Source organism: Pseudorasbora parva, chromosome 7 (assembly GCF_024679245.1).
Source record: "Pseudorasbora parva isolate DD20220531a chromosome 7, ASM2467924v1, whole genome shotgun sequence".
Taxonomy (NCBI): Eukaryota; Metazoa; Chordata; class Actinopteri; order Cypriniformes; family Gobionidae; genus Pseudorasbora; species Pseudorasbora parva.
In genome coordinates, this window is record NC_090178.1 from 11,953,429 (window position 1) to 12,188,242 (window position 234,814).

Consider the following 234,814-nt stretch of genomic DNA (forward strand, 5'->3'; position numbering starts at 1 on the left):
CTTGATGGGCCAGATGGATGGGCCCGTGGCTGGATTGGTAAAGGGCAGAAAGCTCCAGTCTGACTCAGACGCCAGCAAGGTGGAGGTGGAGTACTGGTTTGGGCTGGTATCATCAAAGATGAGCTTGTGGGGCCTTTTCGGGTTGAGGATGGAGTCAAGCTCAACTCCCAGTCCTACTGCCAGTTTCTGGAAGACACCTTCTTCAAGCAGTGGTACAGGAAGAAGTCTGCATCCTTCAAGAAAAACATGATTTTCATGCAGGACAATGCTCCATCACACTCCACAGTGTGGCTGGCAAGAAAGGGTATAAAAGAAGAAAATCTAATGATATGGCCTCCTTGTTCACCTGATCTGAACCCCATTGAGAACCTGTGGTCCATCATCAAATGTGCGATTTACAAGGAGGGAAAACAGTACACCTCTCTGAACAGTGTCTGGGAGACTGTGGTTGCTGCTGCACGCAATGTTGATAGTGAACAGATCAAAACACTGACAGAATCCATGGATGGCAGGCTTTTGAGTGTCCTTGCAAAGAAAGGTGGCTATATTGGTCACTGATTTGTTTTTGTTTGGTTTTTGAATGTCAGAAATGTATATTTGTGAATGTTGAGATGTTATATTGGTTTCACTGGTAAAAATAAATAATTGAAATGGGTATAAATTTGTTTTTTGTTAAGTTGCCTAATAATTATGCACAGTAATAGTCACCTGCACACACAGATATCCCCCTAAAATAGCTAAAACTAAAACTTCCAAAAATATTCAGCTTTGATATTAATGAGTTTTTTGTGTTCATTGAGAACATGGTTGTTGTTCAATAATAAAATTAATCCTCAAAAATACAACCTGCCTAATAATTTCAGCTGAAATTATTCAATTATCACAGGAATTCAAAATTGACAAAAATACTGAATACAGTGTATACTATGACATAAATACAGTGTATACTATGACATAAAAGTGGAAATTTTTCAATTATCACAGGAATTCAAAATGGACAAAAATACTGAATTACAACAGTGTATACTATGACATAAATGTGGAAATTATTCAATTATCACATGAATTCAAAAATAACAAAAATTATGAATACAGTGTGTACTATGACATAAAAGTAAAAATTATTCAATTATCACAGGAATTCAAAATGGACAAAAATACTGAATTATGACGGTGTATACTATGACATAAATGTGGAAATTATTCAATTATCACATGAATTCAAAAATGACAAAAATGATGAATACAGTGTGTACTATGACATAAAAGTGGAAATTATTCAATTATCACAGGAATTCAAAATGGACAAAAATACTGAATTACGACAGTGTATACTATGACATAAAAGTGGAAATTATTCAATTATCATAGGAACTCAAAATTGACAAAAAATAATGAATTACGACAGTGTATACTATGACATAAAAGTGGAAATTATTCAATTATCACAGGAATTCAAAATTGACAAAAATACTGAATACAGTGTATACTATGACATAAATACAGTGTATACTATGACATAAAAGTGGACATTATTCAATTATCACATGAATTCAAAATGGACAAAAATACTGAATTACGACAGTGTATACTATGACATAAAAGTGGAAATTATTCAATTATCACAGGAATTCAAAATTGACAAAAATAATGAATTACGACAGTGTATACTATGACATTAAAGTGGATTTATTCAATTATCACAAATTCAAAATTGACAAAAATAATGAATTACGACAGTGAATAAATTCCTTTTTTACGTCATAGTATACAATTATCACAGGAATTCAAAATTGACAAAAATACTGAATACAGTGTATACTATTACATAAATACAGTGCATACTATGACATAAAAGTTAAAATTATTCAATTATCACAGGTATTCAAAATTGACAAAAATACTGAATTAAGACAGTGTATACTATGACATAAAAGTAGAAATTATTCAATTCTTACATGAATTCAAAGTTGACAAAAATAATGAATTACGACAGTGTATACTATGACGTAAAAGTGGAAATTATTCAATTATCACAGGAATTCAAAATTGACAAAAATAATGAATTACGACAGTGTATACTATGACGTAAAAGTGGAATTTATTCAACTATAACATGAATTCAAAATTGACAAAAATAATGAATTACGACAGTGTATACTATGACGTAAATGTGGAATTTATTCAATTATCACAGGAATTCAAAATTGACAAAAATACTGAATACAGTGTATACTATGACATAAATACAGTCTATACTCTGACATAAAAGTGAAAATTATTCAATTATCACATGAATTCAAAATGGACAAAAATACTGAATTACGACAGTGTATACTATGACATAAAAGTGAAAATTATTCAATTATCACAGGAATTCAAAATGGTCAAAAATACTGAATAAGGACAGTGTATACTATGACATAATAGTGGAAATTAGTCAATTATCACAGGAATTCAAAATTGACAAAAATAATGAATTACGACAGTGTACACTATGACATAAAAGTGAAAATTATTCAATTATCACAGGAATTGAAAATTGTCAAAAATACTGAATTACGACAGTGTATACTATGACATAAAAGTGGAAATTATTCAATTATCACAGGAATTCAAAATGGACAAAAATACTGAATTACGACAGTGTATACTATGACATAAAAGTGGAAATTATTCAATTATCACAGGAATACAAAATTGACAAAAATAATGAATTACGACAGTGTATACTATGACATAAAAGTGGAAATTATTCAATTATCACAGGAATTCAAAATTGACAAAAATAATGAATTACGACAGTGTATACTATGACATAAAAGTGGAAATTATTCAATTATCACAGGAATTCAAAATGGACAAAAATACTGAATTACGACAGTGTATACTATGACATAAAAGTGGAAATTATTCAATTATCACAGGAATTCAAAATTGACAAAAATACTGAATTACGACAGTGTATACTATGACATAAAAGTGAAAATTATTCAATTATCACAGGAATTCAAAATTGTCAAAAATACTGAATTACGACAGTGTATACTATGACATAAAAGTGAAAATTATTCAATTATCACAGGAATTCAAAATGGACAAAAATACTGAATTACGACAGTGTATACTATGACATAAAAGTAGAACTTATTCAATTCTTACATGAATTCAAAGTTGACAAAATTACTGAATTACGACAGTGTATACTATGACGTAAAAGTGGAAATTATTCAATTATCACATGAATTCAAAAATGACAAAAATAATGAATACAGTGTGTACTATGACATAAAAGTGGAAATTATTCAATTATCACAGGAATTCAAAATGGACAAAAATACTGAATTACGACAGTGTATACTATGACATAAAAGTGAAAATTATTCAATTATCACAGGAATTCAAAATTGTCAAAAATACTGAATTACAACAGTGTGTACTATGACATAAAAGTGGAAATTATTCAATTATCACAGGAATTCAAAATGGACAAAAATACTGAATTACGACAGTGTATACTATGACATAAAAGTGGAAATTATTCAATTATCACAGGAATTCAAAATTGACAAAAATACTGAATTACGACAGTGTATACTATGACATAAAAGTGGAAATTATTCAATTATCACAGGAATTCAAAATTGACAAAAATAATGAATTACGACAGTATACTATGACATAAAAGTGGAAATTATTCAATTATCACATGAATTCAAAAATGACAAAAATAATGAATACAGTGTGTACTATGACATAAAAGTGGAAATTATTCAATTATCACAGGAATTCAAAATGGACAAAAATACTGAATTACGACAGTGTATACTATGACATAAAAGTGGAAATTATTCAATTATCATAGGAATTCAAAATTGACAAAAATAATGAATTACGACAGTGTATACTATGACATAAAAGTGAAATGTATTCAATTATCACAGTATACACTGTATTCAGTATTTTTGTCAATTTTGAATTCCTATGACATAAATACAGTGTATACTATGACATAAAAGTGGAAATTATTCAATTATCACAGGAATTCAAAATGGACAAAAATACTGAATTACGACAGTGTATACTATGACATAAAAGTGGAAATTATTCAATTATCACAGGAATTCAAAATTGACAAAAATAATGAATTACGACAGTGTATACTATGACATAAAATTGGAAATTATTCAATTATCATAGGAATTCAAAATTGACAAAAATAATGAATTACGACAGTGTATACTATGACATAAAAGTGAAATTTATTCAATTATCACAGTATACACTGTATTCAGTATTTTTGTCAATTTTGAATTCCTATGACATAAATACAGTGTATACTATGACATAAAAGTGAAAATTATTCAATTATTACAGGAATTCAAAATTGACAAAAATAATGAATTACCACAGTGTATACTATGACATAAAGGTGTAAATTATTCAATTATCACAGGAATTCAAAATTGACAAAAATACTGAATACAGTGTATATTATGACATAAATACAGTGTATACTATGACATAAAAGTTAAAATTATTCAATTATCACAGGAATTCAAAATTGACAAAAATACTGAATTACAACAGTGTATACTATGACATAAAAGTAGAAATTATTCATTTCTTACATGAATTCAAAGTTGACAAAAATAATGAATTACGACAGTGTATACTATGACGTAAAAGTGGAAATTATTCAATTATCACAGGAATTCAAAATTGACAAAAATAATGAATTACGACAGTGTATACTATGACGTAAAAGTGGAATTTATTCAACTATAACATGAATTCAAAATTGACAAAAATAATGAATTACGACAGTGTATACTATGACGTAAATGTGGAATTTATTCAATTATCACAGGAATTCAAAATTGACAAAAATACTGAATACAGTGTATACTATGACATAAATACAGTCTATACTCTGACATAAAAGTGAAAATTATTCAATTATCACATGAATTCAAAATGGACAAAAATACTGAATTACGACAGTGTATACTATGACATAAAAGTGGAAATTATTCAATTATCACAGGAATTCAAAATGGTCAAAAATACTGAATTACGACAGTGTATACTATGACATAATAGTGGAAATTAGTCAATTATCACAGGAATTCAAAATGGACAAAAATACTGAATTACGACAGTGTATACTATGACATAAAAGTGGAAATTATTCAATTATCACAGGAATACAAAATTGACAAAAATAATGAATTACGACAGTGTATACTATGACATAAAAGTGGAAATTATTCAATTATCACAGGAATTCAAAATTGACAAAAATAATGAATTACGACAGTGTATACTATGACATAAAAGTGGAAATTATTCAATTATCACAGGAATTCAAAATGGACAAAAATACTGAATTACGACAGTGTATACTATGACATAAAAGTGGAAATTATTCAATTATCACAGGAATTCAAAATTGACAAAAATACTGAATTACGACAGTGTATACTATGACATAAAAGTGAAAATTATTCAATTATCACAGGAATTCAAAATTGTCAAAAATACTGAATTACGACAGTGTATACTATGACATAAAAGTGGAAATTATTCAATTATCACAGGAATTCAAAATGGACAAAAATACTGAATTACGACAGTGTTTACTATGACATAAAAGTGGAAATTATTCAATTATCACAGGAATTCAAAATGGACAAAAATACTGAATTACGACAGTGTATACTATGACATAAAAGTAGAAATTATTCAATTATCACAGGAATTCAAAATTGACAAAAATAATGAATAACAACAGTGTATACTATGACATAAATGTGGAAATTATTCAATTATCTTATGAATTCAAAAATGACAAAAATAATGAATACAGTGTGAACTATGACATAAAAGTGGAAATTATTCAATTATCACAGGAATTCAAAATGGACAAAAATACTGAATTACGACAGTGTATACTATGACATAAAAGTGGAAATTATTCAATTATAATAGGAATTCAAAATTGACAAAAATAATGAATTACGACAGTGTATACTATGACATAAAAGTGAAATTTATTCAATTATCACAGTATACACTGTATTCAGTATTTTTGTCAATTTTGAATTCCTATGACATAAATACAATGTATACTATGACATAAAAGTGAAAATTATTCAATTATCACAGGAATTCAAAATTGACAAAAATAATGAATTACGACAGTGTATACTATGACATAAAAGTGAAATATATTCAATTATCACAGGAATTCAAAATTGACAAAAATACTGAATACAGTGTATACTATGACATAAATACAGTGTATACTATGACATAAAAGTGAAAATTATTCAATTCTTACATGAATTCAAAGTTGACAAAATTACTGAATTACGACAGTGTATACTATGACGTAAAAGTGGAAATTATTCAATTATCACATGAATTCAAAAATGACAAAAATAATGAATACAGTGTGTACTATGACATAAAAGTGGAAATTATTCAATTATCACAGGAATTCAAAATGGACAAAAATACTGAATTACGACAGTGTATACTATGACATAAAAGTGAAAATTATTCAATTATCACAGGAATTCAAAATTGTCAAAAATACTGAATTACAACAGTGTATACTATGACATAAAAGTGGAAATTATTCAATTATCACAGGAATTCAAAATGGACAAAAATACTGAATTACGACAGTGTATACTATGACATAAAAGTGGAAATTATTCAATTATCACAGGAATTCAAAATTGACAAAAATAATGAATTACCACAGTGTATACTATGACATAAAAGTGGAAATTATTCAATTATCACAGGAATTCAAAATTGTCAAAAATACTGAATTACGACAGTGTATACTATGACATAAAAGTGGAAATTATTCAATTATCACAGGAATTCAAAATGGACAAAAATACTGAATTACGATAGTTTATACTATGACATAAAGGTGGAAATTATTCAATTATCACTTGATTTCAAAATTGACAAAAATACTGAATTACGACAGTGTATACTATGACATAAAAGTGGAAATTATTCAATTATCACAGGAATTCAAAATTGACAAAAATAATGAATTACGACAGTGTATACTATGACATAAAAGTGGAAATTATTCAATTATCACAGGAATTCAAAATGGACAAAAATACTGAATTACGACAGTGTATACTATGACATAAAAGTGGAAATTATTCAATTATCACAGGAATTCAAAATTGTCAAAAATACTGAATTACAACAGTGTATACTATGACATAAAAGTGGAAATTATTCAATTATCACATGAATTCAAAAATGACAAAAATACTGAATTACGACAGTGTATACTATGACATAAAAGTGAAAATTATTCAATTATCACAGGAATTCAAAATTGTCAAAAATACTGAATTACGACAGTGTATACTATGACATAAAAGTGGAAATTATTCAATTATCACAGGAATTCAAAATGGACAAAAATACTGAATTACGACAGTGTATACTATGACATAAAAGTGGAAATTATTCAATTATCACAGGAATTCAAAATGGACAAAAATACTGAATTACGACAGTGTATACTATGACATAAAAGTAGAAATTATTCAATTATCACAGGAATTCAAAATTGACAAAAATAATGAATTACAACAGTGTATACTATGACATAAATGTGGAAATTATTCAATTATCACATGAATTCAAAAATGACAAAAATAATGAATACAGTGTGTACTATGACATAAAAGTGGAAATTATTCAATTATCACAGGAATTCAAAATGGACAAAAATACTGAATTACGACAGTGTATACTATGACATAAAAGTGGAAATTATTCAATTATAATAGGAATTCAAAATTGACAAAAATAATGAATTACGACAGTGTATACTATGACATAAAAGTGAAATTTATTCAATTATCACAGTATACACTGTATTCAGTATTTTTGTCAATTTTGAATTCCTATGACATAAATACAATGTATACTATGACATAAAAGTGAAAATTATTCAATTATCACAGGAATTCAAAATTGACAAAAATAATGAATTACGACAGTGTATACTATGACATAAAAGTGAAATTTATTCAATTATCACAGGAATTCAAAATTGACAAAAATACTGAATACAGTGTATACTATGACATAAATACAGTGTATACTATGACATAAAAGTGAAAATCATTCAATTCTTACATGAATTCAAAGTTGACAAAATTACTGAATTACGACAGTGTATACTATGACGTAAAAGTGGAAATTATTCAATTATCACATGAATTCAAAAATGACAAAAATAATGAATACAGTGTGTACTATGACATAAAAGTGGAAATTATTCAATTATCACAGGAATTCAAAATGGACAAAAATACTGAATTACGACAGTGTATACTATGACGTAAAAGTGAAAATTATTCAATTATCACAGGAATTCAAAATTGTCAAAAATACTGAATTACAACTGTGTATACTATGACATAAAAGTGGAAATTATTCAATTATCACAGGAATTCAAAATGGACAAAAATACTGAATTACGACAGTGTATACTATGACATAAAAGTGGAAATTATTCAATTATCACAGGAATTCAAAATTGACAAAAATAATGAATTACCACAGTGTATACTATGACATAAAAGTGGAAATTATTCAATTATCACAGGAATTCAAAATTGTCAAAAATACTGAATTACGACAGTGTATACTATGACATAAAAGTGGAAATTATTCAATTATCACAGGAATTCAAAATGGACAAAAATACTGAATTACGACAGTTTATACTATGACATAAAGGTGGAAATTATTCAATTATCACTTGAATTCAAAATTGACAAAAATACTGAATTACGACAGTGTATACTATGACATAAAAGTGGAAATTATTCAATTATCACAGGAATTCAAAATTGACAAAAATAATGAATTACGACAGTGTATACTATGACATAAAAGTGGAAATTATTCAATTATCACAGGAATTCAAAATGGACAAAAATACTGAATTACGACAGTGTATACTATGACATAAAAGTGGAAATTATTCAATTATCACAGGAATTCAAAATGGACAAAAATAATGAATTACAACAGTGTATACTATGACATAAATGTGGAAATTATTCAATTATCACATGAATTCAAAAATGACAAAAATAATGAATACAGTGTGTACTATGACATAAAAGTGGAAATTATTCAATTATCACAGGAATTCAAAATGGACAAAAATACTGAATTACGACAGTGTATACTATGACATAAAAGTGGAAATTATTCAATTATCATAGGAATTCAAAATTGACAAAAATAATGAATTACGACAGTGTATACTATGACATAAAAGTGAAATTTATTCAATTATCACAGTATACACTGTATTCAGTATTTTTGTCAATTTTGAATTCCTATGACATAAATACAATGTATACTATGACATAAAAGTGAAAATTATTCAATTATCACAGGAATTCAAAATTGACAAAAATAATGAATTACGACAGTGTATACTATGACATAAAAGTGAAATTTATTCAATTATCACAGGAATTCAAAATTGACAAAAATACTGAATACAGTGTATACTATGACATAAATACAGTGTATACTATGACATAAAAGTGAAAATGATTCAATTCTTACATGAATTCAAAGTTGACAAAATTACTGAATTACGACAGTGTATACTATGACGTAAAAGTGGAAATTATTCAATTATCACATGAATTCAAAAATGACAAAAATAATGAATACAGTGTGTACTATGACATAAAAGTGGAAATTATTCAATTATCACAGGAATTCAAAATGGACAAAAATACTGAATTACGACAGTGTATACTATGACATAAAAGTGAAAATTATTCAATTATCACAGGAATTCAAAATTGTCAAAAATACTGAATTACAACAGTGTATACTATGACATAAAAGTGGAAATTATTCAATTATCACAGGAATTCAAAATGGACAAAAATACTGAATTACGACAGTGTATACTATGACATAAAAGTGGAAATTATTCAATTATCACAGGAATTCAAAATTGACAAAAATAATGAATTACCACAGTGTATACTATGACATAAAAGTGGAAATTATTCAATTATCACAGGAATTCAAAATTGTCAAAAATACTGAATTACGACAGTGTATACTATGACATAAAAGTGGAAATTATTCAATTATCACAGGAATTCAAAATGGACAAAAATACTGAATTACGATAGTTTATACTATGACATAAAGGTGGAAATTATTCAATTATCACTTGAATTCAAAATTGACAAAAATACTGAATTACGACAGTGTATACTATGACATAAAAGTGGAAATTATTCAATTATCACAGGAATTCAAAATGGACAAAAATAATGAATTACGACAGTGTATACTATGACATAAAAGTGGAAATTATTCAATTATCACAGGAATTCAAAATGGACAAAAATACTGAATTACGACAGTGTATACTATGACATAAAAGTGGAAATTATTCAATTATCACAGGAATTCAAAATTGTCAAAAATACTGAATTACAACAGTGTATACTATGACATAAAAGTGGAAATTATTCAATTATCACATGAATTCAAAAATGACAAAAATACTGAATTACGACAGTGTATACTATGACATAAAAGTGAAAATTATTCAATTATCACAGGAATTCAAAATTGTCAAAAATACTGAATTACGACAGTGTATACTATGACATAAAAGTGGAAATTATTCAATTATCACAGGAATTCAAAATGGACAAAAATACTGAATTACGACAGTGTATACTATGACATAAAAGTGGAAATTATTCAATTATCACAGGAATTCAAAATGGACAAAAATACTGAATTACGACAGTGTATACTATGACATAAAAGTAGAAATTATTCAATTATCACAGGAATTCAAAATTGACAAAAATAATGAATTACAACAGTGTATACTATGACATAAATGTGGAAATTATTCAATTATCACATGAATTCAAAAATGACAAAAATAATGAATACAGTGTGTACTATGACATAAAAGTGGAAATTATTCAATTATCACAGGAATTCAAAATGGACAAAAATACTGAATTACGACAGTGTATACTATGACATAAAAGTGGAAATTATTCAATTATAATAGGAATTCAAAATTGACAAAAATAATGAATTACGACAGTGTATACTATGACATAAAAGTGAAATTTATTCAATTATCACAGTATACACTGTATTCAGTATTTTTGTCAATTTTGAATTCCTATGACATAAATACAATGTATACTATGACATAAAAGTGAAAATTATTCAATTATCACAGGAATTCAAAATTGACAAAAATAATGAATTACGACAGTGTATACTATGACATAAAAGTGAAATTTATTCAATTATCACAGGAATTCAAAATTGACAAAAATACTGAATACAGTGTATACTATGACATAAATACAGTGTATACTATGACATAAAAGTGAAAATTATTCAATTCTTACATGAATTCAAAGTTGACAAAATTACTGAATTACGACAGTGTATACTATGACGTAAAAGTGGAAATTATTCAATTATCACATGAATTCAAAAATGACAAAAATAATGAATACAGTGTGTACTATGACATAAAAGTGGAAATTATTCAATTATCACAGGAATTCAAAATGGACAAAAATACTGAATTACGACAGTGTATACTATGACATAAAAGTGAAAATTATTCAATTATCACAGGAATTCAAAATTGTCAAAAATACTGAATTACAACAGTGTATACTATGACATAAAAGTGGAAATTATTCAATTATCACAGGAATTCAAAATGGACAAAAATACTGAATTACGACAGTGTATACTATGACATAAAAGTGGAAATTATTCAATTATCACAGGAATTCAAAATTGACAAAAATAATGAATTACCACAGTGTATACTATGACATAAAAGTGGAAATTATTCAATTATCACAGGAATTCAAAATTGTCAAAAATACTGAATTACGACAGTGTATACTATGACATAAAAGTGGAAATTATTCAATTATCACAGGAATTCAAAATGGACAAAAATACTGAATTACGACAGTTTATACTATGACATAAAGGTGGAAATTATTCAATTATCACTTGAATTCAAAATTGACAAAAATACTGAATTACGACAGTGTATACTATGACATAAAAGTGGAAATTATTCAATTATCACAGGAATTCAAAATTGACAAAAATAATGAATTACGACAGTGTATACTATGACATAAAAGTGGAAATTATTCAATTATCACAGGAATTCAAAATGGACAAAAATACTGAATTACGACAGTGTATACTATGACATAAAAGTGGAAATTATTCAATTATCACAGGAATTCAAAATGGACAAAAATAATGAATTACAACAGTGTATACTATGACATAAATGTGGAAATTATTCAATTATCACATGAATTCAAAAATGACAAAAATAATGAATACAGTGTGTACTATGACATAAAAGTGGAAATTATTCAATTATCACAGGAATTCAAAATGGACAAAAATACTGAATTACGACAGTGTATACTATGACATAAAAGTGGAAATTATTCAATTATCATAGGAATTCAAAATTGACAAAAATAATGAATTACGACAGTGTATACTATGACATAAAAGTGAAATGTATTCAATTATCACAGTATACACTGTATTCAGTATTTTTGTCAATTTTGAATTCCTATGACATAAATACAGTGTATACTATGACATAAAAGTGGAAATTATTCAATTATCACAGGAATTCAAAATTGACAAAAATAATGAATTACGACAGTGTATACTATGACATAAAAGTGGAAATTATTCAATTATCACAGGAATTCAAAATTGACAAAAATAATGAATTACGACAGTGTATACTATGACATAAAATTGGAAATTATTCAATTATCATAGGAATTCAAAATTGACAAAAATAATGAATTACGACAGTGTATACTATGACATAAAAGTGACATTTATTCAATTATCACAGTATACACTGTATTCAGTATTTTTGTCAATTTTGAATTCCTATGACATAAATACAGTGTATACTATGACATAAAAGTGAAAATTATTCAATTATTACAGGAATTCAAAATTGACAAAAATAATGAATTACCACAGTGTATACTATGACATAAAGGTGTAAATTATTCAATTATCACAGGAATTCAAAAGTGACAAAAATACTGAATACAGTGTATATTATGACATAAATACAGTGTATACTATGACATAAAAGTGAAAATTATTCAATTATCACAGGAATTCAAAATTGACAAAAATACTGAATTACGACAGTGTATACTATGACATAAAAGTAGAACTTATTCAATTCTTACATGAATTCAAAGTTGACAAAATTACTGAATTACGACCGTGTATACTATGACGTAAAAGTGGAAATTATTCAATTATCACAGGAATTCAAAATTGACAAAAATAATGAATTATGACAGTGTATACTATGACGTAAAAGTGGAATTTATTCAATTATCACAGGAATTCAAAATTGACAAAAATACTGAATACAGTGTACACTATGACATAAATACAGTCTATACTCTGACATAAAAGTGGAAATTATTCAATTATCACAGGAATTCAAAATGGACAAAAATACTGAATTACGACAGTGTATACTATGACATAAAAGTGAAAATTATTCAATTATCACAGGAATTCAAAATTGTCAAAAATAATGAATTACGACAGTGTATACTATGACAAAAATGTGGAAATTATTCAATTATCACAGGAATTCAAAATTGACAAAAATACTGAATACAGTGTATACTATGACATAAATACAGTGTATACTATGACATAAAAGTGAAAATTATTCAATTATCACAGGAATTCAAAATGGACAAAAATACTGAATTACGACAGTGTATACTATGACATAAAAGTGGAAATTATTCAATTATCACAGGAATTCAAAATGGACAAAAATACTGAATTACGACAGTGTATACTATGACATAAAAGTGAAAATTATTCAATTATCACAGTATACACTGTATTCAGTATTTTTGTCAATTTTGAATTCCTATGACATAAATACAGTGTATACTATGACATAAAAGTGGAAATTATTCAATTATCACAGGAATTCAAAATTGACAAAAATAATGAATTACGACAGTGTATACTATGACATAAAAGTGGAAATTATTCAATTATCACAGGAATTCAAAATTGACAAAAATAATGAATTACGACAGTGTATACTATGACATAAAATTGGAAATTATTCAATTATCACATGAATTCAAAATTGACAAAAATAATGAATTACAACAGTGTATACTATGATATAAAAGTGGAAATTATTCAATTATCACAGGAATTCAAAATGGACAAAAATAATGAATTAAGACAGTGTATACTATGACATAAAAGTGGAAATTATTCAATTATCACAGGAATTCAAAATGGACAAAAATACTGAATTACGACAGTGTATACTATGACATAAAAGTGGAAATTATTCAATTATCATAGGAATTCAAAATTGACAAAAATAATGAATTACGACAGTGTATACTATGACATAAAAGTGAAATTTATTCAATTATCACAGTATACACTGTATTCAGTATTTTTGTCAATTTTGAATTCTTATGACATAAATACAGTGTATACTATGACATAAAAGTGAAAATTATTCAATTATTACAGGAATTCAAAATTGACAAAAATAATGAATTACTACAGTGTATACTATGACATAAAGGTGTAAATTATTCAATTATCACAGGAATTCAAAATTGACAAAAATACTGAATTACGACAGTGTATACTATGACATAAATACAGTGTATACTATGACATAAAAGTGAAAATTATTCAATTATCACAGGAATTCAAAATTGACAAAAATACTGAATTACGACAGTGTATACTATGACATAAAAGTAGAACTTATTCAATTCTTACATGAATTCAAAGTTGACAAAAATACTGAATTACGACAGTGTATACTATGACATAAAAGTGAAAATTATTCATTTATCACAGGAATTCAAAATTGTCAAAAATACTGAATTACGACAGTGTATACTATGACATAAAAGTGGAAATTATTCAATTATCACAGGAATTCAAAATGGACAAAAATACTGAATTACGACAGTGTATACTATGACATAAAAGTGGAAATTATTCAATTATCACAGGAATTCAAAATTGACAAAAATAATGAATTACGACAGTGTATACTATGACAAAATAGTGGAAATTATTCAATTATCACAGGAATTCAAAATTGTCAAAAATACTGAATACAGTGTATACTATGACATGAATACAGTGTATACTATGACGTAAAAGTGAAACTTATTCATTTATCACAGGAATTCAAAATTGTCAAAAATACTGAATTACGACAGTGTATACTATGATATAAAAGTGGAAATTATTCAATTATCACAGGAATTCAAAATGGACAAAAATAATGAATTAAGACAGTGTATACTATGACATAAAAGTGGAAATTATTCAATTATCACAGGAATTCAAAATGGACAAAAATACTGAATTACGACAGTGTATACTATGACATAAAAGTGTAAATTATTCAATTATCACAGGAATTCAAAATTGACAAAAATACTGAATACAGTGTATACTATGACATAAATACAGTGTATACTATGACATAAAAGTGAAAATTATTCAATTATCACAGGAATTCAAAATTGACAAAAAAATAATGAATTACGACAGTGTATACTGACATAAAAGTGAAAATTATTCAATTATCACAGGAATTCAAAATTGACAAAAATAATGAATTACGACAGTGTATACTATGACATAAAGGTGGAAATTATTCAATTATCACAGGAATTCAAAATCGACAAAAATAATGAATTACGACAGTGTATACTATGACGTAAAAGTGGAAATTATTCAATTATCACAGGAATTCAAAATTGACAAAAATAATGAAATACGACAGTGTATACTATGACATAAAGGTGGAAATTATTCAATTATCACAGGAATTCAAAATGGACAAAAATAATGAATTACGACAGTGTATACTATGACATAAAAGTGAAAATTATTCAATTATCACAGGAATTCAAAATTGACAAAAATACTGAATACAGTGTATACTATGACATAAATACAGTGTATACTATGACATAAAAGTGGAAATTATTCAATTATCACAGGAATTCAAAATGGACAAAAATACTGAATTACGACATTGTATACTATGACATAAAAGTGTAAATTATTCAATTATCACAGGAATTCAAAATTGACAAAAATACTGAATACAGTGTATACTATGACATAAATACAGTGTATACTATGACATAAAAGTGAAAATTATTCAATTATCAAAGGAATTCAAAATTGACAAAAATACTGAATTACGACAGTGTATACTATGACATAAAAGTAGAAATTATTCAATTCTTACATGAATTCAAAGTTGACAAAAATACTGAATTACGACAGTGTATACTATGACATAAATACAGTGTATGCTATGACATAAAAGTGGAAATTATTCAATTATCACAGGAATTCAAAATTGACAAAAATAATGAATTACGACAGTGTATACTATGACATAAAAGTGGAAATTATTCAATTATCACAAATTCAAAATTGACAAAAATACTGAATACAGTGTATACTATGACATAAATACAGTGTTTGCTATGACATAAAAGTGGAAATTATTCAATTATCACAGGAATTCAAAATTGACAAAAATAATGAATTACGACAGTGTATACTATGACATAAAGGTGGAAATTATTCAATTATCACAGGAATTCAAAATGGACAAAAATAATGAATTACGACAGTGTATACTATGACATAAAAGTGAAAATTATTCAATTATCACAGGAATTCAAAATTGACAAAAATACTGAATACAGTGTATACTATGACATAAATACAGTGTATACTATGACATAAAAGTGGAAATTATTCAATTATCACAGGAATTCAAAATGGACAAAAATACTGAATTACGACAGTGTATACTATGACATAAAAGTGTAAATTATTCAATTATCACAGGAATTCAAAATTGACAAAAATACTGAATACAGTGTATACTATGACATAAATACAGTGTATACTATGACATAAAAGTGAAAATTATTCAATTATCACAGGAATTCAAAATTGACAAAAATAATGAATTACGACAGTGTATACTATGACATAAAGGTGGAAATTATTCAATTATCACAGGAATTCAAAATGGACAAAAATAATGAATTACGACAGTGTATACTATGACATAAATGTGGAAATTATTCAATTATCACAGGAATTCAAAATCGACAAAAATAATGAATTACGACAGTGTATACTATGACGTAAAAGTGGAATTTATTCAATTATCACAGGAATTAAAAATTGACAAAAATACTGAATACAGTGTACACTATGACATAAATACAGTCTATACTCTGACATAAAAGTGGAAATTATTCAATTATCACAGGAATTCAAAATGGACAAAAATAATGAATTACGACAGTGTATACTATGACATAAAAGTGGAAATTATTCAATTATCAAAGGAATTCAAAATTGTCAAAAACACTGAATTACGACAGTGTATACTATGACATAAAAGTGGAAATTATTAAATTATCACATGAATTCAAAATGGACAAAATTACTGAATTACGACAGTGTATACTATGACATAAAAGTGAAAATTATTCAATTATCACAGGAATGCAAAATTGACAAAAATAATGAATTACGACAATGTATACTATGACATAAAAGTGGAAATTATCCAATTATCAAAAATTCAAAATTGACAAAAATACTGAATACAGTGTATACTATGACATAAAAGTAGAAATTATTCAATTCTTACATGAATTCAAAGTTGACAAAAATACTGAATTACGACAATGTATACTATGACGTAAAAGTGGAAATTATTCAATTATCACAGGAATTCAAAATGGACAAAAATAATGAATTACGACAGTGTATACTATGACGTAAAAGTGGAAATTATTCAATTATCACAGGAATTCAAAATCGACAAAAATAATGAATTACGACAGTGTATACTATGACGTAAAAGTGGAAATTATTCAATTATCACAGGAATTCAAAATTGACAAAAATAATGAATTACGACAGTGTATACTATGACATAAAGGTGGAAATTATTCAATTATCACAGGAATTCAAAATGGACAAAAATAATGAATTACGACAGTGTATACTATGACATAAAAGTGAAAATTATTCAATTATCACAGGAATTCAAAATCGACAAAAATAATGAATTACGACAGTGTATACTATGACGTAAAAGTGGAAATTATTCAATTATCACAGGAATTCAAAATTGACAAAAATAATGAATTACGACAGTGTATACTATGACATAAAGGTGGAAATTATTCAATTATCACAGGAATTCAAAATGGACAAAAATAATGAATTACAACAGTGTATACTATGACATAAAAGTGAAAATTATTCAATTATCACAGGAATTCAAAATTGACAAAAATACTGAATACAGTGTATACTATGACATAAATACAGTGTATACTATGACATAAAAGTGGAAATTATTCAATTATCACAGGAATTCAAAATGGACAAAAATACTGAATTACGACAGTGTATACTATGACATAAAAGTGTAAATTATTCAATTATCACAGGAATTCAAAATTGACAAAAATACTGAATACAGTGTATACTATGACATAAATACAGTGTATACTATGACATAAAAGTGAAAATTATTCAATTATCACAGGAATTCAAAATTGACAAAAATAATGAATTACGACAGTGTATACTATGACATAAAGGTGGAAATTATTCAATTATCACAGGAATTCAAAATCAACAAAAATAATGAATTACGACAGTGTATACTATAACATAAATACAGTGTTTGCTATGACATAAAAGTGGAAATTATTCAATTATCACAGGAATTCAAAATTGACAAAAATAATGAATTACGACAGTGTATACTATGACATAAAGGTGGAAATTATTCAATTATCAGAGGAATTCAAAATGGACAAAAATAATGAATTACGACAGTGTATACTATGACATAAAAGTGAAAATTATTCAATTATCACAGGAATTCAAAATGGACAAAAATAATGAATTACGACAGTGTATACTATGACATAAATGTGGAAATTATTCAATTATCACAGGAATTCAAAATGGACAAAAATAATGAATTACGACAGTGTATACTATGACATAAATGTGGAAATTATTCAATTATCACAGGAATTCAAAATCGACAAAAATAATGAATTACGACAGTGTATACTATGACGTAAAAGTGGAATTTATTCAATTATCACAGGAATTCAAAATTGACAAAAATACTGAATACAGTGTACACTATGACATAAATACAGTCTATACTCTGACATAAAAGTGAAAATTATTCAATTATCACATGAATTCAAAATGGACAAAAATACTGAATTACGACAGTGTATACTATGACATAAAAGTGGAAATTATTCAATTATCAAAGGAATTCAAAATTGTCAAAAACACTGAATTACGACAGTGTATACTATGACATAAAAGTGGAAATTATTCAATTATCACATGAATTCAAAATGGACAAAAATACTGAATTACGACAGTGTATACTATGACATAAAAGTGAAAATTATTCAATTATCACAGGAATGCAAAATTGACAAAATAATGAATTACGACAATGTATACTATGACATAAAAGTGGAAATTATCCAATTATCAAAAGTTCAAAATTGACAAAAATACTGAATACAGTGTATACTATGACATAAAAGTAGAAATTATTCAATTCTTACATGAATTCAAAGTTGACAAAAATACTGAATTACGACAGTGTATACTATGACGTAAAAGTGGAAATTATTCAATTATCACAGGAATTCAAAATGGACAAAAATAATGAATTACGACAGTGTATACTATGACGTAAAAGTGGAAATTATTCAATTATCACAGGAATTCAAAATCGACAAAAATAATGAATTACGACAGTGTATACTATGACGTAAAAGTGGAAATTATTCAATTATCACAGGAATTCAAAATTGACAAAAATAATGAATTACGACAGTGTATACTATGACATAAAGGTGGAAATTATTCAATTATCACAGGAATTCAAAATGGACAAAAATAATGAATTACGACAGTGTATACTATGACATAAAAGTGAAAATTATTCAATTATCACAGGAATTCAAAATTGACAAAAATACTGAATACAGTGTATACTATGACATAAATACAGTGTATACTATGACATAAAAGTGGAAATTATTCAATTATCACAGGAATTCAAAATGGACAAAAATACTGAATTACGACAGTGTATACTATGACATAAAAGTGTAAATTATTCAATTATCACAGGAATTCAAAATTGACAAAAATACTGAATACAGTGTATACTATGACATAAATACAGTGTATACTATGACATAAAAGTGAAAATTATTCAATTATCACAGGAATTCAAAATTGACAAAAATAATGAATTACGACAGTGTATACTATGACATAAAGGTGGAAATTATTCAATTATCACAAATTCAAAATTGACAAAAATACTGAATACAGTGTATACTATGACATAAATACAGTGTTTTCTATGACATAAAAGTGGAAATTATTCAATTATCACAGGAATTCAAAATTGACAAAAATAATGAATTACGACAGTGTATACTATGACATAAAGGTGAAAATTATTCAATTATCACAGGAATTCAAAATGGACAAAAATAATGGATTACGACAGTGTATACTATGACATAAAAGTGAAAATTATTCAATTATCACAGGAATTCAAAATTGACAAAAATACTGAATACAGTGTATACTATGACATAAATACAGTGTATACTATGACATAAAAGTGGAAATTATTCAATTATCACAGGAATTCAAAATGGACAATAATACTGAATTACGACAGTGTATACTATGACATAAAAGTGTAAATTATTCAATTATCACAGGAATTCAAAATTGACAAAAATACTGAATACAGTGTATACTATGACATAAATACAGTGTATACTATGACATAAAAGTGAAAATTATTCAATTATCACAGGAATTCAAAATTGACAAAAATAATGAATTACGACAGTGTATACTATGACATAAAGGTGGAAATTATTCAATTATCACAGGAATTCAAAATGGACAAAAATAATGAATTACGACAGTGTATACTATGACATAAATGTGGAAATTATTCAATTATCACAGGAATTCAAAATCGACAAAAATAATGAATTACGACAGTGTATACTATGACGTAAAAGTGGAATTTATTCAATTATCACAGGAATTCAAAATTGACAAAAATACTGAATACAGTGTACACTATGACATAAATACAGTCTATACTCTGACATAAAAGTGGAAATTATTCAATTATCACAGGAATTCAAAATGGACAAAAATAATGAATTACGACAGTGTATACTATGACATAAAAGTGGAAATTATTCAATTATCAAAGGAATTCAAAATTGTCAAAAACACTGAAGTACGACAGTGTATACTATGACATAAAAAAGGAAATTATTCAATTATCAAAGGAATTCAAAATTGTCAAAAACACTGAATTACGACAGTGTATACTATGACATAAAAGTGGAAATTATTCAATTATCACAGGAATTCAAAATTGAAAAAAATAATGAATTACGACAGTGTATACTATGACATAAAAGTGGAAATTATTCAATTATCACAAATTCAAAATTGACAAAAATACTGAATACAGTGTATACTATGACATAAATACAGTGTTTGCTATGACATAAAAGTGGAAATTATTCAATTATCACAGGAATTCAAAATTGACAAAAATAATGAATTACGACAGTGTATACTAAGACATAAAGGTGGAAATTATTCAATTATCACAGGAATTCAAAATGGACAAAAATAATGAATTACGACAGTATATACTATGACATAAAAGTGAAAATTATTCAATTATCACAGGAATTCAAAATTGACAAAAATACTGAATACAGTGTATACTATGACATAAATACAGTGTATACTATGACATAAAAGTGGAAATTATTCAATTATCACAGGAATTCAAAATGGACAAAAATACTGAATTATGACAGTGTATACTATGACATAAAAGTGTAAATTATTCAATTATCACAGGAATTCAAAATTGACAAAAATAATGAATTACGACAATGTATACTATGACATAAAAGTGGAAATTATCCAATTATCAAAAATTCAAAATTGACAAAAATACTGAATACAGTGTATACTATGACATAAAAGTAGAAATTATTCAATTCTTACATGAATTCAAAGTTGACAAAAATACTGAATTACGACAGTGTATACTATGACGTAAAAGTGGAAATTATTCAATTATCACAGGAATTCAAAATGGACAAAAATAATGAATTACGACAGTGTATACTATGACGTAAAAGTGGAAATTATTCAATTATCACAGGAATTCAAAATCGACAAAAATAATGAATTACGACAGTGTATACTATGACGTAAAAGTGGAAATTATTCAATTATCACAGGAATTCAAAATTGACAAAAATAATGAATTACGACAGTGTATACTATGACATAAAGGTGGAAATTATTCAATTATCACAGGAATTCAAAATGGACAAAAATAATGAATTACGGCAGTGTATACTATGACATAAAAGTGAAAATTATTCAATTATCACAGGAATTCAAAATTGACAAAAATACTGAATACAGTGTATACTATGACATAAATACAGTGTATACTATGACATAAAAGTGGAAATTATTCAATTATCACAGGAATTCAAAATGGACAAAAATACTGAATTACGACAGTGTATACTATGACATAAAAGTGTAAATTATTCAATTATCACAGGAATTCAAAATTGACAAAAATACTGAATACAGTGTATACTATGACATAAATACAGTGTATACTATGACATAAAAGTGAAAATTATTCAATTATCACAGGAATTCAAAATTGACAAAAATAATGAATTACGACAGTGTATACTATGACATAAAGGTGGAAATTATTCAATTATCACAAATTCAAAATTGACAAAAATACTGAATACAGTGTATACTATGACATAAATACAGTGTTTTCTATGACATAAAAGTGGAAATTATTCAATTATCACAGGAATTCAAAATTGACAAAAATAATGAATTACGACAGTGTATACTATGACATAAAGGTGGAAATTATTCAATTATCACAGGAATTCAAAATGGACAAAAATAATGAATTACGACAGTGTATACTATGACATAAAAGTGAAAATTATTCAATTATCACAGGAATTCAAAATTGACAAAAATACTGAATACAGTGTATACTATGACATAAATACAGTGTATACTATGACATAAAAGTGGAAATTATTCAATTATCACAGGAATTCAAAATGGACAATAATACTGAATTACGACAGTGTATACTATGACATAAAAGTGTAAATTATTCAATTATCACAGGAATTCAAAATTGACAAAAATACTGAATACAGTGTATACTATGACATAAATACAGTGTATACTATGACATAAAAGTGAAAATTATTCAATTATCACAGGAATTCAAAATTGACAAAAATAATGAATTACGACAGTGTGTACTATGACATAAAGGTGGAAATTATTCAATTATCACAGGAATTCAAAATGGACAAAAATAATGAATTACGACAGTGTATACTATGACATAAATGTGGAAATTATTCAATTATCACAGGAATTCAAAATCGACAAAAATAATGAATTACGACAGTGTATACTATGACGTAAAAGTGGAATTTATTCAATTATCACAGGAATTCAAAATTGACAAAAATACTGAATACAGTGTACACTATGACATAAATACAGTCTATACTCTGACATAAAAGTGGAAATTATTCAATTATCACAGGAATTCAAAATGGACAAAAATAATGAATTACGACAGTGTATACTATGACATAAAAGTGGAAATTATTCAATTATCAAAGGAATTCAAAATTGTCAAAAACACTGAAGTACGACAGTGTATACTATGACATAAAAGTGGAAATTATTCAATTATCAAAGGAATTCAAAATGGACAAAAATACTGAATTACGACAGTGTATACTATGACATAAAAGTGAAAATTATTCAATTATCACAGGAATGCAAAATTGACAAAAATAATGAATTACGACAAAGTATACTATGACATAAAAGTGGAAATTATCCAATTATCAAAAATTCAAAATTGACAAAAATACTGAATACAGTGTATACTATGACATAAAAGTAGAAATTATTCAATTCTTACATGAATTCAAAGTTGACAAAATACTGAATTACGACAGTGTATACTATGACGTAAAAGTGGAAATTATTCAATTATCACAGGAATTCAAAATGGACAAAAATAATGAATTACGACAGTGTATACTATGACGTAAAAGTGGAAATTATTCAATTATCACAGGAATTCAAAATCGATAAAAATAATGAATTACGACAGTGTATACTATGACGTAAAAGTGGAAATTATTCAATTATCACAGGAATTCAAAATTGACAAAAATAATGAATTACGACAGTGTATACTATGACATAAAGGTGGAAATTATTCAATTATCACAGGAATTCAAAATTGACAAAAATACTGAATACAGTGTATACTATGACATAAATACAGTGTATACTATGACATAAAAGTGGAAATTATTCAATTATCACAGGAATTCAAAATGGACAAAAATACTGAATTACGACAGTGTATACTATGACATAAAAGTGTAAATTATTCAATTATCACAGGAATTCAAAATTGACAAAAATACTGAATACAGTGTATACTATGACATAAATACAGTGTATACTATGACATAAAAGTGAAAATTATTCAATTATCACAGGAATTCAAAATTGACAAAAATAATGAATTACGACAGTGTATACTATGACATAAAGGTGGAAATTATTCAATTATCACAGGAATTCAAAATCGACAAAAATAATGAATTACGACAGTGTATACTATGACATAAATGTGGAAATTATTCAATTATCACAGGAATTCAAAATCGACAAAAATAATGAATTACGACAGTGTATACTATGACATAAAAGTGGAAATTTTTCAATTATCACAAATTCAAAATTGACAAAAATACTGAATACAGTGTATACTATGACATAAATACAGTGTTTTCTATGACAAAAAAGTGGAAATTATTCAATTATCACAGGAATTCAAAATGGACAAAAATAATGAATTACGACAGTGTATACTATGACATAAAAGTGAAAATTATTCAATTATCACAGGAATTCAAAATTGACAAAAATACTGAATACAGTGTATACTATGACATAAATACAGTGTATACTATGACATAAAAGTGGAAATTATTCAATTATCACAGGAATTCAAAATGGACAATAATACTGAATTACGACAGTGTATACTATGACATAAAAGTGTAAATTATTCAATTATCACAGGAATTCAAAATTGACAAAAATACTGAATACAGTGTATACTATGACATAAATACAGTGTATACTATGACATAAAAGTGAAAATTATTCAATTATCACAGGAATTCAAAATTGACAAAAATAATGAATTACGACAGTGTATACTATGACATAAAGGTGGAAATTATTCAATTATCACAGGAATTCAAAATGGACAAAAATAATGAATTACGACAGTGTATACTATGACATAAATGTGGAAATTATTCAATTATCACAGGAATTCAAAATCGACAAAAATAATGAATTACGACAGTGTATACTATGACGTAAAAGTGGAATTTATTCAATTATCACAGGAATTCAAAATTGACAAAAATACTGAATACAGTGTACACTATGACATAAATACAGTCTATACTCTGACATAAAAGTGAAAATTATGCAATTATCACATGAATTCAAAATGGACAAAAATACTGAATTACGACAGTGTATACTATGACATAAAAGTGGAAATTATTCAATTATCAAAGGAATTCAAAATTGTCAAAAACACTGAATTACGACAGTATATACTATGACATAAAAGTGGAAATTATTCAATTATCACATGAATTCAAAATGGACAAAAATACTGAATTACGACAGTGTATACTATGACATAAAAGTGAAAAATTATTCAATTATCACAGGAATGCAAAATTGACAAAAATAATGAATTACGACAATGTATACTATGACATAAAAGTGGAAATTATCCAATTATCAAAAATTCAAAATTGACAAAAATACTGAATACAGTGAATACTATGACATAAATACAGTGTATGCTATGACATAAAAGTGGAAATTATTCAATTATCACAGGAATTCAAAAATTTACAAAAATAATGAATTACGACAGTGTATACTATGACATAAATGTGGAAATTATTCAATTATCACAGGAATTCAAAATGGACAAAAATACTGAATTACGACAGTGTATACTATGACATAAAAGTGGAAATTATTCAATTATCACAGGAATTCAAAATGGACAAAAATACTGAATTACGACAGTGTATACTATGACATAAAAGTGGAAATTATTCAATTATCACAGGAATTCAAAATTGACAAAAATAATGAATTACGACAGTGTATACTATGACATAAAATTGGAAATTATTCAATTATCATAGGAATTCAAAATTGACAAAAATAATGAATTACGACAGTGTATACTATGACATAAAAGTGAAATTTATTCAATTATCACAGTATACACTGTATTCAGTATTTTTGTCAATTTTGAATTCCTATGACATAAATACAGTGTATACTATGACATAAAAGTGAAAATTATTCAATTATTACAGGAATTCAAAATTGACAAAAATAATGAATTACCACAGTGTATACTATGACATAAAGGTGTAAATTATTCAATTATCACAGGAATTCAAAATTGAGAAAAATACTGAATACAGTGTATATTATGACATAAATACAGTGTATACTATGACATAAAAGTTAAAATTATTCAATTATCACAGGAATTCAAAATTGACAAAAATACTGAATTACAACAGTGTATACTATGACATAAAAGTAGAAATTATTCAATTCTTACATGAATTCAAAGTTGACAAAAATAATGAATTACGACAGTGTATACTATGACGTAAAAGTGGAAATTATTCAATTATCACAGGAATTCAAAATTGACAAAAATAATGAATTACGACAGTGTATACTATGACGTAAAAGTCTAATTTATTCAACTATAACATGAATTCAAAATTGACAAAAATAATGAATTACGACAGTGTATACTATGACGTAAATGTGGAATTTATTCAATTATCACAGGAATTCAAAATTGACAAAAATACTGAATACAGTGTATACTATGACATAAATACAGTCTATACTCTGACATAAAAGTGAAAATTATTCAATTATCACATGAATTCAAAATGGACAAAAATACTGAATTACGACAGTGTATACTATGACATAAAAGTGGAAATTATTCAATTATCACAGGAATTCAAAATGGTCAAAAATACTGAATTACGACAGTGTATATTATGACATAATAGTGGAAATTAGTCAATTATCACAGGAATTCAAAATGGACAAAAATACTGAATTACGACAGTGTATACTATGACATAAAAGTGGAAATTATTCAATTATCACAGGAATACAAAATTGACAAAAATAATGAATTACGACAGTGTATACTATGACATAAAAGTGGAAATTATTCAATTATCACAGGAATTCAAAATTGACAAAAATAATGAATTACGACAGTGTATACTATGACATAAAAGTGGAAATTATTCAATTATCACAGGAATTCAAAATGGACAAAAATACTGAATTACGACAGTGTATACTATGACATAAAAGTGGAAATTATTCAATTATCACAGGAATTCAAAATTGACAAAAATACTGAATTACGACAGTGTATACTATGACATAAAAGTGAAAATTATTCAATTATCACAGGAATTCAAAATTGTCAAAAATACTGAATTACGACAGTGTATACTATGACATAAAAGTGGAAATTATTCAATTATCACACGAATTCAAAATGGACAAAAATACTGAATTACGACAGTGTATACTATGACATAAAAGTGGAAATTATTCAATTATCACAGGAATACAAAATTGACAAAAATAATGAATTACGACAGTGTATACTATGACATAAAAGTGGAAATTATTCAATTATCACAGGAATTCAAAATTGACAAAAATAATGAATTACGACAGTGTATACTATGACATAAAAGTGGAAATTATTCAATTATCACAGGAATTCAAAATGGACAAAAATACTGAATTACGACAGTGTATACTATGACATAAAAGTAGAAATTATTCAATTATCACAGGAATTCAAAATTGACAAAAATAATGAATTACGACAGTGTATACTATGACATAAAAGTGAAAATTATTCAATTATCACAGGAATTCAAAATTGTCAAAAATACTGAATTACGACAGTGTATACTATGACATAAAAGTGGAAATTATTCAATTATCACAGGAATTCAAAATGGACAAAAATACTGAATTACGACAGTGTATACTATGACATAAAAGTGGAAATTATTCAATTATCACAGGAATTCAAAATTGACAAAAATACTGAATTACGACAGTGTATACTATGACATAAAAGTGAAAATTATTCAATTATCACAGGAATTCAAAATTGTCAAAAATACTGAATTACGACAGTGTATACTATGACATAAAAGTGGAAATTATTAAATTATCACAGGAATTCAAAATGGACAAAAATACTGAATTACGACAGTGTATACTATGACATAAAAGTGGAAATTATTCAATTATCACAGGAATTCAAAATGGACAAAAATACTGAATTACGACAGTGTATACTATGACATAAAAGTAGAAATTATTCAATTATCACAGGAATTCAAAATTGACAAAAATAATGAATTACAACAGTGTATACTATGACATAAATGTGGAAATTATTCAATTATCACATGAATTCAAAAATGACAAAAATAATGAATACAGTGTGTACTATGACATAAAAGTGGAAATTATTCAATTATCACAGGAATTCAAAATGGACAAAAATACTGAATTACGACAGTGTATACTATGACATAAAAGTGGAAATTATTCAATTATAATAGGAATTCAAAATTGACAAAAATAATGAATTACGACAGTGTATACTATGACATAAAAGTGAAATTTATTCAATTATCACAGTATACACTGTATTCAGTATTTTTGTCAATTTTGAATTCCTATGACATAAATACAATGTATACTATGACATAAAAGTGAAAATTATTCAATTATCACAGGAATTCAAAATTGACAAAAATAATGAATTACGACAGTGTATACTATGACATAAAAGTGAAATTTATTCAATTATCACAGGAATTCAAAATTGACAAAAATACTGAATACAGTGTATACTATGACATAAATACAGTGTATACTATGACATAAAAGTGAAAATGATTCAATTCTTACATGAATTCAAAGTTGACAAAATTACTGAATTACGACAGTGTATACTATGACGTAAAAGTGGAAATTATTCAATTATCACATGAATTCAAAAATGACAAAAATAATGAATACAGTGTGTACTATGACATAAAAGTGGAAATTATTCAATTATCACAGGAATTCAAAATGGGCAAAAATACTGAATTACGACAGTGTATACTATGACATAAAAGTGAAAATTATTCAATTATCACAGGAATTCAAAATTGTCAAAAATACTGAATTACAACAGTGTATACTATGACATAAAAGTGGAAATTATTCAATTATCACAGGAATTCAAAATGGACAAAAATACTGAATTACGACAGTGTATACTATGACATAAAAGTGGAAATTATTCAATTATCACAGGAATTCAAAATTGACAAAAATAATGAATTACCACAGTGTATACTATGACATAAAAGTGGAAATTATTCAATTATCACAGGAATTCAAAATTGTCAAAAATACTGAATTACGACAGTGTATACTATGACATAAAAGTGGAAATTATTCAATTATCACAGGAATTCAAAATGGACAAAAATACTGAATTACGACAGTTTATACTATGACATAAAGGTGGAAATTATTCAATTATCACTTGAATTCAAAATTGACAAAAATACTGAATTACGACAGTGTATACTATGACATAAAAGTGGAAATTATTCAATTATCACAGGAATTCAAAATTGACAAAAATAATGAATTACGACAGTGTATACTATGACATAAAAGTGGAAATTATTCAATTATCACAGGAATTCAAAATGGACAAAAATACTGAATTACGACAGTGTATACTATGACATAAAAGTGGAAATTATTCAATTATCACAGGAATTCAAAATGGACAAAAATAATGAATTACAACAGTGTATACTATGACATAAATGTGGAAATTATTCAATTATCACATGAATTCAAAAATGACAAAAATAATGAATACAGTGTGTACTATGACATAAAAGTGGAAATTATTCAATTATCACAGGAATTCAAAATGGACAAAAATACTGAATTACGACAGTGTATACTATGACATAAAAGTGGAAATTATTCAATTATCATAGGAATTCAAAATTGACAAAAATAATGAATTACGACAGTGTATACTATGACATAAAAGTGAAATGTATTCAATTATCACAGTATACACTGTATTCAGTATTTTTGTCAATTTTGAATTCCTATGACATAAATACAGTGTATACTATGACATAAAAGTGGAAATTATTCAATTATCACAGGAATTCAAAATTGACAAAAATAATGAATTACGACAGTGTATACTATGACATAAAAGTGGAAATTATTCAATTATCACAGGAATTCAAAATTGACAAAAATAATGAATTACGACAGTGTATACTATGACATAAAATTGGAAATTATTCAATTATCATAGGAATTCAAAATTGACAAAAATAATGAATTACGACAGTGTATACTATGACATAAAAGTGACATTTATTCAATTATCACAGTATACACTGTATTCAGTATTTTTGTCAATTTTGAATTCCTATGACAAAAATACAGTGTATACTATGACATAAAAGTGAAAATTATTCAATTATTACAGGAATTCAAAATTGACAAAAATAATGAATTACCACAGTGTATACTATGACATAAAGGTGTAAATTATTCAATTATCACAGGAATTCAAAATTGACAAAAATACTGAATACAGTGTATATTATGACATAAATACAGTGTATACTATGACATAAAAGTGAAAATTATTCAATTATCACAGGAATTCAAAATTGACAAAAATACTGAATTACGACAGTGTATACTATGACATAAAAGTAGAACTTATTCAATTCTTACATGAATTCAAAGTTGACAAAATTACTGAATTACGACCGTGTATACTATGACGTAAAAGTGGAAATTATTCAATTATCACAGGAATTCAAAATTGACAAAAATAATGAATTATGACAGTGTATACTATGACGTAAAAGTGGAATTTATTCAATTATCACAGGAATTCAAAATTGACAAAAATACTGAATACAGTGTACACTATGACATAAATACAGTCTATACTCTGACATAAAAGTGGAAATTATTCAATTATCACAGGAATTCAAAATGGACAAAAATACTGAATTACGACAGTGTATACTATGACATAAAAGTGAAAATTATTCAATTATCACAGGAATTCAAAATTGTCAAAAATAATGAATTACGACAGTGTATACTATGACAAAAATGTGGAAATTATTCAATTATCACAGGAATTCAAAATTGACAAAAATACTGAATACAGTGTATACTATGACATAAATACAGTGTATACTATGACATAAAAGTGAAAATTATTCAATTATCACAGGAATTCAAAATGGACAAAAATACTGAATTACGACAGTGTATACTATGACATAAAAGTGGAAATTATTCAATTATCACAGGAATTCAAAATGGACAAAAATACTGAATTACGACAGTGTATACTATGACATAAAAGTGAAAATTATTCAATTATCACAGTATACACTGTATTCAGTATTTTTGTCAATTTTGAATTCCTATGACATAAATACAGTGTATACTATGACATAAAAGTGGAAATTATTCAATTATCACAGGAATTCAAAATTGACAAAAATAATGAATTACGACAGTGTATACTATGACATAAAAGTGGAAATTATTCAATTATCACAGGAATTCAAAATTGACAAAAATAATGAATTACGACAGTGTATACTATGACATAAAATTGGAAATTATTCAATTATCACATAAATTCAAAATTGACAAAAATAATGAATTACAACAGTGTATACTATGATATAAAAGTGGAAATTATTCAATTATCACAGGAATTCAAAATGGACAAAAATAATGAATTAAGACAGTGTATACTATGACATAAAAGTGGAAATTATTCAATTATCACAGGAATTCAAAATTGACAAAAATAATGAATTACGACAGTGTATACTATGACATAAAAGTGAAATTTATTCAATTATCACAGTATACACTGTATTCAGTATTTTTGTCAATTTTGAATTCTTATGACATAAATACAGTGTATACTATGACATGAAAATTATTCAATTATTACAGGAATTCAAAATTGACAAAAATAATGAATTACTACAGTGTATACTATGACATAAAGGTGTAAATTATTCAATTATCACAGGAATTCAAAATTGACAAAAATACTGAATTACGACAGTGTATACTATGACATAAATACAGTGTATACTATGACATAAAAGTGAAAATTATTCAATTATCACAAGAATTCAAAATTGACAAAAATACTGAATTACGACAGTGTATACTATGACATAAAAGTAGAACTTATTCAATTCTTACATGAATTCAAAGTTGACAAAAATACTGAATTACGACAGTGTATACTATGACATAAAAGTGAAAATTATTCATTTATCACAGGAATTCAAAATTGTCAAAAATACTGAATTACGACAGTGTATACTATGACATAAAAGTGGAAATTATTCAATTATCACAGGAATTCAAAATGGACAAAAATACTGAATTACGACAGTGTATACTATGACATAAAAGTGGAAATTATTCAATTATCACAGGAATTCAAAATTGACAAAAATACTGAATACAGTGTATACTATGACATAAATACAGTGTATACTATGACATAAAAGTGAAAATTATTCAATTATCACAGGAATTCAAAATGGACAAAAATACTGAATTACGACAGTGTATACTATGACATAAAAGTGGAAATTATTCAATTATCACAGGAATTCAAAATGGACAAAAATACTGAATTACGACAGTGTATACTATGACATAAAAGTGAAAATTATTCAATTATCACAGTATACACTGTATTCAGTATTTTTGTCAATTTTGAATTCCTATGACATAAATACAGTGTATACTATGACATAAAAGTGGAAATTATTCAATTATCACAGGAATTCAAAATTGACAAAAATAATGAATTACGACAGTGTATACTATGACATAAAAGTGGAAATTATTCAATTATCACAGGAATTCAAAATTGACAAAAATACTGAATACAGTGTATACTATGACATAAATACAGTGTATACTATGACATAAAAGTGAAAATTATTCAATTATCACAGGAATTCAAAATGGACAAAAATACTGAATTACGACAGTGTATACTATGACATAAAAGTGGAAATTATTCAATTATCACAGGAATTCAAAATGGACAAAAATACTGAATTACGACAGTGTATACTATGACATAAAAGTGAAAATTATTCAATTATCACAGTATACACTGTATTCAGTATTTTTGTCAATTTTGAATTCCTATGACATAAATACAGTGTATACTATGACATAAAAGTGGAAATTATTCAATTATCACAGGAATTCAAAATTGACAAAAATAATGAATTACGACAGTGTATACTATGACATAAAAGTGGAAATTATTCAATTATCACAGGAATTCAAAATTGACAAAAATAATGAATTACGACAGTGTATACTATGACATAAAATTGGAAATTATTCAATTATCACATAAATTCAAAATTGACAAAAATAATGAATTACAACAGTGTATACTATGATATAAAAGTGAAATGTATTCAATTATCACAGTATACACTGTATTCAGTATTTTTGTCAATTTTGAATTCCTATGACATAAATACAGTGTATACTATGACATAAAAGTGGAAATTATTCAATTATCACAGGAATTCAAAATTGACAAAAATAATGAATTACGACAGTGTATACTATGACATAAAAGTGGAAATTATTCAATTATCACAGGAATTCAAAATTGACAAAAATAATGAATTACGACAGTGTATACTATGACATAAAATTGGAAATTATTCAATTATCACATAAATTCAAAATTGACAAAAATAATGAATTACAACAGTGTATACTATGATATAAAAGTGGAAATTATTCAATTATCACAGGAATTCAAAATGGACAAAAATAATGAATTAAGACAGTGTATACTATGACATAAAAGTGGAAATTATTCAATTATCACAGGAATTCAAAATGGACAAAAATACTGAATTACGACAGTGTATATTATGACATAAAAGTGGAAATTATTCAATTATCATAGGAATTCAAAATTGACAAAAATAATGAATTACGACAGTGTATACTATGACATAAAAGTGAAATTTATTCAATTATCACAGTATACACTGTATTCAGTATTTTTGTCAATTTTGAATTCTTATGACATAAATACAGTGTATACTATGACATGAAAATTATTCAATTATTACAGGAATTCAAAATTGACAAAAATAATGAATTACTACAGTGTATACTATGACATAAAGGTGTAAATTATTCAATTATCACAGGAATTCAAAATTGACAAAAATACTGAATTACGACAGTGTATACTATGACATAAATACAGTGTATACTATGACATAAAAGTGAAAATTATTCAATTATCACAGGAATTCAAAATTGACAAAAATACTGAATTACGACAGTGTATACTATGACATAAAAGTAGAACTTATTCAATTCTTACATGAATTCAAAGTTGACAAAAATACTGAATTACGACAGTGTATACTATGACATAAAAGTGAAAATTATTCATTTATCACAGGAATTCAAAATTGTCAAAAATACTGAATTACGACAGTGTATACTATGACATAAAAGTGGAAATTATTCAATTATCACAGGAATTCAAAATGGACAAAAATACTGAATTACGACAGTGTATACTATGACATAAAAGTGGAAATTATTCAATTATCACAGGAATTCAAAATTGACAAAAATACTGAATACAGTGTATACTATGACATAAATACAGTGTATACTATGACATAAAAGTGAAAATTATTCAATTATCACAGGAATTCAAAATGGACAAAAATACTGAATTACGACAGTGTATACTATGACATAAAAGTGGAAATTATTCAATTATCACAGGAATTCAAAATGGACAAAAATACTGAATTACGACAGTGTATACTATGACATAAAAGTGAAAATTATTCAATTATCACAGTATACACTGTATTCAGTATTTTTGTCAATTTTGAATTCCTATGACATAAATACAGTGTATACTATGACATAAAAGTGGAAATTATTCAATTATCACAGGAATTCAAAATTGACAAAAATAATGAATTACGACAGTGTATACTATGACATAAAAGTGGAAATTATTCAATTATCACAGGAATTCAAAATTGACAAAAATACTGAATACAGTGTATACTATGACATAAATACAGTGTATACTATGACATAAAAGTGAAAATTATTCAATTATCACAGGAATTCAAAATGGACAAAAATACTGAATTACGACAGTGTATACTATGACATAAAAGTGGAAATTATTCAATTATCACAGGAATTCAAAATGGACAAAAATACTGAATTACGACAGTGTATACTATGACATAAAAGTGAAAATTATTCAATTATCACAGTATACACTGTATTCAGTATTTTTGTCAATTTTGAATTCCTATGACATAAATACAGTGTATACTATGACATAAAAGTGGAAATTATTCAATTATCACAGGAATTCAAAATTGACAAAAATAATGAATTACGACAGTGTATACTATGACATAAAAGTGGAAATTATTCAATTATCACAGGAATTCAAAATTGACAAAAATAATGAATTACGACAGTGTATACTATGACATAAAATTGGAAATTATTCAATTATCACATAAATTCAAAATTGACAAAAATAATGAATTACAACAGTGTATACTATGATATAAAAGTGGAAATTATTCAATTATCACAGGAATTCAAAATGGACAAAAATAATGAATTAAGACAGTGTATACTATGACATAAAAGTGGAAATTATTCAATTATCACAGGAATTCAAAATGGACAAAAATACTGAATTACGACAGTGTATATTATGACATAAAAGTGGAAATTATTCAATTATCATAGGAATTCAAAATTGACAAAAATAATGAATTACGACAGTGTATACTATGACATAAAAGTGAAATTTATTCAATTATCACAGTATACACTGTATTCAGTATTTTTGTCAATTTTGAATTCTTATGACATAAATACAGTGTATACTATGACATGAAAATTATTCAATTATTACAGGAATTCAAAATTGACAAAAATAATGAATTACTACAGTGTATACTATGACATAAAGGTGTAAATTATTCAATTATCACAGGAATTCAAAATTGACAAAAATACTGAATTACGACAGTGTATACTATGACATAAATACAGTGTATACTATGACATAAAAGTGAAAATTATTCAATTATCACAGGAATTCAAAATTGACAAAAATACTGAATTACGACAGTGTATACTATGACATAAAAGTAGAACTTATTCAATTCTTACATGAATTCAAAGTTGACAAAAATACTGAATTACGACAGTGTATACTATGACATAAAAGTGAAAATTATTCATTTATCACAGGAATTCAAAATTGTCAAAAATACTGAATTACGACAGTGTATACTATGACATAAAAGTGGAAATTATTCAATTATCACAGGAATTCAAAATGGACAAAAATACTGAATTACGACAGTGTATACTATGACATAAAAGTGGAAATTATTCAATTATCACAGGAATTCAAAATTGACAAAAATAATGAATTACGACAGTGTATACTATGACAAAATAGTGGAAATTATTCAATTATCACAGGAATTCAAAATTGTCAAAAATACTGAATACAGTGTATACTATGACATGAATACAGTGTATACTATGACATAAAAGTGAAACTTATTCATTTATCACAGGAATTCAAAATTGTCAAAAATACTGAATTACGACAGTGTATACTATGATATAAAAGTGGAAATTATTCAATTATCACAGGAATTCAAAATGGACAAAAATAATGAATTAAGACAGTGTATACTATGACATAAAAGTGGAAATTATTCAATTATCACAGGAATTCAAAATGGACAAAAATACTGAATTACGACAGTGTATACTATGACATAAAAGTGTAAATTATTCAATTATCACAGGAATTCAAAATTGACAAAAATACTGAATACAGTGTATACTATGACATAAATACAGTGTATACTATGACATAAAAGTGGAAATTATTCAATTATCACAGGAATTCAAAATTGACAAAAATACTGAATACAGTGTATACTATGACATAAATACAGTGTATACTATGACATAAAAGTGTAAATTATTCAATTATCACAGGAATTCAAAATTGACAAAAATACTGAATACAGTGTATACTATGACATAAATACAGTGTATACTATGACATAAAAGTGAAAATTATTCAATTATCACAGGAATTCAAAATTGACAAAAATAATGAATTACGACAGTGTATACTATGACATAAAGGTGGAAATTATTCAATTATCACAGGAATTCAAAATCAACAAAAATAATGAATTACGACAGTGTATACTATGACATAAATACAGTGTTTGCTATGACATAAAAGTGGAAATTATTCAATTATCACAGGAATTCAAAATTGACAAAAATAATGAATTACGACAGTGTATACTATGACATAAAGGTGGAAATTATTCAATTATCAGAGGAATTCAAAATTGACAAAAATAATGAATTACGACAGTGTATACTATGACATAAAAGTGGAAATTTTTCAATTATCACAAATTCAAAATTGACAAAAATACTGAATACAGTGTATACTATGACATAAATACAGTGTTTGCTATGACGTAAAAGTGGAAATTATTAAATTATCACAGGAATTCAAAATCGACAAAAATAATGAATTACGACAGTGTATACTATGACGTAAAAGTGGAATTTATTCAATTATCACAGGAATTCAAAATTGACAAAAATACTGAATACAGTGTACACTATGACATAAATACAGTCTATACTCTGACATAAAAGTGAAAATTATTCAATTATCACATGAATTCAAAATGGACAAAAATACTGAATTACGACAGTGTATACTATGACATAAAAGTGGAAATTATTCAATTATCAAAGGAATTCAAAATTGTCAAAAACACTGAATTACGACAGTGTATACTATGACATAAAAGTGGAAATTATTCAATTATCACATGAATTCAAAATGGACAAAAATACTGAATTACGACAGTGTATACTATGACATAAAAGTGAAAATTATTCAATTATCACAGGAATGCAAAATTGACAAAAATAATGAATTACGACAATGTATACTATGACATAAAAGTGGAAATTATCCAATTATCAAAAATTCAAAATTGACAAAAATACTGAATACAGTGTATACTATGACATAAATACAGTGTATGCTATGACATAAAAGTGGAAATTATTCAATTATCACAGGAATTCAAAATTGACAAAAATAATGAATTACGACAGTGTATACTATGACATAAAAGTGGAAATTATTCAATTATCACAAATTCAAAATTGACAAAAATACTGAATACAGTGTATACTATGACATAAATACAGTGTTTGCTATGACATAAAAGTGGAAATTATTCAATTATCACAGGAATTCAAAATTGACAAAAATAATGAATTACGACAGTGTATACTATGACATAAAGGTGGAAATTATTCAATTATCACAGGAATTCAAAATGGACAAAAATACTGAATTACGACAGTGTATACTGACATAAAAGTGAAAATTATTCAATTATCACAGGAATTCAAAATTGACAAAAATACTGAATACAGTGTATACTATGACATAAATACAGTGTATACTATGACATAAAAGTGAAAATTATTCAATTATCACAGGAATTCAAAATTGACAAAAATAATGAATTACGACAGTGTATACTATGACATAAAGGTGGAAATTATTCAATTATCACAGGAATTCAAAATGGACAAAAATAATGAATTACGACAGTGTATACTATGACATAAATGTGGAAATTATTCTATTATCACAGGAATTCAAAATCGACAAAAATAATGAATTACGACAGTGTATACTATGACGTAAAAGTGGAATTTATTCAATTATCACAGGAATTAAAAATTGACAAAAATACTGAATACAGTGTACACTATGACATAAATACAGTCTATACTCTGACATAAAAGTGGAAATTATTCAATTATCACAGGAATTCAAAAGGGACAAAAATAATGAATTACGACAGTATATACTATGACATAAAAGTGGAAATTATTCAATTATCACATGAATTCAAAATGGACAAAAATACTGAATTACGACAGTGTATACTATGACATAAAAGTGAAAATTATTCAATTATCACAGGAATGCAAAATTGACAAAAATAATGAATTACGACAATGTATACTATGACATAAAAGTGGAAATTATCCAATTATCAAAAATTCAAAATTGACAAAAATACTGAATACAGTGAATACTATGACATAAATACAGTGTATGCTATGACATAAAAGTGGAAATTATTCAATTATCACATGAATTCAAAATGGACAAAAATACTGAATTACGACAGTGTATACTATGACATAAAAGTGGAAATTATTCAATTATCACAAGAATTCAAAATTGACAAAAATAATGAATTTCGACAGTGTATACTATGACATAAAAGTGGAAATTTTTCAATTATCCCAAATTCAAAATTGACAAAAATACTCAATACAGTGTATACTATGACATAAATACAGTGTATGCTATGACATAAAAGTGAAAATTATTCATTTATCACAGGAATTCAAAATTGACAAAAAGAATGAATTACGACAGTGTATAATATGACATAAAGGTGGAAATTATTCAATTATCACTTGAATTCAAAATTAACAAAAATACTGAATACAGTGTATACTATGACATAAATACAGTGTATACTATGACATAAAAGTGGAAATTATTCAATTATCACAGGAATTCAAAATTGACAAAAATACTGAATTACGACAGTGTATACTATGACATAAAAGTGGAAATTATTCAATTATCACAGGAATTCAAAATTGACAAAAATAAAGAATTACGACAGTGTATACTATGACATAAATACAGTGTATACTATGACATAAAGGTGGAAATTATTCAATTATCACAGGAATTCAAAATCGACAAAAATAATGAATTACGACAGTGTATACTATGACATAAAGGTGGAAATTATTCAATTATCACAGGAATTCAAAATGGACAAAAATAATGAATTACGACAGTGTATACTATGACATAAATGTGGAAATTATTCAATTATCACAGGAATTCAAAATCGACAAAAATAATGAATTACGACAGTGTATACTATGACGTAAAAGTGGAATTTATTCAATTATCACAGGAATTCAAAATTGACAAAAATACTGAATACAGTGTACACTATGACATAAATACAGTCTATACTCTGACATAAAAGTGAAAATTATTCAATTATCACATGAATTCAAAATGGACAAAAATACTGAATTACGACAGTGTATACTATGACATAAAAGTGGAAATTATTCAATTATCAAAGGAATTCAAAATTGTCAAAAACACTGAATTACGACAGTGTATACTATGACATAAAAGTGGAAATTATTCAATTATCACTTGAATTCAAAATGGACAAAAATACTGAATTACGACAGTGTATACTATGACATAAAAGTGAAAATTATTCAATTATCACAGGAATGCAAAATTGACAAAAATAATGAATTACGACAATGTATACTATGACATAAAAGTGGAAATTATCCAATTATCAAAAATTCAAAATTGACAAAAATACTGATTACAGTGTATACTATGACATAAATACAGTGTATGCTATGACATAAAAGTGGAAATTATTCAATTATCACAGGAATTCAAAATTGACAAAAATAATGAATTACGACAGTGTATACTATGACATAAAAGTGGAAATTATTCAATTATCACAAATTCAAAATTGACAAAAATACTGAATACAGTGTATACTATGACATAAATACAGTGTTTGCTATGACATAAAAGTGGAAATTATTCAATTATCACAGGAATTCAAAATTGACAAAAATAATGAATTACGACAGTGTATACTATGACATAAAGGTGGAAATTATTCAATTATCACAGGAATTCAAAATGGACAAAAATAATGAATTATGACAGTGTATACTATGACATAAAAGTGAAAAATATTCAATTATCACAGGAATTCAAAATTGACAAAAATACTGAATACAGTGTATACTATGACATAAATACAGTGTATACTATGACATAAAAGTGGAAATTATTCAATTATCACAGGAATTCAAAATGGACAAAAATACTGAATACAGTGTATACTATGACATAAATACAGTGTATACTATGACATAAAAGTGAAAATTATTCAATTATCACAGGAATTCAAAATGGACAAAAATAATGAATTACGACAGTGTATACTATGACATAAATGTGGAAATTATTCAATTATCACAGGAATTCAAAATCGACAAAAATAATGAATTACGACAGTGTATACTATGACGTAAAAGTGGAATTTATTCAATTATCACAGGAATTAAAAATTGACAAAAATACTGAATACAGTGTACACTATGACATAAATACAGTCTATACTCTGACATAAAAGTGGAAATTATTCAATTATCACAGGAATTCAAAATGGACAAAAATAATGAATTACGACAGTGTATACTATGACATAAAAGTGGAAATTATTCAATTATCAAAGGAATTCAAAATTGTCAAAAACACTGAATTACGACAGTGTATACTATTACATAAAAGTGGAAATTATTCAATTATCACATGAATTCAAAATGGACAAAAATACTGAATTACGACAGTGTATACTATGACATAAAAGTGAAAATTATTCAATTATCACAGGAATGCAAAATTGACAAAAATAATGAATTACGACAATGTATACTATGACATAAAAGTGGAAATTATCCAATTATCAAATATTCAAAATTGACAAAAATACTGAATACAGTGTATACTATGACATAAATACAGTGTATGCTATGACATAAAAGTGGAAATTATTCAATTATCACAGGAATTCAAAATTGACAAAAATAATGAATTACGACAGTGTATACTATGACATAAAAGTGGAAATTATTCAATTATCACAAATTCAAAATTGACAAAAATACTGAATACAGTGTATACTATGACATAAATACAGTGTTTGCTATGACGTAAAAGTGGAAATTATTAAATTATCACAGGAATTCAAAATCGACAAAAATAATGAATTACGACAGTGTATACTATGACGTAAAAGTGGAAATTATTCAATTATCACAGGAATTCAAAATTGACAAAAATAATGAATTACGACAGTGTATACTATGACATAGAGGTGGAAATTATTCAATTATCACAGGAATTCAAAATGGACAAAAATAATGAATTACGACAGTGTATACTATGACATAAAAGTGAAAATTATTCAATTATCACAGGAATTCAAAATTGACAAAAATACTGAATACAGTGTATACTGTGACATAAATACAGTGTATACTATGACATAAAAGTGGAAATTATTCAATTATCACAGGAATTCAAAATGGACAAAAATACTGAATTACGACAGTGTATACTATGACATAAAAGTGTAAATTATTCAATTATCACAGGAATTCAAAATTGACAAAAATACTGAATACAGTGTATACTATGACATAAATACAGTGTATACTATGACATAAAAGTGAAAATTATTCAATTATCACAGGAATGCAAAATTGACAAAAATACTGAATTAAGACAGTGTATACTATGACATAAAAGTAGAAATTATTCAATTCTTACATGAATTCAAAGTTGACAAAAATACAGAATTACGACAGTGTATACTATGACGTAAAAGTGGAAATTATTCAATTATCACAGGAATTAAAAATCGACAAAAATAATCAATTACGACAGTGTATACTATGACGTAATAGTGGAATTTATTCAATTATCACAGGAATTCAAAATTGACAAAAATACTGAATACAGTGTACACTATGACATAAATACAGTCTATACTCTGACATAAAAGTGAAAATTATTCAATTATCACATGAATTCAAAATGGACAAAAATACTGAATTACGACAGTGTATACTAGGACATAAAAGTGGAAATTATTCAATTATCACAGGAATTCAAAATTGTCAAAAATACTGAATTACAACAGTGTATACTATGACGTAAAAGTGGAAATTATTCAATTATCACAGGAATTCAAAATAGACAAAAATAATCAATTACGACAGTGTATACTATGACGTAAAAGTGGAATTTATTCAATTATCACAGGAATTCAAAATTGACAAAAATACTGAATACATTGTACACTATGACATAAATACAGTCTATACTATGACATAAAAGTGGAAATTATTCAATTATCACATGAATTCAAAATGGATAAAAATATTGAATTACGACAGTGTATACTATGACATAAAAGTGAAAATTATTCAATTATCACAGGAATGCAAAATTGACAAAAATAATGAATTACGACAATGTATACTATGACATAAAAGTGTAAATTATTCAATTATCAAAGGAATTCAAAATTGTCAAAAATACTGAATTACGACAGTGTATACTATGACATAAAAGTGAAAATTATTCAATTATCACAGGAATTCAAAATGGACAAAAATACTGAATTACGACAGTGTATACTATGACATTAAAGTGAAAATTATTCAATTATCACAGGAATTCAAAATTGACAAAAATAAGGAATTACGACAGTGTATACTATGACATAAAAGTGGAAATTATTCAATTATCACAAATTCAAAATTGACAAAAATACTGAATACAGTGTATACTATGACATAAATACAGTGTATGCTATGACATAAAAGTGGAAATTATTCAATTATCACAGGAATTCAAAATTGACAAAAATAATGAATTACGACAGTGTATACTATGACATAAAAGTGGAAATTATTCAATTATCACAAATTCAAAATTGACAAAAATACTGAATACAGTGTATACTATGACATAAGTACAGTGTATGCTATGACATAAAAGTGGAAATTATTCAATTATCACAGGAATTCAAAATTGACAAAAATAATGAATTACGACAGTGTATACTATGACATAAAAGTGGAAATTATTCAATTATCAAATATTCAAAATTGACAAAAATACTGAATACAGTGTATACTATGACATAAAAGTGAAAATTATTCAATTATCACAGGAATTCAAAATTGACAAAAATAGTGAATTACGACAGTGTATACTATGACATAAAAGTGGAAATTATTCAATTATCACAAATTCAAAATTGACAAAAATACTGAATACAGTGTATACTATGCCATAAATACAGTGTATACTATGACATAAAAGTGGAAATTATTCAATTATCACAGGAATTCAAAATTGACAAAAATACTGAATTACGACAGTGTATACTATGATATAAAAGTGGAAATTATTCAATTATCACAGGAATTCAAAATGGACAAAAATAATGAATTACGACAGTGTATACTATGACGTAAAAGTGGAATTTATTCAATTATCACAGGAATTCAAAACTGACAAAAATACTGAATACAGTGTATACTATGACATAAATACAGTGTATGCTATGACATAAAAGTGAAAATTATTAACTTATCACAGGAATTCAAAATTGACAAAAATAATGAATTACGACAGTGTATACTATGACATAAAGGTGGAAATTATTCAATTATCACTTGAATTCAAAATTGACAAAAATACTGAATACAGTGTATACTATGACATAAAAGTGGAAATTATTCAATTATCACAGGAATTCAAAATTGATAAAAATACTGAATTACGACAGTGTATACTATGACATAAAAGTGGAAATTATTCAATTATCACAGGAATTCAAAATTGACAAAAATAACGAATTACGACAGTGTATACTATGACGTAAAAGTGGAAATTATTCAATTATCACAGGAATTCAAAATTGACAAAAATACTGAATACAGTGTATACTATGACATAAAAACAGTGTATACTATGAATAAAAGTGGAAATTATTCAATTATCACAGGAATTCAAAATTGACAATAATACTGAATTATGACTGTGTATACTATGACATAAAAGTAAAAATTATTCAATTATCACAGGAATTCAAAATTGACAAAAATATTGAATTACGACAGTGTATACTATGACATAAAAGTGGAAATTATTCAATTATCACAAATTCAAAATTGACAAAAATACTGAATACAGTGTATACTATGACATAAAAGTGAAAATTATTCAATTATCACAGGAATTCAAAATTGACAAAAATTATGAATTATGACGGTGTATACTATGACATAAAAGGTGGAAATTATTAAATTATCACAGGAATTTCAAATTGACAAAAATAATGAATTACGACAATGTATACTATGACATAAAAGTGAAATTTATTCAATTATCACAGGAATTCAAAATTGACAAAAATACTGAATACAGTGTATACTATGACATAAATACAGTGTATACTATGACATACAAGTGAAAATTATTCAATTATCACAGAATTCAAAATTGACAAAAATAATGAATTACGACAGTGTATACTATGACACAAAGGTGGAAATTATTCAATGATCACATGAATTCAAAAATGACAAAAATACTGAATGTGTTCTACGTTCCCTTTCAGTCGGTCACGTTCGACGTACGCCAGAACTAAACCGACGAATTGGGATCTGCCCTCAGAGACCTATCCACTTCGAGTGTAAAAAACGAGCCAATCGGAGATTGGCATGTGATCCACACATTCCACGCTCCGCCCCGCAGCGCGGTTATAAATAGGAAGTGGAATGGTAGATCAAATGCTTTCAACTTCGGAGCCGAACAGTTCATTCTGTTTCCACGAAGAGTGTTTAAAAGACTGAGTCTTGGAGAGAGAGGAAGGAGAACTGCCAGTGCGGGTGTTACAGCGCTTCTCAGCGAGAGACCGACCAGTTGCAATTGTTTGCATTCATTTAAAAGAGCTTCCATTGTTGGTTCGCTGGGCGTTTTTCCCTGTTTTGAGTGTCACACGCAGGCTTGCATTCGGACTGCGTGCTGACCGCGGTCATCTCCCTGAGTGCTTCAGCACAACTAAAAGAGCAGTTTTCCATCCTAAAAGAGCAACACGGTTTGACCCTGCGTCTTTTTCAAGATGTCATTCAAACCGTGTGTTTCTGGGTGCGGTCGCTTTCTGTCCCCGCTTGACGGTCATGTTCGTTGTCTCTCGTGTCTGGGCACTCAGCACGCAGAGGCTGCGTTCGTGAATGACTCATGTTCCCATTGCGGGAACATGACCATCGCAGTGTTACGGTCCAGACTCCAATACCTCAAGGCAGGTGGAGCACCCTCGCGCATCCCCCGGTCTAGCGGTCCATCTGCGCCTAAGCAGAGGGCTGCTACTCTGGCTGATGACTTGGGTGGGGACCTGAGGGTGACGGTCAGGGCAAACCCGCCGGGTCATATGGCTCCTCGGGCCCCTCCCCCCTCCGCTGCGCCGGTGGAGTTTCCGGAGGAGCGTGCTGACCTCTCACGTGGAGTGCCAGCCGTTTCCTTTGGGGCTCCGGCGGAAGACAGGATGTCGGTCGCTGCATCGGGGGACGAGCTAATGGGCTCTGAGGATGAGGATTCGGCTGCGCTGCCCCCTTCGGGTGTGACAGCGTTGCCCGAGTCTGACCCAGAGCTTACGGCTATGCTTTCCCGGGCCGCCGCAAGCGTAGGGCTCGAGTGGAACCCTCCACCGTGTCCCGAACCTTCGCGGCTGGATGATTGGTTTCTCGGGACGGCCCGTGCTGGTTCTCAGCGCCCCGCCCCGGTGCCTTTCTTCCCGGAAGTGCATCAGGAGATCTCGAAGTCGTGGGCAGCGCCGTATAGCGCTCGCTCGCGATCGACGGACTCCTCCGTCCTCACCTCCCTCGATGGCGGTGCGGTGAAGGGTTACGTGGGAATCCCCCCGGTCGAGCGGTCAGTGGCGATGCACCTGTGTCCCAAGACCGCTGCGGACTGGCGTGGTGCCCCGCGTCTCCCCTCCCGGGCGTGTAAGTTCTCGTCCGGGCTGACCGGCAAGGCTTACACAGCCTGTGGAGAAGCCGCATCGGCTTTGCATGCCATGGCGCTCCTGCAGGTCTACCAGGCCAAAGCGCTCATGGAACTGCACGAGGGAAGTTCCGACCAGGGCGTTATGCAGGAACTGCGTGCGGCAACGGACCTCGCTCTACGAGCGACGAAAATCACGGCACGCTCCCTGGGTCGGGCGATGTCCACTCTGGTGGTCCAGGAACGCCACCTGTGGCTGAACCTGGCAGATATGCGTGAAGCGGACAAGGTCCGCTTCCTGAACGCCCCTATCTGTCAGGCCGGCCTCTTCGGCGACGCCATCGAGGACTTTGCCCAGCAGTTCTCGGTGGCCCAGAAGCAGACGGAGGCTATCAGGAACATCCTGCCCCGGCGACCTGCTGCTGCCTCCACCCAGTCGCCGGCCGCAGCTCCCCCGCCTGCTCGTCGCCGAGGGCGTCCCCCAGCATCCGCCTCCGCCCTTGCCAAGCCAAAGCAGCAGCCTCCACAGGCCAAGCAGGGTGCCGGGCGCAAGGGTGGCGCCCAACCTGTCCAGACCGCTAAGCCTGCCGGCAAGCGCAAGGGGAAGCGGCCCTGAGACAGGCAGCCCAGGGAGGACAGGAGCTGCTCTTCGGGAGATGATGTCCGCATCCCTCCCACACCCCCCGGAGGAGGACCGGGGGGTCCTGACTGGTCCGAAACATCTGCCGCCAGCTCTCCGGAGCTCGGCGGTACCCACATACTCACAAAAAGAGCAGTTTCCTATCCCCCTGGGCCCCAAGAGGATCAGGGTGGCAGTTCACGACGCCTCCGGGCTTTGTCTCTCCCTCCCTCCCCTCCCCTCGCCAGGGGGCAGCAGAGTGGGCTCCGAGGACGCCTCCGGGCCTTCTCACCCACTCTCTGCCTCTCCCGGGAAAGCTCAGACAACACTCCGGGCTGCCCACGGGCCTCCCGAGTCGGGTCTGAGCATCCCACCTCTCTGCCTCCGGGCAGCGAGCAGTCGAGCGGGCTCCGAGGACGCCTCCGGGCCTTCTCACCCGCTCCCTGCCCGCACCAGGAGAGCTCGCGCGACACTCCGGGCCGCCTCCGGGCCTCCCGAGTCGAGCCAGAGCTCTCCGATGCGCTGCCCCACCCCGGGCATGTCTGTGGTGCCGTTGGTCCCGCTGGTACGGTCCCTGGGAGCGTGGCTACAGCTCCCTCGACCGTCCCGTTGGCTCATCCGTACCATCAGACTCGGCTACGCGATTCAGTTCGCGCGCCGGCCACCCAAGTACAAGGGCATCCTCTTCACCTCAGTGCGAAGCAGCGATGCTCAAGTCTTGCGGTCAGAGATCGAGGTCCTACTGGCGAAGGACGCGATCGAGCCGGTTCCTCCAGCCGAGATGAAGACAGGGTTCTACAGCCCTTACTTCATCGTGCCCAAGAAAGGGGGTGGGCTCCGGCCAATCCTGGACCTGCGCGTCCTGAATCGGGCCCTGCACAAGCTCCCGTTCCGGATGTTAACGCAGAAACGCATTTTTCAATGCATCCGTCCCCAGGATTGGTTTGCAGCGATCGACCTGAAGGACGCGTACTTTCATGTCTCTATACTCCCCCGACACAGACCGTTCCTACGCTTTGCGTTCGAGGGGAAGGCATACCAGTACAAAGTCCTGCCCTTCGGGCTGTCCCTGTCGCCTCGCATCTTCACGAAGGTCGCGGAGGCAGCCATTGTTCCACTCCGAGAACGCGGCGTTCGCATCCTCAACTATCTCGACGACTGGCTCATTCTCGCCCAGTCTCGGGAGCAGTTGTGCGAACACAGGGACATGGTGCTCAGTCACCTCAGCCAGTTGGGCCTTCGGGTCAACCGAGAGAAGAGCAAGCTCTGTCCTACGCAGAGAATCTCTTACCTCGGTATGGAGCTGGATTCGGTCAGCCAGACTGCGCGCCTCACGGAGGAGCGAGTCAGGTCGGTGTTGAACTGCTTGAATATGTTCAAAGGCAGAACAGCGGTCCCACTGAAACTTTTTCAGAGGCTCCTGGGGCATATGGCATCTGTAGCCGCGGTCACGCCGCTCGGATTGCTTCATATGAGACCGCTCCAACACTGGCTTCATGGCCGAGTCCCGAGGTGGGCGTGGCAGAGCGGCCAGTACCGGGTCCCAGTGATTCCTTACTGCCGCCAAACCTTCAGCCCGTGGTCCAACGCTTCGTTTCTCCGGGCCGGGGTGCCCCTAGAACAAGTGTGCAGGCATGCTGTGCTATTCACGGATGCCTCATCCACGGGTTGGGGGGCCACGTACAACGGGCATGCAGTTGCGGGTCTGTGGACGGAACCGCAATTGCATTGGCATATCAATTGCCTCGAGTTGCTAGCAGTACACTTGGCACTGCGCCGCCTCAAGGGGCCGCTACGTGGCAAGCATGTACTGGTCCGTACGGACAGCACGGTGGCCGTTGCGTACATCAACCGTCAGGGTGGTCTACGCTCCCGTCGCCTGTTCCAACTCGCCCGCCACCTGCTCCTGTGGAGTCAGAAGCATCTGAGGTCGCTTCGGGCCATGCATGTCCCTGGTGCGCTGAACCAGACAGCCGACGAGCTCTCTCGGCAGCCAGCACCTCCGGGAGAATGGCGACTCCACCCCCAGGCAGTCCAGCTGATATGGGACCAGTTCGGAGCCGCACAGGTAGACCTGTTTGCCTCTCCGGACTCGACCCATTGCCAGTGGGTGATACTATTCCCTGACCGGGGGTACCCTCGGCACAGATGCACTGGCGCACAGCTGGCCCCGGGACCTACGCAAGTATGCGTTTCCCCCAGTGAGCCTTCTTGCACAGACCCTGTGCAAAGTCTGGGAGGACGAGGAGCAGGTCTTGTTAGTTGCGCCGTATTGGCCCAACCGGACCTGGTTCCCAGAACTAACTCTCCTCGCGACAGCCCCTCCTTGGCCCATTCCCCTGAGGAAGGACCTTCTTTCTCAGGGACGGGGCACTCTATGGCACCCGCGTCCAGACCTCTGGAATCTTCATGTCTGGTCCCTGGACGGGACGCGGAGGTTCTAGATGGACTACCACAAGCAGTCGTAGATACCATCTCTTCAGCTAGAGCCCCCTCTACGAGGCGCCTCTATGTACTGAAGTGGAACTTGTTCGTTGAGTGGTGTTCTTCCCGCCAGGAAGACCCCCGAAGGTGTTCGATTGGTGTTGTGCTTTCCTTCCTGCAAGACGGGTTGGAGCGAAGGCTGTCTCCCTCCACCCTCAAAGTGTACGTCGCCGCAATAGCGGCGTATCACGACGCAGTCGAAGGTAAGTCCGTCGGAAAGCACGACCTAATCGTCAGGTTCCTCAGAGGTGCGAGGAGACTAAATCCTCCTCGTCCATCCTCGATACCCTCTTGGGACTTGGCTCTAGTGCTCAGAGCACTTCAGAGCCCTCCCTTTGAGCCGTTGGAGTCCATTGAGATTAAAATCCTGTCAATGAAGACAGTGCTCTTGACTGCTTTGGCCTCGATCAAGAGGGTAGGGGACCTGCACGCACTTTCGGTCAGCGAATCGTGCCTAGAGTTCGGGCCTGGTAACTCTCACGTTGTCCTGAGACCCAGGCCCGGATACGTGCCCAAGGTTCCTACCACTCCCTTCCGGGACCAGGTGGTGAACCTGCAAGCGCTGCCTTCGGAGGAGGCAGACCCAGCCCTGGCTTTGTTGTGTCCGGTCCGCGCTCTTCGCGCTTACATTGACCGGACCCAAAGCTTTCGGACCTCAGAGCAACTCTTCGTCTGTTACGGAGGCCAGCAGAAGGGAAAGGCTGTCTCCAAGCAGAGGTTAGCCCACTGGATAGTGGATGCTATAGTCTTGGCTTACCAGTCCCAAGACGTGCCTTGCCCGTTCGGTGTAAGAGCACACTCCACTCGGAGTGTTGCTTCTTCCTGGGCGCTGGCTCAAGGCGCCTCGCTGACAGACATTTGTAGAGCTGCGGGCTGGGCGACACCTAACACTTTTTGCTAGGTTTTATAGCTTACGTGTAGAGCCGGTATCTTCCCGCATCCTCGCCCCTGGTGGCCAGGAGCGCTAAGTGCCCGTTCTAAGTGTCGGCTTGCAACGCCACTCCCGCCCTCTGGGCCGGATACGTGCGTTTATTGTCTCCAGTTGTGTTCCCCGGGAAACCGGCTAACCCTGTCGAGCTCCTCCGTCACCCCATGCGGTGTCAGACGTTGCGGACCGTCTGACGCTAGGCCTGCACCCGTATGCTTGTGGAACGTGGTTGTAGGCTGGGTTCCATATGTAGCGGTTCCCTCACGGCAACCCCATATGTGTATTCGTCCACGGTAGCAGCTACCCTTCGGGCTAGCCCCGTGTCTTTCCCTCGACAGAGCCCGCTCTGTCGTCTCTGGGCGTGTTCTTCCCCCCTACAATTAGGTTGGAACCACCCCAGAGACTGCCATATGTTGCACTACCCTGCCAGGTTAGTCCTTATGTGTATTCCGCCACCACTCCTTCCCTGAAGGACGTGGCCCCGCAGCGTACCTCTTCCGAGAGGGCACGCTTCCCAGCGGTCTATGGTCACTCTAAGTGGGTCTTGCAGAAACAGCAGTGACTGACCTCCCTGCTTGGAGCCCTGACTTCCGTACCATACTAGACGGTCCAGTGCGCTCAAGCAGGACGCTGGAAGGGCCAGCATCCTGGCGTTTTCCAAAGGGATCCCAATTCGTCGGTTCAGTTCAGACGTACGTCGAACGTGACCGACTGAAAGGGAACGTCTCGGTTACGTATGTAACCCTCGTTCCCTGAAGGAGGGAACGGAGACGTACGTCCCGTCGCCAGGAGCTGTGCTTCAGCTAGGAGCCCAGTCACGTATTCGGCTCCTCAGTTGAAAAAAGCATTTGATCTACCATTCCACTTCCTATTTATACCCGCGCTGCGGGGCGGAGCGTGGAATGTGTGGATCACATGCCAATCTCCGATTGGCTCGTTTTTTACACTCGAAGTGGATAGGTCTCTGAGGGCAGATCCCAATTCGTCGGTTCAGTTCTGACGTACGTCTCCGTTCCCTCCTTCAGGGAACGAGGGTTACATACGTAACCGAGACGTTTATCGTTATGTCATTTTTTCTTATGTAGAAAATGCATCTTGATTTAAGAATCTTTCGATATTTTGAATGGACACAACAAGTCAAAAATAGTAAGAAAAGCATTATTTGCAGTGCAGCAAACATTCATTCATTGCTTATATTGTCATCATAAGGGCACGGTCAAAGTGACAAAAATGGCCTTTTATATTTATAGTTATATTTAGGATCCTGACATTCACTTGATAAACCTAGAAGTAACTCAATAATTATAATTTCCTTCAGGATTTTCAATGGTTGGATTCATTAATGATATTCCCATCATCACACTTTCTGAAAATGGATTAGCCTACTTCTATAGCATGGAAGGATGTCAGATGGATAGTTAGTCCGACATATAGCTGTTAAATGAACACAAATTATTCACATCTTTATTTCAAAAACTTCAATATGAATATTCCTCCTCCATCTCCGCTTCATCTGTCAGTGGGGCTGGTGTTTGGCTGGCCTGAGACATCAAATGTTAATTTCATTTTCCTAATTAATAAATGGAACAGGTGGGATCAGAGAATATTTAATTACACTACCAGTCAAAAGTTTGGAAACTATTTTGATTGTTTTATAAACCAACCTTTTATGCAAAAGCATTATATTTAATCTAAATGCTGTTATTTTTAACTTTTTATTCATTAAATAATCCTGAAAAAATTGTACAACTTAACACTGATAACGATCATAAATGTTTGTTGAGCATCAAATCATCATATTAGAATGATTTCCGAAGGATCATGTGACACTGAAGCCTGGAGTAATGATGATAAATTAACCAAGGTTATATCACCTGTGTAGCTCTGGGTGATAAATACAGAGGAAGTTTAGGTTATTTATACCTAGGGTTTCTATCAGCGCTTGTGCTGATAGTACAATAGATCAAGCCTGCAAAGAGCAGATCTGGGGAAACTATTCAGAAAGAAGCGTTCTTCATCCGGTCGTGGTATCAAAACCGGATCGCTTTCCACAGCCATGCATCCTGTACCAAATTAGATCTGAAATGAAACCACATATCTCAAGGGTGACTGTGCAAGAACACTGCATATTCTGAAAAGAGTGTTCTGATTTATTTTTTTCTTAAATTGATCAGTTCTTATAATGAAAAGGCAAAAATCAATCCATCTTAGATACAGAATGAATGTATATATGTATGTATATATATATATATATATATATATATATATATATATATATATATATATATATATATATATATATATATATATATATATATATAAACTATCTGAAGAGACTGTCCTGAGACTGTTAAAGTTTCTGGGCCAAGAGATAGACCAATTTCAAACTATTTAATTGAGCCACCACTGGACCTATACCTGACTGAAGGTTGAAATTGGCCCATTTCTTGTCTTAAAAACAGTGGAAGACAGAGACAGAGAGTCCATTTCTCCTGTCCATCCGCTGCTCCGCTCAGATCAGTTCTCTGGCAGACACTTTTAAGTCAGTTCTGTTAATTACAGCTGCTGTGTATCAGCTGATGTTTCATTAAAACGTGTACTACATGCTTGTACTACTAAATGCTGCCATTTTTAATTGTTCCAGACTTAGTGTTTTATATATATATATATATATATATATATATATATATATATATATATATATATATCATTATTATTATTATTTTTTTCAGTAAACATCAGGGATAAAGATTCTTTGAAAAGCAGCCTACCTCCTTCTGTTCTTTATGCATTAGCCAAACCCTATTGAGTTTTTTTCAGACATACCAGTAATGCAAATTACATTGCATTGGCCATCTTTTTTGGCCAATATCTAAAGTTTAAAATGCACTGTGATCAACATTTAACCTTTAATATATTTAAATACTGATATTAAATATACACCGATCAGGCATAACATTATGACCACATACAGATAAAGTAAATAACACTGAATATCTCTTCATCACGGCACCTGTTAGTGGGTGGATTCTATCGATCAAAAGTGGTCCAAGGAAGAAAAAGTGGTCAACCAGCAACAGAGTCATGGGTGACCAAGGCTAATTTATGCACATGGGGAGAAAAGGCTGCCCATGTGGTCTGATCAAACAGACAATATAGCTCAAATTACTCAAAAAGTTAATGCTGGTTCTGATAGAAAGGTGTCAGAATACACAGTGCAGCGCAGTTTGTTGCATTTTGGGCTGTCCACTGTCCTGTCCACTGCCAAAAGCAACAACAGTGGGCATGTGAGTATCAGAACTGGACCACGAGCAATGGAAGAAGGGCAATGTTCTGCTGGGAAACCTTGGGTCCTGCATGCCATCCATGTGAATGTTACTTTGACATGTACCACCTACCTAAGCATTGTTGCAGACCATGTACACCCTTTCATGAAACGGTATTCCCTGGTGGTAAAAGTGGGCCAACACAATATAAGGTCATAATGTTATGCATGCTCTGTGCATTTTCATTTAGTACTTCCCTTGCTGAAAAGATTAGCATTGAAGACTGGTGTAGGCTTTTGAGAATGCTTACCATATAGCGAAGATGATGAAAGAAAAAATGTATATACAAGAGTGTATAGGCAGACTTGGTTGTTTGTCACCAGCAACACATCAGCTCCAGACAAACAATGACACTCAAAACTGTCCTGTTACTATAGCTAATATTATGGATATCTTGTTGGTTCTGTAAAACATCAAAATCAATGTTACTCAGCATCCGTTTTCAGGCCTTCCCGCTTATTCTCCAGTGCTGGAAAGCTTTTCTAAAAAAGGAATATGTCTTTCTTTATATCTCTTAATTGCTCACTCTGGACCGATCCACTTTCAAAAGTGTTTCTCAGAAATCACTTACTGCTTAAATCAAATGATTTAAATCAATATGTCCATTCATTTATTAATTTAAGTAACCATGTAATTAACAGGATAATGTACAATTAGCATTGATTATTTCAAAATTAAGACCAATACAAAGCCTGTTCACTCTGCCCAGGCTTGTTTTGTGATATTACTGACTGTACATAATCACTCAATAATTAGTAAATAATAATAATTTAAAGAAAACAACAAGTCACTCCCAGAAATGCATATTTGTATCTTTTATTTATTTATTTATTTATTTATTTATTTATTTATTTATTTATTTATTTATTTATTTATTTATTTATTTATTTATTTATTTATTTATTTATTTATTTTTACCATAAATTAACATTTAGGCCTATTAATATAATTAAATAAAAAATAAAAATAAAAAAAGCAGACACACAGCAATACGTTGTTACCATAAAATGCATATTTTACATTTTTTTTGTATATAAAATCGAATTAAAATTTTATATAAATTAAAGAAATAAATATAAAATTAAAAAAATACAAATGTGGGGTAAGACACATTTTGTGCAGAATTAGGCACGTTCATTTTCAGATTTTTTTTCTTCTCCCAGGCACATTTTACCAATTCAAAATCAAATTTATCTTACTATTTATTTTGTATTTATTCATTTATAAGTGTGGGTTAGGGTAAGGGTTATGTAATTGTTCATGAATGCTGGAAATAAAAAAATAAAAAACACCCTATATTCAGGTGTGCATAATTATTAGGCACATTTTCTTTTACAGATAAAATGAACCAAAAAAAAAAAAAAAAAGAGATTTAACTCAGACTGAAAAATCAAAAATTATTAAAGGATGCAATACTGGTGCAATACTAGAAATTTCACTTAAGGTATGACCATTGGACAGTGAAATGCTCATTGGGTCAGCAGGGTCAGACAAAAACAGGTTGCGGAGAAAATAAACTACCTAAAGGATTAAGAATTAAGGCGAAGAATTAAGTGTGAAACCATCAGGAACCCCTTTAGTCTCCAGCCACCATTTCCACAACTGCAACCTACCTGAAGTCTCCAGAAGTACAAGCTGTTACTTTAAGTTAAAGAATCCTAAAAAAAAAGGCGTATTATGAATTACATGATAATTGAAAGCAAAAAGTGTATTATGAATTAAATGATCTTTGAAATCTCCAAACAATCAGCATATTTGATTAATTAATAAATGTTATGTAAATTATTAAAATAAAAATCAAATACACTCTAAAAATGCTGGGTTAAAAACAACCCAAGTTGGGTTGGAAATGGACAAACCCAGAAATTGGGTTGTTTGAATGGTTCCATTCACTGGGTTCAAACAACCCAATTTCTGGGTTTGTCCATTTCCAACCCAACTTGGGTTGTTTTTAACCCAGCATTTTTTTGAGTGTAGCTAACTGTGTATTATAAATAACATGAAAACAATGTATAATCTATAAACAAACTGTATCTTTTATTAATTAAAAATGGTATGTAATTAATAAAATACAAATGTAATAAAATAAAATAAAAATAGCTGACTGCATTATGATTTAGATAATTAAAAAAGGCCAACAAGTCACTACAAAAAACAACAACAAAAAACAGATATATTCTTCTACATACTAAATGCATTTGGTGCTTTCAGGAATCCCAGCTCCTGTTATAATGCACATCATGTGTGCAAGATTACAGCTGGTCAGTGTGTTTCAATGCAGCTGCGAGTGCATTAAATAACTCTACAAGCTCTTGGGTCTTCTAATTCCTTTCATAATGATTTGCAAGACAGAATGAAGCCAATAAAGCACTTCTTATAATATTGACTTGAGCTTGCACTAACCCTAACGGGCACACAGAATGCTGATTTTCAGATTTGCCATCTCCCACTAGAGTACTTGTGTAAATGGGGGCTGTCGGGGTACGTATTAAAGGTATTGATCATGATCTCTCTCTGGTCCTTGACCAGAGGTCATGTGACTTATCTGAAGAAGTGACAGAAGGTCTCTTACTTCAACATGAAATAATAGTCAGTAATGTTCAGTCTGCATATAATTTTTTTTTTTTTTTCAAATAAAATAAATATCACATCTACTATGCAAAATAATGTAAAATATGATTATTTATTTTCAATCTCTTTTTTTGGTGATGATGCATTGCCTTCTTAATGCAAGTCAATGCACAGTCAGGTATTTTATTTTAGATGTTATTTTTATAATAATATTACATAAAAATGGTGCTTATTGCTTTCAGTTATGTATTTTATAATACAGTCAGTCATTTTTGTTTAATTTTTTGTATGTTATTATTATATTATTGTTAATATTAATTAAACCATATAACAGTTTTATATTTTAGGGGAAAATATGAGGCAGGAGGAAAAATTATGTCAATGCTTGAGTTCTTTGCAAATTTTCTTCAGGGGAACGCAAAACTTCTGCGAGAGAATGTAACTTATAACAAACCTAACATAAAAAAACAAATAGCTTAAAGCTGCAGTCCGTAACTTTTTTGGGTTAAAAATTATCCAAAATAATTTTTTGAGCAAGTACATAACCAGCCAGTGTTCAAAACTCTCCGCTAACCGTAGCTCGATTTACAGCAGTAAGCTTGTAATAATATTTTTAATTCCAGTGGTACTGGTGGATTTCCCCGGGAAATTCAAGCATATGTTTGCGTCATTACGTCACATCTGTACACATAAAGAAGGAGTCCCGGTAAGCAGGCTATCGCAATGACAACTGGAGATTCATCCGTTGTAAAATGCAAAAGTCTTAGGACGTCGGAGTGAAAAAAAAAGACTTCACCTGGGCGATGCGAAAACAAGGATAATTAAAGGTGGCGTGAACTCCATGTTTTGAAGGTTTTTTTCTTTTCTTTTTTTTTCTTTGAAGGTTTTTTTCAATGGTTGAATTAGGCTATGTAACAATAGCACACCTGTTCGCTTAATTCGTGCAGTTAAGGAGTTTTCCTTTGTTGTGCCTATCTCGTTTTGCTATGTGCATTATGGTAACATCAGTTATTTTGTGCTTGCTATGAGAGGGAGCTTCACCTCTACTCCACATTAATGTGTTGGTATAAGACGATTAGAAACTGCACAGAAATGGAAACTATACTACAGCCCTAATACACATTAAATGTAGTCAGGCAATCATGATAACATTAACAGTTTGAAAAAGTATAATTTGCAGTTTGACGTGATATGTTAAATGATCATTAGCCACTTCTTTATTACAGCTCTGCACCCCCTCTTGGACCCACCGGTGGGTCCAAAATTGCATCATCATAATCTTTTTAAAAAATCTATAACTCGCGCACCACAAAACTATACATATATTGTATCATTTGAAAGATTAGAACCTCAGCTTTCTTAATAACCCAATAACTTCTGCATTTATATTACATAGAAGATAATAATACGGTCTGAATTCGACCCCCCCCCCCCCGCAACGACCACCCCTTGAGAAAATCATGCAAATAATATAAAATTTCATATTTTTATCACACAAACACACCTAAAATACACAAGTCATATATCAAATGAAAGCTATCGGCCTCAGGAATATCGCTGAGCATTAATTTCACCGATCCAATAATTTACAGTAAATTTATTATCAAAAGAATCACAAAGATGGCAATGACTCCTTTGAACAAGCAAACACGAGTCATATTCCTGTTCAGATCACAAACTCGTTGTAAAGCTACTAGCCTCAACCCTATATCAGCTTGTTCCTTAGGTTGTTTGCTTCAAAATGAGACTATTTTTACATGTCTGTGAGCAAGTATGGCCAAATGACACTGTAAAATGTCACCGATGTCCAGATCAAAACATGTGATGCAGACAAAAACTCTTATTATTGCTAATTTTGATTGTCGGTGTTAGCCACGATTTTTGATGATGTCATCACATATTGCATCATGCTACAGAAAAGCTGAGAATCTCAGCTCTTTATAGACATGTGGATCATGATTCTAGACCAATCAGAGCCCAAGATCTCGCTTTACAACGTTGAAGAGGCGGAGCCTTCTTTTCGATTTCCTAGTGGCCAGTTGATGTCAATGGAGATGAGTAGGAGTTGTTAGACACTTTGGTCAGATAAATCTCAATAACTTTTATTTGCAAGGAGATATCAAGAAAATTCTTTTTATCAAGAATTTTTTTATCAAGGAGATATCAAGAATTTTTTTCCCCCTGTTTAGTGCCAAATTATAGAATCAACAGAAACTTCCAAAAAGCTTGGATCCCAAAATGAAAAAAAATAAAATAAAGATTTTTAAATAACAAATTAATTCAAAATATTTATTTTTTATCATTGTTTATCATAAGATTGTGAATAGATACAATATATGCAATATTCCACCACTGTGTTAAAGAGTTTTTTCTGTAAAATGAGACCATTTTTATCAATTTACTCCAATGTATGTGGGTAGGGCGCTCTTTTAAATTCAGATATTCCTAATTCTCAAAAAAATGCAAAATGTGCTGCAGAGCTGAAGTGGTTAGATTAATCATCGCAATGTTGCAATGCTTTTTTCTCCTTATTTGGTCAGAACAAAAGAGGATGAGCTACTTACTTGTTCAGATGACATTATACTTTCCAACAGTAAAGTCTGTGATTGTGAATGACAGTATCCACACCGGGTGACTGACAGCTGCATATTTGATTCCTCCGCGCTGTGCCGACCGGGGCACTACTCACGTAGAGTTGATCATTTCGCGAATAACTGTAATTGCAGTTTTCGAACAGAGATGGCGACAAAGAGGAAAAACTGCGGACTTCAGCTTTAAAAGAATAAAAATAGCATTAAATATAAAATCAATGAAAAAGAAATATTATAATAAAATTAAGTGATATATATTTTTATATAAAATAAAATATTTTCTATTTTTTTAAATGAAGTGTAATATAAAGTTAGGGGGATTTTTAAATGTTAAATGATCAGTCAAATGTTAAAAGTAACAAGGATGCTTGTTTATGCACACACAAATAAAAGTTTCCAATATAGTGAGACATGAGAAATCATGATAATATTCAATCTCGCATTTGTCTTGCATAAACTTATTGTTGCTGTTGTTGCTTGAAGGCCCTTGGCAGACATCTGAGTCCAGACGTCTATGAAAGTCTATCCCTATTTGCTCAAGAGGCACTCCATTAAAGATAAGTAATGGTCTGTCAGCCTCGTCCCACGATCCACATTCATCTCAAAGCCCAATTTATGGAGATAAGAGAACGTCATTACTCCCTGCTACCTCTCATCAGTTCTGTTCAGCAGAATTTTTAGAGGAAACAGCAGTGGGATAAGTGAAAGTTGGGTCTGCCGAAGGCATCAGCGGGTTGGTGATGAGCTCTAGCGGGGCGATTTCGACTGTTAATGAGCACTCCCATTCGGTGCATCTCATTTATGTCTGTTAAGTCTTATTTAGTGTGTGTGTGTGTTTGTTTTTTAAATGAAACTAGAAGCTGTGACTGATTTGTCCAAATAATTGGGACGATCTACCATCCTTGCTATTATTAAGGAACTAGTGAGAATCCTGCACCAATTAGATTCTTCATTTCTCACATTTCAAGTGATAACTGACAAATAAAACCCCAGGAGATATAAATACCACGCTTTCATTATACAAAGCACTTCCAAAGTCATTGAATACAAGAGAAATAGACAATAAATGCACATTAAGGCTCATTTAAATATCATGCTAAATTTACCATCACTCAGAGCCAAGCCAAGGGTTTTCCTGCTGAATAAGGCGGTGAGTAAAATGCTCAAGGGGCCATATACCAACAGAACCCACAGCGGTTTAACTGCATCGGCCTTGTCCACTCATTGTGATTGAGCACAACGGCTCAGCCTTGTGAATGAGAAATACTACAAGAAGCTCAGTTTGTTTTAGAGAATCATTACCAAGGAAAACACCTGCAATTCATCTTCTTAAGGCTTGACTCTGGCAGTCATGGCTCTTTGTAGTGTTTCTTTATGTGCAATTATCCACAAAAGTTGGCATTCAAGAAGTTAGCTGGTTATTGTTCAGAAAATGCATTTCTTTTTTTTCAGATTCCTTTGGAGATTTTTTTTGTTGTTGACTACAGTCTTCACTGGCAAATTACCAAACGTGGATTTACAGTTATCAATGTGCTGCATTTTGAGGTAAAAATCATACCCTATATATTGTATTTTTATATATTGTATTGACAACTCATCAATTAATATTTATCATTGTATATTCTGCATAATTTGATGTTTTTAAATAAACACTGACATTGTCTCTGATGTCTCTGTTAAACATGAGATATAACACTGTCCTGTAGAGTTTAGCTGGAGGACCACTGTCCTGTAGAGTTTAGCTTGAGGACCACTGTCCTGTGGAGTTTAGCTGGAGGGTCACTGTCCTGTAGAGTTAAGCTGGAGGGTCACTGTCCTGTAGAGTTTAGCTGGAGGGTCACTGTCCTGTAGAGTTTAGCTGGAGGACCACTGTCCTGTAGAGTTTAGCTTGAGGACCACTGTCCTGTAGAGTTTAGCTGGAGGGTCACTGTCCTGTAGAGTAAAGCTGGAGGACCACTGTCCTGTAGACTTTAGCTGGAGGGTCACTGTCCTGTAGAGTTTAGCTGGAGGGTCACTGTCCTGTAGAGTTTAGCTGGAGGGTAACTGTCCTGTAGAGTAAAGCTGGAGGACCACTGTCCTGTAGAGTTAAGCTGGAGGACCACTGTCCTGTAGAGTTTAGCTGGAGGACCACTGTCCTGTAGAGTTTAGCTGGAGGGTCACTGTCCTGTAGAGTTTAGCTAGAGGGTCACTGTCCTGTAGAGTTTAGCTGGAGGACCAGTGTCCTGTAGAGTTTTGCTTGAGGACCACTGTCCTGTAGAGTTTAGCTGGAGGACCACTGTCCTGTAGAGTTTAGCTTTAGGACCACTGTCCTGTAGAGTTTAGTTGGAGGGCCACTGTCCTGTAGAGTTTAGCTTGAGGACCACTGTCCTGTAGAGTTTAGCTTGAGGACCACTGTCCTGTAGAGTTTAGCTGGAGGGTCACTGTCCTGTAGAGTAAAGCTGGAGGACCACTGTCCTGTAGACTTTAGCTGGAGGGTCACTGTCCTGTAGAGTTTAGCTGGAGGGTCACTGTCCTGTAGAGTTTAGCTGGAGGGTAACTGTCCTGTAGAGTAAAGCTGGAGGACCACTGTCCTGTAGAGTTAAGCTGGAGGACCACTGTCCTGTAGAGTTTAGCTGGAGGACCACTGTCCTGTAGAGTTTAGCTGGAGGGTCACTGTCCTGTAGAGTTTAGCTAGAGGGTCACTGTCCTGTAGAGTTTAGCTGGAGGACCAGTGTCCTGTAGAGTTTTGCTTGAGGACCACTGTCCTGTAGAGTTTAGCTGGAGGACCACTGTCCTGTAGAGTTTAGCTTTAGGACCACTGTCCTGTAGAGTTTAGTTGGAGGGCCACTGTCCTGTAGAGTTTAGCTTGAGGACCACTGTCCTGTAGAGTTTAGCTGGAGGACCACTGTCCTGTAAATTTTAGCTGGAGGACCACTGTCCTGTAGAGTTTAGCTGGAGGACCACTTTCCTGTAGAGTTTAGCTGGAGGACCACTGTCCTGTAGAGTTTAGTTGGAGGGTCACTGACCTGTAGAGTTTAGCTGGAGGGTCACTGACCTGTAGAGTTTAGCTGGAGGACCACTGTCCTGTAGAGTTTAGCTTGAGGACCACTGTCCTGTAGAGTTTACTGGAGGACCGCTGTCCTTTAGAGTTTAGCTGGAGGACCACTGTCCTGTAGAGTTTAGCTTGAGGACCACTGTCCTGTAGAGTTTAGCTGGAGGGTAACTGTCCTGAAAAGTTTAGCTTGAGGACCACTGTCCTATAGAGTTTAGCTGGAGGGTCTACAGCATTTTTTACTGCACTGCTTTTCCAGATATTCCAGGCGGTCCAGGAGAATGGTATGGTCCACGGAGTCAAATGAGCAGTGATGGTGATCCTGAATCAGCTGTCATTAGAAAGTCATTGTTCACCCTAAGCAGAGCGAGGAAAGTGAGGTAGGAGATCGGTCTATAATTAGCAAGGACCTCCGGGTCTAGGGTGGGTTTCTTAAGTATAGGACGGATGACAGCAGCTTTAAGGGCAAGAGGGACGTGAGCAGTTTTGAGAGGGAGATTAACAAACTGGATGATGATTGGGCTGACAATGGGAATGAACAACTTGAGCACAACAGTCGGGATGGGATCCAAGGCGCAGGTGGACGGCTTAATTTTTTGGACGGTTTCCTCAACATTGCTCTGCTGAACCTCAGTAAAGTGTGGAAGAGATGGCAATCTCCTGGGCGAGTGGTTGGATGATAGGGGAGACAGGGAGGAAGAGCCAGATATTGAAAAGCGAATGTTATTGACTTTAGATCTAAAAAAGTCAATGAAGCTGTTGCATTTGTTGGGTACTCAGAAGTGAAGTCCAGGAGAACTTGGGTATATCTTTCAGGCAGGCGTTCCTCTTTATTGAGAAACACACATGCCGTCTGTGGCTGTGGGTTGGGGGTGGGGTGGTGGTGGTGGTGGTGGGTGGGGATGGGGAATGGGAATTGATTCCTCAATCTAAACAAAGGAATGCAAATGTTGTATAGGTAAACGGATCCACCCCAGATTCAGTGTCACCAGTCCTAATTCTATCAGCATAACAGTGCCAATCAGATGCATAGATGCAAATCTAATCACTCTGACAATGTTGCCTATAGATCAGGAAGTGCATAAAGACAAAAGACTGATTAGCTTGATCTCGTTAGAATGTAGTCAGTCTGTACCTCAAAATTGTAAAGCATTATGTACATAACAAACTATTTGTATACTATTACATTGGAACCTTGATATAACTATTTATAAATTTGTAATCCCACACATCGCTCCACTGTGGTTTCAATGGATGAAGATGATTATGGCTTTAGGAGATTGTTTACTGTGGAAAATGAGTAATGTCAATTTGCCAATCTGCATAATTCCATGCAAAATAAAGACCAGTCTTACAAACTCGGGGCACTATTTAAATGATCCAAGCACATGGTCTGAAGTGGATGCCAGACTTTTTTTTCTTTATGTACACAATAATAATCTTTTACATTGTAATCCTTTTATTTTTACTTTTATACTTTTATTTTTGTTTGTGGGTGTTGATTCTGGGGTGTACAGCAGAGTGTACAGGTTTTTGTTGGTCAACGGCGCAGTTGGTTTCAAAATAGCAAGCGCCAGCAATGCGCCTTAACACACCTCATTTTCAGACCAAACACGCCCATGGGTGAACAGATGGTGCGAATGTATTTAAACAACATGGCCCTGGATGTGCAAATGATAACTGCATCGGGCTGAAAACATGCACAAAAAAAACACTTGCGCAGAGTGTATGATAGGGCCCTGTTTTGTCATACAGATTTTGAACACATGAGGGTGAGTAAATGACGACAGAATTTTATCTAATCAGTGTTGTAGCTAAATTTGGATGTTTCCCACTTAGGAACGACAGATGCTGAGGCAAAGCTGTTAGCCTTCATCATAAAAAAACATGTAACACTCATTTCATCAAGTCTAGTCTGACAGATGTATTACACACTTACCATACAAGCTAGAGTGCTGTTATACTAAACATCAGTGATTTCCCACTAAGCATGAAGATAACATTTGATAAACAAAAATGTATTATTCTGCATTTCAGACAAAATGTGGGCAGTTAAATATTAAATATAAAGGCTCCAAATGATCTTTTGCAGCAATGCCATAGAAGAAACAAAGGAAGTTTCACTGAACAGTTCTTAATTGAACCATTATTTTCTTAGTGTAACATTTTTTCCACTATTAAGAACAATTTCTGAAATGGAAAGGTTCCATTGATGTTTGGTTCTTCATGGAACCATAATCCATCAATGCTAATTAATAACCATTGATTTAAAAAAGTGTATGCCACTGCCTTTTCCCCAGGCAAAGTACAAAGTAACAGCCTGTCTGGAACAATGCAACACAAAGACAAGTAAAGGGATGGAATATAACAGGTGGTGTAATATGAAATATAAGCACTTTTGAAACAATGTCCATCTAATCAAGCTTTTTTCCAAATTTTCCAAATCACATGGCGAGCTAATCAAAACCAACTTACAGACACAGCAACAATATGTGTCGCTCCCAGTTTTTAATAAGACAGGGCAAAGGTAGGCCGAAGCTGAACAAACTCAAATGATGTTTGCTCACTGAAAATGAGATATCAAATTGCTCCAGAAAGTAAATTGTCCATCTGAGGATAGCATTGAATATTTGTTTGCTCAGACATAACCCATCAATCTCCAATAACTGGGGCAAAAAAAAATCAACCAATCTGACTGCACTCAAAGTTTGAGATGGCAAAGAAATATTTATCTACATGTTGTAGGACTGTTATGGAGGAACGTTGCAATAGGTTAATTAGATAAATCTCAAACCTTAATGAACTTTTCCTTTCACAACAGGAAGACACACAGCCTTTCAAGGATTAGCATGAATTAAATGGGAAGGAAAGGTGGTAAAATTGATTCCTATAAGCCTGACTTTTTATTGAGGGATTAAAGAAAAATTCAAAAGCCAAGCAAAAAGATAACCAGGGATAATGAACGAAAGGTCTTGTGCTTTATAGAAACACTATATTGCCTGTTTTAATGAGCATGCTTTATTTCTCCAGGAAATAAAAACATCCAGTATTGACTTAGAAAGCAAATCACTTCAAGGTCACACATTTTTCTATGATCAACAAAATATGATATATGATCTCCCCGATTAAGTGCCTAAATGTATCTGCCCATTAGCCAGATGTTTTATTTTATTTTTATTTTTTTACTGTACTTCATATTCTCGTAAATAGCACATACCGTGTATCCAAATATAAGAACACTTAAATCGTGTAAATAATACGTAACGCTGAGCTGTACAGAACTGGATACTCTATCTAGCCAACAGAAAATTGCGTATCAGTGTCAGTTAAACATGGACGAAGATTTCTGAAGGACAGAAGAGAAAGAGTTTAAGATGTCAGGTATCATTCAGATGCCCTTGCTGTAACCCTGCAGCTCCTCTTGCTAACAGGCACTCAGAGCAATCACAGTTTCATTCACAGGTTCAGACTGACTGTGTAAGTTCACTGCACCGATGTCACAAATGACATTTAAGGTCTTCCAGAGATGCTGCTAGATCAGGAGAACTTGAGCTGCCCTAAAACATGTCTTCTTGTTTGCTGAAAGCAGCAGTTACACCAAGAGATCTGTGGTATTTCACTCTAAAATCTTACAGTACAGTAGCTAATAACTTTAAAGTAAAAGTTGAGCCTACCTAAGACTGGAATCTTATAATTGGTCCTGTTCCAATTATAGATATTTAGATATACTAAAATCTATAAGAGATGACCAATAATTGGGATTTTGGGGTTTTACCTTTTGAGAAAACATTGTGGACATAAATTACTTTTTTTAAATATAAAAATGTATGTAACTTTTGGCCATTTAGTGGATAAAAAAACAAGAGTGCATGCATTTTTGCAGAAGAACATTTATTTGTTCGTGCTTTGGCTCTGCATGACTGAACATTCCCAAAACAATCTCAAACTGACCAACTGATGATATCACTGTAACTAAAATAAATTAAAATAAACTTAAATTCCAGCACAGTGCTACAACAACCACAATGAAATGACTCTTCACAATAGATAACTTACCTGTTAAGTAATGAAAACAGAAAAAAAAAATCTTAAATCCTTTAGTTCTCACTGTCTCCGAAAAGCCAATACTATGTTGATTTTTGTTTTATTACAACATTTTTTTCCGCCAGCAGATTTTCCTTTATTCTGCTTTTTTTTTTCAAAACAAGTGATTCTCCGGAGGATCAAGATTTAGTGCTTTATGTTGAACTTCCTCACTTGTTGTGACAACTAAACTATGTCATTTCCACACCATACAATGGTCAAAGTAGCCGACACAACTTTTCTGTTTACGGGTATGATGACATGGGCAAGTGACGTATGTACAGAATTTTCCATGAAAAACAAACCACCTGGTGTAAAATATAAACTGATAAAAGGCTTACAATTACAATTGACAGAGCAAAGTGGTCACTGAGGCACCAACAGTTTCTACATTTACAAAAATGTTTATTTCAAATCGACATCATGAGCTCTGCAGTAAACGTGCTTACCGATTCTGCAGGTGTGCGAGGTGCCTTGATACCATGGCTCCACTTCATGCTCACTACTGCGCAGACTCAGGTCCTGAATAAGTGCAAGATGTCAGTCCCATATTGGGACATTGGCGCTTTTTTACAATGTAAGTGAGTGAAGGTGTGTCTTCCTTTTTTTTTTACAGTCTAGAGTCAGCACATCACACTATAGGTCTGATGTCAATGATACAAATAGTTCTCATGTATCTCGTAAACCGATTACAATGAGAGCAAATGAAATTGAATATATACATTTGAACCAAACATGACATTTGAGAGCAATAAAGGAGAGGAATTTTTCAGTAAGTAACAAATAAAATTTTGGTTTCTCTAAAGCTTTCACAGCGCACAAGTCACGTAGACCACTTTTACTGTCATTTTAGAGCTTGACAGCACAGCGTTCTTTATTACAAGAAAATGATCAGCATGAACATCTGCCAAAGATCTCGTACTTGACAGAAGAAAGAAAATCATGCAGGCTTGAAACGACGTGGGAATGAGGGTGACGACAGACTTTTCACTTTAAGGTGAACTATCACAGTTTGATCCCACTGCTGGCAGATCATAAGACAACGGTTTATTATTTCTTTTCATCAGCAGTCTCTCACTTTTATCTCTACCTGTCTCTTGTCCGTTTTTTCTATTTGTATCAAACGTCTAGTCTTAAGTTGGATAAGCAATAAGAAAAATTTCCACCTTGAGTATAAGGATGTATCAAAAGCTAATGTTCAATTTATAAAAAGACTCTTTGGACAGAAAAAACCTTGCAATCTCCTTTCCTTGCATGATAACTGATAAAATAACTGAAATGTGATGCCTTATATATCACTGAAGAAGACCAATCTAATCTGAAACACTTGAATGCCCTCTAGGCCCTTTAACCTTCATTCACAGGTGCTGCTGCTGCCCAATATGAATAAATGATTTGATAAGTTAATGCCCCTTTCAGCCATTAAGCTTGTCAGCTCAGTTTTAGCTGCATATGATAGTAAAGGGCCAAGACCTTTCCCATTATATAAATGTAAGTAGAAATGGAGAGTGCAAGAAGAAGGAAAGAGAGAAAGACACATTGATATTATTGGCCCTGGTGTTCCCTTTTGTCTAGTCACATGAAACCATAAGACCGACATAACACCTGAGGAAGAAAAAATGCAATAGCAACCAATTACGGCACTGCCAGAGCCTGGAAATTGCTCGTGTCAGTCTTTTCCTGTAGGCATGAGCGCTGGAGGAAAGCTTTCCTTTTCAATCTCACACAACATGTGGGTATCCTCACTAAATCCATCACATGCTGACAAAGTCTAATGATAAGGAGGACACAGAAGGAGGATTCCCACAGAAAGTGAGTTCACAATTTTCACTCTAACAAATTCTGCTTATGAAGAGCTTGTGTGAACATATACAAAATGTGTTTTTATAGCAATATTTGCAGCTGCTTGCACTTACTGAAAATACTTGGACTTTTACATTGTTATACAAATATAGTTAAGGTACATGCTCTTTTGAACATTCGATTCATCAAAAAGTCCTGAAAAAAAGTATCAGTTTCCACAAAAATATGAATCAGTTAAATAAGATTTCAGTTTTCAACATTGATAACAATAAGAAATATTTTGCCCAGCACCAAATCAGCATATTAAAATGATTTCTGAAGGACCATGTGACACTGAAGACTGGAGTAATGATGACAGAATAAAATGTAATAAAAGCTTATTTAAGTGAAGTTCACAACATAATTTCGGGAGGAGTGAACCCATCTAATCTTTCAATTAGCAACGTACACAAATGCAAGTTCGAGAGGCGTGAACCATCTAATCTTTCAATCAACCGCAAAGCATATAAGCAGCCTCTTACCTCTTTCAGGCATCAGTCATTTTGCTCCCTCCACCTCCCCAACTCCACCTACAACAAGAATTGTAAAACTCAAAATTTACCCTGCCAATCCAGTCAAATGCAAAGCATGCTGGGAACCTGAAATCTACTGCCTAGTTTCAGTAAATGCAACAAAAATTATGCATTTAATCTGACTCATTAAATGAATAAGCAATGAAAAAGAGTTTAATTTAAAATTCTGCTTCATTAGCTCACTGTAATCAAGCAGCAAAATCTTTCTTTTTTTAAGCATTGAGAGAAAGTAGTCATAGCTGGTAAACATTTTAAATAGTGCAATTCAACCAAGTAGATCAGATTTATATCCCACTGTAAATTAAATGTGCATATCCAATCAGATGGCGATACGATCGTTTCAAGTAAACAGACCGTAAACTTTTAAAATGTCACATTATAGACACATACTCATTTAAACATATTTCAGTACTAATGCAATGTAACAGTAAAACAGCTCATTGCCTCAAAGACTAGAGCAAATATATGCCAAATCTCCAGTACTTCACACAAAAAATATCATGTTGGTCAATATTTGCAAATCATTCAGTACTGAGAGGTGGGTAAGAATTATATTCAATGTGTTTAGGCCTCAAGGCCCCTCCGACAGGTTATTGGAGAAAGATGAATGCAAACAATGTACAGTATGCAGTGCACATACCCTCTCTCTCAGTAAGAGGAGGCATTACTTATATTCAGCGTTCCTGGCATTATTATCTACTCGATGGCATTATGCCTCATTGCACTTGGTCAGGGACTCAGGGTTGATGGGAACGAGTGATTAAAGGTACAGCCACAGTGCACTGAACGCCCACTCTCCACCCGAACCCGATGAGACAAAGCGGCAGGCAGAGGAATACAGAGATGAGTCATACGCTGCATATGCCCTGTCGAGGATCAGGATCAAGACCTGATTGTCTTGCCTGAAGCCTCAACATGTATTCCTTTAGACAGTATGCTCACTTACAGACTCCTGGATGTACCGCTCTGTGCAGTTGGTTAAGCTTTGGGAGTTTGAAGTTAGTCTTGCACAGTCAGATTTCTGACTATCTGTAAATATGAATGAATGAATGAAATCATTTTATTTCGAGCAATGTATAAGGACACATAACAAAGGCAATAAAGAAGCATTTTGATTAGTCTGTACAACTAGTTCAATTCATGATACTTTGACATCACAATTCCAACTGACTGGAGCCATCCATCCAAATTAGTCAATACAAAACATTTCCACATTGCAGTTATTCTAAATATGAAATTGGTGATATACCAATTAAATAATGTGTTGTACTGAAAACAATTGACAAACAGTGGACAGGGGTCCGCATGGGCATCCTCACTGGTCTGGGGCTATGCAACAAACTGTGATGCATTCAGTGTATTTTGACACCTGATACCATGCTAACATATTGGTGCCAGATACCACAGCACACCTTCAGGGGTCTGAAATCCATGTCTGCCCAGGTCAGGGCTGTTTTGGGAGCAAAATGGGGACCAACACAATATTAAGAAGGTGGTAATGCTATTCAAATGTTTGAAGAAATTTTCAAAGAAATTTCTTACAGTAAAAAAAAAAAAAGTAATATTCTGTAATATATATTATAATACTTGATTATATTTTAAAATGTAATTAATCCTGTGATGCACAGCTAAATTTTCAGCATCATTACTCCTTCAGTCTTTAGTGTCACATGATCCTTCAGAAATCATTCTGATATGATGATTTTGTGCATGATTTGATTTCAGAACATAACTAACTAACATAACTAAAGTAGATGCATCCATTTGCTGAAAATATCTTATAATAATGAGGACTATGCAATGCAAAGACTGAAAAAACAAACAAACAAAACAACAGCATTAAATTGATAAAGTAGACCGGACCCCATGCTGTAATTATTCTTCAAATTAGTCATCCTCATTACCAACAAAAAACAATAACTTAGAATGTATTTTGAGTATGTGAATTAAATCCCCAACACTAGTGATTGGGAAAGTGGGTCAATTTGAAGAACTTTCTCTACAAGATTAGAATGCCAAAATATCAATTAATTCATCTATTGGTAGCCATGAAACCTAATGTAGCCCACAGGGGGACGGACACAAAGGCACCTCCCAGAGCATGAGGATCATAGTAGCTGGAAAGCTCTGCTGGAGCCAACAACAATTTATACTGAGCTGCATTCACTGTGCAGGTGTGTATTTGACTGCAAAATCTAAAGATGCAATCTCCTCAGAGATTTTAAGCAGTGCATCTCTTATTCAAAACCTGCTCTTTAATCGTGGCCCTGCACCTGCGCCCAGTTTGGCTTCTTCTACAAGTCATCAAGCACAAACTCGGGAAAGTACCACAACATATAGGACTAATTATAAATAAATCTTTACTGGCAAACGTACAGCTGGGGATCACTGAGATCTAAATTGTATCAAGTTTTTTACTTTTTATTTGAAACTGCTATAAATACCATCAACATTTATGTCAAAAAATGTTCATTAACAAAGTAATTTGATTCACATTTTGTCAACCATGAGAAAAATGTCCATGGTGACGATATTTTGGTTTTATTAAATTATGAATTATGAAAATGTATCAAATGAAAACATAACAATAATAATAAATATAAACATAACATTAATTTTAACATTAAAATTTGGAGGTCTCTCCTCCAAAATTTCCTTTCTGTCCTTAATAAATAAATTGAAAAATTAAAAACATTTGTTGACTAAAATTCTAGGCCATACTGGAAAAATTGCTTAAAAGATCCAAGAGCAGCAGGAGGCAAAAAGGTGCTCATTATCTCCGTGTCCTCTATGTCTTTCTCTTTGCTGAGCTGAACACTCACAGGATTCATTTTGGGTTTGAGACCTCCTTAAGTGATCACTGTAATTCTGAGGTCAATACAGCGGTCTGTGCAAACACAGAGTTTCAGCAATTACAGATTGTGTGCCATCTAGGATTTTCTCATGGATACTCTTGCACAGGGGATGGTAAGGTCGGGGAAGCTATACTTTAAATCGGAATCTTGCCAAGCTAGATTCTAATCATAATTTACAGTAGTGCAACTACAATCAAGCTACAAACAGAAGTTCTCATGAGGGCGATATCTTGTATATCTTTTATATGGGTCAGGTACATAGGTAGCCTGACAAGCCAGACCCACATCAAGATGTTTGGTCTGGAAACTCACCATTGACAGCTCAATCCAAGGGGCGGGATAACGGTTGTCTTTCAAACTCCCTCTGCACGGGATAGGATACGGTACACAACCAACCAGAGCAACGAAGGTAAAACAGAGCTTAAATGCAAAAGTAGTCCAAGGCACTCGATGGGTATATTGAGAAAGTTAAAAAGCCTTTATTTTTTCATGGCTTAAACATTTAAAAAATTGGTGACAGAGACACCTACGCGTTGCGGCTTTACATGCCTTCGTCAGGGTGTGTATAACAAACAACATCTCAAGCTCTTTTCTAACCAGCCATTAATTGATCTAATTACAGACACCTGGTCATTCAGTGTGCGTGTGTGCGAGAGAGAAAGAGAGAGAGAGAGAGAGAGAGAGAGAGAGAGAGAGAGAGAGAGAGAGAGAGCGAGACAGAGCGAGAGAGAGAGAGAGACTGAGAGAGACAGAAGAGAAAAAAAAAAAAAAAAAACATATATATATACATATATACACACATATATACATATATATATATATATATATATATATACATATACATATATATATATATATATATATATATATATATATATATATATATATATATATATATATATATATATATATATATATATATATATATAAATAAATAAATAAAAAAAAAAAAAAAAAAAATGATATTATACATACATACATATAAACATGCAAACACATACATACATACATATCAAATATAAAACAGAGCTTGTTGATAAACATTCGCCGTATCCGGTCAGCAGAACTCCGAACACAGTGCCGTTCTTTGTTCTTTTCTCAGACGGGAAAAGAATAGCTTAACTCCAAGTCTTCCAGAGTCGCGGTCAAAGCTGATTCGAAAGACCGCCGTTCGCCAGTTTCTGTGTTTACTAGAAGCATGCAAACGCAACTCGGCCGTCGTCATTATGGCCCTGCCCACCGACTCTATACACGATGTAATTGGCCCGACAAGAGTTAGGCGAATACAGCTCAGAAGGGTATTGAGAGTTGCTAGACGACACTCGCGGGCAGATTAGATTTGTTGCCGCTAGGGTGCGTCTAGATTTCTAGGCTAGTACATAGGTTCATTTACAGCAGGGTTCCTCAAAACCGGTCCTAGAGGGCCACAGCCCTGCAGAGTTTAGTCAGGGTCAAGGGCGGCCAAGGCACATTGACGCACATGGGGAGCGAAGGCTGGCCCGTGTGGTCTGATCAAACTGATGAGCTTCTGTAGCTATTCAAGGTCTTTAGAGTTACTAGAAAATTGCAGGTAGGTGAGTTTGATCAGAAACTGAATTAAAATGCAGGACAGTGGCCCTCGAGGGCAGGATTTGAGGAACCCTCATTTACTGTACATGAACTGCTTGAACATAAAAACTCATTGAAATGAATCTGACTTTTCAATGACAGACACATGCTGTACTCAAAAAGTTGCCCTACCTTGTCATCTGCCATTTTTTCAGGCAAGGATCTGTGCAAAATTTTATGGACAATTTAGAAAAATGCTATTCTAGTTTGCACTATTCCATTTTTATCCTGTTACAATTTGCAAAACGTAATTCTTTTCCATGTAAGAATAATTTATCAGCATATTTAGTTAATTATAATTGACACTGTTTACTTAAGGGGGGGGGGGGGGGGGGGGGGTGAAATGCTGTTTCATGCATACTGAGCTTTTTACACTGTTAAAGACTTGGATTCCCATCCTAAACATAGACAAAGTTTCAAAAACTAATGTTGGACGTTTGATGGAGTATTTCTGTGTCAAAAATACTCCTTCCGGTTTCTCACAAGTTTCTGAGAGTTTTTTTCGAGTATGGCTCGGCTTGACGTCGCTAGAGCGGACGGTCCTTGTATGGACCGTACGGGCTCATAAACACCCGCTCAGCTGCAGATCCACTCTTCCGTGAACACTTGTGTCGTTATAGTCCGTGCCATGCTCCACTTTATTCCTATGGGTGACGTCGAGCGACTTCAACGCTTCAGCACAGCATTCCGGGAAGGCAGCGCTGCATTTGAACCGATTTGAACGCAGAAATGACGGGAAGCTTCACAACATTGCTTCAGTCGCGTCGCAAAGTGGATTTCTACGGTCACTGCTGTCACAGGACTTCACCAAATCATAACAAAGAAGTGTGTTTTTGACTGAGCGGTCCCAGCGATAAAGGTTCGGTCCTGCTTTGGAAGCAGCCGGTGAGTAAAACTGCTTCAAATGTCTGTGCTGTTGGCTATGGTCGCGTGAGTAAACATCAGTAAACGACACGATCGCGTGCTTCGTCATTCAAATGCACTAACGGTTACTCCATTGTTGTTCTTTGTATAACGTTACACTAGTCTGACGTGCAAAACCGTTTTGCTTGCTACTGCTAAGGTTTAGTCGCATACAATAGTCCATAAACCGAATCATGTCCTCATAAACTGCGAGTAAAGACACACAAATGTTGACAGGCCACTAAATACAGTACATACCACAGAGACAGACATCCTGCTGTTGCTGTTTCTCCTGTTCAATTTATTTCAGCCTCCGGATCTGATTCTGGATCATATCTGTATCAGTTGAATCTGATCGATAGCCATGGGTTTCTCCACGCTTGAGGACGTCACCGCTTTGTGCGCATTGGTCATTCTTTAGCCCCGCCCACACGATACGCCTCCAGGCGCTCGTTTTTTTCCGGAAAGACTCGGAACAACCTATATTTCTTTTATAAATATAATAAAACTAAAGACTTTTCGGAAATATGAAGGATGCAATACTATTCTATAGGTACTCAAGATTGACATGAGATTGACTGAAAGTGTTTCACCCCCCCCCCCCTTTAAATATTTAGTTCATTTATAAGCAAAGTTTATGTCTGTTTTGTCTTGTCTGCATTAGACACAGAAACCTAGAGGCAGAGCTTAGTATGCTATGCTGTCAGTTGAATTACCAGGTCAAACTATAATGAACACTGTATTTTTGGTTTGCTTTTTGAAGCTACAATACCATTATAAGTTTTACTTTATAATAATAATAATAATAATAATAATAATAATAATAATAATAATAATAATAATACAATAAATTAATAGTTTTATTCAGCAAGGAAACATTTAGGGGTTGTTCACACAAAAATGAAAATTCTGTCATTAATTACCCACTCATTGTTCCAAACCTGTAAGACCTTTGTTCATCTTCGGAACACAAATGAAGATATTTTTGATTAAATCCGAGAGCTCTCTGACCCCTCCATAGACCGCTATTTAATTAACACTTTCAAGGTCCAGAAAGATAGGAAAAATATTGTTAAAATAGTCCATGTGACTTCAGTGGGTCAACCTTAATTTAATGAAGCAATGAGAGTACTTTTTATGTGCAAAATCAAACAAAAATAACAATTTTATTCAAGAAGTTTCCATTGTAAATAGTGCAGCGTTCTCATCTACGGCAGCCGATGCTGTTCACGCGGGCACCACAATGCATGTGCAGGAGCTGCACTATACTGTAAACTGAGACTAACACAGGCCAGAACTATTTTAGATTGTAATAATATTACCTGTTGCAGGCTTGGTGAGCATAAGAAACATAAGAGCATAAAAAACATAAAAAAACAACAACTTCTGAATGGCAGTGTTTTATAAGTAGCTGTATGATTGAACCCAACTGAAAGAAAATGAGAACACTAACACTTCCTCAAGAGCAATGTCCCTCTCTGATTCTGTCACACATCTGTCATTGTGACCACCAGCCTGCAAATAGAATATTCCTGGATTGACACTACAGTATAATCGCTCATGATAAAGCGACAAGAGAAAAAACAAATCTCTTCCATGTAAATCTGAGCAAATTACTCAAATAGCTATAACTGCAGCGAGCATTCCGAGCAACAAGCGATTGAACATTTTCTATGTACGTCTGTTACTATGGTTTCAAGGCTATCGAGGGAATAGAAAAAAGGCTTTACATCGCATTCTTGTTCATACAGACAGTATCTGACAGGCTCCTGAAAGTGATTTTTGAATCACACACGTGTAAAACAGCTGTCAATTTCTGTCAAACACTGACAGAGTGTCAAAACTAAACTCACTATCTTTGTTCAGTCAATCTCTCCATCCATTTTATAAACATCCTTTTTTTATCTTGTGTGACTGGAGGAAGTACACGCAGTGAATCCCTCACAACATTTGTGATTGTCTGTAACAATATTCTGTCTCTCTCTAGTCAAGACATATCAGTGTATCACCTGTAATAAGGTGTCTGATAACAGTCAAAGTAAAGAACTAGAATAATTCATAGAATAAGTTGAATAATTCAACTAGAATTACAAAACAATGGGCTCTTCGCTATGGTAGATCTTTGAATCTTTGAGCAGTGGGGTGATTGAAAGCTTTGTTTCTTGACATGTGGAAAAGTGTGCACAGTAGGAGGACGCGGGCTATGCGGTTAATACTTGACAGCACACTGAAATGTCATTTAAAAAGGGAAAATGAGAGTTAACAAGCACAGCACGACTGCACAAGCACAGTATAAACACAGCTATGAACATGATGTGCTAAAATGTACTGTGAATTTCTGCTGATCGTATTAAATGTTAATAAAATGAGGGAATCACTTTCTCTTTTCACCTCACACAAACCTTAAACCTTCTTTGTAACAGTGATAACAAGCATTACCAGTAATCCATCACTTAAACAAACAGCTGTTTCTAGAAACAAATACATTAACTGTGATTACATTAGTGATGGCATTGTGAAGACCACTCTGTCTTCCTAGTGATACAATGTGTGCAGTTCAATTGGCAAGATTATTAAGGCCATCGTTCGAGTTTGGACTATCCTTAAAGGGGAAAAACAACAACATTCTTACATTCGTGTCATGGAAAAATCAATAACTTGTAATGAATGTCTCGGTTTGCTTCAGCGATAACAACAGAACAATGGAGTAGGCTGACTGGAACAGTATCTCAGCTAGAGTCCTGTGTCTCTGTGTTTTCTGCTATTGATCTTATACTGTTGCGTTTTACTCCGATCGCTAACTTCTGAGCTGTGAGAAATCAGCCAATTTTGGGTGAACAGGCACCACAAAACAGGTCGATTAATAACTGTAATCATAAAACACCAAGGGTTTACATAAGATAGCAAAAAATGTAATATGTCAGTGCACTGCAGTTCTTCAAATGAAGTAGAAGAATTAAATAGTGAAAGTTATGTGATCTATATACACTGTATTGCCAAAAGTTTTGGAACGCCTGTCTTTACATGCACATGACCTTTAATGAGATCCAAGAAGGCTTTAGGAGTGATTAATAACTGTAATCATAAAACACCAAGGGTTTACATAAGATAGCAAAAAATGTAATATGTCAGTGCACTGCAGTTCTTCAAATGAAGTAGAAGAATTAAATAGTGAAAGTTATGTGATCTATATACACTATATTGCCAAAAGTTTTGGAACGCCTGTCTTTACATGCACATGACCTTTAATGAGATCCGAGAAGGCTTTAGGAGTGTGTTTATGGGAGTTTTTGACCATTCTTCTAGATGTGCATTTGTGAGGTCAGGCACTGATGTTGGACAGGAAGGCCTGTCTCGCAATCTCTGCACTGTAAAAAATTATGTGTTCAATAAATTATGACAACATATGTTTTTACATTGTTTTAACTCATCAAAATATGTTAAGAAATGTTGTAACTAATTTTTTAAAGTCAGTTTAACATAATTTAAGTTTAAATAACTTAAACATCCAAGTCGATTGTAATGCAAAAGTTCACAATTTGCCTCTTTTTTTTTTTTTTTTTTACAGTGTGGTTTAATTCATTCCAAAGGCGTTTCATCAGGTTAAGGTCAGGACTCCACACCAAACTCGCTCATCCATGTCTTAATGGACCTTGTTTTGTGCACTGGTGAGCAGTAATGTTGGAACAGGACATCCCCAAACTGTTCCCACAAAGTTGGGAGCATGAAATTGTCTGAAATGTCATTCCACTAGAACAAAGGGGCCAATCCCAAACCCTGAAAAACAACCCCATACCATAACCCCCCCCCCCCCCCCCCTCCAGAAAACATTACACTTGGCACACTGCAGTCAGACAAGTACCATTCTCCTGACCAAGTACCGTTCTCTCTGCCAAACCCAGACTTGTCCATCAGATTACCAGACAGAGAAGTGTGATTCGTCACTCCAGAGAACACGTCTCCACTGCTCTAGAGTCCAGTGGTGGCATTCTTTACACCACTGCATCCGACGCTTTTACACACTTGGTGTATAAGTATTGGATGCAGCTGCTCGGCCATGGAAACCCATATGTAGTAGAATGGAATATTTAGTAGTGAGGAAATTTCATGAATGGACTTATTGCACAGGTGGCATCCTATAACAGCGACCCATACTTTCACACGTTTGTAGAAGCATCTTAATGCCTAGGTGCTTGATTTTATACACCTGTGGCCAGCATGGAAGTGATTGGATAACCTGAATTCACTGAGCTGGAGGGGTGTCCCAAAACTTTTGGCAATATAGTGTACTTTTAATGAAGCAGCAAATATAAACAAGAAAACATCCAGATATACTTAAGCCTGAACGCAGTAAAAAAAAAAGCTTTATTTTTTTTGTACTGAATCATTATTTATTCCAAAAAATGTATTTAACTTTAAATAAGCTATTCAAATCTTGATTTATTTTTATGAGTATGAAATATATAAAGCTAAGGACCCGAGTTCTTTAAAATATAAAATGGATGCATCCCACATCACAAATATCAGGTTTGTGTGCTGTCAGAATTTAATTGATGTAGCAAACATGATGAATAATTTCAATTAGAGTTTAAAGGAAGTGCAGTTTTTAATAATGGATTTTTACTTACATTTTTTTTGCCATTTACCTACAAACACACAGCATAGTTGTTGTGGGAATTTCCATTTTTAAAAATATGTTACCTATAGAAATGTGTGTGTACTGTATATACACTGACTGTATGTCTAAACAATCAAGAAATGTCATACCAGAGAATAAATAAGAATACATTTTCCACATTAATGTTGTCATTTTTTTATGTTGTGTCACAACAGTTGACACATTTGGACTAATGTTATGTATGAATTTTTTGGGAGTTGCAATTCAGTAAAACCCCTTATCCATTCCAATTCAATTCCTAAATTCTGAATAGAGGGAATGCACGTGACGTCAGAGTCAGCTGGAGCGACTGTGATTACGCCCCCGCTGAGTGGCAGAAAGACTGAGAGGCAGCACTGGTTTACAGCACGAATGCAGCGAAAACACACAAAACCAGGCCCGGCGTCAGAGAGGGGGGTTGGGGGAGGCTTGTCCAGGGACCCCATGGACATCGCTGATCCGAGCTTGAGACGGACTTGATAATAGCGTGCAAATTTTCTCACTTAAACCACTGCCACCTGCTGCTGCTTCTGCTTTAAAACCCTTTGACACGTACGATCAAACCCGTATGATCATTCTGTGCTGGTCCCTGGTGCGTACGATCATACCGGTGCGATTAGAACGCTCAGTGACCAACTGCCGAATTCAAAATTTAAAATCTGTTTTAGCGCGCTGACTGGCGCTGAGCCAAAGACTGAGTGAATGAAAGACTTACTTCGCTCGGTGTCTTTTAATGTTTATTTTAGGTTTCATACACTTCAAATTATATTACACAACCACAAAAATATCAGCGAACACTAAATATAGTTTGTAACTGCATACTACTATATATAACAGCAAGATATCAGTGTTATAAATGGCCCGTGATAATATTACCGATCAAATAACAATCATTTTCTACCCTTTGACGTGAACGATCAGTCTAGGCTGTTCCCTTACGTAATGTCACATATATCAGGAGAAGTGGGTGATCTTGTGTTATAAATCCAGCTAGCTTAGCCTCCCTGGCACTGTTGTAAACACATAATCGCGGCACAAATGCCCATAACGTTAGCCCGCTATAACATTACATATCAACTAACACAATCATTTACTACCATTTCATGTGTACGATCAGTCTAGGGCTGTTCCCTCATGTAATGTCACATATAATCAGGAGAAGTGGGTGATCTTGTGTCGCAAATCCAGCTGACTGCCTCCCTGGTACTGTTGTAAACACATGACGGCGCCACACCCACAGCTAGTGATAAATTACAGAACATCTATTCTAACTTATATATTTTTAATAAGTACATAAACCATAAGGAGTTAACTTGCATCCATTTAAATTTAGTTAACAAGTTTGAAAATATTTTAATGAAAAATAATAAAATAAAACCTTTCCTGTAGCTCAAACAGTAGAGCATAGTGCTAGCAACGCCAAGGTCATGGGTTCGATTCCCAGGGAAAGCAAAAACTGACAAAAATGTAAAATGTGTACCTTAAAATGCAATGTAAGTCGCTTTGGATAAAAGCGTCTGCCAAATGCATAAATTTAAATGTAAAACATGCATTGCAAGCATTTTTTCCTGCTGACAAGTTATGTCACTGTTACCTCACGCTCACGTTGGTACCCACTGCAGACACAATTTTAATACAATTTACCAGTTTTTAACTACTTCAGAGAAAAAGCAAGACAATTTTTTCAAAAGAAGACAACTGACAAGTGAGGAAATAGAGGAGTTTTTTTTAATTCTGATGAGGAGAATTTTGACAGTGAGGCAGAGAGTGACAGTGATGAAGACCTTCCCCCGAACCTTCAAGCTCGGGATTACTGGAGCACAGACCCCATGCTCTTGACACCATTTTTCGGGTCTTTGTTTTCACAGGACCGATTCCTTCTGCTCCTCTGCTGTCTTCACTGTTCAAACAATGCAACAGCAGTTTTAAATGACCCGCTGAAAAAAATCAGAAATATTTTTACTGCTCTCACCTCCTCCTTTCATCGCATTTTTGTGCCATACCGGGATCTGTGTGTTGATGAATCTCTGATGAAGTGGAAAGGCAGGCTGGCATTTCGTCAGTTCATTCCATCTAAACGGCACAGATTTGGGGTCAAGTTTTTTGTTTTGTGTGATGTGCTCACTGGTTATGTGCAGGACATGATCATTTACTCCAGATCTACCAGTGCCATAAAACACCACCAAGGACTTGGGATTTCTGGGTCTGTTGTAATGACACTACTAGGACCTTACCTCAGAAAGGGTCATGTCCTTTATGTGGATAACTGGTACAGTAGTCCCACACTTTTCCAGAACCTTGTCTCTTGGCACTGGAGCTTGTGGGACTGTGTGTGCAAACCGCAAAGGGATGCCAACATTCGCCTGTAGAATGACAAAGGGTAATGTGGAACTCAAGGAAAATGGATCACAGTTGGCAGTCAAATAGCATGATAAGAGAGACGTCCATGTCCTTACCACTGTCCACCCAACTGGTATGGCAGCCACAGGGAAGCTGGATCACATCACTGGGCAAGCCAAGATGAAGCCAGTCTGTGTGCTGGTGTACAACAAAAAGATGGGAGCAGTTGACAAAGCGGACATGATGACTGGTTTTCTTGAATGCACCAGAAAGTCTACCAAGTGGTACAAAAATATCTTCTTTCACCTACTTGACACAGTTTTACTGAACAGCCACATTGTCTACCGGCAAATTACTGGTAAGATATTTCTATAAATCAAAGAATATAAACAAGATAAAAAAAATTGATCACATTTTCAATTAATGTAAACAAAAGTGTTATAAAGGGTATGCATGGATGTCACTTTCCTGAGTGAGTGGCAAAAGAGCTGCTGCGTGACTGGATTTAATAGGGGAACCGGTGTAAACAACGAGTAAACAAGTTTCAGTTTAAACTAAAGCTTAGACTTGATATAGTGGTGCTTAAAACTTACCAAAGATCCAGTGATCCATGGATATTGACAAGAACATTTCCTGGCATTTTTACATGCCTGATTTTGAAACCAGTAAAATACATAAATCAAATTTGCCTGTGAATGCTTTAAATAAATACAATATACTAAGGGTGTAATGGTAAACATAACTGACGGTTTGGTATGCACCTCGGTTCTGAAGTCACGGTTCGGTACAGCAGGGGAGAGAAAACTAAATATAAAATAGGTTTTTTTTTTTGTTTTTTTTTAAACAGTGGTTTACTGAACAGATTGTGTCAGTCCATAAATTAATTTAATTATAACTAAAATATTTTAATTCAATTATAACTAAATAAAGAATTAATTAAATTATAACAGGTTTTTTTTAAATCTCTCTTCTAATAGTTTTTATTATTTGCTAATAAGTTATACCACACTCATATAGGCATACATCATGCATGTTACTGGCCATTGTTTAAATCTGCTAGCAATTCAAAATACATCTTTATGGCTGTACAAGATATTATTCAGCACCCTGATGAACATCGCAATGCCGGGTTGGCCTACGTTGTCGTCACGTTCTCTCCATCTGGATGAAGATAAGGAGCAGAGACTGCACAGCGGGTTGTGTTGACAGTGTTTAGTGATTTGGAGAAGAGAAAACTTCAGAATAATGTCACAGAGTTCATTCATGAAGTTGTGTGAACAACGCACAGCATCCGTATATGTCCGCGCACATGCACTTTGGTCAGAGAGGCAATATTGCGATTAAGGTATAAGATATAAGGTGTTTACATGCCAGCTGACGGTGAGGTCACATGCATACCCTCTATAAACAAATGTACAATAATAAACAGATCACACTGTCACATACTATTCTATCCTCTTCCTTACGCCCTATGGATTTGTTCTACTGTGAGTAGGAAAGGAAATCACTTCCCTGCAATTCAAGACGAACCTGATGAGAGGGCTGCTGGAGAACAGTATATTTATTGTTTTGTTTATAATACTATTTTGATTGTTGTTCATTGCAATTATATTTATAATTTGTTTTGTAATTTTATTATAAAGTGTATATATGTATAATATAGTCTAAACAAAAAAACATTTAGCTTAAATTGAGGAGATTTAATAAAACATGAATGAAATGTGTACATTTTGCAATTTCTTTTTAACAAAAGACATACGTTTTAATTATGCTAAACTTATACAACACATTCTGACTAGCAAAGCAGAGAAAAGGTCATCATGTATGCATTTGACATCATGTAACTTAAACTATATGCAAGCTAATAGTCAGTGAGGCGTGACCATATAGCTTTTCTCTGCTTTGCTAGTGAAATATGAAACTCAGTAACAATATAAACACTAAAACAAATAATATATTCATGTTACGTATCAAGCCAACTGAACCCTAATAACTTTACCGAATGCACGGAGCATATTTGCAATGTGCAAAATGACAAACATGACATTTGAACGTCCACATTTTTGAGTACTGTTCGTTTTACAAGAGAATTTTTTAAATATCTTTATTCATATTTATTGCATGTTTGTAAATAATTATATGTGCTCCAAAATAGGAGGGAAAAAACTAAAATATACTCACCATTTGACACGCGGATGTTGTGAGGGAGATGCAAAATGCCGTGTGCAAGCGAAATTCAAAGCAGTGGGGAAAAAATAGCAACATAAACATGTCAACCATAGTGTGTACACGCTAACAAATAATGTGAAAGGTTTTGAATTAAAAAAATAAAGCAAAACATTCATAGAGCGCTCACCTGCACGCGGTCATCCACCACGAGCGCCATTGTGACTGCGTCACTGCAAAAACTCACGTGTCAAGGTTGATGTGTGTTACCATGGAAATTAGAACGCATGTCATTGCATAATAACGGTCGCAATAAAAAAACTCACGCCAGGCTGCCAGTCTTATTTTTAAGAACGTACGTGCGAAAGGGTTAAGAGGGAACCACTGCCCATAACTGCTTGTCTAGGATATGTAATCCTCTGTAAGAATTCGTAATAAAAGCATATTATTAGCGAAAAGGAGCTAGCAAAATATCCAGTGTGTATCTGTATTTGCACTCGTGAAATGATTACATTTCCAACGTGCTTTCACCTTGGTGAGTAATGTAGCCAATCACAGACATGTTTGTAGATATCTACAACGCAGTTGGCCAATCACAGGTGTTCAATTTGGAATCCACTTACTGCTCGAGTGTTTGTTTGACCGGGTGCTGAGTTCGGTTAACACGAGTGTCTGTAAGTGCAGACATTGTGAAAATAAGAGCTTCATTGTATACCAGCTTCACTGCGGAAATCTGTGAGATTGCGTTTATTGAATGAGTGACAACTTTTAGTGATTATAAAGGAAGCACTCTTTGCACGCTGTCTGGGCAATATAATTATTATTTATTTTTTATTAATAGGTCTTATATTCAGAATTTGTTCTTTTGTTTTCCCTTCGTGACAAGCGGCCACATCAATACACTGACCTATCCACATATACAAGCGGGATTCACTCGAAAAATGTGATGACTGATCAGTTGAAAATATTGATATAAAGATAATGTTGAAATCAGGCTCATAAAAATGTCAGGAAAACACGATTCATGGCTGCATGTCATTATCCTTGAATCATTGAATCTGTGGTTGTAAGGACCACTATATCGAGCCCAACCTTTAGTTTAAACTGATAATTGTTTGCTATACTCGTGTTTTCCTCTAATAGCTGCGGTCACGCAGCAGCTCTTCTGCCACTCAACCCAGGCCGAGGGGCGTGTTCCGGGGGGAAAGTGGCGTCGATGCATTCCCTCTATTTGCACAACCCTACCATACGTATTTCACTCCATTTGTTGTTGATTGTGGAGTATACAATATGAAGCTGAATCACAGGCAGATCTTTAGAGTACATAAATTGATCTATATGGTTCTTGACAGGTAACATCTGTGAGTGTGTGTGTGTCTGCTTCATTGGTATCTTACAGTGTTTTCCTGTGCAGCCAAGAGCAGCTCTTCATAATAAAGAAGCTGATCTACTTCAAAGCAATCACTGGGCTTTTCCACCAGCTGGATCAGAGCCTGCCTGATGCTCTCCTCGCTCTCCTGCCTATGTCTGGCCTTCTTCAGGTAGTCATAGACCTTTAGGAACACCTCCTCTCCTAGCCTCTGACACACAGACCTAGAAGACAAATTAAAATTACAATTAGAATGAATATTAAAATAATCCAGTTCACATTTATGAAGCCTTAAAAGTAAAATGCAAATACATTCTTTCAAAATCGCTTTTTGGATTTCTTGTTTTACATACACTGGCAATACATTATGACCACTGACAGGTAAAGTGAATAACACTAATAATCTCTTCATCACTGCACCTATTAGTGGGTGGGACATATTAGGAGATATGTTAGAAGCAGGAAATATGGGGCAGCATAAGGATTTGAGCAAGTTTGACAAGGGCCAAATTGTGATGGCCAGATGGCTAGAGTCAGAACATCTCCAAAACTGCAGCTCTTGTGGGGTGTTCCCAGTCTGAAGTGGTCAGTATCTATCAAAAGTGATCCAAGGAAGGAACAGTGATGAACCGGCGACAGGGTCATGGGCAGCCAAGGCTCATTCATGCAGGTGGGGAGAGGAGGCTCAGTCAGATCAAACAGACAAGCTACAGTAACCCAAATATATTACGTATTTTAATTACGTATGGGGATGCATAGTTGCAGACCAGTCAGGGTGCCCATGCTGACCCCTGTCCACTGCCAAAAGCGCCAACAAAGCGTATGGTGGCCTGTTCTGATAAATGATGTTTTCTTTTACATCACATGGATGGCCTGGTGTGTGTGCGTCTCTTACCAGGGAAACACATGGCGCCAGGATACATTATGGGAAGAAGGCAAGCTGGTGAGAGCAGTGTGATGCTTTGTGCAATTTCTTGGATCCTGCCATCCATGTGGATGTTTCTGTAACATGAACCACATACCTAAGCATTGCTGCAGACCATGTACACCCTTTCATGGAAACGGTGGTGGCTGTGGCCTCTCTAAGCAGGATAATGCACCCTGCCACAAAGCAAAAATGGTTCAGGAATGGTTTAAGGAAACAGGTGTTGACTTGGCCTCCAAATTCCCAAGATCTCAATCCAATCGAGCATCTGTGGGAGGTGCTGAACAAACAACTCCAATCCATGGAGGCTCCACCTCACAACTTACAGGACTTAATGGCTCTGCTTCTAACATCTTGGTGCCAGATACTACAACACACCTTCATGGGTCTAGTGGATTCCATGCCTCGAAGGGGTCAGGGCTGTTTTGGCAGCAAAAGGGGGACCAACACAATATTAGGTCATAATGTTATGCCTTCTATGCTACAACATTCAGTCTCTCAAGTCTGTGGGACCACAGTGGATGCATCCAAGCAGGAACTCTTGTAAAACGCTGCCTGACAGGTGTTGGGTGAAGGTGAGCAGGCACCGTGAATTTTCTTGTCTCAATGTCAGTGTGATCTCTACTGGCACCACTGGACCCCTCAGCAAAAAAAAAAAACTGCCTCACACACACACAGACACACAGACACACAGACACACAGACACACACACACACACACACACACACACACACACACACACACACACACACACACACACACACACACACACACACACACACAAGGTGAAAAATCAACAGCTGGCAGACCAAAAATAGAACGTCTTTTCTTTTCCTTCAAACACAGTTCCTTTGTGAATATGTTAATTTAGTATAAGAGTGAGATGTGTGAATGATTTATGAGTTGATGTAAGCGTTGAGCAGTTTTAGTAAAGTTGGAAATGTTCATTTCTTTCTCAAAAAGATATAGTCTTGATCAAAGTGACAGAAGGGTAGTAATGGTCCCAGAAAATGAGCTCAACAGTAAAGGTAAGATAACAGAAGGAAAGGTAATTAATTTCATCTTGGTAGTATCAGGGATTGTCATTCTTATGAGGGATAGAACCACAGAAACCACGCTTCCTCTGGTCTAAAGAACTAAATCGATTTGGACTTTGCAAGAGAGGACACTTCCTTCTTCTGGACAATGTAACATTTGTGAGTCAAAGTGTAAAAAGATCAGATTAAATGATGGATTGCTAGCCACATTAGCTCAGAGGTTTATCAACTGAGAGGATTCAACCTTACAAGATTTTTTTCACTCAGTACCCAAAAGCTAAAGAAATGTCATCAGGTTGAGGATGTAAAAAACAATAAGGAATAAAAGAGACAGCTGGAAGAGATGAAAGATACCCCCCCCCCCCCATAAAACACCCAATTAAAAGAAACACAAGGGGTCCAGATGATACAGCGTCTTTCTTTTTTTGTGGCAGTTGGGGGGGGGGGGGGGGGAACTACAGGAGCAGCGTCTTTAGTCCATGAGGACTAATGTGTCCATTATTTTGAATGAATTATTATATGCTATTACTTTTTATTCTAGTCCATATGTAAAGTCAAGTACTGTAAAAAACATCTCAGTCGTCTTGGTGTTACTGGTAAAACTCACAAAAGCAGTCTTGCCAGTATAAAAGCATAAAGAACTGTGACATTGATCAGGCTTTTCAAATGCAAAAAAGAAAATCTCTCACAGGTTAACAAATATTAACAAGTACAATAATCATCTAGATTCAGCTAAGCACTTAAAAAGAAATATATAATAAGCTATAGCATGACAGATAAAATTATGAAAGCATACAATATTTACAGATGATACCATGATACAATGATTAGTTTGACAAAGCTATCATAATGTATGAATCCACTTTAACCTTAAAACGTTGATATGTAGTAGCAAACTATCTATATAAGGCATACTGAAAATCCAATTAAATGATAGGCTCTACTAAATACACTTGGGTTCAAAAGTCGAAAATCATATCAAAATAGGATTTAAATTAAAAACAGCATGATTGTTTTATGATTGTGAAAAGTTAAAGCAACTAAAAACGCTATAGCATATATATACACAGATAAACAAAATACTTTTCAATTCAACTTTTCCCTCATACTGTTATGCTGGCAATATGATTTGTAATGGAATGTATTAAATCAGAAAATGCTAAATAGAAGCATCTTCACTAGTGGTCTCAGAATTGTGGACCCGCTGTGTTTTTTAAACAAGAAAACACCACCTACCATTCAAGCAATATGGGAGTATAACAAATTTGCAGATGTTCAGGTCTAACAGGCGGGAAAAAAAAAGTCTTTATGGAAACAAGTCAACTCAAACGTATAAAGCCCATGATACTTTTCAAATAAAAGAATGAATGTTTCTCCTTATACCAATGGGACAAAAATGCACCAGCAATGAAATATGACTTTCCTTTTTTAAATCTCTATCACAACATACTTACATTGCCTATTACAGATAAAAAAGATTAGATTTTAATTTTTTTTTACCAAAGATTTGTTTGTGCCTTAACTTTGATACCAAGGGCATTACCAAGAAGTAGACTAAAATAGCATACAGGTGTCAATGACCAAAATGGTTTGCCAGTCATAGGCAATGAATGCATTTTTTGCAGTTGGTCTGCATATGTCTGCATTTAAGATGGTCGAGGGAGTTTTAAGACGAAACAGAGAAACAGAGCGGAGGTTACGAGTGGCTGTTTGTGTGGTGAGGAGTTCCTTGAGATAGGAGGGAGCATCACCATGGATGCACTGGTGCGTAAGGAGAGAGATCTTGTACTCGATCCTGAACGACACAGGAAGCCAGAGGAGTGATTTTAGAGTGGGGGTGATATGGTCGTATTTGCGCACCCTCATGAGGATCCTAGCAGCACTGTTCTGAATACACTGCAGCCTCTGGAGATTTTTGCTAGGGATACCGATAAGGAGCTGAAGTGGAAAGTGGAATGACCTGATCAGAGAAAGCAATGCTGGTAATAACGGACTTCTGGACCTGAAGTGGAGTGCCGACTAGGATAGCTTCAATCTTGGAGCTGTTTAGCTGCAGAAAGTTTTGCTTCATCCACGCCTTTATCTCATCCAGGCAAGTGATCAAAGTGGATGGTGTGAGATCAGCAGAGGGAGATGAACTTGTCCTAAAGTAAAGTTGAGTGTCATCAGCATAGCAGTGAAAAGAAATCACATGCCGGCTGATGAGACGGCCAAGAAGGAGCATGCAGAGTATGAACAGGATGGGTCCGAGCACAGAGCCTTGAGGGACACCGCAGGTGACATTGTGTGACAGGGATGTAGCTTCTCCTAACACAACATATTCAGTTCTCCCAGTGAGATAAGAAAAAAAACAGTTGTGGCCTGAGTCAGAGAGACCGATGGTGGAATGTAAACGGTGAAGGAGGATATGGTCAACTGTATCGAAAGCTACAGTTAAGTCCAGGAGGATGAGAAGGGATGGGCAACCAGCATCTGCCGCCATCAATAGATCGTTTGTGACCCTGACCAAAGCTGTTTCTGTGCTGTGTCCTGAGCGGAAACCAGACTGAAATTTCTCAAAAAGATTGTTATGCTCCATATGGACCTTAGAGAGGTATGGGAGGTTGGAGATGGGCCTGTAGTTGTCAATAACATCTGGGTCTAAAGTACGTTTTTTTAGAAGTGGTCTGATGATAGCAGTTTTTTAGAGATGAAGGAACAAGGCCAGCCTGGAGGGAATTATTAATAATCTTGGTAATAAATGGACTTAAGACACAGAGGTTAGATTTTACCAAGGCTGTAAGAAAAGGATCCAGTGCACAGCTGTATGGTTTCATTTTTCTGATGATGTCCTCAACCTCGAGCTGTGTGATGATGGAGAAGCAGCAGAGATGTTGGAAGGTCCCTGGGTGTGGACCAACAGACGGGACAGGCAGAGTGGAGGTGCTAGATAGGAGCAAGTGGATGTTGTCTACTTTGTTCCTAAAAAAGGTCATGAACTTATTGCATCTCTCTTCTGCGGCTTCTGAAAAAGAGTGAGTTTGCGGTTTGAGGATGTGATTTATAGTGGAGAAAAGCTTCTTGGAGTTTCCAGGGTTATTGTTGATGATGCAAGAGTAGAAAAATATGGCCAATACACATTTGTTTTAGGAGTTTAAAACAGCTTGCCAAAGTGAACCTTCTGGAAAGGTTTGTGCTGGCTGGTAAACACCTTTGAACCATTGGTCCGTGGTGATTACGTATACAGGTGTGCATAGAGGCTCCGCCTTCTTTGACATGGAAATCTTCTCCGGTTAATTCCGTCGAGGTCAGACACTCACGAGTAAAAACATAAACACACATGAGTGACTTTAGACCAATTTCCAACCTTCCCTTTCTGTCTAAAGTATTAGAAAAGGTGGTCGCCACTAAGTCTCATTTGGATAACCACAATCTGCATGAGCGATTTCAGTCTGATTTTCGTCCTCTCCAAAGTACAGAGACTGCTTTTTTAAGAGTAGTGAATGACCTCCTTGCCTCAACAATTTATTTAGCATTAATAAACATTCATCTTTATTAATGATCACTGTTTCCCATGGTGTACCTCAAGGATCCGTTCTTGGTCCACTTCTATTTCTAATCTGTAACCTTCCTATTGGTCAGATCATCCAGCGTTTTGGTCTTAATTTTCCTAGTTACACTGTTGATACACATATCTATCTTACCTTTCAGTCCAATCTCTTACAATTCACTTCCACTCTACAAGATTTCAAAAATGGATGGCTCAAAACTTAAAAGTGACAAAATAGAAAACCTGTTTTCCAAATACAACTTTGGCTAAATCTCAAAGATGCCAAACTGTTATCCATGCTTTCATAACCTCGTGTCTGGCCTATTGTAACTTTTTGTTTTGTGGTAGACCAACTAAAGCCCTATCGCTTGAAACTAGTTTAAAACTCAGCTCACCCATCCTTCAGTAACTGCACTGGCTCTCTATTGTGTATCGCATTCAGTTTAAAATACTTGCCCTAGTTTTTAAGGCTTGCAATCCCTCATGAAAATAAAATAATATATAACTGGTCACTGGTCTATGTGTTAATGAGTGTGTTGATATTGACAACTAAAAAACAAAACTAATAAAAATGTTTTTGTTAATAGAAATGAAGCTTAAATTAAGTAAAATATAAATATTAAATGAAAAACGTAACAACAAAAAAACAGAAAATATACACACAATAGCTAATTCAACATTTTTATAAATACTACAATAGCATATCAATAATACTAGAATGACACTGGCAAATTGAACAGAAATCTTGTATTGCCACAAAAACAACAAAACTGTAAAAGTGTTACCTTTTATCTGTTACATTTTCGAAGACAAATTTATCAAATGTCAATAAAAATATATTAATCGAACGTTTACAGAAATGTATTTAAAACCGTATCATAGAATGATCCTGTAAACTCCACCTGTTTGGCCCAACGTAGGAATCCAACAGCTGGTCGAAAGGAATTCAGCGTGTTCGTCTTTTCAGGCGCTTCTATAAAGGACACTGCAATTTATTAAAGTGTGAAGATCCAATTTTAAATCTGACTCCATGTTTGAATTTAATCTGAGTCTAATTGTAGTTTCATTGAGTTGGTTACGTTTATGAACTTACGGCTGATTGTATGATTAGTTGTGATTTAATTTAGATCTTTGATTTCTCTGAGTATTTCTACTTCTCACTATCTTCATTCATCAAGGGACCCGCTATCGCTCAGAGACATTAATGTTCGCAAATACATTTTGCTCACGGACACAGACGGGTCTGAGGATTGCAGAGTGAATATTTTACCTTTAAGTGGTTGCGCCTGCTTACTCATCTTAAAGCGTAATGGGAATACTAATTACAGGAACTGCAACTTGCTAATACAGTGATAGTCAGAAATCAGATTATCCCTAATGCTGTGCTCCATGCTCCAGTCATTGAGTCCTACGGTTTGATCTATCCTGACACGACGTCAGCGGTAATACCAGACTCCGATTGATCCATACTAAAAGAAGCGGCCTTAGAATAATACAAGATTAACAAAAGTTAATGTTTATTTAGCCAGGCAAAAACATCAAAATATAGTCAAATTAAAAGACAATTATACACAACTGATCAGCAGTATAACTCAATTATAAAATAGTTAAACATAGTTTCAAAGAGTCATCATTTACCTGGCCATAGAGACACACAGTAACAGTGTGGGAAGTTCTGGATACAGATGCTTCCCTGAGTGGTTTGCCCCTTCTCCTTAAATACTCAATCAGATCAAAGAACAATAAACATTTAGCACCCAAATATTTATGCAGATCTTGGTTCTTTTCTCAGACCCAAATGGTCCCACCTATCCTTGAGGCTTGACAAATGTTTATCAAAAGATCTTTATGAGCATCTCCCCACACCAGAGGAACAAACCCGGTTGTCCTTCTTTTATGACCTGTTTTACTAGTGCTGGAATGTAACCTGTTCCACTGATGTGAGGATGAAACCTGTTTACCAATCACACCAAAAGTATTTATATTGACCATACAGAAACAGCTTGTGGCAGTGTCTGTGAGATTTGCATGTTCGTGTGACCCTGATACAGAGGGCGAGAGGGTCATATCTCGGCAGGGGTGAGGAAATAGGATTGGACCAGGTGGAGTCTTGTTTTCTCTTATATTCAGAGAGTGAAGTTTTATTGTCTTATTGCAGCTTTATTTGTTCTCAGGTGAAATCCATTCTTACAATCCTCCATTTTGGCCTTTCCAAACTAAACTATTACACAACCAACCGTGCTGTTCCCCAGTAGGAAACCTGTTGTCCCTACGTCTCATTATTCTGCTTTTGCTGTCTTAACATGATATATAACAGGTCACTGGAAAGTGTCAACTGTCTATGGGGAAAGTTATGCCTTGGGGTTGACACCAGTCATACTTTCAGTCATATCATAACAGGTGTCAAGCCTGATGAGCAGCAGACAGCTGCTGATGCGGAGGAATGGCAGGACTGTGGTGGCGTCAGCTGGCTTCAGTGAGTGCAATCCCCCAGCCTGCTCAATCCTCTGCAGTAATGGGGATGGGATATGAGCATGTGCAGTGTGGGATTAAATCGACTGACCACTTCAGCGTGAGGTAATTGCTGTCTCCTTCTCTCCACGCTCCCCTGGAGTTTCACTGTGACTCTGGAAGTTTGAGCACTTCAGCATGGTGAAATGGAGAGAGCTAATTATTTTACTTTACGAACTGCTTTGAATATGCGTATGATTTAAATTAGATTGATTTTAAAGTGATGAGGAGGTTACAGTATTGTCAAACACTGTCTTAATTAAAAGTGAACCCTTTGCATGAAATAAAGCAAAAAAGCCTCAGCCTGAAACACTACTGCTGAAAAGTCTTTGATCAAAAATAAAAAACAGTAATCTTTGGAATATTCAGAATAATAATTTAAAAAAAATTAAGAATGCTTAAGAATAATAATAATAAGAATAATACTTTTAAAAAAATTAAGAAAGTTATGCTCCAAATGGACCTTAGAGAGGTAATGGGAGGTTGGAGATGGGCCTGTAGTTGTCAATAACATCTGGGTCTAAAGTACGTTTTTTTTAGAAGTGGTCTGATGATAGCAGTTTTTTAGAGATGAAGGAACAAGGCCAGCCTGGAGGGAATTATTAATAATCTTGGTAATAAATGGACTTAAGACACAGAGGTTAGATTTTACCAAGGCTGTAAGAAAAGGATCCAGTGCACAGCTGTATGGTTTCATTTTTCTGATGATGTCCTCAACCTCGAGCTGTGTGATGATGGAGAAGCAGCAGAGATGTTGGAAGGTCCCTGGTTGTGGACCAACAGACGGGACAGGCAGAGCGGAGGTGCTAGATAGGAGCAAGTGGATGTTGTCTACTTTGTTCCTAAAAAAGGTCATGAACTTATTGCATCTCTCTTCTGCGGCTTCTGAAAAAGAGTGAGTTTGCGGTTTGAGGATGTGATTTATAGTGGAGAAAAGCTTCTTGGAGTTTCCAGGGTTATTGTTGATGATGCAAGAGTAGAAAAATATGGCCAATACACATTTGTTTCTAGGAGTTTAAAACAGCTTGCCAAAGCGAACCTTCTGGAAAGGTTTGTGCTGGCTGGTAAACACCTTTGAACCATTGGTCCGTGGTGATTACGTATACAGGTGTGCATAGAGGCTCCGCCTTCTTTGACATGGAAATCTTCTCCGGTTAATTACTTCTGTTCAGTCCGTCGAGGTCAGACGTTGATGATGCAAGAAAATGTAATTTTCTGAATTACTGGTAAATAATGTAATTCTAGTAAATAGGAACAAAGAAGCCTCTAAAAGCTGGACAATTCCACACTGTAAAAAATTATTTAGAAAAAAAGTTACCTCGTTGCCTTAAAATTTTGAGTTCATTGAAATTGAAATTTTGAGTTTATACAATGAACATTTTTTGAGATTCGACAATCTTTATTAAAATATTATTAAAAGATTTTTTTAAGCATATTGGGTAATTGTGTGTGTTTTATTTCTGATGATGCAGTGAGACATGCCAAATAGTGCTATTTTCATGATTTATCAAATTTTTTATGTGGTTCAGATAATTTATTTTTTGAGTTTCTATTAATTAAACAAATTTCCTTCATTGTATCAACTCAAATTTTTAATTTCAATATACTCAACATTTTAAGGCAACCAGGTTACTTACTTTTTTAAGTTAAATCAACAAAAAACAACCTAATTTTTTTACAGTGCATCCATCCCTCCATCCCTCCATCCCTCCATCCATCTTATGAAAAAAGTAAATTTTGTAGTAGTTTAATTTACTTTGTTAGGTCTAGGGTTTAGTGTTCATTAATATGCCAATAACCTAATTTGGGATATGATTCATAGGGGTGTGACGATATTAAAATGTGACAAGATTTCTCATCGAGGTGATAAGCTGACTTGCCCTTGTGATCGCCCTGGAGCGTAACACCGTGTCGACCGATTTGACGCCACGACATGATGAAAGGAATCTTTTCCATGTTAGTTACACTGTAAAAAAGTTTGTAAAAATAGGGCACAATGAACTGTATAAATATGTAGGAATTTTCTGTATCGTTTTTTTTTACAGGTGTTTTACCTGTATTTTGAATTACACATTAGACACATTAGTTTGTGTTTTAAGGGTTAACAGAAATTTCCATAAAATTACTGGATAATGTACTGGCAGAAAATTATTTTCCGTTTTTATATCCTAACCAGCCGCTACGGCAACATGCAATTAATCTATTTTAGTTTCTATTTTTGTGCGACGTCGGGGCTGGACCAAAAACATAAAACATAGCAATGTTAATCTCAGGTAGTGTTTAGGTGCATTACTTGTGTGCTCAGGTATTTGTTAAATGTGCTTTAACATTTATTATATTGACTATTGTAAATGTCTTCTTCACAGACCGTTCCACCTCTGTTCCAGCACAAGCTGCAGTCACACACAGTGATCACATGACGAGAGTAAGGCAAGATGACTGACAAGAAAGACCATGGCGGAGGATTTGTTGCGCAACAGAGCCTAAGCACCTGATAAATGTCAGACATGCAATCACAATTATTATAATTATTATGAATAATCATTATATAAAATATTTCATATATTATTATCTGTGTGATTGTTTGTGGTTTGATTTTCTTCTGAGGGTGAGCTCCGCCCCTGTACACCTGTCGCTCGTTCGTTAATGACGTTTGGAGTTGGATATATGAGGGGAGAACGAGAGGAGACAGGAGGGGAACTGAACGTGTGCTGTCGTGTGATTCTAGCTGCCTGACCGAACCCCGTCACTGGATGAAACAGCGTTGGTAGCAGCCTGTGTTCCCATGGGCTTTGTGTGCACCCCGACATCGTCTTATGTTTCCTTTCACTTATATTTGTTATCGTTTTGTCTGTTTGTTTATGTCTAAGAGGATATTGTTTCTTTCCATTCACTACCTGACACGTGAGCGCCGTATGTTCATTAATAAATGATTTTCAATGGCACTTTCTGTTTCGCATGTCCTTTTATGTTGCTAACCCCTTTTCACAAGCATTCTTCCTAGTGGGGTTCGTAACACTCCCTGATACATGCAATAGCCTGTCTCCTAATATCAATGCAATCTTAGGCTGGGCTGTGTAGTTGTTACCACCTCTCAGCTCTGGTCTCTGTTTGCACTTTGAATATTGCGAGAGTACTTTTATTATGGTTGCATTTATTGTTTGCAATTAATAAAATAAAAAAAACTGTTATTTACACTTTTTATTTCAATGTGCATTTGTGGAAATGATTTCAATTAGGATGTCACATACAACCTCAATCAGCAGTTCTGGAAGCTCATAACAATAAGGTCTGAAGATATGTAAAATCATACAGAAGAGAAGCCAGTAAGTTGAGTTTGTAGCAAAACCTTTTTACATATGACATGCGAACATGTAAGAAGGAAAAAACGCATGGATTCCAATATCCTCAGATCGGATTCAGGCCTCACTCATATGTGGTAATAAATCCGAATTTGAATCGGATACGTGCATCTGCATCTGCCATGTAAGCGGTCAAATCGGATATCCCCAGGAAATGCGAGTCGTACGTCATTGAAAAAGGGACAGAGACGAATGACGTCAACTCAGGTGGACACGAACTGCGATCAAGTGCCGGTGAAGTCTGCAGTTTTCCCAGCGGAATTGGGCTATTTTAACACAGTTTTGAGTTGTAATTGAGCGGGTTTTGTTGTGAAAACCTGGCAACCCTGTGAAGGGCTCTCCACTTTTCCTCCGCCTTACGAGAGAAATGTTTTGCTGGCCTTTAAAGAAACATTGCATAATCATTTTGTGTGTGTCCATTGCATATCGTGCCGTTTTACTTCCTTTTCCGGTTAAGAACATCTTGGGCTGTTTCGCAAGTATACAGTGTAAATGCAAATATACGGGCCGCTTTTTAAAGATGATGTAAGCGGGTGGTCAAAAAAATCGGATATAGTCACCAAATCAGAATTGTGCATCAAGACCTGTAGTGTAAATGCAGCATAAGTGTCTCATCACACTCCTCATGATTCATTTTTCATTTTTCATTTGTTAGTGACAAATAACAGTCCATGCTGAACTATCCTTAAACTGTCAAATACTTTGAAAAAAGTTAACTGGATAGCTCTGTGAAAAAGTATGCATGTTTATATTCATGTCTGAAAGAGGTTTAGTTTGACCTAAAAAATTGCAAGGATTAATCAAAACTGTTGCATATAAAACAACTTTGTATTGTGACAAAACTAAATCAAGAGGCATTATAAACACATCCTTTCTTTGTGAAGGACAACACTAAATATGCTAGTCATGAGGTTTAAGACATGGTAAAAGGAGAAATCAATAAAACCCCTCTGTTATTATGACTCACAAATTTGTCAAGCAGCCAAGAATGAAGACAATTACATTTGAGAGACCTTTGAGATCACAACGACCAGCCCTCTTCAACACTGTTGTCTCAAAAGTCAATTTCAGACAGTGCATTCATATAAGAGAGGCGTTCCATTTCCAAGTCGACAAACTTGCTGCAAACTCGCATACACACACATGCCCACTCATAGTCCATTTCCAGCTGATTAGTGGTGGTAATCAAGGCTGAGCTGCAATCAGCCCCCACTCCCAGCATGATAAACGCAGCCCTCCGCCCGCCCATCAACTTCCTGGCAAACCTCTTTCTTTCGCAATCACCACTCTCTATACTTCCATAGAGCTCCCCAAACCCCGGGAACCTCCTCAACTACAAAAGCATAATGTCTTGCATACATCTACAGCTCTGGGCTGTTACGCCATTAGCTGAGATGTTTTTTCAGCGGCACAGGTTCTCTGCGCTTAGTCTGATGAAAGAGAACCTATATATCACTGAATGCATGCCTGCTGCAGCTTTGATCAGCTTTTGCAGAGGCGGAATGAGCTGCAGTCAACAAAATAAGTCCTACATAATGATCAGCGAAAGCTGCAATACCATTAAAACGTTTCAGATAACTTGTGTGTGTCACGCAAGGATGAGCGAGGTGAAGGATAGTGTTATCGTCATCAAATGATCATATCAAACAACATCAACGTGAGACGCTGCTTTTGTTTTCTGAGTACTGTCCTCAAGGTATTCCCGAAATGCTTATTACTGTATAATGCACTGAAATCTACAGAACACAAAGGAAGATTTCTATCTGTCAGAAGGGCCAGCCCAAGATGAGGAAGAAGATGCTGAGCTTCAAATGGGAGCTTGGGTTCAAAACTCACTGCTACAAGTTGCTTTTAGAGGAAATGTTTTTTATACAGGCCAATGAGTTAATAAAGGCATGCATCAGTAAAGGCATATAGTAAAAAAAGCCCAGAATAAGATTAAAAGCATCCATTGCTTTCAAGGTCAAGATTTTGACATGGAAATGTACAGATATGAAATTAATCACACATGCTGTGACAGCCTAATACCCAGCCAACATTTGTATGTGGGGCCCATATTACGGTTGGGTGATGTCTTCCAAATTGGCATCGGACGATGTCTACAGTGAAACACTGAGATGGACGATGACACGATCATGGTGCCGGCCCATGTGGGTATGAAATGGGCTGAAAAATAGGCTCAATATGGGATTGTCTGCAGGTTCCATAATGGCCCCATTAATTGCCCAGATGGATTTCATATAGGATGGCACTTGCTACTAGGTGGGACTCAAAATGCACAAGACCAGAGCTCGGTCCCAGCTTTAGTTATTTTACCAACTCTGATGGCATCTGGTGATACATGTGACCCAATATCATGTATTTATTAACAGTTCAAGTAAAATAGGTGATTCTTCAGTTGGGGAAAACTAAAACTATTTAAGTGTTTTCTTTAATGGAATTAAAGATTAAATTCCATTAATCAAAATTACTAGAAATAAAAAATAAAAATGAAAATATAATAATAAAGCCTACTCAAAATATTAATAATGCTACAAAACAAAATAATACTTGAATCATTTTGACTACACAAACTCTTGAATGAAACCTAACAAGCTACTAATGTTTCATCTGCACAGCAAGTTAGCGAGCAGTCAAATTACTATAATTTTGCAAAAATAGATGGATATGGACAAGTTAGAATTTGCAGACAGTTGGTAATGAAACCTAATAAATCTCCTCTGAGTTTTTAATGGAAAAATCTTCCTGATCCCCAAACTGTCACTTATCTACCCTGCAGTTATGTACTCTTGTCACTTCTATTTATTTTCCACCATAACCACATTCAATTATGTTTGTAAAACCTCCATTTATCTCTGGCATACTTAGTGTGATGGTAATGGCAGCAGTATCAGGGTCAACAATTCTTTGTCATAAAAAATGACAATTTGTGCACAAAAATATACAAAATATATTTCTCATAAAAAGCTCCAAGATCGAGCCCTAATTTTAACATGTTTTAAACATTTAAAAAGTTTGTCAAAAATGAAATTCTGGCTAATTTACCTTTCAACATTATTTTGTTTATTAGTCTTGTGGACTTTTCTTTAAAATAAGTAAAGAAACAGAATAAAACAAGCCGAACACTATTACAATTTATGGCTCAACATTATATGCTTCAAAGGGTTAGGTCACCCAAAAATAAAAATGCTGTCATTACTCACCCTCATGTTGTTCCAAACCTGTAAGACCTTCGTAAACACAAATTAAGATATTTTTGATGAAATCTGACCCCTCCATAAACAGCAATGTAATTAACACTTTCAGGCTCCAGAAAGCAAAGTCATTGTTAAAATAGCCCATGTGACTCCAGTGGTTCAAATATAATTTTACAAAGTGACAAGAAAATATTTTTAGAGCGCAAAAACAAACAAAAATAACGACTTCATTCAACAATTTCGTTCTAGCCCGTGTCCGTCTCCTACGCAGTTTATGTTGTAAATACAGTCCAAGGTTCCCACACATTGGTTAACTTCAAATTCAAGGATGGTTCAAGGACTTTACAGGTTCAATACCCTCAAATTCAAGCACTTAATGTGGGGACACATTCATCTTGAAAAAAGCATTTTCCAGGCATCACGATTCGGTGGTTTCAGCCTATTTTTGAGTCTGTGAAACACTGAGGTACTACGTTTTGTGCATGTGCGTGAATGTCATGGCAAGTACCTCACGCAGGAAACACATAACAGGCCGTTATAGACCACAAAATGTTTCATGGACCTGTATATATGTATGTTAATTTTCAAACACTTTCCAGGGCCTTGACAATTTTTTTCTTCTTTCAGATTCACAAACTTTCAACTGTTTACAGTGGAAAACGTCTCAGGTTACGTATGTAACCCTAGTTCCCTGAGGGAACGAGACGCTGCGTCGAAACGCTGTGAGAACGCCTCTGCGTTAATGCGTCGTGAAGCGCCTGTAGAACCATTCCATCGGAAAAAAGATCGATCGTCGCCGACGTGATGACGTCGCCGACGTGATGACGACATCAACCGGAGACTATAAAAGGTCCGCGAACACAAACAGGAACTAGCTTCTGATAAAGCCTGAAGTAAGTGATCACGGACACGCCGGGAGTATGGCAGAGCGACGCAGCGTCTCGTTCCCTCAGGGAACTAGGGTTACATACGTAACCTGAGACGTTCCCTTTCGGGGAACTCGAGCTGCGTCGAAACGCTGTGAGAACGCTTATACCCACATCGCCATAGGACCAAGTGTCTCGTATGTGTGAAGCCGAAGCGCACACGGTTACGAGAGTACCTGTGCCCCAACTGTAGATGCCAGGTCTAGTTCATAGAACCTGACGAAAGTTAAAGGAGACGACCATCCGGCCGCGTTTACAAATATCGTGGAGGGAAGCCCCCGACAAAAGTGCTTAAGAAGCAGCCATACCCCTGGTTGAATGCGTCCGGACAGCCAGTGGAGACTGCTGCCCGGCCGCCTCATAAGCAAGTGAGATGGCCTCGACCACTCACTTGCTCATCCTCTGCTTAGATACTGGGGCCCCTTCTTAGGGGGCCCGAAACAGACAAACAGCTGATCAGTTTTCCTCCACAGGGCAGCTCTGTGGACATAGTATCTAGTGCTCTAACAGGGCACAGCAGATTAATCTTCCTGGTCTGACGTCGTGAAAGGAGGAGGACAGAATGCTTGAAGAGTAATGGGGCCCCGTGGGCTCGTAGGAACCTTGGGGACATAACCCGGCCTGGGATGAGAAATCCCCGGCGCAAACTCTAGACATGAGGGCCCTACAGACAGGGACTGAATATCTCTTATTCTTTTGAGAGATGAAATAGCCAAAAGGAATATAGTCCTGAGGTGAGGAACTTATCCGACACCTCCTACAAGGGTTCAAACGGAGGCTCGGACAAGCCCCGCAAAACACAGGCTAAGTCCCATGCTGGGACCCTCGAGTGCATAACAGGCCTCAACCTTAAAGTGCCACGGAGGAAACGTGTAATCAGAGGGTGTCTTCCCAAGACACTCCACCCAAAGGGACGTGGACGGCACCCAAGGCCGCCACGTACGCCTCTATTGTGGAGGGGGTCAACCCTGCCGAGAACCTTGCCTGCAGAAACTCCAGCACTGTACCAACCGGGCAGTTAACTGGGTCCCACTGGCGTTCTCTGCACCATGCTGAGAAAAGTTTCCCTTTCAGAGCGTACAGTTTCCTCGTGGACGGAGCTCTGGAGTGAAGGATGGTCTCTACGACCTCGGCCGAGAGACCTTCCTCTATGAGCCTAGCCCCCTCAGAGGCCAGGCCCACAGTTTCCACATCTCTGGGCGTGGGTGCAGGAATCTCCCGCCCGCCTGAGAGAGTAGATCCCTCCTGGTCGGAATCTCCATCGGAGAGCCTTCCAGGAAAGATATCAGGTCCGAAAACCATACTCGGGTCGGCCAGTACGGAGCCACTAGGAGTACCTGGGCCCCGTCCCGGCGTACCCTCTCCAGAACTCCTGGAAGCAAGACAATCGGGGGGAAGGCGTACAGAGGTAGCCTCGGCCACCCCTGTACCATGGCATCCAACCCCAGCGGGGCTGGATGGGTCAGAGAAACCACTGCGGGCAGTGAGAACTCTCCGCCGAAGCAAATAGCTCCCATATACCTTCCATAGGAGCTCCACCACTTCTGGGTGGAGTCTCCATTCCCCGGGCCTCGGCCCCTGCCTCGACAGGCTGTCTGCTTCCTGATTCAGGACCCCCGGGATATATACTGCTCTGACTGACAGCAATTTCCCTTGGGCCCACAGGAGGATCCGATGTGCCAATTGTCCAACGGACGGGACCTCAGACCCCCCTGGTGATTTATATAGACGACCACCAATGTGTTGTCTGCACATGGTGGCCCCTTGAGGTCGGGCAGGAACTGTTTCAATGCAAGAAACACTGCGAGCATCTCTAGCCGATTTACGTGCCAGTGCCGCTGATGTTCCTGCCATAGACCCTGGGATGAGCGACCACTCATGGTCGCCCCCCCAGACCGTGAGAGAGGCATCTGTCGTTAGCGTTACGCGACGAACATGAGCCCCCAACACGGGACCCTGAGATAAAAACCCCGGGTTTTTCCACATGACCAGAGCACGTAGGCATCGCCGCGTGACTTTGATCGTGCGGAGCGGATTTCCCCTCGGGGAGAACCCTTTTGTTTTGAGCCACCACTGCAGTGGCCTCATGTACAGTAGGCCAAAAGGTATCACGTTGGACGCTGCTGCCATGAGACCTAACAGTTTCTGGAACCGTTTCACAGTGACGGCTCGGCCTAGCTTCTGTTCTTTGGCGGCTGCCAGGATCGATGCTATGCGTGTTGGCGATAATTGCGCCCGCATAATTACCGAGTCCCAGTTCACACCTAGAAAAGTGGTTCTCTGAGCCGGAGAAAGCACACTCTTCTTGGCGTTCAGCCTCAACCCCAGCTTCGACATATGGGCGAGAACAGCATCTCGATGCTGAACCGCCATCTGCTCTGTATTCGCTAGAATCAGCCAGTCGTCGATATAGTTCAGTATGCGGATGCCCTGTAGACGCAGCGGCGCCAGAGCTGCATCCACACACTTGGTGAACGTGCGGGGTGACAGTGCTAGACCGAAGGGAAGTACACGATATTGGTATGCCTCTCCCCCGAAGGCAAACCTCAGGAACTTCCTGTGATGTGGAAGGATGGAGACATGAAAATACGCATCTTTGAGGTCTATGGTGACAAACCAATCCTCCGATTTGACCTGCGCTACAATCTGTCTGAGTGTAAGCATCTTGAATTTGAGCTTGGCCACCGAGCGATTCAATAGCCGCAGATCTAATATCGGGCGTAAGCCCCCATCCTTCTTCGGCACGATGAAGTAACGGCTGTAAAAGCCAGACTCCCTGCTGGGAGGGGGAACCCTCTCTATAGCCCCTTTTTGCAGGAGTGTCTCTACTTCCTGTGCCATTACCAGAGCCTGCTCCGGGCCCACCTCTGTAGGTAGGACACCGCAGAAAGGAGGTGGCCGACTTCTGAACTGAATGGCGTACCCCTTTTCTATTATCTGCAGGACCCACTGAGATATATTTGATAGACGTTTCCACTCGTCTAGAAAATCTACTAAGGGAACCAGCCTCTCGAGGCTGGCCTCTGGTGTATTTTGAGCAACAAGCACAGTGCCCTGAAGCGGCGGACCGGCAGGGAACGACTGACTTGACTGCTCGGGAGCCCCCCGAAGGGGGAGCGGACCACCCTCGAGTGGCCCGCGGGGACCGTCTGCGCCCCGGCATTGCGGCGGGGTTGGCAGCGCGGCCCCCAGAGGGCGCTGCAGGACAACGGGTACCGTAGGCAGAGGTAAACACCGTTTCCCTTCGGAGGGGACTACCCTCAGCGTCCTTTTGTTTCCCCTGCCCTCCGAGGAGGGGGCGGACCACCCTCAGGTGGCCCGCGGAGACCCTCTGCGCCCCGACATTGTGGCGGGGTTGGCAGCGCGGCCCCTTGAGGGTACCGAAGGAAGACGGGTACCGTATGCTGAGGTAAGCACCGTCTTCCCACGGAGGGGAAACTAAGGGAACCAGCCTCTCGAGGCTGGCCTCTGGTGTAATTTGAGCAGCGAGTGCAGTGCCCTGAAACGGCGAACCGGCAGGGAACACCTGACCTGACTGCTCGCATGCCCTCCGAGGAGGGGGCGGACCACCCTCAGGTGGCCCGCGGAGACCCTCTGCGCCCTGACATTGCGGCGGGGTTAGCAGCGCGGCCCCCTGTGGGCACCGAAGGAAGACGGGTACCGTGTGCTGAGGTAAGCACCGATTTCCTTCGGAGGGGAAATGCCAGGGACGATGCAGCTGAAGGCGAGAGATAGCTCGCAAGCGTCTCTTCGATCTTCGGCATCGCCCCATAACCATAGTGTCTCAGCCCAAATATATTACTATATGCAGATGTATGTGGGCTGAACACTCTATATGATACCGCTTGTTTCCTCCATGACCTAGACACCTCGGTGTGCAGGTCAGGGAAGAATGGCAGGACGTTGATGCTTTGCACGAGAGGGCAGGAATCGCTCATCTAATTTCGTTCTCTCTGATTTCGATGGGATTCAGATATTTCAGCCAGCCAGTCATTTCTTATTTTTATATTTAACCTGGCCACAGCTCTCGTGAGAACCTCAACTCACTAGCGGGTGACTGAAGTGGCGAGTCTTCAGTCGCGATGCTCTCAACGTCCACCTCCTCAGAGCTGGATAGTTGGAGCACCGGTGCCCCGCCCAGGGAGGAAGAGACCGCAGAGCGGGCTTCCAAACCCCGAGACGAGACACTGGACGATACAGGTGAGGGCTGAGATAAGGCTGGGCCCGTCTCAAACCCCTCTGTAAAGTCCATGTGTGAACCCCACGACTGAAGCCACCGCTCTGCCTCGGCAGCAGCGGGACCAGAGCCGCGGGGAACACGAGCCGAGGCACCCTCCTCGAAGAGTGCCCGGCGGGAGCGCAGCGTTCTCAGTGGCATACGCTCACAGTGCTCGCAAGCAGCCCCCTCGAGGGCTGCCTGGGCATGCTGCGCTCCCAAGCAGGCTACACAAAGAGAGTGTGTATCCCCGCTCGTGATGTAGCGTGGGCAGGGATGAACACACCTCTTAAAGCTGCTTTCACTCGCCATTTTACTCTATCTATTTTATTTTCTCTTTGTTTGTTAATATATACTGCAATATTTAACAAAAGGGTGGAAAATCTCTGGATATAGACAGACAAAAACACCAAATAGACAGACAGGTTCACACAGATCGCTTGCTGAAGGCTCAGAAGCTAGTTCCTGTTTGTGTTCGCGGACCTTTTATAGTCTCCGGTTGATGACGTCATCACGTCGGCGACGTCATCACGTCGGCGACGATCGATCTTTTTTCCGATGGAATGGTTCTACAGGCGCTTCACGACGCATTAACGCAGAGGCGTTCTCACAGCGTTTCGACGCAGCTCGAGTTCCCCGAAAGGGAACTGGAGTTTCATGGACTATTTTAACAATGTCTTTACTACCTTTCTGGGCCTTGAAAGTGGCAATTAAATTGCTGTCTATGGAGGAGACAGAGAGCTCTAGGATTTCATCAAAAATATCTTAATTTGTGTTCTAAAGATGAGCGAAGGTCTTATGGGTTTGGGACGACATGAGGATAAGTATAAATAATGGCAGAATTTTCATTTTTGGGTGAACTAACCCTTTTAAAAAAACAACAACCTCAAATTCATCCTAGAGCATCGAAAAGTTTCCCTATTTGAAGAATCACTCATATTATTATTTTTCTGAAAGATCCTTCACTTGAAAAGACACTGAAACGAACTTATGGCTCAATTAAGAGAATTTTACCTGTTCAGCACTATCATCAGAAACACCTGCATATACCTGATAATTTATTCACACCAAATGAGAGAAATGAGAGCTGAGTGGAGCTGCATCTGGAAGAATAGGACTGTAGCATCATCACACAGCTGACAAGAGGCTGTGTAGGGAAAATGCAGCTGCTGTAAATTGCTACCTGTGCTCTACTTCTCCCTCCTCCTCATCTTTACGCTCTTATGAGACTTGCAAAGAGGGAGCTGACAGCCTCTAATTCCTGCCCTCACAGGAAGAGCGCTTCTGTTATTAATATCTTCAGCCCACACTCAGTAGGGGAGCCACAGGCTCGGCCTGCCGTCAGGAAAGGTTCTGCAGTCATGCTGAAAGGAAGAGAACAATACCAAGCTAATACTGGGGTATGGTGTGCACAGTACTGCACATTATAGAATGTATAGAGTAGTATGGTATGGAATAGAAAGGCATTGTAAAGCCTTTAAACTGGGGTCTGGAAAAATCTGGAAAAAAGATAATGATAAGTTTAAGAGATTTAAAGGAAATGTAAGAGTTTTAAAGGAACACTCCATACAAATACGCCTTATTAAACTTCTTTCCATTTTGTGGCCAAATGCATTTTTGTCTCGGTGCATGCATTGTTTTAGTTTGGCAGGGTCGCCGCTAGCTTAGCTTAGCATAACGAATGGAATCCTATGTTGCCAGCTAGCATGTCCCAAGTAAAAGTGATAAAAAAAAAAACACCCACCTAATTACTTCTTGCGGTCTTCACAATGAGAACAATTAGTGATGCAGATTAAGACTAGGCGATTTCCTAGGCAGATATTGCGCAGAGATATCACGGCTCTCATCCTCACGTCCTCCGGCTGTTGAGCGATCGCAATGTGTTGCGTCAAATGCATTTGCCCACATATCTAAATGTAGGAAAGAAGTTGAATAAGCCCTATTTCTAAAAACGGTGGTGTGTTCCTTTAAGGGCAATTTTCTTCCTGCTGCTGAATACAAAATAAGATATTTTAAAGAATGTTGGTTATCAAACAGTTGAAAAAAAAGGCCATCAAAAATCATTGGCTACCGTCAGCTGTCTGGTTACCAACATTCTTTAAAATATCTTCTTTTGTGTTCAGCAGAATAAAGAAACTCATACAGGTTTGGAACAACAATTTACAGAATTGTATTCTTTTGACAGCCAAAGCAATAGCGTCTAGTCTCTCTGATGGTCAGTAGAAAAATAATAATACTATTTTAAAAAGCAGTGTCTACTGAATAGAAGCTAAATATTTTCCAGATAATATTTTTTTCCAGGTTGAATATTTTTAGTTTTCCCTGTATAGTGTAATTCCATCTTTATAAAAGAAAATACAAAACCATTCAAAAGTTTGGGGTCTCTTTTGATCACGAAGGTTGCATTTATTTGATCAAAAACAAATTAAAAACACTAATATTGTGAAACATTATTATAATTAGGTGTGGTATATAGGACTAACTGCAGTCCAAATTCAAAATATTTGAGAGAGTTGTTTCCCTGGCCCCCTCCTGGCGAGCGCAATATACAATAAAAGCCACAATGCAAGTTGATACATCGATTTATCCGAGTTTTAATATGCTCTCGTTCATAGGGACTTATGTAATGCTGAGGCTTTTTAGGTCGGGTAGAATCTGCCATGGCTGCACTGTAAACCCGGATAAGTCGAATCTACTTAAAAAAACCAAGGTAACTCGTTGCCTTAAATTTTTTAAGTAATGAAGCATTAGTTGAATAAGTGAAGTGGACTGCCTTCAATGTACTTAAGCCCATAATGGAATGGAATAGAAGATTTAAGTTGAATGTACTTATAACTGAGTTACAGTAACTGAAGATACTTAGTTTAAACAATCATCCATCTCATGGAAATTTGTATTAATATTTCAAAACTATTAATAACTGCTTTGACAACCACAGCATTAGACTCTGCATGAGATCAGGGATTCTGCCAATACATGATGATGTTATCATCGTCAATGATTAAACAACATCACTTGATATTTTCTCTTGACTTTGTGTTCCTTCCCAAATGTGTCTCTCAAACACAAAGCAGCCAGAGAAACATTATATTATTATTATACAGTCAAGGGTCAAGAGCCCAACTAAAGCAAACACTTATCTCCATCATGGTGACTTCCAACGAAACTATTATTTTCATTAAAACAGAAATAAAGTTAGTCTGGTTAGTTATAAGTTAGTTCACATATTATTATTATGTTTAGTAACTTACGAATTTTTACTTACCGATTTTAAGATTGCACACAATGAACAAGTCTCCATCTTAATTTAAATCAGCAACAAGAAAAGGACCGCCTTTTGTAAATGTCCTCCAATCAGTGAGTTAGTTCTTGTTGCCAGACAGAACTCCTTGCATGGCCAATCACATCAACGCAAAACCAGAGCGAGCTATTTTAATTAATTATGATTTTGAGTTCATTCAACTTGAAATCTTAAGTTTATGTATTTTGTAGGATAATAAGTTATACTAACTTATATTTTTTGAGTTTTTGGACTAAACTAGTAATATTTAGTCAAGATTACTTGATTTGTTTAAGTAAAGACAACATTAGGGTTTACAGTGTGCTGCAATACACTATGTTTTCTGCCAACTGGCAACCTGTGTTGTTGAAATACTATTGGGTACACCAGCAGTGTGCGGTATTGCACAGACCAAAACAAAAACAGAAATTCCAACACGGAACACAAATTTCAAAGTAGAATAACTGCCTGTAGCATTGTTTTTCTGAGAAACAAGTAAGTGAATTTAGCATATTTCCTACATATATCTACAAGCATATTATGGTATTTTTATGCTTTGGTAAAGTGAAAAGCTTACATACAGCACCTTTAATATTTTGAGTCATGATCATTGTCTTCGATGTATACAATTCAAAAGAAAAATCTTTTTTTTGAAATTGAAACATCTGAAAGTTTTCATTCCTTTCAAATACAAAAAACCCATACTGAGCCAAAACTTTTGCGAGAAAGATTTTTCTGCTCTTGTGGAGATAATAAAGACAGTGAAGAGGAGAATAGAATAAGCTCTGTGGATTGAAAGATGTGTACAGACAACATAAGAAAAGAAGCTGAATAAAATGACAGAGATGAAGTCCAGATGAAAAATGGAGAAGCATCTGTGCACAATAAAGAGTAAATTAAGCAGAAGCTCATATTAAAATGTAGCTAAATATACCACAGGGAGGAGCTTCCAAGATTATTGGGTTACTAACACAGCAAGCGCCTACATTGATATGTACAACAGTGTACAGAAAGACCAATAAATATGCATTTATGTGCTTTCAGACATTAGTTCACATTAGAAAATATTGTCCAGAGGCCACTAAATTTGATTTTGAATTTATATAATGCTCATATAATGTTCATACTATGCTCATGTAATGCTTGAATTTAATCACATGGAAACCCTTGTAATTTTGAGAAAATTGAAATAAAAGGAAATTACAAAGCCATTAAACTGCTAAATGATCATTGCTAAAACAATCAAAAACCAATGCTACAGTTTCGATATTCTGATACATTTATTCTATACGTTTCAAAATTCTATTGACTTTCTTCTGTGAAACATAAAAGAAGACTTTTTGTTTGGTTACCAGCAATCTTCAAAAGAAAGTCCTGCAGATTTAAAACAACATGAGGGTGGGTAAATGGCAGAAAATCCTTTTAATGGGTTTTTTATTAATATGGAAATATTTTTTAATGTATGAAATGATACTCTATATAAGAAACTAATACTGCCAGTAGGTGGTGGTAAATGTCTAAATAAGTAAGTCATTTAGACATTTGACTTACACCCGGCGCAATGTGATGGCAGGTGCGACACACGTTTTTTTTGCTAGTTTCAGCCCAACGCAGTTGTCATTTTCACGTCCAGCACCATGTAGTCTGTCCACCCAGGGCATGCTGGCCTGAAAATGAGGTGTGTTCAGGTTATTTTGAGGCAACTGAAAATTAATGCGCCACTGACTATGCGTACAATGTGCGTACACTCTGATTATTACACACGCAGGAAGCAGCACACAAACATTTTTAAATATTAAAAATAATAGGATTCCTCTCTAGAGAAGCATTCTACAAATTCCACCATGTAAATAGCGAATCCGCCATGGCACAAGGGCAACTAACTTTTAAAGGGAATAGGAGATGAGAACAAATTTCCAGAATGCTTCGCTGCCCTGTGAGGCCACTCCCAAAACACTGTGACTGGATCACTCTCCTAGCGTGTTCATTTTTTACAAAATCAGTTCAGATAAAGAACAGACATTACAATTAAAAACTAAACGTGTCTGTTCAATATAATGTGATTTAGCCGCTAATTGAGTGTCACAGCACAAACACTGCAGATTCAGATTTCATTCATTGTGATGAGAGCTGAGGTAAACGCATCCGCGCTTGCGGCAGTGAATCTCAGCGCGTGTTCAGTCTGGCGCGTTTTCAGCTCATGCCTTTGTAAGCTTAACTTTCATAGGAATTAATTTGAGAAGTTGAAACACTTACTTTGCTCCGCCGGCCACACCGTTTACATGAATGCCTGCAGCTGTGAGCTGAGCTGTGAGTACGATCCCACCCCCCATGTGCAGGTTGAAAACATCCGGAAATACCTCCCTCGGCTGGCTGTGGTCTTTAAACTCTGGCCAAAAAATTCTCAGATGACGCGAACTGACGATATTTGCGTCATCAGAGTAATTTTTCCAGAAATAAAAAGCATAAATCTCTCGTCTTGGGGGGTACGATCATTCGAATATGCTCCAGGGTTTCTACTGATTGAAAGCCAAATGCTAATCACTGAAGTAACCCTTTAAGTAGGTTTTATAAACGTTACTGGTGTCCATCTTGAGACAAAATGACATATTTTAAGATATGCCAGTGCAAGTTTCTTTCAGTAAAAAACAACTCAAACATGCTTTTTAGTCTGTGACTATAAGCCTTGTCTGTGAAACCACTGTTGTATTAATCAATAACACATTTGCACATGTGCTATTCAGGGGCAAAAATAGCATTTGTGTGATACTCGTTACTTGTGTGTGATATTTCTGCAGTATCATATAAAAAATATGAGAGTCAATGAGACCAAAACTTTTTAGCCCCAATATCTTGATTTTAGGTGCATTCTAACTGCATTTTATAGGCTACATCACACAGCGAGTTGTTACCCTGCAATTGTCACCGATCAACTGCATTAAGTGTAAGATAACCTATATGAAGGCCTGGGGTAGGGCGGGTAAGTTAAATGCGTATCACACAAAGAAAAGTAATAACTAATTTGCTTTATCAAGGAGAAGTTTTACATAATGATTCTGAGAATGTAGGTAAATGCAACTATTAGTGCATAAAAGTAATTGTGAGGTGCCTGGGAATGGGAGAAACTCTTACAGGTAATGGCTTTGACCAAGTCAAGGATGACACACTCACTTTCTCATCCGCTCTATTCTGCCCTCAGCCATGAAGGTATTGATGCTACTCACTCCCAGAGAACCCAGCTGAGGCTTCTCACCCTCTGCTTCAGCTCCTGAAACACACACACACACACAATACACATACACTATCAGACAAAAGTTTGGACTGACTTCAGTTGACTGAATATGTACGTCTATGGACAAAGTTATCATGAAATCAAAATGGACAATTCTTATTCTTTTTAACAAAAATGTTGCAGTGTTTATTATAAATGATTTACCCGTGCACATAATTTAAATAATGCGTCCATTAAGTTAGCAACATTCAACTTCGTATGATCCAATCAGTGCCTGAGGATGAAGTCCCGTCCTACATTTTTTATTCTAGAAGCCGATATACATCGTAACAGGGAAGAAAAGACTCAACTATCATTCCATGGAAACTTCCATTTCCATTTTATTTTTAATGTAAAAGCACCAGGCTTGTGCAAAATGCAGAATTTCAGAACTGGCCTCCATTCAATTCATGAATTGGAATTTAAATTGACTTAAATTGACAATTGACTTAAATTGAATTGCCCCACAGGAAGTTGAATTTGAATTTGAATGACAGGAAGTAGAATTAAATTCATGACAATTCAAAGAAATTCCACAGTCCCACAACAGAAAGAATGTGTTTATTCTCACATACATTCAGTGTTAGGAAGGTTACTTTGGAAATGTTATCGCTTACTGTTATACCGTAAGTTACCCATTATAAATGTGGTTTGGATTACTTTATCAATGAAACGCAATTTCCTTTTAATATGATTAGTAACTATTTTACCTCAGGAATACAACAATTACATTAATTTTGTAATTTAATAACAATTTCATTACACGTATCTACACTGTCAAAATATTACACAGTATCTTTAAAAAAATTATGGTAACAATATTACACATAATATTTAAGTAGTTGTTATAATGAATGAAATATTAGTGGAATGTGCTTTTTTAATTTGAGTTCACTTTAAAAAACTATCGGTTGGCCTCGAAGAGATTCTAGAAAACCGTTCAACGCCTCAGGAGGGGGAAGCAATGCCCTACCAACAGTGTCTACAGTGGAGATGGGCAGCTGTTGACCTCAACTGGGGATATTGTTGGATGGTGGAAGGAATACTTCGAGGATCTCCTCAATCCCACCGACATGTCTTCCTTTGAGGAAGCAGTGGCTGAGGGCTCAGAGGGGGACTCGTCCATCACCCGGGCTGAATTTTACAAAGCGACAAGAATAGTTTTTGCGCGCAAAACAAATCTAAATAAGGACTTTATCCGCCAAGTTATTGTCTTCCGTGTAGGTCTCTGACGTGAACTCACGCAATAGCGGTGCTCCTCCTCTTCTGGGTCATGAATCGAACGGTGGAGCTGCACCCTATTCTCGCGCATGCGTCGAGTTCACGTCAATAACTTGGTGGATAAAGTTGTTATTTAGATTTTTGTGCGCACAATAACTATTTTCTTTGCATTGTAAAATTATTGTACAGCAACTGCAGTGAGATGGATTTTGTATCGACGTCTTTAGTGCCTTTATGGGTCTTGTGAGTGGGTCAGTGGGAATGTACTGAATGCCAATGGAGGCCTTTCTCAGCCATCAGCTTTCAACAAAAATATCTTTATTTGTGTTCCGAAGATGAACAAAGGTCTTATGGGCGTCCAACGACATGAGGGTGAGTAATTAATGAAATCATTTTCATTTTTGGGTGAACTAACCCTTAAAGCTCATACACATGCCATGTTTAGTGAAAAATATCTCGTTCCATTCATGATTTATAGCCTTTTTTGTAAAACTCACATCAAACATTCACAGTTTCCATAAGCAGCAATGAATCGAAATTATTATTATTATTTTTAATAATTATTGATATTCTCTCTCCAGATAACATTTCTGCATTTACGATTAGGCCAAAAACCTGGGAGTAGTTCCCAAAAGTTTTTTGTAACACTAGTGTATAAAAATTAAATCGGATTTCTAGTCAAAAGTAAGCTGCCTTATTGATTCAGTTTATCACTGAAATTATACATTACAGTCCTAAGCTGTCTATGATGCAGGAAAGCTGTAGAATATTAATATAATAAAAAAAAGAAAATCAAAAACAGGCAACACAGTTCATCTACTTCAGAGCAATAAATGTGTTTATCTGAACATATATTTCAGGTTTATTGTGAATGTTTATGAGCAGGGCTCTAATAAAAAGGCAATTTTCATGGCAGAATATTATAGAGTTTACAACTTGCGTGACATCATAGCCATTAGAGAATCATAGAGGACAATGGGCACCAAGGGAAGACATTTTACACAAGTACATAAAGAAAAATGTTTGGTAAAGTTTTAGCTACTCCTTTATGTAGGCCAGTGCTGAATGAAGTCAGAGATATGAAAGTGGAGCTCGAGCAGAAAGCTGCATTTCTGAGCTGTCAGCCACAGTGACATGCATGTTACGGTTCAACAAGCCAAACCAGATTGTATGTGTAAAATATGTGTGTGTGTGTGTGTGTGTGTGTGTGTGTGTGTGTGTGTGTGTGTGTGTGTGTGTGTGTGTGTGTGTGTGTGTGTGTGTTTGAGAAGTCAGCAGGGGATGAAGGGGACACATAAGTCATATGTCAGAGCGCCTTGTGCATTGTGTACTTCAAGTGTGTTTGTGTGTATAAATGTCACTGTTGGTCTTTCAGCAGCATAAAAGATTAGCACTGTATGCAACATTTTCCTGTTACTGTATTTTACCTGTCATTCAAAGTCATGAATCTATCTTTTTAAGTGCATTTTGTCAGGCAGTTCAACATGAATTCAACATGAGCCTAAAAGATCGACCCTGGGCTGATATTACCCATCATGCATTGTCCTAACACCACTATCATTTATTTAACTCTGCAGATAAGCTGAGTTCAGAAGTGTGTATATATATATATGTGTGTGGCCTGATATGAGGATGTGTCAATTATCATATTTTGAACAATAGGCTCTGACATACAGACTATTGAGAAATATCACATTGCATATCAACACACGAATACTAATAATAGTATTTAAAATAAATACTCAAGGTGATAAATACAAATACTCATTTACAGTGGTTCCTAAAAGCATTTAAACACTTAAAATACACTATGAATGCCATTGTATTTGATAACAGTAACAAGTGGAATTTCTTTTAAAGAAGAAAAGTACACTTTTCAAACCAAACATGTCATAATTGTTAGGTTTTAAATGACACAATAATAATTAAGGTGTCTAAATAATTCACGTTAATCAATGATGATTAAAGTGGCTAAATGCATTGTTAAAATTTGAAATAAAACAAATTAATTAGACTTGTCTGCGGCTTTGCAGCTTCTTACGCAACAAACTGTGATGCACTGTATATTCTGATGCCTTTTTATCAGAACCAATTTGAGCTAGCTTGTCCGTTTGATCTAACCACACGGGGCAGCCTTTGCTCCCCATGTGCATCAATGAGCCTTGGCCACCCATGATCCTTTCACCGGTACACCACTGTTACTTCCTTGGACTACTTTTGATAGATACTGACCACCGCAGACCAGGAACACCCCACAAGAGCTGCAGTTTTGGAGACACTCTAAAGGACGTTTAGCCTTCAAAATTTGGCCCTTGTCAAATCCATTTTTCCTGTTTCTAACACATCAACTTTGAGGACAACATGTTCACTGATTATCAGTGTTATTAACTTCACCTGGTCAAAATGTTATGCCTGATCATTGCATGTGGGTGAACTTGTATAATTATGTATATGTAAATATGCACACATGCATGTATTTTATATGTATATAATAGCTGAAAGGGTCATCCCTTTGGCCTTCATCTGGACAACCTGGTGTTGTAGGGTTTCAGTAACCTTAGAGTGGCTTGCCATCTTGCAAAGTCAGGGAAAATTGGAAAGTTTGCTTCAAGTAAAATAGGGTTTGCCAAATTATTACGGAAATTAGCACCAAGTGCCAGATTAACACCCAAAGCTTGAAGGTATATGTATATATATATATAAATATAATGTAAACATCAAACTTTCATTTTGAATGCGATTAATCGTTTGACAGTCTTTGAAATAATTAAATTTGAAATATATATATATATATATATATATATATATATATATATATATATATATATATATATATATATATATATATATATATATATATATCAATAATCTGTTGACTATGGGTTCAAACATTTTCACATTCAGTGTGGTTTTTCTCTAGAATGTAGTACTTTTTAGAAAAAGAAAAGAATGATCAAAGAGAAATGAAAGACTAAATTCTGGGATTGATGTGGTTCAAGATGGCAATTCTTATGAAGCATCTGAAACCTAAGAAGGTAAAATAAACCAGGAAACTGAGACTTGGACAGAAATACCCCAGTTCTATCGATGAGGAAATGCACAGAACCTATCTGATGTGGTCAGAGCCTGTAAATAGCCTCACATGAATTACCTAATCAATGTCGCAATGGCTTCAAGTGGCAGACAAACAGGCTTCCTGACATTCTCACTCCAGAGTCATCAGAAACAAGAAAAAAAAAATCTAAAAAGAGGGGGAAAACTAGCAAATGGACCATTCACTCTAAGTGAATGGAGCTAAAAGAGCGTTCTTACGTTCTTATGTATCATTTTTACAGGCCTGTGACCTTCAGTAAGCAGTTTTGTGTCTGCTCACTGACCTCTCATGTAATTGGCCAGTCAGTATTGGAGAAAGATGCTATATATCTTTGATAATGAAATGTACCTGGCAGTGGGGTTGTATTGGTACACAGGACTATCAGCAATATTGTATTCATTTTCTTGTGTGGAATGACTAGGCTACACCATAAGCTATACTCACCATCTGAGTCCCCATCCAGAACATTCTCCATGTGTCTGATCATAGCCTCCAGGTCACTGTCCTGTGACACACAAGGGGACAGGTTCAGGCTGTGGTATATGAGGATGCTTAAAAAACACCATTTGTTCCTTCTGGCCTACTTACAAAGACATTATAATATTAGAGGAAATTATAGGGCTTCTTCTGTTTAGATCAAACTGTGATTGTGGCTAGACTTCCTAATGACAGTCTAGCCACACAAAAGTCTTGAAATGCAGGTTCTATAAACACCAATTCTGATCAAAGGGAATGTTATCTGAAATGATAACATGACCTGAAGGGAGGAAGCGGCAACCTGAAGGGTTTTATACTCCCTTGAGGCATTCACCTTGTGGATGAAAGTCTCAATGAACATACAGACAAAATGAGTTTGAAGCAGGACTAAAGGTCCATCAGCAACATAAGATGTTTCTTCAACTATGGGCATTTTTCCCCTTAAAATAACCTCTTCTAAAATATATTCACACTCTTACTAGTTTAAAAAAAGATGTACTAAAAATGTCCAAAAGTGCACATCTATTCATCACAGGAATACTTTTTAATTTTTGTGAAACATGAACATTTCTATCAAATGCTAATTTAATTCACTATATTTTTGTATAAACTGCAGATTCATATATCCTAAATACATAAACATGTAAAACTGTAAAAATGTACATTTTATTTGTTTACATGATTATTTCACTCAATGAATATCATATTTAAAAATGCTGTTTCCATGATGGATTTCATATTTTGAGTCTGGTCTGGGTCTATACATTAAAATGCATTTGAAAAGTAGCAACAATTAAAGTGCCAAAGTTTGAAGAAACAAAATGTCGTGAAAGAAAAAAACATAATCAATCTGCGATTGTTTTGCAGAAAGCAGGACCAAATTCACTGCGTATGAGACACACAAGTGCATTGTGTTGGAAGGGTAGGCCTTTGGGCAGTTCATGGGTTTCAAGTCATGCCATCTGTGCAAAACAATGAAATGAGAAAAGAAAAAAATACAGTCACAGAAGGACCAGCTATGTATTATGCAGGTATTTACAAAATGCAATTCTTCTGTCCTCCATTCCGGGGAATCTCACCCGGCCACGGCTGGCAGCACAAATACCGCCAGCTCCACTCTCACTGTGAGCCAGCTAATTATCAAACATCCACTGGGGCAGAAGTCTATTCCACTCTCTACTTTGGTTTCATTCTTATACCATCACGGTTCTGAGTTTTTTCCCCCCTCTTTCACAATGGTGACAAATAGTTTTAATCTATTCTCGGCTGGCCTGATCGAATCGTGCAGAAGCCTGGTATTGGATAGCCGCTTTAAGAGTCTGCTGAGGTAGTTCGTGATCTCTTGTGAGCCCAGATGAGCCCCTGGCTTTATCGCACCTGATCTGAACGTATGTGTTTGCTGTTGTGTCACTGAACTCCAGCACTACAAAGTATCTGCAATAATGAGGTTGAGCTCAGTTGAGCAACCCTCTATGAGCCAAATGCATTTGCATAATGCGGACAATAATATCGCAGACAAGTGGTATCATATTATCTGTAAATTAACGATTACCTGTGGACTTGAGTGCATGTGAATTATGATTGAATTCATCTTATTCCATGCTTCATAAACAGATGATCCATTCAATGAGAGCTTATTAAGTTTTGAGGGTGTTTTTGAGTTTAGAGTGTGAATAATTCAAAAAGATACTGGAAGGGAAAAGAGGATACTTTAGGATATACCTTGAGGACAGAAGGAAATATGGCATATAGTTGATGCAGTTTAGATTAAAATCTGCAATGCAACAAATAATTATTTATTGTGTAAGGTCATAAAAGCTATATAATAATTATAAAACTTGAGCTAGTCCCAGACTAAAATGTATGTTTGAGCGCTTTTAACTGAAAGCTAGCTACTTGAAAGGAAATCTCAAAATATGATGCACATTAAGGTTTTTAAGTGTCACATGATCCTTCATGAAATCATTCTAATATACTGATATGCTGCTCAAGAAACATTTCTTATTATTATAAATGTTGAAATCAGTGATACATGATGCATTTTAGTGATACCATTTTCAGGAATCAAAAAGTGAAAGAAATAAAACAATAACAACAACAAAACAGCATACATTTGAAATGAATTGTGATTTTTAGAGCCAATGATTTTGTCTGAGCTATGAGTAAAAAAAAAAAAATTCCTATTTTTCCATTTTATTTGTCTTATCTTAACATTTTATCGTAGAATAAGTAAAGCTGTTTTAAGGATGACACAGTTTTAAAAGTAACATTTTTAGGCTTTTGAAATTGAGATTACATTTTTTTTAAAGATTTACTGTCACTGTCACAACACAACAAGAGTTTGTGGAAAGATGTAAGGAGATGCAAGTATTAGACAACTGTTTATCTAGTCATGCAAGCTACTCAACTTTATTTGAAATTTGGCCATTTTGAATTGAAAATATGCGGTCATGATTCATGTAATGCATAAATGAATGTGATGATGAGACGAGAAACATTTGCGTTTACGAATAAGAATGAATGCGTGCACATATAAAACATTGATTAATTCATAACTATTAGAACTTATTTTACTATTTTTTTGTATTTATTCTCTTAAATCACTTTAAATTCTTCAATTATTTAACTCCTATTCCTAATTATTATCATCATTGTTTATTAAATAATAACACAGAAAAACTCCCGGTCCCGAGTCTTCCCCAAAATATTCTTCCCCTACTTGATTGCAGGCCAGTATTCGTAAATAAATAATGTGCGTTTTTTTTGTGTGTGTGTGTGCAAACAAAGCACTCACACCATTAAAATTGAGGTTAAACCACTGGAGTCACATGGATTACTTTAATGATGTATTTCATATTGTTCTGGACTTGAATGTGTACATCGCGTTGCTTGGACAGAAAGATTTCATCAAAAAAAATCTTTATTTGTGTTCTGAAGATTTATTAATGACAGAAATGTAATTTTTGAGTGAACTATCCCTTTCATTTGTAGCGCAAAGAAAAGACTGTATATCTTGGACTGTACATTTCTTATATTAATTCTTTATGCTAAATACATTTTTTATTTGTTTTAGTCTTGTTTTTCTGATAGATCTCATACGAAAACTCTAATTATAGTGTGTAAAATTTATCGAGACATCTTTAAAAGTAAATATCACAGTCACACAAGCTGATTGACAAGAGCTTCTCTCTGGCGGTGGATCTCTCCTCACCTGTCCACATGTCTGACAGGAAGGGTCTGTGGGGAGATCCTCCTCTGAGTCTTCCTCTCCATCTGATTCTGCCTCCGAGCATGACTCAAATTCATCCACGAAGTAAAATGCCTCTGCAACCTGAGGATCCTCTGGGATTGCTGAAACGATTAAAAAGTAGCAAAGATTCAACCGATACTCTAAATTGTTGAGCAATATTTTGAAATGACAGGTAGCTTCTATCATTAACACTTTAACAAATGTTCTGCTTGATTTCACTGGGCTGTCGGCATCCACCTAGACAATGTGTATGGATCTATGCCAGTTTTATCTCTGAAGCAGAAAATAACTCACTGAATACCTCTACACCAAACACTTCTGTGGACAAATGAACACGACAACCTCTCAGACACACACACATGAATTCCTGGGCCTGCAACCAAGATTAGTTTCATGCCTGTGATTCTATTAGACAGCTGGACACAATCAGACACAAAGATGGCAGGAGAGATGGAGGGAGAAAGAGAGGGGTGTTAGACTGTACTCTGTGGGATTTCCCATTCATGTTCTCAACAGTTTCATTTTCTTCTGTAGTGCTTTCCAACTGAGCACTATCCTGTGGTAATTTGCATGAATAGTAATGCATCAGCATGCACATTTACACCTACATCTAACTTACAAGTTCAACAGCCAAGGATAACATGCCCACCACCCAAGTACAAATAGAACAGAATTCATTTGCAACCAACAAGTCAGGGTTTGGCTGGTAAGCACATTCCAGTTAGCCCCTGCTGGTAGATGATGTAACTGCACCATTTGGCTTCAAAAAGCATCTTTCTTCTGACAGTCATTCATTAGCATGTATTCTCATGAAATACATAATTTTGCAATCATGTTTTTAGTGATTTACTAACCACAAAGGCTCGTGTCCCACCACACCATCCTCAGTTTTTCAGACCTGTCTAAACTACTAAATTGCTGTGCCCCAATGAAAGAGCAACCTGCAATTTAGAATTAAAGAAAAGAGCCCTGGGAGCACATTTACAACACTACAGATCTGCTTTATCCAGTAAAGAGGATTAGTCATCAAGACAAAGAGCAGACCGCATTCCACTGCATCACTATGCAGGAAGCTTCTGTGATTCAACTCAGTCATTTCAAATGATCATGTGCTCCGACCTCAGTCCTGCCTCATTGACTCGGTTTATGTCTGTTTTGTACAGAAACACACAAAAGATGTGTGTCCTCTACTAGGAGGATTTGTGCACATTTGTGAGGAACTTTAGGCATTCTAAAGTTTTCTTCTAACGTAGAGGAATGCTTCATCCAAGACTTTTTATTTTTTAATAGCACCTTTAGAATCCATTTAAGACAAATGAAAAACCCTATGGAAGACAGTCAGCATTTTTCAGAGAACACTCCGATTCCTAACTATATTGATTCCAATTAGCGATGTTAAGGACAAACACCCATTAGCTGTTTTCTTTTCATCTACTTTCCACTCTCTTAGCCAAATACTGAGAGCACTTACTGGGGTCAAAGTTTCTCAATAGTGCCCTAGCAAATGACCACCGCACTATTTCTACGGACGTGACAACTGTGGCAAAAGCTTGAGGCTGAAATAAAATGGGGCATCATTTTACTTGTATGGATTTGTCATGTCGTGCTGCAATATCAACTGAATTCTTTATAAATGCGGCAATCTATACAGATAGATAGATAGATAGATAGATAGATAGATAGATAGATAGATAGATAGATAGATAGATAGATAGATAGATAGATAGATAGATAGATAGATAGATAGATAGATAGATAGATAGATAGGGATGGATGGATGGATGGATAGATAGATAGGGATGGATGGATGGATGGATGATAGCTACAGACAGACAGACAAATAGTTACAGACAGACAAACAGATTGACAGATAGATAGAGGTAGATAGATTGAAAGACAGACATATAGGGATGGATATGGATGGATGGATGGATGGATGGATGGATGGATGGATGATGGATGAATGGATAGCTATAGACAGGCAGACAGACAGACAGACAGACAGACAGACAGGACAGGACAGGACATAGATAGACCGACAGATATTAACCCAGATTAATCGTGGTGCAATAACTGTAATACATGGCATCTCGTGCTAACTGCTATATTAAACAATTTTTTTCATTTTATGCAGTACTTCATTATATGTACTCTATCTAGAGTACTAATTAATAATACTAACAGTAGTGATTTATGCAAACTAATTAAAGAGAGCCGGTTACAAGCTGGAGACAATTATGCTTACAAGGTTTACACATAATGTGTTTATTGTCAGAGTATTCATTTGAATAGCATCTTTCAAAGGCACAGAAGTCCCCGGTGTAGTCATTATAGTTTAACTCCAGATACGAGCAGAATGAGACTATGTTTATCTACTTCCAAACTCAAGATCATCACCAGAAAGGGCCATCTGGGCTCCTGAATAACATGCAAATATGAAACTATGAACTCTCAAAAGGACAAGCGAAGTAAAATTAACATTTTAGTTTTATTCCCCAAATTCCAAATAAAAATATTGTAATTATTTGATTCTAGTTTAAAAACAGTCTTTCACATTGATGTTGGGTGACTATATGCCACTCCTGGTGCAAAAATTCACACAGCTCGGATTTGTTTGGATTGACCTGGCTGTGTGGCTTGGAGCATTGTCCTGCTGGAAAAAACAGTCCTCAGAGTTGTGGAACATTGTCAGAGCAGAAGGAAGCAGTTTTCTTTCAGGACAACCTTGTACGTATTATTATTTTTTTGGCTCTCATTGATGATTTTTTTTGCCTTGCACAACTTAAGCCCTGTCCCAAGGAGCCTGTTTCGAACCGTCCTTGCCATGCACTTCACCCCAGCTGCCTTTTGCCATTCTTTTTGTAGGTCATAGGTTGATGTCATCTTATGGTTGTTGAGTGACATTTGAATGAGGTGGCTGTCCTTCCGGTCAGTGGAAAGTCATTTTCGCCCTCTGTCGGTCTGTAGCTTTGTTGTCCTCAATGTCTGCTACTTGACCTTGTTCTTATGAACCGCCGTCTTAAAAATTTTAAGGATGGAAGCAACCCGACGCTCACTATATTTAGTATTTAGAATTAAACCCTTCTTTTCCTCACTCAAAACTTTCCTTTTCAACTTTTTTTAGCATGGTCAATAGTTATTTTTTGATTCCAATTACTTTTGAGGTACTACTAGCACTGTTTTTGCCATCCAGCTGGTCCTACTACAAGAGGATAGTGATGATCACATAAAGTGTTTTTTTATACTTTTCCTTATTAAATAAAATTTGGTTCAGGTTATCACCTAATCAGCACCGGTGTTTGAATACACACTGGAATGGAACGGTTTCCATACTTGTAGAGATGCTGATTTAAGTAAAAATTGCAGTAATCTCTATTTTTTTCAGAGCTGTATATATTAATCCGACCACCGAGCTTCATTAGCCGGTTGAAACCGGTTAACCGATTAGTTTAAAGTATGCTGCGCTATTTGAAATAACAGCCGCTAGCCGTTCCTGCAATCTCGCAACTCTTTTGCATCTCTCTAGTATCTCTCTGCTGCTCTGCCTGCCGCTCTCACACACACACTGTCCTGGCGCCGCCACCTCCCTTCCACTCACGTTACTTTTTTAAAATCCTCTATAGCGCGTAACATGAGTCCCGCAAATAAGGCGCCAAGGAGCTTGTTTGTAATCGGAGGACAAATGGCTCCTTAGTTTCAAAATGGTTTTGGTACAAGGTGATCGTGTTGAAAAAAAGGCATTTGTCTAGCATTAGAAGCTCATTTGAAACATTGCCATGGCTCATTTAAGAAAATGACAGCTACGAAGAGACACCGCAATAATAAAGAAATATGATGTGCTGCTACTACTGTATTTAAGCACTGTATCACTTTTTTAAAGGAACTTTTCTCCCCCCCAGACCTGCAACTGTCTGCGTTTCCACCGCGATCTCAAGTTCCGTGAAGATTAGGCAAATTAGTCCGGTGATGTAGGACTGCACGCGACTGCTCCTCCAAGTCAGTGACGGACAGTAATCATTTTTGCGTGTATCGATTGAAAGATTTAGTGGACTGTTTACATGAGACGTTATCTAAACCGATCTGGTGTTTACATTTGATGACTTTCAATCGCAATCATTTTGTCACATGCAGTTTGTCTGCCGCATCAAAAATGTCAACGCTGTTTTCTCCACCAGCTGGAATGTGTTAACTGTAGCCATAGCAACTCTTAACGGCCACCAGGACTAATACAGTATTATATAATAAGCTATTTATTTGTTGTAAAGTGTAATAATCATCTCAGGAAAAAAAATTCTTCTGTCAGGCGCAGTTAAAGTAAAAACTGCCTGGGGCAATATACGCCGTGTCATTATTCCAACATTATTCCAACAAACAATGAATAACGAGTATGGAAGAGATTAAAGCTGGGCTGCTTTTGCTGGTTATGTATAGGTTTACTAAAGAGGTAATTAACAACGACAGAAAAGAGAAATAGCAGATTCAGAAAGCTTGTAAAGCAAGAATTAAAATGACAATGTATATTATTATCAGCTATTACGGACATTGAACGTGAGATGGCTGAGACGAACGCGCGCCATCAAACAGAGAGCAAGACTGATATTTACTGAACGTAGACCGAACCTTGCAAAAGACTTTTAAAAATGCCGGTTGAAATAAAATGCTAAACCAATCAGCATGTCCAGTACCCAAGTCCCGCCCTCGAAAGTTCCTGAACTTTGAAAAAGTACTACCTCGCGAGCAGGGCCATTTCGAGGGGGAAATATTTACCCGGAATTTCATTTAGACCCTGAATCCTGCGGTCAAAACACACCGAGTACCACCCAAAGTTCCTGGGTAAAGTTCCTGTGGTGGAAACGCGGCTTATGTATTTTGATTTAAAGCTGCCCTATGTCATTTTTCAGTCCGCTAGAGGGCGCCTTTTCAAAACAAAGCAAGGCCGAGCGTGGTGGAGCTGAGCACGGCCGCTGGAGCAATTGTTACACAAACACTCGCCTCGTGAGCAACAGGACTTTTATTATGACGTGACGGGACACAGTCGCGGGCACCATTTCCGCTTTTCCAGTACAGGAAGCCCAGTTTACCTTGAAACACTATTCATTGTCAATGCTGTGGATACTATTATATATGGGGTATTTTATACCCCAAACAGGCACCATGTACTGGAGTTACAACTCTTAAAATCAAAATACCTCAAATATTTAAAAAAATCTGTTGGATAAGTCCAGATGAAATAATTTTTTGCTGATCATTTTCCAATCTTGCCTGTTTAAGGGTTAAGTAAACTATGCAAAACATGTGCACACTTTGAGCAATGAGTTTTCCTTGCCTTCGAGATAACTTGATGGATGCATGAGGTTTTATGGAAGCTAAAAAATAAATACAACAGCTAAATTCAAGGACAAGAGACTTGACTGTGTTTGTCTTGAAACCCAACAGCAATGCCTCACATACAGATCCACATACTTACACGATTTTCCTTCCCATATTCCCTGTTACATACAATATTTCAGACAAACACGCATTCCAGATTCACAGTGTTCACCCAGCATCCTCTATCGATAAATCACACCGTGTGGATTCTCCCGAGTCATCTAAGAGCACAGCTGTGGCTCTGCACTCATTTAAAACATCTCATTTACAGACAAATCTAAAGTGATCAGAGGCAGGAACTGATAGATAACCTCTCAGGACTTCCAGTAAACACGTCTCTGAGATTTATCATAATGACACCAAAACCTGATTAAGGAGGCGTTTTGGCCATAAGTTATCTTTCCCTTGATGCATAAAATGATGGTGGTAAAAGAATGAGTCACTGAAAACCAGATCAGATTCCCCACATACTCACAGCCAAAGCAAAATTACAGACATGTTAAAAATCTGGTTATCGGCCTCCACATAAATATTAACTTACGCCAATTATATGACTGAACATTAAAGCAAATGAGTACTCATTAGAAAGGAACAGGTCGTCTTTTGCAAAAATAAACATGAAAAATTATCTGATATTCATGGCTTCATAATATACAGGGGCCATAAAAAGTATTTGGATACTTTTGGATACATTTAAAATTTCTGAATGTCTTTCCATTAGATACTTATACATCATCCATGTGGCATCTGCAGACTATAATGATACAGTGGAACTATTCTAAAAGTAACTTCACTTTCCTTTTAACTTTTGACCAACTGGTGTCAAGGGCTGTGTCCAAAATGCATCTGCCTTACTACTCATCTACTAAATGGCTGTATGAAAAAACAAAAAAACCCACCAAAACTGATATTATCACCATTACATCATTCATGTGCATTTTAGCCATAACCAAGCAAGATTGTAATAACTACAATGCTTATTCGGGGCCAAGCACCAAAGATGTGTAGTCACCTATTTGTAATCGTTGGCGTATTATTATTATTCTGCCATGGGAGTCTATGGCCCCACTCGCCATGGCAGTCTATGGCCCCACTTGCAGGGAAGCTATGAACTTTGGCACACAGATAGAGGACAGTCTGAAATGTCACCATAGCAAATTTGGAGTGTAAAGGCCCTTTCACACCAGACGCGTAAGAAAAAAGCGGAATTAATAAGCGAATATTACGCATGCGAATATTTCGCGTCAAAACCATTCACATCATTTGCGACACAAATTTGCAATGCTTCAGAGCTCCAACATTCCAAAACATTTGCGATGACAGTTGAGAAAACACAGACACTTCATCATTTAGTGAAGACAAGCATTTCATTTTATTTAAAGGACTGAAAAGAAGGTTTTGGGTGCAGCCAGTCTTAAAGAACTAAGTCTGAGTCTGAAGGGGAGTAGCTATGCTAATCTTGTATAGGAACTAAAACTTTACCATGGCTGGAACTGCACTTACTTTCTAAAGTCTGTAGGACAATTTGAGGAGCTCCTCCAGAGACAGCAGCGCATCTGACAAGACAAACTGCGCACTTCAGGGAATCAATCGATCCGAGCAGATGTTTCCAGTTGAGTCACAATGTAAACATTGTTTACATTGATGTTACATTGATGCCACAGATGTACCGATGGCAACACTTTCACTTTCCATAATCGCAGACACAATGTTTAGAAGAAAATCAACAATTTATAAAAGGTTAAGTTATAGCTGTCTGTAGCATTGTGGGCAAACACAGCTGCATCTGTACAGCTTAAAGTTGTAATATGAGAAATGCCATACCTGCCAAAGGTTAATGTTGATTGAATAGCTCGTGACATCAACTGGACATTTCGTCTTTGTTTCCTTGTATGTGATTGGTTGAAGCCGTTTTTGTGTCGCCGCTTGAGTAAAAAAAAAATCGACACGAAATGAAAAAAATAAATGTTGTTTTTTTGCCGCAGCACATTCGCGTTCGGTGTGGAAGCACTCATTACACAAACAGCTGATCAAAGATTTAAACCATCTCGCAAATTATTCGCACGTCAAAATCACGTCCAGTGTGAAAAGGGCCTTAAGACTGGAGGAACTGGAAGATCTGTAAGAGATGGCGACTCTCTGTGAAAACAAAGGAAATTCACATTTGCAGCCCCACCCAAGGCTCTCACCCAGGTCAATCACCTTAATTTACATTTCACCCCCTCACCCTCATCTCTTCTCTCCACATGTTGAGATGGCCTGGGATTCACAAAGTGTGCAAGTTGGTGTCAACAAATACTATACAGTATTATACATGTTTGTATAACTTGAAACATCTTGGTGGTATGTGCCCTCATATGACTTAAATTGTGAAAGCAGTTCAGGAATTCAAAATAGCTGCCACCAGTTCCAAAGAAGACTGGCTGTGATGTTTCTGATTTGTCCAATTACAGGACTATTTCTCACCTCCTTTTCTTGACTAAAGTTCTGGAGCATGTTATGGCTATACGGTTAAATAATCACTTAGAACTATGCAGTCTTTTAGAACTTTTTCAATCTGGGTTTAGAAAAGGCCAAAGTACTGAAAACCTCTTTAGTAAGGGTCGTAAACGATCTTCTTATTGCAGCAGATTCTGGTGCATGTAGTATTTTGGTCTTAGACCTCAGTGCTGCCTTTGACACTATATGTAACTCTCTTCTGCTAGATAGGCTGAAAATTGGCCCAGATTGGCTGGGTTTTCTGGAACTGTATTCAGTGTTTTTTCTTATTTAACACCATAGGCCGTAAAAAAATATGGACGACTCGACATCATCCGTTTCCGCTTGGCAGATTTGAAGCTTTTAGGCGGCCTGCACGGCGCGGACATCTTGGGACCGAGTCCCAATAGTAGCGATTTCGGCACCGGAGTTGCGAAGTAGAGCGCAGGTAGTAGAGCAGGAAGTACAGCTGCGATATCAAAAGCCCGCCCACACTCTCGCAGATGCAGAACAATTAATTATGTTGATGTGAAATAAACAGTTATGGAAATGTAGAAATTAAAGCTAAAGCTCCAATCTGCTCCCAAAAATTTCGAAAAAAGTCAGTTAGGGCCTCAGTGACAACTTCACTCAGAGAAGACGTCAGTCTCAGCTGTCAATCATGACGTCACACCCCCCATTTTTATAGCATGAAATAACTAACTCAAACTAAACTTATTTTAAAAACGAACACTTGAAATGTGATGATAACTGCCTTCAGTGACATAAACTAACTTTGGGGAAAAAATATTTGAAGTGTAATTTTATTGTTTAGTTTGCCTCGTGTCCATTAGAAAACACAGAGGGGCGGCTATACTGGGACCGGTCACCGGGGGGCGATCGAGGCACGAAAGCTTCAGTAAATGAGAGGGAGACTGCAGGCTTGTTTAACACATTGTGCCCAGTTTGTAAGCTTGGGTAATTAAAAATCAAATACCATGCCTGTTCGACAGGGAGTTGCTCAGGGTTCAGTGTTGGATCTAATTTTATTTAACATTTACATTCTTCCAATAGGGAATATCATCAAGAAATATGGTCTTGGGTTAGCCTAGAAATCTAATGGAAATCTAATCTGCCACAAGTGTAGTCTAGCAACTCTCAATAGACTTCTGAGCAGTAAAAACCAATCTCTGGTCAGGCCAATCACATTGTGTATAGAGTCGGTGGGCGGGCCTAACATAATGACTGCAGAGTTGCATGCTACTTGTAAACAAAGAAGCTGGCGAACGGCGGTTTTGAACCTGTTTTGGCCTCGACTCAGGAAGACTTGGGAGTTGAGCTTTTCTTTGAGAAAATAACAAAAAAAGTCATTCTTAAGAAGGGAAGATGTGTTCAGAGTTTTGCCGATCGGATACAGTGAAAGTTTAATCTGTCAACTAGCTTCGCTTTACATTGCTCTTAGTTGTAGTGCTATCCAATTGCATGCAGAGGGAATTTGAAAGACAACCGTTTATCCTGCCTCTCGAATTGAGCCCTGTCAATGGTGAGTTCCCAGACCCAACATCTTGATGTGGATCTGGCTTGTCAGGCTAGTCTTGGGTATCAATGCTATGCATATGATATGCAGATTTACGTCACCACTACTACCTAATGTCCATTGCTCATTATTAGCTTTACTTAGTTGTCTAGCAGAGATCAGTATCTGGATGCAGAATAACTTCCTGAAGCTGAAAAGCTTCCAAAACTGAATTAATGCAGATTGGTACAGTGGTGGCTAATCATAAGGCCGAGCAGATCTGTTTGATTATTAATTCCAGCAGGGTAATTCCCACTTCACAGGTGTGAAATCTTGGCATAATTTTTGATCCACAGTTAACATTTGAAGTAAAACACATCTCTAAAACTGCTTTTTACCAACTGAGAAACATTGCTTGACTCAGACCTTTTCTCTCTTTTGCAGACACAGAAAGGCTTATACAAGCCTACATTACAACTAGATTACTGTGATGTCTTGTTCTCTGACCTTTTAGCTTGATCTAAAAAGCGCTGGGACTGCGCCACTTGGCGATGCTATAGTTAAACAAAACATGAAATTAGCTCTATACAACTCAATGTATTAATGTGGGTTTTCAACCTTTTTGCTAAAATTGTCTCAAATGTAATTTTTGCATTTGGTTTGTAGCTTGATTCCTTGTTTGCATCTGTTGTGCTTAGCCCCAATAATTGCTGCTTGCAGCGATATTTTGACAATAGCATACGCTTTATTTATTAACCTGATTGAAACAATCCACAATACACTACTTTCCACCAACTGCTAAATCACATGATTGTGGGATATCATACTTAGTAAAGATTATGTATATTTAAGCTGTTTCCAAAGGTTGTGACACAAATAATGAATTTGGATGGGTCTTGAATGCCTTTCCACCTCCATATACTGCCTACAAATGCAACCTTTTGCAGGTGTAAAGTGTCCTATAGCAGAGCAACCACAAAAAAGTTTGCAAAGCTTAAGAGGTTAAAAATCAGGAACAGGAAGCGGCCATCCCCCAAACTGTTCCCACAAAATTGGGAGTGTGAAATTGTCCAAAATGTCTTGATATGCTAAAACATTAAAGTGCCCTGTCACACATATTTCATTAGTTTTGTGACATTACATTATATACACTTGCCTACAAAACACAGACATTTGATGCAGTTTCACTCAACCCATGACCAGGAACAAACAAACACACTTGCAGAACTCTGCTGCTGCTCCAGAAAAACAAACTGCATCCTTATGTATCCTTAAATCAGTTTTTTTTTTTGGAAGCTGAACAAGGTTATCTTTGTCTCACAACCAGAAACATACTTCTTTAGTGAGATTGTTGGAGTAAAAACAAAATGACAGTGCTGCTGATGGCTTCCGTAAATCAAACAAAGGGCGTTGACGGCTCTGGTTGATGTGTGCATGCGTTCATTCAGGAGAAGTGCTTATACAAGGAATTCCGCCCTTTATGATGTCATATAGAGCCATACTTAAAAAAAAAGAATTAAAAAAAAGAAAATGTTGAATCCTACAGGGAGTGTATTTTGCACAGAAATACTCCATTCTACGTCCAACTTTTTTATGTCAAATTTTAAACAGTGTAAATAAGTCAGAATGCATGAAATAGCATCCGATCCCTTCTGTAGTTAACTAACGTTAATCACACCTTATTTGAAAGTGTTACCATATAATTTATTTCTTTAAAACAAAAATCTCACTGAGTATCTAGATGTCTGTTGACTCATACTAATTCATAAGTACACACTATTACAGTAGCCCATCTCTGATCTACAGTGGGATCTGGAAAAATCAGCATACCAGCAGAAACTGTTCACAGGCTTGAGTTCTGAGGTCCTAACACCAGTAAGGGATGAAACTAAACTTTCAATTTCTCACTTTCCTTATCATTTGTTCATAAAGCCAGGAAACTTCTGCTCTGATTAATTTGTGCAGAGGAACATCATTAAAGCATCTAGGAATCATTTGACTTTCAAATCAAAATGGAATATGTTTTCAAATCTCTTTTAAATGTGTGTGTGTCTGACAGTGCAGTGTAATACTCATGGTACCCAGCTCTGTTCTGGGATCTGTTGTTTGTTAAACCATGGAGAAAGAGGCATTGGAGCGCCAAGCACACAATGAATTTTAATGAAGATGTAGAAGAAAAAGAAAGTCATTTCTGATGGAAAGTTAAACTTTTTGATTTGGAAGAGATGAGTGGAATTTCATCAGAACACATTTCATAATAGACAAGTAGAAAAGTATCAGGGGAGCTAGGTTTCAAATTGCTTTAATTAATATACTTGCTGAAAGTTTAATTAAGCGAAAATGTATTTTCCAACTTAAGGGCTTCTCATGCCACACTTAAACCTGGGTTATTGGCTTATTAGGTCACTTTTAACCCTTGTAAATGTAATGTTTCACTCCTATGATTCGGAAAGAGGATATAGCAATGCTTTTAAACCTAGGTTATGGTTAATGTCAGTCCTGGTGTCAACCCAGAGCTACACTTTCTTCCACTTGAAATGAAGTTACAGTGATTTAACCACTCACCATCTTTTGACACAGACTTGCACATCTTATCAGAGAGATGAGAAATGGTTCCAGCTGGTTCTGAGTTCATTTTTGGTGTCTCAATCGGAATCGGTTGAGTCTTGTTAACTCCTTCTTCAGTTCTCACCTTTTGAAAAGATGTAAAAACACAAATGCTGTAACAAATAGAAACTAATTGTAGCTGTTAATTATGCGCAATTTCTAACAGGAATCTTATCTACATACCTTTAAAACATCCATATTGACTTTCTGAAAATTTGACTTGTACTCTTGCATGCGAAGATGGTTTTCTTGATATTTTTCCTCCACAATTTTCCTATAGTAAAACAGTAAGAGTTTGTGCATAAACAGTATAACTTTTTATGTAACTGTCATAGCTCACTCAAAAATGTAAATTTTTGTTAAAATATAATAAAGCAAACTAATATTATCATCTAATTTGCTAACATTAGTTAATGTAATAACTAGCATGAACAAGCACTGAACAACATTACTATATATAAAAAACTGTATTTTTAAAACGGATGATTCCCTGGTGATTTAAGATTTAGCGTGCTTTACGTCGCTTGTGACAACTAACCTTTGCTGGAGGAACTTTTCTCAATTTACGGAAATGACAAAACACACAAGGGCGAGTAATATATGTATGCAATTTCCTTCAAAAACTATCCCGACAGGTCTAAAATATAAACACTAATAGGCTTGCCATAGTGAGCCATCAGGGTAAGACTAATACATGTTATGGAAGAAGAATTAATGATATATTGACTATTGATTATCAAATTATTTGTTAATTTTAAACAAAAACATTACATAGTGTACCTTTAACATTAACTAAGATTCATAAATGCTATAGAAGTATAAATAAAAATAAATAACGTAGTTAACTTATGTTAACAAATTAAACCTTACTGTAAAGTGTAACCCAATTTTTTTTCTATCCATACATTAAATATGAACAGGGACAAATGTTGTTTGCACCCCAATGTTCATCTAATTATCAAATATTCTGTACTCTAGAAAGAATATTATACATGTTTGGAACAACCTGAGGGTAGTAAATGATCACAGAATCTTTTTGGGTAAACAATATAGTGTAATAATGAGCATAATACATCAGTTTGAGTGTGACAAGTCAACGCTGACTATTCCAATTCTATCAGTGCATTACATATTAGACAAAGAATCAAAGTTGACATGAGACACGCTGCCAAATATCCTTGCACCACGAAAAGAGAAAAGCCCTGACACTCATGCTAACTTTATGGAATGAACTGCGAGTCACATTTGATTAGCATTCAGTGTGCCACAGTCAGTGAACTGAACATCACTCACTTCAACTTTCGTGCTTTCTCATCTGCTGTTTGGAGTTTCCGGAGCCGCATACGTTCTCTCGGGCTCATTTTCTGCACCTCTGATCTCTCCCGCAGTGTCTGCAGATGTACCTTCTTCTGCCTGTGGGGTTGAAGGACTGCATTTACTGTAATGACTAAAGACTACTTGCTTTACAGACATTTTTTTGGACTGTTTGATGAGAGTTGATGTAATAAAATTGTTGATGTTGTTCATGATTTTGCCATTGGGGAATATTAGTTAGCACACACACACACACACACACACACACACACACACACACACACACACACACACACCTATACGGGTTTATGTGGTTTATGAGGACACTTCAGCCCAAACCAGTTTTTTGGTGTATTACAGGGACACCCCTTTCCACTTGCTCTACAGTGATGTGGAGGGTATCAAAAATTTTGTTTTGAGCCAAACAACACAGATTTCTCTTCAGAATTTGTATACACACAACACAACTTATAATATTACCACCTGACAATATACATAATTATGAGGACACATAATTAAGTGTCTAAGCCCCGCCTATGACAAAAAACGAAATTATAAGGACAGTGGATACACAGCACACATAAATGACATTAATGTGTATTAGAGGGACAAACATGAATTAATGGGACATTGCAATACACAAACACAAACGTGAAGGCATTGTGCATTAAAAGGACACACCTGATTTATGAGGACAAATGAACACAGTACTGAGACTGCAAACACATCCTCACCTGTGGGTCATACTCCAACACACAACCATTCTAAACTATGATATTCTGATATCTGAATATGCAACTATGTCTTTTACACTATACTGCTATTTGTGTGATCACATGACCTTTAAACAGACATGAGGACATACGACAGTGCACACCTTCAGAGAACAAGAAGTTTATTAGTGCTCGTTTACAACATTACAGCTGTTGCCCTGACAATATTACATAAATCACAAGATACTTAAAACCTCTCATAAACATAATTAACAAAAATTGCTGAAAATAAATGAAAGGGTCCCCCCTCATGTTTTTTTCTAAACCTGTATGAGTTTCTTTTTTTTTCTGCTGAACACAAAGGAAGATATTTTGAAGAATGTGGGTGAGCAGACGGGTGACGGTCGCCATGAGTTCAATAGCACAAAAAAAAACACTTCGGCAGACAATTTCAACATCCCTTTAAAGCTTTCAACAGAAGTTTAAGACATAGCCATACATTTGAACAAAACAGAATAGCAGTAGCGGCAACAGTAGCGGCAACAGAAGAAAAAACAAACACGGGTAACACTTTAGAATAACGTTCAGTTATAAGTTTAGATGATGAACTAAATCATTTACAAAACCTAACTATACATTCATTAATGATTAATAAGTGATATGCTAACCATTAACAAATGTGCTGTTTATTATCAAGACAGATCAATAGTAGATGTTTGAGTTATTAGATGATGTACTATAATTAACACTTAAACATTATTGGAGTATTTATGTCAAACTTGTTTTAGTGTCATCTCAAACAATGGCTAATCTTGAACAAATGATGAACAGACTATTAGTAAATGATCAGTAATGTATTGATGAATCCAAGTTTTCAGCTGGTGTGTGTTCAACTGCACACACATGCTAAAGCAGCATCATTGAGAAGAGTCGTTCCAGTCAGGGGACTGCAGTGTGTTTTGAATCTCTGCAGTCCTGTGTGGGATCTGGGATAATGTGAAGCGGTTTAATGTCCTCTGACTCACACATCAGGTGATGAGCAGAAGTGTCAGAGGTCGAACCCTCACCGGTCAGCACTTACACTAGTGTTCAACACCTACTACAGGTGATGTGGAACTCATTTACAACTCTTTCTGCATCCCCTAATCTAAAGTGTACACTACAATTGTATACACATCACTTGTATATGAATATATGGTATAGCATTCCACTAAAAATGAATGAATGTATTAACCAATAACTTATAAATTACTTATAACTGAATTAACAAAACAGTCATAAAATGTTAGCATACTACTAAGTCATTTATGAATGTCATGTTTTGTAAATGATTAGTTCATCATTATCTAATAACTTATAAGTGACTTATAACTGAACATTATTATAAAGTGTTACCAAACATTTAGCAAGTTTCATGTAAGCGATAATCCCTGATTCCTGACAAAGGCTCGCTGTTTTGCTGAAGCCGGACGCTCTGCAGTTTACCCGGTGAACTGTGCTCAGTTCTGCAGACTCCGCTGGAGGCCATATCTGCCGTTTTCTTCTTGCCTCGCCCCTTCAGAAGATTCAAGAATCCCTACAAAAGAGGAAAACAGATTCTTTAACCCATGGGGTGAAAACCACTTCCTTTTCTCCCAACTCGTCCCACTGTCCTCACCCTCATCTTTAGTCTAGAACTGATTAATAATCTGAGACAAAAGTGATGGGCTGCTGTTTGTTAAATACTTGTGTTTGTTGTGTGTGTGTGTGGCCTACACCTGGGTTATGAGGACACATGATTTATGAGGACATTCTCATAAGATGATGTTCCTGATGTTTGGGCTGACTGAAGAACCTCAGTGTTGTGTGTGTGTGTGTGTGTGTGTGGCTTACACCTGGGTTATGAGGACACATGATTTATGAGGACGTTCTCATAAGATGATGTTCCTGATGTTTGGGCTGACTGAAGAACCTCAGTGTTGTGTGTGTGTGTGTGTGTGTGTGTGGCTTACACCTGGGTTATGAGGACACATGATTTATGAGGACATTCTCATAAGATGATGTTCCTGATGTTTGGGCTGACTGAAGAACCTCAGTGTGGTGTGTGTGTGTGTGTGCCTTACACCTGGGTTATGAGGACACATGATTTATGAGGACATTATCATAAGATGATGTTCCTGATGTTTGACTTGACTGAAGAACCCCAGTGTTGTGTGTGTGTGTGTGGCTTACACCTGGGTTATGAGGACACATGATTTATAAGGACATTCTCATAAGATGATGTTCCTGATGTTTGGCCTGACTGAAGAACCTCAGTGTTGTGTGTGTGTGTGTGGCTTACACCTGGGTTATGAGGACACATGATTTATGAGGACATTATCATAAGATGATGTTCCTGATGTTTTACTTGACTGAAGAACTTCAGTGTTGTGTGTGTATGTGTGTGTGTGTGTGTGACTTACACCTGGGTTATGAGGACACATGATTTATAAGGACATTCTCATAAGATGATGTTCCTGATGTTTGGCCTGACTGAAGAACCTCAGTGTTGTGTGTGTGTGTGTGTGTGTGTGTGTGTGTGTGGCTTACACCTGGGTTATGAGGACACATGATTTATGAGGACATTATCATAAGATGATGTTCCTGATGTTTGACTTGACTGAAGAACCTCAGTGTTGTGTGTGTGTGTGGCTTACACCTGGGTTATGAGGACACATGATTTATGAGGACATTCTCATAAGATGATGTTCCTGATGTTTGGCCTGACTGAAGAACCTCAGTGTTGTGTGTGTGTGTGTGTGTGTGTGGCTTACACCTGGGTTATGAGGACACATGATTTATGAGGACGTTCTCATAAGATGATGTTCCTGATGTTTGGGCTGACTGAAGAACCTCAGTGTTGTGTGTGTGTGTGTGTGTGTGTGTGGCTTACACCTGGGTTATGAGGACACATGATTTATGAGGACATTCTCATAAGATGATGTTCCTGATGTTTGGGCTGACTGAAGAACCTCAGTGTGGTGTGTGTGTGTGTGTGCCTTACACCTGGGTTATGAGGACACATGATTTATGAGGACATTATCATAAGATGATGTTCCTGATGTTTGACTTGACTGAAGAACCCCAGTGTTGTGTGTGTGTGTGTGGCTTACACCTGGGTTATGAGGACACATGATTTATAAGGACATTCTCATAAGATGATGTTCCTGATGTTTGGCCTGACTGAAGAACCTCAGTGTTGTGTGTGTGTGTGTGGCTTACACCTGGGTTATGAGGACACATGATTTATGAGGACATTATCATAAGATGATGTTCCTGATGTTTTACTTGACTGAAGAACTTCAGTGTTGTGTGTGTATGTGTGTGTGTGTGTGTGACTTACACCTGGGTTATGAGGACACATGATTTATAAGGACATTCTCATAAGATGATGTTCCTGATGTTTGGCCTGACTGAAGAACCTCAGTGTTGTGTGTGTGTGTGTGTGTGTGTGTGTGTGTGGCTTACACCTGGGTTATGAGGACACATGATTTATGAGGACATTATCATAAGATGATGTTCCTGATGTTTGACTTGACTGAAGAACCTCAGTGTTGTGTGTGTGTGTGGCTTACACCTGGGTTATGAGGACACATGATTTATGAGGACATTCTCATAAGATGATGTTCCTGATGTTTGGCCTGACTGAAGAACCTCAGTGTTGTGTGTGTGAGTGGCTTACACCTGGGTTATGAGGACACGTGTTTTGTGAGGACATTATCATAAGATGATGTTCCTGATGTTTGACTTGACTGTAGAACCTCAGTTTTGTGTGTGTGTGTGTGTGTGTGGCTTACACCTGGGTTATGAGGACACATGATTTATGAGGACATTATCATAAGATGATGTTCCTGATGTTTGACTTGACTGAAGAACCCCAGTGTTGTGTGTGTATGTGTGTGTGTGTGTGGCTTACACCTGGGTTATGAGGACACATGATTTATGAGGACATTATCATAAGATGATGTTCCTGATGTTTGACTTGACTGAAGAACCCCAGTGTTGTGTGTGTATGTGTGTGTGTGTGTGGCTTACACCTGGGTTATGAGGACACATGATTTATGAGGACATTATCATAAGATGATGTTCCTGATGTTTGACTTGACTGAAGAACCCCAGTGTTGTGTGTGTATGTGTGTGTGTGTGTGGCTTACACCTGGGTTATGAGGACACATGATTTATGAGGACATTCTCATAAGATGATGTTCCTGATGTTTGACTTGACTGAAGAACCCCAGTGTTGTGTGTGTGTGTGTGTGTGGCTTACACCTGGGTTATGAGGACACATGATTTATGAGGACATTCTCATAAGATGATGTTCCTGATGTTTGACTTGACTGTAGAACCTCAGTGTTGTGTGTGTGTGGCTTACACCTGGGTTATGAGGACACATGATTTATGAGGACATTATCATAAGATGATGTTCCTGATGTTTGACTTGACTGAAGAACCCCAGTGTTGTGTGTGTATGTGTGTGTGTGTGTGGCTTACACCTGGGTTATGAGGACACATGATTTATAAGGACATTCTCATAAGATGATGTTCCTGATGTTTGGCCTGACTGAAGAACCTCAGTGTTGTGTGTGTGTGTGTGGCTTACACCTGGGTTATGAGGACACATGATTTATGAGGACATTATCATAAGATGATGTTCCTGATGTTTTAGTTGACTGAAGAACCTCAGTGTTGTGTGTGTGTGTGGCTTACACCTGGGGTATGAGGACACATGATTTATGAGGACATTCTCATAAGATGATGTTCCTGATGTTTGACTTGATTGAAGAAACTCAGTGTTGTGTGTGTGTGTGTGGCTTACACCTGGGTTATGAGGACACATGATTTATGAGGACGTTCTCATTAGTTGATGTTCCTGATGTTTGACCTGACTGAAGAACCTCAGTGTTGTGTGTGTGTGTGGCTTACACCTGGGTTGTGAGGACACATGATTTATGAGGACATTATCATAAGATGATGTTCCTGATGTTTGGCCTGACTGAAGAACCTCAGTGTTGTGTGTGTGTGTGTGGCTTACACCTGGGTTGTGAGGACACATGATTTATGAGGACATTATCATAAGATGATGTTCCTGATGTTAGACTTGACTGAAGAACTCAGTTTTGTGTGTGTGTGTGTGTGGCTTACACCTGGGTTATGAGGACACATGATTTATGAGGACATTATCATAAGATGATGTTCCTGATGTTTGGCCTGACTGAAGAACCTCAGTGTTGTGTGTGTGTGTGTGGCTTACACCTGGGTTATGAGGACACATGATTTATGAGGACATTCTCATAAGATGATGTTCCTGATGTTTGGCCTGACTGAAGAACCTCAGTGTTGTGTGTGTGTGTGTGGCTTACACCTGGGTTATGAGGACACATGATTTATAAGGACATTCTCATAAGATGATGTTCCTGATGTTTGGCCTGACTGAAGAACCTCAGTGTTGTGTGTGTGTGTGTGTGTGTGTGTGTGTGGCTTACACCTGGGTTATGAGGACACATGATTTATGAGGACATCATCATAAGATGATGTTCCTGATGTTTGACTTGACTGAAGAACCTCAGTGTTGTGTGTGTGTGTGGCTTACACCTGGGTTATGAGGACACGTGATTTATGAGGACATTATCATAAGATGATGTTCCTGATGTTTGACTTGACTGAAGAACCTCAGTGTTGTGTGTGTGTGTGTGTGTGGCTTACACCTGGGTTATGAGGACACGTAATTACGGGGATATGGAATAACACACTTGAACACAACTCATGGTTGACTCAAAGTGCTGTCCAATACACATGAAGACAAACATAATAGAAAGAGAATAGAAACAATACAGTAGATAAGTTATACCTGGTTAAAAGCTAACCCTAACCCTAATTATATGTAGTAAAAAGTTATAGTTAACCTCTAGTCTGGCTAACCCTGACCCTGATCATAACAGAAGTAGGTAGTAAAAGTTATAGTTAACCTCTAGTCTGGCTAACCCTGACCCTGATCATAACAGAAGTAGGTAGTAAAAGTTATAGTAAACCTCTAGTCTGGCTAACTCTGACCCTGATCATAACAGAAGTAGGTAGTAAAAGTTATAGTTAACCTCTAGTCTGGCTAACCCTGACCCTGATCATAACAGAAGTAGGTAGTAAAAGTTATAGTTAACCTCTAGTCTGGCTAACCCTGACCCTGATCATAACAGAAGTAGGTAGTAAAAGTTATAGTTAACCTCTAGTCTGGCTAACCCTAACCCTGATCATGACAGAAGTAGGTAGTAAAAGTTATAGTTAACCTCTAGTCTGGCTAACCCTAACCCTGATCATAACCGAAGTAGGTAGTAAAAGTTATTGTTAACCTCTAGTCTGGCTAACCCTAATCCTGATCATAACAGAAGTAGGTAGTAAAAGTTATAGTTAACCTCTAGTCTGTCTAACCCTAACCCTGATCATAACAGAAGTAGGTAGTAAAAGTTATAGTTTACCTCTAGTCTGGCTAACCCTAACCCTGATCATAACAGAAGTAGGTAGTAAAAGTTATAGTTTACCTCTAGTCTGTCTAATCCTAATCCTGATCATAACAGAAGTAGGCAGTAAAAGTTATAGTAGACCTATAGTCTGGCTAACCCTGACCCTGATCATGACAGAAGTAGGTAGTAAAAGTTATAGTTTACCTCTAGTCTGGCTAACCCTGACCCTGATCATAACAGAAGTAGGTAGTAAAAGTTATAGTAGACCTCTAGTCTGGCTAACTCTGACCCTGATCATAACAGAAGTAGGTAGTACAAATTATAGTTAACCTCTAGTCTGGCTAACCCTAACCCTGATCATAACAGAAGTAGGTAGTACAAATTATAGTTAACCTCTAGTCTGGCTAACCCTAACCCTGATCATAACAGAAGTAGGTAGTACAAATTATAGTTAACCTCTAGTCTGGCTAACCCTAACCCTGATCATAACAGAAGTAGGTAGTAAAAGTTATCGTTAACCTATAGTCCGGCGGCCCGCCACATTCTAATCTGCCCCGATTTTACCAGATTTCAGATTTTACCAGATGACTGACAGATGCTTTGCCAAAGCAATTGAGTAAAACACAACTTCAAAGAAACTGAGAATGCTGAAAAATGTAAAAAAAAATAATATGTTTGGTTTATTGTGAAACTGATAATGAACCAAAAATTAATTTTTTTACATTGCTGAAATGAAATAAGTATTCTGTTTCTGCATATTTATGTAAAAGAGAAGCGCACACTTTGCTCATGCAAACAGCTTCTGATCTGGTGTTTTCAGCGTATCAGATCACAGTAACACACACACACAACACTGAGGTTCTTCAGTCAAGTCAAACATCAGGAACATCATCTTATGAGAATGTCCTCATAACCCAGGTGTAAGCCACACACACACACACACATACACACACAACACTGGGGTTCTTCAGTCAAGTCAAACATCAGGAACATCATCTTATGATAATGTCCTCATAAATCATGTGTCCTCATAACCCAGGTGTAAGCCACACACACACACACACATACACACACAACACTGGGGTTCTTCAGTCAAGTCAAACATCAGGAACATCATCTTATGATAATGTCCTCATAAATCATGTGTCCTCATAACCCAGGTGTAAGCCACACACACACAACACTGAGGTTCTTCAGTCAAGTCAAACATCAGGAACATCATCTTATGAGAATGTCCTCATAAATCATGTGTCCTTATAACCCAGGTGTAAGCCACACACACACAACACCGGGGTTCTTCAGTCAAGTCAAACATCAGGAACATCATCTTATGATAATGTCCTCATAAATCATGTGTCCTCATAACCCAGGTGTAAGCCACACACACACAACACTGGGGTTCTTCAGTCAAGTCAAACATCAGGAACATCATCTTATGATAATGTCCTCATAAATCATGTGTCCTCATAACCCAGGTGTAAGCCACACACACACAACACTGAGGTTCTTCAGTCAAGTAAAACATCAGGAACATCTTCTTATGATAATGTCCTCACAAAACATGTGTCCTCTTAACCCAGGTGTAAGCCACACACACACACACACAACACTGAGGTTCTTCAGTCAAGTCAGACATCAGGAACATCTTCTTATGATAAGGTCCTCACAAAACGTGTAAGCCACACACACCTGACATACTGTGATGCATTTAAAGTCAGGAACATTACCTTGGATAATATGAATCTTTAAAATAATCTTACAAATGCTAAATAGGTTATGTAAAGTTTACAGTACCGTGCATTTCCTTGGCCACTCAGAATCGCCGTAATTGTGTGATATCTTCACCAGGACAGATGCTCCTTACAGCAAATAGGCAAACGTGAAGTTTTTCTATCCACACGGATCGTCTTCATCCAGTTGTTTGGATTCATATGTTCAGAGATTACAAGTCATCCAAAGGGAACTGTCATCTCGGGCTGATTAACACTAAATAAATGACAATTCAACTTTCAATTAAGAATTCTTATTCCTGTTAGACACAAAAAAAGACAATATCAGTGATGAAAATCTAATATCATCAAATATATTCTTTGTGATCACCAATCATTTAATAGTTTAATAGCGTTTGGTATTAAGATGTGTTTTGGACAATCGGATCAAAAGTGGATGATGCTCAACACAGGTGTAAATGGGGTTTAAAACATTTTGAGCTTGTCAACTTTCAACCACTTCCAGAAGTTGGAAAACTCATTCGACCAGATTGCTTTCGTAGTGTAACGTCTGTGTGGTTGAATGTGTTCGAACAGTCACAAAAGACCGCCTGCTCTCCGCTGAATGACCTAATGTGGAAACTAGAGATGCTTCGATACCAGTATCGGTATCAGCCCAAAATACCAGAGAAAGATTAAATAAATGCATCTAATTAACAGAATATTAAACAAAATTAAATATCCATACTATAGCTGCTGTGCACAAGCTGATGAGTGAAACACGCAGAGTGGATTGAGCTGACGTTTTTCACAGACATCGCTGAAAATGATGGCCCATAATTACACAGACTTCTGTTGCATGCACTTGACTGCTAACCCACTCACCAGGACACATTTGGATTAAAAATACATTGTATATGCAAATAAAAAAAGGTTGAAGGTTACATTACATTTTAATATAAGATGTAAAATTTTTATTTGACATAAGAAGACACAGATATGACAGTTAATACATTTAAAAATACTGTTCACCTCTGGCTTTATTGATCAGTTATTTTAGGGTTTTGATCTTCTCTTGAGTCTTTGACTAGGCTAGGCATTAAGGGTGTGAACCTACACTGGTCTCATGGTTCGATTCGATTATGATTATCATGCCATCGATTCGGTTCGATAACACGATTCAGCACACTGCACTGACGATGCACTTCATCCTCATGTATATAATTTTGTCAGTCAGTTATATGAACTGAACCTTTTATTTTACCTGCTCAAAGAAAACACACTTCTTTAATGTATCAAACATGAGACAAAACGTAAAAACATAAAACGTTTTGTGACCAAATGTAAATAAATCATTTTGATAAATCAGATATATCGAATCTGTAAAAATGCATGAAATGACCAGGTGTAAACAGGCCCTTTAAGAACTCGAACGTTGATATAATTAGATTTTTGGCTGAGCTGGGTCCACCTTGTCACTGACAGGCGTTAACAGCTCACGATGAAAATGGCTGACGTGGTTTCTCAAGTTAGTGGTATTACCCCATGCACATTTTATTTGTGCGTGACATAATTTACACACAGCACGTGTGTTCTCCAGGTCGTGCTTACCAGGTTGTTCAAAAAATCCGAAATGTGCCCAGATGTCTGCTTTTAAAATAGTTGGAGCAATTTTAACTACTCACACTCGTGTCTCGCCTCCCTCTGCCTTTGTATGCTACCGCGACAATGCACATACACGACAAATGATGGCAGAAAAGCGTCAGTACATTATAATAGGTTATGGTCTATTACTGAACTGATACCGAATCGTATTTGTCTGCATCGCGATGCATCAAAAAAACAAATAATTTCGACAGCCCAACTAGGCATGTTTCCTATTAATTGTCCTAGGAACCTCTAAGTTTATTTTAATTTTTGTGTATTTTGTATTACTCTATAATGTTGTAGTTGAAGGTTATTTAAAAATATACAAAACAGGCCAAAAGTTTGGACACGTTACTATTTGTAATGTTTTTGAAATAAGTTTCTTCTGCTCATCAAGCCTGCATTTATTTGATCAAAAATACAGAACAAAAATTAATATTGTGATATATTATTACAATTTAAAATATTTGTTTTTCAATGTATTCTACTTTAAATGATCATTTATTTCTGTGATCAAAGCTGATTTTTCAGGATCGTTCCTCCAGTCTTCAGTGATCATGATCCTTCAGAAATCATTCTAATATTCTGATTTATTATGAGTGTTGGAAACAGTTCTGCTGAATAATATATTTGATGAATAAAAGGTTCAAAAGAACTGCATTTATTCAAAATAAAAACATATTTTCAAATAATATAAATCTCCTTTACTATCACTTTTTATCAATTTAACACATCCTTGCTGAATAAAATTATTGATTTATTTAAAAAAAGAAATAAAAAAATGACTGACCCCAAATAACTGACCAGTATTGTATACTGTTGTTACAAAATATTTCTATTTTTAAAACATTTGCTTCTTTTTTTATTTTTATTTTTTTACTTTTTATTCATCAAAGTATTATAAAAACATATCTCAGGTTATGAACAAATATTAGTCAGCAGAGCTGTCTCCAACACTCGTAATGAATCCTCATCTGAGAATGATTTCTGAAGGATCATGATCACTGAAGACTGGAGGAATGATCCGGAAAATACAGCTCTGATCACAGAAATAAATCATCATTTAAAGTAGAATAAATTGAAAAACAAATATTTTAAATTGTAATAATATATCACAATATTAATTTTGTTCTGTATTTTTGATCAAATAAATGCAGGGTTGATGAGCAGAAGAAACTTCTTTCAAAAACATTACAAATAGTAATGTGTCCAAACTTTTGGCCTGTACTATATATATATATATTGAGCCCTGCAAATATAGGGAGTTACTTTCAAGTCCTGCCTCTTTTGTTATAAAATTAAGTTGTTATGGGTAAAAATAATGTCTAAAATAAAGTCTGGCCCACCAGGAATTTCAATGGGCCCACCCTGCATCTCAAAGCTGGAGCCGGGCCTGTGATACAGCAATAGCATGAACAGTGAAAGTAACTGTAGCTCCTATAATACAGTTTAACAGGCATAATTAGGCATACAAATAACTGAAGGATATCTATTTGCTAAGCCAACTCAATTTGATTCATATTCTTTTGGTTTCTCTATTCATTATTTTTTTAAATGAAAAATGCAATGAAAATACAAGTTATTGGTACTATTGGTAAGTTGGAAGTTCGTTCTGGAAAAGTGGTATCAGTTCATCCCCAGCATAAACATTACAGGACGTGTGCAAGACAGTCAGCTAATTACCCAAGTTACCCAAGAGAAAAAACGTAGAGCACAATGTTCTCTCTCACCATTTCTTGATTTCTGACACATTCACAGTGTTCGGCTGGTCTCCGCTCACGTTCATGTGTAAATTGCGTGAGATAATTTTTGTCCATTAGAACAAAAGACCCGAAAAAGCCCATACATTTACTCACCCATACACCCTCCCTTTGAAGAAATCAGGACAGAAGTGGTTGAAAATGAATAAAAGAGACTGACTAAAACACCAAGTGTAAACGGGAATGTGTGTCCCTCATCTACTCGAGATCCGATCGACCAAAACGCATCTTAATACCAGGTGTAAATTAGGGATGCACAATTTATTGCCACCATATCGTTATCATCCAATAAATGGACATTATTAATGTTAACGTTATCAATCCGATATGAAAATTATGCCGATATATATAAGCTGATAGATCATGTAATTTTCCTTCAGCCGAGACACTTTAGATGCGCAGTATTCATCATGATGGTTTTGAATTGCTTGATATGATTGGAATCACTTTTTTTAAAATGTAATGTAAGGGGGGCTTACATTAGCTTACATTGTTGCAGCCATTAAAATAGTTCAGTTTTGTTTTTAATGTCAAAGTAGTTATATTTTGTTTCGTTTCATTGTTAAGTTAATTTAGAAAAATGTTTAGAGCAATTTTTTGTTTGTTAAATTAAAGTTTACATTTTTTTAAGTGACGACCAAGTGGCCAGTGGCCAACAGTGAGTAAACCGCATGTTTAATGAATTTAGCCTCTCAAATCAACTATTGACTTGTCTTGCCTATAATAAAATCCATAGATTTAAAACACTTCAAGTATCACAATGTTAGTTAATTTAGCCTACTATAATATTACCTCCACATTAAAAAGGCATTTTTGAAGAGCTGAGGCAGGCTGATGCTGCACGCAACGGCACTCACAAACGAAACGAGCTAAACAATCTAAACAAATAAAAAAATAAAAGAACATGCAGTTTGTATTATACCTTACACCTCTGCAAAATGAATATAAATCAGATCTTAAATTCCCGCGGTATAGCCTATATTTAACGGAGTTCACAGCAACGAAAGCAAAAGATTCAAGATGCATTTTATTCAGCAGCTCAAAGACCGCAAAATGAAAGAGCGAAGCACTGGTAAGATCATTTATTAATTTTTATTGAAGATGATTGTGTTTTTGAGCATCTAAGACTTAGACTACGACTATTTGCGTTGGCTTGCTTTACTCATTTGCGACGATGCGTGTTGCAGCTCCATCATATCTATCGGACTACAACCTATAGCCCATAACACGCTCTCACACACGTTTATTATTTAACCATTTGCCAGGAGTAAAATTTACACGTGGTTTAAGATACCTGGTCAGAGAAAATGAATGAAGGAATCATTTGTAAAAAGGCCCTAACTCTAGCAGCTGCTGAAGAAACGCGCGCTGCTGCTGGCGCTGGACTCTATAACCCTGAGCGAGAATGTCTTGACAGTCGAGTAAGCTATCATGGTCTCATGATGTTTCCACCAGTGCAGCACATCTCATTGTTCCTTTTAATTAATCAAATAAATATAAAACAAATGAGAAGCCTAAAAAGGTCCGAAGCCCGGCCCACATTTAGGTATGACGTGAAAATTAGCCCGAAGTCCGGCCCTAGGGGCGTAAAAAAGTCGGGCTCTGCTCTAGTGTGAATCTAGGTTCTATTGTTGAGCTGTACTGTATGTTCTGCTGTTTGCACAATAAAATAAAAACGTGAAAAAAGTATTTTTAACGGGTCACAGATACTCGTCGGTTGTATTTTTATGTAATGCTAATTCAATATTATAATCGTATCAGTTAACTGTTAATAATCGATTAATAAGCATCGCTTGTCGGTCGGGAAAATTAACCGAAATGAGCATCCCTAGTAGAGAGGTTTATATAAAGGGGTTTGAGTGATCAATTATCAGTATTTACATTTCTCTCCGATATGGCAGGAAATTAATGTGGAGGATTTGAACTGTGAAGATGATTGACGGCAGTTTAAACTGTGATATGATGCACATAACTAAGCAACAGAGTCCGTTAAAGATAATAAAGTAGTATGTCCCAAAACTTGCATACTCTTCTGCTACACACTCAAAAGTATATACTTTTGTTCACAAAAAGAGTATACTTTTAGGACGTAGTATAAGTGGGCGAATTAGGACGCAGCGTATGTCTTTTGGAATTAAAGTGCGCAGTGAACTGCCTTGAAACTCGAGCTGGCGCCGGCTGTTCTTCCCTGCCAAAAAACAGAATGGGCCACGTGACCTCCAGAGATCTATAGGATGCGTTTGGTTGAGTTAATTAACGTTGGAGTAAAGCGCTTTATAGTACCGTTGATCATCTTTAGCTTCAGCACGTACTGCTCAAACAGTGATGCACAACATTAATAACTACTGGGACTGTCCTATACATAACATTACACTGAGAACACTCTTGTAATAAAATGCTGTTAATTCTTTGGGATTAGCTGTTGTGTTTCAGTGCGTTGTTGCAGAAGGGCAATTCTACAACAGGAGTTACACAGATTAGCATGTAACTTAGTCAAAGCTTCACTTGAGCATTTGCGTAATTTTTTGCAGATATAAGCAATATAGCGTGTTTCATTGAGTTAATAACCCGCAGCACATCATTGTACGAGTGATCATCTTAATCTTTAGCGCACGCTCTGTAGCAATGCACAACATTAATAACATATGATTGGGGTTGTCATATTACATTATAGTAGTATACACTAATGTAATAAGTTGTAAAGTCTTCGGGTTTAGTTGTTGTGTTTCATAGGAAGAGCACTATTCTGACTACATAACTTAGATCATCTGTGTGTGATTTTGTGCAAATATAAGATGCAATACCATGTTGATTTTGTTCAAATATCTGCATTATCGTATACAGGATGTGTTCTGTTGAGTAAATAACCTGGTAGCGACGTGGAGACTTATCCTTTATAGCCTAAGTCATGCTGGCCAATGACTTGTTTGCATTATTTAGTTTTTTTTTTTTTTTGTTAGGCAGTGGGTGTTTTTGGTAACACTTTACAATGAGGTCTCATTTGTTAATGCATTAACTAACATGAACTAATATAAAGCAATAACCTTTGTTAATGGTTTATGTTGAATGAAAATGTTGAGATTAACATGAACTAAGGTTCATAAATCCTGTAGAAGCATTATTCATTCATTGGTGGATCATGTTAACTGATGATAATAAAATCAAACCTTATTGTAAAGTGGTACAATAAAAGTTAAGGAATCTTACACTAGTACAAACTGTACTCCATATGTTTGATTTATGTTAAAGTATTTGGGATATGGCTTTTTTTTAATGGTGAGCCTTTAGTTTTTGTAATCAGGTGCTCAAAGTATATAAAAATTTGTATTTAGGTATAGGTCAATATATTGGTTATCGGCTTTCTGATATAAATGATTATCATTATCGGGCAAAATGTTCATATCGGTGCATCCCTATTGTTAACAGGGCCATAATTACAAACTTACATACACATCAAACACTTACCAGAGGAGTTTTCCATCATAATGAAGCTCAAAGATGAACACTTTCAGAGCGTCATAAAGATATGTTCTTTGCCTCCGCTCTCATTCTTCTTTGCTTATGAGTCTCGTCTGTATTCCAGCAGGAAATCTGCCTTCTCAAACTCAGTACAACTGAACAACAGAAGAAAAACATCACTGTAAACAACATATGTATCTGGCACAGCTTCATTAAACAAAATATTTGCACTTAAACTTAGCTCTATCAGACCATTCTCTCTTCTGAAGGGAAAACTGTACAGCCTCTTCCAGCGCATTATCTGATGTGTCTGCTGTCATAAAGAAAAACATCTATAAGTATGACCATTGCATTTAATTTAACATTATTCAGCAAGATTGTTTTCATTATAAACATTAATACTTACAGTTCTATTGGTACAGAGTATATTTTATTACATTCAGGAGGAATAAAAGCATATATTGATTTCCTAGTTTCTTAAAAATGATAATAATAGTAACTTTAAACCAAGCTAACATTAAACTACAGTACTATTTACAGTAGCATGTCAGGATACTCTATCCCCTTCACAGATTGTAGTCATGACAACGCATTGTTACGATGGCTAGACTGATGTATGTGCTCAAAATAAGTTATTTACAATTATATTGGAATCTAAAACAAGTTAAATATGACAAGCATCTCTGATTCTCTCCTTACAGTCTGGGATCAGAATGACTCTAAGCTAGCCCCGTTAGCATCAGGTGCTAGGTGCTTTCTGACTGTAAAACGAGCAGAAAATAGCTTATAAAACACACACAAACAAGCCAAAATGAGCCACAAGCGATTGAACAGCAGATTAACTTACCTTTCTTTTAATAGTTGCTTCAAACAGGTCCAAATCACAGAAGTTTTCTCAGGTGGTTTCAATCCAGTCCAAACAGGAAATTAACCGATTATATGATATTATAATACATTTAAGGATTACATTTCATCGAGGGATCACTCTACGTTAAAAAATATATTTGACAGTTCATCAATTGTAGACAATAATGCTTAAATAATGAGTAAATTACATAAATCCACTTGTATAAGGAAATTAGATGTACACACTGGGTCTGAGAAATTCCGACATTATGAGGACTTCAGGCGGTCAGCCAATCAGAAGCTCCGATTCCTTACACGAGAGTGAATATTTATGAGGGGTGCAGTACCGCAGACCCACGTCCAGGGGCGCTGTCTCGATACACAGCTGATACACAAAATCAGGTCTATGTGAATTATAAGGACTTTAGCTAAAATTCTGGATTTTAGCTCCCCCTATGTATAGAAACACTTCTACACTGTTAGAATTATGAGGACATCGGCCCTGTCCTCATAATTCAAAATGTCCTCATAATGTGGCGTGTATTCAGGTGAAATGTCCCCGTAATACACATAGGCGCACACACACACACACACACACACACACACACACACACACACACACACACACACACACACACACACACACACACACACACACACACACACACACACAGATCAGGCATAACATAATGACCACCTTCCTAATATTGTGTTTGTCCCCCTTTTGCTGCCAAAAAAACCCTGGCTTGTCAAGGCATGGATTCCTATAGACTCCTGAAAGTGTGCTGTGGTATCTGGCACCAAGATGTTAGCAGCAGATCCTTTATGTCCTGTAAGTTGCAAGGCAGAGCCTCCATGGATCGGACTTATTTGTTCAGTACATCCTACAGATGTTTGATTGGATGGGGATCTGAGTAATTTAGTGGCCAAGTCAACACCTCAAACTCATTGCTGTGCTCCTCAAACCATTCCTGAACCAGTTTTGCTTTGTGGCATTATCCTGCTGAAAGAGGCCACAGCCAGTAGGGAATACGGTTTCCCTGAAAAGGTGTACATGTTCTGCAACAATGCTTAGGTAGGTGGTACATGTCAAAGTAACATTCACATGGATGGCAGGACCCAAGTTTTCCCAGCAGACCATTTCCCAAAGCATCACACTGCCTCCACCTGCTTGCCTTCAACCCATAGTGCATCCTGGTACCATCTGTTCTCCAAGTAAGCAACAAACACGCACCTGGCCATTTACGTGATGTAAAAGAAAATGTGATTCATCAGACCAGGCACTCTCTTCCATTCCACCATAGTCCAGTTCAGTTCAGGTGGACAGGGGTCAGCATGGGCACCCTGACGGGTCTATGGCTATGCAGCCCCATACGCAAACCAACTGCAATGCACTGTAAATTCTGACACCTTTCAATCAGAACCAGCATTAACTTCTTGAGCAATTTGAGCTACAGTAGCTCGACTGTTTGATTGCCCCATTTTTCCTGCTTCTAAAATGTTCACTTGCTACATATATATACAGTACACACACACACACACACACACACACACACACACACACACACACACACACACACACACACACACACACACACACACACACACACACACACACACACACACACACCTTATACGCTGTTATATTGCAGCCATTTGCTAAAATCATTTAAGTTATTTTTTTTCTCATTAATGTACACACCACTCCCCATATTGACAGAAAAAACAGAATTGTTGACATTTTTGCAGATTTATTAAAAAAGAAAAACTGAAATATCACATGGTCCTAAGTATCACACCCTTTGCTGTGACACTCATATATTTAACTGTCCATTTCTTCTGATCATCCTTGAGATGGTTCTCCACCTTCATTTGAGTCCAGCTGTGTTTGATTATACTGACTGGACATAAGGAAAGCCACACACCTGTCTATATAAGACCCTACAGCTCACAGTGCATGTCAGAGCAAATGAGAATCATGAGGTCAAGAGAACTGCCTGAAGAGCTCTGAGACAGAATTGTGGCAAGGCACAGATCTGGCAAAGAATACGAAAACATTTCTGCTGCGCTTAATTTTCCTAAGAGCACAGTGGCCTCCATAATCCTTAAATGGAAGACATTTGGGACGACCACAACCCTTCCTAGAGCTGGCCGTCTGGGCAAACTGAGCTGTCGGGGAAGAAGAGCCTTGGTGAGAGGTAAAGCTGAGCTCCAGACATGCAGTCGGGAGATGGGAGAAAGTTGTAGAAAGTCAACTATCACTGGAGCCCTCCACCAGCCGGGGCTTTATGGCAGAGTTGCCCGACAAAATCCTCTCCTCAGTGCAAGACAGATGAAAGTTTGCTAAAAAAACACCTGAAGGACTCCAAGATGGTAAAAAATAAGATTCTCTGGTCTGATGAGACCAAGATAGAACTTTTTGGCCTTAATTCTAAGTGGTATGTGTGGAAATATCACCTGTCCAATACAATCCCAACAGTGAAGCATGGTGGTGGCAGCATCATGCTGTGGGGGTGTTTTTCACCTGCAAGGACAGGACAACTGGTTGCAATCGAGGGAAAGATGAATGCGGCCAAGTACAGGGATATCCTGGACGAAAACACCCAGAGTGCTCAAGACCTCAGACTGGGCCAAAGGTTCACCTTCCAACAAAACAATGACCCTAAGCACACAGCTAAAATAATGAAGGAGGGGCTTCACAACAACTCTGTGATTGTTCTTGAATGGCCCAGCCAGAGCCCTGACTTAACCAAATTGAGCATCTCTGGAGAGACCTGAAAATGGCTGTCCACCAACGTTTACCATCCAACCTGACAGAACTGGAGATGATCTGCAAGGAGGAATGGCAGAGGATCCCCAAATCCAGATGTGAAAAACGTGTTGCATCTTTCCCAAAAAGACTAATGGCTGTATTATATCAAAAGGGTGCTTCTACTAAATACTGAGCAAAGGGTCTGAATACTTAGGACCATGTGATATTTCAGTTTTTCTTTTTTTAATAAATCGGTAAAAAAGTCAACAATTCTGTGTTTTTCTGTCAATATGGGGTGCTATGTGTACATTAATGAGAAAAAAAACTTTGATTTTAGTCAATGACTGCAATATAACAAAAAGTGAAAAATTGAAGGGGGTCTGAATACTTTCCGTACCCACTGTATACACACGCACACGCACACGCACGCACGCACGCACGCACGCACGCACACACACACACACACACACACACACACACACACACACACACACAATACTGTATTATTGACTGGTAGAGCATTTAAAATTCATTACATTTTCAAAATAAATGGGGGATTTCATTTGAAGTTAGGATTTAATTCAACAAAAAAGAGAGTAGAATTCAAACAAGGAAAAGTATATCATTAGGTTATTCATGAGTTAAGTCATAAGTTGTGTTAGACAGCTTCAGATGGTTTTTGTGCAGTCTTTGGACACCAGGCATACTAGAAAGGCGTTTGAAAAAGCTAATGAGCAAAAGGTTCAGTCAGATTCTCAGTTCAATTCAAGGTCGCATATAGACTCTTAGCTCTGTGAGATAGAGCTTAGCTCTGTGCCTCTTAGTGAAGACAAACAAAAAGGAAAATAAAAAGGTAAAAAAAAACTCACTGATTTTTTTATTTATTTTTTTCAAAATATGTCCCACATCTTTACCTACAATTTGTTTTAAGCTAGTAAAATTAATAGTGTCTTGAAACATAACTCTGAACATGCTGTACTGACTAATCCTGAATAAATCCATGATAAATATTTGGAGTTGGCAGTTTTTACCGTGTATAGTCAAACCAATTTTTATTCAGACACCAGATATAATTTTAGTGGGTGCAAGACACTATAGATCATATAGTGAGGATAGCAAAATAAAGTAATCTGTGACAAAGTATACTCAAAAAGTCTTCAAACATTGGGGACCAGTAAAAATGATAAAATTGGGATCAAATTTCAGACACTTTCTGACCATGTTTTGCCCAAGTGTTTTTTCTTTAATTGCTACATATCATTCTAATATGTTGATTTGGTACCCAATATTTTTTTTTTATAATCAATGTTGAAAACTTTCCGACCCCAAACTTTTAAACGTCAGTGTAAAATTATTATTATTTATTTATTTTCAATTTGGAAAAAAAAAATCAATGAACTGCCCTTGTTAGATTTTTGCTATGCACTGTTGGCTTTAACATTGCATAGATTTTCACTAGGTCATAGCTAAATATGATTGGCACATACTATGGTGACAACATTTTTAATTAGTGTGGAAAGCGATGATTGAATTAATGAAAGCTCATTGACTGTCAACTGATTAACATTTTCCAAACACTGGGTATGCAGAAACATAGCTACATATTTTTAGGTTCTGCCAACAAGCTTGTGTAAAAATTGCAACAAACCCCCCTGCAAAAAACAGTCCTGCTCCCAGAAATCCCTGGTGTACAGTCATGCAATTCACAGCTGACAGCATCTTTGCAGGAACAGAGAAGTGAGACTGCCTGTAAATGTCTCTTTCTCTCTGGGACTCGTGACTGTGGATTCACTTACAGGGCTCTCAGGATCTGCGATGCATCTCTCTCTCCCCCCATCGACTTGTCTCGCAGTGTCAGGCTAAAGAACTTGTGTTTCATGCTCTGTGGTGAGAAAAATAACAAAAGAGGTGAAATATCTGTTAATGCTGCTCTCTGAGGCTTGTAAAAGTTACTATTTCCTGAGGAGATATAAAAACAAAAACAAAACAGCAGCAGCAAAGCTAGTGTTCAATCAGTATAAGCCATTGCAGAGCCTGTGCTTTACTCTTGAGTTTCTCAGAACTCTTGAATCAGAGGAAACAGGAAAGGAAGAGAAAGACTGATATAATCATCCTCAGGGAGGAATCTGCCATGAGCACATTTGAAGAAAAATACGAGACATTTGTAAGGTGCAAATCACCCAGACAGAAGAAAGTCTTGGAAACTGTACACAACAACAGAGAAGGGAAAAGCCATCAGAGAGTATTGTGTTCAGAGTTGTCGTTTAGATGCCCTCTCCTTCTCTGATTACATGTTTCTGAGATGGTGATGGTGTAATAGCTGGTGGAAGACACATCCTACCAGGAGCTTTCAGATGGGGGTTAGGGAATCACTAGCTTCCCAAGGCAAAAACGAATTACGAAGCACCCTGACGGAAACAGGTCAATGCAAGTGATGAAAGGGTGCTATAACTGCAAATACTGTAACCAAGACGCATTAAACAAGGGCTATAATAGAGAGCGTAGAGAGCAGTTATTTTTTGTCGTTTTGAAGTGTAATCTCTGTGCTGAAAAATACTAATGACGTACAGTAGCTCTTGGAAGTTAAGCATTTTATGCCTTTAAAGACATTTGATTAAATATCATACCCAGGAAGCAGAAAATAAATACAAAAAGTATAAGAATAAATTAGTTAGTATCATGTATAAAAGTATAAAATATTATAATAAAATATTAAAGATTAATAAAAATAATATGAACGTTTTTTGTAACATTCTAAATGGTATAATATACGTTATGCAGAATATTTTATTGATAAAGATATGATAATAAAAAACAAAGAAGTGGTTAATGGTTTCAATAAAAAAAAATTTTTTTGTAAATGTGGGACCAAATCTAGCTAAAATAATAAATGATTCAAAAACTACAGAAGGGGTGGTTGTGGATCTTTGGGATAGATATGAGTTTATAAAAATAAAAAAGTGATTGAAGAAATTTCAGAAATTTCAGAACCATTAACCCATATCGCTAACTTGTCTTTTCAACTCATTTCCTGAAAAACTGAAAGTAGCAAAAGTAATACCAGTATATAAAACAGGGGATAAACACCTTTTCACAAATTACAGGCCTGTTTCTATACTGCCACAGTTCTCCAAAATCCCAGAAAAACTGTTTACAGAAAGATTGGATGATTTTATTGAAACAGAGAGTCAACACGGATTCAGGACAAACAGATCAACATCTTTAGTTCTAATGGAATTAATTGAGGAAATTACAAATTGTATAGATACTAAAACATATGTGTTAGGAATATTTATAGATTTAAAGAAAGATTTTGATACCATAAATCATGATATTTTAATACATAAAATGGAGAGGTATGGAATCAGAGAAGTTGGATTGAACTGGGTAAGTAGCTATTTGAGAAGCAGCAAACAATTTGTGGAAATCGGTGATCAAAAATCTATATGGACATAACTTGTGGAGTACCACAGGGATTGGTTTTTGGCCCAAGACTTTGATATTTGTAGATTATCAAATATATTTACATTTACTTTAAGTTTGCTGATGATACAAATATTTTTTGTTCAGGGGATAATTAACAGCAGCTTTTGGAGGCAATAGCAAAATAAATGATTCAATTAAAAGATGATGTAATTAAATTATCACTACATATAGCTAAAACAAATATTATGTTATTTGGAAATTACAGGGAGTGCAGAATTATTAGGCAAGTTGTATTTTTGAGGATTAATTTTATTATTGAACAACAACCATGTTCTCAATGAACACAAAAAACGAATTAATATCAAAGCTGAATATTTTTGGAAGTTTTAGTTTTTAGTTTTAGCTATTTTAGGGGGATATCTGTGTGTGCAAGTGACTATTACTGTGCATAATTATTAGGCAACTTAACAAAAAACAAATTTATACCCATTTCAATGATTTATTTTTACCAGTGAAACCAATATAACATCTCAACATTCACAAATATACATTTCTGACATTCAAAAACCAAACAAAAACAAATCAGTGACCAAAATAGCCACCTTTCTTTGCAAGGACACTCAAAAGCCTGCCATCCATGGATTCTGTCAGTGTTTTGATCTGTTCACCATCAACATTGCGTGCAGCAGCAACCACAGCCTCCCAGACACTGTTCAGAGAGGTGTACTGTTTTCCCTCCTTGTAAATCGCACATTTGATGATGGACCACAGGTTCTCAATGGGGTTCAGATCAGGTGAACAAGGAGGCCAGCCACGCTGTGGAGTACTTGGACGCGTGTGATGGAGCATTGTCCTGCATGAAAATCATGTTTTTCTTGAAGGATGCGGACTTCTTCCTGTACCACTGCTTGAAGAAGGTGTCTTCCAGAAACTGGCAGTAGGACTGGGAGTTGAGCTTGACTCCATCCTCAACCCGAAAAGGCCCCACAAGCTCATCTTTGATGATACCAGCCCAAACCAGTACTCCACCTCCACCTTGCTGGCATCTGAGTCGGACTGGAGCTCTCTGCCCTTTACCAATCCAGCCACGGGCCCATCCATCTGGCCCATCAAGACTCACTCTCATTTCATCAGTCCATAAAACCTTAGAAAAATCAGTCTTGAGATATTTCTTGGCCCAGTCTTGACATTTCAGCTTGTGTGTCTTGTTCAGTGGTGGTCGACTTTCTGCCTTTCTTACCTTGGCCATGTCTCTGAGTATTGCACACCTTGTGCTTTTGGGCACTCCAGTGATGTTGCAGCTCTGAAATATGGCCAAACTGGTGGCAAGTGGCATCTTGGCAGCTGCACGCTTGACTTTTCTCAGTTCACGGGCAGTTATTTTGTGCCTTGGTTTTTCCACACGCTTCTTGCGACCCTGTTGACTATTTTGAATGAAACGCTTGATTGTTCGATGATCACGCTTCAGAAGCTTGGCTATTTTAAGACTGCTGCATCCCTCTGCAACATATCTCACTATTTTTGACTTTTCTGAGCCTGTCAAGTCCTTCTTTTGACCCATTTTGCCAAAGGAAAGGAAGTTGCCTAATAATTATGCACACCTGATATAGGGTGTTGATGTCATTAGACCACACCCCTTCTCATTACAGAGATGCACATCACCTAATATGCTTAATTGGTAGTAGGCTTTCCAGCCTATACAGCTTGGAGTAAGACAACATGCATAACGAGGATGATGTGGTCAAAATACTCATTTGCCTAATAATTCTGCACTCCCTGTATACTAAGCCTGAAATAGAATTGAAAATTGATAATATTAGAAAGAGTCTCTGAAAATACATTTCTTGGTGTTATTTTAGACCACAAAATTAGCTGGAAATCACATATAAAAAACATTGAAGCAAAACTGGTAAAGACTATAGCGATATTAAATAAAGCAAGATATTTTGAATAATAAATCATTGTATATTATGTATAATACACTCATAGTGCCACACTTAAGTTATTGTGTGGAAATCTGGGAAAATGTAGGATATCTTGAATACACAAATTCACTATTCTTGAAATCAGATATACTAAAGTTTATTGATTTGGTTAAATTTAAGACGGTACAAGTCAAGCTTAAAATAAGAAATAATTTACTTTACTTACAAATTTTTTTTATGGAGAGGCAGGGTGGGTATAATTTGAGAGATGAATTAAACTTTAAAAAGCTCAACATAAGAACTATTTTAAAAAGTATGTGCATCACACTATGGGGTGAGGTTGTGGAATAAGCTGGAGCAGGTGTTTAAATATTGTACACATTTTAAACAGTTTAAAAAGTTATAAATATAAAAATAACATTGAGTTACTAAAAGGATATGAGGTTGAACAAGTGTGAATGTGAGGGTGGGTTAAAAGGCTTTTTTTATTATTATTATTTAATTTATTTGTTTATTTGTTGTTGTGCAATGAAGATAAGGTGTATGTTGTTGGGTATTTAGTATATGATGGAATTTTGTATGGTTATATAAGGGGTGGAAAAAATAACAAGCATTTTGCTTCATCCCGCTCCCTTTTCGGACACGTGATTTTATTGATGGTATTTTTGTGTTTATGTGGTAACACAATTATTGTATGTTCATATTTTACTTTATTTTAAATTTTTATTGGTTGTTGTTCGAAATAAAAAATTAAAGCTGTCATGAACTGGCTTTTTAATTTTTTTTATACTGTTGTCTGAGGTCAACTAATGATGATTGCTGGGCTTTTACATTCAAAAACATCATAGCTAATAAGTAATAGGCTATTTTTTACACTGGTTTTGAGGCTCTCTCCAAAACGCTGCATTTTGACGGGCGGCACGTGCCGCACTGAAGACTTGGAAGTAAACATCCACGGCTAGGATTGGATAAGATTTGCATATTTAATGAGCTTAAGCCAGAATGATTCTCTTGACCACAGGTCTCGTAAACATCTTTATCAAACAAATACAATGTTTTATTTCTCAACGACCCGCGACTGATTGGACTATTATTTTTATATTACACATAGCCTGCAAGATCGGACAATATAAGCGCAAACCGCGCGCACACACATACACGTTCAGCGCGCGCGCCACCCTTCAGATGTCAACTCGAGAGAGACTGAGAGAGAATAGCAGAACATGAACGGAATATAATGAGATTCACCGGCCTGCCGGGCTTTGCGAGCGATGACCCATACGTGTCTGAGTCCAGCGTACTAAAGGTATGTTCTGTTACACGTACACATAAGCAAAACGATCTATAACAATGCATTACTATTACATATAAAAACACGTTTTACTCACATAAGTGTGTTGCACCATTCCTGTCGGATCCAAATCCAGCATCGACTGGAGATTTGTTTACAAACGATTCCGCAGTGAACTGAAGTGAACATGTCTTCCCCACGTGAGCTGGAAGTGAACTTCATTAAAAATAAAGTTCAACCACTCATTCCTAATATTAGGATCCGAAGGAAGCTTATGCAGCGACTGTGTTCATCCAAAACCAGGAATAGCGCAATATCTTAATCTTCCTCTGCATGTTTATTGTTGTTGACCAGCTAGCACGAGCCCTCCATGAGTCGGTGGGTGGGGCTAATAATTACACGTTCTGTATAGGCGGTGTTTCGTCGCGCATTGACGTCAGTATGAAGCACAGGACCGTTTGCTGAAGCTGGTGTCTATAAAAGTTTTTTTTTGACTAACAAGCAAGTTTTCAGCTCTGAAACATAGAGGATATTCTTATATTACCATGACCTTTTATATATCAAAAGCTTAAGGAAAAGTTAATTCCTTAATTCATCACCCCTTTAAATAAAATAAAAAGCAGCCATTAGACTTTCTATATGATGTTTGTGTTGCAGTTATTAACAGAGGACATCATTTGAATGTGGGCGTTACGGAAGGTCTTGTGATCTGGATGCTTACATCCAACAAAACATATATGCTGTACAAGATATAATTATGTATTATGTATATAATTAGAGGAATAATTAATTAAGGATCATACCTCATGCAGCTGTTTTGAGCGGTCTGTGATCTGACTCGCCTTATTTCATTATGTTTTTACATTGGATGGGATGCCAGCAGTGCTTTAACCACCAACTGTTATTTTACACAGAAAGTTGGAAAAAGGCCCAGATCCATGATGAAGTTGCACCAGGCAGCGCAACAAGAAGTTTAGCTTTAGTTTTGGCAATTGACAAAGGTAAAAAAAAACGAGGAGAAGCCCTGAAAAAAAGTATATAATAAATCACATTCCTACTGTATTTGGGAAAGAGTAAGCTAAAACCAATGTACATTACAAGGATGTTTGCTTAGTCGGCCCAATAGTTCAGAATTTTACATGCCCTGCCAACATTTTCACTGGCACTATCATAAAAAGAATTTTTAATAACTGTTAGAAATATTACATATACATTTCTAAAAACTATACATATGCAACAAACTGTAAATTATGCAGCTATAACGCAACTATAAATTAGTAAACACTTTTACATATGCTTGATTGGCATATATTTTTCAACACATTCTAATGTTTTCATGGTTATCAATTAAATATCGCAAATTCAACTTAATCAACTTAAGTTAGCCAGCTAGATAACATTATACATTATAAGTTTGAAAGCATAAAATAAACTAATGTACAAGATTAATGAATATTAAAATTTGAATGATTACGCAACATTGCCCCGAAAGTGACAGATCTGCCAACTGGCCTGAAGGCCTTGGGCCAAAAAGAATAAAATGAAGTTCTTCTAATTATAAATAAATCAAATTTAAAAAATGTATAAAATAAAGAAGAAAAATAAATGTGGACCCTTATCTCAGCTTCTCAGAGAAACCTAGTCCTGTCCAAATAGGGCTAAGGAAACTTTTGTAGAACTGTTCTAAGCTTTTATAAATGTACAGACTGATTAGCCTGAAAGATGCATAAAAATTCATATATGCCGGGGAACAAGGCAAACTATGACAAGCCACAGTCGATAAAATCACCAAACGGCAACAATGTCAATCACTGACATTTTAACAGTACATTTTGAAAAGGTTACGCACAGGGTGAGTCAAATGTGATGGTGAATCGATGATGTGATGAGTATGCATAACAGACTTTTAGAAACCTATTGAGCTTGGCAAGCAATCAAATTCTTCCTAGTGCATTCTGGCCCTTCCCATTAACCTTTGAAACAGATACTCTGAACAGCTGGTCGAATGCCCTGCTGTCTGGCTGATCTGATCAACGGCATCTCCTCACCTGAAAGCTCTCCTCAATGAACCTGCTCCTTAGAGCATCTGCTGCCGAGATCCTGCGTGAAGAATCCTTTTCTAACATACTGAAACAGAGACAGAGACAGAGACAGAGACAGAGACAGAGAGACAGAGAGACAGAGAGAGAGAGAGAGAGAGAGAGAGAGAGAGAGAGAAAGAGAGAGAGAGAGAGAGAGAGAGAGAGAGAGAGAGAGAGAGAGAGAGAGAGAGAGAGAGAGAGAGAGAGAGAGAGAGAGAGAGAGAGAGAGAGAGAGAGAGAGAGAGAGAGAATTATGTTTAAGACCTCATGAAATGCTGATAGTTCTAGTCGAATGTTTCTAAACCTGCTTGGATTTTGCATAATCTGCTTTGAAAAAAAGCTGAATCAAACAAGCCATTGATTTGTGTCTAACTACTCATCCACGATGGGCAGACTGACAGATATAGCATGGCGGTGTGGGATGATATGGGGCCCAATTCGTGCCTGGAGCAGGGCAGCATCTGTTTCTGGTACCTTTGCATTAGGGAGTTGAGCTGCCGTGAGTATGTTTCTGGCAGGGATGGAGTAGGTCCCTCCACAATCTTCAGCACCACAGCCAAGAAGTTCTGTCCCTCAAATGCATGCTGTAAACAGCACATCTCATGGAGGATACAGCCTAAAGACCTGCACCCAAAGAATAATACAAATAAATAAGAACAGTCCATCACAAAAAAAATTAAGAATAATGTTATGCTTGATTGGTATGTGTGTGTGTGTGTGTGATGTATATCCATATCCATATATAGATACATATACACATACATACAAACACTCACCTAAAGGATTATATATATATATAGCCGCCCCTCTGTGTTTTCTAATGGACGCGAGGCAAACTAAACAATAATATTACACTGCAAATATTTTTTCCCCAAAGTTAGTTTATGTCATTGAAGGCAGTTATCATCACGATGATTTCATTTCAAGTGTTCGTTTTTAAAATAAGTTTAGTTTTACTTAGTTATCTGATGCTATAAAAAAAGGGGGTGGGGGGGGGTGACGTCATGATTGACAGCTGAGATTGACGGCTTCTCTGAGTGAAGTTGTCACTGAGGCCCTAAAGGACTTTTTCCGGGATTTTTTTTGGAGCAGATTGGAGCTTTAGCTTTAATTTCTACATTTCCATAACTGTTTATTTCACACCAACATAATTAATTGTTCTGCATCTGTGAGAATGTGGGCGGGATTTTTGCGCAGCAGCACTTCCTGCTTTACTACCTGCTCTCTACTGCGCAACTCGGGTCCCGAAATCGCTACTGCGCAGACTCTGTCCCAAGATGTCAGCGCCGTGCAGGCCGCCTCAAAGCTTCAACTATGGCAAGCGGAAACGGATGATGCTGAGTCGTCCATATTTTTTTATGGTCTATTTTTTACGATATATATACTGTATATTGGATCTTGTGTAAATCAGACTTCAGAATGAGATCTAGGGAATTTAGAGCAAAAAAAATTTTTTAGGCAAATTTAGGCAAAGTCAACACCTCAGATTTGTTGTTGTGCAACTCAAACTGTTCCTGAAACATTTTTGCATTGTGGCAGGGTGCACTATCCTGCTTAAAAGAGGCCAAGACCAGGGAATACTGTTTCCATGAAAGAGTGTACATGGTCTGCAACAATGCTTAGTTAGTTAGTACGTAACAAAGTAATGGCAGGACCCAAGGTTTCCCAGCAGAACATTGCCCAAAGCATCACACTGCCTACACCGGCTTGCCTTTTTCCCATAGTGCATCCTGGTGCCATGTGTTCCCCATGTAAGCGATGCACATATAACCAGCCATGTGAAGTAAAAGAAAATGTGATTCATCAGAACAGGTCACCTTTTTCCATTGCTCCATAGTCAAGTTTGGATGCTAACGTGCCAACGGATGGTGCATTCAGTGGACAGGTGCCGTGATGAAGAAATAATCAGTGTTATTCAATTCACCTGTCAGTGCTCATAATGTTATGCCTAATCGGCACATACTGTAGGGCTTAAAATTTTTAGTATTTTCACACACGCAAAAAATGTTTTTTAACTAGTTTTATCTTTTGTGTTGTCAGTAGGAAATATCAGATTTTATTTCCAAACATTACTTGTGCATTAATTGTAATCCAGTAATTTTTGTATGCACAAGGAGTCTGACAACAGCTGGTATGATCCACACAGAGATCTCCCATCATCAAGACCATCTGAGTTTACATAAAGAAACAGAAAAGAAATGGGGCAACGTCTCCAAAACGCTTGAAGAAACTTACCATATACATTATGCACGCTTTTGGTGAAGAGCAGATAAATTTTTTAAATAATTGTTTGGTTCACTTGGTTAGAGTGAAAGTGCTTTTTTTTTCAAGCTAGTTTGCATAGGTGAGAACTGCACATAAATCACACATGAACTCTGGTACAATTTGCAATTATCATTATAGTAAAAACGTTGTGTCTTGCCCTAGTTGAATAGACACAAACAAATAGAGAGAAATAAAAATAATGTGTAAGGACATCTCTATTTTAGCTCATTCTCTTGTTTATCTCTATTAAGCAGCACAGTGACCCTCTTCCTCCAGTGTGTCTTGTGCTTGTTCTTGCAGACTCGAGAGCACAGAGTGAAGAGTCCATTTCCCAAACGGCTGCTTTGCGAGTCTGAACAGAGACCCTCGGCTCTCAGTGGCACATACACATCGAGGTGCTTGTGTGAGAAAATGCATGGCCCTTAAATTATCAGCTATTGCCTGAAGCTGTTTGGCAAATGAGATTGTCTTCTCTCTCTCCTTTATTCTATCTTATTGTTTTTTGATCAACCCCCTCCACACACACACAAACACCCCATGCCCCAAAAGTTTTTCTACTTTACTAATATGCTGTTATCTCACTATTTCCCAAGTGGATCTCATTTCCCCATGTAGCGTAAGTGGAGGGTAGGAGAGGAGAGGACAGAGTTTTCTAGCAAGGATCTTGAGGGAGATCCTCAGCTTGGTGCCTTCAGAAATATCTCATGCCATGCATTGTTATTCCATCCCTAACGCACATACATGAAAACACAGCTCAGATGCAGATTGGTAAAGCTCAATAGGTAACCAGGGATATCACAATTCATGTTAATTATGCTTGCTATTTTTCGGCAGCATATTTGACTATGCCCGATTGCAATTTTCTGTACATTTTTAAAGTTAAGATGACAAAATTATAATTGTTTTATTACTTGATGAGCTTTCATGGATTGCCAGAATTCGCAATTTGACAGCAATCAAGCATAATACCTCATTAATTGCCATTTTGCATAATATGATGAATTGTCTTGAAAGATTATGAGTTTTGACTTAGAAAGGGAATAACTTTGCAAGTCAAATGTTTGGATGCACATTAATAATCACTATTTCCACGTTTTAAATAAAAATTTTGGTCATAAATAAATAACAAGGAACTATGAGGATTATGTAGTTACTATTTTTGTCCACACATTTTGTCAACAAGAATCATTTCAAGCATAATCCTTAATGTTTTCAGATATTACCATTCATTTAGAGTGTAATATAGCTATTTGTGAATGTAGAAGGTCTGTAGGGTTTCAAAAATCAAGGTGCGTGAAAAATGGCATTATGAGCTGCATCCCAATTCAGAGGCTGCCTCTGTGACACATTAAAGGGGTACTTCAGCACTGAGAAGATGAATCTGTATTTAAACTGGGTCATCAATGTAGTAGAAATGTGAAATTATTTTTTGAATTTGGTGCCTTCTAGACTGAGAAAAGACAGAAAATGTGTTTTTGTCTCATGGGGATGAAAGACTACAATTCCCAGAATGCTTCGCTGCCCTGTGAGGCCACTCCCAAAGCCACCAACTTGATTACTGTGACTGAGTTGGAGAAGACACTACAATTAAAAACTGAACGTGTCTGTTCAATATAATGAGCGAGTCACCGCGCGAGTATCACAGCACTGAGCACTAACTGCAGGAGTCAGATAAATGAGATGATGAGCTCTCGTGATGAGAGCTGAGGTAATCGCGACTACACTCGCGGCATACATTCACAACGGGAGTTCAGTCTGGCGCGTTTCAGTTCATGCCTTTGCAAGCTTAACTTTCATAGAATTTAATTTGAGAAGTTAAAAGACTTACATTGCTCACCATAGCTCCGTTTAAATGAGTGCCTGTAGCTGCGTGCTGAGCTCTGAGTGTGATCTCCATCCCCCATGCACGGGTTCAAAACATGCGGAAATGGCTCCCTCTGCTGGCTGTAGTCTTTAGCCTTTGGCCAAACATTCCTCCTATGATGCAAATATCGTCAATTTGCATCATAGGAGGAATTTTTCCAGAAATAAAATGCATAAATCTCTTGTCTCAGGGGGATATGAGGGGGGAAAGCACATTTATTTGAATATACTCCAGGGTTTCTACTGATACAAAGCCATATGCTAATCGCTGAAGTAACCCTTTAAGTCTAATGATGATGAAGAAGCTATGCACAAATAATACCGGATAATTAATAAAAGGAAATAAGGAACTTAAATACACATTAGGGATGGCTCGATACCACAATTTTGGATTCGGTACGGTACCACAATCTAATACCGAAGTACCGATATTAAATCGATACCACAAGGTCTGATATTAGCGCGGGTATATTGCACGCGAATGAGTTCAATTATGCAAGTTTTGAGTTTATAAAGTGGGAAATTACCACTTTAAATGTTTTTAAATGTTTATTAGTAAATTAATCAGCAAAGCTTATCACATCAAATCAGTCATTTGAAAACTTTCTTGTGAGAAATAATTTCAGCAAAAATCTCTCAAAATGAGCAAATTGCTTCTGGTTTCAAAAGACATCGCACTACACTAAAGCAATCTGCATAATCTGAATCAACATTTCACGCTCGTCTCGGGATGGAGAACGGAAATCATTTGAACATGCAAGAGATTTTATAGCATTTCGTAATAACAGTTACAGGAGATATGAGCTCATACGACACACACACACACACACACACACACACACACACACACACGCCTGTCACTTAGTCACGCTCGCACATTACACATTAAGTTTCCTTAAACAGTCAAATACACAGAGTTATGTACAAATGTCCATCTTTAGTGAGTAAGTTATTCACATAAACACAGGCGGTTGTGTCTAACGGGAATATAAATAGTGCAATAGTACGCGTGCAAATATAATGAGATCTAAATGTCACTGGTTGAAACGAACGCTGGAGATTTTGATATTCGATCTTATGTTAGGCTATGTGTGTGCGTTGATCAGTGTTAAAAGAAAATAAATGTCTAAATGAGATGGTTTGAATGATCACTGACCTGTCGATCTCTTCAGAAGTCTTAAAGTCAGGATAGTTAACAGATGCTTCTTGGCTAGGTTTGATGGTTCTTCATCAGTTTTATAAGCAAAGTCATTACAAATGTCACTTCTACTCCTCTCTTTATTAATTCGTTTTGGGCATCTTGAGTGAGATTCAACTGCTTTATCCATTTTGTCCGTCTATGTTGTTGTCACATTTGCCGGTTGTTTCGGGTCAGTTTGGGTAGCGCGCTGCCATCTAGCGGTGAACTTCGGAACAGCAGCATATACCGAAATGTGCCAAATCATGATATCGTACCGTTTTAAATAAAATATATACCGGTATTTTTCCAGTACCGGTATATCGCGCATCCCTAATACACATGGTGATGAACTCAACTCGACAGAGGGAGGAGCCATGGTGGAGAATTTGCTGACAAAACCCAGAGGGTTCTGACGGGAAATATAGCCAATGGAAGTGGAGCCCATAGACAGAGAGCAGATGGGACCAGGTGACACCGATAGTCCCGGAGGCCGAGACGGAGCTGTAGTGATGAGCATCTGTGTTGGAGCCAGAGTGCCTGAGGTGGAGCTGGTGAGACTGAGGATAAAGACGGAGCCAGAGTGAAGGCAGAATCCAGTGGAGCCGAAAGGGGTGGAGTGAGAGAGTGCAGCAGATGGCTTGTAAGTCTATGGTGCAGGCAGGGTGACGTCTGACCAAGGCATAGCTGGAGGGACGAAGAAACTTGATATCTGGTGGAGCCGAGGGATTGAGCAGCTAAGGTGAAGCCAACAGGTCGATGGACCGAGATGGAGTGACAGGATCAGCAACTGGAGACGGACCCAGGGGATCCACTTGCCTGGGCGACGCTGGAGACTGGAAGACATGAGGCTTATTCATACAACAAAATAGTGTTAGAGAAATCAAGTGGTTGAAGGGAACCATCGGAGGAAGGGCTAACGGATTAGCTGAATCAGGATGTGGAGGCAGGATAGGGAGACTGGGTAGGATCATTGACGATGACATGGACTTAACACAGTGTGACAAAACAGGCTTTATGCTGGGCAGGCTCAGCAGTGTGTCACGAAGTGACGCAAAAAATGACCAATCCGACGAGTAATCCAGAGTGAGTTACGTGATGTGAATATTAGCATCGCTTTTGGTGTGCACACCATCAAAACTGGGCAGGACCAGCAGCAACAACAAAGATATGCAAGACTGGGTGGGATCAGCTGTGTCGATGGGAAGCCTCATGAAGCCTCTGAGGAAGCCTCATGTCTTCCAGTCACCATCATTCAGCAGAATGTCCAAATCCAATTCCTCAAAATAACCAGAAGAGGTAAGTAACAGCTCACCCTTAGTTGTGGGATGGTGGGATGCCCTCCATGCCCTTGAACTCCACCAGTAATCCAACAGCGACATGTTGTGGCCAGCTTACACCACTTGTCAGACTTACATTGGGGCTAGGGCTCTACGGGAATTCGCTGGTTTTGTAGTGGTTTATTTTAGGCTCTGGCTCATTCATTTCGGCAGGTGTGAGCTCCCAGTCTGCGGTGGGCTCTGGATTCTGTGCTAGGGTTTGGTGGCTGGCTGGCCTCTGGATTCAAACTCAGGTAATCAACAAAGACAAGATATGCTATGCACAAACAATACTGGAGATTATGAACAGATTTACAGTTTTTTTTAAAGTTGAGAACCCTGTTTTGAAAATAACTTTCAAAAAGTCCAGTACAAACATTACTGCCACTCGTCAATGGCAGCTGTCACAGTTGCTAGGCAAAAAAACTAGCCTCCATAGGCTGTACCATTTAACATTTCTCGGTCGTAGACTTCAAAGGTGTGACTTGAATTGATACGGTAAAACTGACACCATCTCCAGTTCATAGTGTGTGCAAGCGCTGAGGAAGGCTGAACTGAAATTCCGATATGGTAATAGGCATTTCATTATGTGCTGTAAGCATAGACCAATCACAACAGAGTGGGACATCTGACCAATCAGAGCAGAGTAGGCTCTCAGAAAAGATCCTTGATAAAACAGTTTTAGACACTGAGGCCCCGTCCACAAGCGCTTCGCTGTATACGTATACATTTTGTACCATATTAGCCTTTTGTCCAGATGGATCCAGCGTTTTGGAAGCATGAATCCGATATTTTCTAAATCCGGGTCCCAGAGTGGATAAATTTGAAAACGATGTTCTTGCGTTTTCGTGTGTACAGCCAATCCGTATATTTTGTGAAACGGTTATGTCATCACACTACGTCAGGCATGGTGAAAGACTAAACGGGACACAACTACAGGCACTGGGCATGTGCACATCAATATCGCATCATTTAATTATTAGATTGAATTATTGTAAGGGTAGATTTAGGGTTGGGGTAGGTGTAGGTAGACGTTAATAAAACATCTGTTAAGTAGCAAAAATATTTATTGTTATTTTATGGTGAGATTTTGCCTCACCTCTTACCACTGCTGTACCCTTTCTAGCCACTAACTCTTCGTCCGTTTTTAGTGTATTTCTGTTGCAGAATTACAGCGCCACACACTGGCCTGGCATGTATACTACATCGTTTTGAGTCGGTCTTGATCTTGTGTACGCAGATATTTCTTGAAACGAGGGGGAAAAAAAGATTGGATTGGGAAAGCTCTGGCTTCGTGTGGATGGGGCCTGAGAGAAAGAGGTGATGCTGCAATGTACAGTATATTATGAGAATTATTTTTTACTTAGATGCATATAAACCTACTTTAAACAAGCTTCAAAACCAAGTTAGAAACCTTTAAAATAGCACAATAGGAGAACTTTAAGATTAAGAGGTTTGTAATATCATGAGAAGCATAAATTTAGTTGGAATAAAATGCAATGGCTTAATGGTTTAGTTATTCATACCAGATATCTGATTTGGAGTTGTATCCTCTTTGGCTGAGGGCTTCAGGGCTCATGTAGTATGGGGTACCTGTGAAGGTAGTCGCCAGGTCACATGACCCCATCAGTAGACAGGATACGCCAAAGTCACCTATAAAGAGGGTTTAAAAAGTTATATCAGCATAAACACCTTTAAAAAAAAGAGCTTTGCAGAGTAAAAACTTAACACCAAAACGTAAAAAAATAGCTCCTGTGCTGATGAGTTTGTGCTTTTGTGCTTAGTTCCAAGCAAGCCTGCAGTCTCCCTCTCATTTACTGAAGCTTTCGCGCCTCGATCGCCCCCCGGTGACCGGTCCCAGTATAGCCGCCCCTCTGTGTTTTCTAATGGACGCGAGGCAAACTAAATAATTAAATTACACTTCAAAAATGTTTCCCCAAAGTTAGTTTATGTCACTAAAGGCAGTTATCATCACGATGATTTCATTTCAGGTGTTCGTTTTAAAAATAAGTTTACTTTGAGTTAGTTATTTGATGCTATAAAAAACGGGGGTGTGACGTCATGATTGACAGCTGAGACTGACGGCTTCTCTGAGTGAAGTTGTCACTGAGGCACTAACCGACTTTTTTCGGAATTTTTGGGAGCAGATTAGAGCTTTAGCTTTAATTTCTACATTTCCATAACTGTTTATTTCACACCAACATTATTAATTGTTCTGCATCTGCGAGAGTGTGGGCGGGCTTTTGATATCGCGACTGTACTTCCTGTTCTACTTCCTGCGCTCTACTGCGCAACTCCGGTCCCGAAATCGCTACTGCGCAGACTCGGTCCCAAGATGTCCGCGCCGTGCAAGGCTGCCTGAAAGCTTCAAATCTGCCAAGCGGAAACGGATGATGTCGAGTCGTCCATATTTTTTTACGGTCTATGGTTCCAAGCAATAGCACACAATGAACTGTAAAAAAAATATGTATATGCTCATTTAGTCATGGCAACATATGTTTTTCCATGACTTTAATTATCAAAAACATTTAACCAATTTCAGCTTCATTCATTTATACAAGATTCAAGTATGCAAAAAACAAACAAACAAAACAAAACAAACAAACAAAACAACTGAAAAATCATTAACTCAAGTTAAATTAAATTAGGGGGATTTTTTTTTATAGTGTAACAAAATAAGTAATATTTACTCTTCTATTTAGCAAACACAAAATAAGCTTTTGTATGTTGAAACTATTTGTATTGATTTATCATGCTCATTGAGATTCTTGCTTGAATATTAATTTGAGTCACAAATAGTAAGAAATATTAATCACTTATGAATTAATCTACAGTACATATAAATACATGTTTGGCCAAAAATATTTCTTCAAAAACTGTCCCCAAAAAGAGTTTAAAAGAGATTCAACTGGACAAACATTATTAGCAAAGCTGCAGATTTAAGCTTTAGGAGTTATCAGCATGATTTACAGCATAAATTATACTTGTACTGCCATTTAACTTTTTATAGCTTTTTTTCTTTTTCTTTTATTCTGTAGTTGTTTTGCCATCATAATTTGTTGTGTGGATGTTCATCATTCATCTTATTCTTTAATGATGTGCTTGATGATTATACAGCTATATTGAGGTTTATGTTTTACTGTAAGGATTGAGAGTCTATGTGTGTCTTCCTGTGTAGAAATGTCATAAAACATCATTAGGTTGTGACAAGATGTGCTCTTTTTAGAGACAAAAAAGCCTTTCAACATGTCATCTCCTCCAGAGCCATGCAGTCATTTAAAATGTAATAGACAAATTAAAGCTTCCTTGTTTTTTTCCTGAACATCTGCTGAAAAAGAGATCTGTGGTTGCTTTAGAGTGAATTAATTGGATTCGGTAAATGAGACATTTAACATTTAGTGAACGTACAAATACAAGCTGGCTGAAGTACTGAAGACAGTTGTTGTGCACTTGCTGAAAGAACTCCAAAATTTCAAGGCATCGTGTTTTTCAGTAAAAAAATAAGCACTTTGGCCAGAGCTTGAAAATATCTTGCAAAACATAATGCTGACATGATATTGAGTTCTCTCAACATTTAATTTTTTACAGTGAGACCTGATAATTAGTTTGAAGAAAATCCTGTTATTTTGGCAGGCTAAAGCGCAAACTGATGTAAAGCAACACAAATGCACACATTAGCGTTCAAGTGAGTCTGCAGTAAGAAAGAACCTCATCCGTCAACACACAAATCTATTATTTTGGACTAAAATCAGCTAAACGTTACAGCTTTATGCAGTGATGACAAAATGTATGACTGGATTTTTTGATGTCTATCAAGAAAATATAAAAGTGTTGCTTAGCTGCCTCCGAGAAGAACAGCTTCTTTCTATCTGCCGTAGCTGACCGGCATACTTTTTTTTACTAGGTAATGATCCTGTTTCTTTGTAGATGAGTCTCTTAACTGTCAGAAAATGAGGGCCTGTTTTACCAAATGGGAGGTGTTTGGGGTTTTGGTGTCATTAAAAGTCACATCTAAAAGCGTTGCAAGAACATCAAACACAAAGCAAAGCTTACCTATCTTAACAATGTTCTTCCTTAGAAATATATTTTTGGCCTTTAGATCTCGGTGAAGTATTCTCCTGTTTACGCAAGATAAACAAGAATCAATAGACACTGAAGCAGCAAGAATTAAGAATTTAGAGATGTGTTGTTCAGTTGTGGCCATACAGTATTTGTCTTGCAAAGTGCAAATTCTTGAATAAAACAAATCATTTTGAATGTAAAAATAGAAAATAGGTCAGTTATGAATTATTCACAGGCAAAAAGAGGAGTGGCGTTCTCGGCTCACCTCTGATGTATATAATGTACTCCTAACAGAAGCTGACAGAGCCATTCACAGACCTGAGGCTCTGATAACGTCCTGCCTGTGCGTTTTAGCTCATCCAACTTACAGTCCAAGTCTTTGTCCTAAGGAACAGAGAGAAAATAAAAAGACAAAAATTTTATAAATGAAAATCCATTCTCTTTTGCATGAAGCACTGGGACTCTAGTCACGGCTACATAGCGCAGACAAGAAATAGATGAAATAAACACTCATTGTTCCCAAAAAGATACCTCAAAGAGTAATACTGTGCTTTTTTGTCTATTTTACTCTGTGTACATTTTCTCTGATCTTTCTTTGTTTACATTAATGGATTGTGAATTTGTCTTTAAGAAAGTGAGCCTTTGGGCACCTATTTGCACTTCAGACAAAACCCACATTTCCCTGCTCACACACACACACTGGCAGCGCCAGTCACGATGCCCAGCGTCTCCTGAGACTTCTACAGGGAGCGTGAGAGAGAGCAAAAGATAAAGAGACCCCACTACTGATGATCAAAGATGATAAAAAATGACTTTGCCGGTCAATTAAAATATATTTCTCCCTTTAAATGAATATTCTATCATCATTAAAGCCTAACCAATGTCATTTAAAACCTGTATGATTTTTTTCTTCCATTGAGCATAAAAGATCAAAATGTATTGTGTCTGCTTTACTGCCAAAAGAACTTAGATGAATATTAAATACAAACTTATAAAATTTCCTCTCCCTGTCTCTTTAGTGGATCAGTTAGTTCAGACTGTTCATGTAAATGATTCACTGGTCAAATAAACTAATCCCAGACCTCTGCCTTTCTTTTATCTGTGACACAGAAAAGAAGATAACTGTTTTAGTCCATAACTTGAAAGACAATTGGTTTCAAAAAAACAATATTTGACATCATTGACTTTTTTTGAATAATATATATATATATATATATATATATATATATATATATATATATATATATATATATATATATATATATATATATATATATATATATATATTTATTATATATAGTTCTTAGGGGTGTAACGATACGCGTATTCGTATTGAACCGTTCGGTACGAGGCTTTCGGTTCGGTACGTGGTACGCATTATGTACCGAACGGTTCTTGGTCTAATTAATTAGAATTGGAAAGTAAAAAAGTATGTAAAATATAATATTATGCGTTCAACAAGGAAGCCAATAACCAAAACGACGTAACAGGCAATGCCCCTGACTAAGAGAAAAAAACAAAAAACTCAGTCAGGTGCTCGCTTAGCCTACTCAGTACACGCTGAATGCTCATTGCAAAATGGCTATTGCGTTTAACAGACCAGAACTAGAAGATCCTCCAATAACCAACGGGTCTGGTGTGTTGGTGAACTTTGGATTCTCTGCAGCTATGATGGTGTTGGCAAGAGTGATGGATTAAAAAACAACGGTATGTCGCATTTGCTACATGATGGTAGCCTACAGCAGCGGGAATAATTTGGCACATAGTCTTAGAGCTAAACCTTGACTCACTGGGGCCCAGGTCAGGAAGCAGACAAACTGGCTAAACCAACCGTCTGCTAGCTGTCTCACGTCACCAAAGTCAGCTAAATCCCAGCACATAGAGACTCTTTCACCTAGATATTATCACATAGAGACTGTGTCTGTTCCCCGAATTAGTAAATACAAAAAACCATCAAAACCATTCAACAGTAAAAATTTAATTGATGTCCAACAAATAAACAACAGATATAATACGGATGAACAATTGATAAAGCTTGGGTTGCTGAATATTCGATCCCTTTCGCCAAAAACGCTTGTTGTCAATGATATGATTATAGATCATAACTTAGATGTGCTGTGTTTGACAGAAACCTGGCTAAAACCTGATGATTACATTACTTTAAATGAGTGCACCCCCCGAGATTATTGTTACAAACATGAGCCACGTCTGAAAGGTAAAGGGGGAGGTGTGGCTGTAATTTATAATAATATTTTCAGTATTACTCAGAAGTCTAGTTTCAAATATAATTCCTTTGAAGTTTTGGTCCTTTATGTAACACTGTGTAGTGTAAATGATAAATGCCTTCTGACATTTGTGTTGGCTACTGTATACAGGCCACCAGGGCACAATACAGACTTTATCAAAGAATTTGCTGGTTTTGTATCGGAGTTAGTATTAGCTGTAGATAAAGTACTAATTGTTGGGGATTTTAATATCCACGTAGACAATGAAAAAGACGCATTGGGATTGGCATTTAGAGACATTCTAAACTCTATTGGAGTTAGACAACACGTATCGGGACCCACTCCTCGCCTTAATCATACTTTAGATCTAATAATGTCACATGGAATAAATGTTGATACTGTTAAAATTCTGCAGCAGAGCGATGACATCTCAGATCATTACCTAATATCATGTATACTTAATTTACCTAAGGCTGCAAAGCCATCCCCTCGCTTCAAATATGGTAGGACGATAACCGCTGCGACTAAAGATTGCTTTGTACATAATCTTCCTCATCAGTTCCATCTCCTCAGCATTACAGATAGCCAAGATGAACTTGATGCTGCAACCGAAACTATTGACTCTCTCCTTACTAGCACTTTAGACATAGTTGCTCCCCGGCGCTTAAAGAAGATTAAAGCAAATAATCCAACGCCGTGGTACAATGAGCACACTCGGGCCCTTAAAACAGCAGCCAGAAAAATGGAGCGCAGCTGGAAGAAAACAAAACTAGAGGTTTTTCGCAATTTGTGGAAAGAGAGCATGATTGCATACAGAAAGGCCATAAAAACTGCTAGATCTGCTTATTTCTCATCTCTTTTAGAAGAAAACAAACACAACCCTAAGTATTTATTCGATACAGTGGCTAAATTATCAAAAAATAAAGCTTCAGCTTCTGATGTTTGTAAACAACACAGCAGTAATGACTTTATGAACTTCTTTACTAGTAAGATTGATAATATTAGGAATAAAATTATAACTATGCAGCCGTCTATTACAGTATCACTTCAGACAGAGCACTGCAGGGTCACTGAGGAAAAATTACACTCATTCACTGCTATAGGAGGAGAAGAACTGGCTAAACTTGTAAAATCATCAAAATCAACAACATGTATGCTTGACCCTATACCGACTAGGCTATTAAAAGAGATACTTCCAGAGGTCATAGAGCCTCTGCTTAATATCATTAATTCATCTTTGACATTAGGATATGTACCGAAAACTTTTAAGTTGGCTATAATTAAACCACTTATTAAAAAAACACAACTTGATCCAAAAGAATTAGTCAATTACAGGCCAATCTCGAATCTACCGTTTCTATCAAAAATACTAGAAAAGGCCGTGTCTTCACAATTATGTTCTTTTTTAGAAAGAAATGGTATATGTGAGGATTTCCAGTCAGGATTTAGACCGTATCATAGCACTGAGACTGCTCTAATTAGAGTTACAAATGATTTACTCTTATCATCTGATCGTGGTTGTATCTCTCTATTAGTGTTACTCGATCTTAGCGCTGCATTTGATACAATCGATCACAATATTCTTCTGAATAGAATCGAAAATTATGTTGGCGTTAGTGGAACTGCTTTGGCATGGTTTAAATCGTACTTATCTGACCGTCATCAGTTTGTAGCAGTAAATGAAGAGATGTCACACCGATCACAAGTTCAGTATGGGGTACCGCAAGGCTCAGTGTTAGGACCGTTGCTTTTCACCCTGTATATGCTACCACTGGGAGATATCATTAGGAAACATGGCGTTAGTTTTCATTGTTATGCTGACGATACTCAGCTCTATATTTCCTCACGCCCGGATGAAACCTACCAATTCACAAGATTAACAGAATGCATAGCTGATATAAAAAATTGGATGAATAGTAATTTTCTGCAACTTAATTCAGATAAAACTGAATTTTTAATTATTGGACAGAAAAGCTCCACAAGTAGTAACCGAGAATACTGTCTAACACTTGATGAGTGCTCTGTCAAGCCCTCGTCGTCAGTGAGGAACCTGGGTGTGCTCTTTGATACCAATCTTTCATTTGAAAGCCACGTTTCTAGCATCTGTAAAACCGCATTCTATCATCTTAAAAATATATCTAAATTACGGCACATGCTTTCAATGCAAAATGCTGAACAGTTAGTACATGCGTTAATGAGCTCAAGGCTAGATTATTGTAATGCTCTACTGGGTGGTTGCCCTGCTCGCTTAATAAACAAACTCCAGCTAGTCCAAAATGCAGCAGCTAGAGTTCTTACTAGAACCAGGAAGTATGATCATATTAGTCCAGTTCTGTCAACACTGCACTGGCTCCCTATTAAACATCGCATACATTTTAAAATCTTGCTTATTACTTACAAAGCACTAAATAGTTTAGCTCCCCGGTACTTAAGCGAGCTCTTAACGCATTATACCCCATCACGTCGATTGCGGTCTCAAAACTCTGGCCAGTTGATAATACCTAGAATATCTAAATCAACTGCAGGCGGTCGATCATTTTCCTATTTAGCTCCTAAATTGTGGAATAGTCTTCCTAGCATTGTTCGGGAAGCAGACACACTCTGTCAGTTTAAATCTAGACTAAAAACACATCTCTTTACTATGGCATACACATAGAACATTTTTAACTTTCATTATTCAGATCAATTGACTGATTGTTAGGCTGCATTAACTAGGTCAGCCGGAACCGGGAACACTTCCCATAACACCTGATGTACTAGTTACATCATAAAAAGAGTGACATCTACGCTAATGTTAGTCTCTCTGTTTATCCCGAGGTTTATCCCGGATCTGGGCCCTGTCCGGATCGGATGGTGGACCTGCCTGGACATGACCAACGCATCCTGGAGTGTCTGCTGAGCCGTGTCAAATGGTGTCTCCTCCGAATTTGCCTCACTGGCACGACATGCTCAAAACCCGTCTTCGGCGCAATAATTCCGATCTTTCATGTATTCATACTCTTGTGTAATTGACGCCCCATCCTAAATAAATCTGTCTCTTCCGTGATACCCTGAAAATTTTGAATAATCCGATCTAATATGATTTCCGACCTGTAAGGTTGCCAGAATAATAATCTTACACGGTGTGTTAATAGGCCAGAGGAGAACTGGCACCCCGACTGAGTCTGGTTTCTCCCAAGGTTTATTTTTCTCCATCATGCCCCGATGGAGTTTTGGTTCCTTGCCACTGTCGCCTTTGGCTTGGCTTGCTCAGTTGGGGACACTAAAAATATGATTAAAGTTATTCAACTTATTATACAAATAAAATATATGAATTAGGTCTTATTTAATTCTATAAACTATAATACTGATCTGCCAACATTGTCGCTATATGATAAATTAAAATAAGCTGATAACATCACTGTTTTCTCCAGTACGGCTGTACAGCCAAATCTAATTTTGTCGCAATATTACCCTGTTTGACACTGTGAAGCTGCTTTGACACAATCGTGATTGTAAAAGCGCTATATAAATAAAGTTGATTGATTGATTGATAATTCATGTCATGTCAATCAACTCATTTACGCCGACAACAAGACGATAAAAAGAATGAACAGCCACAAACTATCCCACAAACTATCCCCGCAGCATTTAGACCGACATTTCCAACTTATTCAAATGGCAAAAGACATTTATAGCCGCCGATATGAGACCTTACGCCCGTTTCACACAAACTCCGTCTGCAGTGCGTAGCCTATGCGGTGCGTATTTTTTCTGTACCCATGTTAACGGTTGCGGACTGAAAACGCAACATATGTGAAAGGACAACAGGGCGTGCGGCTCCTGCACTGCATACGCAGTGCAAAACGCACCGCATACGCACTGCAGACGGAGTTTTAAGAACGTGCTTAAAGTAATTGAGCCCCGTTACAATGTTCCTTCACGAGCCCATTTTAGCCAGTAATTCCTGCTTTGTACTAAAAAACAAAAGCCCAAATAGAGAACCAATTGGCCAAAGCAACAGCGGTTGCTCTGACAACAGACGGCTGGACGTCAAGGGCTACACAAAGCTTCCGGAATGTAACAGCACATTACATTACCGATGAATGGGAGCAGAACAGCCACGTTCTTCAGACACGCCCCCCTTGAGAGTCACACAAGTGAGGATTTGGCCAAAGGGATGACAGAAACAGTAGTGTGTGAAAAAAGTGTGGAGAGAGCTATTGTAAAGAGCTAATGTCTATTTCTGTAACTACATAGAAGATAGGTAAAGTATAGCTCCATCTTTGTTCAATGTAATTTTTTTTTTAAATCATACTTTGTTAGTTTTAAAAAATAAAAAAGGTAATTTATCTGGCAATTTTTTATTTTTGCTGTATCTAAAACGGTGTATCGTATCGAACCGAACCGTGAATTTTCTGAACCGTTACACCCCTAATATATATATATATATATATATATATATATATATATATATATATATATATACATATACATATCTGTATGTATGTATGTATGTATGTATGTATGTATGTATGTATGTATGTATGTATGTATGTATGTATGTATGTATGTATGTATATAAAAAAATAAAATTTCAAAAAAAGTCAATGATGTCAAATATTGAGGCTGGCTGTTCACAGAGCTCTGTGTCCCAGCACATTAATAGAGAGGTGAAGGGAAGAAAAATATGTGGTAGAAAAAAGTGGATAAGCAATAGGAATAACCACACTCAGGAGAGGATTGTGAAACAAAACACAATTCAAAAATGTGGGGAAGATTCACAAAGGGGACTGCAGCTGGAGTCAGTGCTTCAAGAACCACTACGCACAGATGTACACAAGACATGGGTTTCAGCTGTTGCATTCCTTGTGTCAAGTCACTCTTGAACAACAGACAGCGTCAGAAGTGTCTTGCCTAGGCTAAAGACCAAAAGGACCGGACTGCTGTTGACTGGTCCAAAGTTATGTTCTCTGATGAAAGTAAATTTTGCATTTCCTTTGGTAATCAGGGTCCCAGAGTCTGGAGGAAGAGAGGAGAGGCACACAATCCATGTAACTTGAGGTCCAGTGTAATATTTCCACAGTCAATGATGGTTCGGGCTGCCATGTCATCTGCTGGTGTAGATCCACTGTGTTTTCTGAGGTCCAAGGACAACGCAGCCGTATACCAAGCTCTTCATGCCTCCTGCTGCTGACCAGCTTCATGAAGATGCAGATTTCTTTTTTCAATAGGACTTGGCACATGCACAGTGCCAAAGCAACCAGTACCTAGTTTAAGGACTATGGTATCCCTGTTCTTATGGGCCAGCAAACTCACCTGACCTGACATATTGTCAAGAAGAAGATGCAATATACCAGACCCAACAATGCAGAAGAGCAGACTGATCGACTCCATGCCACGCCGCATTGCTGCAGTAAATTAGGCCAAATGAACCCCAACTAAGTATCAAGTGCTGTACATGCCATACTTTTCATGTTCCTACTTTTCAGTTGGCCAAGATTTCTAAAAATCCTTTCTTTTTATTGGTCTTAAGTAATATTATAATTTTCTGAGGTAGTGAATTTGGGATTTTCCTTAGTTGTCAGTATAAGCATGAAAATTAAAAGAAATAAACATTTGAAATATATGAGTCTGTGTGTAATAAATTAATAAAATATATAAGTATCACTTTGAATGGAATTAGTGAAATAAATCAACTTTTTGATGATATTCTAATTATATGACCAGCACCTGTACAGATATATATAATTAAATTATATTATATTATATATTGAATTATATATTGAATTATATAAATTCAAATTAATTTAAACAACAAGAGTTTACATGCTCCCCAATGCAAAGTAGATCCAATGCTACGAAGGAGGGAAACTTTGAAAAAACAGAAGAGCTTTTTTTGTGGGTTCGGGATGGGGTAAACAATTTCTTACATGCAAAACAATAGAATTAGCATATAAAAGTGCAGAATATTTAAGGATCTATGTTTTCACCCGGTGCCACCGAGAGAATAATCAATCCCACTAACGATAAGATTAAAGTGGAGCTCAGTTTGAACACAACGCTGATCTCAGCAGCCCTCATTTCGATAACAACAGACATGTCTCAAGAGAGTGAGTTAGGAAAAATCTTAGGAAAGTCTTCTATTGCAGTGACAGACATAAGGATATACTGCAGGCTTAGTTCATTTGAAATGCCTTTTGATAGGCCCTACTGTTCACTGCCCAAGGGAAGTATTTGCTCAACGTAAGTGGGCCTCGCCACACATTGAAGCAAAGGATGAGTCACATTATGAGTGTCATTTGGATTGGGCTGATTTGTCATCCTCATAATATATTTATCTGTAGTTATGACTATCATCACTCAAAAAGCCACCTCGAATGCTTTTAAAAAGCTTTCAATGCTTTTCATAAGCACAAAGGTTTAATTGAGCAATGCATTTTGGAATAAGCATTGTAGCATGAACAGAAGTAATGAAAATCTACCCGCAGGCCAGGAGTACCTCTATTTCACTCAATACAGAAAAGAGTGTTTGCATTTTTGCATCAAAATCTCCTGGATCTGCAAATGCATCTAAACCAGGGGTGTCAGAGAGCAATTTCTATAAAAGCATGGAACATGAAAAGAGGTATTGGTTATTAAAGTTTGGTTTTAGAAAGAAATTCATACTTTTGTTCAGCAAAGAAGTATTACATTGATAAAAAAGTGACAGTAAAGACATTTATAATGTTACTTTATATTGTAACATTGAGATTATGAATATATATATATATATATATATATATATATATATATATATATATACAGGTCCCTAGCATATGTGATAAAAGTTCATTATTTTCCATAATGTAATGATAAAAATTAAACTTTTATATATTTTAAATTCATTGCACACCAACTGAAATATTTCAGGTCTTTTATTGTTTTAATACTGATGATTTTGGCATACAGCTCACGAAAACCCCAAATTCCTATTTCAAAAAATTAGCATATTTCATCCGACCAATAAAAGAAAAGTGTTTTTAATACAAAAAAAGTCAACCTTCAAATAATTATGTTCAGTTATGCACTCAATACTTAGCCGGGAATCCTTTTGCAGAAATGACTGCTTCAATGCAGCGTTATGGAGGCTGCTTCATGTTATGGAGGCCCAGGATGCTTCGATAGCGGCCTTAAGCTCATCCGGAGTGTTGGGTCTTGCGTCTCTCAACTTTCTCTTCACAATATAAATAAACCATTTAAACCAATAAACCATTGACCAGTGGTTTTGGCACTGTGAGCAGGTGCCAGGTCATACTGAAGAACGAAATCTTAATCTCCATAAAGCTTTACAGCAGATGGAAGCATGAAGTGCTCCAAGATATCCTGATAGGTAGCTGCATTGACCCTGCCCTTGATAAAACACAGTGGACCAACACCAGCAGCTGACATGGCACCCCAGACCATCACTGACTCTGGGTACTTGACACTGGACTTCAGGCATTTTGACATTTCCTTCTCCCCAGTCTTCCTCCAGACTCTGGCACCTTGATTTCCGAATGACATGCAAAATTTGTACTTTGGACCACTGAGCAACAGTCCAGTGCTGCTTCTCTGTAGCCCAAAGTGGCTTGACCTGGGGAATGCGGCACCTGTAGCCCATTTCCTGCACACGCCTGTGCACGGTGGCTCTGGATGTTTCTACTCCAGACTCAGTCCATCGCTTCCGCAGGTCCCCCAAGGTCTGGAATCGGTCCTTCCCCACAATCTTCCTCAGGGTCCGGTCACCTCTTCTCGTTGTGCAGCGTTTTTTGCCACACTTTTTCCTTCCCACAGACTTCCCACTGAGGTGCCTTGATACAGCACTCTGGGAACAGCCTATTCCTTCAGAAATGTCTTTCTGTGTCTTACCCTCTCGCTTGAGGGTGTCAATAATGGCCTTCTGGACAGGGTCGGGTCGGATGTCTTACCCATGATTGCGGTTTTGAGTAATGAACCAGGCTGGGAGTTTTTAAAAGCCTCAGGAATCTTTTGCAGGTGTTTAGAGTTAATTAGTTGATTCAGTTGGTGTGCAATGAATCTAAAATATATGGAAGAAATATATATATATATATATATATATATATATATATATATATATATATATATATAGTATATATATATATATATATATATATATATATATATATATATATATATATATCCTGATATTTCCAGGTTGTCTATAATTCTGGGAACACTGGAGTCAGTACAAGTCTAAAAGACAACTATTATATTGACAAATGCAACAAAAATACTGAGTGCTCTATTCATTATTTTTCGAAAGATGCAGTCTAAATCTACTTGAAGCAAAAATCTTTCAGTCTGAATGGGCATGACCCTTCTGGCCTCAACCCTCTCTTTGATAACTTGAGATGAGAGAAGCTGGGTGGGGTGAAGACTGCCCTACAGGAGATGAGATGACTGGCCTGGACAGATCTGAGCCACATCACTAGAAGAAAGAGAAAGAGAAAGAGAGAAAGAGAAAGAGAAAGAGAAAGAGAGAGAGAGAGAGAGAGAGAGAGAGAGAGAGAGAGAGAGAGAGAGAGAGAGAGAGAGAGAGAGAGAGAGAGAGAGAGAGAGAGAGAGAGAGAGAGAGATCCTTTATCAGCTCGCAGTTACCATTCAACCGTTCAGGTGCAAAGTGCTCGGGGGCAATCAAATCACTTTCTTTATGTAAGTGTCGTTGCATGTTCCTGAAAGGGCAAAGGGTTGGAACGTAATACAGGCTTCCCATGCCCTAATGATTTCCCAACCAGAGCTGTTTCAAACAGAAAGTCAGACCCAGCACATGCAAAGAATCATTCATCTTCCTCTCTCTGTGTGTCCATGGCTTCAGTCTCTTAACATGGAGACATGACATTTATCCAATGGAGTAGTAGGACGTAATGAGATTTGCAGTGAGTAATGTAGAGGAAATTTGCTATTAATTTATAAAAGAATATATTTCTTGTGACAATATCAAAGGCACCATTTCCACAAATAATTGCATGGTGGTATGCCAGACCATTAGTAAACAGACATAGCTAGCTCTATTTTTGTACCCATTATGCTTTTATAGAATACAGTCACAGACTATCAGTATAACCCTTGCATATTTGCTTCTTAGAAATCTGGCAGTCGATGGAATAATGAAGGCTTTACATTGCAACACTATTTTCATTACAATTAAGGACATTTCCCCCTCTAATTTTTCTTGTTATTATTATGGGAAAACTCATACTCATTATTCATAAAGTAATGAAAGTGATCCAGTTTAAATACAATGATCTATATTATTATGTATTATTATATATTATGACCCTTTTTACAGGATGTAATATAAGTCTCGTGTTTTTTTCTTTCACGTCTTATTATGCCTAAACTGTCAAATACACACAAGGTTTTGTAAAAACAAAACAAAAAACACACAAAGTTCACATAAACAGTCAGTTATGTCTGTGAATGTAAACAGCAGGGAAATAAATCACATGTATATATTAAATCTGTGTATTAAAGTAACAACAGCGTAATATACAGTAGCCTACCTACTACACCGATCAGACATAACATTTCGACCATCCTAATAATGCTGGTCCCCCTTTTGCTTCCAAAACTGTCCTGACCCATCAAGACATGGACTCCACTAGACCCCTGAAGGTGTGCTGTGGTATCTGACACCAAACAGATCCCTTAAGTCCTGTAAGTTGTGAGGTAGGGCCTCCATGAATCAGACTTGTTTGTTCATTACATGGGCTAGTCTTCGCTCCTGTGCATCAGTGAGCCATGGCCGCCCATGAATCTGTTGCCAGTAAACCATGGGTCCTTCTTTGGACAGGTTTTGATAAACACTGACCACTGCAGACTGGGAACACCCCACAAGAGCTCCAGTTTTGGAGATGCTCGTCCGTCATCTAACTATTACAATTTGGCCTTTGTCAAACTTGCTCAAATCCTTATGCTTGCCCATTTTTCCTGCCTCTAACACATCAACATTAAGGACAAATGTTCACTTTCTGCCTAATATACTCTACCCCCTAACATGTGCTGTGATGAAGAGATAGACAGTGTTATTGACTTAACCTCATCTGAATGTTCTTAATGCATCATCAGTGTATATGCTGTCCATATGAATCAAACACCAAAAGAAAATCAGAAAATACTTCACTGCTCTTGATGAAATAACTTAAGTAGGTTTAATAAGAATACATTTCTTACTTGAATGCTACTGTTAAATGGTGCACTGTGTATAGCTCATTCATGGCGAGGTCTATGCTAATTGGGCAGAGTCTGTCAGCAGTCATGGGTGAGGCATAAGTGGTGTCCCACTGCTAGAATCTGCTTGTTCTGAGACACTGCTCCACACACTGCCGACACACATTTATGTTTAAAAGTGAATTTTGCATAATAGGTCCCCTTTAAAAAACAAAAACAAAAAAAAATCAGTAAAAGCATTAACATATTTTATATTTACTATTTAAAAAAAAAAAAGTATATTAGAATCATAAAATAATACTATAGTTTAAAAATAAATTGATATTTCTTGATTCATCCAACAATTAATTATTTTCCTATACCTTTATCAGCTCTATGGGTGAAAACTCATGAAATACAAGGTTTGTTTACCATTTTACACAGGAATCTTATGTAACAGAAAGCTGTTAGGCACTTGCACTACAGACAGATGATCAAAGATCAACTAGTCTCATCTCGATTATAGTGAGTGTCTGTCAGATGCAACTCAACCTACATGGAACACAATGGCAAACATGCACAAGATGAAAGAGAAAAGAACCAGAAACCGGTATCAGAGGTGTACTTTCATTCAATTCATAAGCTTTTTCTTCTAGCTTTATTTGACTGTTGTGGATCAGATGTGCATTTCCCAAAAGCATTGTTAGCCAACTTTGGTCACAAGATCTGTCATTATCAGCACAAACATTCACAAACAGCATCGCAAATTTGTCTGGTTTGAAGGGGGGATTCTGAAATCCACTGCCGCTTCAATATACCTGTATAAATAATCTAATTAAATTTATAATCAAAGCGTTAATCAATATGTATCTTCCTATATTATTATAATGATTCTTTCCAGTTGTAATTTTGCTTAAGAGAACCCCTGATTGTTTCTTGTTTTCTAAAGTGTGTATTTGTCCTTTGAGGAGTGACAGAAGGGTCTTGCCTAGAGATGTGTAATGCGTCACTAAACAGATAGCAGCAAGGTGTCATGTGTTTGGATTTTGGAGGTATCACACACCCCTAACAGGTGCAGTAACAATGTTTTTGTTTTTATTTTTATTATTATTATTATTTTTTTATTGTAAACAAGAAAGAAGTTACAAACAAACTACAACAATACAATAGACATGAGTACTACACATAATATTAGAATATTATCCTGATATGAAATAACCTTAACAACAGATATAGAGGCTGAGTGTTATTGCATACAGGTTGACTCTAGATATGAATGGATGGTGGATCTGGGAATGTATAAGGAGTATATATAATAAATATATATATAAGGAGTAATGCTGGCTTATTGTTGGGCCGGGGTGATGGAAGCTGGATCACATAGGATGGTTACAAAGGGGGGGAAAATATATATATATATATAAATGAAAGAAAGAAAGAAAAATAGTAATAACTGATTGACTGACTGATTAAGCAGACTGCCTGGGCACCCATACATAGCCACAGGGCCCCCCGGCTCCCACACAAGGTATACCATGGTGAGGCAGCAGAGGGAAGGCCCTGCACGCCATCCGGCCCCCAGGCCCCCAGCACACAATCCCTACCCCCCACCCCCCACCCCCCACGACCTATCACGCCCCGACCCCAGAGACAAATCTTAACCCACCACTCTCGTCCTATGTATGAGTGTGAATGTCTAAATTGTGGGCTTTCTCAGATGTAATGCATTAAAAAAAGTGGAAATGCAGGGTGATTATCTACCCAGAAGTGAGGTGTGCAGTGAAACACCTGCTAAGGCATCTACATTCACATCTCACAGTCTGTTTCGTTGTTCTTGTTATTGGTGGAAGTATGATGTGTGCAGCCTAATGTGTAGAGCATTTAAAAGTGGTAAGGAGTGTTGAGTGCTACCAGGCTGAGGTGTGTGTATGTCCGAGTGAGGAGGGCGCTTCATGGGGGCCCATGACCCACAGATACCCCACCGGATTGACCAGTAACCATGTTTACTCACACGGCTACCAGATATGAAATATGGATTTGTTTTTCATTTATTTTATTATATTTTATTAATTTATGTTATCAGTATGTTTTGGGGAACATTCTAGTTACAACTGGAGCTTAATCAGCTCCAACCTTGGAGAGACTGTGTATCTTTGTATGTGCGCAGTATTCTGGGTTACAGATCAGTGTTGAGAATGGACACCCTAAGAGATGGGTGGACTTGTTGTTCTGGGCAAGGCTGGCACCTGCTCCAGGCCTGGAATATCAGTATGGGTCTTATTCCGGGGTAAAAGCATCAATAAGTGACACGTCTATGGAGAAATGCATAAGATTAACTGACGTATGTAAATTTACCATGACTGTGCATTGTCTCTGGGCCAATCAGAATCATCCACATTGCAGTAATGACGTGGATAGACCTTGAAAACAGTATAACTGTTGGGACAATTGTATGTACGATAGGGTGGGCAGCGAGACGGTGAGAGAGGGAGCGCGGCCTACAAACTCCTTTTGAGACTTGAAGCTGGCTTCTGCTGTTGAAACTGCAAAATATTCTTAAGTAAAATTAATTGCACTCCTGACTCTTGGTCTTCATTTTTCACTACTGGAAATAAACAAGCTGACATTCAGTACAACATACAGGAGAGATTTACTAAACAGGGCAAATTAGTGTGAGAGCACAATTTTAAAAAAAGCTTATATGAAAGTGGAAAGTTCTGCACTCTATGTTTAAGACACTTTTTGGGTAGTAAATAATGCCGCAAAGACCAGTAAACTGACTAGACCTTGCAAATATTCTCCTTTCATAATTTTTCAATCTAAATGGGAAACTCATACAAATGCATATGTAATAAAGTCAGCTGCAATAAAACCCTGTCCACACCTTTACAGTGCAAAATTTTCACTGCAGATCTTTAGTAATTCCTGACAGTAGTTTAACACCAAAAGAGGGTTTGCTCTGGCACAAGCTGCTAGTAAATCTGGCCCTTTATTTTTTTATTTTGAATATATACAAATGGCATTTATGTCTTTTTAAAGCAAAAAGCAAAAAAGCAAAAAAGCAAAAACAGAGATTTAAAGCTCTGTTTTTGAAAGTGCGCATTTGCAACAACAAAAAACGGAGAAAATTTAGATTATATTTTTTAAGAATTGAGAAATAGTCCTCAGATGCCTTGTTTGTAATTTATAGCAAAAAAAAATCTAGCCTTAATTAAATCTCATACCATTTAACTGCACCACTTATGTGAAATCACTAATTAGCATGGTTGAGCGACAAATTTGCAACAATAGAGTTTCAGTACTAGCAGTCGTGATTAGCTAGAGTGAGCCTTGTCACATTGAGAACAAGAAAGACACAAGATCAATTGTAGGGCCTATTCTTCATCCCATGTCTCTTGAAGAAAGGAACTCAATTTACAAGTTCAGCACAGGAGGGATCTTCCTTAATCTATGTAGAAATGAGGATATGCAACTCTACATGCAGTAATCCAGAGCACAGAGAAAACTATCAAAGTAGCATTAACATTAGAATCTTTTTGGAATGTGGAATCAACAGCTGGTAAAAATGCAGTTGCATTTTATTTTCTTCTATACTTCATTTTATTCTGCCCCAAAGCTGCAATTGTGCCAAGTTTTGAAGTTTTTAAACTTCACCTGCCACATTTTTTTTTTCCTATTGAAATCATGATTATGTTTAAAACTGCTACTGAAATCACTACATATCAGAAATCACTGGTCACATAGCAGACATTAGAATTAATATGCTGTCACATTACTGTCGAGTCCATATCGTAAAAATCTATTTGAAAATTTACCAAATAATCCACAGTGAAACAAGTACACTGATATGCACGATTCAGTGGGCGGGGCTAAACACGCAGCGACGTAGAAGCAGCTGTTGGTCATCTTCTGTGGAGGTGGTATTTAGATACACTATTACATAATAAAGTGGCCCATTCCACATCCAGTCCAGTAATTGGCTTCAATATAAGATGTATTTAGATTAAATGGATATTTCACCCAAAAATGAAAATTTGATGTTTATTTGCTTACCCCCAGTGCATCCAGCATGCAGGTGTCTTTGTTTCTTCAGTAGAACACAAATGAAGGTGTTTAACTCCAACTGTTGCTCGTATAATGCATGTCAATGGGGTCTAATTAGAATGAATCCGAATCTCCTGATCAAAACACTCAACCTACTCCCTCTGTGTTTGATCATAACATATAAGTTATGTTTATCATGTCTGCTTGTTATATAATTGTTTATGTGGAAATCTGTTTACTGAGTAATGTTAACTTGACTGACTGCTTCATTTAAAATCATGGTTATGTTTAGAACAAGTTGTCATATAGTCATGTTTGATATAAAGAGGAAAATATTACAAAAATGAAATTAGACTTTTCACACTTTGCAAATGTTGGACATTTATAATTTGGTCCAGATCAACACAGGTTCAAACTATGTGACAGTCTAATATGACTGATAATTTAATTTGGACTTGGTCTGACACATCAATTTAGTACAGCAATTTGGACAAGAAAGAAAAAAAATCAATATGGTGTCCTAAGTCAAGCTATTTCCATAACATTCCAAGGGTATGAAACACACTTCCAAGGTAACGTAATAGAGCTGCTGTAGCATCTCTGTTCAAAACAAAAAACCTTTGGCTTTTGACACTGTATTTTATTACTACTCAGTAGTCTGGGAGACCTTAATATATATAAATTTAAGCTTTGTCTCCTGTGTTTCATTCTTGAGAAATACAAATGGGCACAAATTAGATAATTGCTGGCATCAAGTGCAAATTTGATGAGAAACGTGTTCATATTAAAAAAAAAAAAAAACTCTTGTATCTTAGCAGAGTTTGTGTCATTTGAGATATCTTCTAAAACTCACTATACGATTACTATAGTATATATTAAGTATCTTAGATATCTGAGAAACAGGTAAACCAAAAGTCTTAATTTGCTTTCCATTTATTTGAAATGCTGTCTAGGAGAAACAAGCAGAGATCTCATTCCTGATTTTCACTGACAGTTTAACTGCGGCACAAAGCAGCTCTCGGCAACAGCCTGTGGGCCAAAGAAACAGGAGATGTGCAAAATGTAATAATCACTGACCAAACCTTCTAAAGCATAGGGCAGAGATGACATGAGACCGGTCTGACCTGCAGATATGTCTTAATAAGCAAGGAAAAGATGAAAAGATCAGATGGTAAGACTGAAACAGAAACTGCAGAGGAGATGAGCGTGACCTCTGGGCGATGTCAGGATGCTCTCGGCATCTCTGATCCATCGCTGAACACACAAAAGGCACAACAGGGAAGGAGGAGGAGCTGGACAGTGCAAATAGAATGATAGAAAGCTTGTTAGGAGCAAATAAATCCAGAATTATGGCTAGGAAGTCAACCAAAGGTCATGTGCTCTCCATTTTAGCTTAATAATGTGATGTGTTTGCAAAAGTCAATTCAAACACAAACAAAAATGATCAAGTTATTATTCAATGACTATTTGCACGGATGAATCCTTCACAATAAGACCAGGGGCATGTCATTTTGATCACGTTACCTTTAAAACTCTCATATGCATCATTTCTAAAAGCCTAGGCCCTAAGGGTAAGGATGTTCCTGAAGTGACCCGATCACTCGCTTTCATTAGGAATGTCTCTGTAAATAGTAATTCTATGTGTTTCAAGGGCATAAGATTTTTAAATAATTATTAATCTAATAATGTGATCACAGCAGGTCAACATTGTCTACCAAGACCAGATCATGTGACTTGCTTTAGAGCTATTATGACAAGAACTCAAAGAAAACCAAAGCAGTTGTTCCCAGAAGACAGTTTACCTCACAATACTCAGTGATGATGCAGAAGGCGTCTCTCTCCAGGAAGCTGGTGTGGAACTTGAGGATGGCAGGATGGTTCAGCTGAGAGAGAAGCTGAGCCTCTTGAATGGCATGAACCGTCTCATTAGGTTTCAGATCGCCAACAGCAATCTCCTTTAACACCTTCCTGCACAAAAAAAAACACAGCAAGGAGGGTAAAGCCATATACATAACATATCTTGAGTTGAATTATAAAGTCTAGCATCATTAAGAGAAGCTTGTAGTTTCAATATACTTCAATACTGTATGCAGTATACACTGCAATTAGTCTCTTATGTTTACCAAGGCTTCACTTATTTAATTATAGATACAGTAAAACAGTAATATTGTTTTAATTTAAAATAACTATTTTCTATTTTACTCTATTTCAAAACATAATTTATTCCTGTGATGGCAAAGCTGAATTTTCAGTATCATTAATCCAGTCTTCAGCATCACATGATCTTCCAGAAATCATTCTGAATACGCTGTATTAGTGCTCCTGGTTCTTATTATTATGATCATTGTTGAAAATATTTTTTTTTGCTCAATATTTTTGTGGAAACCATGACACATTTTTCCAGGATAATTTGATAAATAGAAAGTTCAATGAACATCATTTTTTTTTTTAAAAATGTCTTTATTCTCCAAACTTTTGAATGGTAGTGTATCACAGTTTTTACAAATGATTTAAGCAACACTACTGTTTTCAACATAAATAATAACAATGAAATAAATAATAATAGTGACACTGAAGAATATAATGATAAGTAATATAATAAGTAATGATGCTGAAAATTCAGTTTTTCCATTACACGAATAAATTAATAATAATTAAAAATAATAGAAAAGCTATTCTTTAAAACTGTAATCATATTTCACAATATTACTGTTTTAACTGTATTTTTCACCTAATAAATGCAGCCTTGGTAAGCATGAGTGACATAAGAAATACAGTATATATGAAAAAACTTTATTTTTTTCTTCTTTTTTTAAAATATATATTTATTCTTTTTACCAGAAGAGTACTTTATCAAACAACAGAAACAACAATAAAACTGGAGTCACATGTGAATGTCCACAACAGCCACATTCATCATTCCTCACATTATTCATATGGTATGTGCATATTCTATTCAAGCATTGTACTTTCACAGAAAGCTCTAGATTGACAGCTAATCCAACCAGGAAAATAAAAACATGAAGTTCCTGTGGGTTTTTCCAAATCAAACTGCTCATCTCATTGCTTGTTCAGCCTTTAATTTTGCAGTCTCTCTTTAATCACTGTGTTTATATAAGTGTCACGTTTCTCAATTACCAGCTGTAGCCTGGCCCCAAAAATGTCATTTAGGAAAGAACAGATTGTTTCCCCTGACCTTTTCAAGCTTGAAGAGATCGGGAAACCAGGGCCACACTGTAAATTTAGTCTGTCATTAGAGCACAAATTATGAAGGGTCATTGCAATTATTCTGCTTTTAGTGAGAAAAAATGAAGGGAGAGACACATCCATTGATAGAAAGTTGCCTTGACCTATGTGACCTTTGAGAAGGGAAAGAGAAGGGAGAAAGAATCAGACATCCTCTGATGCATTTCAGATGAAAGACACTCTGCCAGACTGATCAGAAAATCCATCTGAATAAAAACAATAAGCATACATTATCATGACATTATTAAATTCTAAAAACTGATGGTTTTGAATAATGCAGAACTTGTGTTTATTAGCCATTTTTAAAAACTAAGAATGATCTATATGATAAATGGAGAGAAACTGTGGAGAATAATTTTTCCTCCAGTCGGCAGCAAAATATGATTGCCACGTCTGTTGATCAATTTTTATGCACTTCATAATTCAAGTTAAAGGGACAAATAAGGAATGCTTAGAGCGGCTAATTTAATCCCATCGGCTTTTAGCAAGAAGAAAAATGCAAATGAGCATTTAACACAAAGCAGGGATTTAAAATCATACTTTAGTGACCTTATTTCCAGACCTTAAGGGAGTTAATCAAATACCACCAAAAGAGACGAACGCACTGCATCTGCCTCCTGGTTTTGTTGTAAATTGGTTCTCGGCTCGTTGAAGAAGAACTCTCATTTACCTCTCCTCTCTCTACGTCTACATTTTGTTCTTTCCTCTTCCTACTTGAAAATCATTACAGCAAAGGGAACAGGTAAAGTGCACTTCAGCAGCTCAATGCCAGCCTTGGATTGCTCTCATTCTTCTAGTTTTCCTGGAAGCTGAGACACGGGCCTAATAGCTAATGTGATTTTAAAGATGCAGAAAGCAACACTTTAATTGAGTAATTCAAATTCTTTCATCACTGGCGGCTCAGGTCGTTCCAAACCCATATGTCTGGAGTTATTTTGTGCAGGTATCACTTTTGAACACAATAATAAAGAATTGGCACTGGAGCTTTTAAACTCCAAAAAAAGAAGCAAAAGTACCATAAGATTCATAAACATCATCTATGTTACTAGTGTGCAATATATAGGCGTGGTCATATTAGGACATTTTTTTAGTTGAGAATTCACATATAAACAATAAATTGTTCATTAGTGTAGTGTGATGTATGAAGCACAGGTCACACAGTAGTCACTATTAAACCAAGTAGCTTTCTGTTGGTGAACGCATCCCATTTGTGTGACCAACTTTTCCGCAATGGTAAATGTGAATGGTAAAAGTCTTCTGAGGCCATATGGCAGCTGTGTGACAAACAAACAGAATTTAAAATGACCGGATCATGAGTCAGTGAGCTAAAGCGAATAAGTCCGATTTTGCTATAGAACTTGTGAACTTTAGAGCCACTAGATATGGTGATGTAAATATGAGATAGGAGGAAAAAGTATATGCTTTATATTACATTCAATGCATTTGTGTTCCCTTGAATAGAAAAGTTCACACCACAAGTAGAACGATAATGACACAGGGAAACTATATAGTTGGAATCACTTTCAGAATTATTTTTTTTCAGGTGATGAATGATAAAAACATTGACAGCCAATCATAATCCATCCAAGAATCCATCCACTTAGAATAAACAGAACGACATCGTGGACGGACCCTAATATAGTTATCTTTATAGTGATCTTTAAAGTTACCGTTCTTGGTGTGAACAGGCCTTTAGCATTACCTGTAGATTTCAATTTCTGTACAGTCTAATATTTTGCTAATAATTCCTTTAGGGGCTCTTTACCTTGGTCAAAAGATTAATTGAAAAGAATCAAAAGAATGATTAGTTTATGAACTGGACTGAAGGGGGGGATTCTGAAATCCACTGCCGCTTCAATATACCTGTATATATTTATATCCTAATTAACTTCATAATCAAAACTTTAATCAATATTTATGTGCGCAATATTCTATGTTACAGATCAGTGTTGAGAATGGTGTACAATGGGCACCCTAAGAGATGGGTGGACTTGTTGTTCTGGGCAAGCTGGCGCCTGCTCCAGATCTGGAAGGTCACTACGGGCCTAATTCTGAGGTGAAAGCATCATCAAGTGATACGTCAGTGGAAACCTGCATCAGATTAACTGACTCGAGTGGAAATTTACCATGACTGTGCATGGTCTCTGAGCCAATCAGAACCATCCACTTTGCAGTAATGACGTGGATAAGACCTTGAAAACGGTATAACTGTTGGGACAATTGTATGTACGATAGGGCGGTGCAGCGAGACGGTGAGAGAGGGAGCGCGGCCTACAAACTTCTTGTGAGACTTGAAGCTGGCTTCTGCTTTTGAAACTGCAAACTATTCTTAAGTAAATTTTTCTTTTAATTAATTGCACTCCTGACTCTGTCTTCATTTCTTCACTACTGGTCCTGGGTCATAAGCTGTTAACCCCTAACAGGACATTGCTACTATTCTTATGACCCTACCAAGGAGAGCAGAAGCTTTGTTCTACAAAAGAAAGAACAAATTTGAAACATGAGGGTGGGTAAATGATGGCAGACTTTTCCTTTTCAGGTGAATTATCCTGTTAACCTTTTCATAAACGTGCACAACAGAACATTTAGTGTGCATATGGCCTTTAAATGGCACTACATCACTTGGGAAATAATACTATGCTATAAGATGTCATATCTCTACTACAAATAATGCTAAATATTCAACCATAGTTGATGGAACACAACAGGTCTGAAGAATCAAATTACTTGATTTCAGCTAAATTTGAACCTTCAGGGTTTTAACCACAAGCCTGAACCACCACTAACAAGCAGTATCAAGTATGATCAACTTGAAGTGATGTTAACACAAATAGCAAACAGTTATTTTAATAGCACAAAAACTAGGTCACACCATTCAGGAGCCGACATTAGCAGGACACACTTTAATGGAGAGTTACACAGAGAATCATTACAGTATGACAGGTCAGTCTAATTTCGAAAATCTAATTCCATCTTGGCCACGTCCTCTCATGTCTCATTAGAGCTAACATACCTGTATAATGCATTATGTCACAAGACCAATCTAATGAACCACTGAGCTGATGTTGTTGAAAGCAGTTTACTCTCTGCACTCTGGATTCACATTAGAAACCTCTACCCAAATAATGACAAGAGATCAAAACAACAACACATTATTATCATCCATAACGCTATCACATCTTCTAAGATCATACGTTGGTGTTTATGGACTTCATTTCAAGTAAAGTGTCCAAGTGTCCAAGTGTCTCCCTTCAAGTGTCAGTTACTGGATGAACTGAACGATCCACAACTGATCATCAACATAAACCTACAGTTTATAAAATACACATGTAGGGATTTATCTAATTGCAGTAAGATGGCACTAAATAAATGTGCTTAATAAAGTAACATTTTTATAAAACTTTAGCATCAGGCAGTAAAAACAGGCTCTCATTACTTATTGCTGTTGTATATGAATAATACATGTAAATTCATTCAGTCTCAGACTCCTATCCTGATCATCTCAGAATCTTATTATTGTAAACATCTACTAATCAATATTGTCTAGTCTGTTAGATAATGATGGATATATATATTTCCTTCACGTTAAAGCAGATATGTGCATGCCTATATATTTTTTTTTATTACCAAGACTATAATACAGTACAAATCCCTTCCATAATTTAATATAGTTTAAAAATGTGTGAATGACAGATATGGGTCATTTGAATTCCTTAGAGATAATAAAAATAATAAAATAAAAAAAAACACCTGCTGCCCGGCTATCTTAATATTACATTTATCTCTGAAGATAAATATGGGCACCTAAAAGAGTGTCTGTTTTCTCAAATAAGGTGACATACGTATAAAAAATACAGGGTTACAGGGTGACTATGATGACTATATACAGTATAAACCTGCTCTACCAATTTACAACTCTGTCGTGTTGCTAAGGTTGCCTAATAAGTGCAATAAGAAATCAATTGAATTTAACCTTAATGTAAATGTATGTGTGATTTAACCTAGAATATTGTTTCACAAAACATGTTTAGCTCAATTCTAGGTATTTTACCTGTGGAAGAATGTAAAGAAAAGCTCCGCTAGACCTCTTCAGATAGAAAATGGTATATCATTGATAAAAAAACATCAATCTCTGAAATTTCCTGTGGTGAATTATTGAACACACATTCATGTCTCATTTCTTAGTCCCTCTCTGGAGGCGTAGAGGCAATTTAAGATCTATTTTAAGGTTATTTGAGCAAATAACCAACCACAATCCTTTGCAATTTTAACCTGCAGGGTTCCATATTTTATTTCAGCCCCGTGATAAGAGGAAACAGGTATGGAGGTACACAGGGCAACTTTTTGAGCAATGTTGCTTGGGCACAATTTTACCATTGAGAATGGCAAACAAACAAAAAAATCTGGATACTTTAGATCGGTCATGTTGACCGACTCCAGGTCATTTTCGCAGTCTTTATCCATTGAACTAAAATAAACAAATATATTATATATATATTATATATATTATATATATATTAATTAAGTTATCTAGGCTATTTGACATCACTTAAACGCGAGCAGGAACAGATAATAGCTGATTGCTTAAACAGTTTTTCGTATATTAACCTCGGTGGAATTACCCCGAATAATGATATAACCGGGTTTATTGAAGAAAGCGGAGGTTGAGGGTACATGAGGGTAAATAAATGATGACAGAATTTTCATTTTTGGGTGAACTATCCCTCTCTTTATTTTTACTCCAGTACTGTACTTAATGTAGCCCAGTAAAATAATTTAAGTTAGAGATTTTCTACTGAAATGTAATATATTAATTGTTTTATATATTAATGACTTTTTCCATGGATATTTAATTTTATTAATAAAGTTATACAAATAATTTCAATTAATTGACTTAATATATTTAATTAATATATTACATGCATGCGAGTTCTCAATCGCGTCTTCTGGCTCTACACCCGTATTCATATTCGAAGATACGGCAGCACTCACATGCATTGAACAAAGTTTACTAAGAGAGAACATTTGCCCACGTTTTTCTTTTATTATCGCTGTTGTTGTAATGTATAATTGAGGAGCCAGCACGTGTATCCATCGACAGAAACATACATAAAGCATTATTTTCAAGTTACAACCTATATTAAAGTTGCGACATCAGATGTGAGATGAACCGCGATGCAAGTGTGTGCTGAAACCTTTTACGTGGCACCCCACGCACCCCGGTTGGGAAACACTGCATTAATCTGACGCACCACCATCCACAACATGTTTTATATTGACACATAGCAGGCCTAATATGACTTTAAATCAAGATGTTATTATTGGCACAATGTTGAGCTACAAAACAAAGAAGAAAATATTAAAACATTGGCTCGCCAGACATCTGAACCCGGTTCAAGTCGCGATGACTTGATTGCCGCTCGTGCCGATTGATATTAATGTCTTTCTCTTCCTAATGGTAAAAAAAATAAGTTCCTGAACTGAATAACATACGAATCAGCTGGTGATGTTGCGCTGAAAACCCCCTGAGATGATTAAAATCGATGTTTAGGGAGCCCGTATCCAATATTTTTTTTGTGCAAAAGTATAAAGTGTAGTGTCAATAAAATCACTAATTTCAGTATTTATAATGTTATGAATTAAAATATGAGTATTGTATCTCAAACCCCTTGGTATAATTTATCATTAACAGCAATAAACACAAATTACCTATTTTTGTCATTTTTATGGCTATGGCACTTTGACGATCAAAATCTCATAATTAAATTTTGCGACTTTAGCCAGGGTTTCACAGACGGGGTCTGTGATTTTAAAATTTTAAGGCAACCAGGTTGCTTAATTTTTTAAGTTAAACCAACAATATTTTTTACAGTATATATATATATATATATATATATATATATATATATATATATATATATATATATATATATATATATATATATATATATATATATATACACACACACACACACACACACACACACACACACACACACACATATCACATAGGTTTATCATTATACCAATTTAAGAAAATCAACCATAGTAGCTGAGCAATTCTCTAAATGTGGCAAAAATACACCTTTTTGAGGTGTTGTTAAGGCTGGATTACCTTAAAAGGGACAGCTGCAATTACCATGTGTAATGTTAAAAAATAAATGGAGAGAAAATTCTCATGATACATGAACCAGGTCAGCAAATGAACCAGTTTAAAGGTCTGGAATCAATCAGATGTAGTAGCACTGACCAAGAAAGCCCCAAATCTGTCATGCAGTGGAGCAAGGAAAGGATAGAGTGCCTGAGAGAGACAGGGAGGGAGAGAAAAAGAGAGAGACCAGTCTATACGAGAGTCTGGGCACTTGAAAACAAATTGGGAGATTTCTGGTAGACCTGGATCCAAGTGGGAGGTTGCATAACTGAGAGCTGGATCATGAGATGAGCAGAATTAAGCACTGCTGCTGGGAGTCTCCAGGGAATCTTGTCTGACAAGCAAACCCACAGAGGACAAGCTGAAAGTGGGCTAGCAGGGCCAAATGGGAGAAATGCCCCCCCTCCTTGAGTGAGATTAGCTGCATCTGGCCATAATGATATTCAGACTGATCCAGATCCATTACACTAACATTTTGTTTTTAGTGACAGCCGCATTGTAATAAAGAGACACATATTTCTCATTTAAAATGGAAATACTCAATAAGACATGAGGGGTCAAGAGGTCAAGAGATGAAATCAGCAGTCACAAACATTTTGACTTATTTTAAAATTGAACCAGAGTACCAAAAAATGTAATTCTTTCATGAGTGATTTGTTTGAGTCTGATCTTTCAATTAATTGCTCCGTAAACAGTATTAACATGGTTTCACCTTTCCACGTCACTCGCAGGTAAGAAGTATCTTCTGCTAATTAATCTATTTGAGATATCCGAGACACTGCTGTAACGAACATGACACCTTATGACTACACTGTTTGTGTTCCATGTCATTTTGCTTTATTTGATGTTTGATTAATTGCTGATTCCCATACATCATACTGTGGAGTTCCCGTGTGCATTTGCGCACTCTTCAAATAAAGTGCTGATTGTTGACACTAATATATACAGGTCCTTCTCAAAAAATGAGCATATTGTGATAAAACTTCATTATTTTCCATAATGTAATGATAACAATTAAACTTTCATATATTTTAATTCATTGCACACCAACTCAAATATTTCAGGTCTTTTATTGTTTTAATACTGATGATTTTGGCATACAGCTCATGAAAATCCCAAATTCTCTCTCAAAAAATTAGCATATCATAAAAAGGTTCTCTAAACGAGCTATTAACCTAATCATCTGAATCAACTAACTAACTCTAAACACCTGCAAAAGATTCCTGAGGCTTTTAAAAACTCCCAGCCTGGTTCATTACTCAAAACCGCAATCATGGGTAAGACTGCCGACCCGACCCTGTCCAGAAGGCCATTATTGACACCCTCAAGCAAGAGGGTAAGACACAGAAAGAAATTTCTGAAGGAATAGGCTGTTCCCAGAGTGCTGTATCAAGGCACCTCAGTGGGAAGTCTGTGGGAAGGAAAAAGTGTGGCAAAAAAACACTGCACAACAAGAAGAGGTGACCGGACCCTGAGGAAGATTGTGGAGAAGGACCGATTCCAGACCTTGGGGTCCTGCGGAAGCAGTGGACTGAGTCTGGAGTAGAAACATCCAGAGCCACTGTGCACAGGCGTGTGCAGGAAATGGGCTACAGGTGCCGCATTCCCCAGGTCAAGCCACTTTTGAACCAGAAACAGCAGCAGAAGCGCCTGACCTGGGCTACAGAGATGCAGCACTGGCCTGTTGCTCAAATTTTGCATGTCATTCGGAAATCAAGGTGCCAGAGTCTGGAGGAAGACTGGGGAGAAGGAAATGCCAAAATGCCTGAAGTCCAGTATCAAGTACCCACAGTCAGTGATGGTCTGGGGTGCCATGTCAGCTGCTGGTGTTGGTCCACTGTGTTTTATCAAGGGCAGGGTCAATGCAGCTAGCTATCAGGAGATTTTGGAGCACTTGATGCTTCCATCTGCCGAAAAGCTTTATGGAGATAAAGATTTCGTTTTACAGCACGACCTGGCACCTGCTCACAGTGCCAAAACCACTGGTAAATGGTTTACTGACCATGGTATTACTGTGCTCAATTGGCCTGCCAACTCTCCTGACCTGAACCCCATAGAGAAACTGTGGGATATTGTGAAGAGAAAGTTGAGAGACGCAAGACCCAACACTCTGGATGAGCTTAAGGCTGCTATCGAAGCATCCTGGGCCTCCATAACACCTCAGCAGTGCCACAGGCTAATCGCCTCCATGCCACGCCGCATTGAAGCAGTCATTTCTGCAAAAGGATTCCCGGCCAAGTATTGAGTGCATAACTGAACGTAATTATTTGAAGGTTGACTTTTTTGTATTAAAAACCCTTTTCTTTTGTTGGTCGGATGAAATATGCTAATTTTTTGAGATTTTTGGGTTTTCATGAGCTGTATGCCAAAATCATCAGTATTAAAACAATAAAAGACCTGAAATATTTCAGTTGGTGTGCAATGAATCTAAAATATATAAAAGTTAAATTTTTATCATTACATTATGGAAAATAATGAACTTTATTACAATATGCTAATTTTTTGAGAAGGACATATACAGATTAAAATGTATAGGCCTATAGAAAAAAATTATATAATGTACTGAATGTTAGCTTGCTTATTATGTTCAAGAGCATATCCACATGTCATTTAACAAGAAACTATGCTTCTAACCACAGCTTGAGAGTGGAAACCACAAAAGTTTGCGATGTTGTTTTTGCGAATGCTAGTTAAAACTATTGTTTGCTGGGGAAAAAATGATTGAACTATGTTGGTAACAAAAGAACTTGCGACCATAGTTGGCTAACGGAATCAGGAAATGCAGACTGATCAAATTTCAATTTGTTAATCTATCAAATGTATTGTATTAACAAAATTTTTTATATTAGTAGAGCTTAAATATTAGTAAAACTAAATCTAAAATAAAAATAAAAATAACGCTATATAGATATATTTAAATCCTAAACCTTAAACTAAAATTGAAACTTGAAATTGAAAAAAAATAATATATATATATATATATATATATATATATATATATATATATATATATATATATATATATATATATATATATAAATATAAATGAATAAATACTATTATAGAAGTCTATAGAAATAATACTAAAATAATACGGATGAGATAAATTGCGATACCTCAACCAGGACAGGGTTTTTAAATGGCAAGTATGCTATCTAATAATCTTCTTGTTCCATAAGTACATGGATTTAATTGGAATGCAACACCACTCGGAAGCCTCTTGCGCCCACAGTGGTACTTTTGGCACATTTGTGAGACTATTAATGAACACCAGAGCAGATGACAGGCTGCTCTTCTCTGCTCACATTCATTTTGTTAATAAAGATGTTGTTTGTTTAAAGGTCAAAATTCCCAAAATGGCTCCCAATCTGGAGAAAGCAGATTGTGACACACTGAATATATATTTGAAATCTTAAAGAAACGATTCATATTATTGAAAACCCATATTATTACTGTCTTTCTTCTGACACTAAAATAAACACCAAGCAGAATGTCTGAGGTTTTAAATGACTTTTAAATGATAAATTAGGTGTGAAAGCAAACACAGACCAGAGGTATGCAATAGGGCAATACAAGTGTAAAACAAATGTGTCTTAAAATGTGTTATATAACCTCATACTGTAGATGAATAAAAAGGGCAACTATTTAAAAAACCTTTCAAATGCTTATTTTTCACAAATAAGCAAGAATCACAGCCCTAAAAACAGTGTCTACAGATTTACATCATCATCTGCATATTAGGGCTGGGCTAAACATATAGCTTTTCTTGATTCTGAATATATTTCAGACAATATTTCAGTCTGTTTTCTGTGATGAATGAACAAAGCTTTGTAGAGCACCTCCCATCCAATAAATTACAAATAGCTCTGTGCTTTGCTACTTATAAAACAATGTCTCAGCTTTCAAATTATGTACATTTTATCATGAAATTCATACAATAAATACCATTTTGGCACTCTTTAATGTGGCGTGACGTGAACTAGTCAACTCTTCCGGTTTACTAATAATTATAGCACAAAATATAACCACAATTTAAATGCAATTTAAATCAAAATCGAATATAGAATTGTGAAATCTGTGCCAATGCCCAGCCCCGATGCCTACAATTTGCAATGCAATATGCCTGATAAACCTCAATTAATCAACATCAAATTGAATTGAATCAAAATCAAATATAGAATCGTGAAATCTGTGTTAATGCCCAGCCCCGATGCCTACAAAAATTCCAGCCAGACAACAAATAGAGAGTTTAAGCAAATTATGAAACAGTGGCTTTTAGGAAAGACATGCTGAGGGACCCACAGGATGTGAGCCCTACTTTTGGGGCAAATCCAGAATAGGAAGTCATTTGTCTGGGCTAATAAAGCCCAGTGAGAAGCCAGCTGGAGGAAAGGGGTATGGCAGTTTCAGCTCACAGCGCCCAGCACTGACATTTGGCTCTCACAAAGAAACAAAGGAGTCCATAGCACTGTAAGAGCCACTGAGGCAGTAACAACAAAACACACACCCAGCAGGATTTTTTTAAGGCTGAAAAAAGACTAAGGAAAGAGAACTGGTGCATAAGTGCTCGAGAGAAAGGGACAGGAGGTGTGGTGGGTTTCTGAAGGTGGGCATTCAGGTTTGGTGCAACTCTGCATGTGACAGGTCAGAGGATGGTGAACAGCTGCGATGGCCTAACAAGCAGAAAGCTCAGGGTTAAAGGAACAGTAACACGTAGCATGACGCCAACCGCCTGTGGGCAGCTAAAGTTTGGAGCTTTTCCTAATTGGCCTCCGTTTCCACCAGCATCTCTCTAGTTTTCAGTTCTCTTTGTCTGATATTGGTTTCATAGAGAGGCTGCCACCAAGCGTGAAAGACTAAGAGAACAGTTGAAACAGAGGCAATATTTTTTTCTTGCTTATTGTGACATTTCTGAGTAAAACAGCTTCTCGAAGAGAAGAGAAGAGAAGAGAAGAGAAGAGAAGAGAAGAGAAGAGAAGAGAAGAGAAGAGAAGAGAAGAGAAGAGAAGAGAAGAGAAGAGAAGAGAAGAGAAGAGAAGAGAAGAGAAGAGAAGGAATTTCTAGCATTTATAATTACAATATTCCATTAAAAAAAAAGATTTCACGATGCCTTTAAAAGCAGCAAACAAACAGACAGAAGTGTAAGTGGCTCTTCTCCAGAAGGTTTGTTTTGTGTTTATGATTCTAATTATAAATTCGCAGACCAAAAATTGTAGAAATCAATGTGTGTGATAATATGTGATCAGTTGGTCTAAACAGCTAAATAAACCCAGTTAGGGTGATTAGGATAGGAGGCTCTGCAGTTCAAGGTCTATACTACACGGATGAAACTATCCGTTATCAATCCCATTCATCTCAATGGCAGTTGCTAAGATGGCCCATAAAGTTCCAAATTGAATTTCAGACTGTTCCTCACACAAAACTATCATAGACTTGAAATAGTGCTATTGCATCACCATTGATTGTAATAGGACATTATTATAGGAAAAAGTTACAATACTCTTAAATTTCTGAGTTTTAAGGAAGAAAAAAACGTAGTATGGGTTTGGAACAATACAATAATGAGTAAATAGAAGTTTTCATAGTGAATTTCACAAAACTATTTTTATGGAATGTATTTTATAACTTGTGAAATTTGAAAAGTTTTCATTTAATACTTATTCAAATATATCTGAAAGACATAAAATAAAAGGTGTTCTTTTCTACTCATCAAAAAAAGTATCCACAAAAATCAGCATAACATCACAAAAATACTTCACATTTTAAAATACATTAAAGGTGCACTATGCAGCTTTTGTCCACTGGAGGGCGCCTATGCAAAACAAATGCGTAGTTTGATGACGCAAAGTGTGAGCGCAGCATCTTGGGAGATGTGGTCTTCTCATCACAGCCGGTGAAAAATAGGACTCGGGCAGAAATCACTTTCATGCATGCGGTTATTAACGTTACTGTAGTCTAAAGCAGAGCAGGACCGAGTGTTGTGGAGCTGAGCAAAGCTGCTGGAGCGATTGTTAAACAAATACCCGCCTTGCGAATACCGGGACTTTTATTATGACGGGACGGGACTCATTTGCCGGGCGCCTGCGCAGATCCGCTCTTCCGGTTATGATTTTGAGGTAATGGAGCTCTGTTTATCATATTAGATACATTTAAGTGTGTTCAAAACGATGTTATGACGTTACTCCGTGCGTTCAGTTGTTCACACTGCTAAGAGTAAAGCGCTCCTGCCAAATAAAAGGTGAAACCGAGGGTAACGCAGATATGACGCGATTGACAGGCGACTCTCTCAAATGCAATGCTGCAACGTCCCTGTCCTTAGTTAAAATAGCAATTTTCTCACAATTTACAAATAGTTGGAAACATCTGGGATATTGTAGGTACTCAACTGAACAAAATATATAACACTGGCCTAGTGGTTTTTGGATATTTTACTGCAAAAATACTACATAGTTCACCTTTAAATAGAAAATTGTTTTTAAAATGGTAATATTATTATTTCAAAATACTACTGTTTTTAACATTTAAATATTCTTATCAACCCCAAACTTTTAAATGGTATGATTCTCAGATGTCTAAAGAGACATGAAACTACTGTTTGTAGAAAAATCAGTTGCATATGAAATTGATAATGGTTTAGTGCTCATTATACAAACATATTCTGGCCCTAGAATCCATGTAAAAAAATCAATGTATAGAAGTGACACAGCCAAATATTTGTTCTGTTCTGAGAGAAACGTCTTCATAAACTAAGACCTGATGGTTTTAATTTACTGTGGGAGCTTCACTGTGAATTGAGTCTGGGTAAGATGTAATATTGCCACGATCACCAAAGCACCTTATGCCTCCTGAAATGATGACACAATTTCCTTTTTTCTTTTCTTATCTCTGTTTCCAAAGCAAACCTGACTGTTTAAGACTGAAGGCCTCTACAAAAGCAATAAATCAACTTCACATATTTCACAACACATCCAGATGATACCAGCGAAGCTTCCCTTAGCATTTGAATGTAAAATGATGTAAGAATCTAGTAAAATCGTAATTTAGCTAATATTCCTGTGACATGCCATTTTTTCTACCTGAGAAAACAAAATGTATTGCAGTATTTACATTATTAACAACGAAATCCGTATTAAGCATGTGAGTATTAAAATGATTAATATTGCTCTCTAATGAAAACATAATAGAGAGTTTGATCTTACACTATTTATGATCATAAAGAATAATAGATGTGGTGATAGTAACATGAAGCATTCCTCAATTTTCTCAAAGGAAAACAATAAATGACTGGTTAGTAGTAACAAAGACAGACCAATGCTGCTCTCAGGTGGCCGAACAAGAGAAGTGATGTTTGAAGCCCAATTTCAATATTGTCATAATTTAAATTATTTCAACTATATCAATTGCATGCATATTTTCTCTTACGCAGAGGATGCTTTTGGAATAATGACAGTAACTCATTAAACCTACACACAAAAAAACTATACTTAAATTACATATAGGAGTTAAAAAATAATACCATGCACTAAAGTAGTAGTTCACTTCAGAATTACAATTTCCAGATAATTTAATCACCCTCATGTTATCCAAGATGTTCTTTCTTTCATGTTCTTTCATGGTTTTTCTATGTATCTTTCTTTCTTTTTTCAGTCGAGAAGAAATTAAGGTTGAGAAAAACATTCCAGGATTTTTCTCCATATAATGGACTTCAATTGGGGTATAACGGGTTCACGGTCCAAATTGCAGCTTCAAAGGGCTCTACACATTCTCAGCCGAGTCTTATCTAGCGAAAAAACTTACATTTATATACTGTTTATATATTTGGACCTTTAACCAATTGTACCCCATTGAAGTTCACTGTATGGAGACATTGTGTGTAAATTGTCAGGAAATTGTTATTCTGAAGCGAACAACTGCTTTAAAAGGGTACTCCACCACTGGCAAAATGGGCTTTAAATAAAACTTAGCTGCCAATACATTAGAAAGTTGAAAAAAGTGCAGAGAAAACTTCCCTTTTGCCACCCATAATGCACTGGACATGTTGCCAACCAAGGCCACTCCCACCAGTCTGCCTACCACGACTGCAATGACTTCATTTTTGCCACATGCACCTTCACACTAGTGTGGACGTGGGGAGAATAAACCAAGGCAGTCCATCAGAAGCTAGATATTTTACTTGATAAAGGTTTAAATATGGATATTTTTCTCACAAACACCCATCATTTAGCTTCAGAATACCTTTACTAACCCCCTGGAGCCATGTGGATTACTTTTATAATGGATGGATGCACTTTTTTGGGCTTCAAATGTTGGACTGCCATTACAGCTATTATAAAGCTTGGAAGAGCCAGGACATTTTTTAATATAACTTCAGTTGTATTCGTCTGGAAGAAGAATGTCATATACACCTAGGATGGCTTGAGGGTGAGTAAATCATTTTCATTTTGGGGTGAACTATCCCATACACATTAGCTCATCCATGAATATGAATTCTGCCCAAATCCTGTAGGATTGTTTTCCCTGTAGAGTGAGGACAACAACAAATGATTCTTTGTTTTGAATAAGTGGCATCTAGTGTCAAAAATTACATATTGTGCCTTTAAATGATGTGTCAAATGTAGAAAACTGTGTTTAGCATTTTGCAAAAAGTTTGTTTTACAACTGCAAACTGAGTGTAAATCATATGTGCTTGTGTTTTTTGCAGACTTGGTCTGAAGGTAAGGTATTTGAGTGAATGGTTTTGTTATATGGGCCTCAAGCACCCCTTTTAGTGTGTACAATTTTACAAACAACAACAACAACAAAAAAAACTGTAAAAGACTTACAGTCTCTCCGCTGCTACTGCCTTTGTGTCTTTAACAAGGTACACAGTGCCAAAGCTTCCCTTCCCGAGCCTCTGCTGAATAATGTATCTGTTAGCTATCAGGCTGCTCGGGTCAGACGAGGTTTGTGCGGAAGGATGACAGTGTGTTTGGCCTGGACGCTCACGAAATCTGGGCATTTTCAGTCATAAATCCAGTGCAGCCAACTGCAAAGAAATAAAGGTCGAGAAAATGTCAACAAATGCTCTCGTGACGTTATACTTTTTCTTTCGTTTATTTATTTTAGTGTTTTGGTATTTGAAGTTCTTGAATGAAAAAAATTAGTATAAGCAACATAAAAACATTAATTTGAGTCATAAGAATGACTTAAACAACAATGAATCAGATCTTTAACCTATATTTTTCGACATGCATAGCAAAAACAAAACAAAAATACTGCACAAATACACTGGTTTTCATCATGTAGCATCTACCTAACAAATTAAATGATCAAAACAAATAAAATTCACCACACCTGTTCTTTTTATTTGATATAAAAATAATTTTCGAGTTGATACAATTTTCTAACCTCACCTGTGGTTCGACCAACTGCTCTGAACTTCCTGTGTGTTAAGTCGTTGTCATGGGAACACTGAACCTGAATTTGTCTCCTTTAGATGGCGCTAATGTTGACTGTCAACTAAAAGTTGATGTGCTTGTCAGGTTGTGGACATCCTATCAGTGGAACTAGATCAGTAAATTGGTGCATTATTATGCCTTCAAATTATGGGATAATGTAGGCTTATAAAGATTAATTAATAATACAAGACGAAAATATTTTTTATTACTATATTTAGTCTATAAAAATGCATAGTTCCACAATATTTAAATGCATTACCATTAATGTTAACAAAAACAACTATGGACCTGCTGAATGTTCTTGACTATTTATATTTTGCTTATGAATATTTCGAAACTGAATGGATTAATTATTGTAATCAAAGGTTTAAAAACAATTAAGAGTTCAGAACTGCAGAACTTTTTAATCTGTTCTGTGATCTTGGATTGTCTTTTGTTGATAGATGCATATAGATATTTTTCTTACACAAACGCATCGCCTCGCTTCAGAAGGCTTTTATTAACTCCCCGGAGTGGTTATGATGGATGATATAGATGCACTTTGTGGACTTAAAAAACAGAGCGACATTTATTGCCATTATAAAGCTCGGATTAGCCAGGACATTTCATATAACTCTGATCGTGTTCATCAGAAAGAAGAATGTCATGATATGGGCTACACCTAGGATGGCTTGAGGGTGAGTAAATTATGGGCTAATTTTCATTTTTGGGTGATCTAACCCTTTTAGACCATTAGCATGCAAAATTCTGTTCCCCCGTGTTTCTTACACAATGAGGTTCTAATATTTATCAAACTGATGTTGGCTGAGCCCCATGCACACACAGGATAGAATCCGCATCTTTTAAGTTATCAACAAGAACAGAATCAGATGGCAATCAGTCCAGCTGTTGGAATCTGTTCCCCCACCCTACGATAAGAGATGTTGACATAGAGGCCTAAAAGATGCTCATTCTATTGTGTGTGTGGATGGAGCTTCAGCAGCATCAGATTAAATATGTATTATTTCTATTCGTTTTTGCCTTTTATTATGGGAGTAAGAAACATAGAGAGAATAAAATCCAACAGTGAACAATTCAGCTGTCGGAATGAGTTCCTATCCCATGATTTTGATGTAGTTGCTTAAACTCAGAGAACCCTGTACAGGGTCTGGAATGACATCGTCATGTATATACTTTCAATTTTAAATGTCTGTGAAGGAGCTATGATGTCATGTGGTGCCATTTGAAAGCTTAGAGTCTCTTCTTTCTAGAGATATTCATCACTTTGGCATTTGTTTTACACAAAGTAATGTATTTACACTAAATTACTCTGGTGCCATTTCTGCCTGGATTTGGCCTAAATTGAAAAGCCTCCCATACACAGTGGTCTAGGCTCAAAATGTTGGTGTCATTTTACAGGAAACCCTTTAAAGTTACATAAAACACTGCTAAAAGTGATAAACATGTAAGTATATGTTGTCTAAGCTAATTCTTTCTTGTGTTTGGTTGAAGCTTAACCAGCATTAGTTTGATAACTATTAGAATGTATTCGAGGAATAAACATGGGGGAAACAGAATCCGATGGTGAACAATCCAGCTGTCAGAATCTGTTTCCCGTCCCTCATGATGAGAGATGTATATTGTGACTTAAAAGATGCTGATTTTCTGAAAATGATTCTTTATTATGGGTGGAGCTTAATTAAAAACAATAAAAACACTAACTTCTCAAAACTTGAAAGGAAAAACAACACATTGACGATCACTATACACAGGGATACACTAAAGCTTAACGAGATAATTAACCAGACACAGATGAAATGAGGGCAAATCAAAAAACACGGCAATAGATAAACTAAGACACAGAAAACCGAACTGGAAACAATGCAAATCAAACAAAATTAAAACCCAGAGGTGACACAAATGTGGTAGATCGTGATGATTTCAGGCTTTAAAAAGATTTGAATTTGTCAAACACACTCAACTGCTTATCTAGAACCACATCAGTAATGATGTGAGGAAAAATTTACATAAAATGTACATATTTTGCATTAATTTGGTACTAGTTAAAACATTTTCTTAAAAAAGTATTATCAAGTAGTTTCATGCAACTATATTTAGTAATTTGTGCAAATAACAATTTAGTTATATGAACAAAAGAAATTCAAGTAAAGCTGACACGATTTCTTTGAGTAAATACAAAACATTTGAATTTGTCACCGTTACATACTATTTATATGTGCAGTTTACTTAATAATGTTATGATAAATTAAAACTTAATAATGTTATGTACAGTTAAGTTTATGTTACTTAATCGATTTAATTTACCTTATTACATTAACTATTCGCTCTACCAGTGTAAATGGAAACTATTAAATAATAAGCATGTTTTTAAGAAAAAAATGCAAAAATAACTCAAATTTAATTGGACAAACTCAATTTAATTGAGAGCAGGAATTTCATCCAATAAGTATATAACACAAATACAGGAACCACTCTTCTGCATAATGGTAACCACAAAATTACAGAAAATGTAAATGTCCAACATAACTGAACAATAAACATTCCCATAAACTAACAACATATTTCCCTTTGCTGAAAAACACACAAAATAATTTTAATACCCTACATTTACACTCGTAATGTGCAAAGCATGCTGGGAACTACAGATCCACTGTCCAGTTTGTTCATTTTACTCAGCAATTTTAAGTTGACCAAACAAACACTTAAGTAAAGCTGTCAATACTCATTTTTAGTAGAAACAACTCAATAAACTTAAGTTAATTTAGTTGCATGAGTTTTTTTAAGTGATGTGGATGATTTGAGTGCAACTAACAACAGTGAAAGTACATTTTTTTCAGTGACTTGAATGTGCAATCTTTTATGTGAAGTCATTCATGATAATTTTATATTTCACACTTATACCCAACTTAACTTCGTTTGGTAATTAAGATGCTTTAATGTGCAATATTTTGTGCAAAGTCATGCATGATATTTCATTATTCACACTTACGCAACATAAATCAAAGTTCATCTTCTAACAGCTGACAACGCCTTGTGTAACTGAGGCAATAGTTTTGAACGATAATGATTTGCAAAACAAGGTGTTCTGCATATTATTGTGAACTATAACAGAGACTCCTTAATGTAGAGCATCTTTTTAAAAACATGACATTCTAAAGACAAATATACTGTTTTCAACCTGTGGAGGGTTAAGTGATATTTTGAGAAAGTCAAAGACATCCAACACACAGAATACAAACTTAACTCAAAAATCCAAAGAGAAAATTGTAGAAGTGAGCACGACATCATCAATGAACTGGAAGGGCCGAGGTTGGCTTCTGGTGCACGGCAGCCACTCCTGGAAAGAGGTTGAAAATCTCAAGTCATCAAATATGTTCCATGGTACTTCAAAATGATGATCCTCTGTTTGGTTAACATTTCAGACTAGAACAATGAGCAGTAATGTTAACATTATTTTATCCAGTAATAATCAACCACGGAAATGACCAAAAGCTGTTTTCCACTAGCTGGTGCCTCTCATGCTAAACAGCCTTTACAAGCTGGATTGCTGTTTGATAATTGCTTAAATGGCTATTGTAAAGTCATTCAGTCTACTGGTTCTGCTCTTATAAAGGTGTACGCACTTTGCTCTGTGCGTACACCTTCTATGAAAACAGGACAAAAAGCTCTTTGATAATGTATAGCTTTTATCATCATGTACACACAATTTTAAAACCCTACCACGGTATGCTTTTCCACAGAGGGTGTTGACGTCAACTGCTAGTTCAAAAAAAATAAAATAAAAAAGAATAGTAGCAAAGACATGGTTACCATGGTTTAACTATAATAATTTTTTGGTTTTATTTGTAGTAAAACCATGCTTCATTTTCATAAGGGAACCCATAACGTATCTGTCACAGGTGGTTGCAGAAAGGCAGATGAAGATGAGGATTAAGTTCCAATACGATAATTAATAAAGGTACACAAAATGATTTAAAAAAACAGGCAGAGCAACACACACTAAGGCCAAATCCACGCAAAGCCAGAGCTTTCCCTGTCCAATCTTTTTCCCCCTTGTCTCAAAAAATATCAGTGGACACACGAATCCACTGAAACAAAACGATGTAGTATATGCCAAGCCAGCATGTGGCGCTGTAATTCTGCCACAGAAATGGAGAAGAAATGTTGTGGCTAGAAGGGGTAAAGCAATGGTAGGAGGTGAGGCAAAATTTCACGATACAATAACAATAAATACATTTAGAACTTACCAGATGGTGTTTTATTAATGCCTACACCTACCCCAACCCTAAACCTACCTTTACAATAATGCAAATACAGTAATTAAATAACGCAGTATCATTGTGCGCATGGCCAGTGCCCGTAGCTGTATTCCTTTAGTCTTTACCAAGCAGGACGTGGTGTGATGACATCATTTCACAAAATGTATGGATTTGCTGTACACACAAAATCGGTTTCAGATTTATCCACTCTGGGACCCGGTTAAAAATAAACAAACAGTTTCAGACTCCTAAAACAGCAGATCCGTGTGGGCGAAACATTGATACAATACAACATTTTTGCTAAACGCATCTTTGTGTAGACGGGTCTAAATGTAACGTAGACTGAAAAGAGCAAGATTAAGTTGTTTATCGAAACGAAAAGCTGCAATTTCAACGTGTTAAAGCATCCAGATTTGTAGCCATGTTAATAACATTTGTAAGAAACCAAACCATTTGTAAATCCGTCAAGATTTCAGCGAGATAAGAGTATTTATGTTCGTTCAGATCACTCACCTTACATCAAGTTCCACAGAGCCCGACAGAAAGCTTGCCTGTGACAAGATGGCCGCCGGTGATGACGATGGTGACTCCGCCGTAAAACATCTAGCCTTTATTATGGATATCTATGTGTGGTACGATCCATTTCCGGTTTTATTTGGCAGAAGTGCTTTACTCTTAGCAGTGTGAACAAGCGTCACAGCAGCCGCTGAGCGAACGCACAGAGTAACGTCATAACATAAATTTCAACACACTCAAATGTATCTAATATGATAAACAGAGCTGTTACCTCATACTCGACCAGAAATAGCACTCGTGCCCACTGTGTCCTGTCATAATAAAAGTCCCACTGCGTGTGTTGTTCATCTCATTAACAATCCCCCCAGCAGCCTTGCTCATCTCTACAACACTCGGCCCTGCTCTGCTTCATACTACAATAATGTCAATAATCCATCAACATGATTTCTGCCCGAGTCCTATCCCAATTATTTTCCACCAGTCCACGTCCCAAGATGCTGCACTCAAACTTGGCGTCATCAAACAACGCCTTTGTTTTGAAAAGGCGCACTCTAGTGGTTGGAAAAGTTGCATAGTGCAAAACGGTTCAAACGGTTAATGAATCAGTGAATCGATCAATGATTCGGGTTGCCAATGTCACGTGATTTCAGCAGTTTGGCGCTTCAGAACTGCTGAAATCACGTGACATTGGCTACCCGAATCATTGATCGATTCACTGATTCCGTTTGATTCTTTTTGGAGGCACATGGAGGAGAATAACAATGCTGAATAAAATCGTAGTTTTTGATATTTTTGGACCAAAATGTATTTTCAATGCTTCAAGAGACTAATCAACCAACTGATGTCACATATGGACTACTTTGATGATGTTTTTATTAGCTTTCTGGACATGGACAGTGAAGTGGGCATTGACTGCATTATGCTCTGGGACTAAAATATAAAATATCTTAAACCGTGTTCCGATGATGAACGAAGGTCTTACGGGTGTGGAACGACATTAGGGTGAGTCATTAATGACATCAATTTAATTTTGGGGTGAACTAACCCTTTAACAGATGTGTTTTATTAATGCCTACACCTACCCCAACCCAAAACATACCCTTACAAGAATGCAGATAGATACGTTAATTAAATGACGCGATACTGATGTGCACATGCCCATGGCCGTAGTTGTATCCCTTAACTCTTTCACCGTGCTGGACATAGTGTGATGACATCACCGTTTCAGAAAATATACGGATTCCCTGTACACATGAAAACGGAAGATTGTCGTTTTCAGATTTATCCACTTTGGGACCCGATTTAAAAAAAATATCGGATTCATGCTTCTAAAACACCAGATCCGTGTGGACGAAACGCTGATACGGTACAAAATGTATATGTATACAACTAAACGCGTCTCCGTGTGGACGGGGCCTTAATGGAACAGAAACCAAACAGAATAAATGAGAGGGACCAATTTATACAAACACAAATGAGGATGGTTAATAGAACACAGCTGACACAAATAAACTATGATGAGTGGGAAAAATAACGAAGGAGCACAGAATGAAGATAAACTAAAAGTCCATGACAAAGAAACTAACAGAACATAATGGTGACAATATCAGATTGCTGAATATAAACAGTGTCATGGACTATGTGGATACTTGCTGATGAGCCTCCTCCATGCTGTTCTATTAATAGCTCAGTAATAATGCAGTGACAGTGTAGCAAGCATAATGTGCTGGAATGTGTGTTTAGTGGACAAATTCTGGAGGTCTCTCTCCCACACATCATATACTTTTTTATATACCGATGTGATGTCCATTCCTAAGATCTGTGAATAATCCGCTCTCTAGGTCAGTTTCAGGCTTGAAATCATAATTTGACCCAAAAATTCCTCACCATGAAATGCCTCAAATCAATCCCAGATGCTGTGTCCCTCTTGCACCTGCTCCTCCTCGTGCACCTCCTTACCACAGGGCTCATGCTCCGAAGACCACAAAACATGCACACTGGTTAATACATTGAGAGGAGAATTATTTGCTTTCTCACAGTATATTTATAGTATTTATTTAGAGTTGTGCCATATACTCTGCTCTTCAAGTTTCTTATTCATCCCTCACTGCAATGAATGACTGGTATATTGTTAAAGGAAGCAAGTGTTTTACTGTTTGCACTGTTAGGAGTAAACCGAGTTGCTAATCACAAGCTATACAAAACATGTGTCTAGAACACCACATATAAACACAAATTATTGATGGTCTATTATACACTAGGGGGCGCTGGTTAATAACCTGAGTAATTTATTAAAGACAACCAAGCTAAACTGTCCAAGCCTCATATCAAGTGCATAAATCATGGGATATCTGAACCATGTCTAATTTCCCTAGAGGACGATTCCTTATGTCTGTTAATAATAAGATAACAGTTTAGAATGGGGCACAGATATTCACTTTTAGCTATGATTTTTACCTTAATAAACTCCAAATGCACTGCTTATTAATAGTTAGTAGCCTAAGGTAGTTTTTGTAGTGTTGTAAGTTTAGGTATTGGGGATGTAAAATAAAGTCATGCAGATAAATATTAATAATTATATTATAGTGAGCAGTGGTTGATAGAGTGGTGCAGGTATCACAACACTTTGTAGGCCAAAACGCGGAAGCAAGTTAGCACTTTAGCACTTCTGATTCCATCGACATCGTCCCGAAGTCAATGGGTTGTTTTGATTGGACTTTTGTTTAAATGGCTGAAAATACCTGTGGTGAGCACAAGCTCAAGACACTTTCGTGTTTTATTATACAACATAAAATAATCTGTATTACCCCACTCGTGATTTTTGAAGCTGTTAGGTGTCGTGGCTAAATAGGACAAGAGGCTGCTGGGGACAATAAAAGTCATCACACCAAACAGGTAAACTCAGTACACTTTTACAGCCTCATCATGCTTATAATTGTGCTTTTATAAACTATTCCAACTCAAACTTTCTAGGAAAATGTTTTTAGATAAAAACTGAAAGTTATGTTGAAGTCGTGGGACTGCTGTGTAGTTTGTTTATAGCCTACCTTTAGCCTTTTATTTCTGCTGATTACGTTTAATTTCATTTCAGTTGTTTGCATCTCTGTAAATTATCTTGATGGACAAAACGTGTAAGTGTCATAAACTTTTGTTGATCCCAGAGCTGGTTTTTTGTGATAATCCAAAACCCTTTCTTGAGGAAACCAGTGTGATGCTACTGCCGACTGGCCTACAAAGTCACGTCATACCTGCACCACTCTATTTAAATATAACAGCTGATCACATGATGCACTGAATGTTCTAATCACACTGTGTCATCATACACTCCAGGGACCAGCCTAGATCACACTGGTGTGATCATATGCTTCAAAGGGTTAAACAACCTTGTAGGAAGACATATCATGATCATATTCCAAAATAAAAATTGGCCCCTATGAGTCCAGACCTTAAATTCATTGAAAATATCTGGAATGTGCTGTACAGCGTTTACAGAGTGCTGGACTCTTGCATTGTCAATACAAAATCTTGACCAAAATCTGATGCACCTCTTGATGTAAAAACATGTTGTGGTGTTAGTTCAATCAAGAGGTGCGTAAATATTTTGTGCAATTATCATCTTATTCCTTTTTGACAGCTACTGATAAATTAGCCTGCTGGTATGTTTGCACAGAGGTGCATTAGTGATTTATTGATAGTCAGTTAAATATTTTATTCACTTAATATTTATTCATTGAGCAGACACTTTTATCCAAAGCAACCTAAAACCCTTAGCAGCAAGGGTAATAAAAAAGATATTTCATTGGACACCAGACATCACAAATTGATGGAAAGGTACTTACCAGAAAGGGAAATCTGTGATAAACAAAAACAAAAAACAGTTTGTTTGTTTGAGTTATGGAGGAAATTAAAATTTCCTGTTGTGGAGGCTCACACGTGAGCGAGGAAAGTGAAAAGGGGGTTAAATGAGGCCAGTGCCACAGTATATAAACACTGGCTTTGACAAATGTCCCAAATGCTTTGGAATGATAACTTGGCTCCTGCTTTTCCAAAAGAGAATGTCAAACGGGGATCTGACTATTTATATATTTTAGACAAAATTACCATAGGGACAAGTGACTGGTGTGAGCAGAATCTAAAGTGAACCTTTTTCCTTTTCTGCCAAAATGACTAGTAAAATGAGAAACCGACATGAAATGGTATTTTCCATTACTTTAATGTGTCTCTGTCTGTCTACTATGTTTATACAATTTCTTATTGTTTTGTCCCAAAAGTTCAGTTTGGCTGTTTAAAAAAGAAAGAAAAGCTAAACCTCTGAGAATTCTTTTTCCATGAACAGGTCTTAAATAAATGTGTTACTGAATGGTCATGTGAGTTTTTCTATGATCTGAATGCTCGTGACAATTTACTTTATGGCAATCTATGCTTTTTATATCAGTATTTTGAAAGGTCAGGTGATGATGTCATTAAAAAAAATGTCAAGTTATAGCGCTGCTGTGATATCAACCTTAAATAGCAGTAGCATTACTATCCCCGGCCCGTCAGGTATCGTAATACCAGTCTCGGCCATGGGAGGCGGTATGCGGGCAACATAACCACCAGCCAACCTGGCGTACTTGAACTTGATGTCAATCGTGTGGAAAGTTCAGCCCACTACTTCATTTCAGTTCAGGGAAGAGAGTGGACAGATGGCCGAAGCCCTTGGCCCCTTAAATGTATCTGATATGATAAAAGTAGCTGTTTTTACCTGTCCGGAAAAAGCGGAAGTGCGGGCGCCCGGCGACTGTGTCCCGTCCCATCATAATAAAAGTCCCGGTACTCGCGAGCCGTTTAGAATAGAAGCCCTCCAGTGGACGAAAAGTTGCATAATGCACCTTTAAATAAAATAAAATAAAAACAGACCCCAAACTTTTGAACGTTAGTGTACATTGATGTATTATTATTATTATTATTATTATTATTATTATTATTATTATGTACTGACTGTTGAATAATTGGGACTAACAGGGGAGTACTCAAAGAGTGAAAGAGAGATTAAATTTGAGACTATATATACCTTCAGGCACACATTTTATGCAATATATTATCAAATATAATTAACAAAAAATTCAAAATATTTAATAAAATGTTTTATTTCTTTCACAAACCTAAGGATGCTTCACACATGCCAGGAAAAAGCTGGAAAACGAAAACAAACAACATCATAAACAAATGTCACAATTCACCAGTGTGAGTGCCCATGATCACCACCAGAGGGCACTCCACCCCGGACTGTCACCCTATCACAAACTACATTACCCATAATTCTTGGACTCATTAGCACTCACTGTTTACACCTGTGTCTCATCACCTTATTACCTCTGCCTATATAGCCTGGTTTTCTCTGTCATTCATTGCGAAGTCTTGTTTGGTGTCACAACTGCATTTCTGAGCGTTTCCCTGGTTTCATGTATCTTGGTCTTTGATTTCTTGCCTTCTCCGTGGATTACCCTTTTTGCCTGTTCCTTCTGTTTTGTTTGCCTTTTCGGAATGATTTCCTGTTATGACCTTTTGCCTGTTCTATTGACTACGACTTTGGATTACCCTTCAATAAATACTGCGTTTGGATCTTCAACCAACCTTCTGTCTCAGAGCAGTTTCGTTACAGAAGACTTCGCCCACCATGGATCCAGCAGTTTGTCTCGTCCGTCTATGCCAGGGAACTCACTCACTCGAGGACCACATCATAGACTTTCTGAACATTGCAAACTTCACCAACCTCCCGGACTTTATGTTGATTGCCTTTTTTAGCCATGGACTCAATAAACAGATACAAAGCAAACTCGTCCGTGATGGTCCTCGAGGGTCCCTGAGTGAGTACCTTGATTATGCCCTTCAGGTAAGCGACTCTGCTTTCACAGTGGGTGTCATGGAGGATGATTGTGACATTTCCACTGCATCTGCCAAATCTGTGTCTTTTGACAAGATGGCCGCTGAGCCTGCGTCTTTGGACAAGTCAGCAGGCCTTCCAGAGCCTGGTGTCGTCTCAGCGGACCTTCCAGAGCCTGGTGTCGTCTCAGCGGACCTTCCAGAGCCTGGTGTCGTCTCAGCGGACCTTCCAGAGCCTGGTGTCGCCTCAGCGGACCTTCCAGAGCCTGGTGTCGCCTCAGCGGACCTTCCAGAGCCTGGTGTCGCCTCAGCGGACCTTCCAGAGCCTGGTGTCGCCTCAGCGGACCTTCCAGAGCCTGGTGTCGCCTCAGCGGACCTTCCAGAGCCAGGTGTCGTCTCAGCGGATCTTCCAGAACCTCCAGCCACTGATCAAAGTCTGGAGAGGGCTCCGGCCCGTGCGCCGAGTCCGGAGAGGGCTCCGGCCCGTGCGCCGAGTCCGGAGAGGGCTCCGGCCCGTGCGCCGAGTCCGGAGAGGGCTCCGGCCCGTGCGCCGAGTCCGGAGAGGGCTCCGGCCCGTGCGCCGAGTCCGGAGAGGGCTCCGGCCCGTGCGCCGAGTCCGGAGAGGGCTCCGGCCCGTGCGCCGAGTCCGGAGAGGGCTCCGGCCCGTGCGCCGAGTCCGGAGAGGGCTCCGGCCCGTGCGCCGAGTCCGGAGAGGGCTCCGGCCCGTGCGCCGAGTCCGGAGAGGGCTCCGGCCCGTGCGCCGAGTCCGGAGAGGGCTCCGGCCCGTGCGCCGAGTCCGGAGAGGGCTCCGGCCCGTGCGCCGAGTCCGGAGAGGGCTCCGGCCCGTGCGCCGAGTCCGGAGAGGGCTCCGGCCCGTGCGCCGAGTCCGGAGAGGGCTCCGCCTCGGAGAGGACTCTCACTTGCGCTGCTGTAGTGGTCATCTGCGCCTCTATATGGGTCTTCAACCTCACCTGCATTGCTGTGGTGGTCGTCTGCTCCGCCGTGGGGGTCTTCAAGACCGCTGGCTCCGCTCCGGTCGCCTGCGCCACCCTGGTCATCTGCCTGGACTGCGCCACCCTGGTCATCTGCCGGGCCAGCTGCATTCTGGCCTCCTGCTCTGCCTGAACCTCCAGGCTCTCTTCCACTCATTAGCACTCACTGTTTACACCTGTGTCTCATCACCTTATTACCTCTGCCTATATAGCCTGGTTTTCTCTGTCATTCATTGCGAAGTCTTGTTTGGTGTCACAACTGCATTTCTGAGCGTTTCCCTGGTTTCGTGTATCTTGGTCTTTGATTTCTTGCCTTCTCCGTGGATTACCCTTTTTGCCTGTTCCTTCTGTTTTGTTTGCCTTTTCGGAATGATTTCCTGTTATGACCTTTTGCCTGTTCTATTGACTACGACTTTGGATTACCCTTCAATAAATACTGCGTTTGGATCTTCAACCAACCTTCTGTCTCAGAGCAGTTTCGTTACAACAAAGATACCTGAAACAAAATAATTGAATAAGTTAAAAATGAGGGAAAAATAGATTATAATAGATTCTCTAACTTCAGGAATTTTTAAACACGGAAATAAATGTTCCTTCATAAACATCATATTTTGCTGAGGAAGAACAGAAACATTAAATAAACATGTTAGGCAAAAACTATAATATATATTAATGTTAGGGTATTTTGCTCTGTTCTATATGTACATTTCCCACAAATCAAACAGGTTCTTATTTAGCTAACTGGAACACAATCAGCATTCTTGGTATGTAACTGGGCATTAATTAACTATATTAATAACATATAACCTATAAACAATTACTGCTATCACACTACGTAAACACCACACCTGATTATCTGATTATCTCCCGATATTACTTTGCAATACAGAATCTTTATCAGAGATTTTGTATACATAATACTGACATCTGATGGTTAACCTCATGTTAACTAGGTCAGAAGCAGAAGCTTCTCTGACACGCAGTGAATTAAAACAGCTCCTTAAGAACACAACAATTACATTTACTTCCTGCTTTTTGTGTCTGCAGCTGTGAGCAAGCAGAGAAAACGTGCCCGTTTTTATGCTTTCCATTATCAACCGCAGTCTACTTCATTTCGCTTCCTCCCATTTACCTCTGATGTGCCTTTCCTGACATTCTCCTCCCTCTGAATGCAGTGGCAATTGCGATGGAATGTGTGAAGGCATCCTGTTTTTCGAATGGGACAGACACTGAGCTCAAGGGAGAGATAGACGCAGTGGCAGCCATTGTTTCAAATGTCACTATTGTTGGTGGCATAAACCTTATGAACTTGAAACTCAAAATTAAACGAAAAAGACAATTCTCATTCTAGCTACAATTAAGCATCATATTACTGGTTCATATTTTGTGCTGTATTGTATTTTTAAAGTAGTAGTTCACCAAAAAATGAAAATTCGGTCAATAATTACTTCCCTCCGTTTATCTTCTGAACAAAAATGAAGATATTTTTGTTGAAATCCGATGGCTCAGACAGGCTTTCATTGACACCAATGTCATTTCCTCTATCAAGACCCATAAAAGGCACTAAAGATGTCGTTACAAAGCCCATCTCACTACAGTGGCTCTACAAAAAATTTATGAAGCAACGAGAATAGTACAAAAATACGAAAAATAATACTTATAGTGATACTTATATAGTAACTAAAGACTTATATAGTGATGGTCGATTTCAAAACGAAGATTCAAATGGTCATGAATCATTTGACACACGAATCATGAATCAATACGCTGATTCATAACCATTCAAATCTTTGTTTTGAAATCGGTCATTACTATACAAGTCGTTGTTTAGTTTTTTTTGCGCACAAAAACTATTCTCATCGCTTCATAAAAAGATTGTAGAACCACTGTAGTGAGATGGGCTTTGTAAGTTACGTGTTTTTGCTAGTTTCAGCCCAACTTTGTTTAACTAGCAAATGCATTTGCGCTCATTTGTGTTGAGCACAAATGAGCTCAACAAGAAAACAAAAAAGAGTAGCAATATTTTTTTTGTTATTTAAAGAGCGCGTTAGTAATATGCGCCTATAGGCGGGTCACAACGTGCAACAACACACTCCGTTTATTACACAAATAAAAGGATTGCTTTCTGGAGAAGCGTTCAGTCTTTCCGCTCACAAATCCTGCCAGGTAAATATAGCGAATCCGCCATGGTACAAGCGCAATCTTTAAATTGGAAAGGGAGATGAGACTCTGATTGGCTTGTTGCATGTTATGCCCAAAACACACCCATGACTTAAGAGACTAGGAATACCCTTTAGGACCATACGGTGAGCACGCCGACCAATCCTATTGTCAAACTGGCAAAAGTGGATTCGGTCACAACCCAAGTGTACCTGCGCTGTGCACTTTAGACCATGTGCTTGGATCATTAAAATAGGGCCCTGAGTGTGAAGAACAGACTTAAATTGAATTTGTTCATATGCATTTGATGATGTTTGCAGAATCTATACAGGGGAAATCCAGTATTTTAAATACAAATCCTTTTAATAATGAATTTTGCTTGAGAGCGAAATATTTCACAAGTTCAAGTTGATCAGTAGAAAGATGCTTGGACGGAAAATGACTTCTGTGTGAGCTGGCCTTCACGAAAAATAGGGTGTCAAAATTGTACCTTTAGGGGTACAACAGCTTGTCGCTGGGGCAGTACCCTTAAAAGGACAAATTTGTACCTTTTTTACTCCTAAAAGGTGCATATTAGTATCTTTGAGTACAAATGCGCACCTTACTACTATGAAACTTTTTGTGGTAAAAATGGTACAAAGTTGTCCTTTTAAGGGTACTGCCCCAGCGACAAGCTGTTGTACCCCTAAAGGTACAATTTTGACACCCTATTTTTCTGTGCAAACTATTGACAAAATACCTTTTTTTTTGTCTGCAAAATTTCACTAATTGGCAGCACCTTTATTCAGTGATGACTTTTCCATTCAGTGTGCAGTTTACCATTACAACCATAACCCAAGAAGGCAAAGCAAAGCAAGGCAAGTTTATTTGTAAAGCACATTTCGTATCCAATGGCGGTTCAAAGTGCTTTACAAAGAAATGAATTAAAATAGTGATAACATATGCACGAGAAATAAGAATACCACGTGTAAGAATTAAAAATAAAAATAAGTATAATTAAAACGGTTGTAAAGAGAATAAAAATAAAATACACAATAGTGGTAAGAAATGAAATAAAATATCCTTTAGTTTACAGTCTACATACATACCATCCATCTTAAATAGAACACCTCTTATTCATTTCTTTCTCAAACACGTTCATAACATCCATTTCAATCACTATTCCCTGATTTTTACTCAGGAACTTTCTAGTTAAACCAATTTTTACTCATTACCGTCCCACAGATTTACACATACTCAAACCTAAACTAGAACTAAACCAGTCCGATTTATGAATAAATCATCTGAACAGTTTTGTGAAACAAAGTCACTGATTCATTTGAAACGCATGAATCGTTTGCTCATGAACGTCCTAATGAGAGTTGGGTAGAATTTTCAAACAGCCTATCACATGGCTTCAGAAGACTTGGAATATTGCGTATGAGTCATAAGACCTATTTTATTATACTTATATAATAAATTACCTAAACAAGTTGCCAGGAGAACAAACATTAAGGTGAGTAAATATAGACAGATTTATTATTGGGTGAAATATTCCTTTAAATGCCCCAGGTTCTTTTACCTGTGTTGCTCAATATTTGATGATTAAACGCAATTTTATCATACCAGCACAGTGATGTAATGTTGACATACATTTTCCTTGGTATTGTACTTCTAGTTATTTCACCATCAGTCATTGCGGCCCATTCATGCGGCTGCATTTCTGACACATACTAAACACATTTAATGAGCAGACATGGTGAGAGACCTTGAGGCAGTAAATGTTGTGCATTTGCTTAATGAATGTCTGGATTGGCATGATATGCATACAGCAGACAGAACAATGAAGTAATACAAGTCTTTTTTTCCAATTTAGGTGTACCATAGACTAAAACTAAGAATTAAATATTTAGGATAAGATTTTGGAAACTATATCCTTATGTGCACTGTTGGCCGATAATCTATCATGACAGGAAAATGGAAACCATCAGGACTGTTGTTCGCGCACTGCTATTGTCTACGCTGTTTCTTTCCCATGCGCCTGCAAGCTTCCTGTCTTATTCACCTGCATGCTCCACTAGAGTATATCTTTTACATCACAACAACATGTCGATATCTTCAAACTAATTACTTTTCAACCATGTACACACCCTTTGAGTTTTTATGCCAAGGTGCGTAGTCAACCGAAGAAACGGGCAGTGATCCAGGGCAATTATACCGTACGAACCTACGCATGTAAGAGATAAGGCCAAGTATGTTTTAACAGGAGGTGTCATTGTGAGCTACTTCATTTGCTGGAGAACAAGACTACAAGTTTACATACTTCAGAATTAGGGACAGAACAAAAACACTATAATAACTGTTATTTTAAAAGGAATTTATTAACATTTTTTTGGCTAACAAGAGATATCCGAAAAAAATTCAGAGTATGTGAAATAAAATAAATACATTAAGGAATACATACACATTTCATCATAATAATATAAAACATTAAAAAATCGCTGATGTATACAATTCTCTGCAGAATTCGTAGCAAATTAACTTCTAATGATATATTATGAAAGAAATGTAAGAGTACAAAATGAATGATAAAGTGCATATCTCGTGTACTCTATATTGTTAGCTCTTTAAAATGTTCCATTTAATGAATTTGTTAGGCAAGTTTAAATCTTTCTGTCTAACTTGTGGTCATAACTATACAGATTTCAACAGCATAACTGTTAAAGGTGAATGGATGTGAACAACAAGTGCACGGCTCATAGAAACTGGTCAATCGTATGCGGTACTCCCTAAAATCCCATTCTTATGTGGACTTTGAAAGGGCTTCCTGCAGAAAACACAAGTATTGCTGGTCACCTGTATATTTTGTCATTTATTGCTGGTCAACCATCTTTGCCACCTAAGCTTTTTCATGGCTGTGCAAACAAGTATTTACGACCAACATTATCCAACCTGGCAGAGAAGGAGGAAACTTACTTATCATACATCCATATATTTTTGTTGATAACATTCCAACTTAAATACTCCGTGGGTTGGGTGTTCAAAAATCCATTTGTCATATCGCAAGATGCCACCCATTTTGGTGTGACGCTTAATTTTAAACTATTGGTTATATCAGGTGAATATGTAATTTACCCATATATATGTTACCTTTTGTCTACCCTAATATATATATATATATATATATATATATATATATATATATATATATATATATATATATATATATATATATATATATAAAATTTTGTTTTTTTACATTTTTCACACTTTTCTTGTTTTTTCTCTATTTAAAATGAATGAATAGATTCAGGTCAGCTCCAATGTTACCAAAAATAGCAGAAGTGCAGTTTCTCGCATTCTGTGCTCTTCCAACTAAATTTTCTTCATTAGCACTTCGCCTGTCTCTTCCTGTTCAGACTTGGTGTTTTGGACTAGCTGTGATCCTTTCTGATAGTTTTAGTATAGCCACCTAGCTAACATCCTGTTTGCATTACAGGACAGTTGATAACACCTAACCCTCTTTTGTGCTGTCCCTCGGGTTCTTGCCCTCAACTCACTAAGATCTCCTTCACAACTCCCATTCTGTCTTAAACGTGCTTCAAAGGCCGTTTCCACAGGACTGTCCTCGATGAACACCGTTTCCAGATCACTGTGGATATATGTTCTGCTGCCCCAGGTTCCACAAGGGTCATCTTTTGTTCAAATGCTCGCACTCCTATCTCTCCTCGAGGTAAGGACTTCATCTGTAGCCAGGTTTACTAGCCTTGGATGTCTTTTCCATGGCCCTCGCTCTAGCCCTAACCAGGTTCCTGAAAAGTCACATGAATTTGCTGTAAGGGGTGCTTAATGAGGACACATTCACAGCTCTTTGAAAGAATAAGGTGTGTAAACATGAATTACATGATTTGTGCAATGTGGCCTTACCTAAGGAAGGTTATGACGTCTGACCGAGCCCCAAGGGAGGAAGACTTCCCTAAAACCAGAACTCCTGGACTAGCATTTTCAGAGTTATTTAGGGCGGTCAGGTGATCTGAATTGGGTTGTTCCTGTTTTTCACGCACAGGTTCAGATGGGTACACCAGCACGATGGCAGAGTTTTCAGAGCTTGGAGAAATGTGCACAAAATTTGTCAAAACCAATTCTTTGCTGTAAATGCATCAAATGACTGCTATAACAATCAATTATAAGTCAAATCTGTAGCTACTAAATGCAGATTACAAGTAACAGTCAAACTAACCTTTGGAAAAACAAGCTACAAACACAAACCTAGACTATTTATACGCTCTTTATATTTTCTAAATGCATCTCAAAAGTTCTTACTGTAAACTATTTTGGTGAAATGACAGACCTCTCTCTGGTCATATACTGGACTTCTCTAATCATTTAGGGAATTCACCCAAAAATGAAAATTCTGTCATTAATTAACCTCATGTTAACCCACTTAAGACATCCGCATTGGAGACTGATATTTTTTTAAATAAGGTGGTAAATTATTATTGCGTCGCTTCATAAAATTCACTAGAGTGACATGGATTACTTTTATGAAGTCTTTACTACCTTTCTGGGGCTTGAAAGTGATAAGTCACGTTTCCACCAAAATAAACCGGAAAAAATTGTCCTGGACACTTTTCCCATTATTATTATGGGATTATTTTTTAAACTCCATTGTTGATTCAAATAGCAAACAACTCTTACTGCAATCACCATAGTGGACTTTTAAAAAGGGTGGTTGAAATAAAACGCTGCGTGGAGTCATCCAATCAAAATGCTGGGTGAACTCAATCAATCAGCAGTGCCCAAGTCCCAACCCTGAAAGTTCCTTTGAAGAAGTACTACCTCGCGAGCGGGGACTTTCTGAGGGGCACATTTTTAGCTAGAACTTTATTTCAACCTTGGTCCCTGCGGTTGAAACACACAGAGTACCACCCCAAAGTCCCTAGCTCCAAGGAAAAGATCCTGCTGTGGAAACACAGCTATAGTTGTGTAGACTGTCAATACAGGAACAGAAAGCTCTTCGATTTTATTTCACAAGCAAGATGAAAGAGTAAAATAAAAGTATGCAAATTAGGCATGCTGTCCGAGGAGATGGCTTCAAGCTCTGTATTTGGCCCGAACCCAGAGTACTCCCCCCTATCCCTGACTGCCACAGGAACCCACCAGAGTGATGAGTTGTTAATAAAACAGCATTAAAAACATCTTCATTTGTGTTCCGAAGCGAAAGTCTTACGGGTTTGAAACGGCATGAGGGTGAGTAATTATTGACAGAATTTTCCTTTTTGAGTGAACTAACCCTTTAATTTATATCAACAGCACAACTATACAACACAACTATAAAGATAGTAACACAGATGAATCATTAAAATCACTTTCAGAATGTTTTCTTTCAAGCTGATGAATAATAAAACACTGGCAGCCAATCAAAATCCACCTTGGGCATTGACCATGAGCATTTAAAGCAGCATACTAAATAACTGCAGCGCATACGCCTAATGAACATCATATTGTAAAGATCTGTAGGTGTTGATGATAATATAGTTATTGCTATAGTTGTCATTCTTGGTCTGAATGGGCTTTAACTCCCCAACACTGTCCTACGCTGCTTGGCTGGTCTAAAGGTGATGATACATGGGGCAATTTTTGAGCAATGTTGCTTGGGCCCTTTCCTATTGAGAATGTGAAACGAATTTGGATACTTCAAATCGGTCGTGGACCCTGCGTCTTACCGGGTTGCCATTTACCATTTATGGCAAAACTGCTCAAAAATGTGCCCGATGTATTATCACCATTACAGTAGGTTTCCCAGTTTGACCAAGTTGATGTTCAGCTGGTTTTATGTAGTCCTAGCCTGACTAGGTAAGACCAGATAAAAATAGGTTAAATCCCTTTAAAACCAGGCTGCTAAACCAGCTGCCCAGCCTTGGAGACAGACAAACAGCTGGTTTTATCTGTTTTTCTTAGCAAAACAGTTTTTGTGGCAGTGTCAATCAATCTTCTATCTGGTCGTCATAACAACAGATTACAACTCAACTGCATCATTTATGAATTCATTACAGTGGTTAAAATCTGATAAGCAGCTTTATTGACTAAGCAGCCAGTCATGATGACAAACTTTTTTTTTTTTTTCTTGCGGGATCAAATAGCGGCCATAGCCTGAAAGCCTCTGACTCATTAGATGAAACTCTCTATTTTAGTAATCCCAATTCAAAAGCATTTCACTTGTCATATAATTTGGATTCTCCAACTGTGTTTGTTTGGTATCACCTCACACCCTAATGACAACTCCACACCCTAAACGAGAACACCCTTACAGTAAAAATAGCCTTCCAAAGAAGAATACTAATGACTTCCCACAAACGTGCATGGGACGTTACGTTGACTGGACGTTATGCAGATGAGGGATGAGATTTACCTGTAGTGGCAGAAGCCATTGCATGTCCGATCTGCAGGGTTGGTGCAAAAGCAGCGGCCTGCAGACCTACGGCGGCGAGCCAATGGACTGCCCAGTCCATACACAGTGGTCTTACTGCGGATGAGACACCCAGAGCATCCAGTCATTAACTCATCAGAAACAAATAAACTACAATGGGACTGCTTAAGCTTTGTACTGTACTTTGGACTGTTTAAGCTTTAAAGGGTTAGTTCACCCAAAAATAAAATGTATGTCATTAACTCCTCACACTAATGTTGGTCCACACACGTAAGACCTCCGTTCATCTTCAGAACACAGTTTAAGATATTTTATATTTAGTCCAAGAGTGTATGCACTGTACTGTCCATGTGCAGAAAGGGAATAAAACATAATCAAAGTAGTCCATATGTGACATCAGTTAGTTAGTTTGAATCTTTTGAAGCATTGAAAATACATTTTGGTCCAAAAATAACAAAAACTACAACTTTATTCAGCATTGTCTTCTCTTCCGCGTTTGGGTTAAATCCTCAAATAAAGATTCAAACGGTCATGAATCAGCGGCTTGATTCATGATTAGGATCGCGTGGCAAACTGCTGAAATCACGTGACATTGGCGAGCCGAATCATTGATTGATTCACTGATTCACAACCGTTTGAATCTTTATTTGAGAATTGAACACAAACAAGGAAGAGTAGAAAATGCTGAATAAAGTCGTAGTTTTGTTATTTTTGGATCAAAATGTATTTTCGATGCTTTAAGAGATTCAAGTTAACTAACTGATGTCACATATGGACTACTTTGATGATGTTTTTATTCCCATGGACAGTAAAGTGGGCATACACTTGCATATACTCTTGGACTAAATATAAAATATCTTAACTGTGTTCTGTAGATGAACGGAGGTCTTACGGGTGTGGAACAACATTAGGGTGAGTCATTAATGACATACATTTCATTTTTGGGTAAACTAACCCTTTAAGCATGAGAATTGCAATCAGTGCCAAAAGTAGAAACAGCAATAAAATGCTAAATAACTCAAAAGTGAATCTACAAAAGAACTCTCATTAAAGTCACAGATTTGTTTGACTCTTAATATGATGTTTCCTTTCACACATCGGAGCCAGTAAAGAGTCTTTGCATTGGTAATGATTTACTTGCATGAGGTTTTAGCACTCACCTTGGTGTGTTCACCCAGATGATGTCCAGATGGCAGAAATAGTGGCATTCTGAGTCCAGCTGGTTGTTGCAGGAGCAGCGTTTGTTCCTGACCCTATGAGTTGCAGACGGGTCCTTCGGGTCAGTCTGGGGCACTAGAGGCAACCCCCAGCCTGTAGACAAGGATATATATTGCAGTCCATAAACTTCCCATAATCATTCTGGGCCAAAAAGCTCCAGCAGAGACTGCATGAGTGTTGGAGAAATGATGAGCCTTGTACACCACATTACATTCTCAGAAGAAAAGGTTCTACCTTAAAAGGTTCTATTGGCGAACCTTTTAGGGGTTCCAAATACATAGCGCCGATAGAACCTTTTACCTTTTCTTCTAAGAGTGTATTATTACACCTTTATGATTTTGTTTTATTACTTCACCCACTGCTCTCCGTTATCTCATGTAATAACAAACAAGGTTTCAGACGTTTGATCTCTTAATGAATCGCGGGCAACTTTAAAGTTCAGAGCTATTCACACACATCTGTGCCGAGTTGTCAATTTTGGCTTTAATTGTCAACGCTGAGGTAACCGATTAGTACAAAATGAATATGGGTCCCCTACTGTGTTCACATATTTTTAGACATGCGATTAAAATAATAATCAGAACCAAATTCATTATCATTATGCTGTCATTTCATAAGGTGCAGAACATTGAGAGTATAAATGTTTAGTCCAAAGTCAAAATAATGAGAATGAAAATGAAAGCAAAAATAATTTTTTATCAAGTAAATCAATTCATAATTGAACAAAGCCTAATTAAAACATATATAAAAAAACATAATATTATATAGATTTACATATTGCATATCTAGTCTCTTTTGAATTGCTTTCAGTTCATTAAATATAGAAAATAATAAATAACACATTAAATATAACACAAACAAAACATGTTTTACCATCATGAAGAGTTGTGTACAAGCTCAAAATGAAGATCAGAGTAGTTCTCGATTCCATGTTGCAATACAAAGACGTCCAGATGTTCACCTAAGCAATTCCAATAGAGCTCACTCAGCTGCAGGTGCTTGTCTAATGTTGAACCGTCCTGTTTGGCCACACTTATAGTGTGTGATATGCACCACCCCCGTATGGGTGGTATTACACAACTCCAGAAGTCTTAGCACCCTGCAACATTCAGCAAACGGGGTTACTGGATTCTTTTGGAGGAAGAGACCCGAGGTCTAAAACTATAAGGACTGATAGTAAATAATCTTCATCTTTCTTGCCTCAAATTAAAGAATGTGGATCTAAACTGACTAATGGGACTCAGTGGTGGGAAGAGGGATGCTATGGATGGCTAGAAGGAAAAGAGGAGTCACAAAGGATATCAGCAGATTTGCTGCTTTGCATGAATTCTGCATGCACTTTGCAGGGAAAGACAGCGTCCCGTGGAAAGAAGGAACCTTCTGGTGTGTAGCTCATGTCTCTGGGTTCCAGGTGTGGAAAGGTGCTTCCTGTGCCCTCTGGTCACTATTTATTTCTGGTTACACAAATTAGTCACAGATATGAAAACATAATTCAAAATTAATTTGATTATTTTGTGTTGCCGCATAGAGGTGCCAGCATAAACCAATACATTTGATTCAGATATTAAAGAGCTGCTGTGACACTTCTCATAAAAAAAGTTCAATATGAATCAGCTTATTTCACATTGAGCTATAAATCATTCACTTAAGGCTATACCCCTTATATTTTCCAATCAACTCAGGTGACTATTTTATCTAATATTTTAATGTTTCTGGACAATAATCAGAATAATTATTACAGTCAACTAAAACCATACACCAAAAACTTTTTGTAACTTGAAAAACAAAAACAAAACAATCAACAACAACAACCTGAAAATCAAATATAACAAACTTTTTTTTTCTTTTTTTCTTTTTTTTACTCAAGTTGTTGCCATGAAATAATTCTCATTTTTATCTAGGCCTATTTAAACTTGAGGTGCTAAAATATTTTTGTAAAAGTTTAAAATCAAAGGTAATTAACAAAAACTATATAGACATAAAATTGTTTTTTTTTTTTAAAAAGACAAACATAGACATACATACACAACAAAATTAGTAAAAATAAAACTGTAACTAAAATGAAAAATCATAGTCAAAATATGAATAAAGACTCACAGTTTCACAGACAAGGCTAAAAGGGTTAGTTCACCCAAAAATGAAAATGATTTCATTAGTTACTCACCCTCATGTCGTTGGACACCCGTAAGACCTTCGTTCATCATCAGAAAGGCTTCAGAAAGGCCTCCATTGGCATTCAGTACATTTCTACTCACAAGACCCATAAACGCACTAAACACATCGATACAAAGTCCATCTCACTACAGTGGCTGTACAAAATAGTTAAAGGGGGGGTGAAATGCTGTTTCATGCATACTGAGCTTTTTACACTGTTAAAGACTTGGATTCCCATCCTAAACATAGACAAAGTTTCAAAAACTAATGTTGGACGTTTGATGGAGTATTTCTGTGTTAAAAATACTCCTTCCGGTTTCTCACAAGTTTCGGAGAGTTTTTTTCGAGTATGGGTCGACTTGACGTTAATAGAACGGAAGGTCCTTGTATGGGCCGTACGTGCTCTGCTCCTGGTAGGGTGCGCGCGCGCACGTGACTAGAGGCGAGAGAGCAAATGCACGCCCATAAACACTCGCTCAGCTGCAGATCCAGTCGTCCGTGAACACTAATGTCGGTTATAGTCCGCACCGCGCTCCACTTCATTCCTCCAATTTGACATTAAGCGACTTCAACGCTTCAGCACAGCATTCCGGGAAGGCAGCGCTGCATTTGAACCGTTTTGAACGCAGAAATGCTTCAGTCGCATCGCAAAGTGGATCTCCACACTCCAAGAAGTGTGTTTTTGACGGAGCGGTCCCAGCGATAAAGGTTCGGTCCTGCTTTGGAAGCAGCCGGTGAGTGAAACTGCTTCAAATGTCTGTGCTGTTGCTTATCGTCACGTGAGTAAACATCAGTAAACGACACGATCGCGTGCTTCGTCATTCAAATGCGCTAACGGACTCTATTGTTGTTCTATGTATAACGTTACACTAGTCTGACGTGCAAAACTGTTTTGCTTGCTTCTAAGGTTTAGTCACATACAATAGTCCATAAACCGAATCATGTCCTCATAAACTGCGAGTAAAGACACACAAATGTTGACAGGCCACTAAATACAGTACATACAACAGAGACGGACGTTCTGCTGTTGCTGTTTCTATTTCAGCCTCCGAATTAGATTCTGGATCATATCTATTAGCTGAGATCGATAGCCATGGGTTTCTCCACGCTTGAGGACGTCACCACTTTGCGCTCTCGTCATTCTTTAGCTCCGCCCACTCGATACGCCTCCAGGCGCTCTGTTTTTTCCGGAAAGACTCCGTACAGCCCATATTTCTTTTACAAATATAATAAAACTAAAGACTTTTCGGAGATATGAAGGATGCAATACTACTCTATAGGTACTCAAGATTGACATGAGAATGACTGAAATTGAACTTAGTGAACTTAGTGCCTTTATGGGTCTTGTGAGTGGGAATGTACTGAATGCCAATGGAGGTCTTTCTGAAGCCTTTCTCAGCCATCAGCTTTTAACAGAAATATCTTCATTTGTGTTCCGAAGATGAACAAAGGTCTTACAGGTGTCCAACAACATGAGGGTGAGTAATTAATGAAATCATTTTCATTTTTGGGTGAACTAACCCTTTAAGCTAGTCCAAGACTAAAAAGCATGTTTAAGCCGTTTTAACTGAAAGCTATTAGCCTAGAAATCTAGACGCACCCTAGCGGCAGCAAATTTTATCTGCCCGCAAGTGTCATCTAGGAACTCTCAATACCCTTCTGAGCTGTATTCCCCTCACTCTGGACGGGCCAACCACATCGTGTATAGAGTCGGCGGGCGGGGCCATAATGACGACGGCCGAGTTGCGTTTGCGTGTTACTAATAAACACAGAAACTGGCGAACGGCGGTCTTTCGAATCAGCTTTGACCACGAATCTGGAAGACTTTGAGTTCAGCTTTTCTCTGAGAAAAGAACAAAGAACGGCACTGAAGTCATTCTTAAAAAGGGAGGATGTGTTCGGAGTTTAGCCGACCGGATACGGTGAATGTTTAATCTGTCAACGAGCTCTGTTTCACCTTCGTAGCTCTGGTTGGTGTACCGCTATCCTATCGTGTGCAGAGGGAGTTTGAAAGACAACCGTTTATCCCGCCCCTCGGATTGAGCCCTGTCTATGGTGAGTTTCCAGACCAGACATCTTGATGTGGCTCTGGCTTGTCAGGCTAGAAAGCTATACTTGCACTAACAGATCTTAAAATATGCTTCTCAAACTATTCCTGAACCAGTTTTGCTTTGTGGCAGGGCACATTATCCTGCTGAAAGAGGCCACAGCCACCAGGGAATACCGCTTTAATGAAAGGTGTACATGTTCTGCAACAATGCTTAGGAAGGTGGTACATGTCAAAGTAACATCCACAGGGAATGCAGGATCCAAGGTTTCCCGGCAGAACATCGCCCAAAGCATCACACTTCCTCCTTCGGCTTGCCTTCATCCCATAGTGCATCCTGGTGCCATGTGTTCCCCAGGTAAGCAACACACACACACCCAGCCATCCATGTGATGTAATAAAACATAATTTATCAGACCAGGCCGCCTTCTTCCATTGCTCCGTGGTCCAGTTCTGATTCTCACATGCCCACTGTTAGTGCTTTCGGTGGTGGACAGGGGTCAGCATGGGCACCCTGACTGGTGTGCGGCTATGCAGCCCCATACCCACCATATGCGTTGAGTATTCCGACACCTTTCTATCAGAACCAGCATTAACTTCTTGAGCAATTTGAGCTACAGTAGCTCATCTGTTTGATCGGACCACACAGGCCAGCCTTTCCTCCCCACGTGCATCAATGAGCCTTGGCCACTACTGCCCCTGTCGCTGGTTCACCACTGTTCCTTCCTCCTATTTTGATAGATACTGACCACTGCAGAGCAAGAACACACAAGAGTCATGTAGCCATCACAGTTTGGCCCTTGTCAAATTCACTCAAATATTTTCATGTTTCTAACACATCAACTTTGAGGACAAAATGTTCACTTGCTGCCTAATAAATCAACCCACTAACAGGTGCTGTGATGAAGAGATAATCAGTGTTATTCACTTCACCTGTCCTATACACCGTCTGGTTGGTGTATATAGTTAGATGTTGAACTCAAGAACAATTGAGTGCCACTGCACTGTCAAAGAAATCTGCCTTAAGGGAACTGGGTATGAGCCATGTTCATCAGCACATGAGCTTTTGGGTTTCCGTGATGGTTTGCCGTGACCCGTGCAAAGATAAGACATGGGGCACATAGCCTCGCGGGTATCGGACCGAGTTTGCAAATGCAGCCTCCTATAGCGTGGGATGTGCTCACATTGTCCATTGACAGCGCTTTTTCCAGCACACTTTTTGTATGGCGAGTCACCATTGTGGCTAATGCAAATGATTCAAAACATCACCTCACCACATACTTTGATTAAAATGTTTTATCATTTGTGTCATAAAACAGAGATGCGAGTTTGCTAAAGCACTTCTCTCATCGCTGCTGAGAAAAGTCCCTCATGCTGATAGGAATATTAATATGGAAATCTTATTGAATTACTAATCAGTGCTGGACGTACAGATTGCATACATTATCCCACACTCAGATGGAAAGATTTTATGAACTGCAAATATTTCGTATTGCAAAGGACAGAACACTTTAAATCCCTTTTATAGTTGACAGTCCAAAAATGGACTTGAAAACTTAAATTTTTCGCTCGTTTGCATCCAGTTCAAATGTTTTTTGGCTCTCGTATATGTTATTTATGAGCAAGAAATGATCTTTAGCAGACATATGGCTGGAAGTTTTCTTCTCAGCACTGCCAAATCCTATCTTCTGCAGATGGATGAAAGAATATGCGACACTGTGGAGGAAGTCACTGCAGAGTGATAGAACACATTCCTCTGCATTCCACAGACAGAGGAAATGTGCTCATCCCTCCAAAATCCTATCATGTTCTTTCCGGTCTCTTCCTTCAGCCCATGTTCATCAGAGAGCTGAGAGCGGAGTCAACGGAGATTAAAGACACTTGTTACATTTTTAGCTTCTTTACAATTCTTGAAGAACCAAGCAAGAATACTTAACACAGAATATGAACATTTTCTTTATAATGAACTTTAGGGCACAGCTCTTTGGAATACTTGATTCTGATCGAGCAGTCATTGTATTGCAGTCAAATATTTGTATTAATTAAAAATATTATAATCACAGC

The 234,814-nt window shown here is 36.5% G+C and overlaps 2 protein-coding genes and 2 long non-coding RNA genes across 10 annotated transcripts; all 4 read right to left on the minus strand.

Annotated features, from left to right (window-relative positions):
- Positions 1-62,406: 62,406 nt before the first annotated feature.
- nek11 (NIMA-related kinase 11) lies at positions 62,407-207,111 on the minus strand. Its single transcript, XM_067448160.1, has 17 exons — positions 207,086-207,111; positions 206,516-206,718; positions 190,099-190,264; positions 172,123-172,241; positions 171,849-171,913; positions 169,322-169,448; positions 161,646-161,795; positions 161,139-161,217; positions 154,245-154,330; positions 133,069-133,188; positions 131,959-132,049; positions 131,734-131,860; positions 119,787-119,926; positions 116,543-116,603; positions 111,684-111,780; positions 85,558-85,753; positions 62,407-64,102 (listed from the first exon to the last, which is right to left on the minus strand). The coding sequence occupies exons 2-17, from the start codon at positions 206,689-206,691 to the stop codon at positions 64,004-64,006; spliced, it is 1,899 nt and encodes a 632-aa protein (XP_067304261.1). The 5' UTR covers positions 206,692-206,718; positions 207,086-207,111; the 3' UTR covers positions 62,407-64,003.
- LOC137082743 (uncharacterized) lies at positions 81,365-84,526 on the minus strand. Of its 6 annotated transcripts, none has more exons than XR_010906401.1 (6): positions 84,351-84,526; positions 82,305-82,349; positions 82,111-82,192; positions 81,889-82,017; positions 81,658-81,727; positions 81,365-81,554 (listed from the first exon to the last, which is right to left on the minus strand). It is a non-coding gene; the product is annotated as an uncharacterized lncRNA (long non-coding RNA). The 6 variants fall into 6 exon arrangements; XR_010906400.1 differs by lacking the exon at positions 84,351-84,526 and adding an exon at positions 84,176-84,343 and having other exon boundaries at positions 82,305-82,363; XR_010906403.1 differs by lacking the exon at positions 84,351-84,526 and adding an exon at positions 83,994-84,010 and having other exon boundaries at positions 82,305-82,363.
- LOC137082744 (uncharacterized) lies at positions 134,790-150,294 on the minus strand. Of its 2 annotated transcripts, none has more exons than XR_010906405.1 (5): positions 149,698-150,294; positions 149,103-149,163; positions 148,857-149,005; positions 142,070-142,261; positions 134,790-135,378 (listed from the first exon to the last, which is right to left on the minus strand). It is a non-coding gene; the product is annotated as an uncharacterized lncRNA (long non-coding RNA). The 2 variants fall into 2 exon arrangements; XR_010906404.1 differs by having other exon boundaries at positions 142,070-142,304.
- Positions 207,112-224,184: 17,073 nt separating the features above from the next.
- LOC137083617 (endothelin-2) lies at positions 224,185-230,349 on the minus strand. Its single transcript, XM_067449569.1, has 5 exons — positions 229,423-230,349; positions 228,492-228,642; positions 227,314-227,427; positions 224,829-225,008; positions 224,185-224,713 (listed from the first exon to the last, which is right to left on the minus strand). The coding sequence occupies exons 1-5, from the start codon at positions 229,478-229,480 to the stop codon at positions 224,644-224,646; spliced, it is 573 nt and encodes a 190-aa protein (XP_067305670.1). The 5' UTR covers positions 229,481-230,349; the 3' UTR covers positions 224,185-224,643.
- Positions 230,350-234,814: the final 4,465 nt, after the last annotated feature.

Bases quoted from the DNA above. Each gene is read 5' to 3' on its own strand.
- nek11 (XM_067448160.1), bottom strand. From the start codon at position 206,691: ATGCCCAGATTTCGTGAGCGTCCAGGCCAAACACACTGTCATCCTTCC. The intron at 171,914-172,122 runs GTGAGCCGAGAA...TTGCGTAAACAG, and splicing joins GTACATTATATACATCAGAG to GAGAATACTTCACCGAGATC. The intron at 85,754-111,683 runs GTGAGTGTGTCA...TTTGTCTTCTAG, and splicing joins AGAATAGAGCGGATGAGAAA to GTCTGTGTGTCAGAGGCTAG.
- LOC137083617 (XM_067449569.1), bottom strand. From the start codon at position 229,480: ATGGAATCGAGAACTACTCTGATCTTCATTTTGAGCTTGTACACAACT. The intron at 228,643-229,422 runs GTAAAACATGTT...CCTTGTCTACAG, and splicing joins GTACACAACTCTTCATGATG to GCTGGGGGTTGCCTCTAGTG. The intron at 227,428-228,491 runs GTGAGTGCTAAA...TCTCATCCGCAG, and splicing joins ATCTGGGTGAACACACCAAG to TAAGACCACTGTGTATGGAC.